The sequence below is a fragment of the Chelonia mydas genome, chromosome 8 (assembly GCF_015237465.2).
Source record: "Chelonia mydas isolate rCheMyd1 chromosome 8, rCheMyd1.pri.v2, whole genome shotgun sequence".
In the NCBI taxonomy this organism is placed as follows: Eukaryota; Metazoa; Chordata; order Testudines; family Cheloniidae; genus Chelonia; species Chelonia mydas.
Genome location: NC_057854.1, coordinates 73,077,828 through 73,366,185, shown reverse-complemented (window position 1 = coordinate 73,366,185; position 288,358 = coordinate 73,077,828). Strand labels below are relative to the sequence as shown.

At 41.5% G+C, this 288,358-nt stretch overlaps 8 protein-coding genes, 2 long non-coding RNA genes, 1 other non-coding gene and 1 pseudogene across 51 annotated transcripts in view; 6 read left to right on the top strand and 6 right to left on the bottom strand.

Moving 5' to 3' along the window:
- EVI5 (ecotropic viral integration site 5) overlaps positions 1-18,834 on the bottom strand; it is a 144,375-nt gene extending 125,541 nt beyond the window's left edge. For 2 of the 5 annotated variants that reach the window (XM_043520935.1, XM_043520941.1), the window contains exon 1: positions 443-508. In XM_043520935.1, coding sequence (XP_043376870.1) covers positions 443-493 — 51 coding nt within the window. In that variant the 5' untranslated portion in view covers positions 494-508. Of the gene's footprint in view, positions 1-442; positions 527-18,720 lie in introns of those variants that run through there. The other 3 variants (XM_027821357.3, XM_043520931.1, XM_043520939.1) reach the window with 3 other exon arrangements.
- Positions 18,815-27,874, top strand: RPL5 (ribosomal protein L5). 2 transcript variants are annotated; one of them, XM_007058882.3, is made up of 8 exons: positions 18,815-18,952; positions 20,154-20,223; positions 20,320-20,435; positions 21,787-21,921; positions 22,383-22,585; positions 23,661-23,838; positions 26,844-26,932; positions 27,717-27,874. In XM_007058882.3, exons 1-8 carry the CDS (start codon positions 18,950-18,952, stop codon positions 27,814-27,816), a joined length of 894 nt encoding a protein of 297 aa, XP_007058944.1. In that variant the 5' UTR covers positions 18,815-18,949; the 3' UTR covers positions 27,817-27,874. The 2 variants fall into 2 exon arrangements, with proteins under 2 accessions (XP_007058944.1, XP_007058943.1); XM_007058881.3 differs by lacking the exon at positions 18,815-18,952 and having other exon boundaries at positions 20,121-20,223.
- LOC114019307 lies at positions 23,328-23,423 on the top strand. Its single transcript, XR_003564404.1, has one exon. It is a non-coding gene; the product is annotated as a small nucleolar RNA SNORD21 (small nucleolar RNA).
- Positions 27,875-30,853: 2,979 nt separating the features above from the next.
- DIPK1A (divergent protein kinase domain 1A) lies at positions 30,854-71,564 on the bottom strand. 5 transcript variants are annotated; one of them, XM_037906813.2, is made up of 7 exons: positions 63,162-63,958; positions 62,442-62,664; positions 54,417-54,510; positions 41,609-41,743; positions 40,141-40,248; positions 38,009-38,185; positions 30,854-33,868 (listed from the first exon to the last, which is right to left on the bottom strand). In XM_037906813.2, the coding sequence occupies exons 4-7, from the start codon at positions 41,726-41,728 to the stop codon at positions 33,056-33,058; spliced, it is 1,218 nt and encodes a 405-aa protein (XP_037762741.1). In that variant the 5' UTR covers positions 41,729-41,743; positions 54,417-54,510; positions 62,442-62,664; positions 63,162-63,958; the 3' UTR covers positions 30,854-33,055. The 5 variants fall into 5 exon arrangements, 4 of the variants coding, with proteins under 4 accessions (XP_037762741.1, XP_027677161.1, XP_007058945.2 ...); XM_027821360.3 differs by lacking the exons at positions 62,442-62,664; positions 63,162-63,958 and adding an exon at positions 71,121-71,439; XR_005226499.2 differs by lacking the exons at positions 54,417-54,510; positions 62,442-62,664; positions 63,162-63,958 and adding exons at positions 36,794-36,896; positions 71,121-71,456 and having other exon boundaries at positions 33,732-33,868.
- Positions 71,565-72,616: 1,052 nt separating this feature from the next.
- Positions 72,617-103,967, bottom strand: LOC119566915. Of its 2 annotated transcripts, none has more exons than XR_006283291.1 (7): positions 97,882-103,967; positions 93,822-93,905; positions 91,584-92,694; positions 87,818-88,276; positions 84,269-84,760; positions 80,748-81,049; positions 72,617-73,289 (listed from the first exon to the last, which is right to left on the bottom strand). It is a non-coding gene; the product is annotated as an uncharacterized LOC119566915 (long non-coding RNA). The 2 variants fall into 2 exon arrangements; XR_005226437.2 differs by having other exon boundaries at positions 98,390-103,967.
- Positions 103,968-103,983: 16 nt separating this feature from the next.
- On the top strand, positions 103,984-153,253 carry MTF2 (metal response element binding transcription factor 2). 4 transcript variants are annotated; one of them, XM_043520948.1, is made up of 15 exons: positions 103,984-104,116; positions 125,271-125,469; positions 125,605-125,686; positions 129,707-129,802; positions 130,203-130,303; positions 130,662-130,810; positions 140,847-140,942; positions 141,199-141,267; positions 142,295-142,418; positions 146,890-146,957; positions 147,374-147,544; positions 148,635-148,743; positions 148,884-148,942; positions 149,060-149,164; positions 150,867-153,253. In XM_043520948.1, the coding sequence occupies exons 4-15, from the start codon at positions 129,727-129,729 to the stop codon at positions 151,219-151,221; spliced, it is 1,482 nt and encodes a 493-aa protein (XP_043376883.1). In that variant the 5' UTR covers positions 103,984-104,116; positions 125,271-125,469; positions 125,605-125,686; positions 129,707-129,726; the 3' UTR covers positions 151,222-153,253. The 4 variants fall into 4 exon arrangements, 3 of the variants coding, with proteins under 3 accessions (XP_043376883.1, XP_007058947.1, XP_027677165.1); XM_007058885.4 differs by lacking the exon at positions 103,984-104,116 and adding an exon at positions 104,471-104,861; XM_027821364.3 differs by lacking the exon at positions 103,984-104,116 and adding an exon at positions 104,531-104,861 and having other exon boundaries at positions 150,864-153,253.
- Positions 115,430-116,466, bottom strand: LOC114019303 (annotated as a pseudogene).
- A 13,153-nt stretch (positions 153,254-166,406) lies between the features above and the next one.
- Positions 166,407-178,755, bottom strand: TMED5 (transmembrane p24 trafficking protein 5). Of its 3 annotated transcripts, none has more exons than XM_043521505.1 (5): positions 178,392-178,513; positions 178,089-178,359; positions 175,679-175,776; positions 174,442-174,619; positions 166,407-170,476 (listed from the first exon to the last, which is right to left on the bottom strand). In XM_043521505.1, the coding sequence occupies exons 1-5, from the start codon at positions 178,496-178,498 to the stop codon at positions 170,258-170,260; spliced, it is 873 nt and encodes a 290-aa protein (XP_043377440.1). In that variant the 5' UTR covers positions 178,499-178,513; the 3' UTR covers positions 166,407-170,257. The 3 variants fall into 3 exon arrangements, with proteins under 3 accessions (XP_043377440.1, XP_043377439.1, XP_007058948.2); XM_043521504.1 differs by lacking the exon at positions 178,392-178,513 and adding an exon at positions 176,004-176,111 and having other exon boundaries at positions 178,089-178,207; XM_007058886.4 differs by having other exon boundaries at positions 178,089-178,755.
- On the top strand, positions 178,496-254,652 carry CCDC18 (coiled-coil domain containing 18). Of its 25 annotated transcripts, none has more exons than XM_037906624.2 (32): positions 178,740-178,927; positions 180,515-180,605; positions 180,718-180,880; positions 187,168-187,318; positions 187,500-187,674; positions 187,913-188,083; positions 191,170-191,279; positions 193,303-193,431; positions 194,588-194,684; positions 196,599-196,720; positions 197,141-197,450; positions 203,109-203,212; positions 203,346-203,506; positions 204,237-204,457; positions 206,138-206,248; positions 207,196-207,327; positions 208,131-208,265; positions 209,261-209,338; positions 211,067-211,183; positions 213,278-213,445; positions 213,967-214,109; positions 215,470-215,633; positions 218,987-219,200; positions 221,073-221,172; positions 223,689-223,805; positions 224,235-224,378; positions 226,219-226,422; positions 228,141-228,278; positions 238,170-238,370; positions 244,010-244,521; positions 252,459-252,620; positions 253,934-254,652. In XM_037906624.2, the coding sequence occupies exons 3-31, from the start codon at positions 180,871-180,873 to the stop codon at positions 252,526-252,528; spliced, it is 4,509 nt and encodes a 1,502-aa protein (XP_037762552.1). In that variant the 5' UTR covers positions 178,740-178,927; positions 180,515-180,605; positions 180,718-180,870; the 3' UTR covers positions 252,529-252,620; positions 253,934-254,652. The 25 variants fall into 25 exon arrangements, with proteins under 25 accessions (XP_043377433.1, XP_043377435.1, XP_043377432.1 ...); XM_037906623.2 differs by having other exon boundaries at positions 180,515-180,617; XM_037906632.2 differs by lacking the exon at positions 180,718-180,880.
- On the bottom strand, positions 201,273-225,262 carry LOC119566920. 2 transcript variants are annotated; one of them, XR_006283496.1, is made up of 5 exons: positions 225,206-225,262; positions 209,373-209,505; positions 209,157-209,248; positions 201,603-201,769; positions 201,273-201,515 (listed from the first exon to the last, which is right to left on the bottom strand). It is a non-coding gene; the product is annotated as an uncharacterized LOC119566920 (long non-coding RNA). The 2 variants fall into 2 exon arrangements; XR_005226481.2 differs by lacking the exon at positions 225,206-225,262 and having other exon boundaries at positions 209,373-209,655.
- On the top strand, positions 253,948-262,130 carry LOC102939508 (retinol dehydrogenase 8-like). Its single transcript, XM_007058888.4, has 4 exons — positions 253,948-254,113; positions 255,564-255,657; positions 257,425-257,608; positions 261,366-262,130. The coding sequence occupies exons 1-4, from the start codon at positions 253,948-253,950 to the stop codon at positions 261,597-261,599; spliced, it is 678 nt and encodes a 225-aa protein (XP_007058950.2). The 3' UTR covers positions 261,600-262,130.
- Positions 262,131-267,880: 5,750 nt separating this feature from the next.
- On the top strand, positions 267,881-284,991 carry DR1 (down-regulator of transcription 1). Its single transcript, XM_037906644.2, has 3 exons — positions 267,881-268,100; positions 276,670-276,833; positions 282,798-284,991. Exons 1-3 carry the CDS (start codon positions 267,881-267,883, stop codon positions 282,942-282,944), a joined length of 531 nt encoding a protein of 176 aa, XP_037762572.1. The 3' UTR covers positions 282,945-284,991.
- The last annotated feature ends 3,367 nt before the right edge of the window (positions 284,992-288,358 follow it).

Here is a 288,358-nt window from a genome sequence, read left to right as displayed (position 1 = left end):
CATACCCTAGGTTGCTGCTAGGACTTTCTACTCCATGAAAATTATTACAGCTGTGATTACAGCAAAGACAGGAGTCAAGGTACTGAATAAGGATAAAAGAGTAATTTATTGCACCAAGGATCCCCAGACATGGACCAGGGCCCCATAGTGCTAAGCCCTCTAGAAACACACACCAAAGAGATAGTTCCCGATCCAAAAAGCTTACAGTTTAAGCAATAATTACATTACTCAAACAGGTTTCCCTCCAGATATGGCCAAGGCATTTCCATCAAGGATTTGTGTACTTCTTTGTTCCACACAACATAAAATTGAAGAAAAACACTTTTAAATTCCAACACAAACTGAAGGTGTTGGAAAACTCAAATATAAACCTTTTCTAATTATAAGGCATTGCCTTCAGGAATCAGTTTTTTATTACAAAATGAAACATCTTTGTTTTTACCTGCTTGAAACCATGGCCTCTAGGGATAGTAGTCATCTTAGCAGCAAACATTTTAGATAGAGAGAAACTGAGAAAAAGGATTTGGCCTGAATTTATAGATGACTTGGGGGGTGTGGCAAATGACTCCACCTAGATCTACCCATGCAACTCCCTGCTGTTCTATTCATAAGGGGATGTGGGTAATATTGAGACACTCTGGATGCAAAAAAACTCCACCTGAATGGAAGGGGGGAAGTTAATATTCTTTCTTTCATGCTTGTTTGTGTAATGTTGGTTGGGATATTTTTAACTATAGATATTTATATTAAAATGTAAGACCCTAGTGAGAATTCTTATTGGATAACAAGTATTTATTTAGACAGGCAAACTATAAGAAGAAAAGAAACAAGTACTTTGCTATGATTGGTTTCTTCCTGGGAAAAGGAAAATAGGGTGGAATTTTGAACCCTCTAAAGTTCTAACCCAGACATGGTTAAACTATTTCTGGAATTAGCAAAATGTAGAGGCATAGTGCTGCCTACTTGATATTAGAAAATATTGTGATTTTGAGAGTCACTTTTTTCTTTATTTTTCCTTTCATTAATTGAGTAATTGTCACAACAAATACCAAGATAACTTCAGACATAAATTATTTTGTTTTTATTTGTTTTGTGTATTGTGATTGGCTTGGGAAGTTTGTTTTTAATTAAAATGTATGTGTCTGAATATATATTCAATTATCATTAAATATGCAGTAATAATTCCATAGTAAAGGATGAGTTGAGTTTTGCCTTTAAAGCAGGGATTCAATTTCTCTGAGTGGAAAAATAAAGCCTATCCTCCCCAAAATTACAGCAATTACTCTTTGAGTGCAAGATGAATTTTCTGAGAATTTACAAATGAAATTGTTTATTTAGTTTAGGAATTAAGAATTGGTCCTTAAAGAAATTTAGCACTCAGTGTTAGACCTTTTATGTGCTGCCCCCCCCCCCCCCCCCCCCCCAATGACTGCAGTAAGTGTACAACACAGACTCTTCAAACTTACCAGATAGTTAAAACTTGCAGAACGCTTGTGTGTAAACTATTTTTGAATAATTTATTTTAGGATTAATGGTTATTTTTCCCATTGTTCTTCATAACAAAAAGTATCTCTATCAGCAAAGGCTGAAAAATATAATGTAATCTATAGAGCATTTTAGAAATAAATGGGGCAGAGGACTTCTACTTGCAGTTATTTGTATTGTTAATTTACCCTGTCAAAGAACTCCTATGACCTGTCCAGCAGTTTAGGGGAAACACTTGGATTAACTGACAGCTCTTCATGTCTGGAAAAGTAGGTACAAATCCTGTTTTGAAGAATGTCGTATAATAATATGCCTAAATGTATTTTTAGATACACAGGTACAGTTCCAATTTATGCCTATTAACGCAGGAGCCATTCTGATAGATCAGGTAGAAATTAAGCACTTGCTAAAGTTATTTTTATGTAAACAATACTTTAAAAAGACTAAAATGACATTAAAATTATAATAGAAACCAATAAATGCCAAGACATTTTAAGGGTCTAATCCTTTAAACAGCTCATGATGGACAGATCTCTGTATCCATGCACAGCAGGTTGCAGATTTGGTGTCTTTGTTGTTTTTGTCATTTTTAACGCCAGCCAGATCAAGGCTTCATTGTTCTACGTGTCTTACAACTCATGATAAGAGAGAGTCCCTTACAACAAAAGCCCCCAATCCTGCAATTACTTGGGTGCTTAACTTTACATGTAGTACTTGCATGCATGAAGTTAATCATGTGAATAACTGTTTGAAGGATCAGAGTCTTGATTAAGGCTGTAACAGCATTATCTCCCTTTTTCATTACATGTAATATCCTGGTGCAGTAATTTAAGGATACATAGATAATTAAAAACCTCAAATATTTACTATGCTTGTCTGTTGTAGTAGAGTAAACCTAAGGAGGAGAGCCAAAGTGGGAGGGGACAGCATTTTAAGTCCATTTTTGCCCCAGGTCTCAAATTAAAAAAAAAAAAAAAAAAAAAAAAAAGTTTACATTTATGGCCTGTCAAGCTCAGAAGAATCTTTTTTTAGCTAAACAAACATCTGTACTTCCCTTCCAGCTTGCTCTGAATGCGATGCTGATGAGATTCAACAACCTCAATAATCCATTAATCTCATTGTCACACACATGGGAGTAAAACTCTACCATAGCCTGGCATACCAGCCTCACACAGAATAGGAAAATGAAGATCCCTTCCCATAATGCCTTGATATGAAAACTATTGGGAATTTCAATGGGAGCGAAGCCTTCAGTCCTTTGTACATCTGTACTAGCCCCGGTGTTTGATCCAGCAGACTGCTGCTCTGCGGTTGGGGGGGTAGCTGCTACACTCAGCTTGTCGACACAGAGCTGAATTAGGCCACTCCTATTATTGCTGGCTGTTTGAACTGCCAGTCTGTATGTGCCAGTGCACGTAGTTCAGCCAGACCTTCGACAAGCTCCCATTGCTGTTAAGTCTTTTTGAAGAACTGCAACAGATGAAACCAACCTACTATATCTCCAGTTGGCTGATACCCCAGTCTCAGACAGGGAACGACACCCTGGGCCAGCTCGAAGGTCTACATACTCGTATCTGGGGAAGGAATCCTCTCCTGCAATGGTCCAGGATTTAATGCTGTGGCTGATTTCTCAACACCCCCTTGCTACGGAAGCTCATGTACTCTTGGACAAGAGTGCTACTGGCCCTTTCCCATGCACAGATGATTAGCACTGCCAGGAAGCTGAAATTTATGTCCTTGCAGAGTAGAAGCATTGCTGGAAAAGAGGCTGACACACCAAGTAAATTCAGGAGTCTGGAGCAGCATCAAGTCAATAACTCATGTGCTGGAACCCAACATCTAGAGGGCAGTCTACAATGCCTAGCCTCCCTTGATACACCGGTCATCCACTGCTTACCAAAGCTGAACAGCGAGATCTGATGTCTATGTATATATGAGAGAGATAGTCATGCCGAACTGCACTAAATTGATTGTTGATTAAAAACTGACACTAGAGACTAGGTTGAAACTCCCAAATTAAGGGCCCCATTCTGGTCTGAGGTACACAGGTAAAACTCTCACTGAAGTAATTGACTAGGATAGAAGTAACTGACCAACCTTATTTACTGGGATGCAGTCTATAAAACTGCTAATTTCTTGCCCGGGACTGATTCCACTGTGAGCATAGTCTGTTTACAGAGGACACACTTTTTTGTATTTTGATGAGCGAGCACCCAGAGGATTAGCCACTACAGGGATCTTATGGTCATACCCCGACCTGTCCCCCGCAGAAGCGTTGCATCAGTAGGGTCCTCTCAAAGGCATCTAGGCATATGCTAATGTACTTGCCCTATGCTACAGTCTTCAATCCCTTCCCTTCAGGGGACATGTGGTTGTATGAACTTCAGAACCCTGTATAAGGGGATGCAGGCAGTGGCAGAATTTTCATCAAACCACTGAAATCCTGGCCCTATTGAAGCTGATAGCAAAACTCCCATTGACTGTGCTAGGGTCAGGATTTCACCTTCTGTCTTCTGTGAACACTATTGCAAAATTACTGTTACATGTTTCCTTTTTATATAAAACAGTATAGGTCAGGACTTAAAATGCTCTCTCATATGCACAAATAAATAGGGGAAAAGCTGCAGCCACCAGCTGCAGTGCATCAGCACAGACAGCTGGGCTGCAACTCACTTGTCTTCAGCAACTCCTGTATCCCAGAAGAACTACTAAACTAACAGGGCTCCCCTTTCCTCTAAGTTCAGAGCACCTCCAGACCTCATAAATTTTGCATCCTTCCTCAGGCCAGCGTGGATACTGCAGTCATTCTGGAACCCCCACAGCTTCCTCAGATCACATCCTCCTACTTCCCAGCTTCATCTGCTTCCCCAAGTCCGATAACATGACTCCTACTCCCAGACCCAGCTTAGTCTTCTTGCTGACTTTATAACATCTGCATTGGATCTGTGGTTTCTGCAGACATATTAAGATATGCAACATGTCCTATGGACTTTAGAAGGTCCACTGTACAGTAAAACTGTAATGGAAGGAGGAATCTAGGTAGGGAGCTTTGGGAATCCGTAGGAGCCAGGAACTATGAAGAGCTCCTAAACTCCACAGGTTTCCTCACTCTCTTCCTCCTGCTGACACAAAGTTCTATACAGAGTTCCAGTGTTTCCAGCTAGTCTTGTCCCAGTGTTCTGTAAAGACTAAGAGCTTCGTTTAGTAGCTGGTTCCTTGCTCCCTTGTCTTCTAATGCATGTGATAAACATTGTTTACATTAAAAACCTAAGGAAATTCCCAAGCCAAAAAAAATCTGTTAAAGTGGAGAATATCAGTAATCTAAAGTTTAAAAAAAATACAAGAATGTTGAATTAAAAAAAAAAATCAGAGTCCCAAAATTAAACTTAAAAGAAACCCAAACATGGGCATGGACAGGCACGCCAGTCACCTTAAATCTGCCCCCAGGGAGACATATTCTGTAAAACCAGCCATTCTGAGACTTTTATCCATTCATGACAGAGGTTCAGCTACACAATCGGTTATTACAAAAACTAAAATTCCTTACTGTCAATTGTACAGTGGTTGCATCCACCTTGACTTCCTTGTTGCCCAGCCAGACTTAGGTCACCGAAAGAGCTGTATTTTACAAATTCTTGATTACGCAAATAACTAGGGCCCTACCAAATTCACAGTCCATTTTGGTCAATTTCATAGTCATAGGATTTAACTGAAATCATGAAATTTATAATTTTTTTAATTTAAATCTGAAATTTCACAGTGTTGTAATTCTATTGTAATTTTGGGTCCTGACCCAAAGAGGAGATGTGGGGGGGGAGTTTCAATTATGGACAGTGGGTGAACCCCAGCTTTGGGGAGGCAAGCCCCAGCCCCAGCCCCAGCCCCAGCCACATCAGGCTGAGCTCCAGGCCGAGCCACTGGCTCCACCGCCCCTCCCCCCGCAAGTCGGGCTGAGCTGCTGGCCTCTCCCAGCACCAGGCAAGGGCAAGCCACCAGCCCCCTCGCCCCTGACGGCCTCCCCCAGCGCCGGGCCGGGCCGGGCCGAGCCGCCGGCCTCCCCCAGCGCCGGGCCGGGCCGGGCCGAGCCGCCGGCCTCCCCCAGCGCCGGGCCGGGCCGGGCCGAGCCGCCGGCCTCCCCCAGCGCCGGGCCGGGCCGGGCCGAGCAGCCGGCCTCCCCCAGCGCCCAAGTGCCTGCTGGGCCGAGCCACCAGCCCCCTAGCATCAGCTCCTCCACCAGCCCCAGCACCCCCATCAGCCCCAGCACCCAAGGAGGAGGGATGCAGCAAGCAGCGAGTATGGGACGGGGGGTGTAGAGTGAAAAAGGTGGTGGTGGGGTCTCGGGGAAGGGCCGGGGCTACTATGGCCCAGGTGTCCAGCGCTGGCAGCGCCAGGGAAGGCAAGGCCTTCCCTAGCCTATTATACCTGCCGCCTATGCTTTCAAGATTATTGTAAGAGGGGATGTGGTACTGCTACCCTTACTTCTCCAATGCTTCTGGTGGTAGCACTGCCTTCAGAGCTGGGCAGCTGGAGAGTGGCGGCTGCTGGCCAGTATCCCAGCTCTGAAGGCAGAGCTGCCGCCAGCAGCAGTGCAGAAGTAAGGATGGCATGGTATGGTATGGTACTACCACCCTTACTTCTGCACTGCTGCAGGCAGGGTGCTGCCTTAAGAGATGGACGCCCAGCCAACAGCCACCGCTCTCCAGCCTCCCAACTCTGAAGGCAGTGCAGAAGTAAGGGTGGCAATACTGTAACCCCCCCTGAAATAGCCCTGTGACCCCCCCGTCCCCCACAATCCTCTTTTGGGTCAGGGCCCCCAATTTCAGAAATGCTTGTCTCCCCCAGCGAAATCTGTATATTATAGGGTAAAAGCACACAAAAGACCAGATTTCGTGGGGGGAGACCAGATTTCACAGTCCGTGATGCGTTTTTCATGGTCATGAATTTGGTAGGATCCTGCAAATAACCCATGAAAGACAGTCATCCCCCGTCTCTGAGGCAAGATTCCATGTGCTGCAATTATACACATCATTAAAAAGGGATCTTGCATACCTATAAACCTAGGACCAGACTTCCGAAATTGTAGCTCTTACGTAAAAAGAGCAAAGTAATTGTTGTGATAAAGCATCACACTCAGTATCAGACACATCTATGAAATCAGTTATTAAACTAATGTTCTGCAGAGCACATCTGAATACATCCCTCATAAACTATACCATAGAGTGCTTCCTCCAAACATAAGATGCTCACAGCTATAGACTGCAGACTTTTTAAAGACCTTACACAAAAGAACAACAAAGAAAAGCTGGCAGGATGGTGTTGGCACAGTCACTATATGGGTACGGTGGCTTTTACAAGTGGAAGATGTGTGCAACCATAGGCTGTGGACTTCTTAAAACCCTTAGAAGTCTTTGATCCAAAAATCACTTCTTACAAAGTAGATATGAAAGAAATAAAAGGAAGATTTGAAGCTGGTATCATTACAGGAGCAGAGTTAAAGGCATCTGAATGCTTAAATTGTGCATTTCCATACTTGCAGATGTTCAGGAAACTATTTACTTTAATCTGTATCTAAATTCCTTGTCTTTCTCTGTTTGTCTTGATTTTTTTTACCCTTAGTTTACTGATACTCTGAACCTCAACAAAAATTTTGACTGAGATTAATAATAATACTCAGCTCTTCTATAACACTCTTCTTCAGCAGATCTCAAAGTACTTGACAAAGGAGGGCAGTTAAATTATCCCCATTTCACAGATGGGAAAACTGAGGCACAGGGAGAGGAAGTGACTTGACCAAGGTCAAACAGAAGGCTAATAGCAGAGCCCAGACTAGAACCTAGGTCTCCTGCATTCCATTCTAGTGCACCAGCCACTAGGCCCACATGAGAAGACTGCTCCCATTTTCCCAGAAGTTCCCCAACTTCCTTCTTTAGAGTGCAGCTACTCCTGCTAATGCCCCAAATGGGACTCAAGCCTGAATTAACTGTCCATCCAAAACTCCTATTAGAGTCAATGGTGATTTTGGTGCACAAATAATGCAGGATTAAGCCCCTTAAGTCATAATCTTCTGTTTGTTACATTACAGTCATCTCTATTGCAAATAACTATGATGTCACAAGCAAGATTATAGCTTCATCTGAGGAATACGTAGATGGGTCTGTCAGGAACAAATAAGCTGTTTACATGCCCCAACTCTAATAATCAAAAAGTGGAGAAAAGAAATATGAAAGTGTCTGCATGCTTCACACTTTTGACCCAGTATACCCACATCTAGTTTCTAATTGGAATGTTTTTCAAAGTTTTCCATGAAAAATCAATGACTGTATGCATTCATAAATTACTTTGGGAATATTTGGCATTAGACTGCTCTTCTATTTTTGTATTAACTATATGGGTGTTCATGAGAATTTACCTAAGATCTGCACCGGGGCATCAAACTCACAAAACATATTCCCAATGGACAATAAATTAGAGCCCTATCCATTGACTTTAATGTTGCATCAAACTCTTAGTTGGAATATAGTAGTTCTTAATAACTTTTTAGATAACTAATGAAGGAAGAACTGGAAGTGATAAGACACTGAAAGCAGGAGGAATGGGGGCATTAGATGACAGCAGTCAGACTCATTTTGCATCAGAATTTTTTTTTTTGTTTTCTTTAATTTGATGAAATTCATTAGAAGATTAGAATATTAAAGAAAAGAAAATCCTATGCAGCTTTAATAAGAAAAGAAGCAAGCTTAGTTCTATTAATCTCATTATTTTTTGATACACAAAACAAGTACATATAACCCAAATACAATAACAGCAAGACATAAATGTATCCGATTGTATAACTAACTCAGGGAAATAATAAAAACAACCACAAATATACATTTTTCTTTAAAATCAGATCAAACTGGAAAGGAAAGTGTAGATGTTTCTCCTGAATGATTCTCCCGAGCTTCACAGGCCACAAAGGTAACCTACATTTTTTGTTGTCTTTCTCTTCATGAAAAATGTAGAAGATTCCAACCCGAGTATTACAACACTCCCAACTAGTCAAAGGCCTAATCCAAGGTCCCTTAAAGTTAATGGAAAGATTCCAACTGACTTCAGGCTGGAAGAGGTAAACTTCTAGTAACAAACTCAGGACACTTTTTTTTTTTCTATGAAAATCATGTTTATAGGACATGGAACACTGGGCAGCCTTCCTAAAATCTTCCCCCTTTGCTCTTGCTGCCTCCCATGCAGAAAAACCACATTGGCTTTGTCTTCAACAGCCATGTAGGCAGGGCCAAGATTTGTCCATGAATTAGAATGATCCAACAGTTATTTTAGAAAAGTGATGGATTATCAGGGAGGTAGTGGTACCAGAAGAGCTGAGATAAGCAGATGTACTACCTACAGATCTTCAAAAAAAGGAAAGAAGAAAGATCCTAGAAACTGTCCTCCTGTAAGTCTAAGCTCTGACCCTAACAAAATAATGAAACTAAGGCCCCAGTCCTGAAAACATGTACACACTTGAATTTATTGGAGCTGCTCATGTATTTACATGTGAAGCATGTGTGTAAATGTTTGCAGGATCAGGACCTAAGAGGGAAAAACAGTAAAAGCCTGATCCTGAAATGTGGTGAGTAGTATCAAGTTCCATGGACGCCACTGTGAAAGATAGGCACTCAGCACCTCACAAGATCATGCCCTGAGTGTCTAAAAGATAATTGGAACGATAAACAATCAGCAGGATGGATTTATAAAGAATAAAATCTTGCTAAAGTTGATTTTCCTAATAGTGTAAAATTAGTGGATTTTTGTGAGGAATTTGATAATCTTATTCTCATAATACAACACTGACACTGATTGAGAAACTGAAGGAAAGACTATAAACAGAAGGTCAAGAAAAACTGTAATATATGCAGTTGTGGAGGTATTTGGGGAGAAACCATAGGGATCTGAGTTAGGTCCTTCATATTTAATAATATTTAGCCCTTTTATAGTACTTTTTGTCAGTAGATCTGAAAGCACTTTACAAAAGAAGCAAGTATCTTTTTCCCCCCATTTTACAGATGGGGAAACTGAGGAACCTAGTGGTACAGTGACTTGCCCAAGATCATCCAGCAAGCCAGTGGCAGAGCCAGGAAGAGAAGACAATATACTTGAGTCTTATTCCAGTGCCCTATCCACTGTATCATACCCTAAGATTTAAAATCTGCATTAATGTTCTTGAAGATGGAATAAACAGTACATGAACTACGTTCTCAGAGGCTCCTTGTGACAGAGTGCTGGTTAAAAAACCCTGAGCTAGACCTCTGTCATACCAGCTCCAATCAGGAAAGGGGAATTGGAACTGGCTGAGTAAGCCCAAACCTAACTGGCAGATGGGGAACAGCTGTCGGCCTCATCAGCCAGGGGCTACATAAAGGCTGACAGGACGGAAGCTGGGGGAGGAAAGGGAAGAGCCTGAGAGTTAGAGGCTACTTGCCACTGCTGGCCTGATGCTGTTTGTACCCACAAGGTGGTGGGAACTTGTATTGTAAATAAAGAGCATGGGTGATTGCGCCAAAGCAGAGGTCTCTGGCTGGTTTTTGGGTGCAGAAGTGGTGAAGATAGAGGGGGCCCACTCGTGCCTTGTTACACTCCTATATTACGGACCGTTGCAAGCACTGGCAAGGGACCTAGAGAGTTTAGCAATATTGGTGATTAATTCCTAGTATAAAATCTTTCAGAGGAAATACATAGTACACATACCAAATAGGAGGGACATAATCAAGCATTCTCATCCACCACTTTCAATTGCATTATTTTTATCTTCTCTCAATACTGTCCTAATTTATAGGGGACTACATGTTCCACTATAGTTAAGGCTGAGGAGCCCTTTCCATTCAAAGGACAACTCTTTTAAGTACTCTAAAGTCTGTATGATTACTTGGATTGCATTGAAATTTGGTGTGCCTCATGGAGGAGCAGGTTAGGTTTAGTGATTCAAATTTGGGATCATTTGATAAAGTGGTTCCCAAGAGAGAGCCCCTCAAAAAGCCCCACTTATGCTTGACAGATTCTATCAATATATGTGGAGTTTTTGTACCCATGTTGGTCTCAGGATATTATAGAGACAAGCTGGGTGAGGTAATATCTTTTGTTGGACCAACTTCTGTTGGTGAGAGAGACAAGTTTTCGAGTTTACACAGAATTTAAACAGACCTGAAGAAGAGCTCTGTGTAAACTCGAAAGCTTGTCTCTCTCACCAACAGAAATTGGTCCAAGAAATGATTCTATAAATGTTTTTTACACACAACAGGGGATCAAACCATAGCTTGGTTGGGCCCCAAAGGGTCTCCATCAGTTGACATTTACCCCACAATACTGAATGTTAACCAACCAACTGTTAAGATGTACACATGGGCTCAAGCCTAATGCTCACATGCCAAATGGATTACATGGCGCATGTTTTGACAGATTTCCCAAGAGGGCTAGTAGTCTGCCAATTTTCACATTACCTGTGTGGCTCAAGGGGAGTTGTTATGGCCATTGAATATGTGTAACAGCCAGGCATTGTAAATTCTGCCACCCTTGGCCAAAATTTGAAAGTGAAATGTAGGTGTGTTGCTATCCTCTGTCAAAGAGGGTGGGGGTGTTGTTTTGGGGAAATGTAATCTGAGTACAGCAGAAAATTCAGAGGGCACTCAAACTATTTTAAAAAAGAAAATAAATTACTAATGTTTGCTGGGAGGGAAGGGAGATCAGGGGGCAGAGGAGTTGGGGAGAATATGGGGACAGCAGTTTGGGGCTGTAGTGAGAGGAGGGGGACTATGAAGAGAGAGATAAATGGGGATGGATGGTAGGGGAGGGAGGTTGGAGGCACAGGTTGGGAAAGGGAGGATTGGGGAAGTGGGAGGGGACAGGTGGGACACTGGTGACACTGGCACTGGTAGGACACGGAGGCATGGGTGACATGGGTGGCAGAGCAAATGGGGAGATTAGGAGCAGGGAATACCTGTCAGACCTACATTTTCCCCTGTTGTGTGTGTGCCAGGATCTAGGGGAGCCCTACCCCTCTGGGGTGTCTAAGCCCCTCTCTCTACCCACTGTGAGCCAGCATGTTAGGAAGTCTGAGCCCCACTCCCTGCGCCCCATGTGATCTGACCTCTGGGGAAGCTCTGATCCTCTGGGTGGGGAGTGGAGAACATGCATGTTGGGAGCGGCACCAAGAACACCTTGCTGAGACTGGGTCAGGAGCTGAAACCAGGCATGCTTGATGCATATCACAGGCTCTCAAACACTGGCAGTGGGGAGGAGGAATGAGAACACCAACTGAGACAAATAAAGCAGTTCCCCTGTCTCAGAGCTATTGTTTCAGGCTGCATTCATCTCCTTAGGGTATTCTGAGACTATGACATTGAGATGAATTGGCTACCTCACACATCTCTGAGCCTCTTATGCAGCAGATGGATGTATAGAGCCCCTTCCTTCCATCCTCTCTCTATCCTACCTAAAAAATCCCCGTTTCAGGATTATTGTTTGTGGATTTGGCTATAACAAAGCAGTTGCTGATGACTAATTTCTCACTTACAGTATTATATCAGCACATCAGCTCTGCTATGATTAAAATTGGCAAGCCCTTCATATTTAAAAAATGACATTTCTAAGTGCTCTAAAATCTTTACGCTTAGCCAAATTGAGTTGAAATTTGGTGTGCTTCAGCGGGTAGGGTTAGTGCTCCAAATTTGAGGTCAGTTGAGCTGCACTAGCTATAGGCAATATAGGCAACTGCCTAGGGTGACAGATTTGGCCCAGCTGCCCTTCTGTCATGGTGCAGGGGCATCCAGGCCAAATCTGAGTGATGTTGTGACCCCATGTGCCAGTTCGCAACACCATTCCCTTAAATTTGGTCCAGTTGCCCCTCCATCATGATGGGCCAAATTTGAGTGGGATGGGGTGCCACACTGAAGGGTTGTCAAGGATGGCAAATTGCTTGACCAGCTTCTGATTTGAGAAAGGGATTTCCCTGAAAAAACCACCAGCATTTCATAAAGTCAGCACATTCTACCAACATTTTTTGCACACTCTTGGAGCTCAAACCGTGACTTTGATCGTCCCTCGCTCAGTTACCACTAACATTTAACCTAGTGGATGCATGGCACCCACCCTTTGGCAAAGCAATATTGAACTTGTTGTTAAAGAAAAAGTTAGGTTCTCTAGATTACCCTATGGGACTCAGGAGCCCTGGGTTCTATTTCTAGCTCTGCCACTGGGTGACTATGGGGGAATCCCTTTCCTCTTGGTGCCTCTGTTTCCCCATGTGTAAAATGGGGATGATGACACTGACCTCCTTGGTCAAGTGCTTTGAGATCTACTGATGAAAAGTGATATATAATAGCTAGGTATTAGTATTGTTTGTCTACACTTGAAATGCTACAGCAGCCACTGTAAAGCTTCCATGTAGACACTACTTATGCTGATGGGAGAGGTTCTCCCATTGACATAGATAATCCACCTCCCACAGAGGTGGTAGATAGGTCGATGGAAGAATTGTTCTGTCGACCTAGCGCTGTCTACACCAAGGGTTAGGTTGGTTTAGCTATGTCACTCGGGGTGTGGATTTTTCACACCCCTGAGCAATGTAGCTATGCCAGTGTAAGTTCACAGTCTAGCTTGGCTCTTAGCCACAGTAGTGTCTCAGCTGCAAACCTATATAATAACTCCTACTGCCTACATGACCACTGATTCCTACAACAAATATTTATCTTTCTGTTAAAAAATGAGAAATTGACCAAAACCTTCATTAATACATAACTAAGTAAAAGTTAAGGTATTTCAGACTTAAACTTCTGACAACCCTGAAATATAGAGTTACGGTACATGCAAACACAACCTTAACTCTGTCCTCTTTGAGCGATGAGCCAATACACCCATAATTTACGTTCACAATCTGCCTCTGCAGATAGTGCACATCACTCAAGGAATAGGGTACATGATAACTGTAGCACAGAGTCCAATGCTTTCTCTTTCCTAAGACAAAACTTGTGTTTAGATGATTTACCTAGCCCAGTTCTACATTCAATGAGCCCCACAAACAACCCCACCCTTAATACGTTTTACAACCCCTTCATCTCTTTTTCAACCCACTCACTCTCACCCACAGTATTCAATCTAACACTATACTTTCACTTACCGAGCTTTAAACCCACAAACTATGTCCCATAACCCATATCCCCCATCAGTAATGGCAATCCCCATGGCAAGAAGACCCCTGTGCTCCACCATTGAAAAAAACTACAGTACTCAGCACTGAAATGAAGCATATCTCAAGGATGCACCTCTTCCACCTAGGGTGACCAGATAGCAAGTGTGAAAAATTGGGATGGGGGTGGCGGGTAATAGGCTCCTGTATAAGAAAAAGGCCCAAATATTGGAACTGTCCCTATAAAATTGGGACATCTGCTCACCCTACTTCCCCCACACATACAGCAGGGCGGGGGGGAAAGGGAAGGTGATGGTCAGATCAACCAAGTGGGGCTGGGGGCCACCTAACACAGTGAACACAGCTGCAGTGCAGACAGATAATTGCCACTGGCTATTGCCTCCTCAAGAGTGGCAGACTTAAGGCTGCGTTGGCATGTACCTTAGGTCTGTATTTCCTGATTTTCAGAAGTTTAAAATACCTCAGCTCTTCATTTGTGGTTCTGGAAGGGGACAAGGTACCACAAAACAAACTTAACGCTGCCTTAAGGATGGTTTTGTCAGTGACTATTATTGTACATATGAGGGGGTAGCCATGTTAGTCTGTATCCACAAAAACAACAAGGAGTCCGGTGGCACCTTAAAGACTAACAGATTTATTTGAGCATAAACCTTGGTGGGTAAAAACCTCACTTCAGATGCATGGAGTGAAAGTTACAGATGCAGACATAAATATACTGACACATGAAGAGAAGGGAGTTACCTCACAAATGGAGAACCAGTGTTGACAGGGCCAATTCTATCAGGGTGGATGTGGTCCACTCCCAACAATAGATGAGGAGGTATCAATTCACCAGCAACTACACACCACACCACAGAAACACTAACCCAGGAACCAATCCCTATAGCAAACCTCGTTGCCTACTCTGTCCCCATATCTACTCTAGTGACACCATCACAGGACCCAACCACATCAGCCACACCATCAGAGGCTCATTCACCTGCATGTCTACTAATGTTATATATGTCATCATGTGCCAGCAATGCCCCTCTGCCATGCACATTGACCAAACCGGATAGTCCCTACGTAAAAGAATAAATGGACACAAATCGGACATCAGGAATGGCAACACACAAAAGACAGCGGGAGAACACTTCAATCTTCCCGGACATTCTATAACAGATTTGAAAGTAGCCATACTTGAACAAAAAAATGTCAGAAACAGACTTCAAAGAGAAACAGCAGAACTAAAATTCATTTGCAAATTTACCACCATTAATTTGGGCTTGAATAGGGACTGGGAGTGGCTGGCTCATTACAGAAGCAGCTTTGCCTCTCCTGGAATTGACACCTCCTCATCTGTTGTTGGGAGTGGACTACATCCACTCTGATCGAATTGACCCTGTCAACTCTGGGTTCTCCACTTGTGAGGTAACTCCCTTCTCTTTATGTGTCAGTATATTTATGTCTGCATCTGTAATTTTCACTCCATGCATCTGAAGAAGTGAGGTTTTTACCCACGAAAGCTTATGCTCAAATAAATCTGTTAGTCTTTAAGGTGCCACCGGACTCCTTGTTGTTTTTACTGTAGGTAATCAAGCATTCCAGTGGCTGCAAAGAAGATGCACAATTGTGAGGGAAGGGTGCCTTCACTCTTAAGAAAAGAGCCACTGTGGACAGAAAGTAAATTTCAAGCGGAAGACAAAGCTTAAGTGATCCAGGAGGAGGGGAGTGGGATTCCTGGGGAGGGCTGCATTGGGACATTCCAGGAGCAAGGGAATCCCGCTCGGTGGGAGAGTTCTGGGGAAGCTTGGGTTATGGCGAGGGAGCCTGGAGAAGCTCTGGGAGGGGTGAGATGAAAGCGTGGGGAGCCAGGGGATCCCTGTGTGTGTCCTTCGGTGCCTGGGGAAGACGGGAGCCTGGGGACCCCTGAGTGGATTAACGAATAGATGCGGATGTGTGGGAGCCGAGGGGGGTTCGATGGGGAACCCGGAGCTCTGCAGGAAAGTCTAGAGAGACAAGCTAAGCAAGGTTTCAGAGTAGCAGCCGTGTTAGTCTGTATCCGCAAAAAGAAAAGGAGTACTTGTGGCACCTTAGAGACTAATGAATTTATTTGAGCATAAGCTTTCGTTAGCTACAGCTCACTTCATCGGATGCATGTAGTGGAAAATACAGTGGGGAGATTTTATATACACAGAGAACATGAAACAATGGGTGTTACCATACACACTGTAACAAGAGTGATCAGGTAAGGTGAGCTATTATCAGCAGGAGAGCGGAGGGGAAGCGCTTTTGTAGTGATAATCAAGGTGGGCCATTTCCAGCAGTTGACAAGAATGTGTGAGGAACCGTAGGGGGGGAAATAAACATGGGGAAATAGTTTTACTTTGTGTAATGACACATCCACTCCCAGTCTTTATTCAAGCCTAAGTTAATTTAAGCTACTTACAACACACACTTTGCTTCTCTACAAAAGAAAAAGGACACTAAACTATCTAAACTACTACATGCCACAAGGAGCCACAACAGTGGTTCCCTTAATCCACCCAGCAATATTGTTAATCTATCCAACTATACTCTTAGCCCAGCAGAAGAATCTGTCCTATCTCTGGGGCCTCTCCTTCTGCCCCTCCACCCCCACGAACATGATACAGTTCTGTGGTGACCTAGAATCCTATTTTCGACGTCTCCAACTCAAGGAATATTTCCAACACACCTACGAACAACATGCTAACCCACAGAGACCTTCCTACCAACGCTACAAAAAGAAGGATTCTGGGTGGACTCCTCCTGAAGGTCAAAACAACAGACTGGACTTCTACATAGAGTGCTTCCACCGATGTGCACGGGCTGAAATAGTGGAAAAGCAGCATCACTTGCCCCATAACTTCAGCCGTGCAGAACACAATGCCATCCACAGCCTCAGAAACAACTCTGACATCATAATCAAAAAGGCTGACAAAGGAGGTGCTGTCGTCATCATGAATAGATCGGAATATGAACAAGAGGCTGCTAGGCAGCTCTCCAACACCACTTTCTACAAGCCATTACCCTCTGATCCCACTGAGGGTTACCAAAAGAAACTACACCATCTGCTCAAGAAACTCCCTGAAAAAGCACAAGAACAAATGAGCACAGACACACCCCTAGAACCCCGACCAGGGGTATTCTATCTGCTACCCAAGATCCATAAACCTGAAAATCCTAGACGCCCCATCATCTCAGGCATTGGCACCCTAACAGCAGGATTGTCTGGCTATATAGACTCCCTCCTCAGGCCCTACGCTACCAGCACTCCCAGAGACACCACTGACTTCCTGAGGAAACTACAATCCATCGGTGATCTTCCTGAAAACACCATCCTAGCCACTATGGATGTAGAAGCCCTGTACACCAACATTCCACACAAAGATGGACTACAAGCCGTCAAGAACACTATCCCCGACAATATCACGGCAAACCTGGTGGCTGAACTTTGTGACTTTGTCCTCACCCATAACTATTTCACATTTGGGAACAATGTATACCTTCAAATCAGCGGCATTGCTATGGGTACCCACATGGCCCCACAGTATGCCAACATTTTTATGGCTGACTTAGAACAACGCTTCCTCAGCTCTCGTCCCCTAATGCCCCTACTCTACTTGCGCTACGTTGATGACATCTTCATCACCTGGAACCATGGAAAAGAAGCCCTTGAGGAATTCCACCGTGATTTCAACAATTTCCATCCTACCATCAACCTCAGCCTGGACCAGTCCACACAAGAGATCCACTTCCTGGACAGTACGGTGCTAATAAGCGAAGGTCACATAAACACCACCCTATACCGGAAACCTACTGACCGCTATGCTTACCTACATGCCTCCGGCTTTCATCCAGACCTCACCACACAATCCATTGTCTACAGCCAAGCTCTAAGATACAACCGCATTTGCTCCAACCCCTCAGAAAGAGACAAACACCTACAAGATCTCTATCAACCGTTCTTACAACTACAATACGCACCTGCTGAAGTGAAGAAACAGACTGACAGAGCCAGAAGAATACCCAGAAGTCACCTACTACAGGACAAGCCCAACAAAGAAAATAACAGAACGCCACTAAGCCATCACTTTCAGCTCCCAACTAAAACCTCTCCAACACATCATCAAGGATCTACAACCTATCCTGAAGGATGATCCATCACTCTCACAGATCTTGGGAGACAGGCCAGTCCTTGCTTACAGACAGCCCCCCAGCCTGAAGCAAATACTCACCAGCAACCACACACCACACAGCAGAACCACTAACCCAGGAACCTATCCTTGCAACAAAGCCCGTTGCCAACTGTGTCCACATATCTATTCAGGGGACACCATCATAAGGCCTAATCACATCAGCCACACTATCAGAGGCTCGTTCACCTGCACCTCTACCAATGTGATATATGCCATCATGTGCCAGCAATGCCCCTCTGCCATGTACATTGGGCAAACCAGACAGTCTCTACGCAAAAGAATAAATGGACACAAATCAGACATCAAGAATTATAACATTCAAAAACCAGTTGGAGAACACTTCAATCTCTCTGGTCACTCGAATACAGATCTAAAAGTGGCAATTCTTCAACAAAAAAACGTGAAAAACAGACTCCAACAAGAGACTGCTGAATTGGAATTAATTTGCAAACTGGATACAATTAACTTAGGCTCGAATAAAGACTGGGAGTGGTTGAGCCATTACACAAAGTAAAACTATCCCCCCCATGTTTAACCCCCACCTCCCCGCTGTTCCTCAGAGGTTCTTGTCAACTGCTGGAAATAGCCCACCTTGATCATCACTACAAAAGGTTCCCCCCCTGCTGGTAATAGCTCACCTTACCTGATCACTCTGGTTACAGTGTGTATGGTAACACCCATTGTTTCACGTTCTCTGTGTATATAAATCTCCCCACTGTATTTTCCACTGCATGCATCCCACGAAGTGAGCTGTAGCTCAGGAAAGCTTATGCTCAAATAAAGCTGTTCAGCTAAGCAAGGCCATTGGCAAGCGGGGCGCGGCCATTCCTGGGACCCGGAACCTTCCTCGGCACTCACGGCTCCGGCGTGCGCTTTCTCTGCCTCCCAGGAGGGGGCACCAACTTCCGTTCGCGCCCCTGGAGTGCACGGCGGCCCTCTCTCGCGGCGACGACTCCCTCCGCCTCGTCGGCCAGGCTAGGTGCTGCGGCTGCGCAGTGGGCACGGCCTTTTCCCCCAGTGCTACGGGCTGTGGACGTTGCGCGGAGCGGCCCCCGGCCTAAGCCGAGACGGGACAGAACCTGGCGCAATGGTCAGTACCGCGCACCAGGGGCCCAGCACGGGTAGGGGGGATACGGGCTGGTGCCCCCGCGGCCGCTGCAGTCTCCAGCGCGGTCCCCGCCGGCCCGATGGACTCTGATTGTGGAGGCGCCCGGGCCCGGCTGCAGCAGCTTCCAGCGTGGCCTAATGGCCGCCCCCGCCGCCCGGGCCCGCTGCTGCCGGGACAGGGCCGGCGGCTCCCCGGGGACAGTAGCCGCTGGCACGGGCCTCGCACAGCGCCTCAGCTGCTGGCTCCTCAGGCCCGTGCCTGCCCCCCTCAGACCCGCTTCGGTTCCTTGTCATCGCCCCTTCTCCGCCCGCGCCGGTCTCCGGGCTGGAGGGAGCGGCGGGCGGGGTGTCTCCGCCATGTGTCTCCGAGTGCGGCCGGCGCTGTCTGCGGGGCTCCGCATGGCAGCCCGGAGACGCGCATGCATGGCTCTGGCCTAGCGTATGGCCAGGCTGTGCTCGGCGCTGCCTCTAGCTGCGAGTGAGACGGAGGGGTGGGGGGAGCGGAGCAGGTCACGGGGTGTTTCTGGTTTATATCAGCGGGGGGGGGAAGCAAAGCACTTGCTTTTCGGTCTCTCTGGGTTGCTGTGAAAATGCGCCGTGCCCTCTCTAGCAACTGGCTGTTGGCGTCAAATTTGGCAGCGCTTGTTTCATACCAATAGTCTTTTCCCCTCGTTGCCACAGGTGGGCTTTGATGCGAATGTGCCAGCTTAGTGTGGTCAGTGATAAGTAGTGGAGACTGGTTGGAAGTTTTCTTATCATGTTGACATTAAAGCTGCTAATTGTCTTTTTGACACTATTATCTGGCTCAAAAGGTTACAGAGCATGTTTGATTGTGAAAGTAATTATGATTACATGGTAATTGATTAAATTCGTTTATTTGGGTAACATAGTTTTAAGAAGCATCTAATTAATGAATATGTATACATCTAATGAGCCTCTGCTGTATTTCTCTACATAAATCCACATGAAATAAGACAATAAGATGTGCCTTAAGTTAGAATTTGAAGGTTCCTTTCCTCTCTTCTGATTTTTTAATGTGTTTATTCTAAGAAAACACTGCATATCCTAGCTTTTCAACCCCTCCTCCCGCCCCACAGACACTTTTTAATTCAGGACAGCCATCACTAGACTTCTTGGTGCTGTGGTAATTATGTCCAGTTGTAATTATGTTCTCTTTGTTCAAGGGGTTTGTGAAAGTTGTCAAGAATAAGGCCTACTTCAAGAGGTACCAAGTAAAATTCAGGAGAAGGAGAGGTACAGTTAATTTTTCCATAGCTCAAAGTAAACTATATTGATGTATGTCCTTGTTGTTTGTTTCTCATGTCCATACTAAAACTATTGTCTTTTCAGAGGGAAAGACTGATTATTATGCCCGTAAGCGTTTGGTGATTCAAGATAAAAACAAGTATAACACCCCTAAATACAGGATGATAGTACGCGTTACCAACAGAGATATTATCTGCCAGGTAAGGATTTCTTTGCTTACTTGGCTATACCAAAGCACTGTCTTTATCTTTACACTAAGGAGGGAAAAAAGCAACTCTGCATTCTAAGGCCTGGTCTAACCACAGTTTTTGTAGTGGTATAGCAATGTGTGTTAGGAGTGTGATTTTTTTCATTCTAGATAAAGCATTGCAGTTATATCATGGATGCAGTTATACAGGTATAAATGTGCTTATTCCCAGATGGGGAATAAGCTCTATGGTACAAATACAATTGAACTCATGTAACTGCATCCACACTCAGAGGCAGTTCAGACCCTCACTGCTGAATCAGAAATGAAGAGGTTTTCTTAATTTTGATTGCTAGTTTTCAGTTCAGAATGAGGTGCACTGTGAGCTATCCCCATCTTCCATAGGCAGAAAGAAGCAAGACTGACCATGTGGTCTTGACAGCTAGATCCTGCTCCTTCACTGTTGTGGGGTCTCCTCACCCCCAAAGATTCTGTTGGCTCCAGAAGCAAATGTGCTTTTAACAGCTTGTCCATAAAATCCTGAATCATAGGATTTTAGTTGGGGATTGGTCCTGCCCTGAGCAGGGGGTTGGACTAAATGACCTCCTGAGGTCCCTTCCAACCCTGATATTCTATGATTCTTTGACACCTTTTGAATTCTGTGTGAATAGACTTTCCTTGTCTGTGCAAATAGGACACTTTAAACTTGGAAACTTCATATAGGTTGTTTTTATAGTCCTTAATGAAGACTATATCACAGTCCAAGTTTGTAGAAACCAGGACAACAGATAACTGCAATAAAAAAGTAGACTATCTACAAATGCTGCACATACCCCTTAGTCCTCTTCAAGTTTTTAAAAACATTTTCCTTCCTCTTCCTGTCTGAAAGTACCACACAACTAGGGGAAATATCTGAATGCAGATGAATGGTGAAGTTGACTAGATGTAATTGCTGTCAAATACACAAAGGTGAAACTAAGAAAATAACTGTTGTTGTCATCTTAACTATTGTAATGGTAGGGGGCGGGGCTCAGATAGAAGCGCCTGTTTCTATTTGTCAGTTTAGCTCTGGTGCAACAGAAAAAGCAGTATTGAGGCTGCATTATCACACAGCTGTACTTCAACTCTACTTTTTTTAAACTTTTTAAATTTTGAGGTTTACTTTTTTTAAACCTTTCATCATCATGTCTTAAATGAGGAAAGATGAAGAATTTAGATCTAAACTTGTGTATTGCAAACCTGCATGTGGAGGTCTTGCAGTACTCCCATTGACTTTAGTAGGATTTCCACATGCAGACGGGAGGCAGGTTGAGCCCACAATATTATAACCAGTGTGAGAACACTAACGTTTATTTTGTTGTCAGATTGCATATGCCAGGATCGAAGGCGATATGATAGTCTGTGCTGCCTACTCTCATGAGCTGCCGAAGTATGGTGTGAAAGTGGGTTTGACCAATTATGCTGCAGCCTATTGTACGGGCCTGCTGCTGGCCCGCAGGGTATGTACCCACTAAACTTATATCTAAATGTCAAAGGGCTTACTTCAGTAGATGGGCAGAAAATAAAGGAGTCTGTCTTACAAAACAGAGGGTTCCACTTATGTATGTACCACTGAATTATTTGGAATTGTGTTCTAAATATTTATTTTAAAAAACCCTGAATTTGTAGATTGATTTGATTGCCCCAATGTGGCTGTCTGATAAACATGGGTGGGCTAAAGTATGCACAGATTTATTTAGTGGTTGCTGTTAAAACCTTCTGAAGATAAGATTAGTATGCACTATTACTGAGAAACCACCAGTGTGGAATACCTGGATACTGCTACAAATACAGAACCAAGTTTTATTATGATTGTCTTGCAACATGAAAACACTTCCTTTTTGGTTCTTAAATCAAAGAACCTAAATGTGGAGAGAACTCTGGAGGAAGACATACTTACACTGTACTGTTCCTGTTACAGCTTTTGAACAAATTTGGCCTTGATAAGATTTATGAAGGCCAAGTTGAAGTGACTGGTGATGAATATAATGTGGAAAGTGTGGATGGACAGCCTGGTGCTTTTACATGCTACCTGGATGCAGGTCTTGCCAGAACTACCACTGGAAACAAAGTCTTCGGTGCGCTAAAGGGCGCAGTGGATGGTGGCCTGTCCATCCCTCATAGGTAACTTAATCTCAGATAAATTGGTCAAAAGGGAGACTTCACATCTTTGTATGCATTGTAGTGATATTTTAACTTCACCTTAGGTTAATTAAATTCAGCGTGGAGTGACCCTGTTAATGTGGTAACTAGGTTTAATCCAAGTTGTATTTACTTGTTTCAGTAGATGTTATTGACATTCCTTCCAAGGACTCCTTGAAGTTAGGGGAGACAGATTGATGCTTATTTAGAGGTTACTAAAATACAGCAATATAATTACCTTCTACTTTGAGTATCTAGTGACTGCAGTTAAACAGAGTAAACACTTCTTGCTGTTCATCGTGCCATAGAAACAATTTGTAGTAAAGTGTAATTCTTTTTAAATCTGTCTTAACTCCTATTGTTGGACTTTTTATTTTGAGAAACTATGTACGCCAGGTTCAAAATGATCATTGGCCTTAGGCCTTCTATACAACTATTAGTGGAAACTTGGGCCAGAATCTAAAATCTATCTACAGTGGTGGCACACGTTTCTGTGTAGAAGTCCTGGCAACCTCTGCTTTAAGCTAAAATCAGTGAACGATCATGACTCAAGGTTGTCGTCTGCATTACCTAATTCTGATGTTTGTTGATTGCTTCTATGAATGCAGGTGTGAAAAATAGTCTGCAAACAGTCGCTGGGATAAGTTAATGGAAAAGGGGAAAGTTCAGTGTTGCTGCTTTCTTTTTTAGGCTGTCAGCCTTCTGTCTGCTCTTTAACTTGGCTGCTATATGATGATACCCCAGTGACTGAGCAGTCTGTAGTTGGTCCTCGGTCTGTGTATGATATATGTCATTGTTTCAAGACGGGACTGATGGCAGCTGAGGATGTCAATTTGCAAGTTGATTTCTTAACTTTGCGTAGAGAAAGCATAATCTGTCAGCTGGTTTAAATTCATTTTCGTTGGTCACACTTTCCAGCTACCTGTAGAGGAGCTATATTGTATCAGTCACTTGAGACTTGTAGAATGCAGTCTCTGAATCTTAAAGAACTTCTTAAACCAACTTGGATTAGGTGATGTAAGATTCTAACCACTAACCTATAACTCGTGTTTCATAGTACCAAACGTTTCCCTGGTTATGACTCGGAAAGCAAAGAATTTAATGCAGAGGTTCATCGCACACACATCATGGGTCAGAATGTTGCAGGTTACATGCGTTACCTGATGGAGGAGGATGAAGATGCTTACAAAAAACAGTTCTCCCAGTATATAAAGAACAATGTAACACCTGACATGGTAAGACATTGTTTGTCTGTAAATTAATTGCATATTAGTAGTGGCACTAAAAGATAATGTCTTGTTTAAAACTTATGCTAGTAATGCAAATACTTTGTAAAATAGTAAAGTGGGCCATATAGATGGCATGTTATCAGACCAGAGTGGTACTTCCAATGCCAGGCCTCTGCAAACCTAGCGATATGATTCTTGAAGGTTGGACACGTTCCCTGAACCAACAGCTGGTAATGAAGGCCAAATATATGACCTCTCTTGTCATGCTACATGCTTCATTCACCAAAAAGATGCTAAAGGTGTGACCTGCTATCAAAAAGCTTAACAGCTTCTTAAATGTGTTGCTTGACAAATATCAGACCAAGGAACTATCTACTCCTTTCCATGACACTGTGTTCTACCAGAATAATTTGTTACCCTTCCTCCAACTAACTCTTCCTTGCCAATGGTTTCTTGCCTGTCCTACTGTTATGTTTTTTACTTGTTTCCCTGTCACTCCTGATTCTCTGAGAACCTTCTGTTTGTATCACTTGAAAAAGCTGATTAAATAGCAGTACAATGTGAGAACACTATATATAGCCCCTTACTTGTTAATTTTTAGGTATTATGTTGGTTTCTTGTAAATCATTTTGTCTTAACGTCTTGTCTTAAAATAACTCCAACTAAATTTTAGTATACTAAATATTTAAGAAATTCCATGAAAATTACAGTGAAACTTTGGCATTTATAATCTTAACTTCTATATTCTCTGAAACAGTTTATGCAGTTTATATTGCCATGAATTCTGTAGTCAAGTCTTTTTCTTACAGTAAGAACTCTTTCTTATTGCCCATACACTAGATAGGCTAAAGAGCTGTAAGCTTTCAAAATCCTTTCAGGACTGACCAACGTACAAATTTTTACTGAAATAACTTTGGCTATGTCTACATAGCTGGACCTGTGCCGCTGTACGGTCCCCTGTATGGCCACTCTGTGCCGGCAGGAGAGAGCTCTTCTGCTGGTATAATTAAACCACCCCCAATGAGGGTGGTAGCTGTGCCAGTGGGAGACGCTTTCCCGCCAACATAGCACTGTCCACACTGGCACTAATCTGCATTAAAGACGACTAATGGTACACTTCCATGTGTGCAGTTGCTAGGAATATACTGCAGTCGTGAAGGGAGGGGAAATGTCCCTGAGATGTGGTTTAGATGCATTCCATGTTTAAAGAGAACCTCTATATTAGACAAGAAAACTTACCTAAAGCAGTCAGAATTGTTCCTTAGTAGTGGCTTAGTCTAGTGCATAGAGCACTTTACGGGAAGTTGTGGCCCTGGGTTCTATTCCTGCCTGAACCACTGGTATGCTGTGTGGTCTTGAGCAAATCACTACTGTTCTGTGCCTCAGCCCATCTATAAAATAGGGATAAAGATGTTAACCTCCTTTTTAAAGCACTTTGAAATCTGCCACTGAAAAGTGCTATTTAAGAACTAGGAATTTGTATTTCCAGATTTGCTAAGATGGAGGTTCTCTGTTTAGAGATGGGCTTTAGTGCAGCTATTGTCTATTTCCCTTATCCCCCACAACTAAGTGATTTCTGATGGGATCACCCAACACCTCATTGATAAATTCATCAGTTGCATGGCTTAAGAATTAGGGACCCAGACTCTGCCATTCTCTCACCCTTGCATTAAAAATAAAATTTCTATCTTTATTGAGCCACAGCTGTACAAAACACTACCACTATTGTGAAAAATTGCATGTTTTTTAGTTCAGATTACTTCATTTACACCTGGCCATTGTTGTAAATCACTAGCTTGAACCGAAACCTGACTAAATGTTCCCTCAGACATGTACAGTCTTTTGGAGAAACTGGCATGACTTGAGTTTTCCTCCTTTGCCTGGGGCATACTAAACATTCCGGTTTCATTTAGAGAACTTCCTGAGCTAGTTCTTAATTTAGGTTGAGGAAGGAGACATTTTGCAAAAGCGATGCACATAACATGGATAGACTTTAGAGAAAGGGTGATCTAGTGTTTAGGATGCTTGTCCTGGATTTCATGAAACTCTGATGCAAATCTCTGTTCCGCTGTAGACTTCTTGTGACCTTGGCCAGCTAACTTAGTCTCTCTTTGCCTCTATTCACTGCCTGCCACAGGTTTTGTGAACTTGTGAGGTGCTCATACTATGCTATAGTAACTGGTAGGACCATCTAAGCACCATAGATAGAGACCAATGAGACTCTCCCCTGTAAAGAGACGGTTTCTTGGGATTCCAAAGCTAACCATGCTCTTAGCTGAAGGATGACTTTTTTTGTGGTAAAGTCCTATCTCCAGGGCACAAGAGTGCAGTTCTGGTTAAAGGGTGGCATTTGATGTCAGCAGCATTTCTAGAACTTAAGATAGGTTGCAGAAGAAAGTTTCTAGTGTGAAATCTGTAGTGCATGTCTGTGCACAATTCCTGTGGGTGTTGCAGGCTTATTGTCTTTCTAAGGCACTCCTTTGAACTGAATCTTAGGCTTTGTCTACATTGGCACTTTTGTTGCTCAGGGATGTGAAAAAAGACTCCCGGATGACAAGTTTTAGCAACGAAAAGTGCCGGGATGGGCAGCACTTCGTCAGTGGGAGCCACGTTCCGGCGACGAAGCTGCTGCCCCTTGTTGGATGTGGTTTTTATTTGTCAGGGGAGAACACTCTCCCGGCGACAAAGAGCAATCACACAGCGCACCTTACAACACTGCTGTGCTGCTGTAAGGTACGCAGTGTAGACATAGCCTTGCTCTGTCTTAAGTTACTTCTAAGTTCTTCTTTCTGGGAAGAAGACTTAGCACTTTAGGAGGCTGTGTTCTGTTCCCAGTCTGGTTTAGCCCTCTCTGTAGGACTGTTACAGATGTTGAGAGATCACATTTGACATCAGTCAGTATTCCTTCTCTACTCACTGGTATGTTCTTGGCAGTGGGATAGCTCCCAACTTGTACGCATTGAGTGAAGTTCTAACATTCATGACTATGGACTACATTGTATTTCTTGCAGATGGAGGAAATGTATAAAAAAGCCCATGCTGGTATACGGGAGAATCCAGTCCATGAAAAGAAACCCAAGAGAGAAGTCAAAAAGAAGAGGTAAAATTTTTCCTTCTTTGAGTTAGATATGCCTGTTACAAAGCAAATTTCTGGAGCTGTGGCATTAATGTTAATTAACTCCTCCAGTCCCTGTTTAGTGTTAAAACTAACTGGATGTTTCAGAAATAATCTAGGACAGGGGTTCTCAAACTTCTTTGCACCGTGACCACCTTCTGACAACAAAGTTACTACATGACTAAATGGGGGAGGGCTGGAGCCTGAGCCCCACTGCCCTGAGTGGGGGGAGTGGGGGCTGGAGCATGAGTCCTGCCACCCTGGGTCGGGGGAAGAGGTGGCCACAGCCCAAGCCCCATTGCCCTGGGTGGGGGTGGAGCTCGGACTTCAGCTTCAGCCCTGGGTCCCAGCAAGTCTAAGGCTGGCTCTAGTGACCCCATTAGGGATCCTGACCCACAGTTTGAGAACCGCTGATCTAGGAACATAACTGGTATACTGCATCAGACTGGTGGTCCATCTAGCCTAGTCACCTGTTGGACAGTGCTACCGCCACACATCTTAGAATTATTTCCCTTGGTTGTAAACTGGATACTATAGTGAAAAACATGGTGCACTTTCATAATGTGACCAAACCTTCTTGTTATATACCAACTAATCCATTGCCTCGACTACTGAAAGAGTGCTATAGAAAGTACTCTCTGAAACACTATTTCCTAGGCATAATAATATAAATCTCACACTCATTCCTTATGGTCATGTAACTCCTGGTGTTCTGGCACTTAGATTTACTATTACTGCCATGTGTATTTATACCTTGTTTGCATTGCAGATGGAACCGTCCTAAGTTGTCCCTTGCCCAGAAGAAAGATCGTGTTGCTCAGAAGAAGGCTAGCTTCCTTCGGGCCCAGGAACGTACAGCTGATAGCTAGATATCTTCCACAATTTTCTATGAAGACTTTGAGTACAATAAACTTATTGAACCAGCAACTGTGTAGCATTGGCTTATTGACATTTGATCTAAAGATGCTTTATCTAAATGAAAGTCCAAACAAACAGTCTGAAAAAGAGGCTTACAAAATATTCTACAGCATTAGAACCATGATGACTGACTTCAAGGTAACTTAGTATGTCTAAGGATCCAACTTACTGTATTTCTCAGATCACTGGATAATGTTGTAAAGTTTCATTTTGTCACCTATTGACTTCCTCACCCTGTGAATTTTTGGCACGGGCTCTATTTCTCAGTACACTACCTTTGTCTAGTTCTACTGGAGTTTTAGCTTTATGCATTGGAAATGGAAAGTAAGAGATTTTTTTAAATACAGTTTGCCAACAAATCATAGGCATTGGTGAGTCTAGATAACAGCCAAAAGAAAATTAGTGTTAATTAAATGGGTTTATGTATGTACATGATTATCCATTCCTCCTAACTAAGAATGTATACTTGATTGCCACTATTAACTGCACACATATGGCTGCGCAAGTCAGAAACCGTGCCTCTGTCTCCTCTTTGTTGCCCCAGCGAGGCTGTGGTCTGGTCCTTTAAGAACCTGCTGTACTCTTAGTGCTGTGAGACACTCTCCCATGGCATGAAAGCCGCCCTCCTCCTCCTCCTCTTGGGGCCACACCTGGCTGGGAGGAGGTGGTGGGACAGCTCCTTTAGCAACAGCTCTGCAGTATCTGCCCAGTTCAGGGAGGCCAAAGCATCACACCCCTGCCTGGCAGTTGGTTTCCAGAGATGTGGAAGTTGCTCCTGGCAGAGGGGGTTGGAAACCACTCGCCTGGAGGAGTTTGTTTGATGCACACAGACCCCTTGCAGAGACTCCTAGCTGGCACATCCCACCCTCAGTTTTGTCCTTGGGCAAGTGTAAACTTGCTCAAGGACAAAAATGTAGTGTTCAGTGGATTTGGTAGCCCACTCAGTACCAAGAAAATGTAAAAGAATATTGGTGGCAATGCTAGTGTATGAGCTTTCTTGCAGAGTTCTTCCAGTTAATTAGCAACAAAGTAATGCCATTATTGCTGTGCAATGAGAAGATTCATTGAATAATTTTTTAAAAAAATCTATATGAAAACTAGATAATTGAAACAGTGGGATACCTTGAATTATGAATTATCCTACCAATGTTGATTTTAATCTCTAATGTTCTTTGGAATATCCAGTTTCATTTGGAGCAATTGCTATTGAAGGAAAGATGTTGAACACTAAATAAAACCAAAAACTAGTACTGCCAATCACACATTCTTACTACAGGCTAATTCTATGTTTTAAAACCTTGCTTACATTAATCTGTTCTTGCCTTTTAACTTTTCATACTGTTATTGGAATTAGGAAACTATTGAACAGGATTGTCTTCCAATTAAAATTAAGCAGTAATGAGCTCATTAAGGAAGAATCCAATTGTTAAGTGAATTTACTGCAAAGGAGAGAAAAAACACAAGTTTTAGAGGCTCTGTTGGGTGTGTGGGGAGAAGTAATGGTACTGGTGTAGTCTGTTTTTAAACAAACTACTAAATTGACTATAAATTATGTAATCTAATCTGTTATTTCAAAACTTGCAAGGTTACCTGGAAATTTCTCTGTACACACATGTAAGAACTGCTCTTGTTCCTTGCTAAAGGAAAGGTACTAGTTAAATTACAGTTCTAATATTATGGCCGCTACAGTGGGAAGGGTGTAAAATGTCATGATTTAAGTATTTGCACTGCTGTAGTTTTTGTAAACCCACTCAAAATAAGAACCTCCCTCTAACTCTACTATTGAAACAAAGTTTCATTACCATTAGGTGCCACCATTCCCTCCACTAGCAGTCTAGGGTTTTATAGTGAATGTGTATATCACACAAGAGAAGCTATATCATCTCAGAAGTATTCCCTGTAGGGGAAGAAAATAATGGTTTGCTCTGTAACTGCTCGTCATAATGAGACTTTTGGGATAAATTTCCAATCTGATGCACAAGTCCTGTACTCTACAGAAGCTCGACCTAAATTTGTCAGCAGCTTTAGTGATAATTAAATGTGACTATCACTAATATAGCACCTGGTATTAAGTTCATTTACATGGTCCCCATATTTTTGGTTTTAGTATCAGATTTTTGGGGTCTCAGGTAGTTTGATTAGAGCTGGCTACACTGATGCTACACTGGTTTACACAGAAGCTGGGTTTTGTTACACAATCATGAGAGTTGGAACTTTTTAAACAAAAGCTCTGGAGCATGATTCTACAACTGAGTAACACATTAGGACCTACTAGCAGGCAACTCAATTCCACTGGCTACCCCAACTAAGGGCCGGGGTTAAAAGCATCCAGCAATGCTTTCCATTCTCACTTGTTACAAATTTACACTATTTCCAGTAAAAGACTAAGTGGGAGAAAGGTGCCCAGGGTTGTTGACTAAACTAATCTGCCAGTAGTCTGTTTCAGACAGCATTTTTTTTAACATGAAAAGTGAATTTGTAATAGTACTTAAAAGCACATACTAATTTTAGGCATATTAGTCCCACTGATTGCACTTGTTTACCTTGAAGAGTCCATAACCTAATGCTTCAGATGCTTTTTGTAATATTTAGTTGGCACAATAGGAATTTATACTTGATCTTACAAATGATCAGTATAGATTACTACAGTGCTTACATTTTCAAAACATTTGAGTTAAGAGCTCAAGTCCCTTGAAACACTTTAAATAATTCAATTGAATTAGTCATCCCTTGATTACATTACTATTAAGAATAAAACACCCATTAATTTGACTCTCTCTGCCAATGACAATGGACAAACAAGATATGATTTATGTATTCAGTCTAAACGTTTCACTGGGGTTCAGTTACGTGACTTGCTCCTTTTCTATAATTTAAGAATCAAATTGAAGCTGGACATCTGAAGTTATTTTAAGATAAGCTTTCCTTTTAAGAGTTTTTCAAACACCCAGTGTTAATTTATAAATAAATACTGCTGTAAAAGAGGGAAAGGATTCCTTTGATTTATTGTAAACAAAACTCTAAATGAAAGCTCCTGGTGCAGTAACAATCAAAATGTACAATAAACTGCATTGTTGACAAGTTTCCAGTTATCCAAAAAACATTTAAAATATCCACACTATTTTGTTCAATAGTTTCAATGCATAATAGCCATAATAGGATTCACATTCAGATTATCTGGTAAGAAAATGATATACTTAATGTTTGGTTTCTTTATTAGTTGCAGATATATTAACGCCTCCTCTTGGAGGGCAGATCAGTCAATTTTAAGGAGACAGCAGAATGTTAGATACTGTGCAAGAGTCAAACAACTGAATATTTACAAAAAAGCAAAACTACACCTACAACAAGAGAATTAATACTTCGCACAGCATACACGGAAGGACGATGGATGATTTTACCTTCTCTAAGTATGTTTGTTATATGCCTTCGTGAACAAGAATTTTGTTGAATCCAGATAATAATAATTTAAGAAGCGTGTTTAACACAAGAGACCTGCAAAGCAGTAAAAAGAATTAACACACTTTAAATAATACTTTTTAAATAAAAGCTTTTTTCCTCATCTCCCTTGAACAAAAGGTAGAAGTGAATTAAGTGCGTACAAAGGGTTAGTAATGGATGAATACCAAGCAGTGTTCACAAGTGCTTTACACACACACACACACACACACAACAGATTTGCAAAGTCTCATTTGTGACTTGAGCCACTCCTGAGCAAAGTCAAGAACTGTGTGGAATGTGGACAAATGGGAGTTAAGATGAGATCACAAGTTATTTCCCTCATGATCCAAGTCTAATATTCACTCATTGCTGCAGAGCTGCAGAGAATAAACCTAGCACCCTGTAAAAATTTAAACAAGAACATGCTAAGGAGAATATTTCCAATAATAAACTAATTATTGATTTAATGCTTAGGGTAAAAATGGGCCCAAATAGAAACAAAAAACTCCATATATGAACACCTCCAAAGTTTAGGGAAATCCAGATCAGGCTCTAGATTCGATCCTGTGGCTTAGGCCTAGCTCTTATTTAGACATTTCTTAAAGTAAACCAGGAAAGAGTAAATGCAAGACTGATTTTGCCACACAGCCTTAGCTACAAAATCAAACTTTTAGACTAGATCAGTGTTAGAAATGTAGTTTTAGATACTTCACTTAAGTCAAACTAAGGACTCTAAACCTTTACTATGAGGACCTCCATTATAAAGGCTACCACACTGCAGCTACCAAAACTATTAAAGTTCTTTAACTCCTGACCTTTTTAGAATCACCTAGTCCACAAAATCCCTGGCTTCAAAACTGGCTACTGCTTAACTTTCCTTATATCTTACTGACATTTCAAGACTCAGGCTTCGTAGCTTCTCTATTTCCCCATTGTGTAACGGTATATTGTTGCTCTAGTATATGCGACTTTTTAAATATATAATACATATTTTAAAATCTTAGCTTCCAACACGGCATGTTGTACCAGGACGTTTAATTAAGAACTTTCAGCTAATGTAGTAACATTCAATATATATGTATGTATGAGGTAAAAAAGTGTATACAAACAAAATCTAACTAAAAATCTCTCATATTAAAATACCCCGTTTTCTGGAATAAATTTTAATTGTCACACTGAGTTTAGCAATTTAAAAATTTTCCATTGTGCAAATTCTGCCATGCTAAGTTATTAGTAAACTTCATCCTCAAAATGTTCACTTCATTCAAAAGAGTCTCTTGGACTGAAGCACATTATTTCTAATAGCGGTGGGTCTTTTGGCTAGCATTTGTAACACTACTTGGAAAAAAATAATTCTCAGTGGCTATTTACAAATGAATGATGCTAGTCACAGCATTAAAAAAAAAAGTTAAATTAGTCAATATGGTAGCACAGTGAATATTGACAGCAGGAGACCCCAATTTAGGGTCTTCTGCCAAAGTGCAAGGGGAGGGCAAGCACATGGTTTTTTATTTCCATGATGGAGCATTCTAACCACAAGGCTCTTGTAACTTCTGCCAGACAATTCATTAAGTGGCACATTCTCTCTCTGAGAAGCACTGTAATACTAGTGTTTGCTGGAGTAAGAGTTAGGAAAGTTAATGAATTCTGAGCTAAGAAGAAATATTTTAAAAATGCCAAAGATGCATTTGATAAAAAGTGGTAAATCTCCTATAGTGGCAACAATGTTTTCTTCTGTGGTTAAAGATCCTAAGAATCATTTGTATGGGATATTTTCTTCCACAATAAAGTTTTTAAGTTGTTTAGTATTAAAGAATGTTCCATTTCCATCTGGTTTGCTGTGACTTTAAGGGCAATACAAGAATACAGTTGTTTCTCTAACTCTTCACGTATTTCTGACGGAGCACCGCAAAGCAGATAGTCTTTTAGTAACTGGCATACTTTTGCCAAGTTGGGCTGAATTATTTCTGTGGTACATTTCATTTTACTTTGGTCGCATAGAGTTCTACAGTCTGTACCATAAACACAGTCCAAGTCAGACTCACAGTGACGATCTTTAATTAATTCCTTCAAATTAATTTCTGGCACAATTTTTCTCATGTCCACCATTTTCAAGTCATATTTATCATTATAACCCAAGTTTTTGGCACTGGTATCACACATAAGAAAATTCCCATAAGGTCCATGAAAAATGTCTTCCACAAATTCTAAAAGCCCTATAGCAATTTTTGCCTTTCTAGGCCATGATGGAGTAAACCACTGGTCCATGCTTCTTCTGAAACTAGAGGGAATGAAAAGTTCTAAGATCCATGGAAGGCTTATTCCATAGAGAGAGGTATATTCAACTCTTTCCATCACATAGAGATCGCCACAAAACCCCATCAATTTTGGGGTGTGTTCTTTATCCTGGAGGATCACCATAAGTAGAAACTCATTTAGCTGCAGAAGAGCCCATGCCGACTTTGCTTCTGGTAAGGAAACTCGACCATCTTTGTTTCCATCAGCAACTGACAGGATGAGATTAACCAGTTCAGAAAGATTTCCCTGTTCACCCACCTTTCTCTAGAAAAAACAAATATATATATTTAATTCCTTATACTTTTTTTTTCTAAAAACTATTAAACTGGTTATGTGTCCTGTGTTTTTATATTCGGTGAAGTATTTTACCCATTCTACTCAGCTGCATGTGGAACCTACAGCAGTGTCTATGGTCATGCTCCGATTTTTCTGGTTTCACTACACGATACATACACAGTGCTTTTTGGGACTATACTGAGCGTTCCTTTCATGTGTATGCTGCACTGAAAGTATGTGTTTTCTTCCTTTTCTAAGTCCTAAAAATTCGCACCTTATCCTCAGTAAGAGTCTTTAATAAATTATGTTAGGTATCTTGTAATTAGAGCTGTCGATTAATCACAGTTAATTCACTCAATTAACTAAAAAAAATTAATTGCGATTAATTCCACTGTTAAACAGTAGAATACCAATTGAAATTTATTAAATATTTTGAATGTTTTTCTACATTTTCAAACATATTGATTTCTATTACAACACAGAATACAAAGTGTAAGGTGCTTACTTTATATTCTTTTTTATTACAAATATTTACATTGTAAAAATGATAAAAGAAATACTATCTTTCAATTCAGCTCATACAAGTACTGTAGTGCAATCTCTTTATCGTGAAAGTGTAACTTACAAATGTGGATTTTTTTTGGTTACATAACTGGACTCAAAAACAAAACAATGTAGGCTCTAAAGTTTTACAAGTCCACTCAGTCCTACTTCTTGTTCAGCCAATTGCTAAGACAAATGAGTTTGTTTACATTTATGGGAGATACTGCTGACGGCTTCTTATTTACATCACCTGAAAGTGAAAACAGGTGTTCGCATGGCACATTTGTAGCCGGCATTTGCAAGGTATTTAGGTGCCTGTAGTGGGGTGGTTACCCGCTCCAGCCCTGACAAGGCTGAGGCCAGCCCTGGGAGAGGGCTGGGGCTGTGGGGAAAAGCCCAGGCTGATTAAGGGAGCAGCTGCAGCTGTGGCCAGCTCAATCAGGTCCAGCTGGCCCCTAGAAGAGGCTGTGAGCCAGGAGCCTAGTCAGTCTCCCACTACCTGTAGACGGAGAAGGGCCTGGCTGCAAGGTGCCGAGCAGGACACCCAGATTGGAGCAGGGCTGGGGAAGGGCCAGAAGAGCTGGGAACTCCGGCCTGGAAAGCCTCAGGCCGCAGGCCTGACTACAGGCCGAACAGGTGTAGGGTTGCAGAGGGGCAGCCCATAGGTAGGCAGAGGCAGCAGATTTAAACCCCCCTTGCCTATGATGAGTAGCACTTACACTGCAGAGAACGGGGGCTCCAGAGAATGGGGGCTAAGTGGGGACTAGCAGTAGCCCAGACTGAGGCGAGGTGGGGTTAGAGGTTGGGGGTTCCCCTGGGTGGGGAGACCCAGAACCTGAGAGTGTGGGGGTCCTGCCAGGGGGACAGCACCCCAGAGAAAGGGGCACTGGGTCCTGGGAGGGACATGGGGGCCGGCGGGAAGGCAGATCACCGGCCTGCAGAGGGCGCTCCGACAGCTGGTGAGCTAATTCCCGACGACTACCAGCAGGAGGCACCACCGGCTGAGTCCGAACCTTTACAGTGCCAGATATGCTAAACATTCATATGTCCCGTGACGCTTCGGCCACCATTCCAGAGGACATGCTTCCTTCCATGCCGATGATGCTCATTTAAAAAAAAAAAAATGCACTAATTAAATTTGTGACTGAATTGTTTGGGGGAGAACTGTATGTCTCCTGTTCTGTTTTACCTACATTCTGCCATATATTTCATGTTATAGCAGTCTCAAATGATGACCCAGCGTATGTTCATTTTAAGAACACTTTCAGAGTAGATTTGACAAAACGCAAAGAAGATACCAACGTGAGATTTCTAAGGATATATACAGCACTAGACCCAAGGTTTAAAAATCTGAAGTGCCTTCCAAAATCTGGAGAGGGGTGAAGTGTGCAGCATGCTTTCAGAAGTCTAAAAAAGAGCAACAATCCAATGCAGAAACCACCGAACCTGAACCACCAAAAAAAGAAAATCAACCTTCTGCTGGTGGCATCTGACTCAGATGATGAAAATGAACATGCATTGGTCCGCTCTGCTTTGGAACATTATTGAGCAGAACCCGTCTTCAGCATGGACGCATGTCTTCTGGAATGGTGGTTGAAGCATGAAGAGACATATGAATCTTTAGCGCATCTGGCACGTAAATATCTTGCGATGCCGGCTACAACAGTGCCATGCAAACGCCTGCTCTCACTTTCAGGTGACATTGTAAATAAGATGTGGGCAGCATTGTAACCAAACTTTGTTGTCTGAGCAATTGGCTGAAGTAGGACTGAGTGGACTTGTAGATTCTAAAGTTTTACATTGTTTTATTTTTGAATACAGTTATTTTTTGTACATAATTCTCCATTTGTAAGTTCTACTTTCATTATACAGAGATTGCACTACAATACTTGTATTAGGTGAATTTTAATATACCATTTCTTTTGGTTTTTATAGTGAAAATATTTTTAATCAAAAATAAATATAAAGTAAGCACTGTACACTTTGTATTCTGTGTTGTAATTGAAATCACTATATTTGAAAATGTAGAGAACATCCAAAGATATTTAAATAAATGGTATTCTATTACTGTTTAACAGTGCGATTAATCATGATTATTTTTTTTAATCGTTTGACAACCCTGCTTGTAATAAAAACATTTTGTGGTTCTTTTGCTATAAAAGTTTTGTGTTCAAACAACATTTCATAATAAACAGAGCTTGTTTTACTATGATTCAGCTGATTAAAGCTTGCATCTTGCAATAGTGACAAGAGATTACAACAAGGAATACAGTAATTTCTAGCCAGTCATAAATATGTTTTTAATATCTTAGTACTACTCCTATACTAATAAATGTATTTTCATACTTAGTTCTGTCTTCTGTCACTTACTATAATAACTTTCATTTCACTGGTTTAACAAACCAGCAGGACTGCTGCGCTTTTGAATAGGGAAGTCCTGTCTCTTCTGGAATCAGAACTGTGCTACACACATCTATGACCAGTAAAGACAGGACATTTTTTCAAAGCCTTATCTACACAGAACATTTTCTGATATTGTCCTGCAATTACTCTAGCATTTTTACAGCTCCACCAATGTTAATTATAGGGGAAACCACTAGTGTAAACCCGTCACCAACATTTTTACCATCATGTTGCACAGACCTGCTTTGAGCAGGGGTAAGTGACACCTGCAGATCAGTTGTCAGATTTTCTGTTTGGTTTTTAAACTCACACTGCCACAGTTGCTATTACTACTGGAGTTACATAATGATAGTTACTGATAGACATAATGACAGGTTTCAGAGAAGCAGCCATGTTAGTCTGTATTAGAGTAATGGAGGGAGAAGTTCAGAAAACCCTCAGTGTAAACATATCCTTAGATCAATACTTCTATATTGGGAAAACTCACCTGCAAACTACTTAGTAGGATAGGAATAGTTTTTAGTATGGTGCAGAAAAAAAAATGCAGAGGAAGAGATACCTATTTCTCTGGTTACAATTGTTAGCAAAACTGATGCTAGCAGAGTTCTAGAGGATTCAATCCCAGTATGAATAGGGCCTTCGGGATACCACTAGCATTATAAATACAACCACGTCATGGGACCAGGCTACAACACAGTTCCAAACAGTAGTTTAAGATTTTAAGGGCCAAAAACAGGTTGTAGCCTTAAACATGTAAAAGTTGCATGCTGGCTTCCATTCCAATAATTATCATGCCACCCCAACCCCTCTATTTTTGTTTTTCTTTTAAATTACTCATGATTGTCTCTAACATGTAACTCTGGGTCAGAAATTTTTCATGCTCATATGATCTACTCACCAGCAACCACTGTAGCCTATAACATAACTGAGTTTTTCCACAATCACAGTAGGTTCTTAAAGTGAACAAATATGAAAATTGTTCTCAAGGCTAAAATAGAAGGTCATCCCTAACCTAACTGGAATTGTAGCTTAGTAGGTTTTGACTTTACATTTAATTTGTGTACTCCTCCTGCTGAAAACAAACAAACAGACAAAAGAGAATCAATCAATCAATCAATCAATAAATAAATGTGGTGAGAATCAGCATCTATGCTCATTTTCTCTTCTTTGACATATACTTACTTTTAAAAGACCATATACCATTTCTTTGAATTTCTGAACAGTAGTTCCTCTAGTTGGTTTATCAAACAGAACTATTTCTTTTCTTGGTTCTGGTTCAGTTCCAAGATCAAGATGAATAGTTTCTTCCATCTGGCATTTTATAACACCTTGTAGATTACCCCAGATTCCTAAATACATCTATGCAGAAAAAAGACAATGAGATAGTTACATAAAATTTTCCTCAAAAGCTCTCCTGTCTTCTACTGTCCTGAGTCAGAATGCTGGGTTTGCTCATTGAAACTGCAAGGAACCAGCATTCAGACTGGTAGTGGCAGCTCCCTGTACACTGTGCCACTTTAAAACATATTTAAGAGAGACCACTGCATCCAAATACAATTTTAAAGAGCAACAGGCCCATGCTCCATAAAAGTGTGCTTTATACAATGGCATCAGCACCTTCTCCATTAAGGCTGATAAGAGGCATTTATTTTGGTTTGGTGGTGCAAGATGGGAGAGAGGAAGCACACTGTACTGGAACACAGGCACTCTGTCAAAACCTTTAATGGATCTGGACTGTCTGCAATTTTGGAAGTGACCGTGTAATGAACATAAGAATGGCCCTACTGGGTCAGACCAAAAGTCCATCTAGCCCAGTATCCTGTCTTCCGACAGTGGCCAGTGCCAGGTGCCCCAGAGGGAATGAACAGAACAGGTAATCAAGTGATCCATCCCCTGTCACTCATCCCCAGCTTCTGGCAAACAGAGGTTAGGGACACCATTCCTGCCCATCCTGCCCAATAGCCATTGATGGACCTATCCTCCATGAATTTATCTAGTTCTTTTTTGAACCTTGTTATGGTCTTGGCCTTCACAACATCCTCTGGCAAGGAGTTCCACAGGTTGCCTGTGCATTCTGTGAACAAATACTTCCTTTTATTTGTTTTAAACTTGCTACCTATTAATTTCATTTGGTGACCCCTAGTTCTTGTGTTATGAGAAGTAGTAAACAATACACTTCCCTATCTACTTTCTCTACACCAGTCATGATTTTATAAACCTCAATCATATCTCCCCTTAGCCATCTCTTTTCCAAGATGAAAAATCCCAGTCTTATTAATCTCTCCTCAGAGAGGCCGTTCCATACCCCTAATAATTTTTGTTGCCCTTTTCTGAACCTTTTCCAATTCCAATATATCTTTTTTGAGATGGGGCGATCACATCTGCACACAGTATTCAAGATGTGGGCATACCACAGATTTACATAGAGGCAACATGATACTTTCTGTCCTATTATCTATCCCTTTCTTAATTATTCCCAGCATTCTGTTCACTTTTTTACTGCTGCTACATATTGAGTGGGTATTTTCAGAGAACTATCCACAATGTCTCCAAGATCTCTTTTTTGAGTGGTAAAAGCTAATTTAGACCCTATCATTTGATATGTATAGTTGGGACTATGAAATAGGATAGTTGGGATTATGAAATGGGATTTCATAGCTGCTCTAGTGCAGGGTCCACATCAAGTATAGGTTTACTGTACATTTAAAGTTTCAGCATTTTAAAAGTGGCATTTGTAAAATTAGAGAAGTAGAGAGTTACACAGTACTACTTAAAGCATGCATATACATCTGTATAATATGATATGCCAAATCATCAAATACACTGAGAAATACCAAATCTATACATTTATTGGACTGTAGTATTTCCCCCACCACCCAATTTATCACAGATTTGCTGAACCGAGCATATTGGATTTAAAATGCCTAGAGTTAAAAATGATTGAGTGGCAAACATCCTATTTCATGGAAATAGAAATGTGAATTAAATACAAAATTCAGACAAGTATCATCCTTGTAAAATGGAATCAAACATTATTCTGAATTGTTGTCTGCTGTTTCTAAGATAGTGTTCTACATTGGTTGACAGCTCAGATTTCTCACTTTTAGAATGGGATTATAAATGCTGTGCCAACAGGATCCCTAGTTTAAAATTCTCATCCCTTGAATATCTCAGTGAGCAAAACTTAAATAAGTAAAATTTAACTGAAGTCAAGTCATTTTACATAAGACCTGTTTAATATTCTACAAAAAACAAACCCCAAACCTGACTTAGATAAAGAATCATATGATTAGCTCATATAAATAAAGTCATACCTGGTTATTGGGTTTTGTTGACAAACATTTTCCAAAATACAGAGTTTCTTTAGCACAAAGACTACTACAAGCTGATCCATCAATAACTCCAGTCTTATATTTATCACACTGGAAGACAAAGGGAAAAATAGTTTCTAGAAAGAACTGAAGAACAGAAAGAGGAAACAATACACCTGTTGGCTTTTCCAATATCTATGCTTTTGTCCAGTAAAATGAGAAAAAAGCTGTACAAACTCTGAAATGTGTCTGGGGTACAAAAAAAAAAAAAAATTCAGATACACCCCAATTCTGCAAGTTGCTCTGCAGAGGTGAACCCCCTGCATCTGCACAGAGACCCTATATAGAATAGAATACAACAGAATGTTGAAGCTAATGGGGCTCTGCACAGGCCCAAGGGTCTACCTGCATGGAGCAGTTTGCAAGATCAGGGCCTTATTGGGTAAATGATTCGAACTGGGAGACAGACGGAGAGCTTTTATTCTCAATCAGAAGAGACCTATCGAAAACATGAAACAAAAACAAAACTACATGCTATATGGTGCCAAAAGATGCCTATTGGGGGGGTGGGGTGGGAGGGGGAGAGGCGGAGAATGTAAGAAGTACAATGATTGCTGCTAACTTGTTAAGGCATCTGCTAACATGTATCTCTACTTTTACAAAGGGGTCTGCTAATGTGTATCTCTACTGCCACATGGAATCCTCAGATTTCACCATTCTGAAAGAATAGAAAAAGGAACAGCCTGCCATTGAGTTCATAGTATTATTTCTTTTAATCTACACATTCTTTCAGTAAAAAAGGATGTCTATGCTTTGCTGTAGGTACTCTGACACATTTTAAAAATACAAGTATAAGATTAGATTATTCTAGCAACTCTCCTTTGACCAATAATTAAAGGTATAATAGCCCAGCAACCAAAAACATATTTAAGATCTTTACAATCTTTCACCAAAGTCCTTCCGATCCCTCGCAGCCAGGGAAAACAACATGGTCTAAAAAGCCAATAAATTAAAATTATTTTGGACTGTGCAGGAGAAAGTTTCAAATCTACAGGGCCCCTGTGGGGAACACACTGCCAGCTGCTCCTCTCTTATAAGGGTGAGATTCCACCTGAGTGTCTTGTGGGTACTCTAGTAGCATGCATCATTTTTAACTCATCAGAAGGAGTTAAACAAAGGCAGGGGGAATCACTAAGTTAAAATTAGTATGTCAATTATGATTGAGTCTCCCACAACAAAACTGTCACAAAGTGAATTTGATCACATGGCGGTTTACCACTGAGCCATTTAATCAATGAGAAAATAAAGTACAAAAATAATTGGTTTTAGCTGTAGGTAACTGAAATTAGGATTATTGTATTTGCATAATGTAATAGTAAATATTACTTTTGATGGTAACTACTGAATAATTCAAAAGTAGATTCATGGATGATAAAAAAGTTTAACAAACAAGACATACAAATATACTTACTATTATTTTCTTACAATCATGACCTCTGCATAGCTCTGTGTAAGTGGAGTACTGAACATATATAATCCAACTGCCAATAAATACTGCTAACCAAGAGATGAAGAGATACTTCATTCGCATATATGAGAAGCGAACCTGAAGATATAAAAGAAAAACATAAAGGTAATTAACTCAGGAATAGACTGAACTGCTTCCATTGTCCTAACATGATCTGCCATTCAGTCTTTACAAAAACTCTATATAAAATCCAGTCATCTTTTTTATTAATGTGTTGTAACCTTTTAGAACACTAAGTTCCAGCATCAAACAGAACCAGTGTTGGATACCAACTATAGGGGAAAAAGAAGGACTCTGATAATAGAAACTGGAAAAGTGAGACCAAAAGGGAGGGTTGGTAAAAGTTTACCAAATAGTAAAAAATTTGAAACTGCCAAATTTCTACTATTTCTACCTATGCCAGTCCACCTGGAAGAAGCATTTATTGTCAGTCACTTAGAAGCGCTACTTCTGTAAAATCAGTTCCAACAGAGCAGAAACTAATGAAAGATATAACCTAATCCAGATTAAAAATAAATATGAAATCATCAGTATATGCGGGTCGGGGTGTGTGTAGAAGGAAGTAATTCCCATGTGTTTGAACACTTTCCATTATGTGGCTAAACAGCTGCATTCAAAGGAAGGTGATGGAAAGTTCCATGTACTATTCTGATCTCCAACGGTCTTCTACATTGCCATATTTTCATTTCCTGTCTGCTTCCACCTCATCAGCTACACGTTATCCCTTTGGACAAAGGAAGGTTGTTTGGATTTTTAATGTTTGAGGATGGGTTGCTGCTGTCTGGCTTAAAAAAAACAAACAAGCAGGGAGATGCTGATCTGGCCATTTAGTTTTTTCTTCCTGACAATCTGGAGTGCTCATGATCTGATTTTGCTCTCAGGAACAACAGAAAGTGTAGGAGAGAACAGAACAGCAGAGACCAGTCTTGGCAACATAAAGAGTGAGTATTCAGATTACGTAAATGTTAAAATGCCTGTTCATTCTTCTTCAGCCACATGAAATCTGTCCTTTGTATAGCAAAACAGTGAGACTTGGCAGGCATGTAAGGAAAGGAGAGATGGGAAAGCAAAAGCATGGATATGAGAGGTAGTAAAGTACATAAGAGATTTTGTTTCTGAAGGTTCTTGTTCTTAAATCACAACCAGAGGCCTTTAAAGGTCCACTTACACCAAATATGAATACCAGTTTCAGCTGGAGATAGCAATTCCAGGAGAGAGAGCTCTGTAATATTGGATTGCTGTAAATGATAGTGTCTTTAAATTAAACCACTCAAAGAGAATATACAAAATTGTTTAAGCATCTTAGCATAACATACTTCACTCTAAAAAGTGATCTTACAAAGGAGAATAAAGACAGAATTTGCTGGAAGTCTAAACAAAGTAGATTATCTTTTTTTTAAAAAAAATAAACATTAAAAAAAAACCCAACCCTCTGCTTTTAGTACTGATTTTACTTTAAAGATCATTAGCTTTCATAATTATATTCCAACACTTTTCCTTGAAGGAAAATAAAAATTGCCATGACATATTAGTTTTGTTTTCCAGATATCTTCTAATTAGTGCTCTATTTAGTTTTATTTCAACTTGCTAGACACTTGGAAACAAGTATAAAAAGGAAGATTCTTTCACCAAGAACCTCCTATTCTAAATAGAGCATATATAGACAATGGATGGGATGCAACCCAAAGCAATATGAATGAGTGGTGGAGTAGCATGTGTCTTATTTGTTTTATAGTTTTGGTTTAGGGTGCGCTTTTTGTTTGTGTGTTTTTCTTGTATCTATTTATTATCATTTGTCAGTTCACACCTCTTGAAGTTATTGTTTCAGGCTGTCTGAATATGCAGGCAGTCATCAGTTGCACTCAAGTCACATTTATAAGCTTTTCTTCAACTGTAAGATCTAGAAACAGGGTGGATAAAAATCAATGATTTTTTTAATAATTTTTTTAAAATTTAAAATGGATTTTTAATTTAAATTAAATACTTTTCTTTTAATATGAATCCATTTAAAATTAAATTAGAAATTATAACAACCTAAGTTAAGGCCTAAACTTATTATAATCTATTAAAATAATTTAAAGTAGTACACGTTTGCTACTGAGGTATTAGAGAAAACCAAACGACTGAACTGGTAGAAGTCAGTGGCTACGCACATGCAACAAGAGTTTGCAGCAGTGCTAAACCAGCTTTTAACAGAAGTAGCCTCTTCCTCAAAGGCAGACAAAATATTGTCTTCATTTCAATTTATTCAGCGCTGTTCAGTTCAATGACTAGTTCATTCAAAAACCAGTGGGAGTAGAAAAAACGGGAAAGCTTTATTTCCTTTTCTAATCTATGAAAAATTAAAGATGATCCTACCACAACTCTAGAAATTGGGACCCTGGGCAGAGGCCTGTAGTGCCTTATTCTGGCTCTGGTGTGATGGGAACTTGAAGAGGAACTAAGCATGGTCAGAATAGTGACCAAGGTAGGAGATATTCTGTGGCAGCATTTAGACCAGAAACAAAAACTATTTTTCTCTGTTCCTACATTCATTTATGCCTCTGCAAAGGTAAGTGTTACCAGGTACTTTTCTGTGGTGGCTGCTATTTTCCCCGCCAAATCTAAGATTTTAATTTTTAACACACACCTAAGTCTCTAACCCTTACGGTTGTGAAGAAAACCTTCAGAACGTGAACATAGTGTAAACCAATGAAGTGAAGTCTGCCTGAGTCCACAAACTCAGTACATACTGAGTACATACTGCTCCTTTTCATCTCAATTGTGTGTTAGCTCTGAAGACCAATGAGAACAATTTAAATATCAAATGTAGTTAACAGTTTTGCCACTGAACAAAGTCCATAGGTAGGGTGACCAGGCATCCTGTTTTTTAGAGGAACAGTCCCATATTTAAGCCCTTCTACAGGTGTCCTGACTTTTTCTTAAAAATGGGCAAATTGTCCCATATTTTGTTTCCCTCCCCCTCATCAATACTGGCAGGTCCTGCTTCTGGCTGGATCCCTGCTCACCAGCTACTCGCCCACCAGCGGTGAATGGAGGGTCCAGTGGTCGAGGACAGGAGTGCAAGGCTGGTGGCAGGGCAAAGGCATAGCGTGCAGGGCCGGCCGCTCCCCCTGCTTGTCTGTCAGTGCAACCCCTGCTGCGTGCCAGCTCTCAGCCAGCAGGGCCTTGCTCCCTGTCCCATTTCCAGCCAGCATTGGCTGTATGCTGTGGCAGCCGGTGAGTGCGGGCCGGCACTAGGCAGTGGCTGGTTATGTGTCACCTCTACTGTCCACCATTTATGTGCTCCCCCTCTCACTGTCCACTCCCTGCTTTGCCCCTTCTCACTCACTCTCTCTGTCCCCTCCCTCCCCCCACTGTTCCTCCATATCCCTCCGGCCAGGTCACATCCTGCTCCCAGTGCTGTGTGGAGAACCAGCCCCTGGTCAGAGTGCTCAGTTTACTGGCAGGCTCCTTCCTTCCATCACTGCCTCTGCCTGGGCCAGTGCCCCAGGCAAGCCCAAGACCCTCTGGCCTGGGGAGCTGACTAGGAGGAGTCAAAGCCCCACACAGCGCTGGCACAAGGTAACCTCTCTGCCCCTCAGCTAAGCTCTGGAGTGGCGGGCCGGGGGCGGGGGGGGGAGAGGGAGGGAGAGAAGTGATTTCCAGTCTGTTCACGCCCTGACCCTGCAGGCTCCACAGCAGCCCCCAAGACAGGGGCTTAGCACCCTCTTCACCTGCCCCCTCCCGCCCTGGGTCCTACCCGCAGGGACCATGGGGCTTCTCGGTCCCCTAGGCACCCTCTGCTGCTGAGCCACCTATCTGGCCGGGTTTGCTGAAGTCCCTGCAGTCAGGTTCCCTGGTGCACAGTGCAGCCTTAGGGCTTAATCCCTTCCTGCCTGCGCTGTAGCTGGGGGAGGGCGAGGAGGGGCAGACAGACAGGAGGTGGCAGCCGAGAGGAGGTGTTAGCTGCCTTTTGACACTGTGCGGGCAGGAAGGGATGGGAGCTGCTTCCAGTTACAGAGGGGTGGGGGAAAAGAGAAAAGCTCTGCAAAGACATGGGCCTGGTCATCCCTTCCCGTCTCCTGCGGCTAGAAGCAGCTCCTGTCCCTTCCCAGCAGGGCCCAGACAGGCATGGAGGGCAGAGAGCGTGGGCAGGGAGGGGACAGTAGGTCAGTCCTGTACACCTCTCTCACACAGCACTCTCTCTCGCTCTCTCTCTGTGAGCGCGTGTGTGCGCATGCGCTCTCCCCCTGTGAGCCCTAAAGCCTTAAAGATAAGAAGGTAAATAAAAAGAATTCAACGATGCCATATTTCTTTTCAACAGGGATGTCAATTTGAACATTTGTACTGCATAGTTCTGATTGATTGCGGTTGAACTCTCTTGAATACGAGTAATTTTACCAGGTGTCCCATATTCAGCATAGGGAAATATGGTCACCCTATCCATAAGAAGGAATAATACCAAACATTATGAAGATGTTGTTGTGGGTTAGATTAAATCTCATTGACACTGATGGGTATGAACACACCTTTCATTTAAAATAGCTATGAGAGACAATTAAGGAGACCCGCCTACAACAAGGCATAATGAGTATGCCCAGAATTCGGACTGTTAGGTGGAGGGGCTTTGCTGAGTATTGTACAAAGAGAGTATGTATATGCTTCAGAGAAACATAAGAGAAGCAAGAGACTGGAGCCTTGTCTACACTTGCAAGTTAGAGCACATTAAATCATCCCCAGGCGGCCTAACTCCTAACTCCACACGGCCTAACTCCACACTGGCAAGGCACTTGGAGCGCCTGGACTCGGTAGCTGAAGCACCCCTGGAAATCCACCTCCATGAGAAATATAGAGCTTTCTGCTCCTGGGCTGAAGCACTGGGGTGTCAGGGTGGATGGGGTGTTGCATTACTGTGCTATGATTGGCCTCCAGCAATGTCCCATAATCCCTTGAAGTCAAGTGGCCACTCTTGGCATTGTTTTGAACTCGGCTGCACGCATGCAGCTATCCCCTTTCAAAGCTCCATTTCTGACAGCCGGCATGCTTATCTGTTCCAGGACACAAAGCAAACCATTACTGTAGAATCTCTCTCTCTCTCTGCCTCTGCATCAGAGCAGAGAGGCCAGCCAGGGGTGGGGCTGATGTCAGGGTTTCCTCCTGCCGCTGTCTGAACTTACAAGACAGCATGCTGACACACGCAGGGCCATCCCTAGGCATACGCAGAATACGCAGCTGCGTCGGGCACCATGAAATTTGGGGCACCAAACTGCCCCAAATTTCATGGTGCCCTAGGCACCTGTGTGCTGCATATGCGGCAGCACCAGCTCCGGCAGCCAGCTCTATCCCCCAGCCGGCCCCGCTGCAGGCTGCGCCCACTGCAAGGGGCGGAGCCATTCCTAGGGGAGTGTGGAGCCCGGGACAACTCCCTCCGCCTTGACTCTTAGTCTTTCCCCAAGCTCCACCTCCCCTCACCCCCATTGCACCTCTTTCCCCCAAGCCTCTTTCCCCAGTGACCCCGCACTCACCGGCAGTGACAGGAAGCGGAGCAACCCGTTCCCAGCCCACCCCGCTCCACCAGCTCCAAGCCGCATCACTCCACTTCCCACTGCCAGTGAGTGCGAGGGCGGTCCTTCCCCCTCCCGCAAGCGACCTTGCTGGGGCCAGAGAAGCAGAGCAGGTTGGGGCTGGGTCACTCTACTTCCCACTGCCGGTGAGTGGGGGGAAGGGCAGACCCCCTTCCCCAAGTCCCCTCCCCCGAGCAACACGGCTGGGGCAGGGGGAACGGAGCAGGCTAGGGCCGGGTCGTTCTGCTTCCTGCTGCTGGCGCCAGGCGCCTCGCTATTCCCCAAGCCGCTCTGGGCCTGTGGGGTCCCCCAAAACAGCCCCCCACAGCTCCTGCCTCCCCAGCCCTGCAGGCCTTGAGTGCAGCCCAGACCCTCCGCAGTGAGGAGCAGGTGCTCAGGCTGCGTAGTGCACCATAATTGGTAAGGATGGTCCTGGACACACTCTCCGCCCCCCAAAACATACTGTTTCACCCCCACCCCCACACACACACACACACAACACCCTCCCTGTCACACTTCAGGCCCCCCAATTGAAAAGCAGCTGGCAATCTAGTAGGATAACCTGGAACAATGGGATTGGGAAACCTGCATCGTGATGCTGTGCCTGCTCCATTAGGCATTGCAAACCCTTCCCAAAGCATGCTGCAGCCACTTGCACACTGGGATAGCTACCACGATGCACTACTCTCTGTGGTGTTGCAATAGCTGCTAGTGTGTACATGCTCCACAGCCACAAGGAGCACAGTGTGAATACACAGCAGTGCTTTCCCTGCTGCTGTCTCTGAGGGTTAGTTTAACTCTCAGAGCTCTACATCTGCAAGTGTAGACGTAGCCTGGGAGAGAGGGAGAGAGAGAGAGAAACAGGCTGGACAAGCATGGAGTACAACTCTGGAAGGAGCCTGAGAGGGAGTTTTCGGGTCTGCAGCTCCCTAAAGAGTCTTGGTGATCTAAACAAAGAAAATATCTTCTTTTGTTTTTTTGGTTCCTCCTGTATTCAGAGAAACAGGACTGTTTATTTACAAGGAATTTACAACACTGCATTGAAGAAAACAAAAAACAAAACAAACAAACAGACAAGAACAGATTCCACTGTCACTCTCTACTCCCAACTGCAATACACATAGGGGACAATAGGCATAATTATATATACAACCCACTGTCAGTGGCATCTTATTGTGATGTCAAAATGGTTTCCATCCAAAATCTGGTTGGAGGGAGGGAGGTAAATATAATTTCCCTATTATGGAGTAGTACTGTCTCAAGGTAGGCAAAATTGTCCTTAATTCATAGCTGGGATTCAAGACTTCCAAAGAAAGCCCCGCATGCTGCAAGAACTGATAGGGGCTCTTTAGAAGACTTATTTTCAGGTACTGAACCAATACCCCAGTAGTGTTAAAGAACACAGTGTGCTAAAGAAGGTTCAGTTTTTCAGATGAAAGAATTGGGGTCCCAACGGCTTGCAGTCATTAAAGATCCCACAAAACACAAATCATGGGTTGTTATCCAAAGTGCTCTACGCAAATTCTAGTTTGCACACAGTTACATTCTGCTGATTTAGTTCTCCCTGAAGTTTCAATCTGATGCAGTCTTCTTCACTTTGTATCCTACTATTACATAAGAGCCAAGAACATATGTTTGCTGCTTTTGTTCATAGCCATGACATTTTGCCACTGAAGCTGTGCGATCAGCTAAGCAACCCTGGATACGCCACAATAGTGACATTCTGCAAGTGCCCAAATCATGGTCCCCATTTCCCTTTTTCAGATAACAGCTCCAGAGAAGCAGCTCAATAATTATGTCTAAGATTTCATCTGAAGTTGCTTATTTGGTCAGGCTTGACAAAGCCCTGGCTGGGATGATTTAGTTGGGGATTGGTCCTGCTTTGAGCAGGGGGTTGGACTAGATGACCTCCTGAGGTCCCTTCTAACCCTGATATTCTATGATTTGGCTCCAATAGATGTATTTTTCCCCTCTAATACATACAGTTTTCTAGAAAACTCAATAGTATCAAAGAAACAGTTCTAAACAGACAGGAACACAGTGATTTACACACACACATTCAAAATGTAGGTACTACATTCCTTAACAATGCAATACATTTCAGCCTCTATCCACAAAGGGGCCACTCTTGCAAGACTTCACCTACAGTTCCCCCCCACCTCCCTCCATAGTAACTTGCCCCAGGCTTCAGTGTATGCATCCCCTCAGGTACTTCGATACACTCCATAAAGTTCTAAAGATTGTTAGGGAACACATTTTGACACCCATGTACATTTGCAAGTAGTCGGGTCCCAAAAAGAAGTAGGAATGCAAGACATAGTGCAGAAACCCTTCTCGTAACGTCACCTCTCCTGTCATTTGGGTAAGTGTCAGTCCTTAGTTTTGCATGCTGCTAATATTACTTTTCCATGAAAGCAACTGTTGTAGCAACCACATGGATTTTTGGCATAATGAATAGAAAAACAGGTGATTGCATGATTGTGAATGGAGAGGGAAGGTGTCCCACAAGATACTGGATAAAATTGTCAAAAGAACCTAAATGACTCAGGCCATGTCTTCACTACAAACTTCAAGTTGATTCAACTTATTTAAGCATAAAGCCACGACAGTAAGTATATCGCTTGTGCATACTTGGCTGCTTGCATCAATGTTGCATGTACTCACCAGGAGTGCTTGTTTTAATGCACAGTATGGTGGCTCTACAGATAGGTATCCCAGTGTGGTATTTGCTACTGGCAAGATTGCTGCCTTTTGGGAAATTTCCAAAATGCATTGTGGAGTAAAAAAAAGTCACACACAGGTGACAGGGAGCAAAGGGGTCAAGTTCATAACTTGTAACTTTCTCCCTCCCATAATGCTATTCATATCCCATAATTTTCATGCCTTTAAAAAAATAAATAAAAAAAAAAACCACAAACCCAGGTGGGCACGACCCTTTTCACAATCTACAATCTCTTAGAGTTTTGCAGTACTCTCACAACTGTTGCAAACACCGGACAAACAATCCTCCAATATCTGCAGAGCTGCAGGATAGATTGCTGAGGGACACAGTGAAAAAACAATTCGAGGTAGCTGGTAGCATTCACAGAGCAGTTGCAGACAGTCAAGGAACACTCCTGAGCTTGAGAAATGAGCACTGAGTGGTGGTATTGGACAGTAATTCAATCGACGAGCAGTGGCTGCTTTGAAACGAGCAGCAGCCGCTGCAGAATTTCTCGATGCAAATGGACACATTCCTGGATCTGCATGCTGACCTAGCCCTAGCTCACCAGCACAGAGACACCATAATGAAAGCTACATTGATAACAAAGAAGTGAGTGACGATCACGCCATGAAGCTTGCCACACTGCATTGCTACCAGTCAGTGGAAATCATTTTGAGGTTGGAAAATTTAGTGAGGGCCATTGTCATGCAAGTGTGCAGGGCCATTAATAGCCTCCTGCTACACAGGGACTGTGAATCTTGGCAATGTGCAGGACATAGTGAATGGATTTGCAGAAACAGGATTCCTGAACTGTGGTAAAGCTATAGATTGCACACACATCCCTATTTTGGCACCAGCCACCTTGCCACAGAGTCTATCAATAGAAAGAGCTACTTTCTATGGTTATGCAAGGGTTGATGGATTACCAGGGATGCTTCACTGACATCAGTGTGGGCTAGTCAGATAAGGGTGCACTGCTCACATCTTTAAGAACACAAGATTGGTCACACAGCTGCAAGCAGAGACATTCTTCCCGACCAGCAGATTACCACTGGTGATGTTGGAATGCCACTAATGATCTTGGGGAACCTTGCCTACCCCTTGTTCCCTGTGTATGAAGCCGTACACTAGCCACCTTTGCGTGATGCTGTTAAGATTCAACTGCTGGCTCAGCAGGCACAGAATGACAGTTGAATATGCTTTTGGTAGATGGCATGGATGTTAGCATTGTTTGCTTACAGGTCTGCATTCAGCAGGAAAAAATATTCCAAAAGTTATAGCTGCCTGCTGCGTCCTTTAGAATATCTGTGAGGCAAAGGAGAAGTTGCCACCAGGATGGAGGATAGAGGTGTAGCAGCTGACTTTGACTTGTAGGAGCAAAACAATGAAAAGTGTATACCTTTGTCCTGCTAATTTGGGGTTGGGCCTGGTGCTCTCTTTACATTTAAACACTGTAAGGAAAAATGCATTCACACACTCACCCAAGGCTCTTTCCCCTTCATTGGGCTCTGTGCTCGGCTGGTGGGACTCACTAGATTGTGGTGGAGTCTCAAAAACAGGTCCTGGCTGGTGGCATAGCTGGACCTCCATGCTATGTGTCCCCCACACCCCTCCTTCTTGCTGTTCACAGCAGGGTTCTGTGTCTCAAACTCCTCAGACCTATCTAGAGTGGTCTGACGAGTGCTAATGGAGTATCCGCCAAGTACGGCATGCAGCTTGGTGAAAAAATAAGTCTGCAGCTTAGCACCAGACTGATTGTTGGCCTCGTATGCATGTTGAAGTTCCTTCGCTTTTACATGGCACTGCTGCTGATCCCTATCGTATCCCTTTGCCTGCATTCTCTGTGCAATCTTTTCATAGATGGCCACATTTCCGTGGCTAATCCATAGCTGTGCCCGCACAGTCTCTTCTCGCCACAGGCCCAGGAGATCCAGTGCCTCCAATCTACTCCACACAGAAGCATGTCTAGTGCATGGAGCTAACACGGTCAGTTTGGCAATTGCATGAAACAAGAGACAGCTTGTGTGCTCACAAAGCTGGGCAATCAGGAAAAAGCATTTTAAAAATACACAGAGGTTCTAAAGGATGGTAGCTTCTGGTCTACGTGGCCCCTGGGCAGCAGAGTTCACAATTGTGAGCAGAGTGGTCAGTGTCAGGCATTGGGAAGAGCTGCTAGAGGACTGTTAGGGACGACATAGATCAACCAGCATCTACACTTGCACTGCGTCAACCTCAGTAGATCAACCATGGCTCAATATCATTCAATGAGATGGTTTTATTGAGTCACTGTAATATGGTGCTTACATTGGCTGGAGACAAATTTGAGTCTAGAATTTGAGGTAGACGTACGCACAAATAGGCTGATGTAAGGCAACTTATATTGACCTAACTTTGTAGCATAAACCCAGCTTTTGGAGTCTAAACCCCATTTTCAAAAGTGACTTAGATGCTTTTGAAAATGTTACCCAATCTCTATTAGGGTGTGACCACATTATCAGAATGTTTGAGAACTCCTGCACTACAGGTTTTTTTTTTTTGTTTTTTTTTTCCAATAATTATTTTGTAAATGTTGATGGCACTAACCAAAGAAAACTTCCTGGTCAGCCCAGACATGTGGAGTTTTCAAACACTGCATAATGCGACAAGTTAAATAGAAAAGCAATAATGCACCTGTAAGTATTGCAACAGTCCTAATGCCATGAGATAAGATTTAAACTCCTAACCCCCAAAAAAGCTAAAGTACATTAATGCTTTACACCATCTTAGCAACTCACAAACATGAATGAGTTTATACTTGCAACATCTGTATTGTAAGGAAATATTAACACCTTCATTTTACAGACAGGAAAATAGGCATAGAGAGATTTAGGGATTTGCCCAGATCACACAGGAAGTGTGTGGCGGAGCAAGGACCTAAATCCAGATCTCCTGAACCCCAGTCTAGTGCTTGAATTGCAACACCATCTGTCCTCTCACCTTCTGCTATCAAGATATGAAAGTATTATCCTTATTTTTAATATCCATGTCTCCTTATCTATTCCGCTTAGATTTGTTTGAGTCTTCCAAGAAAACTTTCATAGAAGAATCATAGAATATCAGGGCTGGAAGGGAGCTCAGGAGGTCATCTAGTCCCAACCCCCCCCACTGAAAGCGGGACCAACCCCCAGTTTTTGCCCCAGATCCCTAAATGGCCCCCTCAAGGATTGAACTCACAACCCTGGGTTTAGCAGGCCAATGCTCAAACCACCGAGTTATCCCTCCCGCCTAACAGAATGTCACCTGGTTCCATCCAAAAATACAAAGCTTCAGTATAAGTTAGAAGTATAGCTTGCCATGAATAAAACATTAAGTGTATTTGGGGAAAATAAATTGGCAACTCTGAGCCCAAGTAGCCATCTTGTTGAAGAAATGCCATTTGTGATAACACCTGTGTGACAGACTGCTGAAAGAAACTAAATAAAAATTGTCAGACTGCTTTAATGATGTTTTAGCAATCAAAACTTGTTTCTACAAAACATTTCATTTTAAGTTATTTGAAATGTTACAATCTGAAACTTGCTTAGAGTTGTGCTTTTTTGTTCCTAAACTACCAGTGTTGCAAATGAAGTCACTTCAACAAGACAGTCAACCATAAAACACGCTTTATTTATTATGAGAACCATTTCATACCCCTTACAATTTTAGACTGCTGGTGAGAATAAAATGAGTGCAGTTTTCCTTTACATACAAAGATAATATTTACCTAGAAATAATAGTCACAGTTAAAAAATATAAACACTTTTTCAAAGTATTTGCAACTACTGACTTTTCTGAAATTTTCTATGAAAGGGTAAATACCATGGTTTATGGTACCTGAACTTAAACTTTTGCTTATGATACTTTAAAAAGATCACTGAAATTTTTTTAAACTGATCTTGGGGTACTGTGGATGCTCATCCTATAGTGTAACAAGATATTATATACCTTTAATATAAATTTTGGAAAGGAACATGAAATAAGATTAACCAAATCAACTCTTACTAAAGAAAGCTGACTTTTAAAGATTCAGGTAGCTTAGAACAATTCAAATACTCGAGGCTCCTCTTACTTACATCTAGTTTCTCTCCCTCTCTGCTTCCTCAAATAACTATTTAGAGAAAACTGCAACTTATAACAGAAGAATTATATAGGAACACCGGAATTATCAAATCAGATCAGAAAAATGGTCCATCTAGTTGAGCAGACAGCACTGACAGTGTACCAGATGCTTCAAAGGAAGGGCAAGATACCTCATAATGGAATTATCCATCCAGAAAATATTTTAATTCTATGATCCAAACAAACAGGTAAAGTATCAGGGGTTTATGGTTCAGATCATATATTTTCTCTAAGCAAGAAGAGTCATTAACACTATAAATGCTCACCACATACAAAATTCAAAGTAAACTACTATTAGAAATCTCTGATGGAGAAAGACCTAGGAGAGAACTACCTGTAGTAAGGAGACTGAACTACCTCTTACCCTTATAGAAGGTGGTCCCTCCAAATCAGAGCTCAGGTCAGCAATGGGCCAGTGTAAGAAAGCTCACACTTTGGCTGCCTGCATCGTATCTGACCTGTGAATAAACAGAGGATTTCAGTTTCCAGAACAGCCAGTTCCTTAACCTTCATGCACATTAGAACTGATGAGAAAATTGAATCTGGGAGTAAACTATTGATTTTTAAATCATTAGCTTCATTTTTTAAGCCTGGGGGCTAGAGTCCCTGCTAGGGAAAACAGCTGGGGTTTTAAAATCTTTGGACCTATGCTTTGTTATTATTTTAAACATCTGCATCCTAAATGTAGCAAAGTGTCACAAAAGAATCATCTGAGGGATTTTGAACTTCATACCAAATTAGATGGTAGCAATGATCTATGCTTCACTAAAATACAATGTTATTGTAGAGGGAGCAGTATTGGCTACAGTTGAATGTGCACAACTGTCACCAGCCTAACAAACTGATTGTAGAAGATTTCCTAGCATGGTCTCTGCCCAGAGGTGAATTATTTTGGAAAGTCTGAACAAAATCAGTTGACCCTTTTTGCACAGGTAGGAGGGTAGAAAAGTAACACACATTTTTTCCCCATTATAAAAATATACTTGCAACTTTTATTAAAACAAAACACCACACATAAATCCACAGCCAAATTTGCTGTGGATTGAAAGTTGAAATTTGGCATAAAAATATGCAGATCTTATTAAAAAGGGGTATCTTCACTTGTTCCAGGGGAAATTAATCATGGTTGTAGAAAAAAGTTGTAAGATACTATATTATTTTAGATATAATGCTCTAATGTAACTAAAATAATATAAATAAATATAATTAAATATCATAATAAATAGTGCAAGAGGCCACTGCTAAAGTTGCATGTGCATCTTAATTTGATGTTTACTGATATTTATTCATTCAACCTTAATGTTCTATTAACACTTTATGGAACTATTTTAAAACAGCCATTTTAAGATGGCATGTTAGATCTGACCTCTACTAAGTTAAATCAGAACAACAGCATGGAACTGTAGAAGGGAAGTGTAACAAATCACTAGAGGAATAAAGCAGTGACAATGCAGAAACTTGAGTACCAAACATTCTCTGAATGACAGTATGTATCTTTAAGTGGATCCTAAAGTCAAAATTAGGCTGTCGATTAATCAAAATTAACTCAAAAAAATTAATTGTGATTAATCGCTATTTTAAACAATAGAATCCCAATTGAAATTTATTAAATATTTTTGGAGGTTTTTCTACATTGTCAATTACAACACAGAAAACAAAGTGTACTGTGCTCACTTTATTTTTGATTTTTTATTTTTGATTACAAATATTTGCACTGTAAAAATGATAAAAAATAGTATTTTTCTATTCACCTCATAGAAGTACTGTAGTGTAATCTCTTTATCGTGAAAGTGCAACTTACAAATGTAAATTTGGTTACATAACTGCATTCAAAAACAAAAAACAGTGTAAAACTTTAGAGCCTACAAATTCACTCAGTCCTACTTCTTGTTCAACCAACTGCTAAGAAAAACAAGTTTGTTTACATTTATGGGAATCAATGCTGCCCGCTTCTTATTTACAATGTCACCTGAAAGTTAGACCAGGCATTCGCATGGCACTTTTGTAGCTGGCATTGCAAGGTATTTACATGCCAGATATGCAAAACATTCGTATGCCCCTTCATGCTTTGGCCACCATTCCAGAGGACATGCTTCCATGCTGATGACGCTCATTAAAAAATAATGCATTAATTAAATGTGTGACTGAACTCCTTGGGGGGGGGGGGAACTGTATGCCTCTTGCTCTGTTTTACCTGCATTCTGCAATATATTTCATGTTACAGCAGTCTTGGGTGATGACCCAGCACATGTTGTTCATTTTAAGAACACTCTCACTGCAGATTTGACAAAACGCAACGAAGGTATCAATGTGATATTTCTAAGGATAGATTCAGCACTCAACCCAAGATTTAAGAATCTGAAAGTGCCTTCCAAAATCTGAGAGGGACGAGGCATGGAGCACACTTTCAAATGTCTTAAAAAAAGCAACACTCCGATGTGGAAACTACCACTAAAACCCAAATCACCAAAAAAGAAAAATCAACCTTCTGCTGGTGGCATCTGACTCAGATGATAAAAATGAACATGCATTGGTCCGCACTGTTTTGAATCATTCTCGAACAGAACCCATCATCAGTATGAACCCATGTCCTCTGGAATGGTGGTTGAAGCATGAAGGGACATACGAATCTTTAGCGCATCTGGCACGTAAATATCTTGTGACTCTGGCTACAACAGTGCCATGCAAACACCTGTTCTCACTTTCAGGTGACATTGTAAACAAGAAGTGGGCAGCATTATCTCTTGCAAATGTAAACAAACTTGTCTGGCTGAAGTAGGACTGAGTGGGCTTGTAGGCTCTAAAGTTTTACATTGTTTTATTTTTGAATGCAGTTTTTTTTGTACATAATTCTACATTTGTAAGTTCAACTTTCGTGATAAATAGATTGCATGACAGTACTTGTAATGGGGGAACTGAAAAATACTTTTTTTTCTTTTTTTTACAGTGCAAATATTTGTAATAAAAAAATAAATGTAAAGTGAGCCCTGTACACCATATTCAGTGTTGTAATTAAAATCAATATATTTGCAAATGTAGACAACATCCAAAAATATTTAAATAAAAGGTATTCTATTATTGTTTAACAGTGCGATTAATCGTGATTTTTTTAAAATCACAAAATTAATCGCAATTAATTTTTTTAATTGCTTGACAGCCCGAATCAAAATGCTTCAAATGAAATATTAATTCTTTAGAAAATTCACTAGAGACCTTAGTACTGTACCTCAAATTGCTCCTCCGAAGAGTTTCTCCCAATGCTCTTTACAATTTGGTTTTCCCTACATTAAGAATGGTAGATCCTGGAATACCTTAAAAAGATCTGATATTTGGGGTCCAGATAACATTTCAAAAGAAACAGATTCTCTATGAAAACTTGTAGGGATGACTAATTTTTTGTTATTAAATTACATTCTGAGTGAAGGACTTCATCATTCCTAGATTCCTCATCATTCCTAGTCCCCTCCAAGTTTTCAATGTGCTTGCACCACTAAGTCATTGAATTAAGACTGAACATTTAAAAAATGCATTCACATTAAAAGGCAAGATAACTCTGCTAGGGAATTATTAGGTCACAACTATACCGTAAATTCTGCAAAGCCAAGAAAAGCTGGGTGTCAAGGTTCCTTCCCCACTCTGAACTCTAGGGTACAGATGTGGGGACCTGCATGAAAGACCCCCTAAGCTTATTCTTACCAGGTTAGATTAAACACTGCCCCCACCAAAGTGTTACACAAAGAACAGGGGAAGTGCCCACTTGGAAACATCTCCCCCCCAAAAAATATCCCCCCCAAGCACTACACCCCCTTTCCTGGGGAAGTCTTGATAAAAATCCTCACCAATTTGCATAGGTGAGCACAGACCCAAACCCTTGGATCTTAAGAACAATGAAAAAGCAATCAGGTTCTTAAAAGAGAATTTTAATTAAAGAAAAAGTAAAAGAATCACCACTATAAAATCAGGATGGTAAATACCTTACAGGGTAATCAGATTCAAAACAGAGAATCCCTCTAGGCAAAACCTTAAGTTACAAATCCCATGTCCTCAGGTAAAATTGGACAGATAATGGATAAAAGGAAAAGTGGGACAGGGATAGGGCAAAAAGGATAAATTTTTAGGGAAAGGGGCAGGGAGCAATTGTTAACAGTAATAGTGTCATCCTCTATGGACCAGTATTAGGAAAGGATGGGGGCACTGTCAGTGGATTTCCAGATATTTGCTATCAGCAGAGGAATGAAGAGACTCAGGAATCTGGATTCCATTCCAGGCTCTAGAGGGGAAACATTCTCTAGGGAGCATAGCCTCTTTTGGCTCCTCATCCCTATCCTCTCACCTAGCTCCTCAAGCTTCTCCACCCTCATCCTTCTCTCCAGATACCCCTACAGTTTAAAACCCATTCTCCTTCCCCAGCCATTTCTAGTCCCCACCCACTTGTTCATAGTCTGTTTGCTCAGCCAGTCCCAGTTTCATCCTTTCCTGGCACCTTATCCAATCTGCTTGTCTCCTGTTGCCTCATCAGCTCCCAGTCCCCCACTCCTCATCTGAGTTCAGTCTCCCCCCCCCCCCCCCGCCCCCAACCAATGGCTCCTAGTCCCATTCCCCCACCCATCACTTCCCCACACCAACTCCCAGTCCCAGTCTTCTTGCCCAGCTAGTCCCAATTTCCCCTATCTTTCCCCCACCCCTCTCAGCCTCTAGTCCAAGTCCTCCCCACAATCCTCAGAGGCTCTTTGTCCCGACCAACTCCCATTGCCGCCCCCGGTCTGGCTCTTGACCACTCTGCATTTGTATCAGGCAGCTTCCTCTTCCAGATAGTCTTGGTGTCAGCAGAAAGGGACTGAGAGAACAGGAGACTCTTTCCCTGCTCTCAGTTCAGGTGCTTGGTCCCAGCCCACAGCAACCCAGAGCTACAACTGAATGGAGAAATCTGCTGAGCTCCTGGCTTGAGCATGCAGATAGATATTTTAGCTGCAGAGTTCTAGCAAGTCTCTAGGAGCATGTGCAAGCTGCAGTTTTTCAAATTAGGAAAAAATAATGTAATATATTAGGGGACCATTTTTCAATTTTCTTTAATGATATGCACTGTGGACCAAATATTGCCTCTCATTTATGCCCAAGAACAAAAAGCCAAACTCGAGGGGAGAAAATGCAGAGCGGAAGCACTGAATCCCAATCTTAGTTCCCCTATAACCTCAAGAGTTCACATTCAACACATCTTCAAATAATTCCAGCTGCGGTGGGGCTCTTAGCACAAGATATAGGGGTCAACATTACACATTTTACCTAATGACCCCAATTCCTTATGCATCTTTACCAGCTTTGGGCTGGATCCTGCAACTTCTTGGCAGGAAGTTGAGAGTCCATCACAAGTTCAGTTGTTTAGTCACTCTCAGCACAGAATACAGGCGCAAAATAATGTTGCTGTTGTAGCACTACTCTCTAAAAGTACACAACATAGCCCCGTTAAAAAAAAAAATCTTACGATTTCAACAAACTTGGAGGGAAGGGTACTAACTACTGAATCAGCAACACCATTTTTTATAGCAGCTGGGTTTTTCCTTGAAGGACTTCCATCCAGATGTTGATCAGGTCTTTCCCTGCTTAGCCTAAGCCCTGGTCTACACTACAAATTTATGTCAGTGTAACTACATCACCATACCTGCGAGTTATGCAGTTATATAGCCCTAACTCCCAGCATAGACAGTGCTATATTGACAAGAGGACTTCTCCCATACACATAACTACCACTTCTCAGGGAGGTAGAGCACCTATGCTGATAGGAGAAGCTCTCCCATCAGCGTAAGTAGTGTCTTCACAAAGTGGTACAGCTCCCCTGCTGCAGCGCTGTAAGTGTAGACAAGCCCTAAGAGTTTGAATAAAATTACAGCTCAAGGATGGCTACAAGCATACCCAGGAGATTTAAACATTCAATTATAACCACAAAAGGTAGACCTACCCTCAGTCTAGGAGGGCATCAGACTGGTCCAAAAATAATTGCCAATTGACTGAACAAACTATTTTAAAGCACTAGTTTATCAGAACAGTAATAAAAACAAAAAGGAAAGAATGGAACCATAGTGCAAACAAAAAGGTAAGCTTCTGACCACATCAGGGCATTCTTGTTGGAATATTTGACAATATTAGACAGTGGTCAAATAACAGGTGATTAGCAGACATTATTTGACCAGATAGTTCACTGTCTTGTCACACCTACCTCAGTCATTACTACATCTAACATTTTCTAAGTTGCTACCAAAAGACAGGCACCTAAATAAAAGTGGCTTGAGCTTTGATTGTGCTGAACTCCTACAGACTTTGAGAGCTCAGAGCTTCCAGAGCTCAGCTCCTTTGGCACTCAGGCCATTTTTATTAAGGTACCTAAATATGGCCTGAGATGCCTAGAGTTAGGCACCTAAGCCTGACAATTTTGGTCTATGTTCTTTGCTTAACAATGCCAACAAAGGATCTGCAATCAGTTTAAGTCACCACTCACAATACCATTTCCTGAGATCGTCTCCCTAGATGAATCATTCAATTATTATCTTTGGCCTAATTTTTCTGTAACTAGCTAGAGTACCAAACAGAAAAAATGACTTTGTTTGCCTTTGCAATCAAAGTAGAAGGTATCATAGCATCAGAGAAGTGGTACAAAAAAAAAAAGCTACATTTTAGAAAATTTTGACGTTCAGTCCACACTCAATTAAATGTCATCAATAGTTTACTTTATGGGATCGGTTATTTAATAGAAATGAATTTCACCATTCTTAGCAAGTTACACAAACTTTTATTTAAGGGGACCAGTTTCCCTCAACCCCAAAATTCACTCTGGAAATATATGTCTCAATATTTATAACAAACAATATTTAGCTTTTGTCTATACTCTTTTCTCTATTGTTCCTTTCCAGGACTTAATTTATAATGACTTGTCTTCACTGCATTGTTAGCTTGAGTTGGTACACTCGAGCTGGTCTAACTCAAGTGAGAGCAGCCATACTGCAAAGGCAAGCTTGAGCCACCTTCCAGTTCTACACTGTTCACACTGTAGAGTACTGATTCAAGTGAAGGCACTTGCCTTCTTGGGACATACTCCTTGGTTCTCAGCACCGCACTATTCTGAGCAGCTCCTTTCAAACTTTCACTGTGTATGTCAGAAAACTGTCTATTGTGGTCAAATGGGTGGAAGTAGTGTTCACCCAGCAACCTACTGCAGTACACCACTTCTACTTATGTTTGTTGTCTGCATTCTGGTGGAAAGCAATGGATCCCACTCAGAATGATGAGTAGGATCCACAGCTCTTACCCACCCAGCTCCTGGTTCCCCTGCAATCTTGGAGTTGCAGGAAGTGGCTGATGTGCTCTGTATCAGTGTTCCTACATAAGATGGCCTTCTCTGAATTTGCATTTATTGTTATGGTGATGCCAAAATAAAATTGTGTTGTTAAGTACCCCTCTCTTTCTAGCGCAAATCAAAACTCACAGAAACAAAGGGACTGAACAAAGATTATTTATTCAAACTGAATAATACTATCAGTACATCTGCTTTAAGCATTTAACAATGCAACAATGAATAACACTGTCAGTGGAGCCAATTTAACTTTATTACTCTGCAACAGTGCACTATACGATCAGTCCAGCTGCCTTAAGCAGATGTGACATGCACAAGGGGTACAGTGCCATGTCATAGGTACAGGAAGTGTATATAGTCAGGGTACCGGTCATCACCCTGCCATCTCTGCACAGAAGTAGAGTGAAGAGGTTAAACTTACCATGGGCACTTACTTCCATGCACTGAGTAACCCCTGCCATGCAGGGGTCATTGGGAGCAGCTCATGGTGTTATGGTTAAGGCTGCAATTTAGTCACGGAAGTCTCGGATTCCGTGACTTCCAAAAACCTCCGTGACTGCAGCCAGCCGCGACTGGGAGCTGCAGGGTTGGTTCCCTGCCACCGCCACCAGGCAGACCCTCCACAGGTTCCGGCTGTCGTGGGTGGCACCCCCGCAGCTCGCAGGCAGAACCTCCGGAGTTCGGAGCCGCCAGCGGAGGGGACCCTGGAGCTCCCAGCCCAACCACAGCTTCCCAGGCTCACATTATCATGGATATTTTTAGTAAAAAAGTCAGGGACAGGTCACCGGCTTCCATGAATTTTTCATTATTGCCTGTGACCTGTCCGTGACTTTTACTAAAAATATCAGTGACAAAATCTTCGCCTTAATTATGGTTTATGGCTGCAAGATTAGGCTGGAGATGAACCTGGGCAAATGCAGTGGCCAGGCTGCTCTGGCACTTACTGACCATAATGCCTAGAAGGCATACAATCATTTGATGTGGGTTCTTCTTGTGTTTCTGCTAGCAGTCTGGCTTGCACATGGCACATTATGGGCAACTTACTCTGCCACCATGCATTTCTCCCTCTCCAACATCATCTTAGCCGCAATCTGGAATTGCTGTTCCTCCTCCAGCATCTCCCTTTGAAGCTTGAAGAGCAGGTCAGACCTTCTGCCCAAGCCCCTCAAAAGGTCCTCCTGTGTTCTCTACCTTCTGCTTCTAGACTCTGGTGCTGATAGTCATTGGCCTTCTGGGTGGGTGGCTGGACTGCACTTATGCAGATGGGCTGTAAAGCAAAGAAACAGTACATAGCTTTACTGTGTAGGGTAAGAAAGGAAGAGAATCTCCCCTTTATCTTTCTTTGTCACATCAAGATATTAATTGAGGGGAGTGAAGTGAAACTCTTCACTTTGCAGCTGCTAAATTCCAGAGTTCTTGAAATGGCAGTTTGTTCCTCTACATTCCCTGCTGTGCTGCATGGACATTACTGGATGCCAGGTTCTAGGGGTGGAGGGGTAGGGATGGAGATCATGGTTTCCTATGCCCAGCAAGAAACGCTGACGCAGCATTACCTAAAATCTACCCTCTGGATGTCGGGGATGGTGAAGGTAATGATGGTTCCCACACCCCAAAGGGACACTACAGATGGCATCTCTTAAAGGCCGCCCTCCACCACATAACATACCCTTGTATAGATTGGTTCTACAAAGGTAATAACAGGTCCTTTATGTCATATCTGCCCCTCCTCCCCCCAACCATAACAACTGTCAATCAAGACCTTACCTGGCTGAAGTAATGCTGTTTCAGCTGCTGCTTTCTGCATCTTCTCCCCAGAGTCTTGGTCAAGGATGGAGAGACTGTGGCCCCTAGCATTGGTTCTGCCTCACCCGAGAACTCCGCATCCAGAAACAGGCCCAGCTCTGGGTCCTCCTCAGGATCCTCCATGATCAATCACTCATGAACTTCTCAAGAGGCCTTTGAGCTGCCTAGGTACAGAGCTGTATGCTGGCGATCACCCAGTCAAACTGTAGTCAAGTGAGCTTGCCAGGGTTTCACTTAGTCATTTCCCAGCAGTACAGTGTCTTCAGGGATTTAATAGCTGAGCTAGAACAAATGCTACAGGTGCAAAGGGCCACATGGAAGACAGGGTCCAAGTATCAAACTGAGTATTAATACACGGCAGATAATGTCCAATCAAGATACGAGGGGGGACGGACAGACAATTAACCTGGGTGGAAGTTTCAGGAAGGCATGGGGGGGCCCTCATGATACTTGAATGGACTGGACTGTAAGCAGAGTCCTGATTGCATTACTATGCAAACTTCACCTGCACTCAAGCTTCAACCCATCCATCCCAACAAGCCACCGGCATCTACCTCCAGCTTAATGCACCACTTACTTTAGCTAGAGATGTCTGTGTGCAGACCTGAGGCAGGTAAGGGACAACATTCAAGTTATTCTTCAAGATAACAATGCAGTGAAGAGAAGCCCCTTGTTTTGTTTTTAAATTAGAACTTCAGCAATATTAACATAAGTCAACTAGATATCTACATACAATTGAAATGTAATGTGTACTGATGTCAATAGGACTAATCAGCTGAGTAACTGCTCACCAGTGTAAAGCTATCTATACACTGTGAGCTTCTTCAGGGTATAGTCCAGGGTAATTCTATTCAGTATCTGGGTTCTACAGAATACACAATAGCAATAGTACATATCTGCCTAAGACTGGATTTCAGTTACTCCCTTTAAACTCTATTGCCCAAGTTGGCCAGAAAAAAAAAAAATCCAACTTATTTCTAAGCGCCACCACTTCCAAACACACACATAGCACAACACAAGAAGCCTGGTTAGTAGGAGCTGGTCAACATGCACTTTGGCTTAACGTCACTCTCACTTTAGTTTTGCAGTTCATCTTCAATTTAGTCCTTCACTTTAGATATATTTTCATTTTAGGAAGACTGATTTTAACAGACCGAATGTCCTCCATGGCAGGGCATCTGTATGAAACAGCTGTTCACACAACTCTGGGATCAATATGGCTTGCAAACTTTTTTTTGGACAAGCAACTTTAGGCAGGATGCCAGAGCAATTTATAGCAATTAGACAAAGGAGATGAAGGATTCTCTTCGGAAGGACTGCCGTTGCAGAGCAGCAAGTCCGTAGATAACAGGATGCCGGGAGCAGTGTTTGGCTGGAAAGAAAGGTACTCTTGTTCTACCACAGGAAGACCCTTTCTTTCCTTGGATTTTTTTAAGAGTGAATCTTTTGCTGCTTTGCAATTAGTTTAGTTACCCTGCTCTTGATGTAGGTATTATAAAAGATTACAGGAAAAAGTGGCTAAGAATGATTTCATCAGATCCTTAGAACCTAAGGCAATCCCAAAAAACTGCCTTCTTGAAGCCTGTTACAGATTTCTTCACTGCAAAACTCCCCTAGACAGAGAAGTTCTATATATAGTGTTTCTGAATTATATTTATTGACAATTCTTGCAAGGCATATTTAACCTGTTTTCCTCAGTATTTTCCCCACACAAACTGTGAAAGTAAGACTGGCGCAACTGACCAGAAATTACAGCAAGTGAAAGCTAAAGAAAACCTCTTTGTCTTACTTTTCTAAATAAAACTTAACCTGGTAAACAGCAACAGGATTTTTTCTTTTGTTTTGTTTGCTTAAAGGTTTTAACATAATGGCTGATCAACTGTAGAACAGAAACAGAACTAAGCCAGAACATAATTTTAGAAAATCTGGTAGTGACTGAGGGAAAAAGAAGAACGTAGGTTTTATGGAAAGTTTGTTTAATATATTCACTGTGTAGATGATTATTCATACAGATATATTTCATATGGACACGTGGCAATATCCTAGAAAACTCTGAACAATCATTAAATGATTAGGACTCTGGGAGGGCAAGAATTTTGAGATGAGCCAGAAAGGAAGAAAATAATTCAGAGCCAGCAAATACTGTTTCTTTCCTCCACGCTACATTCTCACCAATCCTCTTGGTCTTGGACATGAGCCAGGAAACACAGGCATGAAGGAAGAAGCTTGACACACCTAAAAAGGCATATACACAAACATCTTGCCATCACTTTTACATTCTACTAAAATGTGTGCTGCATGGTAATTATACAGTCATCCCCTGGGATGCATATCTGGTAAAACCACTTCTGGCAAAATTCAAAGCTGGATGCATTCCAGAGGACATGGGTAATAGCAAACTGAAAGATATCAGGACGAATTATTAGCCAGTTTTTCTGTAACTAATTAAAAACCTCTTATAGCAGAATATAAAGTAACATGTATCCCTTTGGTTAATTCTACAAAGTGTTTTACTACCATATTATATAATCTTGTTTAAATAAACTACATAGAACACAGGTCTCAGTTCTGTACTGCAGGTTCCAGTTAACGTTTACTATGCTTCCAGCTCATTAATATTGTCGTTTGACCACATTAGGAATTTCCTTTTGTTATCTGCTCATTTCTATTTTAAATTATTTATAAAGACACAGTATGTTTCACAACCAGGTTGGTGTGAACACATAACATTTGGTGTTTGTGAATAATGGAGAACTGCAATTGATAAGGCATGGATGCATTCACGTTTTCTCTAAAAATGGTAAACATATACATTAGACTCTATGATGATGAAGGTCTTGATCTATTTATATCTTAAATAATCAGCAATTTGAGGAACAAGTGAGAGATGGACACTGTACTACAGTAAAAGATAAGATAGAAAAACAGGATGTTCTCTCATAAGTAAAGAAGATCGAAAATAAATCAAGGATTAAAAACTGAGGGAAATCAGGTTACTGTAATTTTCTGCTACCAGTGACTTTTCTGATTGCTCGCACTTGAGATCTTTTAAGACAACAGGCAAATTTTTGCCTCACAATATTATTTAAGCCAGTAGGACTGCACATGATATGACTAAAAAATTCAGCACAGTATTTCTCTTGGTAGCGGTTACATTTCCAAGCGTGAAAAGCTCTTCTCTACACTACTGTTGCCACACATGAATCTACTAGTTTGTCAATCTCTTCAGCCTCACAATACAGTTATTCTAGTTAAAAGATTTGCACGTAAACTGGGTGCTCTTAGGAACAACCTAGATCAGCATTCCCCCAAATTTTTGAAAGCTAAGCCCCCTTCCCTTCAAAATAAAGGGAATCAGACACACCCATGCGTGTTTGATGAGCAGTGAAATAGTTAACAGTGTTAACATTTAAATTATTTACTGAGGTAGCATCCATTGAAATGAACAGGGCACTTCATACTTCAGAGCCATTGTTTCAGGCTTCCTTCAGACTCAGGCAGACATTGCTTCAGATACATAGTGCGTGTAACACACACGTCAAGTTTTTCTTTACAACCATAACAACTAGAGACTTGTTTTTTTTAAAAAAAACGAGTAGGAGACTTGAAATCTGAGGCTCTAGAGAACTAAGAGGTCTGTCAGTGCCATTTTGGCTAGTTATTTGTGCCTTCCCCAGGGGAGATATACCCACACTTCGGGAGATACTGTTTTTGACCGTTAGTAAGGAGGATGAAAAAAATAAATAAATCAGTGAGACAGACTCTTTTCTGAAGCCAAGTTCCAAAAGGGGAGCAACAAACACGACAGTTCTGGGTCCCAGATTCTGAGGGCTGGTCTATACTGTCCCAACACCAGTGTAAATTACTGCAGGCCAGGGCTGCTCTATAATCCCTAAAGGAATAAATGCTAGTGGAGAAGCACTATAGAGCCACACTTGATCCACCAGTACCTCTGCAGGCAGGGGCAGCAAGTTGTATGGGCCCGTGGTGCCTGGGCTCCAGCAAATTCAGAGCCTGGGGGGCCCAGCTCCACCAGTGTTTGGGGCCCGGTCTCTCCCCTAGCACCGCCTGCCGACCCCGCATGACTCCCCGAGAGCGTTCCCCGGCCCCGCCTGCTTCCCCTGCGCACCCCCTCCCCAAACCAGCCCTGCCTGCCCCGGGCAGTGGGTGGCTGCCCCGGGCAGTTCCATGCTGTGCTCCCTCACCAGCCGTGGCCGGCTACAAGGGAATGGCACTGCGGGCAAGATGAGGCAGCTGCTGTGCCTGCAGAGGGAGGAGGCGCATGGCAGCATCCTCCCAGGCAGGCGACTGAGTCAACTCCAAGGAGGAGGGGGGCTTATCCTGGCGGGACCTCCTGAGCAACAGCCTGGGGGGAGCTTGGGTGAGTGTCAGGGAGGGGTGCCCCCCCCAAAGCTCGCTGTTGCCAACAGAGAGAGGGCTGGGCTGTGGGGAGTCCTCCTCTCTGGCCCCCACCCCAGCCCTGGGACAGCCTGCCTGCTGCACCCCAAACTCATTCCCCCAGCCCAACCCCATGCCCCGCAACCCCCAGTCCCAGCCCAGAGCCCACACCTCTCCTGTACCCAAACTCTCTCCCAGAGCCTGCACACCAAACCCTCTCCTGTACCCAAACTCCCTCCCACAGCCCACACCCCCTCCTGCACCCCAACCCCCTGCCACAGCTCAGAGCCTGCAACCAGCACCCAAACTCCGTCTCAGAACCTGAACCCCTCCCACACCCAAACTTCCTCCCAGAGCCTGCACTCCAAACCCCCTCCCGCACCCAAACTCCCTCCCAGAGTCTTAGGCAGGGGTGGGGGAGGACTTGGACCCATTCTGGGCACCACCAAAAATTATACAAACCTGCCGCCCCTGATGCCAGGGTTGGGAGGGGCCTGCTCCAATGACTTTACAGCAGCCGAGAGATCAACCCACTCCATCCTCCTTGGCCAGGGGTATTATCAATCAGCCAGCTATAGCCAGATTTGAGCCCCTTTGTACAGCCCGAGGCGCACACAATGGCCAGATAAGAATAGAAAATTTGGCCTAATGTCTATCTGGTTTACACATTAAACAAGAGTAAAGTGTTTTGACTTGCATCCTCATTTTTACCAACCTTTGGGGGCCCAAACTTGCTACAGGAGCTAGATGTTAATCAATTCCATTTACATAATTTTTTTAAGAAGGTGGTACAAGAACCAATGAAGTTGGGAACCACTAAACTAGGCAACAGCTTTCTCTCTTTACAATAATATTCTCTTTTGGTCCTCCACTGCTATGTAGTATTGCTATGTGTTGTTTAGAATCTTCCAATCTCCATCCCAGACATAACTACATGTCAATAACGGGTTAAATGAACCCTTTATATAAAGTCTGGTGAGCCCTTTGGGATCTTTAGAAGGAAGAGCTATACAGTATGGGAACACCACCACACAACGACAAGTAGAGCCAACATATTGACAGCCACCTGCCAATTCTACACATGCATCGAGTGGCAGAAAGCACATATCATAACATAGCCTTTTTGAGTGTGAATTTATTTTGCTATCTCATTAACCCTCTCAAAACAGAACCATAAAAGTGTCTTTCAGAGGCATCAGTCCAAAGTCAGAATGGCTACTACTTTTCCTTCTTTCCCCAACAAATATAATAGGAAACCAAAAGAAAAAAAATTGTTCCAGGGATCCCAATGAGAAGTTTTATCAATGTTCTGACTCATGTTTTCTGTATATTTCAGAATTATGTCTCTGCAAAAGGTGGTTTCAAAAGCCAACGTCTTCCCATCCCAAGTCCAGTGAGGGGTGAGTGGAGGTAAAGCAGAGATTTGATGGTGGTTAGATTGAGTTATATTAGGGTAGAGGAGGCAACTAGTTTGGAGGGTACTAGCTAGGAAGCCTATACAAGTGTCTGATTTTATTTTTTAAATGTATTTTACAGCACGTACTTCAACAGATAAAGTTCTTAAAAGCAGGTAACTAAATAAATAGTTTAAGGATAACCCTTCCCATTTTAAATGCAAATGTTATTGACAATATTGCAGCTCAAACAGCAGCATTACAGAAGTCAATACTATCCCCTCCACTCCAAATACCCCCTATAAAGGTCTAGAGAAAGGCAATGCAAATGACAACAGACCTGAAAAATACTTCAGTACAAGGAGATAAAGATGGTGGTTTAGGACTACTAAGTTTAAGAACGAGGAAAGAGGTGATGTAGTAAGTGAATAATAGTACAGAGAAGATTAATCAAGCGCTCCATTTACCCTCTCTCAAAACAGACAAAGCAATGGACACCCACTGAAATGAAAATGCAAATATGAAGCAGATACAAGGAATTTCCTCCCCATATGCCTGAAGACATTCCTACACTAAGCGCATAGTCTGTGGATTTCAATATGAGACTCCATGTCACAAGGTATTCTTAAGGCAAAGAGAATTTTCTACCAAAAGATCTTGTTTTGTTTTACAAAGATTGTTATTATTACCCTAATTTTACAGATGGGGGAAAGTGTATGCACAGACAATGTATGTAATATATATTCATAGCATACATTAATGCTGCCTACACTACATACACAGGTACACACACACAAGGACATGCATGTGCACACATGCAGGGTGAAGCATCTGTTGTATATACAAAATATAGTTCTTCCCAAAAATAAAATATAGATCCCTTTAAAATGGTTTGCTTTTAGGGCAAGTGCCTCAAAAATGAACTATCTTGCTGCCCATATAAAGAATTACATTTAATCTAAACTGTTACCGAATCCTGTCATTTTCTTCTCAATGGAATGGATGTCTATAGAGTTAAAAAAAGATTTAACATGAATACAGTGGTGGCTCAAAAATGAACCATCTTGCTGCCATATAAAGAATTACATTTAATCTAAACTGTTACCGAATCCTGTCATTTTCTTCTCAATGGAATGGATGTCTATAGAGTTAAAAAAAGATTTAACATGAATACAGTGGTGGCTCAAAGCCATTGGTAATATGATGGGTGTAGCTAGCCATTTGAACGGCACTTTGGAACTTGTTACACACATTAGTCCACATGCCAGCCTCTTTCTCTGGTTTCTGATTATCTCTGTAAACAGAGATGACTTTACACACTACATGAACATCAACGCTGCAGTGCTAAAGAGAGTTGGTTAAGGTGGTTGATAGAGTTGATTAGAGACCGATGACAGTGTTAGGAAGCCTGATGAAGAACCAGTGAGACCAGCCATCAACATACACGATCCCCAAAAGTAAATACAGAGAGAGAGCGAGAGAGAGAGAAAACGCGCGCATGGTGTGGGCTAATACACCTGCATTAACCCGTGACAGGCACATGACACTAGTGCTGATACCAGCCACTAAACTGAAGTATTTTAGGTTCCCGTTTTAGATCTTACTAATGAAGTCTCGCTGCCAGGTCCAGTTCCCCCGCGACAGTCTCGTTGCCAGGTCCAGTACCGGTCTCACCCCCCCCCCCGTGATGTCTAACTTGCCAAGCGGCCGAGGCTGCTCCGCATCCCACTCCTGGAAGCTCCCCAAGCCCCGCGGCCAGCTGGAGCGCGCCCCGCTGAGGGAGCCAGGGCAGCGGGCTGGCGCCGCCCCGCTCAGCCTGACACGCGCGGGTAGCTGCGCCCACGCCAGGCCGGCCGGGGATTGCCCACTCCTCTGTGCCGCGCTCAGACGGCAAAGGCAAGAGGGGCCGCGACGGCAGCCCCCTGCGCAGCGAGCCGGGCCGGGCCGGACCCACCAAAGCTTCGGGGGGCTTGGCACGTCCCCCCCGCTAGCCTCCGTTGAGGTGCCCCGTAAGTGTGCCCGGCCTTCCCCCGGCGCCCGCCCCGCACATCGCCCCAGGCCAGCCCCCGGCCTCGCCCCACAGGCCAGCCGCGACCCCGCGCCGGGGGGCGGCACGCTGCCGGCCTACCTGAGCGTAGAAGGGTTTCCTGAGCCAGGCCCCCGGGAAGACCCTCCTCGCCATGGCAATGGCACATCCCCGCAGCGGGCTGCGCTCAGAGGCGGAGCGGAGGCAGCGCTTCCCCGCCCGGCCCCCTCCGCTCGCACCGCGGCGCCGGGAGAACGGGCTGGGGCGGGGGCCGCTGCGGCCCGCAGGGCAGGAGACGCAGGTCGCGGCTCCGACCCCGCTGCCCCTCAGCGAACGGCTGCAACAGCAGCAACCGCCAGGGCAGCGCGCAGCCTTAAAGGGCGGCCGGCCAGTGTCTCTGCCGACACAGACCGCCCGCGCCGCCTCCTCAGCTTAAAGGGGAAGTTGGCTGCCCCAGCGCCGAGGGAGGATAACTTCCCCCTCCCCACGCAACAGCCTAGTGCTGAGCACCCTCCCAGTGCGTGGGGCAGCGGCACGCCCCCCCCCTCCGCAGTCACGGGACCCCCCCCGCAGTCACGAGCCCAGATCCACGCCCCTTCCCCAAGACCCTGGTGCAATGCTGTGAAGCGAGGCTGCCCCTCTCAATAGTTCTAGGCCTTTGGGGGAGAGTAGCACCCAGATCTGGATTTAGGATGCTGGGCAGTGGGCAGCCTCCCAGGTGTTTAATTTTCCTCTAATCTCTCCTTTCCCTTCCCTCCACACACATGCTCAGACAGCAGCAGCAGGTCTAGTCCCATCTAGAGCTGGTCAAATAAGGAAGGAAGTTATTACTAATGTGTCTGATTGTACTACTGTGAAATTATTTTGTAAATATCTTTGACCAGAGGCATTTGAATAATGAAAATCTTTATGGAATAGTTGATGGGGAAGAACTCAAATACATTATTCATGCTGATTATTCTACCAACTCTATTCGTAGCTGCCTCTCTATGGAATTTCTAATATATCTGTCCCAGTAGTACCTACGCAGTTGTGTTCAAATTTTCTGCTGCACTGCAAACTGGGCCTTGGCCTCCCCATCCATAAGTTCTGAGTATTTTACAGGCCAGCTCTGGCAACAGTTCTCTAGTGGGTCACCTCCCATATTCAGTATAACTACAGCGCCCTCATGTAGGGTTACTAACTTGGTAATATTTAAAAACCAGACACTCCAGCAGAAGTGCTAGAACCTCCCCTGCCCTGCTTCTTCCCCCACACCTCCCTGCCCCGCTCCCACCCACTCTTCTTCCCCTCTGCCCCAAGTTCCTTGCTGCTTTTCGCCTCCCCCCCGGGTCAGAAGGGACCTATCTGCGGAGCGGGGGCTGGGAGCTGCAGCCACCCAATGAAGATAGGAGGCGGCTCTGGCTGAGTAGGGGCTGGAGCAGGTGATGACCCGGCACCTCCCCTGCTCGCAGTAACCGGACTTAGGGTGTCTGGTATGGTCAATAGATCTGACTGGACACTGTCAGGTCCCCTTTTCAACCAGACTTTCTGGTCAAAAACCGGACATCTGGCCACCCTAATCTCATGGCCAAGATGGAGTCCGCTCTACAGGGCAATTCTGGCCAAGAAAAGGCACATGTAGGAACACAGTAGAGAATCTCTCTTCTACCCCAGGAGCACCTGTTCCTAACCCCACTGACTAAATACATACACACACTGGATTAGTACAGTGAATACAAACAAAGGAAATATTTATTGACAGAGGGATGAATGGAGGAAAACAGAGGGAAGAGAGAGGGGGAGCAGTAAAGCAGGGTTACATCCAACACAAGGATCCACAGGCCCAGTGTTACCCTATAAAAGGATAGACACTGAGCAATGCATCTAGATTCAGAGCTCAGGAATCCTTGGCAGAGTTCCAGTTCAGCAGTGACTCTTGGGTGCTCCTGATGGTCTTTGGCACCCATAAATTTTACCCAACAAACCCTTCCAGTGCCCTCTTCTGCCATTCTCTGCAAACCTACACAGTGCAACAACCTCACTTAACTAGCTACAACCTCCCTCCTTAGTTCCCAATGCAAAGTCACAAGCTCCAGTACTCACAGACCCGTATAGTTCTGGGCGATGGTGATACTGGGTCTGGCTTCAGTTTGACCTTCTCAGATGATTCTTTCCCAGGACAGCACTCCTCCTGCCTCCCATCCTGGGATGTTCCTGGCTGGCACTCTGTCCTTCCTGACATTTTGGCTGGCTCTCGGCTGCTTTGTTATGTAAGGGCCACACTCACACCTGTAAAAAGAACAGGAGTACTTGTGGCACCTTAGAGACTAACAAATTCATTTGAGCATCAGCTTTCGTGGGCTGCTACTCTGAAACTCACATCTGTTACTCTCCCTCTCTCTCTCAACCCCCTCCCCTCTGGAACAACCAGCACAACACCTCCTCTGCTTTAAAAGATGAGGTTTTAAAGGGAACATGCTCTCTAAACCTGAAGGGGTTACCACTCTCCCTACTCCCCCCAAAAATAGTCTTTGCTGTCCCCAGCAAGGAGGGGATCCACAGCCTCAAGTTGCCCAACAGGAAACTCAGAGCCCCCATTGGTCAAGAGCATCCCCAATGTCCAACCCACAGGCCCCAGGAGTTTCCCATGAAGCAACTCTCCCCCAACAGTACCCCAGAGATCTGTAGGTCACTAGGTTCCCCCAAATGATCATATGTCAGCGGATGCCTGAGCCTAAATCCCCTTGACAGTCTATGGGATTTGGATTCCTAAGTGCCTAAATCCCTTTTGAAAAATGAGACCTAGGCTCCTACATCAGTTAGGCATTGCTTCACTGAGCACAACAAAGCCTAAATACCTTTAAAAGCTGCCACTTTGAGATCTATGGATGAAAAGCATTCTACATATACCAAATATATATTACTTATTACATTCCTTAAGGAAGGCTGTTCTGATTCAGCTGAAGGTACAGAAAAGTACTAGGCTGAGCTTCCAAGTAGTGGTTTTGTGGCAGGACCTTCTTTTAAGGAAAGAAGTGAATCTGGAAACCACATATGGTTGTGAAGCCACAAAGCTGTAGAGGATTGTGCAGAATTTAAAATGTCTTGCATTTTAAGGCCCAGGGATGCTGTGAGAACACTTCTGGAATAACAGTCACTGATGGACCTTCTCTGAAGTGAAGCCCTGCTAATTCATGAACAAGATCTGATACCTCTTAAAGTAATCCAGGCTTTAACAGTCAAAATTTTACCAATTAGGATGTTCTCTTCTTCCCTTCCTATAGCAACAGGCCCAGCGCTGGCTCTGCTTTCTGCATCATTTCTACTCTTCTCTTCCCTCCACCTCCTTGTACTAGTCCAGCTACAGTGTGGGGGTGGAACAGAAAGGCAACGCAAGCAAAAACTGCAGAGCAAAAGTTTAAAATCTTGTTGAATAATCTGGAGCAATTGCTTCATCCAGTGCACTGTGCCAGCCCTGAGAATGATAGTTTGGGACTAACAATAAAACTTGGGTCTCCCACATGGTAGTCAGAGACCTAGATGTTCCATTTCTGATTATGTCTGGATCCCACCAGATCCAGGCATGTGTTCCCTAAGTTTTCCACTCAGTACATGAGACTTTAGTCACACCATTGACTATAGGAGTAGATGCTTTTTTCCAGCATTGGAGTTTTAGTTATTTTTTTTTCTTTGTTCCCTTATGCAGGGTCAGGTAAGTAATACATGTTTGGCCATTGCAATCTTTTTTGGTTATAGTGTAAATAGAGTTGGCCAGATTCAGTCTCGTGTATATGGGTGCACTTCACATGGAATCTCTAGGCCAATTTAGCAGTAACAGAGGCAGAAGAGGTATAGCTTTTACTGCCTTGGCATTCAGTGAGAGTGCAAAACAAATGGAATGTTCTGAAGGAATGGAAAGGGAGGGGACACAGCAGGAAAAAAATCAAACAAGGTGCAACATAAAGCCATTCATCCCTCCCCCATTCCTGTTTGTTGTTTTTCCTGATATACACAGCCTTCTGCTCTGCAATTTGTGCAAGTTATGTGTTTTGTCAGAACAATACAAGCTACACTGCTTTACTGCTTACAGCCAACATGTATCTTTCTCCACCATTTATGTCAACACTGAACTTGATCCATTGAATTCAGTGTCATTTCCAAATAAAAACAAGGTTTTTGGAATAATTAGATAGGGCTCAATCCTCAGGTGCACTAGAACAGTGCCTGGCACACCCTAGGGTCATGGGCACACCAACTTCTCATACTCGTTCCTGATTCTGGAGCCAGCCTGGGGCTGGTTAGGCACCCAGCATAATTTAAAACAGGCTGTTGTGCTTGTTGGAACATCCAGAATGCAGTGTGCTTTTGCCACAGGTTGAAAGAGAGTGTGGGACTATCAGCATGGAAGATTTCAGGAAGAATCTAAGCTCTCCACAGTAATCAGTAGAATTTGTATACTCATAAATATAGTAAATAAAGAGCTTGATCTAACTTAGGTTTGAAGAAAATCTATGTTACCTGAGCAAATAATGCTGTTTCTAATTTGTGTTCCTACATTTTAAAACAAGAGCTATATATCCATTATTTCATTGAAGTTAATCATGTAGTGGACTTAGCTATTAAGAAAATACAGTTAGTGGAATCAGTTATGTTTGCAAAGTGATTGGAGCTCTTTACTCAAACACTGTCATCTAATTTAAATTCTGAATTTTCAAAGAAATTTGAGATACACCAGATGTTTTACAATGAAGTAGCCATCAATTAAATTACTGACATCTGTTTTAGTAAATTCAATATAGAAGGCTTCATATATTAGGGCACTCAGGATATTCTAAAGTTGTTCTGTTCAGAGGAAAAGGTTTGATTGTAGTCATGAAAACGAAGACCTCATTAATGGCCAATTGTTGGCAAATCTATACAACAGCCTGCATCTGTGTTCTCATTGTTTCAAAGTCTACAAAGACTACACAGTTCAGATTTAGTTGGCCAATAAAAAAAATGGCTTCCTTTGTGCACATATACACATATCCTTTTGAGCCTACTTCCTTCGTTAATTGGTAATTTTCCTTAGGTTCAGGATTTTCATTCAGAGATGAATTTTAAAATGCCTGATTGGTGTACAGTTTCTAGCATTATTGTTTTTCTTGTTCAAGAGTCCTCTAGATCAGGGGTCGGCAACCTCTCAGAATTGGTGTGCTGAGTCTTCATTTATTCACTCTAATTTAAGGTTTTGCATGCCAGTAATACATTTTAACGTTTTTAGAAGATATCTTTCTATAAGTCTACAATATATAACTATTGTTGTATGTAACATAAATAAGGTTTTTAAAATGTTTAAGAAGCTTCATTTAAAATTAAATTAAAATGCAGATCTTATCAATTTAGTGTGATCCTTGCTCTTGCTTTTCCTTGCTGAGTTTTCCAACGTCTGGCACATATTTGGATAGTTTAAGCTGCACACAGGCTTCTGAGTGATCAGTTGTTAACCGGCTCCGAGAGGGACAGAGGACACATTTCATGTGTGAAAATACCTGTTCACACAGGTATGTGGATCCAAATGCTGAAAGCATTGCAAAAGCAATTTTCTTCAAACAGTTAAATTTCACTGGCAGGGACGTCCAGCAGGTCAGAATAGAGACCCCATGATCTCTCTCGGTAGCTTCAAGTGCACTCCACAGATCTCCAAACTTTGATGCCCACAATTCTGAGCTTTTTAACTGAATGAGCTGCATTTTGAAATCTTCAACACCCATCCACTGAAATACAGACAAATCCAAGTCGCTTTCATTGAACTTTTCAGGTTTAATTAGAAAAGAAAGCATTGGGCCAAATCGCTGAAAATCTTGAAATCTGTCAGAAAATTCTGATTCCAGTTCTTGCATGTACATTCTAATCTCAACATCAAATGCAGCGCATTGTTCCATGTGGCAAGATAGTGATGTAAGCAGCAAATCAGGACTTAAAAATATCCCTGCACAGTGGCGCTGGAACAATTTTTAAGGTGGAGGTGCTGAGCTGTGCCCCCTCTTGCCCCTGTCTGCACCCCTCACTACCCCAGGCTGGGGCCAATAGGCCACAGCTGGGGGTGGCTGTAGAGCCCCGGGCCAGCGGCCAGGACCTCAGGCCAGCAGCAGAGGCCTCTGGACTGGTGGCTGGGACCCAGGGCCAGCAGCGGGCTGAGTGGGGCCAGTGGCTGGAACTCCGCTGGCAGGGGGCCAGCGGCCGGTACCCCAGACTGGCAGTGGATCCTGGGGCCAGCAGCAGGCTGAATGGAGCCAGCGGACAGAATCCCAGCTGGCAGGGAGCCAGTGGCTGGTACCCCAGGCCAGCAGCGGAGCCCCCCGAACCAGTGGCCAGGACCCGGGCAGTGTGAGTGCCACTGAAAATCAGCTCCCGTGCCACCTTCGGCACACGTGCCACAGGTTGCCTACCCCTGCTCTAGATTATAACCTTTGGGAAAAGGTTTTCGTCAAATATTGAAAATCTTCACACAAGTCCTTTAACCTAATGTTATTTGAGGACTGCCAAATTTCATCATGGGTACTTTGGCTAATTGTCTATGGCTGTTTCCCTATCTGAGTTAGTAATTTAATATATATCTTTACTGCTTGAAGTTAATTTTTGCATTTTTTTTTTTTACAGAAATACTTTTTTACTTAGCTTGTGTTTGATACTCATCCACTGAAAAATAATTTATTTTGAGGTTGACTTGATTCTATAGTCTTAATTCTTGTTTCTTATTTGTGTATTTGCTCTTTAAGGTAAATATTCCAGCTGACATTTACATAGGGCTCCACTGCAATTTTCCAAGCTGCCCTATAAGAGCAGCACCTTGTCATGGAGGTCTACTCACTACTGCTGCGCTTCCTCCTGGTTGCTCTGGGGATTAGCTGATTCCAGGTCTGACACCTCCTTCCGCTGCTTGCCACATGCCCTACCTTCTCCTTCTGACTCTCAGCAAGACAAGATGCTCTTTGTTTGTGGCTTAGCCTCCAGCCAAGTCACAGGTGTTCTCCCCTTCCAGGGTATCAAAGCCCCTTCTTCCAAACAGGCTCAGGCAGTCTTCCTCTTCACTACCCAGCCAGTGCCACTTCCCCAGTGGCTGATAGGGGAACCTGGGCCCGCCTATTACTCCAGCTTCAGGAACCCTCTAATCAGCAGTTGTAGTCTGTTCCATTTTGTACCTTACTGCCTTTCCCTTAAGCCTTTCCTAATCTTCTGGCCCTCCAGTTTGCCAGCCCAGAAATTCCCTCCTCCCAGGGGGGTATTGTGGGCTACTTTGACTCTATAGTCCCCCAACCACACCTCCCTTCTCCCAGAGAGTGACTGCAGATTACTTAGTTTACATCATAGTTAACTTCAGTGAGGACTACTTCCTTTTCTTTATAAGCTCAGCTCATTTCTCTTCAGCTAGGCATGCTCCTTCCTTATTCAGTCAGTGGATTACTTAAACCAGCTGATCCCCCTCAACTGTGGCCTGTATGTTAATTGCCCTGCTTAGCCTACATTAACCCCTTCAGGGCAAGTGTGGGATCAACACCCCATCACATACCTCTATTCCCTCTTGCTTTAGAGAGAAAATCTGCTATAGATCCTCACCAGTAGCAGTCTACCACAACCACCCTACCATGCCTCCTTAGCTGTGCAGAACAACATACTGGAGGGCAGAGGGCAAAGGGAGCACAGGCTCTACCATCTTCTCACCCCCTCACCTACTTAGGGGGAGTACCTGTTTACTTGTACATGCCCAGTTTCAAGTGCGGGTGGCCACTCAGAGGTGTTGGGGGAGGTCTTATGCCCCTAAATGGCTGTGCAGTCTGGGGTACAATGTAACCCTGAGATTTTCTCCCTCTTACAGACCCAATCCTCTTTAAAAAAAAAATAAAGATGGCTCTGGTCAAACTCTGTAAAGCAGGCTGACTTAATTGATCTAAAAGAAAACTCTGCTATGTCTGGTTCACGGTTACAAAATGTTCATCAAAGTATTTGTTTGTCTCTGGCAACACACTGAGGAAAGGTTACCAGAGGTAGAACTCCACATGCACCAGATATTAAACAGCCTCCCTGCGCCCTCTGGGTAGTGCCTTAGTGGTCTTCCCAGGTAATCATAGTGGATAGGCATTTTTCCCTTTCTTGCAGAGTAGTAACTCAACCTAGTACACTTTTGCAGAGCAATTCTCTTTTGTCCACTAAAAAGGCTCAGCTTCTTCATACTGAAAGCAGAATCCTAAGGCAATCCCTTACCTTTTAATCTTTGAAATATTTGTAGATGTATCATTTTCCGCTCTCCTTATATATCCATTGTTAGGCAAGAATGTTATACACATGTATAGAAAACATAAAAAACTATGTTAAAAGGACATTATTTAGGTTGTAAAGTCCTGCATTCAAAAGCTAGGAAATGCCAGCTATATGGTTACTCAGGCAACCTTAATTCTGACCAATGTGCATCCATTCTGTGCACTAGCTGAGGCAGGGATCCTGGTGGGAGAAAAGTATGTGAAAGTCAGCTGGGCTTTGCCCTCTCCACCCAGCATTTGCTGTTATTGTAGTGCCCAGACTGAACTTAAATTTCATGTGTAGAGACCCCAAATCCAAAGAGGGAGAAAGAGAGAGACTATTACTGCATGACTATTACTTCCTGTATACCCCACAACTCTATTAGCCTATTGTGCTCCCACATCACTTTACAAAGTTACATATAAGTCTCGGCATAACTGTTGCTTTCTAAGGCTTGGTCTACACTACAAAGTTAGGTTGATATAAGATGCCTTTCATTAACTTGATTGTGCATGCGTCTACATTTAAATGTGTCTCCCACCGACATAAGTACTGCATCACAGCGATGCAGTAACACCACCTTTCTAAATGGCATTGAGCCATGGATGACATACTGAGGTCAACGCAATGCAAATGTAGACACTGAATGACCTATATTGATCCTAACAGTCTTCCAGCAACTGTCCCACAATGTCCAACACTGACCAGACCACTCTGGTCTCAATTGTGAAATCCACTGCCTAGAGGTCACTGAGACTGGAAGCCTTTTCCTGATTGCCCAGCATGGCAAGCACACCTAGCAGCTCTCCCCTGTTGTGTGCAACTACCAACCTGATCAGGCCAGCTACATGCTCCAGATGCACTCCTGCCTGGAGTAGACAGGGGTATTGAATCTCCTGGGAATGTGGGGAGAAGAGGCTGTGCAGGCACAGCTACGAAGCAGTCATAGAAACGTCGACATGTACAAGCAGATTGCCTGGGGGATGCAAGTGAAGGGGCATGACTGGAATCAGCACCCATGCTGTGTGAAAGTGAAGGAATTAAGGCAGGCATGCCAGAAGACCAAGGAGGCCAGCCATTAATCCGGTGCTGAGCCACAGACCTGCTGCTTTTACCACTAGTACCCTGCAGACCACCGTGGATACCTCCAAGAAGCCCATGCCACAGAACCCTGCCATGAACAGCAAGAAGGAGAAGGATGATGGGGGACATGCAACCAAGGAGGTCTAGCTATGCCGCAAGCCAGAACCTGTTTGAGGCTTGACCACAGTCCAGATGGTCCCAGCAGTCAAGCATGGGCTAGCCGGATGCAGGGAAGGAACCTTGGGTAAGTGTGTGAATGCATTTCCCTTTAGTATTTAATGTACTGAAGGTGCCAGATTCCAGTGTAGTAGGACACAGCTTTTGACTTTTCACTAATTTATCAGTACTAGAAGAGATCACAGTACAACAAAGAGAGGTTGTTACCTGCTTTTCATTCCCTTAGAGTTAGGCTGGAGCCTGGAATGTGGAGCAATTTGTTTATGTACCCAGGGATGTCCTTTGAATCCTGCTGAGAGATCTCAGTGAAACTTTCATGGAGATACTCCGCAATCCTCTTCCGAAAGTTTCTAAGGATGAAACAGCCTTATTTCTTCCTCTGCAGGCTCTACTGTAGTAAACAGGCTAGCAGCATACAGGCCTGAATGACTTCAGGACTCCAGCAACGGCTGTGCTCTCAGTGCCTTTGTTACCCTGAGGAATGAGGTATCATCTAAAATCACCACTGCCTGTGGGAAATAGTGTTCGTATTCAGTGCCAGTGCCCTATACTCATATTGTTTCATGCAACTGAACAATTCCCTTCTCATTTCTCCACCCCCTCACCTCTGGCAAGCCATATTCCCCATGGCTGGGACTGGAGAGCAGTGCTGTGCACAAGCGCTCCAAAACTGAAGTGTCATTTAGCATATCTTGTTTAAAACTTTAGGGGAGAGTTGCCTGATCTATTGATTGTATATTAACTATATTGATGAATTCCCAGTTAGCGCTCTGAGATTTGACAGGTTCTTGTCCCAAAATCAGGCCCAGTATTATTAAAATTACTGTTCAGTTGGGAACCTCAACGTGCACGGTTGCAACACTCCCACCTAGGAAAAACCCTCTGTATTCTTAATACTTTTATTAACAGTTAGCAAAGTTGCAAACACTCTAACACAGCAGGGTAGATAGAGATAATATAGAATGTGCATCTGAGCATCCATATACTCACACCATTCCTTGCAAAACAACCTGAAGTGTTAGTCATTATCTTCCTTATCATCAGACCCATCATTAGCATCAACCAGTGGTCATCATGCTGGCATCTCCCAAGAGTTACATCTCCCAGGGCACACAGACCAGGCTATAACTTTTATAATGTGTTACGCTGACACCACTCTGCCTAATGCATATTCAGGAGAGGTTTCTCCCCTTTTCCTTATTTGTATTTCCTCACCCTACTAATGTTGGGGTGCCATTCTCCCATAGATTACTAACCTTTTACCTCAAGCTTATTAGCATAAACATCAATTAGTTACCATAGCATCTTTGTGGTTGGACATCTGCTGATTTTCCTAACTTTATCTCAAACTGGTATAAACTAGCATTTTGTGGTTACCTGTCAGCAGTTTAGCAGCTGTCTATATTGTGATATTTTATGATCTAGGGTTCCTCTTTGATAGCTGCTTATGCTAAGGCTTTTTGGGCCTTATGCCTTGATTAGTTTAGCTCAACTATTATCTTATAGGCCTTGAGATTGTAGGCTCATTGCATTACTCCTTTAACTTATACTTATGCCTTATGTATAGGCTACAAGTCCTACAACCCCCTTGATAGGGTGATTATTAATAAACCCTATCACATAAATTTAGGGCCTTACTAGATTTGCATGAGAAGGCTAAGAAATTTGTTAGGCTATGATTAACTGCCTGGGATAACTAGTTGCATAAGGGTGTTCTGGTACCTGCTATACCTTTGCAGTAACTGCAGGCCAAATGAAAACATAATTATTCCGTTCTTTGTATTGTTACCTGAGCTTGAGTGATTACCTGAGGTTGAATGGTTCTGTTGGTGCATATATAATTTGGGGTTGATTTCCCACAGGAGATATGTGGGGTAGAACTTGATACCTTTTGCTTAATCTAATTTTTTTGATTTTCTGACGCATACACCACAGTACAAGGAAGATAACAGGTACAGGGGACATTGCCATATGATCAATCTATATATATGCCTTTTTGGTGAGTTTGAGATCTCGCACTTCAATTGACCATAAAAATATCTTCGATGGTTGATCACTAAACATTACTGGCCCTCTCCACCAGGAATATATTTTTTTCAACATATAAATTGACACACTATACTGAGACCATTAGTCCAGGTTATAAACATAATACTGTCCCACATGTTGGTTATTAGTTTTCTCCAAATTCAGTATACTGCCATCTGGGTATGAGATCATACTGCTCCGTGTATGACACCAGTGCACCAAAGGGTGTTCTTACATTAGACTGCTGCTGTTGTCTCCAGATAACAGTGTCAGAGTTCACACCAACTGACACAGAAGTCCATTTTCTCTATTTCCTCCACATGGGGGCCAAAGGGAAGGGAGTTCTGAAACTTAACTTTTGCTGTGACTGTACTGACAATGGTAGCTCTGTGTGTTTTATCTGTAGCTGCTCTATTGTGGCCTTAAGGGGTTCTCCTTCCACACTCATGGAATGCCTGAGCCAGGTAAGGAGGAGAAAGAAGAGGACTCGGGATGATATGTACAGTGAGAGCCTGCAAGCCAGTGCTGTACTGGGCCATGAACGGAGGGCCTGGAGGATGAATATTTCAGACTGTGTGAAGAAGGAAAGAGCAGACAGAAGAAAGGCCCAGGAGTCCCAGCAGGAAACATGGAGGGATCGTGCATCCTGTGTTTGCAACACTCATGACAATAGTGCAGAGTTTACAGGCTCCATGCTTCTGTCAGAGATGGCAGACAAAAGTTCCATGCAGGTTTGTGGGATTTTAACTCAAAGGCATAAAAATTATGGCATAGGGATGGCATTATGGGATGGAAAAAGGTGCGTGATAGGCACTTGGTCTCTCACTCCCAGGGGTCCCTGCCCCATCATGCAAAAGACAGTGCACTCGACAATGGCAAGTTGCACACTGGGATACCTACCCATGGTGCACCTCACTGTGCATCATCACAGGCACTCCTGGTGAGTACACACTGTACTAGTTCAAGGAGCCGGGCATGCATACTCACTGTGGTGGCTCTATGCTGATGTAACTTGCGTTGTACAAAAGTTTGTAGTGTAGACATGGCCTAAGTATCTCTCATTGAATATCTAGATTTCAGATTATTTTTCTCTAGTTGTATTAGTTTATATTTTTCCATGTTAAATCTCACTGTTACTTTCTGCCCATTTTTTTTAACTTTCTCTAGCTCCCTTTCTTTACTATTCCTAGGGTACATCTTCCCTGGTGTTTGCCACATCTCCTAATTTAGAGTCATCTTCAAATTTAATTAATGTGGTTTTGACTTTTCTTCACTGTAATTAGTGAAGATATTGAATAAGATGGGACCTTATACAAATCCTACAATTATCCCATTAGATAACTTCCCAAAACTTAATGCCATAATGCCTATTTATTATTTGGTGGGATAAATGATAAATGTCAAGCATGTTTTTCAAAGATTTAAAAAGGCATGGGTGCACACAGCAAAAAAAAAACAAAAAAACAGTTACGTTTTTTTAATGGAGGCAGAGGAAGCTATTCAATATTTTTATCAATGAACTGGAAAAAATACAAAATCATTACTGATAAGTTTGTAGACGACCCAAAGATTGGTGGGGTGGTAAATGATGTCAAGGATAGGATCATATGGTATGATGGGTGCAGTCAATCAATATGCTTCTTAATACAACCAAATGTAAGGTAAATCATATAAGAACAAAGAACACAGGCCATACTTACAAAAGGGGGGGACTGCATCCTGGAAAGCAGTGCCTCCAAAAAGGACTTTGATAACCAGATGAACATCAGTTCCCAGGGTGATGCCGTAGAAAAAAGGCCTAACATGATCCCTTGATGTATAGACAGGGGAATATCAAGCAGGAGTGGAAAATGGGCTTGTTGGGTTTAGTGTGTGGGTGCTTGGTGGTGTTAGTGGCCTATGATATACAGGAGATCAGACTACATGATCTGGTGATCCTTCTGGCCTTAAACTCTGGGACTCTAATTATTTTTATATATGGCATTCATGAGACCACTAATGCAATATTGTGTCCAAGGATAATGTCCACATTTTTAAAAACATGTTCCCAAATTGGAGAAGGATCAAAAAAGAGCTATAAGAAATTTTCGAAGTCTGGAAAACACACTTACAGTGAGAGACTAATCTATTTAAAAAGAGATTAATCTATTTAGTTTAGCGAAGGGAAGGATAAGAGTGAACTTGTTCACAACCTGCAAAGAGAGAAGATACCAGATATTAAAGGGCTCCTTAATCTAACACACATAGGCATAACAAGGTCCAACAGTGGAAGCTGAAGTCAGCAAAGTTCAAACTAGAGATAAGATGTAAATTTTTAACATTGAAGATCATTAAGCATTGGGATAGATTACTAAGGGATGAGGTAAATTCTTCAATATGTGGATTTGTTAAATTAAGACTAAATCTTTGTAAAATATAAATCTTTATAAAATATACACCCTAGTTCAACCACAATTTCTTGTGCTAGATGCAGAAATCACTAGGTAAAATTCTATGCCCTATTTTATGCAATAGGTAAGATTAGATTATCATAATGGACCCTTCTGGCCTTAAAATCTATGGACCAACTCCTCAACTGGTATTAATCTGCACGGCTTCATTGATTTCAGTGGAGCCACACCAATTTACGCCAGCTGAGAGTCTGGTCCTATGAATCCATGAACAAGAGTGAAAGTATGTCCCAGGGCCTTGCAAAATACACCCTTTATAACACTTGCACTAATGATTGAAAATAAAATAATCTTACTCCACTTTTGTCTTCATCTATTAGTCTTCCATCATGCACAGACCTTTATGTTAAGAATGTAAGAGTTTTGCAATGAGTTATCTAAGGTTTCTTATCAGCATCCTGCATAAGCAATAAAGATCAGTGAGCATGCTTAGGAAATAACTCATCCCCTTCATGGAATATCTAACCTCAAGATTTAAAAGCTTTTGTGTGTTAGAGCAATGTAATCATCTGTTGGTTTTTAATATTTTCTTAAAACCTGATAAATCTGAGGTTACTTGTATATCACGTTAACTTTTCTCTGAAAAACCCCACATTCTGCACGACATGTCAATGTTCTGGTTAAATTCCCAATCAGATACCGATATTTACAATCTGTCTACTTATATTTTCATTGTGGTTTCAACTTGATATGATATTCGTCACTTCTTTCAAAAGTAATAGATAAGTATATTTCTGGCACAGAATATCTACTGTGTTTCTTCCCCAGAGGTAGCTGGATTTCAATTATAGATTAATTAATTCCTGTACACACTTTCTGTAAAGCACTTTGGGATCTTTTGCATAAAAGATGCCATAAAGTATTAATAGAGTAACTGCAATTTTCTGAATATCTGAATGCAAAGTCACACTCAACACTTCTCTTACAACAACACCATAAAAAATAAACAAGATAGACAGAAAAGGACAGAATGTGCGGGGGAGAGTCTTGTGATGTGTTTTCCTCTATATATTATATATACTTTTGCACAACATGTACCTTTGATGCATCTATACACTAGTAATATTGAGACATTAACTTCTTAGTATTTCAGCTTCTAATTGTTCTTTATTGAACTGAATAACAGCAGGTAATTTGGGGTCAGAAGTACCTTAGAAATTGCTAATCTATACTATGGTATTATAATATAAAATATTACTGTACTTAGAGATTTTAGTTTGATAAGGTTATGTATCCTCACTGTGGTAGAGTCATAGGTTACTGTTTTATAGTGGTTTGGCCAAAGCAGTTATAGTTATGCTGTGAGTACTAAATTAGATTTAGAGGGATTTTTATATTTATTTGTGTCTAAGTGGTGTATCCAAATTAGATGATATGATATTTGATGGTTTGTTGTAATAGAGACCAGCTCAGAATCGTTCCTGCGATTTAAGAGAAACTAAGTCATTACTAGGCTACGTTTGTTTGTACCTTGCGATTTTGTTTTGCACCTTACATTTTAAATCTAACCTAGTCGTCTGAAAAATAACTATAATGAAATTAGTGTACATGTGAAAAGGACACACAGACAGCCCAGCTAAATGAAAGCTTTTATTCACTTAAATGTAATAAATGAATCTCTGAAAGAAAAGCAATGTAGGCATGAAAATCTGAGTTAATAGATGGGCTGCTAATTTATCTTTTATATAGACAGACAAACTCTACTGTATCTATTGTTATGACCAGAGTTGCTACTGTCTTGAAGGTTATAAGTCATCATTATATAAGCATTCAGCACCAAACTCACCAGACACAGAAAGAATTAAAGTTACCCAATGCAGTACAATGCCCAGACAGTGGTTGAGGGGATTGTATGAGTTCAAGCACTCTCCTTTGTCTGAATGGGCAGTCAAACCTTTTCTAAAGTTCCTTTGTTTTTCAGAGCAGCTCTATTATTATCTATTATTAATGCAGGTCACAAACCTGTCTGTGGCAGAGTACCCCCTTGAGGAGCTACAAGGGGAGCACACATGTGAGTCCAATTATCCCCCACCCTAACAGGTGTTGCAGGCTGTCTTTCTAGCGGGCCTCTGGAGTTTCGTCCCCTCCCGGGATCCCAGGCAGAATCACAGAACTGCTAGCAGTCAGTAAATGGGGTTAAACAAAAGAACGGAAAAGAAAACCGGTAAGCAGCTCTCTCCAGGATATGGGCCTGTCCTACTTCAGAGACGCCCTTGGAGTATCACCGTCCACTCCAGAGTTTCCTAGGGTTCCAGTGTAAGTATTATACAAACGGCCATACTGGATCAGACCAATGGTCCATCTAGCCCAGTATCCTGTCTTGCAACAGTGGCCAATGCCAGGTGCTGCAGAGGGAATGAACAGAACAGGCAATCATCAAGTGATCCATCCCCTGTAATCCACTCCCAGCTTCTGGCAAACAGAAGGCTAGGGTCACTCAGAGCATGGTGTTGCATCTCTGCCCATCCTGGCTAATAGCCATTGATGGACTTATCCTCCGTGAACTTATCTAGTTCTTTTTTTAACCCTATTATAGTTTGGTCTTCACAACATCCTCTGGCAATGAGTTCCACAAGTTGACTGTGCACTGTGTGAAGTAGTACTTCCTTTTCTTTGTTTTAAACCTGCTGCCTATTAATTTCACTGGGTGACCCCTAGTTCTTGTGTTACATGAAGGAGGAAAAATAACATTTCCTTTTTTACTTTCTCCACACCAGTCAAGATTTTATAGACCACTATCATATCCCCCCTTTGTTGTCTCTTTCCCAAGATGAAAAGTCCCAGGCTTTTTAATCTCACCTTATATGGAAGCTGTTTCATACTCCTAATGATTTTTGTTGCCCTTCTCTGTACTTTTGCAATTCTAATTTATCTTTTTTGAGATGGGGCAACCAGATCTGCTCATGGTATTCAAGAAGTGGGTGTACCATGGATTTATATCGAGGCATTATGTTCTCTTTCCCCTTCAGCTCAGGGGTCCTGCACTCTCCTCCTGGCTGCCAGTGGCTGCAGAGCACCCACTAATTTTTCCCCGTGGGTGCTCCAGCACCGGAGTACCCACGGAGTTGGCGCTTCTGGGTCCATGAGATAATTCTTCAATGCAGTCATCCTGTGTCTGGGATGGGAGTTTCCCCTTCTCCACTGTTCTGTAAATTGGTTTCTACCTGTTGTCTTGAGAATCAAGGAGTTTCCTCTGGATATGTTGCTTTTTAGTAGGTATTAATTGACCACTGTCTTCTTTAAGGTTTGTAGCCATTTCTGTGGGCAAAACTCAGCAGTTATTAATGGCTATTGTTATCATGGGATCTGTCCCAGCCATGTAAGAGTTATGTTACACAAATGTACATATTACTCTTAACATGAGAACTACAGAGATTATCACATGAGCAGTACAGTCATCTCCATTCACCACCAGGGCCGTCCCTACCCATATGCAAAGTACGCAGCTGTGTAGGGCATCAGAAAATTTGGGGCATCACATTTCCTGGTGCCCTGCGCAGCTGTGTGCTGCTCCAGCCCCTGCCCCACCTCCTCCCCGTGGCCCCCACCCCTGCTTCGCCCCAGCCCCGCAGGACTGCAGGAGGGCCGGGACTTGCACTCAATGGAGGTGGGAACTGCAGCGACACAGCCCCAGCCATGCCGCCGGTGAGTGCTGGGGGGCGGTTCCCCCCTGCCCCCGAAGCCAGCCCCACACCCCCGTGGAGGCCTGCCCACCCCCACCCCCCACGGAGGGGCTGCATAGGGCCCCAGAATAGCTAGGGACGGCCCTGTTCACCACCGCTTAGGAAAGTCCAAACACTACATATTTGACTGCAATTTTAACAAGTTAATTTTAACAACATTCCACCAGCATTAAGTCTGACACACCCCTGACCGACATAAGTTTCACGGACAAAAGTGCCAGTGTGGACAGCACTATATCAGAGGGAGACAATCTCTCCCGCTGACATAGAGTGGCTACACGGGAGACCTTACAGTGGCACAACTGCCTTGGTACAGCTGTGCCACTGTAAGGTCCGTAGTGTAGACATAGCCTTAGAAGCAGAAAGACAGCAGAAAACTAGGGAATAGTCCTGAAAAGGCACAGGATAATCAACGAGCTTCTTGGGTCAAAGGGCTCACTGGAGAAGCAGGCTTGGACATTGTAAGCAACTGCTGCTATTGTTTCTACTGTGGTCAGGGAAACAGAACTTTGTGTACACTCTTTGTAAATAAACAAGATTGCACCAAAGAATAAACTTGACTCATATAATCCATTTCTCCTTCTAACGGAAACAAACTGTTGAGGTCCCAAATACTGCCTAACTCCTTGGGCCAAAAAGGACAACATTAGTTTCTTGAGGGATGCCACTTTTCATATTCATCCCTGAGGACACAATCCCCCAGCATTAAACAAACCATGCTCAACATCTTGGAGTTCTAGTTTAAACATTTGAACATATTGTTCATGTACTTCAGTAGGAGCTCCACAGAGCTCCATTATCAATGATAGTGTTGTTAACTTATAATGTTTACTTTAAAATTGAGGATTGTATTCTAACCTCTGGGAGACAGCGGAGTTACACACTTTTGTGACAGAATGTTTGTCAGTCTGTCATGAGTGTTTAAGCACTGTATAATTGTCTGTCAATAGCAGAATTCTAATCTCTTTATACATCAGACACTTCTGCATTTCTGGCCCACCTTTTCAGCTGTTGTATAGTTAGCACTAGTAGTGCAAGTAAGCCGGTCAGATCCAGTATGCCATACCCTTAACATGGTTATTGCCGGTACATTGTACCAGAAAGTCACATTTTCAAGAATGAACTGGAGAGCACTGCGCTGATACTGATTTCTATCCGCGGATAGAGATTTGTATCCGTTGGACCGCAGGGCTCTCCAAGTTGCAGTGGCAAAAGGAACAGAACGTGGGACCGCCACTCGCAGAAGCCAGCACCCGGTGCTGGCAGCTCCTTTGACGCTGCTGTACTGCCCTCAGCCCCGCCCCCAGCCCTGTACTCTGGCGGGGCTATACAGACCCCAGACGGGAGACGCAGCCGTGCCAGAGGAGCTGCTGGCATGGGGCACTGGCTCCTGGGACGGCGGCCCCACGTTCTGCTCCTTTTGCCTCTGCGGTTCCCGGGAGGGCCCTGTGATTCAGCAGATACCTATTTCTATCTGTGGATATCAGATTCTGCAGGTATAAATTTGTATCCACGCAGGGCTCTAGTCACAGACATTTGGGGGGGGGCGGCGTTTGAGGTCGGGGGGTCAGTACCATACCAGTAAGAGTTAAAATCTACTTGCACCACTGGTTAGCACTCACTGCAGTACAAACATACCCCTTAACTTTTTAAACGGAAGCAAAAAATGTTTTAACATCCCTTCAGGGCAGAGTTACGTAGCAGAGTATTGCTGTTTTATCTGCAATAAAAATCTCTCCTGAACATCAGTGTGGTTGCATGGAGAATTAATATAGCATTCCTTCTCTGCTCCTACCACCTGGAATGCAGCTTTGGGCTTTTTCCTCAACCTTTCAGCAGGCCTGCCACATCTCACTCATCTGCAGACTCCCTCATTTTTCATTAATTTTAACAAGTACTTTTTATGGCGTCTCTCTCTTATGAAGATGGAAACACAAAGGTCTTATGATTGGGACATAATTACAACAAGACTCTGCAGGCACGTCAGCACATTAGTAGTCCCCCCTGAGTTCAGTGGAACTACTCACATGTGTAAGTGTTTGGAGGATCAGGGCTTTGGACTGTAAATTTGCTAGTAGATTGTCAATTTATTCTGAAAAAGACTATCAGATTCTCAACTGTCTAGTGGATTGTAAAATCTTTAGGGTACTGACTGTCTCCATTTTGTGTTCAGTACTGCACCAAGCACTTAGTTAGTGCTTTAAAAGTGCATAATCACCAAAGAAAACAATAGTTGGAACCAGGAGACTTGTCTTTTAATCCCAGATTTTACAGTGTTATCTTCTGGTTATGTTATCTTTGACAAGTCACTTAACCTCTGTGTGCCTCATTCTTCCTATCTGTAAATGGGGTAAACACTTTCCAAGTTTGTAAACACTGAGAATCTCAGACAGAAGGTGCAGTTTAAGCATTTTTGTCTTCTTGAAACACAATATTTAAAACCTCACTCATACTTTGAATCTCTTCACATGCATAGCATATAATCTGACAATCCTGATTCTGTTCTAACACAGCATTGCTTCTTTGTATTTGGCTAAAAAGCAATCTAGAAGCAGGATTAAAATCAATTCCCATTTCATCAGACATGTTTAACTTCTATTTTCCATTTTTGGCAGTCTTCCCTCCAGCACCAGATATCCCCAACCATAGATTCCTCGCTCTGTCCTTTGAGCCTGGGGCTCGCTTTTATGTTATTTTTTATTTGAATTTAAATAGCACTCATAAAGTACTGCCTGCCTGCCCTGGGCTCAATGTGCCCTTGTGATTAGTTAAAAATATCATGCAAAAATCATTATGAAAACGAAAGCAGCAGCACATTCCCCACACTCATAACAGCACCAGCTAGCAAAAATATGTTACAGGCCAAATATAAATTTTCTTACCTCTCACATATCCAAATGAAATGCTAGACACCTCATCCCTCCCTGAGGGTCTGCTCAAGAAGAAGATGATTTTGCAGCTTGTCCGAAAGACCAACAGATTTGTGGAAGGCGAGTGAATTTCAAAGTCAAGGGGCCAGGAGTGCCTTATCTTATATACCAAACATGTCCTAGTTTGAGCACCCCTGGTAACCTCAACTGTGGCAGAGAATGGAAAAGCAGTCTATTAAGCAGGATGATCCGAGAAAATTTTGAGCTTTGTTGGTCAAAACTACCACCTGAAACAACTCCTCCTGGAAACCAACAGGTAGCCAGTGCAGATTTTGGAGCACTGGTATAAAGTGTTCCTGGCAGACACCCACTTAACAAGCATGCTACTAAGTTCTGCACTACCTTCCAGGGTTGCTGGAACTATTACTATCATGGGGGTGCTGAGAGCCATTGAACCAAACTGTAAACCCTGTACATAATGGAAACCACTTCAAGCCAGCACCCCAAGTTCCAGCACCTATTCTACCTTCAGCTTCTGTGTGGAGTTAAGCTGCAGGTATGTGACAGGGACTAACCAGTACATCTTCTGCAAACAAAAATTGTGCCTCACTAATCTATTAGAATTCTTTGTGTGTCAAAAAGATAGTGGATAGAGGAGAACAACTTGACATAATTTTTTTAGGCCTCATCTATATACAAAGGTTATAGTAGTATAACTTATTCCCTTTCTCACTCTGGAATAAAATATACTGGTATAAGCACTTTAATACAGGTAGAACTGGGTCCACACAAGAGGAGTTGTACCACTTTCACTATATTGTATTTCCATCCTAGATTACTCCTTATCTTTAGTCACAATTTTACCTGTCAACAAACCATATGTTTGTATGAACTCACATTTAAAAAAGAATTTTTTTAAAAAAAATTAAAAATAAAAAAAAACCCTTTTACTAATGTGAGTAAACTGGCTGTCTTAAGTGGGACTACTCATGTGACTACTGGGTTTACGGGATTAGACTCCTTATTTGGTCACCTCCACTCTTCTAGGAACAGCATAGTTCATTTAATTTTAGATTTCATCATAGGCAAATAGGTTTTCAGCCATCTGGGAAGGGTGTGTGAACTGCAAATTGAAGATAATTAAACTTTTAAATTAGAACTATGAGAAAATTTAACAGGTAGTAAGTGTTTTCAGTTGTAATCTACAGACCACCTGCTGAGCAAAATCTAGATACAAGTAGAGGAAAATAAATTCAGTGATATAGAATCTGGACTTGAACTTTTTTGCATAAGTTTAGTAAGTGTACACTATAATGCAGTCTGGAGTGGCTCATGGGCAAGAACAACAACTTTAGGACAGATTTTAGAAGCAGGACACAATCCCCAAACAGGTTGTGAGTTCTATAATTAGATTTCATGAACCAAATACAGGGCGGCTCTAGGATTTTTGCTGCCCCAAGCAAAAAAATTTTTGGCCGCCCCTGCTTTTTTTTCATGCCTCCCCACCCCCAGCTCCACCCCTTTCCAACCCCTTCCCCAAATCCCCGCCCCGCCTCCTCCCCCAGGTGTGCTGCATTTCCCCCCGCATTGCTTCCTGCTGCTCCCCCCCCCCCACAACCCCCACACCCTAGCTCACCACTGCTCCTCTGAACATGCCGCCACTCTGCTTCTCCCCCCTCCCTCTCAGGTGAGGGAGAGGCAGCGCGTTCAGGGGAGCAGGCGGAGTGCAGGAAGTAACTGGGGGGGTAGAGGAACCGCTCCCCGCCCCAGTTCGCCTCTGCTCCACCACCGCCGCCTCCCCCAAGTGCGCCGCCGCTCAGCTTCTCCTCCCTCCTTCCCAGGCTTGCAGTGCGAAACAGTTGTTTCGCGCGCGGCAAGCCTGCGAGGGAGGGGGGAGAAGTGGAGCGGTGGCGGCGCGCTCAGGGGAGCAGGCGGAGGCAGAGTGGAGGCGAGCTGGGGTGGCAGGGGCACGTTTCTAGGGGTGCTATGGCCGGCGCTGGAATGCCGCCCCTAGAAATGTGCCACCCCAAGCACCTGCTTGTTTTGCTGGTGCCTAGAGCCGGCCCTGACCAAGTAACAAGTATAAACTCCTCAGGCACTATCCAGTCTTAACATGGAGTTACAGACAATCCCCTTCAGCATTTTGATCTATCTTGCCACCAAGGGACGTTTGACTCTGTAATGATTGTTTTACACCCAAGATCACAGAATATTCCTGTTACTCCCAGTCCCAGAGGACCAATCACTTACCCCAGGTCAATCTGCACCTTTGATCTCACACCAGAGACAATGCTTATAGCCAATCCTTTGATAAGCTGACTAGAAGTTTATTAACTAGGAAAAAGAAATAAGAGAATTATTTACAAGGCTAAAACAAATAGACATATACACACAAATGAGTTTCAGCCTTAGGTTTCAGATGGTGATAGAGCTGCTGAAATATGCCAGCTCTCTATGTCCATTAGGGTTAATCCAGGTTAGTCCTGGACATCTCTTGCTTATATTTAGGAAACTTTGCCCCTTAGAGTCCAAACCGTCTGAAAAGGCCCTAATTCCTTCTGTTCAGGGATTTTTATCCCCATCTCCCTGGAGTCCAAGGTGATAGGATGACCGCTTCTGCACATAACCTGTTTATGGGTAAGTGTGGGGAGCAATCAACAAAGTCTTTGTTCCATAATGGCCCATTTCAATTCAATAGTTCCTCCTGACTGACAGGAGGAAATGATGACAGGTTTCAGAGTAACAGCCGTGTTAGTCTGTATTCGCAAAAAGAAAAGGAGTACTTGTGGCACCTTAGAGACTAACCAATTTATTTGAGCATAAGCTTTCGTGAGCTACAGCTCACTTCATCGCATCCGATGAAGTGAGCTGTAGCTCACGAAAGCTTATGCTCAAATAAATTGGTTAGTCTCTAAGGTGCCACAAGTACTCCTTTTCTTTTTAGGAGGAAATAACAACTTCTGAAGGAATCCAGCATTTTGCATTAGGTGAAGCTTTTTTCTTATTTGGGAGTTACAGCGTTTCAGAACATTTTGCAGTTGTAAACACTTAAATATTATCTTATAGCATGGGATACAGATATTATAAGTAGGATTAATACATGCAGCATCCTAAAAGCATTCCATAAAGTCTAAACACATTCTTATAACACTAATATCTATTTTAACTATACTAATCCACAGGTGAGCTAGATTGGTGTCCAGCTATGCATTTGTCGGTGTTCAGTGAGGCCTGGGGCCTTGCCATGAGCTGGCACCTGATCTGCCAGTGTATTAGGGAATTTCTAAAATTGACCTCTTATTGGATAGATATTTCTCAGCAATTTAAAATATGTTTGAAGTGCATTGTTATTAGAGCCAGAGCTACCTTCCTTGCATTTTTCCTAGTAGACCTGACTTTGAAGTTTGGTCTCACCATGCCTGTAGAATGGTTTAAGGACACAGGCCACCTGGCATAATTGTTACTAAAATATAGACAACCCCTGACACACACAGCTAATGTACACAGGTCCTTAGGGGTTTATGATCCCATTGTTTATAATAATTGCAATAATTTGTTATTTGTATTCTGGTAGTGCCTAAAAGCCCCATTCTGCTAGGCTATACTAACATATGCTAAAACAACCCACACCTAAACATTTACAATCTATGGGTTTAACAAAACAGATGAAATGGGACAGGAAAGGATGTAACATGTAAGCAGAATGATCAGGATTTTATGGGGGCAAATATCATATTAATTCTTCATTTGATTTGTTTTGTTTAATGTAACAAGGTTAGCATGTGAATGGCTCCAATTAAGCTTTAAATTAACCTTTCACAAAGATGAATGAAGGGAGAGTTTTTGATGATCAATGTGGATGCAGGGGTGCTGGAACTAGGGGTGCTTGGGCTGCAGCAGCACCCCTTGGCTTGAAGTAGTAATAACAATCAAATACATGGTTTCCATCTTATACAGGGTTTACAGTTTTGTTCAATGGTTTTCAGCACTCCCACTATAAAAATTGTTTCAATGCCCCTGTATGGAAATGTTTACTTTTACCTAGATCTACCTGTGATGTGTACTGATCAAATATATTTAATCACGTATAGTTCAAAAATATAAATACGAATTAAATTGTAAGTGAAATCTACAAGATTAATCCTGGAATGGGAAGTGATGGCTTTATTCTGGTCCAAGTGATCAAAATACTTGTAATTTGGCTAAGGATATAGCTACCCTAATGCAACCCTCCACCCTGGGTAGATGCACTGCACCAATCTTAAGCTTGCACAAATACGATTCCCCCCAATTTCAAACCTAGTAGGGAGCCTAAGGGCTTGTCTACACTGGCACTTTACAGCACTACAACTTTCTCTCTCAGGGGTGTGAAAAAACACCCCCCGGAGTGCTGCAAGTTTCAGTGCTGTAAAGTGCCAGTGTAGACAGTGCACCAGCGCTGGTAGCTATTCCCCTTGTGGAGGTGTTTTTTTATAGTGCTGGGAGAGAGCGACTACACAGCCATGTTAAAGCGCTGCAACGGCCAACACTTTAATGTTGCTAGTGAAGACATGCCCTTTGATTGACCATGACAGTTAACATGTTTGTAAAGATGTTAAATCCTGTCTATACTAGTGTTAAAAATGTGATATTTAATTAGTAGTTCTAAGAACACTGCACCCTCAAAATACTCATGAACACCAGAAGCTGCGGTAATATGGAACAGATTTTCCCAGTGTGCACTGATATCTGATGCAAACATGGTTCTGCATTGTGAAAGGACTAGAAAGGCTAGCATCAGAAAAAGTGTAATTGAATGGAAGCACTAAACTGTGTTAGGTGCAACTATGTCAGATAGCATGTCAGAGATGTTTTGCACCTTACACAGTTCTTCTGTAGTGCTGATAGGGCCCAAGGATATTGCCAAACCCATTTTGTATTCTGAGCTAAAGTGAAAAAAGTATTTATTGAGAAAAGACTTAAAAATTACATTTAAGATTTTAAGTTGCTATCCATCTATTAGTGGCCATTTCTGATGTTTGATTTAAATTTACAAGAGAGGTTCGTTACTGTAATTTTAGGATCAGGTAGATGGGTCTAAATTCCTTCTCTCATATGACTTCCCATCACCTGCCTTCTTAAATTTTAAAATTGAAGATAATATTTTGACCCTTCCATAGTAGATGCATCACAAGTACACTATCTCACTGATGCTTATGCATAAAAATATGCACCATATGTAATTTGTCTAGGAGGAGATCCCAGGTGGGTTCCCTGACTGTTCCCATTCTTAAATAATACAGAGAAAGTAGTCTGAGATCTAATTGTTCCTCCTTGCTGAATTGTGGTTATAATGACCATCTGTACATGGATCTTGTTTAAGAGTATCATTCTGACACCATGTCTGATAACACAATAAGGTAACAGAAATTAATACTCTACAACAGTTGGTACCTGAACTTCCATTTATATGTTCTAACCTGTTAAATTAAAAAAAAAAAACTTTCTGCTTATATGATTGTTCTGGCAGTGTGGAAGGGGCATAACATTAGCTTTTAAAAACATTTTAACAATCTAGATCAGCCCCAGACAACTTCACACTATACTAAACATCTCCAGCAAGTTATACAGTCATTTTTAAGCCTTTATTTTGTACAGTATAAAATTATATTTTGAATATGGAATCTCATTTTTCCTTGCTGCTGTTGGGTACATGTAGTAAAGGGTAGAGTCATCACCTTCCGTACACTTTAGGCTATGCCTTCACCTCAAATGGTATGCAGTTACATTTGCAAATTAACCTTTTAGGGTATATTTTCACTGCAGAATTAACCCAGGTTTTAGCTGGGTTTTAGCCCAAACCCTACTAACTGTTCGTACACAAAAAATCTCTGACCTGGGGGTTAGTTTATCAGGCTGAGGGAGTGCCTTAGAGCCCAGGCTCCACTTTAACTTGGACTTGAACCTGCCCACATTGCAGTGAGGGGGCAAGATAAATCACTTGAATTCTGATAGTCCTCCAATGCCTTCCCACAATTCCCCTTAAAGGACAGACAAGTTCTTCCATGATTGACTGGGAAAGAATCCTAAAGCATCTCAGCACAAAGAAACCAGGATCTGCCCCCAGATATACACAGGTGAGATAGAAAAGGAGACACAGTAACACAGGTAAGGCTTGCACTCAGACTTGGCTAATCTGGGTGCTCAAATCTAGGTGCCAATCACCTGGGCCAAATTCTCATTTTTGCTAAAGACCCTTATACATTTGTGACAGGCTCCCCCCAGGGTGCCACTTGAAACTGAGGCTGCCTGTCCCATGAGCCTGGGTTACCTTTACACTGTTCTGGTGAGGCAAGCCAGTCAAGTCTTCCCTCAGGCTTCAGACTGCACTTTATCAGCACGCACGCACACGCACACACACACACACACACGTAGGAATACACCCAGCTGTTGAAACATGCAAACAGGCTTTCTGACTAGCCCCTGCATGGGAAGGCTTCAGCTAAGGAACTGCACAGATACTGAAGTGCACACCCCCCTCTGGAGTGCAAACCCAAAATTACACCATCTTGCACTGCATAGAGAACAGTGCAGCACTGTGAAATTCACTCCCTTCCTCAATGTGGAAGAAGATATACACAGCTTTTTGCCTCCCAGTTATGAATTCCACAAACTGGTTTCAGAGAAAACAAAAACAAGCTTATTAACTACAAAAGATAGATGTTAAGTGATTAAAAGGGATAGAAAACAGATCAAAGCAGATTACCTAGCAAATGAAACAAACACACAAGCTAAGCTTAACATATTAAAGAAATTGGTTATAACTAGCAAATTCTCACCCTAAATGTTGTTTTAGGCAGATTGCAGAGGTTCTTGAAGGAAAGCTGCTCTTGCTTTCAGCTTAAGACTCCAGGTATTTGTTTCACAGGCCAGATACACTCTAGCCTGGGTTCAGGCCTTTCTTCCCCAGTTCAGTCTTATGTATTTACAGCAGTCATCTTGGGCAGGGATTCAACAAAGAACAACTGATGATTATGTAACTCCCCTGCCTTAAATGTTTTACATATGGCAGGAACCCTTTGTCTTCCAGTGTGATTCCCACCCCCAGCCAGCAGAAAAGTACTAATTTTGTTATGGAGTCCAGTATTAGGTGACGTGATCACATGACCCTGCAGCCATAACTCAAAGTCTATTTGCAGCATCCATAGGAAGGCTTTCGAGGAACGTGAGAGATTAGCATCTTCGAAGACCTATTGTTTTTTCTAATGGCCCATCCAGACTGATTGCATTCTGTCTGGTGGGCAGTCCCCAGGTGTAAATCCATTTGTAATTGATACACAGTCAGTATTCCTAACTTCAGATACAGAAATGATACATAGTTACAAATAGGTTAATCACATTCAGAAAATCATAACCTTTTTCATGCCTTACATGCCTTTCTCACATGACTTATCTTGCACAAAATATATCATAGTTGTACTATAATCATATTATAACTTTCTATGAAGAATTTGGGGTATAGTGTCACAACATTTACATCCACTTTAATATCCCTTTACAATGCCTGTGCACTGTAAAGGGGCCACACTGTAAATGGGAATCAAGTTCAACATTTTCATTTGTTTGTGTGACATTCCTGAGTGAGTACTTATAGCAGTCTGCTGTTTTGGGTTGTAATTTTGGATTCACAGCAGTGTTTGTATTACAGTTTACTAGAGTAAAAACAATGAAGGATTTAAAATACAAATTTTGAGCTTAGATTGTTATTGTCCATTTTCATTATGTCACGGGTACCTGATGTCATAAACATAGGGCCCATCTACCTTGCGAAGTGAGCTGTATTGAAGAAACCACACTTACAACATGGCAGTTATCCCCCAAAGTTAAAATACAGTTCCATCTTCTAACACAGATGAAAGTCTGCAGTATGATGCAGGGACACTGTTAGAACATGGTAAGGACCCCTCATGATTAATTTTGTACTGCAGATGGTCCATCATTCTGAAAGTAGTAAAGTTGTGAGCTATTTACAGCTTATGTTTCAGAACTTCTCCCTTTGCTTTCAGTTCCACACTAACTTAGAGGCTTTTGTGAAAGTATAGTTCTGATTAAAGTTTCTTCCCTATTTACTGAAAGCTTTGATGTACAGAAAACAAAGACATTGTACCTGTTTCCAGTTTGTATGGATAATACACATTTTCAGGATATGTTTAACAATATAATGGACAAACAATAAATAGTCACATGAGGGAAAATAGGTGAAGACAAAAAACAAAAGACTATCCCTTTCAAAAACTTTTAGGTGGAGGCACTAATCCAGGTTTGTTCTTGTCTATACTTACAGCTAATTGTCATCAGCCCCACTTCAGCTAAACCAATTACTGAAACAGGGCTACTTCCTAAAGTAGACAGAGTAAAGTTGTAGATATTAGACTGAGCAGAACCTGGATTTTGGTATGACAGATAATCTAAATGTTCTTTTCCCTAAGCCTCTTCACAAGAATAGGTTTGACTGAGGTTTCAAAAAGAGACATTTCAGTTGGTAACAGCTTCTGTCAAGATATTTCTGTACATAATGTGTCCGAAAGTGAAAACACAGCACTGTAAGTTGTTAAACTATACATTCAAATAATTTTGGGATACTATTAAAAAGTGAGGCAGAAAGGTTCATCACAAGTCATAACAAGCATGTAGACTTGACATATGTTACTATAGGAATAATCATCCCTGAGGTTTGAGTATAGCCAAGGTGTGGCTCTGTTTGATTACTGTGGCTGGTCAGAAAGCACGTAAAGGCTTTTGTTCACCCAAAACCATGTTAGTTATACATGTCTCATGTTACAGTAGTCACAACTGTGTAAAGAGTGTCTGAAACAGATTGAGTTTCAGTACTATTGTTGATTTCTCTGCACTGCATGTGCCAGTAGTGTTGAGAATCCTCTTTCCATTCACAGCCAAGTATAGACTTATGAGATTTTTTTTATTCCAGTTGTTTGTGCTCTCAAATCTGTACACTATTTGTAGTTGGATTGTTTATGCACTAATAGTGAGATCCTAGACTCACACCAGGGCCTTCATACTTTAAAAAAAAAGGGGAGGGCCTGTCATAGTATGAGTAGTTAGTTCTTTAGGGGCAGTTGGGTTCAGCCTCACCTGTGCCTAGTTATTTGCTTCCTACATGATGGTTTTGCGCTGGTGGTTGGGTCAGGTGACCAGGCATTACATGATGATAGCTGGGGAGCAGGGTTTCCTGTAACACCCAATCTGCTCCAGCAGATTAGGTATGGTCTTGAATTGGTTTAGCAGGGAGCTAGGGGGGAGAGAGTCTTCTGGGGGAATCTAGGTCAAAAAGGATTGCAGAAGAAGCTCTGGCTGGAGCCACTTCTAGTGAAGAGCAAGAAAAGAGAAGAAAAATTCCTCCCAAGGGGGAATTAGGTGTTCAAGAGGAGGGATGTAATGGACTGGTGAGCTTGGAGAAGGAGGCTGGAAGAATCTAGCTTTCCCTTAATTATTTTAGGTAATAAACCAGTTCCCAAAAGAGGAGAGTAATTACAAAGCATTACTGTGATGGTTCTGTCTCCCTGTGGAAGGAAGGAAACTGAGGCAGTAGTAGGATCTGTCACTGAGTGAAGTAAGACCCAGTTAAAGGACCTTAAAACCCCCAATAACTGACCAGGAGAGGATTTTCCCTAGTATAGACACTGTACAAGGGAGCTATCAGCTGCATTGCAAAGACCCCCTTGCAAAGGCTGGTGTAGAAGTATGCTGGGGTATGATGAGCATGCTGAATACGGGCCATATCGTGCAGGACTATGGAGTTTCTTTACAATGCTGTGGCCCATGATGCTCTGTAACTTATACATTACCTCACGGCTGTATAAATTATGCTGGGAAAGCTCTATCCCTCAGAGCAGCACAGGATTGGAAATGTGCAAAGGTAATTTAAAGCTGCTGTAGGCACTCCTGGGCAATGAGTTAGGGGCAATCTTAGAATTACAGCTCAGAATCTCACCCCAGGATCTCAGTTCTAGATAACGGTGTTTACACAACTGTGGCACAATAAGGCAGTAGAAATTTATATCCACCACCTTTGAAAGCAAAGTATTGGCCAAACCAATACATCCACTGTAATAAAGAACTAATGGGTTATCTGTCTGCAAATGTCATCACCTAAGATTTCCTAAACCATACCAAAGATACCAGAATAGCAGTTCAGTTTGAAAAGTCAAATATGACCTTGAAATAAGGGGGGGTGGGGTATGTTACTAGCACTGATTTGCCCAAATCCATTCTAATACAAATAGAGAATCCTGATTTCTTAATCTTTAGTTAAATAATAGATCTTACATTACTGTAATTAATACAGTCTGAATTGAAAAACAAAACAAAAAACAAACACTTGCCTTCCTAGCAGGTATTTCCTGGGGCTATATTCTTTGAAGATTTAGAGAGCTGGATGTAAACAAAGGCCTTATCTACACTTAGATTTTCCTCAGTGTTGAGCTAACACTAATGAAGCTCTACTAATGAAATGATGGAAAACAGATCCAGTGGTCAGTGTTGTGCGGACCTGCTCTGAACAGTGTTGAATACTACATGGATGGTAAAAACACCAATAGCTAGTCTATACTAGCCACTATTGCTACCACCAGCGCTAGATCAAATATAAAAGAATTCCATAAAATTCTCAGTTTATACGCAGCCTAAAGGTCATAGATTGTGAACAACAGATTTTGATATTGCCTGCCTTGTAATTGATATACACAGAACCCAGCTTCTACAAGGTAATGACTTGGAGGAATGGTAGAACACTCTTTCTTCCTTTAAAGATGATCTTCAAAGGAGGAAAAAAACTGGACTGGAGGATACTTTCATATCTTTATTATGCTAAAGGATGTACTAATATATGGGCAATACTCTGTTTAGAAATAGATCTAGGGAGAAGAGATGAGGAACTTTAAAAGAAACTTATGAAAGGCTCAAGCCCTGAAAGAAGCATCAGCAATCTCAGAAGCAGAGGTGAGTGTTATTCTTACTAGCCCAAAACAGGGTATGCACTGACTCTTTAGAGGAGGTTATAGGCACAGCTTGGTCTTGGTGTAGTCAGGACAAGGGTATTCTTGAGGATTTGTCTGGAGGGGCTCATGAGTGATCATGTGCCAACCAGACTAAAAAAGGGCAGCCTGTGAAACAACCAGATCTGCAGTATTTCACTACCAACATGGAAAAGCAGCCAGTAGGGCTGTGGGGAAATGGTTTGAAAACAGGCATGAGTAGAAAAGAGGGATGAAGCAAGAAAAGGAAAAGGCCTGTGACAGTTCAGCAGAGATGCAAGTTTGGGGTTTGATACTGCTTTCTGTCTTTGTTTAGGGCCCCCAGCTTGGACTTTCAATAAGAGTGGAAAGAAGCCCCATGTACTGAGTTTAGAAGGGCTGACGGACCACTGTGCTCCTGCCACCTACGCAGTTTGTGTCAACAGGTAAATGGACTAGTGGGCAGGGAAGAGCTGTTTAAGGACTATTTGAGCCCAGAGAGGGCTGGAAGATTGTGCGATGTTTGTTCTGAACTCTTTCAGAGTAGCAGCCATGTTAGTCTGTATTCGCTGTAGCTCACGAAAGCTTATGCTCAAATAAATTGGTTAGTCTCTAAGGTGCCACTAGTACTCCTTTTCTTTTTGTTCTGAACTGTTTATCCTGTAATGGGAGAGCTCTAGTCAAAGCACTAAATTACCCTACCATAAGAAGACTGTAGACCAGAGTGGAAAACCGAAGCATGGAGTTAAGTTTCTTCACTCTGTCAGTCATGTGCCTGTTACTATTGAATCTTAGCTGCTCACTGCCAGCAACCTAGTCTTCAGTCTCGTTTAGATCTTCTAAAGTTATTTTGTAGACTTGGTAAATATTTGCATTACACAAATGCTTAGAGGCTCCAAATCAGACTCTATTGACTATTAGACTGTTTTTCTACGTGTAATATTAAATAGCCACAATAAACTAACATGGGTGAATCCTTGTAAGAACTATAATCTCACTGATAGAACAAATAATTAAAACAGGTTTCAGTGCATAAATATGAAAGATAAAAATAAAAGCCCCTCAGTAACACACTTCCACAGACTATGCTAAGTAATAGTTTTGGTGACTTCTGCAAGGAGCTTTATTGACTCCCATCATGCACTTCCAGCATAAGTGGGAAAATGAAAATGGCTTATCAGGTGCCTGACAGGTTGTCAAGCCCATCTGCTTCTTGGCCTGCTCCCTTAAAGGAAAAGGCCTCCAGCCAGTTAGTCTTTCAGCACTGGAGCGAAAGCACCTGGTCTCTGTTAGCAGCTCTCAGGATTGGTGGCTACATGGTGGCTAGGAAGTGCGATCTACTTCCTTCCTGTGTTGTGACCCTTTCCAGATTCATGGCTGAAACCCCAGGCCAGGGGGTTCGGAGGGAGAAGGAAGAAAGAGGCAGAACTGAGACCCTGCCTAGCTAAGCACCAGAACTGGCCACCAAGGAATGCCTGTCACGGGAGGTTTTTCAGAACAAGAGAGACAGGCACGCACCCAGGCATGATCTAGGTATACGTGGTCCTGCCTCAGCAGGGGATGGGGGACTAGGTGACCCCGGGGGGTGAGGGGAATCTCTCCAGGCCTACATTTCTGTGCATGCTGCTGGCTGTCGAACTGTGGGGAGCTGGCACAGCCAGACAGCTGGGTACGTGGGGAAGCGTTAGCAGTTACAAGCGAGACGTGCGGGGGGGGAGGGGCAGGGAAGGGCTGCCACCCCTCCCCCCAGAGGTGTGACTGAAGAGGGGGAACAATAGGTAAGCCAGGAGAACGCCTCTCCCTCACTCTCCGCTCTGCTAGACGTAGTTCCGAGGGGGAGGACTCGGAGGAGGGATTCACCTTCGCTGCAATCAAGTCTAAAATAGTTCTTCTTTGTTCACCAGCGGCAGAGGCTGTCTGTGGAACGTCTCCTTCCGCTGTCGCTCGGCCTCCTCCCCCACTCCCCGCCCCCTGTCCGGAGAGCGGCCGTGCGGCGCAGGCGGGCCCAGCGGGGGCGGGGGGGTGAGGCGAGGCGCTTTGTTTTTTCCCACAATGCACCAGCTTCTCCTCCGCGGGAAACAAAAATGGCGAACGGCTGCGGCGGAGCCGGGTAGTGTGTGAATCGACTCTGACCCTCCCCCACTCTCCGCTCGGCGAGGGCTGTTTGGGGGCGCTGTGCACCGAGGGCCCGGCCGCAGAGAGGCTCCGGGGGGGAGGGTGCTGAGTCCGCTGATTTCCCTGCATGAGGCGGTTGGCACCACTGGAGAGACCGAATGAGGTGAGGGAGGCCGGGCTTTCCGCGGTGGGGGCGGGTGGGCGGCCGCCCTGGAGTTCGTGGGGGGGGGGGGCAGCGAGGACCCCTCACCTCCTCCCCCCACGTAGAGGGCTCCCCTAAAGGGGGAGGGGAGGGTCGATCCCCAGCCGGGTGGGGAAACCCAGCCCTCCAGCCGTTCTTCCCCCAGTGCTGTGCTCATTGTAGGCACATCTGGTCTTGTGGGGCATGTTTAGGGGCCAGAGGACTTCAGAAATAAGGGCCGTCTCCGAGGCTGACTATAACAGGCAGATGATGAGGGGATTTGCAAGTGCCCTGTGGAGACCAAACAAAGGGGAGAACATCACCATCTTGGGGGTCCTGGAGGGAATCTGGGTGGTGTGGGGTGTAGTTGGGTGTTTAGATGGTGGTTTCCTTATCAGACATTGTGTCTGACTATCGACAAAGCTGTTAAAGTATAAAAAGAAAAAGCAACACAAAGAGAGAGGGCAGGCTTATTTGAAGGACTGTTCACTTTTTATGCAGATAATGTACCTTTTACAATAGCACGTTTCATCTCAAAGATGGACAAATTATAACAAATTTAATATGTTGTGTTGTCCTGAGAAACTTTAGATGTTTCTTCCCCAAAACTGTGGAAACTGGTGGTTGTTAGTGTAACTAGAAAGCCCTTGCAATACCCTCTTTCTTAGCACTTGAATCACAAAAGAAAATGGGTTGATGCTTTCCTTGTTTTAATAGGAGGTAACAAGATGTTTCTTTATATTTTCAAATTGAGACCAGTGTCTATTTGGCAACATTTTAAAGGATTGGAGTTACACTTAACCACTTGGAGCGTTTTGGATACAATTTGAATGAAAGAAGCTATATACAATTATAATCTACAACATTCTTTCTTTAGCATAATATGTATCCCATGAGTTTCTGATAGTTTGGCCCTGTTTATAATTTTTAAAATGTCAAAGCAAGTTAGCAATACATTTAAAACATGATCTGTCTTTGCTCATAAATAGGGGAGACTGGCTGACTATGCAGGGGGAAATGGTGACAGTAACTATACTTAGGTGTGTTTGACATTCGTTTGTGTAATCAATGGAGAAAATAGTTTATTCTAATATTTGTTACATGTAACTATAAGTAGATGAAAATGTCCAGAAATGATTTGTTATCTAACGCTTTAAAACAGAGATTTCAGGTTACAATTCAGTTCAAAGCATTTGTTGAAGGTGAAAGATTAAAAAGCCTGAGTAGTGCAATATTGGAGTATAGGCTAATAAATTGACACCATTTCAATTTGTATGAAGAGAGAACTGGAGAGAGAATAAGGGGAAACAAAGAGATTGAGAGCGAAAGAAAGGGAAATGAACAGAATGAGGCAGTGAAAGGGGGGAGGGGAATATCTCTAAGGAGCTGCAAGCTTGTGAGATGTGAACCGGAGCTTTAATGGTGTAGTGATGTTTGGTGTGGCCCCACAGGTTTGGGAGAACAGGGCTATGCTGCTTCTCCTTGAGAATGTGTCTTCCATTGTGCTAAATCAGATTTCCACTCTGTTTCTGTAAGGCTTGTTTCATCTGGCTGGAGTCCAGTAAAATATGTGGAATATTTTTTGCCGAACTTATGTGTAACAATATGAAGTACATTGTACACTGCACCACTTTTAATTCCAAAAGTTATCCCAGAAATATTAAGTTCGTTTCAGTTTTCCCTGCTGGGGGGGGCAGTGTGTGTGTGAGAGAATAATAGTAGATAGCATTTGGCTATTAGTAGCATTGGCTACTAAAGGGTGGGCATCCATATCTTGGGAGACATTTGAGTGGGGAGGTATTACTGTTTTGGGTGCATCTGAGAATGGCTTTAAAGAGTGTCTTAATTGCATTTGGTCTGGTGGTTGGGGTTTTTTTTGTTACTTTTAATGCTACCAAAAAAACCCAAAAACCACTTTTGATATTATGTAACAGTTTAGATTAAATTTTTCATTTGTTTGCACACTTAACAGCACTTTGTGTATCGCTGACTTCCTTAGGTAGCCAGTTTCACCTTGTTTGTGTAGGCCTTCCTCTGGGGAAGGGAGAGAGAAATGTCTCTGAAAAAGCCAGGAGGAGGATTGTAAAACCACAAATACACCTCTACCCCGATATAATGTGGTCCTTGGGAGACAAAAAAAATCTCACCGCATTATAGGTGAGACTGCGTTATATCTAACTTGCTTTGGCCCCCCCCAGTTGCTTGTTCCCTGACCTCCCCCTACTCAACCCCCCCTGCTCCCTGTCCCCGACTGCTCTGACCCCTATCCACACCCCTCGCCCCCTGACAGACACTCACCGGCGGCGGTGAGAAGCAGAGCAACACGGCCCCAGCCCACTCCACTCTGCCACCTCTCAGCCACGGCGCTCCGCTTCCCGCCGCTGGTGAATGTGGGGAGGTTGGGAAAAGGATGCCCCCTCCATGCTCACCTGCAGCAGGAAGCAGAGCGATGCAGCCCCAGCCTGCTCTGCTTTCCTTGCCCAGGCCCCAGCCTTGTTGCTGTGGGAGGGCGGGGGAGGTGCTGGGGAAAGGTCCTGCACTCACCTGCGGTGGGCAGCGGAACGCCGTGGCCGGGAGCTGGTAGAGTGGAGCAGGCTGGAGCTGGGCTGCTCCGCTTCCGCTGCTGCCGGTGAGTGGGGGGGCGGGGGAATCCCTTCCTCCAAGCCCCCTTCCCCGAGCGACACAGCTGGGACCGGGACAAGGGATGCGGAGCAGGCTACTCCTGGTCCCCCGCCAATACCCCAGGCCATGCTGGGAGTGTGGGGCCCCCAAAAGTGCCCCACCCATATCATGGGGGGGGGGCGGGGAGAGCCCCTGACTGCCCCGAGACCCTCTGCACCTTATCCAACCCCTCGGCCCCAGCCCAGTCCAGCACCCTTAACACTCTGCTCAGAGCAGCGTGTCGGAGCTTTACCGCATTGTATGTGAACCCACGTTCTAGCGGGTCACGTTATATTGGGGTAGAGGTGTACTGCCAGACGGTCCCTGGGGCAGCGTAATACCTGAAACAACTTTTAACCTTTTGAAAAGAACTAGATTTCAAGCTGACAGCATCACTTCAGAAATGGATCATCCTACTGAAAAATACAGGTGGTATTTGTTAGGGAGGTTGAACTTAACCTTGAGGGAAGAAAATTAAGGATGGATTTGCAGTCAGTTCTGACACATTTCTAGTGTTAAATGACTTCCAAAGGTCACTTTTTCTTCTGCTCCTCAGGTGTAGATTATTCCATAGAAAGAAACTTGGGGAAGATAAATTGCTCTTTTAAGGGACACTCCTCTTTTAGGATGACCTATGAGGAAATGAAGACTGAGTTCTCTTTATGGGTTTTTTTTTGTTTTTGTTTTTAAGATTGAGAGTAGATTTCAGTTTCACAGATATGCAAATTTATGCCCTTTTCAATACAATTCAAATGGAAGTGTCTTGGACCTCCTGACATACTTGCCCACCCTCAAGTATTTGTTTATGGTAGTACTTACAACGGGCTAGGTACTGCAGAAACACAAAAGAACATCCTTAACCCAAGGAGACTGCACACTAAATAACATTTGAGGCAAAGGATTCAGGGAGGGGGAAACAAACAAGGTGAGACTTGTTAAAGTTCTGATATCTTATTTTTTCCCTTTCCCTTTATGTTCTGTCTGTGTTTTCTCTCTCTCTGTGTGTGTGTGTGTGTGTGTGTGTGTGTGTGTGTGTGTGTGTTCACTTGCTCCCAAGTTAACCTATAACCTAGTTCTAGTAATAGGTTCATGGAGACCAGTCCACCATTCTGTGATGACTTTTTATGAGAAATGATACTAAAAATAACTACAGTAACTTCTCACTTAATGTTGTAGTTATGTTCCTGAAAAATGCGACTTTAAGCGAAACAATTTCCCCATAAGAATTAATGTAAATGGGGAGGGTTAGGTTCCAGGGACATTTTTTTTTTTTTTTTTTTTTTTTTTTGCCAGACAAAAGGAATTAATACAAGTATAAGTTTTAAACAATTTAATACTACAATCATCATTGCCAAGTATGAAGCTTGGCTGAGGTGGCCAAGTCAGAGACTGGAAGAGGGTGGATTGTCCGGCTGCTCCTCTTGCTGTTCTTGCAAGCACAGGCACCGACTTCGCCTGGGGCAGGGGGGCTCAAACCTCGGCCCATCCACTCCACCCCTTCCCCCAAGTCCCCATCCTTAACCTGCCTCTTCTCCCCCCCCCACCTCCTCCCCTTCCCCCCTGCCTGTGGCAATCAGCTGGTTTGGGGCATTCAGGAGGCTGGGGAGGGAGGTGGGAGGCTGCATGGGGTGTCCTTGCTCCTCCCCCCAGCCTCCTGAACACCTCAAGACAGCTGATTGCAGCGGGCAGGAGACACAGGAGAGCAGGGGGAAGGTGCTGATCCGTGGGGTCTGCTGGTGGGTGGGAGGTGCTGGTGGGGGACGTAGGGGAGCTGATGGGGGGGGGGGGGAGGGCGCTGCCAGCTGTGGACAAAGCAGGCGGCTAAACGACGTTATAGGGGAACATTGCACAACTTTAAACGAGCATGTTCTGTAATGGAGCAGGGATGTAACCCCTGCTGTAACAGGGATGTTAACCGAGAGAATGTTAAGCGGGGAGTTACTGTACTTTGAATTATGGAAAGTTAGGGTTTTAGGATCTTCAGAGAGAATGTGATTACAAGATAAGGAAGTCTAGTGGCAGTATTCACTAGGATTTCTGCTCAAGGACTTAACCAGTTTTCACTTCTGAGGATAAATCCTATAGGTTAAGGGCAATTGCATCTCTTTCATGTGTGGAATGAAAGAGATTCCTAGGTAGTCTAATGATGATTGAAAGGGCTGTGGGAATGCTTTTCTGCCCTTTTTAAGAATCTGTATTCCATAGCAAAGAAAATAATTGTTTGCATCAAATACTGACTATCATGGATGAGTTGTACTTTGACGGGATAAAGCTATTTGAAAAGCAATGTGAACAAATGAAAAATGTTCTGTGGTTGATAAAGGTTTTCCCCAGGTGTCTAACCAGAGGAAAGAAGAACTCAGAGCAAAAATGACCACCAAGATGTACAATTTTTTTCCAAAACATTTTAATAATCCTTTAGTGGGATAGCATACTGCATGATATTCACTTGTGATCACAATTGGGGCTGAAGTAAACTGTAGTGTTCAAAAGTAGAATGAATATTGCCCTTGAAGTGTGTGTGAATGTTTAAAGAATAGATTTTTGAGAAGGTATATATTCATTCTGTTGGCTTACAGTAAAATCTCTCAAACTATCCAACACTTTAAAAAAATTAACAGAAATGACAGCAGTTATCAACATTAGAATATTAAAAGCGCACTGATATTGCATAACAGTAATACAGCAAAAGTATGAGGGTTTGTCTCCAAAACTAGAACAATTAATGTTACACTGCAAAAGCAGTTGTAGACCTTATAAATGTAAGTCCACCTTAATGTACTTTTCATGTTCCAAAAAGAGAGCCAAACTATATAAAACTGGTGCTTTTATAATGATAGAACTGTGTCCACGCTCGGGAATTACACCACTTTAAGTATAAATCACACCCCTCATCAAAATAATTAGATGGTACCAAAATGGTGTGTAGATTAGGCCTTATATGAAGGGTAGGTGATGGTATATCTTTTGGACTTTGTTTTTCCAAAATATTAGTGAAGTTAAATAGAAGTAAACAAATTTTCGTGTGCAACTAAAAATAACTTCACTTGTCAATTCCTTATCTTTCATTCTTATCATAACTTCATTAGTTTTTTTGCTTGTCATATCCATTCACTTAAGACCCACCTCTTCTGTCCACTACCATTTTTTTTTCAATCCATATGATACTACTCGGTGTTCAAATTGGTGGTAGGGGAAGTTGTGCCCAAAAAACAAACTGTCCACTTGACACATCTCTTGAATTGTGGAAGTGTTCAGAATATGATCATGTATGCTGCATAGGTTCTACATTGGTCCTTGGACTTGGCTTCTTGTCACTAGGATTAAAATGCAGCCGTCGGGGTTTGTTTGGCTCTTTGAATTGGGCTTCCCCTGGGTGGGATGCAGGGCTTCCCCTGGGTGGGATGTGGGAGATAAAGGGGTATTTCTTTCACAGGCCTATTACCTTGTAATACCAAAAATGAGCTGTCACTCAGAATAGATCATAATGATACTTTGTCTTTTTCATATTTTGAGCAGTGTAATGTTAAGTGTTGAATTTAAAATATCATTATTGGCATCTGAGTAAATATTTACTGAAATGAGTAAAGTAATTCTCATGTCAGCTATTGTTTCAGGCTCTGCAAACTCACTCAAATATGTTTGTATCAGTTACATTCAGGTCCAATTTTTCCAGGGTTTTTCTACCTCCTTGATAAGGTCATGGGAAGGAAAATTGAAATCCAAATGAAATATTTTATAAACCTTTAATATATCTCAACCCTTTTTTAGTGTGACTATATTAAGTTGTTTTGTTATTACAGCTAGCCTAACTTTTAAAGTTTAAGAAATTTCTGGAAAAGAGAGCCACTGTGTAAGTTGAACATCAAATGTACCAGTCTTCACTACTGTATTGTATCATTCCACCATGTACCACTAAGATAGTCTTGTTTTTGTATGTGTGTATATAATTCCACTGTCACACACAGCCATTTCATAGCAGCAAATGGCCTGTGGGTAGACTAACAATGCTCTTCCTCATCTCCATAGAAAATAAGGCTATGTCTACACTTCACTTTTGTTGTTAAAACTTTTGTCGGGCAGGGGCATAAAAAACAAAACACCAACAAAAGTTTTGATAACAAACAGCACCGGTGTGGACAGTACTTTGTTGGTGGGAGACGCTCTCTCTCAGACAAAGCTACTGCTCCTCGTTGGGGCTGGCTTTATTTTGTTGGCAGGAGAGCTCTCTCCTGCCAACAAAGAGCAACTACATTGTGTGATTTACAGTGGGAAGGCTTTAGCGGAACAGCTGTGTTGCTGTAAGATGTGTAGTGTAGACACAGCCCAGGGGTGGGGAAACTTTTTGGCCTGAGGGCCACATTGGGGTTCCCAAACTGTATGGAGGCCCAGGTAGGGAATGCTTTGCCTCCTGAAACAGCCTGGCCCCTGCCCCCATCCACCCCCCCACTTCCCTCCCCCTGACTGCTCCCCTCAGAATTCCCAACCCATCCAACTCCCCCTGCTCCCTGTCCCCTGACAGGTCCCCCGGGACTCCCGCGCCTATCCCAGCGGTCCCTGTCCCCTGACTGCCCCCAGAACCCCATGCCCCTTATCCAACCTCCCCACCCCCTTACCATGCCGCTCAGAGTACCAGGACTGGCATCCGCGCCGCCCAGCCAGAGCCAGCCACGCTGCCGCGCAGTCTAGAGTACCGGGCGAGGCTGGCGACTCTCGCAGCTGTGCTGCCCGGCAGGAGCTCGCAGCCACGCACCCAGAGCGCTGGCGGCATGGCGAGCTGAGGCTGTGGGGGAGGGCCCGGGAGCCCAAGGGCCGGGTAGGACAGTCCCATGGGCTGGATGTGGCCTGCGGGCCATAGTTTGCCCACCTCTGCCCAAGACTGGAATAAGTTATAAAGAACAAGTGTAATACATAAGGTAAGAATTGGCATCAATGGGCCATAAAGAAGTGATGATTCACTTATCCATTCCAAGTTCCTCACGCTTATTTGACAATGTTCACGGAGTATTTTGATTTGGTCAACATGCTGACTATGTTAGAATAAAGCCTGCAACAGACTAGCTTGTGTTTTCAGCTCTGTAGAAGTTGCTTCAAGTCCTGCTGCCTCCTCCCTCTGCTGTCCATATAAGTCAATCTTTGGGCATCAGGCAAATATTAAAACTGCTACATTAATGTGATGGTTCTCGGAGGACCCAGGCCTGGGAGTCACCTTGTTAACCCTTGCCTCTAGTGACGGAGTCTTTCTTGGGGTAGCTGGGTGTCAGCTCCCTGACACTGCCAGCCCTTCAGCCACTCAAAAGCACTCTCCTCTGGGTTTATGGCCCTTGCCTGTCTAGGCAGGTTAACAAATCCTAATGAATCATTCCTCTGTGATATTCAGCCCCTGACATCAGCTACTCCCATACATTCCAGATCCTCTGCATCCAAAGGTGCAGTGTACCCCCAATTTACCAGTTTTTCCTTAAACCACTGCTCCTATAAACCACACAGCACTTGTGAGCACTTTGTTAAATAAAATCTACTTGTAGCTTAAGAATAAATATTTAACTAGAAATAGTGTAGTGGAAACAAGTAGTTACAATACAAAACAAAATCATAAGTTTAGATCAAGGTTCCCATTTTATGAATAGTTATCTTTCCAATCTAATAAAGTGAATTTTCTCCCCTCTGCCCCCACCCAGAGTTCAGTGTATTGCAGAGCTGGCTGGTTTCTCAATAGCCAAGGTCCAAGATGTTCCTGAAAGCACCGTCACTCCCCAAGGAGCTTCCTCAGTGGAAGGATCCAGTGTGTCTTTCCCTACACTGGTACACTGAAAAGTCTTTTGTTTCTATTCACAGCCAGGGCAAAGCTCTGTCTGTTGTAAGGTTCCTTGAAGTTTTGATGATTGGGTAATGCCTCTGGTTTTCCATTGATAGTTTTGGGAGGGAGCAAGGCTGGTCAGTTCAGCCTTGTGTTACCTTGCCTTCTGATTAGGAGGAGTGAGAATTCCCTTTAGCTTGGATGGGCATTCCAGATGTTACCTCTTGGTGATTATGCTTTTTGGACTGGGAGTAGTAATTACTTTGAGTATAAATACACTCTTCCTTAAATATTACTTGAACGTACATCTGCCAGTGACTGAGTTTTGACAAGTTATGAACTTTCTGTAGAAACCTCACCTGATGTACCTTATGGATAAATATTCTGCAAGATATGTTGAGTGTAATGAGTTAACAAATCCCAGATGAACCGTTCCCCTGTGATATTCAGCCCTTGACATGGCTACTCACATACATTCCAGATCCTCTGCATCCAAAGGTGCAGTGTATCCCCAATTTACCAGTTTTTTTTCCTTAAACCACTGCTCTTATTAACCACATAGCACTTGTGAGCACTTCAGCTAAAAGTAGAAGTATTTAACAGATCTGAGGAGAGAGTTCTTTACAAAGATCAGGGGATCCTTTTCCAACATGTCTCCTATGTCACAATTAGTTACTGAACAGTCATTGTGGGCTAAACTTTCTCTCCTTTTTTGGGTCCCAAAACCAATTTACCATGACTTTGCACCTGCTTAGTGTGCAGTTGAATTGACATTATTCCCAGACTTGTGTAAGCAGGACATGGTGTCATTAGACATGATAAAGGTGAATATATAGCATCACCTGCAATTATGTTGAGAAGGGGGGGCAGCATGAATGTCAATATTCAGTGGGAATAGCATCCCCTGCTGCCCATTTTTGAAGAGCAGAGGATTTTTCTAGAAAAATTGTGGTATCAGGCCCAGCCACCCTTAGAGGTATGGGTTTTGTTTTGTTCTAGGAGATTAGGTGGGGAGAATGGGTAAAAGAGTTCCATAAGTAGTACTTGCAGAATTGAAAAATCCTAATGACTTTAATTCCTTTCACTTGCTAATCATCTTGATCATATGCACATGCAACAAAGTATATATCGCTATTCAAACCTGCACAGTTACCCACAATGGACTTCAGACTGATGCATAGCTTAATATCTTGAGTAGCCTGACTTCACTGGATGATTGCCGTTCTCTTTGCCATGAAGAGCAGTGATCTATCTTTGTGGTGTAATGCTGCAATATCAGGCCTAGTTCATCAGTCTGAAGTTTTGCAACTGCCTCTATTTGTCTCAAGAATAACTCTGTAACTGAAGCTCCAACCACTGAACATCTTCAGTACAGTCAGATTCTGTAGGATTGGGTGGTGCATGCCCAGTGAACTTCTGATTTCGGTATATAATTCTTCATAGAGATCTGAGAGCTTGACTTCTCCCATAATTGCTTATGCTACCAGATGGCTTTCAAAATCTTCCAGAAGCTATTTCTTTACCCGTTTGTGGGATTGGTACTTGGAGGGCACTGGGCAGTGTAACTGCCACATATCTAGTACTGTGAAGTGTATCTGAAGCAAAAGTGAAACATTATGGCTAGTATGGACACATGGCAGTATCAATACTGCTATCCCACCACTTTTCTGTTGTAGAAAAGTCACAATAATTTTCAATGGCGGTCAGGACCTGGATTTCTTATTAAGTTTTTTTGCTTGTTTCCTTTTTATTTGGGAATGGAGAAAACATTCAGTATGCCTTCACACATCGTAAATAAGTAAATAAGGGCATGAGCATGATGCTGTTCCCCTTTGTTTTCCAGATATTTTTAAAACTGGGAAGGAGAATCTCTCACTATGGAGAGAGCCTTAAGAAAAGTCTTGGAAGCAAGATTCCTGGGAAATGTGGATGAATGTTACACACAAAGTGAAAAGAAATGCAGAAAAATGGCTAAGAAAAGAATGGTGTGAAAAGTTCTGTTTGTTGTAGTTAGCTTTTTTTGAAAATATGTATAATTTTATTTGAGACTGACCACAGGTTATAGCTGCACAGGAAAGTGTTTCAGATGTTAAGCTGTCTCTTCTTTAGCAACGCAATCTTTCTTGCCTGGTACAATGTAAGCTGCCTTCATCACCACAGCCTGGAAGTTGTTGATAAACTTAATAGATTTTCTCTGAGGCCTGACTCTTCATCTGTACAAGTAGGGATTTTCATGGGGTTAGGCCACTCTTCTTGCTCCCGACAGCACAGTCTATCAACATGATACTCACTAGTCACTTTGCTATAGTGGACAGAACTGCCGAGATAGTTAATGGTTTTATTAGACAGATCATAGTCAGCTGATGCATTGTTTTTTTGATCTGCTTTCCATTCTTAATTGGTAACCTTGGCTAATCCTGTAGATCTTCTAATTGATTTCTGTGTAGTGGTGGTACCCCTTCAGACTAGCTTGGGCTGCAGAGAAAGCCATGCAATCAGGTTGCGAAGTGCCAGTGCAGGCTACTTTGCAGACTCTTCAGAGTCTTTGGGGCAGCTTTTTGGTGTGCCAGTAGCTGGTGACTCCTTTTGTATCCTTTGGTGACTTTCATATTGACCAAAGGTGATTGACACAAGCACCTGCTGTTCCAACTTCTCTCAGGCCCAGTCCAACTTCACAACATGATGCCACCATATACTTGGATCTCCATCAAGTGAGATTTCTTCTGCCACAGTGGAAGCAAATGCATCTGAGAGAGACCTGTAATCCAGATAACCTGGCATTGACTATCTCATCATGCCATTTCTTGCAGTACTTGGTGAAGTCATCTTCTTGGGCTTGTGCCAGTCTGTGTAGAAAACATTGCTTGCAGTCATCACTGATCTGCTCTGCAAAAATGGTCTTGAAGGTGCAGAGGCCACAGGAAGTCTGTGTATATCACACAATGAAAATGAGAGGAATCTATATCATAGTGACTGCCTCTACTACTTCCTCCTTGTTCACCTTGGATCTGGGCCTGTTGACTTCACAGACAGCATGGGGAATGACAGCCTTGTCCCCAAAAAACTAGTGAGGTGGATGGGTTTGCTGAGGTCATGCTTAGGAAAGCTCTTCACTTTGCCCTGATGTCAACTGCTGGGCGTGTGGTGCAGGGAGCTGAGAACTTCTGGTGGAACACCTTGTCTCTGAGCTGACTTGGAAGTTTGTAATTAGGTTTTGTTGAATTTTTTTTCTTCATGTTGTTTGTCAGGCGTTGCTCAGTCACCAGAAAATGAGAACTTTTGCTTTCACGCTTGTTTGTTGCGATTCTGATGCTCACTAAAATGTATTTTTTTTTTCTGTTGGAATCTTAACGTAAAATTATTTTCATTAAACATATTTGGGGGGTAAGAAAGTTGGTACTTGAGTTAGTTTATTTTTGAGAGTTCTTAGAGTAATTTCTCCAACTTCATCTCCCTATCAATTCTTGTTAAACACTGTGGGTCACTTATATTCTACTACTTTTTTTAACCAGTTTTTCCAATTTAAAATGGCACTAAATATTGTAAACTAGGTGCTGTGAACTAAAATCTTTCTTTTGAAACGCCTCATCCCAACTGATTCCTTGTTCTGTGTTTGCATCTTAGTAATAATCAGCCATGCATTCAATTTCCAAAGAAAACTTCTACATAGAAGGAAAACTTCCTCTTCTTTATCTACAACCTCATAATCTCAATTCCTGTAGTTCCGTTCTGAAGGTTATTGTTTAACGGACAGCTGGTCCTACTTCATAATTTGCTGTCGTTTTTCTTACATTGTGCTTCCAAGAGAGAAGTAGTTTGTAAGTCATCTTTATGAAAATGAAATATGTACTGATACGAGTATGGAGCTTGCTTCCTTTTGTCTGCCTTAGTTTCTCTCCCAACTTAAAACAACAAACAGAAAATAAAATAAATGAGACTTGCAAAGGAAAACGTTAGGATTCTATGTAATCTTTGCTGCTCTATTATTTGTACTGTGGTAGCACCAAGGAACCCCAGTCATGGACCAGGACACTCTTGTGCTAGGCATTGTACAAGCACAATAAAAGATGGTTCCTGCTCCATAGAACTTAGGGTCTGAAGTTTATGATGTGTGAAGGGCTGAAAGGTTTATTTTGTCTCACTTCACTTACTCTTCCATTCTCACCCCAATTTTTCTTTTTTTACATGCTGAATGACTCTGTGGTGACTGGAGAGCGAGTGAAATGACATCCCAAGAATTAAGAGTAAAAAGTCAAGTAATGGCTTGTCTAAACTACAAAGTTAAGTTGACATAAAGCAGCTTACATTGATCTAACCTATGCAGGTGTACACAAAGCAATGCTCCTCCCATCGATTTAACTCTCCTACTACATTGACATAAAACCACCTTGATGAGAGGCATAGCACTTAGGACAATGTAGTTAGAGAAATGAAGTGTTGGTACAGACATTACATTGCTTATGTCACCCTAAGTGGCCTTCAGGAAGTGTCCCACAATGTCCATTTTGTGACCGCTCTGGTCACTGGTTTGAACTCTGCTGCCCTGCAGCCAGGTACACAGGCATGCGCCTCTTCCCTTTTAAATCCCTGGGAAATTTTGAAATTGCTCTTCCTATTTGCTTAGCTTGGAGAGCTCACATAGCATCTGACTAGCTGACTGCGACGGCTCCCTACAGCAAATGCTCTCCTCCCTGGAGTACAGCGGATGTGGTGCATCTGCTGGGCCTGTGGGGAGAGCCGGCTGTGCAGTCACAGCTCTGCTCTAGCTACAGGAACTTTGGTATCAATGGGCATATTGCTTGGGGCCTGGAGGAGAACGTAGGAATGGCCATATTGGGTCAGACCAAAGGTCCATCTAGCCCAGTATCCTGTCTTCTGACAATGGCCAGTGCCAGGTGCCCCAGAGGGAATGAACAGAACAGGTAATAATTAAGTGATCCACCCCCCTGTTGCTCATTCCCAGCTTCTGGCAAACAAGAGGCTAGGGACACCATCCCTGTCCATCCTGGCTAATAGCCATTGATGGACCTATCCTCCAAGAATTTATCTAGTTCTTTTTTGAACCCTGTTAGTCTTGGCCTTCACAACATCTGCTGGCAACGAGTTCCACAGGTTGACACTGTTATGTGAAGAAATGCTTCCTTTTGTTTTAAACCTGCTGCCTATTAATTTCATTTGGTGACCCCTAGTTCTTGTGTTATGAGAAGGAGTAAATAACACTTCCTTATTTACTTTCTCCACACTAGTCATGATTTTATAGATCTCAATCATATCCCCCCTTAGTTGTCTCCTTTCCAAGCTGAAAAGTCCCAGTCTTATTAATCTCTCCTCATATGGAAGCTTTTCTATACACGTAATCATTTTTGTTGCCCTTTTCTGAACCTTTTCCAAGTCCAATATCTTTTTTGAGATGGGGTGACTGCACCTGCACGCAGTATTCAAGATTTGGGCATACCATGGATTTACATAGAGGCAATATGATATTTTCTGTCTTATCTATCCATTTCTTAATGATTCCCAACATTCTGTTCACTTTTTTGACTGCTGCTGCACATTGAGTGGATGTTTTCAGAGAACTATCCACAATGACTCCAAGATCTTTCTTGAGTGGTAACAGCTAATTTATACCCCATCATTGTATACGTATAGTTAGGATTATGTTTTCCAATGTGCGTTACTTTGCATTTATCAACATTAAATTTCATCTGCCATTTTGTTGCCCAGTCACCCAGTTTTGAGAGATCCTTTTGTAGCTCTTCGCAGTTTGCCTGGGACTTAACTATCTTGAGTAGTTTTGTATCATCTGCACATTTTGCCACCTCACTGTTTACCCCTTTTTCCAGATCATTTGTGAATATGTTGAATAGGACTGGTCCCAGTACAGATCTGTGGGAGGCACCACTATTTACCTCTCTCCATTTTTAAAACTGATAATTTATTCCTACCCTTTTTTCTTATCTTTTAACTGGTTACCAGTGCATAAGAGGACCTTCCCTCTTATCCCATGACAGCTTACTTTGCTTAAGAGCCTTTGGTGAGGGACCTTGTCAAAGGCTTTCTCAAAATCTAAGTACACTAGGTCCACTGGATCCTCCTTGTCAACATGCTTGTTGACCCCGTCAAAAAATTCTAGTAGATTGGTGAGGTATGATTTTCCTTTACAAAAACCATGTTGACTCTTCCCCAACAAATTATGTTAATCTATGAGTCTCACAATTTTGTTCTTGACTATAGTTTCAACCAGTTTGCCCAGTACTGAAGTCAGGCTTCCTAGCCTGCAATTGCCGGGATCACCTCTGGAGCCCTTTTTAAAAATTGATGTCACATTAGTTATCCTCCAGTCATTTGGTACAGGAGCTGATTTAAATCATAGGTTACAGACTTCATTTAGTAGTTCTGCAATTTCACATTTGAGTTCCTTCAGAACTCTTGGGTGAATACCATCTGGTCCTGGTGATTTGTTACTGTTTATCAATTTGTTCCAAAACCACCTCTCATGACACCTTGGTCTGGGACAGTTCCTCAGATTTGTCACCTAAAAAGAACACATACGATAGGGACACACGCAGTGCTGTTCAAAAATCAAGGAGTTGAGGCAGGCATACCAGAAGGCAAGAGAAGCCAATAGTTGCTCTGGTGTGGCACTGCAGACATACTGCTTCTAGAAGGAGTTGCTTGCCATCCTCGGCGACAACCCCACCTCAACTGCCAGGAGTTCTGTGGATACTTTAGGGGGGCTGGAGTCCATGGCCAGCGGAGTGAACCCTGAGGATGACATAGTGGACGAGGAAGTGGAGTTGGAGGAGGATCGGGGACAGGTGACAGGGACATCCGAAGGCATGGCAAGCCAGGACCTCTTTTTAATTCCGGAGCGGTCTAACCAATGCCAACACTCCGGCTCTGGTGTGCCTAATGCAGGAGAGGGAAGCTCTGGTCAGTATTCATCGTGCTTTAAATCTGCAAGGACACGTGCTGATGTTCTGGTTTGTTAACCAGGGTAGATGAGGGATCGAAATAACCAATGCAGGTACAGTTTGTATCTGGTTCTCATTCCCCTGTGCAGCTAGGCAGAGAGGCCCTGTGAAAAAATTAGTTTATGCACACCAGGATGTCCTGGGAATCATCCATAGAGATCTCTAGGAAACGTTAATGGAGGTAATCTGCAATCCTCTGCCAAAAGTTTCTTGGGAGGGCTGCCTTGTTTCTTCCCCCATAGTAGGAAACTTTGCTGTGCCAATCGACAATTACTTCTGCAGGCATCATAGCAGCACATAGGAGAACAGCATTCAGACCCAGTCTGCAACTACATGCATGCAGGAGCTGTACCCTTGCATCCTCGGTTATCCTCAGGAGCAGGGCCAGCTCTACAGTTTTTGCTGCCCCAAGCAGTGAAAAAAACTGCCGCCGCGGCCGGCAAAAGGAAGAAGCTGCCACCAATTTGCCACTGCAGCGGGTGGAACAGAGAAGGTGCTGCAGAATTGCTGCTGCGGCCGGAGGAACTGCTGCCCCTTTCTAACTGCTGCCCCAAGCACCTGCTTGGAATGCTGGTGCCTGGAGCCGGCCCTGCTCAGGAGCAAGATACCCACTGTTATCACCCCCATGTTGAACTCAGCATGGCTGGGGCTACTGCCGTTCTCTATACCTGTCATAGGAAAGTGAGACAGTTGTGTTTCTAACTTGTTTGGATCAAGGGTGTGAGTGCACTCACAAGAGAGCTTATGTCTATGGTTTCTTTAGCTTCAGCAGAGGTGCCCTTGTAGGTCTTTTCTTGCACACTGGCTGAGCCTCTCCATCTGATAAGGAGACGAAACAAGAGGAATAAGGAAGATGAGTTCCAGGATCCTCTGGTGCTTTGGATTGGGAGCCTCTCTCCATGTGGTCTACTATCAGTAACAAACTGCAGATGGATAGTCAGGATAGGAAACGGGCAGGAGTAGATGATAAAGCTGCTCAGGGAGCAAACAGACATGTTGCGGTCCCTGATTGAACTTCAGGTGGAATACATCATGCTCACTTCCCCCTGCAGCCCAGGGTGAACTGCCTTCTAGGCCCTCCCCACACATTCTTCACATCTTCTAGGGCTGTCATACTCCAGGGAGATTTTTCACAATGATGGCTGGACATGCATCCAGCTGTGAGAGCCTCATTGGCAATTGTGCTTTTGATTTTCATGTTCCTACCAAACACAGAAATGTTTGTGTGGGTGTGGAATAAAAATGTACTTACAGAAAGTGAATGAATCTTTGTCCACTCTCTATAGTGGTGGTTGCTAAAATTCAGACAGTGCCAATACGTGTGTTTGCATTGTTTAAATTACTGTGCACATAGCAATCATTACAAGGTTCATACTGTGGTGCAAGAAAACAGTGCCTGGCTCAATGTATTACAGTGGCTTATTGTCAAAATGCTCTTTTAAAGCCTCCCTGATTCGAATAGCTCCCCTTTGAGCCCCTCTCGTAGCCCTGGTATCTGGCCGCTGAAAACAGCGGCCAGCTGGTCCACCTCAGTGCTCCAGTTTGTGGAAACTTCTCCCCCTTTAGCTTCACAAATGTTATGCAGAACACAGCAGGCTATGATGACCATGGAAATATTTTGCTTACTGAGGTCTAACCTGCCAAAGAGGCACTGCCAGTGCCCCTTTAAGCCCTACACCTGCTGTGCCTGTTGTTGAAGTGCTCCTTACTGCAGACAAGGTTGCTGATGTAAAACTTTATAAGCCCTGGGAGGAAGGAATGGGCTGGGTCTCCCAGGGTCACAACTGGCATTTCCACATTTCCTCTGGTCTGGAAAGAAAGTCCCTGCTTGGAGCTTTCTGTACAGGCCAGTGTTTCTGAAGATGTGTGTCATGCACCTTGACCAGCCAGTGTTGATGTCAGTGAAATGATCTCGGTGATCCACCATCGCTTGCAATGCCATAGAAAAATAGTATTTTCTGTTGATGTACTGTGTCACAAGGTGGACTGGGGCCAAAAATGGGGATGTGTGCCATTTATTGCCCCACCACAGTTAAGGAATCCCATTGCCACAAAATCATCCACTATTTCACATACGTTGCCTAGAGTCACAGTCCTTCGTAGCAGGAGACAATAATTAATGGCCCTGCACATTTGCATCACTCCAACCCCCACAGTGGACTTTTCTACTCCAAACTGATTCGTGACTGTTGGGTAGAAGTCTGGCATTGCCAGCTTCCACACAGCGATCACCACTGGCTTCTCCATTGTTAGGGCAGCACTCATTTTCATGTCATTGCACTGGAGGGCAGGGGCGAGCTCCACATACAGTTCTAGGAAGATGGCTTTGCACATCCGAAAGTTCTGCAACCACTGCTCATCATTCCATACCCAAATAACTATGCGATCCCACCACTCAGTACTTGTTTCTCACGCCCAGAACAGATGGTCTACCATTTGCAGCTGCTCTGTGAATGCCAACAGCAATCTTGAATTGTTTCTGTCCATGGCACACAGCAGGGCAGACACCATGGTGTCCTCATCAGTTTTCAGCTCATGAAATACTGCATTGTGTTCATAACGCTCATTGCAGTACTTGAGAGCTGTGCAGGATCCATGCTTCCTGACAGAACTGGGTGGGTGTGCAGTTTACAGGGTCTGTTGAAAAGCAGTGCAAAATGTACTAGGAAGCCCGTGGAATGACGGGGTGGAGAAAACTGCATCATGGAATGTTGAGCCCACCCCCATGAGGCACTGCGATGGTGGCGAGTTGCAGAATGGGGTAGCTACCCACGGTGCACTGCTCTCTGTCGGTCGAAGAGTATCTACTGTGGATGCACTCTGCTGACACAAGTTATTGTGTTTTGTGGCTGTGCAACTGTGGTTTAATTACAGCAGTGGATAAATATCAACGTAACTTAAGTCAACTTAACTTTGTAGTGTGGACATGGCCTAATTGAGAGGGAATGGAATTGTTTAGTTAGATTGTTAAAACTGTTTTTTATTTTGTTAACACCCATTTAACTTCAGTGACTAACGGTTTGGATACAGGAACCTTTTGTTAAAGAATCCACACCTCCCCACTTTAAGGGGTTAAAGCTCACAATAAACATCCCTGAGATCATTCAATAAAACTGGAGAAGACCAAACTTGATATTCTTGTTACGTCTAAGGTTAAAAACTTAAGCTGAAAAAAAAATTTTGCTTTGGAGGGGAGACAGGTGTAAACTTTACATGACAATCAAGAGAATGGGTGCAAGTACAACTTTAAAAAAACAAAAACAAATCTTTTTCAGATGACCTTTAAAAATAGATAAAATAACTAAGGCCAGGTCTACACTACACACTTACTTCGGTATAATTACATCACAAGAGTTTTGAAAAAATCCACGCTTCTCATCGACATAGGGCTTGTCTTCACTATCAGGGAGATCTACGCTGCTGCAATTGATGCAGCAGGTGTCAGTTTAGTGGTTCTAGTGAAGACCTGCTAAACCGACGGCAGAGCGCTCTCCGGTTGGCTCTCTGATACTGCAGCTCCCCGGGAAGAATAAGATAAGTCGAAGGGAGAGCATTGGCTCCAGTTACATTATTCATGTAGCTGGAGTAGCGTAATTTGGGTTGGTTTATCCCAGTAGTGTACCAGCTTTAATCCCCTATATAGATAGTGCTTTGTCATCAGAAGAGCTTCTTCCATAGTCATTGCTATCACTTCTCACAGAGGTGGAGTTATTAAACTGAGAAGAGCTGCAACTACGCCAATGCAAGTTTGTAGTGTAGACTTGCCTTAAGCTATTTTAAAGTTTTGTTTGACTACTGTCTCTTTATACAGATTAAGAAATAATTTGCTGTTTTGGAGGCTAGGACAACTGAAACCCTGATCTAAACAAATGGAACTTTATTTGTGGCTGCTGTACTAAGTGCTGCACTTTATTTAAATTCTGGGTATATAAATTATCCAAACTTATGTGGAAAATGAAAACTTGCTTGCCACCTCAGTTTCCTCATAAATGCCACCAAATGATCGTTGTATTACATAGTACAGAGGTCCCCAAATTGTGGGGCGCGCTGAGGAACGTTTATGGGTATGTGGCTAGGGCCTAAGCAAGTTCCTGGGGTGGGGAGAGGGAGTACCACCCAGCTCCGCTCCTAGCCCCTGCCCTGCAGCCTCATCTCCATTCCCACCCTTGGCTGTGGCCTCAGCCTCGGCCCCCTTACACCTGTCCTTGTCCTTCCACCCCCCATACCCACTGGGGCTGCGTCCCTGGCTCCGAGAGTGGACGTGTGGAAGGAGTAAGGGGGGAACGCGAGTTTAAAAAGTTTGGGGACCACTGCCATAGTGTACTTTGGGGACAGTCTGCCACATGCGTTCTCTAGTGTATAGTTTGTAACTCAACTGTCTGAGTGGAGTTAGAAAAGAAATGTAGCAAAGCAATGGTCTGGGCATGCAGAATGTTTCTTCTGTCTTTCTGTGTACTCAAAAAATGAGATGGGGGGTGTTTTCATTTTCAGGCTGAAGTTAGATATACTGGGTCAGCCAGAGCATCCAGGGGATCTAAATACAGGTAGATGAGCAGCTTGTCCTGGAAGAAAGGACAGTTCGTTCTAAGAACTGAGTTGTAACTTTTGAGCTACTAAAATGACAATTTTCTTATCTAGATCCACATTGCCAAGTAATTTCTATCACGATAGAATAATAACAATGATTATATAGGTCACCTTACAAATTTGTTTTTACCAGTCTCGTTGAACCAGTCTCTCCTCCTTCCTCCCTTTTCCCCCTTAAGTATTGGATTCCCTCAATTGGTTTTGGTACTTTTTTGAATTTTAACGGCAATGTGTTTTAGTTATTGAATTATTGCACAGTTCTGAAGATTAGCAGAGAGGCTTTTCTTTGTAAGTGCTATTAAGGTAGACTGAAGTACAAGTGACAGGTTTAATAAATTATCCTAATTTAGTTTTTTCTTTTTGTTTTAGAAACTCTACAGGGGTGGGTAATTCACTGGTCCAAAAGCGGTCTACTTTACCTCGAAACCAAAAGACACCAACATCCTTGGCCAAGCTGTCCTTACGGGATGGACAGAAAGCCAAAAAGCCAGTGTGTAAATTTGAAGAAGGTCAGGATGTCCTAGCGAGGTGGTCAGATGGCTTGTTTTATCTTGGAACTATCAAAAAGGTAACTAATTTTTAAACATGTAGGAAGTCCTGTAGCATCATACGTTAAGCTTGACTACAATGTTAAATAAAACTCTTCCTTATTCTTAACATTTCTACATATTCACAAAATCGTAATTGTATCTTTGTTTTTCAGATAAACAAATTGAAACAGAGCTGCTTCGTTATATTTGAAGACAGTTCCAAATCCTGGGTTCTCTGGAAGGATATACAAACAGGCAAGAACTTAAATTATCAATATTTTATTTATTTAGAATAATTTAAATGCTAAAGTACGGTGTCCATGGTATTCTCTTGAAATGAGTTAAAAACGCATCCTAAATACAGTACAGTTTAAAGACCCAGCATCAATAAACCATGGCATGTGTGGGGGAGGGAGGCAGGCAGGCAGTCTTGCAGATTGGTAAATCCTAAATCATATAGGTCAAGAACAACACATTAAACTTCACCAGAAACCCACAGGCAGCTGGTGCAGATTGTGAAGTGCTGATTTAATATGCTTGCAGTGAGAGAGTTCACTTATCAAGTGCATCAGTGGATTTTGCAACCATCTTCAGCTTTCAGATGGCTTTAAGGTATTGTTTAGAGTGCACTGCTGTTGTGTAACCTTGAGGTGACAAAGGTATGGATGACAGTTGCAAGATCTGCATCAGTGAGGAACAGTCACATCTTCCTGGCCATGTGTAAATAATGGTAAATGGACCTGGTCATTGCTGCTACCTATTTGTTAGGCCAAACATTTTTCCTGCCATTTTAATGTGAAATGTCCTCATATTTCTATCAAATTTTAAGAAAAAGCAAAAAACAAAATCTCCATTTTAAAAAGTCACATTCTTGTTTGTGTGTAGTGCCTATGGTGCTTCATCTGCAGCAGCAGCTAAACTTGTGCTAATATGGTTTAGTCAAATGGACATAGGGCTAAACTAATGCTGCACACTTATGTACATGGTTTTATATAAATAGTGATTTCCCCTCTCACAGGATTTTTGAGGATTATTTAACCGTGTATTTACTGGTAAGAAAATGCAAAGCACTATGGGCAAATCTTTCAAAAGCTATGAACATAAATTGCACATAGAAAATCTGTATGTAAAGACACAATAAATTACTGAACATAATGTGTTTCTGCATACAAAACAAAGCTCCCAGTTGCCTATCTAGAATTTAAAGATGCATCTTTTTGGTTCTGCACCTATATTAAATAGCAAAAAAAATTGTTAATGCAGAGTTAAGGTTGCTCGTTATAGCTCATGCCCCTCCAGAATATCAGGTTTAGCAAAACTCAAACTTCTAAGAACCAGGAAATAGTTAAGGTAAGTGCTTATGCAACCTTAATTGTACCCCCCCCCCCCCCCCCGGACCTGGCAATAACCACTAAGAATTAGCTGCATACACTCCGGGTGCATTCACTTTGTTGCGTGCAGCTGTATTGAACAGTGAAGGAAAAAGTTGGAGCAGTTTAGAAGAGCTGTGAGTGTGATACAAGGAGATTTGGGTCTGAGTCACCCCCCAATCGTGCATGGCGCGCCCCCCCCATCCCTATGTGTATTATCAAAGAAAAGAGGTGAATATGTACCTTGAGGTTCCAGTTTGCATTGCTTCAGTACAGAATTATGAAGGTGCTCAATAGCAGGGCTCTGGGGTCTTGTTGTCATGGGTATTAGGAGTACTGAGGTAGAATATGAGAGCAGTCTGTGGATCTAATGATGGGTAGGGGAAAGTATAGGTTTAGATGGTATCTTGACTGCAAGTGTGAAGGAGTTGTAAAATTTAAGTCACTTCCTACCCATTGTGACAGGGTCAGGCCAGATGGCTATAGGAGAGTAATAGAAGGCAGATATATTAGCCCCAGTAGGTCCCTTTTCCCTGGGTAAGGTAACAGGGGAGGTTCCAGAACAATCAGGAACCTTCTGGAGACAATTAATTAAGACAGGCTGATTAGAACACCTGCAGCCAATCAAGAAGCTGCTAGAATCAATTAAGGCAGGCTAATCAGGGCATGGAGCTCACTTCAGTTTGTGGTGTACGTGTGAGGAGTTGGGAGCAAGAGGCACTAGGAGCTGAGAGTGAGAACGCGGACTGTTGGAGGACTGAGGTGTACAAGCATTATCAGACACCAGGAGGAAGGTCCTATGGTGAGGAAAAAGAAGGTGTTGGCTGGAGGCCATGGGGAAGTAGCCCAGGGAGTTGTAGCTGTCGCACAGCTGTTCCAGGAGGCACTCTAGACAGCTGCATTCCACAGGGCCCTGGGCTGGAACCTGGAGTAGAGGGCGGGCCCAGGTTCCCCCCAAATCCTCCCAACTCCTGGTCAGACACAGGAGGAGTCGACCTGGACTGTGAGTTCAGAAAAACGGCCAAGCTGAGGGCTGCCATGAAGGTCCAAGGCGAGCAACTCTGCCAATAAGCGCAAGACCCACCAAGGTAGAGCAGGAACTTTGTCACACCATTTATGAATGTAGTATGTCAGGGGAGTAATTAAACTCAGGGTTTGAGCATAGGACAAGTGCAGGTAGCACCTGTCCATTATAGTGAAAAGGCAGAGTGGGCTTGTGTGTGTGTGTGTATGGGGGCATTGCTCAGAAGGCAGAGTTAAGGAAGTGAGGCTGATTACGTTAACTGTGTGTGTTCTGGTTTTCAGAAGTTTGAGTTTTGCTGAACTCAACATTCTAAAAGGGCACAAGTTATCACTGGACATACTTATGTCTGCATTAATGAAGTCTTTTTGCCATTTAATTTCTTCATTTTTTAAACAGAAAGAAAAATGTTTGATACAAGTTAGCGACCATTTAGACAGTTGTATTTCTTATGTGGGTTTGTAGTTGAGGCTAGATAATAATCAAAAGACCTAACTTGTATGGTGCTCGTAATCAATAGAGCTCAAAGAACTTTACATCATTATCCCGATTTTTCAGAAGGGAAACAGAGTGGTGAAATGACTTGCCCAAGATCATCCAGCTAGGAATAGTGCCAGTAGTCTTCACTACACCACACAGTTGCTATGTGCTTCCTCAGTGCTTCTATCCCCTCCTGTACATTTTTGTTATAGTGGAATGGGGATAATGGTCATGCTTTGAAATGTTTGCAATGTGTTCTTGCTAACAGTGCTGGTGAGAAATCTCAGTCTGTCCCAAAACCAAACAGGTGATGAGTACCTTAACTATTTTGCGGATTTCAGATGTTTACATTTACATTAGCTTCAATCCTCCTACCCCAGGTCCCAGCTCACATGGGGAGGGTGGTTCAGCCCTCTTCAGAAAGATAGCACTTTGCTATTTCCCAGCACACGTGGAAGGGGTGAATTCAGGTCCAGCCGGCCCCTACATTCCTCTGTTACCCTTCATATTCTCCAACCCCTCTTCCCACCCCTACCACTCATTCCCATTTATCCCCTTCCCTATTACTGCCTAGTCTTGCATGTCGATCATCCCTCCACTCCCAGTGAATTCTCATATGTGAAATTTATTCTTTCCAAAATATAGTTTCAGCACCTTCTGAATCTTGTGCTGTACTTAAATTGCATTTCTCCAAAATAAATTTAAACCCCCTCTCTGCCCTGTGTTTCCCGATAGTTAGCCTCTCTGCACATTCACATGCTCATTGCCATTATAATCTATTATCTGCTTGAATAAGCACATGAGGCTTTTGATGAGCCTAACTCTCTATGGGGTAACCTTCAAGCATTGGAGACCCTGATGCGGTAAGAACCCTGATTTGATCTGTGTGTCTGAGCAAAAAAAAGATTGCCAGAATCTCTCCACTTTAACCAAAGCTGGCTTTTTTCCCCAACCAGGGGCCGTATCTTGGAATCCCCTTCTTCAGATGGCCCCAAATTTGGATCACTAACAGAACCCTGCTCCCCCATGAAGCACACCAAATTTCAAGACAATCCAAGAAACTGTATAGATTCTAGAGCACTTAAAAGAGTCAAGCTTTAAACAGAAAGCTGGTCTTAACATTAATTATTTGCAATTATAGCTTAGGTAACTTTTTTTTATAAATATTGACCCTTGTGACAATGAAATAGCATGGTGAATAAACAAGGTGGGAGACACATGGCTTCTATTCCATTACAAACTGGAAAAGCATGCAGATTTCCAGTCAACAAAAAATTACTCAGTATAGCATGAATCTGCTGGCTGCAATGCACACACGTGTGACTCCTAACTAAAGGTTTTAGTCTAAACAGAGAGAACTGGGAAAATTCTAAATATATAATTTTCACTTCTGTCTATTTTTAGGAGCCACTGAAAGTGGGGAAATGGTCTGTACAATATGTCAGGAAGAGTATTCCGAAGCACCCAATGAAATGGTTATATGTGATAAGTGTGGCCAAGGTAACTTCTGTTTCTTGATGTTTTGTTCCATTTAAGACATTTTGGTTTATTTTCAGCTGTGGCCAATGGAAAGGCAAAAGAAGCCAGAACAGGGGTGGATGCTTGACTACTTTTGGCTTGAGTTTTGTAACCTTTCAAAGTTCTTGTTTGTTGTAAACTGACTTACAAGGTCTGTTGTTTGATTTGTGAATGTAGTTTTTATCACAAGACCTTTAAAAAGAGCATTTGGAACCGTATTGATCTTATTAGCTGATCATAATCTTTTTACTTAAATGAAGGATATTTTACATTTACTTTGTTTTTAAACTTTTTTCTTTCTAAAACTTTTTAGTTCCTGTAAATATGGGTAAAGTCTTTAATGGGTTTCGTTACAAGAATAAAATCTGTATTTTGAATTCAGGTTACCATCAGCTGTGCCACACACCAAATATTGATTCCAGCGTGATTGATTCAGATGATAAATGGCTCTGTCGACAGTGTGTTTTTGCAACAACAACAAAGGTGTGTTACGGAAACAAATTTTTGACTATCGGGCTGACATAACTTGTTCACTTACTCCTCCATAGTATTTGTATGGTGGTTAATGAAAACTTTTTAAGTGTGAGGTTGAAAGTGACAAATAAAAACTAGTGCTTTTTGAGAGACTTCCCACAGTTCCTGGCTTTGATCTGGATGGGAAATTTTTGTGTGTCAATTGGAAGCTATGAAATTTGATATTTTTTCAAACGCTATTTTTAATAAAATAGCTGGTATATCAAAATTGCAGGTAAAATTCTTATAAAAGTATTTTTGTAACTATATATGCCTTTGTGTTGAAAGATTTTGAAATTTGCATAACTAACTTATTTTTTTGTTCCAGAGGGGTGGTGCGCTGAAGAAAGGACCAAATGCCAAAGCGCTACAAGTCATGAAGCAAACATTACCGTACAATGTAGCAGACCTTGAATGGGATGCAGGCCATAAAACCAATGCCCAGCAATGTTACTGCTACTGTGGAGGCCCTGGAGAGTAAGTAAATATAAATTCCCATCAAAAGCTTTTTCTCCTTCATGCAGCTCTACAAACTTTGGCCCTTATTCTGTAAGCACTTAGGCTTGTGGTTAACTTTACTTAAATGTTTGCAGGATCAGGGCCTAACTATTTTTCTTTAGTACTCAGTGTGTACGATGGTGGGCTGAGGCACAGTTAATAAACATGTTTATTTCAAAGCTCAACTCTTTATTTCAGTGTATCTTGTGGTAAACATATTCCTTGGGGCAAGGACTATCTTTTTGTTCTTTATACAGCACCTGGCACAATGGGGTCCTGGTCCATGACCAGAGTTCCTAGATACAACAATACAAATTGATGCATTATGTTGTTGCATCATGTCTTCACATGTATCTAGCTATCTGTTCAGGTTTTATCATGCCACCAATGAGAGTTGTAGCTGTGAACGCCTTCTACAAAAATCACTGCTTTCATGGCATTACTTCTGGTCTATATTTGAGGTCAAAGATATAGAGTATTTGGTGGCATGGCAGTTCTAGGCGGCGGTAATAATGGAACTGAGATACTGAGAGAGAAAATGGTGGAGTTGAATTTTGATATTGGCACAGTTGACTTTAAGGCAAATGTACATATTTTTAAGTTATCTGGAGGAGTAGTGAATGACAGATGTGCCTAAAATGAGGTTCTACTGAAGAAATGACTTGATTTGTAGCTTTCAAAAATTAGGTTTGAAGCTGCAAATGCTGACTTTTCTCAGAGGATGTCTAGAGGCTATTACACTGAGGTAACAGCCTCTTAATTTAGCCCCGTGGTTCTTGTTTCAGCAAACCCTTACTCCTGGGAGTAGTTCTTTTAAAGTTAGTGTAGGGCCATGTCTACGCTACCCGCTAAATTGGCACTGCTGCAACTGATGCACTGGTGTCGATTTAGCAGGTCTGGTGAGGACGCAAAGTCAATGGGAGAGCGTCTGCCGTTGACATAGCACAGTGTGGACACCGCTATAAGTAGACCTAAGTTACATTGAAGAATGTAACTTGGATCGACTTACAGCATTAGGGTAGACCAGCCCTAAGACTACTCATGAATAACAGGAGTACCCCTCTGAATAAGGGTTTGCAGAAATGTGACTTTACGTGAGGGCCAAATTAAAGCAATCTGGGGTAATAGTATACCATAACATGGGGCCTTTTATGACTCTGCCTCCTTACCATGCCCAGCCCCTCACTTGGAGTGGTTGTGGCAAAAGGACTCATTTTTGTTCCAGGGCGGCATTAGGAGGCCCCCTACTCCTTGCGCAGGAGGTGGTCCTCTCTCGCTACCCCAAGGGGAGAGGGTGAAGCTGGGTGCCTTCCTGTACCTGCCCCAGCAGCTGTGGCATCTCCTTGGATGAGTGGATTGGGCTTGTTACGAATGGGGCAATTCACACTTCTCAGGCCATGTCTACACTACAAACTGGTTAATGCAAGGTGCAGCAGCATGAAGCCGGTACCGTTAGTATAGTGCTCCTACATACTTGGCTGCTTTCATTGCTGGTGCATGTACTCACCGCGAGTGCCTGTGGTGACATAAAGTGCAGTGTACCATGGATAGGTAACCCAGTGTGCCACATACCACCTTCCAATGCAGTGCCTTGTAGGGAATTTTCGCAATGCGTTGTGGGGCATGCAGGGGTGACTGGGAGTAAGGTCAAGTTCCCATCATGCAACGTTTTCCGTCCCCTTGATGCCGTCCTTATCCCATGATTTTTTGCTCCTTTTTAAAAATTCCACAAACTCTCTCAGCACTTGTTGCTATCTCCGATTTCTGACAAAAGCATGGAGCCTGGACAGCTCCTCGCTGTTGTCATGAACATTGCGAACAGAGAATGAATGATCCTTTGGTATTTGCAAAGCTGCAGGAGATACTGCAAGAGTGGGGAATCATGATGATTTGTTTCAAGACGTATTGCTAAGGGACATAACGAAAAACGGTTGGAGCTTGGTGATGGTCATGGAGCAGCTGCAGACAGGGCCATTCTGGGCCTGAGAAACAAGCACAGATTGATAGGGATCACATCGTAGCGCAGGTATGAGACAAGCTATGGCTGCAGCACTACACGATGTGTAAGGCCACGTTCCCGGATCTGTTAGCTGAGTTTGCCCCAATCCTCCAGAGCATAGACATAAGAATGAGAGTTGTACTGGCAGTTGAGAAGTGAGTGGTGATAGCACCATGGAGGCTTACAGCGTTGTACTGCTACTGGTCAGTGGGAAATCATTCTGAAGTTGGAAAATCCACAGTGGGGGCTATTGTCATGCAAATATGTAGGGCCATTTATCTCCTGTTACACAGAACTGTGACACTCCCAATGTGCAAGATATTGTGGATTTATTTGTAGCTATGGGTTCCCAAACTGCAGTGGGGTGGTAGATGGCACGCATATCCCTATTTTGGCCCCATGCAGAGTACGTCAACAGAAGGGGCTACTTTTCTGTGGTTATGAAAGCATTGGTAGATCACCAAGGATGCTTTACTGTCATTTGTGTGGATTGGTCGCGGAAAGTTGCATCTTTAAGAACACAGGGCTGTTCATGAAGCTGCAAGCAGGATTGCCATTAGTGATGCTGAAATGCCAATAATGATCCTGGGGGACTCAGCCTACCTCTTGCTCTTCTGTCTTACAAAGCCAAACACTGGTCACTTCAACAGCATCCCGCAAAGATTCAGCTACTGACTCAGCGGCACAGAATGACAATTTTGAATGTACATTCATCGAGTTGAAAGGGCACTGGCAGTGTTTACTCACCAGACTAGATCTCAGTGAGAAAAATATCCCAGTGGTTATAGCTGCCTGTTGTATCCTTCATAATGTCTGAGAGTCGAAGGAGGAAAAGTAGCTACTGGAGTGGAGGCAGAGTGGAGTGGCGCTGTGCTGACTTTAAACACAAGGGCCATTAGAAGAGCTCAATGTGGGGCTATGTGGTTTAAGGAGACCTTGAAAGGAGCGATTTAACGGTACTGTGGTGGTGATCTTTGAGTGGAGTCCCTGTGGGTGCTCCACTTCAGGTGATTGCGTGCCCCTGTGCCTCTAGTCAGAGAATTTTGACAGCAGTACCTGGTTCGGCCATACATGCGCTCTCCCCGTCTTGCTCCTGCAGCGGTGGTTAACTAGCGCTGTGCGGCTGCTGCCCCTATCTCACCCCCCAGTTCCTTCTCAACCTCTCTTGGTCCAGGTTGGAGCTCCAACAGTGCCTCACTAGCTTTACCTCGGACCTTAGTGTTAGCAGTACATAAGAGCTAGATTAGTGTTAGTCTATAATAGTTAGGTTAGTTTACTAAGACCCTTTCTCTTTTTTTTTTATTTCTTCCCTGTTGAAAAAAAAAAAAAAAAAACCCCAAAAAATCCTTTATCATTTCATCCCACTTGAGATCTTTTCTTCAAAATGCCGGGATCTCCAGGCTTTAAACGTTGCCTCTCCTGCTGTGAGGCAGTTCCACTTTCAGGTGGACACTCAATGTGTCCGGTGCCTGGGGGAAACATATACCCCAAAAGTGCTCCCATTGCCACAACTTCGAGGCTTGCACAAGAAAGGCAAAGGACCTTAAACTAAAACTTATGGAGAAGTCCCTCCTTCCAGCCTCGGACCCAGGGCCACAAGCTTCTCCGAGCTGCCAATCACCAAATGCAGCTTGTGACAGGGCTCCCTCCTCCTCAACCCGGCAAGGGAGGGACGTGCAAAGAGGAGAGCTACCACCTCTTCTACGAAGTCCACATCTAAGAGGCAGCGTTCCATGACTCGGGCTCCAGCATTGGTACCGATTGTACTGTGGCAAACTACCTATGAGTGTGCAGAGATTTTGGTACCATCAAAGCCACGGACTCTAAGCAGGCAGACTCTAAAAAGGAAGGCAGAGAAAAAACTGCGCGTTCCAGCACGACTAAATGCTCCGTGCCCAGTGCCTCTGCAGTTTCTAAGACATTGACGCCACCTGCTGGCTCCTTGCCGCATTGCAAAGATGAATCAGCAGTGAAGCTTGCTCCGCCCTATTCGGTGTAGTTGATGTCTGCACCTATTCCTCAGGCGCTACAATACCTCCTGGTACCGCAGCAACTCTTGGCACCCCGTAAATGCAGATGGCTCTGCCAGTACCGAACTTACAACCGTTTCTTGCACCTACGGATCTGTCAGTGGCCCTGACACCTGAGTCACCTCTCCTTGGTACCGATACCGCCTTTCTGTTATCACTACCACCCTGCCTTCTCCAGCGAGGAAGACAAGCAAGTGTTTTCATCCCAACACTCCTCACTTTTGCAAGGCAGTATCAGATCTGAGCCACAAGTGCAGCCTAGGCATCACCACAGATCAGATTTCCAGGGGTGGTACGAACACCCGTGGGGACCTCCACCCGTGCTTTTCCCACCACAGTGGCCCTTTGGGACCCTTGGGCAGCCTACAGCCAATACTACTCTGAACCCCCGAGGGGTTCCAGGGAAGCTCAGTCTTCTCACCAGTGTCAGCAGCACCATTCAACATTTCCCATGTGCAATCTTTCAAGGAAACAGAGGAGGTTGTGCACCAGGAGGCTATTCCTGTCACCAACCCTCCTCCCTTGCCTGATGAGACCATCATGCCTCCGCCACCTACTGCCGGAGATGAATTCAAACAGTTTCAAGATCTATTTAAATGGATGGCTGACATGCTCCAAATGCCTCTCGAGGAAGTCACTGATTCACAGCACAAGCTCTTCGATATACTCCGCACATCGACCTCCTCCAAGATCTCCCTGCCAATTTAATGCTGCAATCATGGAGCCTGCCACAATCCCACCTACACGTAAGAAGGAGGATAAAAAATATTACATCCCTTTGAAAGGGCTGGACTTTTTATTCTCTCACCCCCAGCCAAACTCTCTGGTGGTAGATGCAGTTAACGAACGTGGCAGCAACATTATTCCAGGACCACCCTGTATGACAGAGTGGAAGAGACTGGATTTACTTGGCCGCAAGGCCTATTCATCAGCGACATTACAATTTAGAATTGCTAATTATGAAGCCCTAATGGCAAAATACAACTACATGAATTATTCCAAACTCTCTAATTTTATTAACTGCATACCTGAAGAGAGAGAGAACAATTTACATCACTCATCTCAGAAGGACACCTATTGGCCTGCATGGTCCTTCAGGCATCGTTGGATTCCACTGACACGGGAGCTAGGTCCATCGCTATTGCCATTGTAATGTGCCGAGCCTCCTGGCTTCACCTGTTGTGGTTTCCAAGGGAGGTGCAATCCACAGTAGAGGACCTCCCCTTCGAGGGTCCAAAACTGTTCACAGGTAAGACTGAATCCCTCCACTCGCTAAAGGATTAGAGAGCCATTCTCAGATCTCTTGGCATATATACACCTGCAACAAAACATAAGCAGGGCAGGTATTACACCTCGCAACGTCCTAAACAGGCTCCCTATGCGTAGACCCAGAGACAATACGATCCTCAGTGGTGCAGACAAAGGCCACCCAAGCGTAAAACAAACTCTTCTCAACCCACCACACCACAGCAACCTATCCCAAACATCAAATTTGAAGGCTTGGTCAAGGGCTTAGCAGACCTCCCCCAATTACCAGTGCTGACACCACTCTCCATCAACCGTCCATTTACAGGTCATGTAATACCATTCTACTCAATATGTCAAACCCTTACTTCCGACAAATGGATGTTGGAAGTCATCAAAACAAGATACTCTATCCACTTCTTCTCCATCCCCACCCTTACCCCCTCCTCACCCTCCTTCCCCATCCCTCCTCAGGGACCCCTCTCACGAGCTCCTCCTAAGATAGGAAGTAGAGAACCTTCTGCAACTCAGTGCAGTAGTACCAGTGCCGCTACAACACAGAGGGATTCTATTACTGTTTATTTTTTAACCCAGAAAAAGTCTGGGGGATTGAGACCTATTCTCGATCTCAGGACCCTAAACAAATTTGTGAAAACACGACAATTCTGGATGGTTACTTTAGCAACAATCATTCCAGCTCTTGAACAAGGAGATTAGTTTGCAGCCCTCGACCTGCAAGATACTTATTTTCATGTCACTATTCATCCAGCACACAGATGATTCCTCCAATTTGTCCTTGGACGGAATCGCTATCAATACATGGTACTGCCCTTTGGCCTTTCCGCGCCTCCCCAAGTGTTTTCCAAAGCTCTGGCAGTGGCAGCGGCAGCAGCCCACCTATGTGAGCAAGGGGTCATGATGTACCCATATTTAGACGGTTGCCTCCTCAAGGCTCCCACTTGGAAAGAAGCCATCGAAGCCACACAAGACAATGTCACTCTTCACAAACCTTGGCCTGCAAATAAACCGTCAAAAGTCAACATTAACACTAGTTCAAGCACTGGAATTCATTGGGGCCCATCTAAACTTGCTAGAAGTGAAAGCCTTGTTACCATTTCACAGATTTGTCACCCTGGTGAACCTGATCAATACCACGGTGAGCAGTCCACAAACATCCGCCAGGACCTGCCTCTGACTACTGGGACACCTGATGGCGACCACTTATGTTGTTCAACAAGCCAGACTGTGCATGCGCTGCCGGCAAGTGTGGCTCAGGACGGTGTACCTCCCACACAAACAGTCTGAAAAAACTTTTAAACATGCCAAAAAAAGTCAGACTCCCTTCCGTGGTGGACCCACTTGCACAATTTTCTACAGACTCCGCCCCCCCCCCCCCCCCGCCCCCAACTGATAATCACAACAAACACCTCCATATTAGGGTGGGGCACCCACTTAGACCATCTCACCATCCAGGGCAGATGGTCTTCTTTGGAATCAACACTGCGCATAAATATTTTGGAACTGTGAGCCGTTCACAACGATTGCACACGTTTCCTGCCTCTGATCAAAAATCAGGCGATGCAGATCATGACAGACAACGTGACCTGCATGCTCCACATAAACAAACAAGGAGAAGTGAGGTCACGCTCCCTATATACAGAGGCCATAAGGCTGTGGACAGGGCGTATCCAACATAACATCTCCATATCAGCCACCTACCTACCAGGATCTCAGAACATCACTGCGTACATGTTAAGCCGAAAGTATTTCCCACTCGTGGTCGTGGGAGAAAACACCTCAGTGATTCACAACATATTCCAACAATGGGGCTTCCCCATAATAAATCTATTTGCAACAAGTCAACAGCAGATGTCCAGCATTCTGTTCCAGAGCAGGCCTTGGGACCAAGATCCAGGGTTGACGCCTTCTTCATCTGATGGGATGCGCTTCTCCTGTATGCCTTTCCCCCGACCCTGTTGCTGGTCAGGGTTATCCACAAGATCAGAACTGACCAAGCCAAAGTCATCCTGATAGTCCCAGTCTGGCCCAGACAAACCTGGTATCCATACTGACAACAGCTGGTCCTCATGCCCACCTTGTGTCCTCCCACCTCTTCCGAACCTCTTGTCACAGGATGCAGGCCAGACCTTGCAGCCGAACCTGGAGACACTCCACCTGAAAGCTTGGCTCATCAATGGTTCCAAAGCTAGGAGGTGATCTGTTCTGAGGAAGTCAAAGACATCTTGTTGAACAGCAGATGGCCAACTACACACTTGACATACCTCAACAGGTGGAAGAGATTCCACATGTGGTGGTTAAACAATGGAATTGATCCACTATCTCTACCCTGCCAGTAGTCCTGGATTACTTACTCCAGTTTAAGAAATCTGATCTCTGAATGAGCTCTATACGAGTTCAACTGGCAGCGATCACAACCTTCCACCACAAAGTCGATGGGGTCTCAGTCTTTGCACATCTGATTACCAGAAGATTCCTACAGGACGTACGTAACATTTACCCAGATCCCCAGCTTCTCCATGGGACCTCACTCTAGTGCTTCAGTCCCTCCCAAGTGATCCTTTCAAACCTATGGCTAAGTGCTCACTACTGCACCTGTCCATGAAAGTTGCTTTTCTCGTTGCTGTCACGTCTGCAAGACATGTAGGAGAACTAGGGGTCTTTATGGCACACCCACCATATACGATCTTTCTTAAGAATAAGGTCACTCTGAGGCCACACCCAAAGCTTCTACCTAAAGTCCCTTCTTCATTACACATTAATCAACCCATTCGTCTTCCCATCTTCTTTCCTAAACCTCACAAGAACAAACAAGAGGTGGCATTCCACACCCTGGACGTCAGGAGGGCATGGCCTTTTATCTAGAACGGACCAGTGTTCTGAAAGACTCCTAAATTGTTTCTCTCCACGATGGAACGGTCCAAAGGAAAACACGTATCTAAGCAGAGACTTTCCAAATGGATTTCAGGCTGCATCCAGCTTTGCTACGTCTAGCATGAACTGCCACCTCCATCATGGATCAGAACACACTGCACGAGGTCTGTAGCCACATCGGTAGCCTTTTTGAATGATGTGCCTATCACCGACACAGGTAAAGCAGCCACTTGGACATCCTCTCACACGTTTATACAACACTACATCATTGACCAGGACTCAGCCTCTGACACTCAGCTGGGACACAGTCTTATTGTCCATTCAGACAACAAGAGTCTGCATCAGTTGTATTTGCTGCCTGAGAAGCCCCATTATGTCGTCATGCATCTCCCTCTTGTCTTCTGGTTGGGACTCCTGGGCCTTTCTCCTGTCTGCTCTTTCCTCCTCTAGGCTCTCTGGTATGTTCACAGTCTGATGCAGCACTGGCTTGCAGGATCTCACTGAACATGTCTTCTCAGTCTGCACCTTTCTCCTCCTGCTCGTGTTGCATGTGCATGGAGGGGGCACCACTCCAGGCCGCAACATCAGCAGCTACAGATAAAATGGGCAGATGTATCATATTTACAGCCACAATGGAAAGCTGAAGGTAAGTTTCAGAATTCCCTTCCCTTGTTCTCTTTTAAATTTGACATGCTTATTCACACTTCATCTTTTGCGCCCCACTGCACTGCTCTCCAGCTGCAGCCATTATGAGTATGGCCTGCCATGGGGAAGGGTGTCGGGGGGGGGGGGGGCGGGGGGGCGCCGGAATGAGAGAATTGTGCAGTTGCAAACAAAATTTTGGCCCCTATTCCAATGGCACTGAGTAGCGGTGCTATTTTCTGCAGGCAGTGGTGTTTTTAGGTGATATTTCATTCCTGAGCGTAACACAGAGAACAGACCTGCGACTGGTGTCCTCATGCTGCTTGTGCCTCATTGCTGTTAGTGTGTTTATTGCAATGGTGCATGCTGAAGTCATCGTAGACTCTTAACAGTCTACTTTGAAAATTATGGAATGGCTGCGGTTATTATAGGTCTGTTTGCTGACCTGCTCAATTGTGTCTTACTCATTTTTATACTAAGTGCTACCTGGCACAGTGCTTAGAACTTTACATAAAATATCTGAATCTCACTACTTTTACTGGCACTCATGTTAAGGTTGGGAAAGCGGTGTTGAGAAAGTGGGAAGAGGGATGTCTGGCTTATATAAAAGTGGTATCTTTGTAAAATGAACCTAATTTGTTGACATTTGGAAGAGATGTAGCTTTTCCTTTCAAAGGTATTCAGCAATGTATCATTTTGTTTATATTACACTAAAAAAGACCATTAGTTTTTTTTAAGAACCAAATTACTTATGAATAGTCTAGAGTAATAAAAGATGTTGGTCCTAATTAACTGCAGTTTTTCTTGAAAATTAACTGAGAATTTAAAGAGGATGTTATCAGAAGAAAAATTTTTCCCTTTAATTTTTAAATAAATGTCTGTACATATACAGTAAAGAGTTCACATAATAAACAGAATTTATTTTATTCTACAGCTGCTTCTTCTTTGCATTTCTTCCACCTGAATAAACAAGAGCAGACTAGTCAGTTTCCCTTGTTTGTAGACAGTTTCTAGTCATTTTCACCATGAAACTAAAATTTATTGAAATATCTCTATTGATGATACACTTAATAAAATCTTATTTTTAAATTTTTGGTCAACTTTGACCTAATAGTCTTTCTAAATATAATATGACCACACTGTATTGGGGAAACATTTGCAGCAGTTTATTGTAACACTTGTCTTATTTTTATTTCTGTTGGTGAAGCTGGTATTTAAAGATGCTGCAGTGCTGCAAATGTAACCAGTGGTTTCATGAGGCTTGTGTGCAGTGTCTCCAAAAGCCAATGCTTTTCGGTGACAGGTAAGAAGCTTGAACTGAACTTTTTGATTTATGGCTGTTTTTATTTATAATGTGGCATGTTTTAATCTTCTATTTGTATTTAAACATATGTTGTTATTAAAATAGTCATAACTCTGAAAGCATTTTAGAATGCAGTTTGTAAGGAAGACACAACAAAATGAAGTTTGTTTAGTTCTCTGGCTGTTTAACTGGAGGCATCTGAAGTGTTAGGTTTGTCAGCTTTGGCTTTTAATAGCCTGATTTTATTTTGTTTTAGGTTTTATACATTCATTTGCTCAGTTTGCAGTTCTGGACCTGAGTACCTCAAACGTTTACCCTTGAGATGGTAAGTACAACTTAAAAAAGAAATATGTAACCCTCTACGCACTTTTCTCCTGGACATCTCATGTCTCTTTGTAAACCTGAAGATCATCCACTTTATATTTTGACCTTTGTGAGTGGTACCCACTGCCTCTATAAACAAAGGACAGGTCTCCTTCAAAGCTAGTTATTGTGTGTCCTTAGTCATGTTGTTAATGCATGATATCTAGGGTCCTCTTCCTTGGACAGTGCAGTATTACAAACCACTGCTGGCTTGGGTATGAGAAACTTAAGTCTAAACAGGATCTAGAGTAGCAGCCGTGTTGGTCTGTATTCACAAAAAGAAAAGGAGTACTTGTGGCACCTTAGAGACTAACAAATTTATTTGAGCATAAGCTTCCTTGAGCTACAACATCCGATGAAGTGAGCTGTAGCTAACGAAAGCTTATGCTCAAATAAATTTGTTAGTCTCTAAGGTGCCACAAGTACTCCTTTTCTTTAAACAGGATCTGTTACCCAAGTAGAGTACTGCCACTGGGCAAGCCAAATACAGTGTGTACATTAATAAGCATTTTGACATATTTTACAATAGAATTTCCAAGTTGAGAATTAGAAGTGAGTTGTTGTTTGAACCTTGTTAACTTTAGCTCCTCTATACAAACACCAAATATTTTGAATAAGTTGCGAGATGAATGAATATTTTATGGAAACTCATTTGATGTTAATTTGCCAATGTTAAATTCTTGTATTTATCTTGCATCAGTAAAATATTCTGAGATCTAAACAAACTTTGGAGCTAAAAGTACATCATGGCAGTGGGGTGAGGCCTAGGGAAAAAACAGGAGATAAGTCAGAAAAGGGGGATATAAGTGCAGATTTTATAAGAATATTGTTTTGGAGATTTGAGACTGTTTGTTTCTAATCAGGCTTTGTACTCTTTTAGCCATATTGTGCTAATATTTTTGTGCAAAGCTATTTCAAGGACTAATGGTTTGTAAAAAATTAAAGAAATAAAAACTTAATGTTTTTGATTAAATATTTCTGAATTCTAGGGTAGATATAGCACATCTATGCCTTTACAACCTAAGTGTTATTCATAAGAAGAAATACTTTGATTCAGAGCTTGAACTTATGACATACATTAATGAAAACTGGGATAGATTGCACCCTGGTGAGGTAGGTAGTTGAAATATTCTTTTCTTGTTTTTGTTTCTCTTAGCAGTCAATACATTCACAAAACTACTGGGTGAGTGTCTGTGGCCTGCAGGAGGTCAGACTAAATTATTATAATGGTCCCTTTTGGCCTTAAAATCTGTGAAACCAAAGTAATGAGACATATGATTTTAATAGACTCCTAGAACTATTTAGCATAACGTTTAAGTGTTATAGACTTTTTTGAGCTATAAAATTCAGTGTGATCCAGATAACTATTGCATAGTTTGTTGTTCAGATGACCACTTTCATTGTTTATACCCAAGCACTGAATCTTTGTTTGTTTTTGTATCTTCCTTTTTTTTCCATTTAGAAATATATCACAAAACTGTAAGCATTTTCCTGCCCACTGACCAGGCAAATTAAGTACCTAAGAGGTTAAATAGATTAGTAAACTGTTAAAAGTAGCTGTCAAAGTAACTCTTTGTGAAAGCCAGAACGCAAACTTATTAGCAGCTTTGTGACACCTAAAGTAGAAAATGTCTGTGAATTGGTTTTAAAATAGTCCTTAATAAGAAAATATTAGAGGAAAATGAAGAGAAACTGAAGTCTGCAGACATTTTTCCATATATGACAGAAGCTGTTAATTAAAAACCACCTAAACATAAGCTGTTCTTGTAAGAGTATATATTTAGTTTTTCAAAAAAAAAAGTGAATCGTAATATTTTCTTTCCGTATCTCAATAATTAAAATAAATTGTAGTGTTTTAAAAAACATTTGAAGCACTACATTACTGCAGATACATCTAAGCATGACTTACCTAGGATCTGTCAGTTAGTATTTTGAATCATTCAAGTGCTGAAATAGAATGCTTTTTGCATTCTAACCACCTCAAAAAATATTTGTTACTATTAATACTTTTGCCATATTTGGTGTTTTGAAAAATGTTGGCTGACCTCTATAAGTTATGGGGTAGAAATTTTGTTTATAATTTAAAAAAAAACAGTTCATCTTTCTCTTTTTTACTAAATTGCAAGCTTTTTTGTAAAATTTAGCCAACACATTTTTCACAGAAGATCAGTATGTCAGTGCCGCCGAGTATTGTCATTAGACTGTTTTGACTCTTTTCCAGTGACTTAAGGCAACCTATTGTTGCTGCACCACTGTGCTGCTTATTTTCAAGCTAGTTGATTTGCTGGGTAATTGCCTGAGGATTAAAGAAATTCAGTTCCCTAAACAAACCTACTCCCCTATAAGTCTGATTAGGGAGAACAAGTGTTAACACCTGGGGTTGTAGTTCTGCAGGTAATGACAGACATAATTAATAGCTAAACTAGAATGCCTGCAAAGTAATTTTTTTTCTTACATTATTTCAGAAGGTTTTGAATTCTTTAAATACAGACAGGGCTGTTCCTAGGGGGATGTGGGGCCCGGGGGACTCCCCCCCCCCCGACTAAGCCCCAGGCCCTGTCCCCACTCCACCCCTTCCCCAAAGCCTCTGTCCCCACCCCACCTCTTTCCGGCTTCTGCCCCCTCCCCCGAGCGATGCTGGGCAGTCTGGGGCCGGTTGCTCGCTGCTGCCAGTGCCAGGCCCACCGCTAAGCCCCCAGGCCGCCCTAGACCCTGTGTGCCCCTGAAGCACAGGGCCCCACAAAGCATGGGGCCCAGGGTGGTTGCCCCAGTCCGTCCTATGGACGGGACAGCTCTGAATACAGATACTGTATTTAATTGACTTTTAAAAGTTTATACCTGATTATGCCCTAATTTGATGTACTTTGTTCAATAAATTAATATATCTGTGTAGTCCTTTTTGTCTAAGCCAAAGTAAATTTGAGACACAAAATTCAGGTTTTTTAGATCTCAAACCCATGTTTGTCACTATTCCTGAATTCTGGAAAAACACGTTCAAGTAACTATGTTCAAAAAGTTTTGGGTGTGGATACTTTTATTTGAGTCTAATTATGACCCATCTTAAATAGTAATTAAACAGAATTATTGTGATAGAGGTATCTGGATTACTTGGAATCTGATGTATAGCATCTGTTTGCTAATTCTGAAGTTGATTGATCATTTGTAGGAAGAGCCTTTTATATAAATAATAAAGAACAGGTCAATATGTTCTATGCTTTTTTTTTAAGAGTATTCAGAAGTATAACTTATTTTAGCAAAAGTGTAAATGTGTTAATCTATAAGGAAATACAGTAGCAGAATAGTAGAGAATGTGGTGAGTACTCACTTTTCATGGCATTTCAATAAGTTTAAAAAATTGAATATTCCAGCAAGCACCATGACCTTTTTAATACATTGCATGACAAGTGGACTTGATATCTGGTTTTAATTTCTGGTTTCTTACTATTAGGCCAGAAATGCTGCAGAAATAAAACTACTTTTATTTATAACTATCCTCTGATATATAAACAAAACTTGTTGCTAAAACCATTATGGCATACAGAGAATGAAAACAGGATATAAAGCTGGAAAATTCACTCATGTCTGTTAAGTGGCACTTCCAGCTGGTTAAGCAGCAGCGTTTGTAAGCTGCCAGAGGAAGTGCTTCCTTTACAGAATTTGGCCGTCTGATTGAAATGAACTAGGAGAGTATAGATAGTATTGTACAGTAGAGGAAAAGTAGAGTGGGGGGGATCTTCAAGATTTGGGTATAAATATGGTAACCTCCATGCCTCTCTTCCACTAGGGGAGAAACAATTTTTCACTCTTTTTTCTATGCTAGTCAACTCTGTATTTTGATATTGCTGGTAAATCTTGGGTTTTTGCAAAGCAGTGATTTATCAGAAATGTATAGAGTATAAATGTTTCCTAGATCTCTCCTTGCATTGCTGAGGAGTCCATGGTGTTTAGAAATAACTTTTTGATTTTTCCTTCAGACCAGTGCATTTTTAAATTAATAAGAGGCTAAGTTTCTTGACCCTTATGTAAAATAGGAGGAAGGTGGTGGACTGGAACCAGACTCCTAAAAAGAACATTTGAGTGTCATTGTTTTTAGAGTGAAAGAATTGTTATAGAAGTTTTTACTGATTCTGTAGCTCAGGTCCTGCACAGTTGCAAAATCTGCTGTTGGCCCCAGAATTACAGAGACTCTAAATCATGGGGTGCATGTGTGTGTAGATATATCCAAAAGCTAGCTTGTGTAAAGTCAATTTTTTCCTGGATATGGGTTCTGGTAGAACTTTTATCTTACACAGTGTTGGGTCACTTTTGTGGGCTTTTTATTATACTAATGAAAATGAAGTGTTAAATGTGGTGCCTTGCCCCTCTGCCACCACTTTTATGGATGTGGGGAAATGGAAAGGATTTAAAAAAAAATTACCTTTTGCTTTTCTCCTTGATTTCTTTTCTTTTCCCCTTTTATTCCTCCCTTTTTTGTATTCTTTAGAAATATGTGTTTGTAATTTGTTGCAAATTGTAAATCTATCACAGTCAGCCCTCAATTACATGGTATTTGTCCTGATCATGAATTGTGGTAAATTATTGGCCCTGACTATATAGTCAAAGGTCCACATACTCCACAGCAAGCTGGATGTAAATTCTGGGAAACTAGAATAGAATGTACGTGGAAGCTTCACTGAAATAAAAAAAAAAAAATTAAATATGAAAATGAGAAGTCAGTACTTTGTAGCCTGTTACTTATTTAAATAGTGAGTTACATTTATTTTATGTTGTCCCCATATCTTCAGTTCTTAGGGTTAAGTCGATTTTTTTTGTATTGGCAACTCATGAATGCATTCTATAAGCTTTAAGGGGGAAAGAGGCAGGTTTTGGTAGCTGGGAAGAAACCACTTGGGACTTGGCACCATAAGAGGAAGTTTAGGATTGTGGGGTGAACACTTTGAGCCTAATTCTGATTTACACTAAACCGTATCTACACTGTTCTGATAGTGAAAGGAAGTGTTAAAGTGGGGGGTAAAACCTCTATTACTCTTCGTGAGTGGTGTTGAGCAACCTTAGATTAAATAATAATTAGGCCCCTTAGCAGGATATGTCTGCTAAAATGATCAGCAATTAAATAGTTAACAATATTGATATATAAACTGTCTTGTACTTTCAGGGTTAACCCATTCATCTCAGTGGAATATTTAACACCAGAGTTCTTGTTCCAGGATATCTGCAGGCTCATGAAGACAACACTGCATCAATTTATAGTCTATATTTCTATTGTATTTATAAGTTCTGGTTGAGGTTTTCTAAAAAATTGTAAGAGCTACAAGAAACAATTTCCTTTTAAAATGAAAGCTTAGATTCTCTGGCAAGGATGGATTCTGCAGCAAATCGCACAGCCTAGACTCATGGAATACATTAGGTACTAACTATAATAGCCCATGTGTGGGGTAAGGCAACTTTCACCATAAATTATATCTTCAAGACCTACTATGATACCAAACCAGTAGTCTTTAAGCAAGCAGAGCTCTGATCTAGGTCATTGGACCTTTATTACTGAAAATTCCAGTAAGTTAAATCACTTCTTAATACTTTACAGCTGGCAGACACACCAAAATCTGAAAGATATGAGCATGTACTGGAAGCATTAAATGATTACAAGACCATGTAAGTTTGAGGTTTTATTATACATTTTAAATGTTCTTTCTACATCTTACTTTAATGTAGATTCCCCACACACACACACACACCCCTCCACAGTTGTCTTAGAAACTTTACACAGAATTATAACTATTGGTGGCTGCAGATGGCATTTTTACTACATAGACTGAACTCTTCCTGCACTGAATATTTTGTGGTGATTGAGGTAGTTTTGAAAGCCAGATCACCAGCAAAACTCTATTTAACTTCCATCTTTTTCCCAGTCTGGGCATTACGTATTGGGGTGGAGTGGGGAGACCACAATAGGATACACAGAAATAGCATTAGAAAGAGGATTCTAGTTTGTTAAATGTTCAGTTTGTGTACTTTTAAGATATTTTTGGCTTTCTCCAATGTCTGAATTTTAATTCTTAATCACTTAGGTTTATGTCTGGAAAAGAGATAAAGAAAAAGAAGCATTTGTTTGGCTTGAGAATTCGTGTTCCTCCTATGCCACCAAATGCTGCTTTAAAGGCAGAGAGAGAACCAGAGGGAACATCTCATGAGTTCAAAATTAAAGGCAGAAAATCATCCAAACCCATACCTGATGCAAGGTAAAATAAATCTACAGCATAGTGACTTCAGAACTTTGTAATGGAACTGAAATCATACAAAAATAGCTGTCAAAAATACCAATATTGCCTTAATGTTGTATCATGCTAAAAGTTTCTTCACCCATTTTAGTACAACCCTAGGATTGATGTGTAACTAATTAGTGAGGCAGAGGTAGCACATACCTATTTTGTAGCTCCCGGCTACTTTTTATTCTTAACTTCTTAATGACAGTAGAAGATTTTTTTTTTTTTCCTCCAGCAGACTAACTTTGCATTAGATTGAATTTTGGGTCTAAAACAATATTGATTTCAAACTTCCATAAATATTTTAAATGGTCTGTTATCAGAGAGAGTCTCTTTCCCAAAGATTTTTAGTACCTATTATGCATTATTAAACATGTATAAAGGTGAATGAATAACTTCTGCACTTTGAGGGCAATTGCTTTAAGAATATAGAATGATCTGTACGTTTATGCACTGAACTTTTGAGGTTGTTGTGAAATCAGGATGTTGAGCTTAATCTACTTAAACTTCAGAAAGACCTCATTGAAAACAGTTTAATTTAGCAGCACCGAGAATAGATACTTGCTAACCAGACCTTGCTGCTCTTTAGTAAACAAAAAACATTGCTTCTCCTTGGGGCCTGTTGTTATGCGACTGTCTGAACTAAGATTTTAAACAGGCGATGAGATTTCCAGTTGTAAATCAAATTCCTATCTTGTATTGTAAAAATTCAGTATTTACTTTTTAAACAATTGATTTTAACACTGTCAGAATTCTACATAAATTGAATGTGCTGTATGAATGTTTGAACAGCCTAATATGCGCTCTTCCTAAACCATTGAGTTGTGGCATATGTCCATGAAAAGGTTTTGGGTTTTGTCTATTATCTTGATGTTGCCATATTACACTGCAGCAAAGATCTGCAACTTTTTGTTGATTTGGCAAATTTTAATTTACAAGGAAAAACTCATTTAGCATAACTGACTTAGAGTAAATGTCTAAACTTTTATTTATTTTACACTGATTAAATCTTTTCCTTGGACTAGTCACTCCAGTATTTTAAAACAAAATGTCATCTTTCTTCTAGGGAAATAAGTAATGGCATTGAAAGACAGGGGAAGAAAAAATCAGTAGGTCGTCCACCTGGCCCATATACAAGAAAAATGATTCAAAAAATTTCAGAGCCATCTTCTTTGGTATGCGTTCAAATAATTCTCTTTCTATACTTTAGAATATCATTTCTTAGGAATGACATAACCACTAAGTTTTAAGTTGTGGTTTTCAAAAATTGATTGTTTCCATTGAAACTATCTGAATTTTTTCCCCTACTTCTCAGGATAAGGAACCAGTCCCAGTGCTAGAGAACCCGGCCTTGGATTTACCCTGCTCTGTTGGGTAAATGAAAAAACTAAACCATCCTAATAGCATCTCATTTTTGCTTGTCAAATGTCAGATTAATTGGTTAATATTAGATTACTTTCATTACATGGCAACTGTGTTCTTATGTCTCAGGAGATCTGATGGAACTGCTCATTCATCCAATACCTCAGATGTGGACTCCACAGGTGCTGCCAGTACAAAAGAAACTACCTCATCTAGCATTTCCAGGCATTATAGGTAAATACTGAATTATCCATTAAAATGAAACATGCAGAAACATCTCTAACGGTACTTTATCATTAATTAACAAGCAGCACTAATGTTGCAGGCATCCTACAGAGTTTGTACTTGTTGAAACATTGAATTTTCTCTTTTTAAACAAAAGCTATTTTAAGGAGAAATTAGCCCAATTTCTCTTTGATTACTAATTACTGTTTTTAATGTTGAGATACAGTTTGCACTTGAACTGATTACAACAAAAGGAATAACTGTATGGCCATTTCTTCAAATTAGACTTCTAATAAATGTTAATTGATACAAAACTGAGTTTGGTAGGACTAAGTTGCACCCCAAATTCATTTCACTTTAACAGCCTTTGTTTTCATAATTTCTATTAAAAAAAAAAAAAAAATGAAGTACCCAGCTTATATAAAATTATCAAGTAGAATATATTTTCCACTGGGATTGAATCATCTTGACACGCAGATTTGATAAGTTAATCAGTTACTTAAGAAAAACCTGGTCTTCTGGATGTTCAGCAAATATCTGTTGGACAGTTTTCTGTCTCATATTTAACATTCCTAAAATAATCTGTCAAATTGAGAAACAGAGTTTGTAAGGGTCTTGATTCATGTCTTGCAAGCTTTGTCCCAATTTTGTAATTTCAAATACATTTGATATGACTTGTCTTTTTTTCCAGTCTAAAGCTGGGAAGTGTCTTCATCTGTGGAATGACCGGGTTTTACAGTTCTGCAGTTTTATTTTTAATGTTCAAAACACACTGAATGAAACTTTTTTTTTTTTTGAACGAACAAGTAACTTCATTTAAACATTCTTACGTGTGCACCAGTTTAGGGTCATAGCTTTATTTTTTAACTTACCAAGCCCATATTATGTCTTAGTGCACCAACCATTCTAGTGTGCAAAAATGTAGGTGTAAATATGCCTTTTTCAAAGACTTAAATCCCTCAACCCTATAATATGACACTTAAACAATGCTACATCTTGTTCTTCTTCTCTAGTCATCAGTACATCTAGTCTGTGAATTTTGCGCATAGACATTTTTTTCGCCTGTGTGTAAAATGTCCACGAGGAGTCAGAAATTTAAGACTCTGTTGAGATTAACTATTGATATAGAGGAGACCATGCAAAGTTTTTTGTTTGTTTTTTAATTTTTTTAAAAAGAGAACACAAATGAGGTGCACTCGATTTAGAAAATATGATATTTTCTGTAACTGAGGGCCTGTCTAAATGAGAGAGTAGCACCTGGTTTAGGTTACAGTGTGAATTTAAACAGATTAAGTGAAACTGGTGCAAATACCTGCAGCGCCTTTCTCCATTTAAGAGGGGCAGTTAGGAACAGATTTAAGATAAGCCAAAAGAAAAGTCACTCTTAAACCAAAATAAGGTGCCCATACATGGGCTTGCACTAGTTTAATTAAATTGGTTTAAAAACCAACTTCAATTCAACAGGTGCAACTTTCTCATGTAGACAAGCCCTTAGATTGTAAGCCCCTGAAGCAGCCATTTATTGTTTATACCTGTTCGATATTGATTAAAATATTAACAAATCATAACTAATGAGTTGTACAGATATTACTAAAATAGTAAAGCAGAATAAAATTACACAGGAGCAAACTTATTAAATAGACAATATTTCTAGGACTTAATGTTGGTGTCTTTTTTTTTTTTGTTTGTTTTTGTTTTTTTTGTTAAGTAGCTTATCAGACTCCAGAAAAAGGACTCGTACAGGAAGAACTTGGCCTGCTGCAATACCACATTTGAGGAGAAGAGGTCGCTTTCCACGAAAAGCACTCCAGCCTCAGAATTCAGAAATTGTAAAAGATGATGACAGTAAAGAAGATTATCAATATGATGAACTCAATACAGAGATTCTTAACAATTTAGCAGATCAGGAATTACAGCTGAATCATCTAAAGAACTCAATTACTAGTTATTTTGGTGCAGCAGGTAGAATAGCTTGTGGTGAAAAATACCGTGTTTTGGCTCGTCGGGTAACCCTTGATGGAAAGGTGCAGTATCTTGTGGAGTGGGAAGGAGCAACTGCATCCTGACTGTAAGACTGAACATTATGTTCACTGCACTGTCATCTGTAGGTACAGTTTATAACCCATGGCTCTGAAGGAGACATGTCTTTACTGTGTTTCTAAAAAAGAACCAATTTAGCCTTAACACGTACTTGTTAACATTACAAATATTGTGATAAAGATTTTTCTTAAAATCACATCTGATACTTAAATTTTTTAATGTGACCATTGTTAGATTGTTTTAGGTTGGGATATTTTGAGTTACAATTGCTTATAAAGTGCATGGTGTTTAAAAAAGACTTCTTTTTTTCTAGATAACATTCCATGGATACAGTTTTTTGTGATTAGGCAAAATACCTAGATAGCACAAATCTTTGGAGAAATCTTGGTCTGTTTTCTTACCCAGATGTTTGCAGAAATGTATTTCTATTTCAGTATGCTCTAGATTTCATAAAGTGCAGTGTATATAATGCCTACTGTAAAATATTGAAATTTTCTTTCAAGCAAAGTGTAAAAAAATATATTGAGCCTGTAAATTGCTCTTTGACTAGACTTCATTGTCTTTTTAATATATTCTTTCCGTGTGTGTGTATAAATACACACTATATATACACGCGTGTGTGTATATATGTGTGATTGTGACCTATGCAATACAAATTATGGGATTCGGCAGCTTCTGAGTATATGTCCCATAATTCTTTTATCAGGAATAGTTGCAGTATTTACACAGCAGCATTTCTTCTCAGGCTTTATTGGGTGCTGTTGCTTTCTATGTACTAAGGAAAAGTGTCAAACCAGTGCAGTGTCTCCTGGCAATGGGTGCAGTCATTGATGTTCATATGCTCTTGCTAATACAGTCAATTATTTTCCTTGTAAATCAGCCGTTCAAAACATAAAGCAGGATTTGAAAATATTGAACATGAACTCTATTAGAAGTAACACTTTAAAGTTTTTGTGGCACATTGATTGTAAATTTTGTCTCCCAGTTATAAAAGTAAGTCAACAGGAGCCACACACAAGATTCCTATGATGTCTGTAGTAATTGTTAGTCATGTTGGATAAATGTAGAATGAACAAAGTATTTTATTGCACAGGGTCAACAAACAGTATGTTGCCATTTGAAGTAACAGTACTGCTTTTATAACAACTTTACCTCTTTTGTTTTTATAAAATGTACCAAGTTTTAAATTGATAACTTTATTTTACTTGTAAAGAGACAGTTTATCACCAGTGTTAGATGTATTTTTCTTTGTCTACTATTTTGAGGGGTTTTAGCCAAAGAGTAAACAGAAGAATATTGTTGTTTTGGTGGTTATTCACTTTACTGTCTGTCTTACACACTTGGAGTTTGCCACCGAAATAATGTTATGTAATTTGTTAATTACATAGTGGTTTAAATGTACTCTCTGGTTTAATACTTATTTATTCCATTACTACTTTGACTCTTTTTTTTTTTAATTTACTGCCTGTCTTGAGCATCTTCAAAAGATGATTTTTCTGTCCCCTTATTGCCAAAGGAAGCAGAGAAAACTTTGTTGCCCTGTGCTTGGTTCATTGTTGGCCAGGTAATAAATGAGCTTTACAAAAGTGCTAATTAAGAACTGCCACTTCTGTTTACCTTCACTAAAATGTGGTTGTTGTTTTTTTCTCTCACACACCCTCAGCTGTTAATTTAAAGATGCCTTGCCTGTAGCTGTAATATTTTGAGAAAAGCAAGTTTGTTAATTTTTGAATTTTTATATCTTGGGGTAATCCAAAATGTAAAGCTTTTGTAACCTTACTCTCACACCTGTATCTGTCTTATTTCACTTTATCCAAATCCTTTAATTCTAACTGAACACCAGCAGTATTCTCAATAATGCTTCTTTTTGAAGATAAATATTGGAATATACATGGGGGAAGGGAGAGGGAAATAACAATTGTCACACTTACATTGTCCATAGACTTAACTATTGTGAATGTCTTTGTTTCATTTTATTATGGTGGTTGACATGAGACTGATGTTCAGTTTGTATTTTTGGAGTTGCGTTTCTTAGAATTAAAAAAGACCAACATTAAATGTGTGTATTTTTTGATAGGAGTTTTGCTTCTGTATTCACGTGAAATACATACTAGTACTTTGAATTTTTTTCCGTGTCCTCCCTCAAACTATAGCCATACCTCTAATTTTTTTGAGCCTGTTGCCCTGCACATACACACAGAAGCAATAGATCCCTGAAAATGTTCCAGTACACACACAGAATGTTTTGGTCATAAGAGTTCTCATGGTGGTACTCTTTGCATCCTCCTTAAGTGAATACAAATATATTTATGGTCATGGATTGTTAAAAGAAAAAGACAGAGTTTGCTGTTTAACAACAATTTGTGTATCAATCATTGTTTTGATTTACATGGGTCTAAGTGTGAACTTTCATGCCCACTGATTTTGCAGCTCTTTACCCAGGTGTCTGATAAATACTTTGTCCATATTTATTTATTCGTATTACTGTAGTACCCAGAGATCAGAGCTCCATTGTAGTAGGCTCTGTACAAACATAACAAAGGCCCTGCTCTGAGAGCTTACACTCTAAGTGTAAGGTGGCTAAAACAGACAAGGGGAGCACAAGGACACAATGGAAGTATATTGGTCACTGGAAAAACAATGGTCACAGCAAAACAGCTGCCTAACCATTGTCAAGTTTTATGTAGGCATCTCAACAGAGAGGATTTTCAAGAAGAGATCTGAAAGAGTATAAGGGGGTTACTTTGCAGATATTTATGGGGAGCTCTTCTCATCCATAGTGGTGGTCAAAAGGGGCTTATTTTGTAAATTTTTTAAAATGGGCAATCAAGTCTGGTACCATTTGTGGAATGAAGGCAGGGATTGACATCTTGCTACCACATTAAAAATGATAGGGCAGAAATAAGTCATAAAGAGCCATGAAAGTGAAGACATGTAGCTTGTATTTGCAGTGAAGGACAAGCAATTGTAGGAATGCAAAGAGAAAGTTGATGTGGTTGAAGTAATAAGTTAAGAAAGATTTTTGCAGTAGCATTTTGAATGGAGATAAGTGGTGCAAAATGGGATTTGTCAAGGTTGGAAAGGAAGAGGCTGTAATAGTCAAGGCACAGATGAGGGCTTGGACAAGAGAACTAGCTGTATGCATAGTGAGGAAAGGCTTGATCTTACAGATGTTATGTAGGATGGAGTGGCAGGCTTTAGACACAGACTAAGTATGTGGAGATGGTAAAGTTAAGACAACACTCAATGTAGTAGTGTGGTTATACTGACCTAAGCCCTGTTGTAGACAGCACTATGGTGACAGAAGGGCTTCTCCCGTCAGTATAGCCACTACCTCTCTGGGAGGTGAAGTACCTATGCTGACAGGAGAAGCTATCCCATCAGAGTAGGTAGTGTCTTCACTAAGCACTACAGTGGTATAGCTGCGTTGCAAGTGTAGACAAGCCCTGAGTGTTGTGTTTTTTTTGTTTTGTTTTTTGGACAGGAGGAGACAGGTCGGGAGAAAAGAAGTAGGTCTGAGAGTTGTCAGCATAGAGATGATACTTGAACTTGTTCTCTCAAATGAGATCCCCCAAAGACTGGGTGTAGAGGAAAGAGGAGAGGGCCAGGGATGGAACTCTTGGGGACCTGTTCAGAAAGTTGGAGGTTGAATGAGAAATATCCACTGAACAAAACACTGAAAGAGCAATTAGAGATGTAGAAAGAATCAGGAGGGAACAGAATCATGGAAGCAGAGGGAAGACAAGATTTTTGAGATTGAGAGGATGGTTGAAAGTATTTGACAATTTTGGGAATCTGTCTGTGGTGCAGTTTATTAATTCTGGTCGATATGAAATTGCTGTATAATGGAATCTCAGAGCCTTTGAAGTCAGTCCTGTGCTGTCAGGGCTATTACATATTCCCAATACCAGAGACAATGGAGAGCCATTTAACCTCAGTGACTGTACTCTGAATGATGAGTACGCTAACAAGGGTTGCTTGATGTGGGAAACCAAGATTGTCTGCATGACTGCAGTATGGAGATACCCAAACAGGAGAACAAAAGTCAACTGTTAATGCTGGGTCTTAGCCTGAAGCTCTGTGGTTTCTATGTCTATGCATAAAATGCTTCAGCAGCATCGCTGCAGCTGTGCCACTGTAGTGCTTCAGTATAGACACTGTTAATCCACCTCCCTGAGAGGCAGAAGTTAAGTCATCAGAAGAATTCTTCCGTTGACCTAGCACTGTGTACTCCAGGGATTAGGTTGGTTTAACTACATCTTGGGGGTGAGGGGATTTTTCACACCCCTGAGAGACATGGCTATGCTGATGAAACTTTTCAGTGTAGACCAACCTTCAGAAGTTATGGAGTAACTCAGAGACTTGGACACAGGAACCTTGGGCTGGAAAGAGGAAGAGAATGGGCATGCTTTTGTAGCGATCGTCTTGTTTTACTGTGGGACTACCTGAAGAAGGAGGAAGCTGGCTGCACAACAGAAAAGACAACTCCATGGTTTGGAGGAGAAGTCATTGGCTTTATGAGGGGGGATCCTGGATGACTTTGACCTAAACCTAAAGAGTGCTGAAGAATGGTGAGGAAACCGAGGCATTTCTTATTTTGTCTGGATCCATATCTCTCTCATGCTAAGTAAAGAGTAATTGGGTTTAGAAACCTTTGAAGCCTATGTGTGTGTGCTTCATCTATCATTTGCCACAAGGCAGGAGTTTTGGGAGAGTGTGACCTTAAAGTTACTGAAAAGACTGGGAGTTCAACACTGGTCTTGGTTGCCCACGGCAGCTTACTGCAAGGCCCAGTATCTACAAAGCCTTTGCCCAGAAAGCATGGTAGAGGGGCCAAGGAAAGAGTGATATAGTCTACTCAGACCAGGAGAAACTTAAGAACACCGGGGTCTCTACTGTGTTGGGGACTCAAACACAGTGGCCTGGTGAGTATCCAGCAGAGGGAGCTTTACCCTGGCTGCATGTGACAATAGAATTTTGAACTTTAGCCAGAAAGAGATTAGAGTATAAAGAACTGGATCAGTGGAATGGAAGGAGCAGAAGCCATACTGGAGACCACTTATTATGGAATTGGAAGAGAGGAACTCCAGACATCCATTGTAGACAGCAATTGGAGGAAGAAAAAACATGAGTAGTAGTTGGGTCTAAGTGTGTGTGTGGAGAGAGTGCACAGGGGATTGAGAGACAAACTTCCTTGTAGTGTGAGGGGAAGTAGTTGAGGAGAGGGAGAAGTTGGGGGGCGCTGAAGCAGGTGCAGAGGCTAAAGGGAGAGAAGATGTGAAACTTCTTTATCAGTGATGGAGAAGAAAGAGTGGTGGGGAAGAAAGGTTAGATGGGGGATGGGAAAGGGTTGTTCTGTTTGAAAAAGCAAGATTCTGTGCAGAGAAAAAAAGTGAATGGGTGGGGAGGATTTGAAGGGAGAATAGAAGATGGCAAATAATCCATTAGGACTGTGGGAGTCGGTCAAGGTGGAAAAGTAATTTGCTAAAGAAAGTTGCAGAGTTTAAGAGAACCTTAGGAGGAATCCATATGGGCATGGAACTTCTGCTCGAGATCCCCCCACTGTCTAAGAGCAGAAGCAGATGCCGGGGTGAGCAAGGCTAGGGGGTGGCAGAGCAGACCTTGTGATGGGGGATAGGGCAAATGAGTCAAGGGTGGAGGAAAATGTAGAATGGAGTATCTACTCCAGGGGCAATTCTGAGCTAGTGCACGTGCGCGGAATTCATGTCCCCTGCAGCTTTCTTTGCTCCCCTGCAGAAAAATTACTTTCTGACAGGGAAGCAAAGGGAAGTTGTAAGAGCAGTCACTTACTACTCCCTAGCACTGCAGATACATCATTTCAGGCAGCTGGCAGCGAGGTAAATCACCGCAGGGCTGGGGACATGCCAGCCAGTGGCTCCTACCCTAGTCTGGGATCAGCTGCTAGTCTTGGCAGGGCTGCAGGCAGGAGAGGACGGAATTCCCTCTTCCCCTGCCAAGGACTGGCTGAGACTGTCAGACCCACCCCCAGAAACCTCCCCCAACTCCAGGAAGATCAGCATCCTCCTCTGCCCCCATCACTCCTCAGCTGTGGGGGGGAGGGGTTACTGTAGGGAGAGCTGCTCCCCATCCACCCAACACCCATGCATCTGGACCTCCCATACTGACACCCCTGACAAGCCTCACCCCGTACACCCAGAACCCCCCTAGGCCTCCATACCCAAACCTCAACCCCTGCACCTGGAGCCCCCTGCACCCAGCCCCCCTGCCTCTGGACCCTTGCACCCAGACCACCCCCAACTGAGCTCCCTGTACTGAAACCCCTGCACTGATAAGCCCCATCCCCCCTGCACAAGACTGAGCTCCCATGCCACTGACCCCCAACTAGCTGCACTCAGACCCCCACCCAGCCAAGCTCCACTGCCCCCACACCCAGACCCCTCTGCTGAGCCCCAGCCCCCTTCACCTGGAAGCTCCTGCAGAGTCCCCTTGCCCCTGCACCTGGAACACCCTCCAGTGAGCCTCTGTGAATCCAGATGCCCCCACACCTAGATCTCCCCGTAGAGCTGCCTGCACCCAGATTGTCCCACACAGAATCCTCTCACCCCACACCTGGATCCCCCCATGCTAAGCCCCACCACACTTGAATCCTGCCTGGTTGAGCCTACCTACCCTACATCTGGTGAGCCTGGTGCAGAGCCCCAGTGTGTTTTTGGGGCAGGTCCAGGCCTTGTGCTGTGTCAGGGTCGGGTGCAGCCTCACTGCTGAGTCTGTGTCCCAGGCATGGCTGCAGGGTGATCTCCCACCTTTGTGCAGCTAGTGGCCTGTGTTCACCGATGCCATGCTAGAGCCTTTGCATTTATTGAGAAATAAAACTTGCAGAATTTTAAAAGATTGTGCGCAGAATTTAATTTTTTGGTGCAGAATGCCCTCAGGAGTAAGTATCAAACACCCATGTCAATGGAAAAAATTGAAATTGATTGGACTGGAAATTGCAGGAGTGGGTGGTAGACAGGCAATATTTAAAAAGAGCAGATTCTGGTCAGAGAGGGGGAACTCCGTGATGGAGAGATCACAGAGCAGTGCTTGGTCAAGACAAGATCAAACATAGCTGTTTTGGTGGGTGAGTGAGTGAGGAGGGGGGAGTGCAGTGTTTGAGGCAAGTCATCTGAGGCAGGTGTAGATTTGGAATCTGGATTTGTATAGGTGGGGCATGGAGACTGGGCTGAGGAGTGGAAGAGGAGTGGGTGGAAATGAGGGTAAGGATAGAAGAGAAATGGAGCTGTTATTGGGAGAAGAGGGTAGATGCTATTGTGATGGGTTGGATCACAGACACCCCCTGGAGGCTGTCAATTGATGTGCCAAGACTACTTCTGCCCCTGCTTTCCCTGCCCTCCCAGCTTGGGAATTCAGTGCCCTGGCTGGTTTGAGCCAGACCCGCTAGCCTGCTGCAAACCCAGACCCAGGTCTGAATCACGTCCCCTAACAGCTGTAGGCTTAAACTGAAAGCAGCTTAAGAAGTGTTCCTATCTTTAACATGCAGATGCCCAACTCCCAATGGAGTCCAAACCCCAAATAAATCAGTTTTACCCTGTATAAAGCTTATACAGGGTAAACTCACAAATTGTTTGCCCTCTATAACACTGATAGAGAGATATGCACAGCTGTTCTCTCCCCCCCCCCCCCCCCATATTAATACATACTCTGGGTTAATAAGTAAAAAGTGATTTTATTAAATACAGAAAGTGGGATTTAAGTGGTTCCAAGTTATAGCAGACAGAACAAAGTGAATTATCAAGCAAAATAAAATAGAACATGCAAGTCTATGTCTAATACAGTAAGAAAACTGAATATAGATAAAAACCTCACCCTCAGAGGAATTCTAGTAAGCTTCCTTTTATAGACTAGTCTCCTTCTAGTCTGGGTCCAGCGATCACTCACACCCCCTGTAGTTACTGTCCTTTGTTCCAGTTTCTTTCAGGTATCCTTGGGGGTGGAGAGGCTATCTCGAGCCAGCTGAAGACAAAATGGAGGTGTCTCCCAGGGGTTTAAATACTTTTTTTCTTGTGGGTGGAGACACCCTCCTCTCTCCTATGCAAAGTCCAGCTCCAAGATGGAGTTTTGGAGTCACATGGGCAAGTCACATGTCCATGCAGGACTCAGTTTTTACAGGCAGCAGCCATTGTCCACATGCTACCTTGATCATCCTCATGTAGACTTCTTATGTGTATTGGAGCCTTCCAAGATCCATTGTGCATTAAGTGCTTCTTGACTGGACACTCAACTTGCAAATTCCTTTCTAAAGAAGCTGACCAAATGCCTTACTAAGGCTATTTAAAATCAAACAAGTATACAGCCGATATTCATAACTTCGAATACAGCAATGACATATGCATAAAATAGGATGAATATATTCAGTAGATCATACCCTTTACATAGATATGTTACATGGCATATGTAGCATAAAACATATTCCAGTTATGTCATATATACATTCATAAACATATTTCCATAAAGCCTTATGGGGTGCACTGTCACAGCTATAATACAAAAAGAGGGGTGTAGTGAGAGCCTGGTTGAATAGCAGATGGACGTAATTAGAAAACAGTTGAGCAAATAATCACTAAATGTGAACCAGTTAAATCAATAATGAGTCAATCTGATACAAGATTAATCAGTTAACAGCGAGCTATTTATGTAAGCAGACAGGCACACACAGTGTGGAGATGCAGCTGTTGTCAGGCGGGTGGCAGCCAGTGAGGAACAGTTAGTGTTGGATGCGCAGGTTCACTGAAAGGAGGAGCTGGATGATAGTAAACAGTGAAGGTTTGGAATGAAGCAGGGGAAAATAGCAGCTGTGCATGGCTGCCATAGGGATAAGATAGGGCCTGGGTCACTGAGAACAGCCCTTAATATGGCAGTGTGGTCAGTCATATGGGGCAGCCAATGGGAGTGAGGGGGAAGTAGGTGCCAGTCCTGAAGGTGGCAGTGAAGATATGGATAGAGACCCCAGTATGCTGGGTGACGGCAATGTGTTGCCCCCATCTTGGGAAGAATGTAGATCAGGCACCAGCACCAGGAGCAAGAGAGAAGTAACTAGTGCTTGTAGGATCCCTCTCCTTCCCCTACAATCATTTACAAAATGTCAGTGCCAGAGGGTATAGAGGAGGTGTGTATATGTGTACATAAGGAGAGACTGTGAGTGAATGCGGTACTGAACTATGCTCATGACACTGAGTTGTGCACCTTTCTCATTTCACCTGGATTGTGCAGTCAGTTTTCCCAGTGGCTGGCCCAGGTTTTGGCTTGATTAAGAGCTAGTTGGCCAAGTCAAATAATGTTGAAGCTTTTTTCTGGTGGACAGTTGCCTGTGCCATTGGGAGACTTGTTTCACTAACTCTCCCCCCAGCCACCACCTCTGTTGTTACATTTGGGCAGATTGGAAAAAGGAAACTTCTTTGCTAAAAAAAATAAATTGTGAATGCAAACTTGAATTGAAATCTTAGGGAACAGACATGCCTGTGCCCAACTATGCCTCTGTAAACCAATTTTCAATCTATACATACACAAATTATACTAGTCCTAGGTTATGAGTAATAGTCATAACTCTATTGTACGATGAACTCTACAGTAGCGGTAGACACATGTATAGCATTGCACTGTGATGGATCTGGAGTTGCTCTGTAATAATTTATGAATACTGCATGTAGGTATATGAATACCTGTAGTTTTGGGATGTTTATGAATATATTTTAATGCAACAGGGGGCTGTTGGGGAAAACCAACAGGAAAGGAAAGATGGTTCAAGACCAGCCACTTCACAGCAATGGCTTGAGAGTTGTTAAGAGTCATTGCCAGGATGGCAAATGGCCTATGAACTCTAGCAGCTCTGAAAAGGAATCATCTCTTGAGAGGGGGAGTTAAACTGAAACACAACCTGCTGTGGGTGTCTAAAGAGGTTAGGCCTGCCTAGGTTACTATTAAGGGACAGAGGTGTGGTAGCTGAGTGGTTAAGATGCTTAGCTACAAACCTGAACATCATGACTTTAAGTCTTGCTGTCTCACACTGAAAGACCACCTCCAGTGCAAAGTGGGTGCCTGATCCAGCAGGTTGGGGCAGTCAAAGGTGGTCAGATATGATATTGTGCACATGGAACTGCTGTGCCTTAACTGCCTCAGCCTGAAAAGTCATAGGCTTGTGAGAAACTCTGACTTTGATGATAAGCCTTTAGGCAAGATAGACGTGCACAGACTGTTTTAAAATCCTGCTTCTCTAAATGCTTTGTTCCTGCTGTACATTAATCAGTACTTAGGCTGACTGATCACTGTGCACCACTGGTCCCAGGCCCCCAAAGGGAAGAACCACAGGTGCCTGAACACAATAGGACCTGCAGGGTAGGAACTGATACAGAGTACTGGTAGTCAAGGGCCCAGGCTAAGAGTAGGACAATTGCAGAATTCTACCCCAGGCAAGGTAGAGGCACAAGGCCTGACATCTGAAGGGACGCAGTCAGAGGGCCGAGGTGCAGGTAGCCCTGTAACTGCGACACCAAGCCTACAGTATCTTGCCCAGAGCTAGATAAAAATTTTAGGTTGACTTCCCTTTTATGTACACATTTTTTCATTAGAATAGTTTATTAATTTTAGTTGCCTGAACTCACTGCTAATTACTGTATTTAACAACATCACATAGTACCTTAATAGTAAGTATCTACATTAATTCTACTGAGATTCTACTCCTAGTTTGCGTCTGCCTCTTTGTGACACCATCAGCCTGCAAATGTTACTGAAGTTAATCAGTAGCTTGGTGAGGATTTTTTTTTCTTTTAACTGATGGGCAAGAAGTTAAATGTTTGTTCGGTTCCTGCAGATGTTCCCTGCTTTATATGCCTTCTGAGGAGAAGCTCACTAGGCAGGCAACTTAAGGCAATTGATAGCGGAAAGAATAGTGGATTAATGTTGGCATCTGGAAAATGGAATCTTAAAATCAGCTGCTATGGGAGACATTTATAAAGTTATTAAATATTACAATTATATAAAATAAATATTAAAATATGTAAAATTACTTGTGTAGTATCACTACAAAACAAATTAGTTAGCAAAAATACTCCAGTGTTTATTACACACTAAATGGATCAAATCCTGATGCTTAATATAGTGGTATGTATTTAACATTGACAGGATTTCAGATGGCCAAGCGAATAGAAACAAAGGAGAGGCACTACTACATCCAATGAAGATGATTTCTGGGGTGAGTGAATACTGCCTTAATATTCATTGATACTTTTAATATGGAGAATCCTGGATACAAGTGCAAGTTCTGAAGGGAAATGTTCTTCAGTGGTTAGACTTTTCTACCTCTGTCCCATCTACCTGTCTCTCTCCCCCCCCCGCATCCCAAGGACGGTCCCCTCCAGCCTTTGTAAGTCCTCAGAGCTCCCAAGTTCTTTATGCCTTTAGTCTTATTCTACATCTGTATCCCCTGTCTTTCCCCTGGATCCCGCACCACCACTTTTTTTTCATTTTGAGGTCTCCTCTGCCACCCTGCCCAGTGTCCAGTTCCAGTCCAAGGAGTCCTCCTGTACGCCGGCTCCTGTCACCCTTTCCTCTTCTCCAGCTTTGGTTTCAATCTACTTCTCTCCATGCTCCTCACCTCTGTATTCCTGGCAAGCTTCTTCCTGCTGCTCCACCTGTCCTGGACACTAGCATTGTTGGCAGTGAAAGCCCAGGAGAGACAATTTCTGTGCTCTCAGTTATGGTGCTCAGTGCCACAGTGGCCTCTGGAAACTGTCAGAAGCAATTGCAGGAAAAGTTCTGCTCTGCCCTTGAGCCCTGGGATGGAACATGCTCAGTCAGGATCTGCAAACTCTACAGGTTTTCTTTGTGGACTGTGGGTCTTCAGATCCTGTATAGCTCTATGGAGAAAAGCCCAGCTTCGTCTGTGGGGAATAGTCCTCTGATTCCTGTCCTTTCCCATTTTGGAGACAGTGGTGCTGACATTAAGTTAGTGGATGTCCAGACTCTATGCTGGACTTGCACATTGCCAGCTTTAGTTGATCGGGCTTGAGGAGCCCCTCTGCCACCCATGTTTCCAGACTCTGCCTGTGCCAGATGGGCATAATTTTTCCTTTGTTTTTACTACTAGAGAAACCTCTACTTACAGGCAATCTAACTAACTAAAAATAAAAATAGCTACAGAAGAAAGGAAACAGCAAATGAGGAAAGACTTGAAGACACTGTGTGCAATCCAAGCTTATTGTTTCTTGCAGTTAAGAAAGAACAGAGAGCAAGTGGAGCTGTTCCCTTTTCACACCCTCAGAACCCTCTGTAAGGGGAGGAGGGAGGGTCAAATGACCCCAGTGGATGCTGTAGTGTAGAAGATTCCACAGCTCAGCACCTTGTGGTACCACCCCCACAACTAGAAATATGTAGAGACCACTGGAAGAATTATTCTTTTGAAAAACATTTGAGAGGTAGGATATGTGTGAGATTTTCTTGTCCCCTCTTGGGAACATATTGCATCCACAGAGAGACCTTACACTTTGCTTTAGGCTCTTCAACCCAATATAGGCAGTTTAACTGACTGTGGATAAGAATCCTGATTTGGCTTGTGTAACTGTGACCTGTCAGGATACTGGCCCTTTGTTCACACAGTCCATTAAACCGACAGTGTGAAGCTTTCTAGAAAATAGTCTAGGATTTTAGATATTGAAAGATGCATCTTAGGTTTTTGGCTCCATAAGCTATGATCACAAGCATTTTCCAGACCAGCAGATTAGAAGCCTGCTCTCATTATCTTAACCTGAAGCAAGATTGGGGCTGCATGTGAATGGATGACAGGACATATCTACAGACATGGCACTATAGAAAAGGCTCGGTAACAAGGCCCCATCCATGGATGGCAATGGTTGAATGAGCCTGCCAGGATCCAAAGCAAGTTACCAAAGTACTCAAGTTACTCTTGAGAAAGGAGAGTAGTTTTTTGCCTTGCTCTGGTAGATTATGGTGCTTTTTAACTGTTACTTTCTTTTAAGTGATTTCTAACAAATCCTTCAGTCAATGGCCATGTGTTCTAGTGATATCTACTAATGAATGACCAACCTCTTTTCAGTTGCTTTCAGCTAGACACTGAGTGTGATTTCAGAAGCTTATTTATTCTTGCAAATAATGAGAAAATTGGACTAATATCTTCCTCCCTTCCCTCCCAAAAGCTGGCCTACTCCTGCTGCCAGATGGCTCACTGATTTTTTTTTGATCACATAGGACCAAATTCTGCAGTTCTCACTCAATCAACATTAAGCATTTAAACATTCAATTAAACATTTCAAATTGATTATAGCACTAGGAGTTTTGCTTGAGTAAGAACTGTGGGATTCAGCTCATAATTAGAAATCTGACTCTAAACAGCTCAACTGGGAATCCAGAATTCCTTTGTCATCTTCTCCCCTGCCCACTTCTCCTTAGAAGAGAGGCGGGTTGCTTTATGGAGGTATAAAACATTTTTTCTTGAATACAGTATCGTAACTGTATTTGCAGACTTGAAATATGTAGCCCTTTTTGTCCTACTAAGACCACCCAGTTAAGTCTATAACACACATCCCCTGAGACTTGGCAATAAGTATTTAACAGATGGAGAATTGCCTGCTTTTGCATGCATACAAGCTTATGGCAAAGAGAAGCTAGAACAGTAGGAGAGGCATTTCCACAACAGATGGGTAATACTATATTGCCCCTTTTTGAAGAGAGAGAATGCTTTGTCACGTGCAAATTTCTAGCTCATGCCAGGATGTTTCTGCATTCTTTCATGGCAACGGGAAGAATAAAAGGTCAGTGATTATTTCTGTTGGCACGGATTATGGTTGTGTAATGTAATAGTTTACTGTCAAAGGGATATTGTATCTTGCAATAATTGAGACACATTGTGTAACCTCCGTGACTACTGTATTACGGAATTATTTAGTTACTCTGGTTTTTAACTGTGTTTTGTCTGCTAGCAATCTTGAAACTAGACTAAGCCAATTGCAGTAGCATTTATGAACCTTACCATAATTTCCTTAAGATTGCACATATTACTTTTCCTAAACCCTATCTATCCTCCTTACACATAGTATTGAAAGCTTAAAGAGTTCCAAAAATTGATTGCATTTTTTCACTTTCCTTTCCCCTAAAATATTGGGGGAGTTTTGAGTTCCACAGGCAGGATGAAATTCACACAAACACCTGGCAACATATGTTTAATTTCACAATCTCGGCTTGCTTTCATTGCGCAATGTATGATACCCTAGTATTTTATGAAAAAATATAGTGCTACTCCTACTATCCAGTCACATGCATATGTGGAAGATTGTTAACATTTAATGAAGATGTAAATATTTAAAGTTTTAAGCATGACGACAATTGGGATTTGTAAATGATATAAGTTCAAAACTAAACTTCTCCCCCTACTGTTTAAAGAATTAGAGGACGTGGGTCAAATTCTGATCTCACACCATTGTAACTCTGGAGTTGTGCTCAATGTCAGTTAGTTTGCTTCTGCACTAGGGTAACGGAGAGCAGAATTTCACCACTAAATTTGGAGGAGACATTTCTTAAAGAAAGAAATGTCACAAGGGAGTATTATACACTGGAGAAGAAACGTGGTATATATTTCAAGCAAGGCAGAAACTCAAAGGTCAATTGATCTTACTTGAAAATAAATTAAAATCATCTTTTGCACAGGTTTCATTCCTAATCCTTTTACCATTAAATTGAATTTACAGGTGTTACCATCTACGGTTATCAAGTGAAACCCGATCTCTTAAAAGAACAAGTAGTTCTGATAGGTTTCAGAGTAACAGCCGTGTTAGTCTGTATTCGCAAAAACACGAAAGCTCATGCTCAAATAAATTGGTTAGTCTCTAAGGTGCCACAAGTACTCCTCTTCTTTTTGCAAGTAGTTCTGGAAATTCAATCTTTGAATGACTTGCTTTGTGGACTTGCTTTGACCTTGTGGAAGTCATGAAGCTTTGCTGTGTGCTATGCAATCAGTCTGTATTACAATGCTTGTTCTTTTTATGGCTCTATCCTGCAAGATACTGAGCAGTCATGGACCTGTTGTGCACCTTCAAATCCTGTTGAAGTCAGTATGAACTGAGAGTGCTTAGCCCTTTAAAGGATCAAGCCCTGAGGGTAGAGTGTGCAAAGATGCAGTGCTCTTCCTACAACTGTTATAATTAGTGTGCACAAACACAAATTTAGACTTCTTATTTATTGTAAAATCTAAGCTTCTGGCATATAATTTTATTCAACATCCACAGACTTTAACCATTACTTAGCACAGAATAAAAACAGTTCATCTTACACACTAGATTTGTTTTTCTTATTTCAGTTAATATTTGATTTGTACCTTTTATACAAAACACAAGAACAATTTACTCCAACATCCCATTTAAAACGTCATTTATTGTGTCTAAGTTTGAACCCCATATCCTTCACCCATGGCCACTGATAAATACTTTTCAGTTGACAAAGTCTCATACAGCTGCATCTATAGTATATCCTCTGTTTAAAACTTTTTGTTATGAGATGGGGATTTTGTTATGGAGAAGAAGTTACAATAGGAAGGGTTGTTCTAATAACCGAGCTAAGAGCTAGAATACAGTAGCCTAACGTCAGAGGTAGACTTCTTAGTCACAGCTTCATGGAAAGAATGCAGCATTTCACAGCTGTGGTGCAACATCACATTTGTGGTACTACATTTAAGGCCGCATCACTTCTATCTTCTATTAAAAGGACAGAGCCCTAGGAACATGGGTCTGCCTGTACTCAAAAGAGCCTGAGCCAAAGCCTACTGAAGTCAGTGGGAGCCATTCCACTGAACGCCTTCGATGAGCTCTGGATCAGGCCTATAGGAGATCTTTTTACTACTTGTTCCCTGTTCTGCAAATACTTTAGGTATAGGGCATTAAGCCCCTGGAGAAATGGAATACCTCATGCTGCTTACCACTGCCCCACTCATCAATTAAGGGAGAAGAGAGTCCTACCCAAAAGAATGCTCTGAAGGGAATCCTACCCAAAAGAATGATGTATTCCATGGTTCCCAACCAGGGATATGCGTACCCCTGAGAGTACACAGAGGTCTTCCGGGGATACATTAACTCATCTACATCAGTTTCTCAACCTGGGGTCATGGCATAGGTTTAGGGAAGTTGCAAGGTCAGGGCTGGTGTTAAGGGGTGGCAAGCAGGGCAATTGCCCAGGGCCTCACACAGCTAAGTTACATGTTTCAGTTCTGGGTGGCAGGGCTTGGGCTTCAGGGGTATAGTAGTCTGGAAAGGGTGAGAACCACAGATGTATCCAATACACTGTGGGAGCATGTGTAATTCTGTGGACAAGTTAATGAAAGGAAGGTAAGGATGGTGTAATTCAATTTGTAAAAATCTCCAGGCTCGTAAGTTCAGTGGTGTCACCCTCTGCAACATGGCAGGAGGGACTCAGTGCTCCCCCTCCCCCCGCACTTCGTGGAATTTTGATAATACAAAGTCATTTGAAATGGATTACGGGTTGGGTATCGTTTGGAAGCCCTTTCTCTCACAAACACAATGGTATCAACATACCAAACCTAGAACAATTATGTATATATTTGAGAAAATGTTTTTTTAATTATGATTTAACACAGGGATGCATGGCTTAAGTAAAGAGATTGATCTTTGGCAATCATAAAGAATCTAGCTTTGACACTTATAACTGAAAACATTTATTCATCAAAGTCATCCTCAGTGTTGTCTCAGTCTAGAGCAGCACTGCTAGACATGTCACATTGATCCTTGTCTGTGCCACCCTCACGCATCTCTGTACAAAGCAGGCTGCTGGCCAAACATTTGCAGGGTCGTGAGCATTTGATGAGCTGCAAGATTGATTTGGCAGCGCATGGTATTTCATACAACTTCTGTGAAGTGTGATTCCAAACCTGACCCATTTCCAATGACACTATGATCAAAATGTCCACCAATTGGAGGAGCTGGGAGGGGACGAACAATGAATCCCCTTCCCACACCACAGAGGGTAACACCTTGAAATTATGATTCTGCAAATTTGTACAGATCAAGTGACACCTCCCTTAGACCTTTCTATCACTAACTTGCCCATCGAATGAGAATTTACTATATTATGTTCCCAAACTAATAGAGGGCAAATCCAGCTGCCCCTGAAGTCATATAGTCAGCAGCACCTTTTAAAGTATTTTTTTCTTAAAAGCAGTAATTTAAAAGGGTTATTGCTAGTCTTCATTCATACATCTGAAATTGAAACTAAAGTGTAATCTCTATATATGATAGTCCCTGCTAGAGAAAAGTGGCCAATGCACCAAAGTGGCCACAATGACTGCATTTTAACAAGTCCATGCACTGAAAAATGTTTTCCCATCCTCTTCTAGGAGATAATGCTGGGCCCTCCAGCATAATGACCTTCAGGCAGATGTGATCACAACGGAGACAGTCTAGCTGTAGTGTTTCAATTCTTAACACCAAGTTCAAAGACAGGCAGTACACTTGCATACCTAGGCTAGACCAAATGTTTTAAATCTTTTTAAAGACAGCTGATGTGAACAGTGGTACAGCCCTAGCAGTCTTAACATGGACTTTCAGAGCTAACACAATTTTCTATGGGCACTTCTACTGGGTTGGCACTTGGCTTGAATCTAGGCTGATTACAAAATACTTAAAAACTGCAGTCAAAATACTAAGGTTATGACAAAAGAAGACAAATGCACAGATGAGACGTATTTTTCCACTCCCTCAGCAGAAAGAAATGGTAGGTTTGATGCAAGCCACTTGCTTTTTATTGAGAAAGATAGCAAACTGCTTCTATGATTGAGCATTACCTTGCTTAATCAATTCATGCTGCAAATAAATCTCAAAATTTAGGGCCAAATTCTGTTTTATTTATGCAAGTAGTCCCATTAATTTCATAGGACTACTCAGGGGAGTAGAATGAAAATAGTTATGTGACTACAGATTTGTTGGGGTTCTTTTGTGGGGCGGGTTTAGCTGAACAACTTTAGCTCTGAAGTTTGTGAACTGCTACAAATTGTGGCATAAACCTGCTTGACCTCAAGCAGCAAAACATCTTAGCAAAATTAGTAATATAGAAGGGATTTTGGAAGTTAATGTTTCCAGACAATTTTACCTAAAAACTATGAAAGGAACAGAGTCATCTGAAAAAACTCACTTCTGTCTGAATGTATCTACTGTTATAATATCTAAGATTACAATAGCTAAAGATTAAATAATTCCATTTTATTTTGTGCATCTGACTGTACTCTGTATGGTCAATTTCACTGTTCCAGTGGACCTTTCACACAGCAACAACCAACTAAACAGGAAAATGGGATTGTACAATCACAACAACTGGCAGAAGGACTTGGACAGATATAGTGTCTGATGCTACTTTTAATTAGTTTATAAATTGACTAAATTTCACATTAACTGTCTCTTTAAAGTGCTGATATATATATAGATATATATAACTATATATAAAAGTGAAAAAATAACTTCTCATTTTAACCACTTCACAAATGTTAACCCAGTGTTTCTGTATTATGCTGTACAATAAAGACTCAAGGAAATTTTGTACATTTACATTTATGGAGAACTTACAATAGCTATAGCCTACATAGGTGGGCCTCAATCCTTTGGCACATCTGTAACTTTACTCAATGCTTATTTAAAAACTTGTAAAAAAACAAATTATTATTTAGGCGGACATAGAAAGGTTTTCAAGTGACTATGAAAAGATGACTGTATGGCAGGTATTAACATTGGTTTGCATTTGATCCACCATTCTGTGTATTATGCATAATCTAGTAAGAATCATTACAAATGCAACAAACCAACAAATAGATGCACCAGTAAGACTGTTAGTAACGTTTGCAGAGATGGAAGGATGGGGGCAAAGGTATTCTGTTCATGTTAGTCACATGTGAATCAAGAACCTGATTATAATGTCTATTCAAAACAAGCAGCAAGGTAACACCAGTCCCTTTTGCTGTAACAGTTTATTGCATTTTCCCCTCCTCTCTGGTTATTGCTATGATCACACTTGCTGTTAAGTTCTGCTTTTCCTCTTGTCTTCAAAAAGACTTTTCAGCATGTAAACCTGAACAGCTGAAACCACCACCATTACTCCCAAGTTGACCAAGGACCAAAAATTCACTCTGTCAAAATTGCTTTCTTGTATATTTCGATCACGAGCTTCAAATGCTCTGAGCAGCGTCTGAATCTGGAGGCTTTTGCTTAACCTGGCTTTGACATTGTTGATGGATTCCTGGTAAGGAACAGAACAGTGTTTTTTTTAGAATGTAAAATCATTTGGAAGGAAACAGAAGTACATTTTCTGCTAATATAAATACATATCACAGTTCTCACACTATCATTCACATTGCTGGTTTTTATTTGTGCATGTGTCACTACCATTTTTTCATTTCGTGGTTAGGTAACAGTTACTTCACTGATGAATGTTACACATTATGAACTTTTCATTAATTTTTTTTAGCCTTATTGTGTATATTTTCATGTGTTGCAATTTAAATACGTATTATTTATCCCAGGCTCTGGACATCTTAACAAATCCATTAAAAATAATCCACAACTATTTAACAAAAGAAGACCCCACCCGCTGAAGAAAGAGAGACACTTAGAGCAGAATGCCCTAAAAGTAAACAAATTTGGGCTATGTCAGACCCATGTGGGACATGAAGACCAAAGATGAGGTGCTCACAACCAGCCCTCTATGACCATGTCCTATAATATACTGTGTCAAGCAAGCATCTGATATGGCAACTACATTATTAGAGGAAAGACACCATACTGTTGTCCTCTGAATGTTTAGATTAAATTTTCTAAACCAGCACTATACTTTATGTAGAACTAGATGGACATAAACCAAAACTGCTATATTTAGATTTAATAATCAAAATTAGTCAAGCTATTTCACAATGTACAGCTTCAAACCACCATCATTGCAAATCTGTATCTTTAAGATATCCGAGTGGTCCATTATCTGTATCAGGTGGCTCATGAACAGTTCCATGCTGCACTACTGGACTGCAAAACAAAGCTAACTGTTCTCAGCTGGATTATCTGACCAAGATACCCTTTAACACAAAATGAGCTAGCAATAGCGTACAATATGTTGTTTTTATTGATTTATAGAGCACCTATTGACACAGCAGTCAAACTGTGTTCAGGTAATAGGTAACTTTATTTCTTGAGTGTGTTCTCCTACTGCTTATACTGTTGACTGTTTTCTCCTATGTATTTGTATGGCCCCCAGTTTAAAAAGGAGGACTGGCAGACTTTGTCTGAACATTAACTCAGATTCTTGCTTGTAAAAGTTGTGGCATTAACATCCCACCTCTGCATCTTTATACTCCTTTAGAAATTAAGAGTTAATATTTCTAATTATAATGTTTATCTTCTGTTGGGAAGTGAAGGATAATCTAATTTTCAATATTTTAAAATGTATTTAAAATAAATACAGAAAGGATTTGGCATCTTAAACATTCTATTAAGTTCTGGTTTGTGTTAGGAAAGAAAGATCTGGTTTTCATTTATTATAGGAAATAGGACCTGATACACAAACTAGATCATTTTCTACATGGATGAGTAGTCTGTGGGACAGCAGATGGTACGTAAATAAATTTTTAGTGCATGCTGATTCTGCTTTTTTGGAAGGACTCTATTTTCTCTGTCTAACTCAGTAAGTTCAGGGCTCAGTATTGTAGCCTGCTAAGCACTACTGAAACGAGCACAGGCATAGCCTTATTGTCCAGGACTCAGTATTTGCTTCAAAGTTTGTGCAGAGGAACTTATACAACAGTTTGAAAAAATTGTCACAGCAATGAGAGCAAGCTTCGACACCCACAGTGAACTGAATGCTGTTGCGAGGGAGGTGGAAAAGGCTATGACTGGGATGCAGGCAGTGCAGATAGGGTAAAGCCAGTATATGGTTTCAGTGATACCACTTAAAGCAAATGATGTATGGAGTGCCTGTCATTAGGATTTTCAGTTATTCTGATTTCGAACTAGGAGCAGGCTGGCTCCAGTGTGCTTATGAGTTGCATGCCCCCCTGGGGGAGGGGGCAGAAGGATAGTTGGGCAGCCATGAGGGCCAGCCACTGACACAGAAACATTTCCAAGGGCTCCATGAAAATAGTATCCCTCCCAGGTATTTTCTCAATGCCTTGGGACATAGCACAATGTCTTTGCCAATTCAACAAACTACGGAAGCCACTCCCTGCAGTTGACTTCATTGTATTTCATCATCAACAAAATACCATGCTCATTAGCTTGACTGGTGGATTAACACTGCTCTCCCTCAACTCTCATCTGCATCCCTCCAAGGTTGAGTCCTCAGTTGTATTATTCAGATAAACAGCTCAGCCACTGTTTAGAAGTATTAGTTATCTTAAAGCTTTACTTATTTCCTCTTTCCCCATCTTTGTTAATTGCTATTTATTCCCATTTACTATATAGTGACTAGGGCACTAAGCCAAGATGAGAACAAGAGTTATCCAACAGCATAATTATGAAACACATCAAAGGATATATCCAACAAGTGCTTCTGACTCTACCACAGAGACTGAGCAGAGCATCCCTTTGAGAGAAGTATTACCACCTTTTAGCTATTGGAGGCATTGTTCGTTTGTCCCTTTTGCAATGTGGAGAAGGGAGGCAGGTGGCCAGTGAAAGGACTCAGACTACTGCATACACAGTCCCTTCCAACTGTGCAAGGTGAGGCATAAACACACAATGAAAGATTTCCCATCCAATCTCTCATTTGGAAGGAAGAAAATTGTGTTGTTGGGCCTCACGTAGCAGGGTAGTGGATGCGTACAAGTAGAAGAATCCTCAGGGCTACAGAAGATTCTTTAGATGAAACAATATGCAAAACTGATTTATCCTCTGGCAGATCGAGGACTGTATATACTTTGTGATTAACCAAAACACCACATGGAAGAAAAGCAAAAGAGTACTGTGTATATAGGCATATATAAGCAGAGAAATTTGTCAACATTTCAGGGCAACTTTTGGGAATGGGGGCTAGCTTTATGCACATGAGTTTGATCACTTCTCTTCCCCTCTCTCTCTTCTGCCTAAGAATAATGATGATATATATTTATACAGAAGTTATCATCCAACCACTTTACAAATGTCGGCTAATTAAGCCTCATACTATGTTATGCAGTAAGTGGTAGGTAGTAATCGTTTTGCCCATCATTGAAGTGCAGCCATCACTGAGATGTACAGCAGCAGCACTATTGCTGTTCCTCTAGGAAATATGTTTGCTTATCTTATGAAGATGAAGAGGTAGCCACTTTACATTTGTGTATATATAGTTACCAAATAGGTCAGATTTATGACTTTCTTTGTGCCTTCAAGTCACTTGCTCACTCAAAATGAGCTTGAGCTTGATCCCAAATTCTATAGGTACACGATCAAGTTAATTGCTCCAGGTCGAAAATAAACCTTGAGTCACCATAAGCACAGACACAAAACAATGAAAAAACCTGCCACTATACATGCACACTGGTATTCTGTTTAAATAACCATAGTAATATTTTGTACTTTTTAGTGCCTTGCATCCAAGGAACTTATTAAATCACACTGAGCAAAGACTCAAAGCTCCCCTATGATAGTTATTACTCACAGACACTTAGGGTATGTCTAGCTGCAATTAGACACTCGCAGCTGGCCCATGCCGGCTGAGTTGGGCCTGCAGGGCTCAGGCTAATTGTGCTAGCTGACTCGGGCTAAGGGGCTGTTAATTGTGGTGTAGACATTTGGGCTCGGCCTGCAGTCCAAGTCCTGGGACCCACCCACCTCGCAGGCTCTGAGAGGCCAGACTCCAGCCTGAGTCCAAACACCTGCACTACAATTAAACAGCACCTTACCCTGAGTCAGCTAGTACGGGCCAGCCACTGCAGTGTAGACATACCCAGTGAGGTTAAATCACTTGCGGTGGGCCACACAGGAAATCCATGGCAGAGCTGGAACTAGAATCCAGATCTTTTAATTCCCAATGCTGCTCTTTAACCACAGGCCCCCCTCAATAGGGGACAGAGTCAACATAATGTCCTATGAGGAACGCAGCTGATCACTCTGTTTCCCAGCTGCTCAGGCCCTCACATAGAACAAGACTAAGGCATATTCCCATGGCAGAATGATGATATGAGTTTTTCAGATACTCTTAAACCTCAACCATCTGATGCTGTAGAGCAGAATACTTACCAGAATATCTTCAAGTTTCATATCCAACATGTCTGTGCCTGTAATGTACTTCTTCCAGTCCTCTTGTTCTCCTTCTCCCATATTATCTAGGACCAATTCAAAGAAAATCACCTTCTCTGAAATGGTGCTGAATGTGTTGTCAAAGCAGAACATGTAATCTCCATCTTCTGTTTCCACCCTGTATATGAGCAAACATACATCTTTAAACTACATTGTATTTTTAATGCTGGCTCTAAACTTACATTTTTTAACATTCTTCCTTATGTGATTATGACAGTCATGCAAACAGAAATAATTAAATATGCTATACATAAATACAAATAAATGAAATGCAAGGACACACTAGGGAATGAGATAGCACAACCGAAAATTACAAGTTTTTCTAAGAAAACAGACTCAGATGATCTTAAATCTTAGTATGATGAGTAGTAGCTTTCCTTCACTTTATTTTTTAAAAATTAAAGCTTTGAAAGATTAATGCTCACAATCACTTTTAAAAATAAAAGACAGCAGCCACTTCTTCTAGCTATGGAAAATAGAAATACCCTTTAAAAGTTTAAATTGACCACTGGCTGCAAAAGGAGCAGAGGGGATAGAATCTTCATCTTTACAAATGGTCCCTGCTCCACTGAAGTTAATTAATTTTAATTGTATCAATATTGGCCCCAAATATTTGAGAAGGTACATTTGATATCATAGTTTAAAAAACCAAACCAAACCCTGGAAAGAGATCAGACTGCCAGTATGCCAAATAAATGATTACTTGAAAAAGCGAACAGATTACTTTAGTAGAGAAAATACCCTGCCGCAAAGACCTTTTGGAACTCCACAATAGGGAGAGCTTGGCTGTTGACTGCCATTAAACAGACCACCACCCTGGCAAGTCAAACATCCTTCACTCCTGGAGGAACCTATCTATGAAGTATAAATAGACTAATACAAAATTAAGAGTACCTATATATGAAATATTTGTGTGCTCAAGCTGCTTTGTAAAAAAGCCTATAATAATAAACTAAGTAACTGAAGCATGTGAATTTATCAAGCATTTTACAAGCTAACAAGCTTCTTATATTCTACATTCATGAAATTATTTAGATTAACAATACAACCAGTTTTTACAACTGTTAAGAACAACTATGATTTTAAATACTCAATTCTAAGTTTTGTATTTGTTTGAAGCAACTATAATACTGCTGTATATAATACTGAGTTTCAAGTTTGGAGATTTTAGACTTACGTGTGGACTCCATCTGATTTTCTCTGATGAAAAACTAGAATTTCACCTTTTGGAGATTCCAAGTAAAAGTCAACATCTAATCCTGCTCCGTCTAAAACCTGTGCAGTCAGCCAAAAAAAAAAAAAAAAAAAGGGAAACTCCTGTTTGAATTGTTGAAAAGAAACACTTTATGTAAAGCAATCGATACAGAGAGAATGTAAAGGGTGAATTCATCAACCCTAGAGTTCAAACCAAGTTAACTAGAACCAGATTTTTGCCAGAAAGATGCTACACAGTTTCAAATTCCAGGATCAGAGTTTCTAGTGCAGGAGACGTGCACACTCACCACGCTAGTTACAGCCATAGAAAAGGAGATTCCAGTGGTTTTCTGCCTGTCAGGGAAGTACTGCAGATTTAGGATCCTAATCCAGCAAGATGAGAAGCATTCTCATCTCTCATCAAAGTTAAAAGGAATTGAAGGCATTTAGTATGTCACAGGATCAAACCCTTTGAGCTTATCAACACTAAAAAGTTGTACTGCTTTAACTATACCAGTATGGATGCAGTCATATTGGTATAAAGGGGCTCTTTATACTGGCATAGCTATTAACCACATGGAAAGGAAAATAAATATACTGGTATAAGCCATCTTTATACTGGTATTACTGGTCCATACTAGGGCTTTTATCATTATAACTATTTATAAACACCACCTTTACTCAAAAGAGTTAAACTGGTACAACTTTTAAGTACAGACTAGACCTTCCTCACTCAGGACACAATCCTGCTCCTACTGAAGTCAACAGCAAAACTTTCAATGACCTCAGTAGATGCAAGATTGGAGGTTTACTGAAAGGGAGGAGGAATAAAATAATTAAGGAAAAAGGTGACCAGAATGAAAGATAAGTAGTGATATAACTTTGATATAGTGATATCATCTGAGCACATTGTATCAGACACTCAATTTCATATTGTTTTACTATATTGTGAACATGTCTTTGGAGAATTTCAGTCAGAAAGAAACTGTTCTTGTCCTTTATCCATTTATTGTGTAAGTGCATCTGAAAAAAATACAGAAATCTGAAGGCAGGTCTGAGAATTGTGAGAGTTTTTTCACATTTCAACATACCTTTGTATATAGGAGGATTTGCTAATTTAATTAAAGTTAAGCAGTCCTATCTATACAGAAGAATTGTGTTAGCCTGAATTGCATCTTGGCATTTGTGTGACAACAAGGTTAAAAGATGGGACAGCCACACAGTTAGGAATTACCTACTAGTGAGCTGTGGGTGGACACAAACAGTGTGTAAGGAGTCAACTGTATTAGTTAGAACCAAGTTGCAAACATTGTAAAAATCTCTGTAAACAGAACCTATAAGTCAACAGCTAATTTATTATAAAAGTATGGCAAGTTATAAAGCTGATCATACAGACTGATGGAGGGGAAAAACAACAGAAATGGAGTGAGAGCAGAGAACACTACATATTTGCATGGAACTGCAGGAGGCTGATTACTAACTTTAACCCTCCTGGACTATACATCGCAATCTGCTGCCTAAAACAGACCCCATCATTGTTTTGCTTTAACAAACTTTTAGACTGAGACTTTAAGGTTGGAAGGAACCACAATGATCATCTAGTCTGACCTCCACACATAATTGCCTCGGCAGCATAAAAAGGACCTTAACTTTTTGCCTGCCTGCTACCATCTGCTTAGTCCTTCAAAATCTGGAAGACAAACATAGTTAGGTCGGGAAGTTTGCTGTATGAGGATCGTTTGCATAACATTTGAACCTGAGCTCCTGGCAGTCCAGTGTGGACATTAGAGGCCCATCTAGCATTTTCCATGATTTTTCCCCTTGGCCAAAAGTTTCCATCCTGTGGTGGGGATTGGTTTCCAGATGCACCTCTGAGATCGCTGAACTAGGGTTGCCAGTTTTGGTTGGACCAGTTTTGGTTGGACCTCCTGGAGGTTTCATCACATGATATAGTCTTTAATTCCCACAGACTCCAGGACAATCCTGGAGGGGTAAAACCCTAGGCTGAACCTCACTGTCCCGTCTGCCTTTTCCAGGCCTACTTGCCCACCCAGCGCACTGAGTAACCCCAGTGACAGGCAGGAAGACTCCTGGGTTCCCCCTACCCCGTTACTGCCAATCGCTGGGACGCGCGGTCCGGGAACGAGCTTTATGCCTGGCTAATAAATCTTCCTGACAACGGAGCCAGGTAGCCTCTGCAGGCCGCGCCGCGAGAGCACCCAGCCCTGCTCAGCCTGCAGGGCCCGCTCCCGCCTGGCGCCGCAGGAGGCGGCTGCAGCGAAGGCGGCACATCGAGAAGGCCGGGCGGGAAAGCGGCTCTCCGCCACGCTCGCAGCTGAGGATGCAGGGCCGGCTCCGCCCACTGTGGCTCGCCCCGAGCCGGGTCCCCTCACCTGGTACTCGACCTCCAGCGAGGCGCCCTGCCGCATGGGCTGGAAGAAGCACTCCTTGCGGCCGGCGGGCAGCGTGAAGGTGAAGTCGCTGTCCAGGGAGGGAACGAATCCGAAGGCGCCGGGCGGCGGCAGCAGCAGCAGCAGGTTGTGGAGGAGGAGGAGGAGCAGGCGGGACGCTGTCCCCATCCCCGCGGGCAGCGCTGGGCCTGGCACGGCGCGCTCCGGCTCTGCCCAGCCCGCGGCTGACAGGAACAGGATGTTCTCGCGGATACGGAGGCGGGAGAGACTCCCGCCTGTCAGAGCGCCAGCGAGGTGGCTGCGGCCGAGAGCAGCCGGCCCGGGGGAGGAGCAGCCCGCGCCCGCAGCCCAATCGCGTCGCGGCAGCCACGCCCCGGAAGCGTTCTCAACATCGCCCGGCGAACGCGCCGCTCCAGCGCCCTGTCAGGCTCCCGCGGCAGGGAAGAAGGTACTGCGCTGCCAGCCGGCAAAGGGAAGGGAGGATTTTCTTCAAGGACCGCCCCCAACGTTCATCTGGTGGGAAATGTAGTTCGATGCCCGTGGAAGTGGGCGGATGTGCCCAGACATCAGACTACCATTCCCAGGGGGCCAGGAGGGAAGGAAAAGGCGGCGGGGGAGGAGGGACGGTGAGATGCGCATGCGTAGTAGGAGAATGAGGTCTGTTGCTGCCCTCGGAACGTAACGGCCCGCGCAGTTCGAACGAACGGGCGCCGACGGGGCGCCTTTCGGGACAGCTTTAGAGCGCGAAGTGCCCTCGAGAGAGCTCAGCAGCGCGCCCCGATGGGGTGCGGGAAGACGCTGCTCCCCAAGGGCTGGGGAAGGTAGGCGGGGGGCTCTGGGCTGCACGGTCACGGGGCTCCCGCAAGGTGGGCCCGGGTCTCACTCTGCGGCAGTTCTGCGGGGACAGTGCGAGCCCGGCTCGGCGGGATCCCCAGGCCAGGGCCGGTGGCGGCGCCGCTGCTCTTGCTCCCGCCTGGCCGGGGGCTGCATGGGGAAGTGGAGAGCTGCGTTGCTGAGCGACGCGACGTGCTGCGCTCCGGGGCCGAGGAGCGGGGGTAGGTTACCGGGCTGGTGTTTGACTGGCTTGGCTGGTGTATGTTTTTTTTTTAACGGATTTGCCAGACAAATAATGTAATTTGGGCTTTTTTCCGTGGGTCTAAAGACTGGCGTTATTCGGACAATACACTGGGATAGCTAATGTTACAGGTTTCTGTGCCCAGCTACAGAGGCAGCAGTGGTCCCATTTCTGCAGTTTAAGCGATATCAGATCATAACTGTTGATAATACTGTAGCTGTGGGCCCACCGGCGCGCAAGCCCACCGCGTGTGTGTGTGTGTGTGGGGGGGGGCGGGGGTTGAGTCAGCTAGAGTGAGGAGCCTGGGATGTTATCAATCTTATCTATGTGTTATCTCTTTAAATACTATAAGTGGCTGTTGAAAGGGGAGTTGCAGAGTTGTCTTGTGGTTGGGGGTTGAGGTTGCAGCAGGCTTGCCTTGTAGTGGGGGTGCTGGGCTTTTTGCATTTGAAAGGTGGTAAACCTAAGTGGTCACCAACCGGTGGCCGCTAAAAGTCTAGCGGGGCTAAGACAGGCATCCTGCCTGCCCATGCCCTGCACCACTCCTGGAAGCAGCCAACATGTCCCTGCATGGGGATAGGGAGTCTCCAGGCGCTGCTCCTGCCTGCAGGCGCTGCTCCCATTGGCCGGGAGGGGAGGGGTAGTGCACGGAGACATGTGCGCCCTTCCCCTCCCCCGTCCTCCCCCCCCCCCCCGCCCCACAGGGATGTCCCGGCAGCTTCCAGGAGCAGGGCCAGGGCAGGCAGGGAACCTGCCTTAGCCCTGCTGTGCTGCCACCTGAGGTAAGTGTTGCCCAACAGGAGCCCGCGCCCCTCCCATATCCCAACCCCTTGCCCCATCCCAGAGCCCCCCTCCTGCACCCAAAGTCTGTCCCAGAGCTTTCACACTCATCCCCTCCTGTACCCCTGCCCAGGCTCAGCCTGGAGCCCCCTCCACACTCCAAAGACCGCACCCCCTCCAGTACCCCCTGCCCCAACCTGGTGAAACTGTGAGTGAGGGTGGGAGAGAACAAGCGATGGGGGGAGGGCGGGATGGAGTGAGCGGGGCAGGGCCTCAGGGAAGGTGCAGGGTAGATCCTGTGTTGCACTTAAATTCAGAAAGCGATCTTGCACTTAAAAAAATTCCTATGGGCTGGGTAGGAGGGGCTCAGTCCTAGAGGCAGGGCTGGTGCTGGGAGCAGAAGATCCGGGGGCAACGACACACAAGGGTAAAGAAAGCACCATGCAAGGTTTCTTTCCTCTCTGCTGCTGTTGCAGATACTTGTATGGATAAAGCTTTCTTCCTCCTCACCCACCTGTTTCTGTTTGCCTGTCTAATCTGTGTATGTGTGTAGTGGCACTGGGCATGCTCGCTGGTGAAGGCCTCTCTCCACAGAATTCCCTGCCAATGTGTCTTGAGCCTGACTGGGAGGAGCCACTTTAAGGGTGAGATGAGAGGTCAGTCCACTATACCAGTGGTTCCCAAACTTGTTCCGCCGCTTGTGCAGGGAAAGCCCCTGGCGCGCTGGGCCGGTTTGTTTACCTGCCGCGTCCGCAGGTTCGGCCGATCGCTGCTCCCCGTGGCCGCGGTTCGCTGCTCCGGGCCAGTGGGAGCTGCTGGACGACACTGGTGCACTCCGTGTGGGGCTACTGTTGAAGATCACATGGAAACTTCAGCTAGTGGAGAATATGACATCTTGTTCCATTAGTGATGTTCTTAGGTATGCAGGTACCTGGGTGATAAAAGCATAGTTAAATATACTTGCATGAGACACACATAACAGTTGTACTGTGTAGATTGTACTGGCTATCAGTTTTTTTTCTGGTCTAAATGTAATGCATGGGTCTTCACTTATAAACTCCTATGTGGTTTGGGTTCTGGCGATTCTCTCCTTGTGTACCATTCTGACCACTGAAAGTAGTTGCTAACTTGCTAATGGTCCCCCATCTGAATTGTGAGAGCTCAGGGCATTGTGTTTTTTATATGAGAGGTCTGGGTTCTGAAATTCACTTCTGCCTTCGATCAAAAAAAAAATTAGGGCACCTCACAGTGTCCATGTTCACCAGGGTGGATTTGAAATCAAATTGATTTAAATTATGATTTAAATCACTAGTCAGGAAGACTTGATTTAATCATGGATTTCTACATAAAAGTGCATTCTTTTTGGTTGTTATAACCTTTAATACATATTCTTCACAACTCACAGATGTAGGTTTCATTTTTATACATTTTATACCCGATACATTTTTAAAGTGATTTATTTTGAAAACTTTTCAGATTAGTTTTACAGCTATATCAGAAAATGAATAATTGTTTGGTTATTTCATTTACCAAAGGTAATTGGAGCAGATATTTATGACGTCATTGGGAGGTGAACTATCTCCAATTCAACAGGTTAATCATTAATATTTGGAGGATTTTCTTGCCATGCTGTATTAGGAAGAGAACATCACCAGACAGACATTTAAATTGTTTTATTTAACTAAGGGTATGTCTACACTACAAAATTAGGTCGAATTTATAGAAGTCGGTTTTTTAGAAATCGGTTTTATATATTCGAGTGTGTGTGTTCCCACAGAAAATGCTCTAAGTGCATTAACTCGGCGGAGTGCTTCCACAGTACCAAGGCTAGAGTCGACTTCTGGAGTGTTGCACTGTGGGTAGCTATCCCACAGTTCCCGCAGTCTCCGCTGCCCATTGGAATTCTGGGTTGAGATCCCAATGCCTGATAGGGCTAAAACATTGTCGCGGGTGGTTCTGGGTACATATCGTCAGGCCCCCGTTTCCTCCCTCCCTCCCTCCGTGAAAGCAAGGGCAGACAATCGTTTCGCGCCTTTTTTCCTGAGTTACCTGTGCAGATGCCATACCACGGCAAGCATGGAGCCCGCTCAGCTCATTGTCACCGTATGTCTCCTGGCTGCTGGCAGACGCGGTACTGCATTGCTACACAGCAGCAGCAACCCATTGCCTTATGGCAGCAGATGGTGCAATAGGACTGGTAGCCGTCATCGTCATGTCCCAGGTGCTCCTGGTCGCCTCTGTGAGGTCGATCAGGAGCGTCTGGGCAGACATGGGCGCAGGGACTAAATTTGGAGTGACTTGATCAGGTCATTCTCTTTAGTCCTGCAGTCAGTCCTATTGAACCATCTTATGATGAGCAGGCAGGTGATATGGATTGCTAGCAGTCCTATTGCATCCTCTTCTGCCGGGCAGGCAAGAGATGAGGATGGCTAGCAGTCCTATTGTACCATCTTCTGCCGAGCAGCCCTGAGATGTGGATGGCATGCAGTCCTTCTGCACTGTCTGCTGCCAGCCAAAGATGTAAAAGGTAGATGGAGTGTATCAAAACAAGAAATAGACCAGATTTGTTTTGTATTCATTTGCAAACCCCCCCCCCGACCCCCGTCTAGGGGACTCATTCCTCTAGGTCACACTGCAGTCACTCACAGAGAAGGTGCAGCGAGGTAAATCTAGCCATGTGTCAATCAGAGGCCAGACTAACCTCCTTGTTCCAATAAGAACAATAACTTAAGTACACCATTTCTTATTGGAACCCTCCGTGAAGTCCTGCCTGACATACTCTTGATGTAAAGCCACCCCCTTTGTTGATTTTAACTCCCTGTAAGCCAACCCTGTAAGCGTGTCGTCAGTCGCCCCACCCTGCGTCAGAGCAACGGCAAACAATCGTGCATCTGAGTTGAGAGTGCTGTCCAGAGCAGTCACAATGGAGCACTCTGGGATAGCTCCCGGAGGCCAATACCGTCGAATTGTGTCCACAGTACCCCAAATTCGACCTGGCAAGGCCGATTTAAGTGCTAATCCACTTGTCAGGGGTGGAGTAAGGAAATCGATTTTAGGAGCCCTTTAAGTCGAAATAAAGGGCTTCATTGTGTGGACGGGTGCAGGTTTACATCGATTTAACGCTGCTAAATTCGACCTAATGTCCTAGTGTAGACCAGGGCTAAAACAACAACATTATGTATTCTGGATTTTTTTTCTTCAACAGCAAACATATAATAGTTTAACAAAACAAGCACATGAATTTTTGAATTTACTTAAGCATTCAAGTTTTTTTTAAAATCAGGTTTGTTTTTATTAAAATTGTTTTAAACTAAAATAGTTAAAAGAAATATTTTTTTAAAAAAAAAAAACAAAACAAAAATTAAATGACTATGTCAGCCAGGTCAGTATGAGAAACTTAAAATATTGACTTCTGCAGCTAACTCAGTCATCTTCACCTTCATTTTCCTGTTCATAATCTAGAAAAGAAAAACAGGCTTTCCTGCTTTTTCAGGTCCCAAACGATTTATCAGTTTGCAAGGAATTAGTCCAAAGGAAGAAAATATTCTTTCTACACCGGCAGAAGAAGCTACTGCTGTTAAAAGCCCACGAAAGCTTATGCCCAAGTACATTTGTTAGTCTCTAAGGTGCCGCAAGGACTCCTTATTGTTTTTGCTGTTAAAAGTGAGATGATCACTTCAACAGTGTCTGAATCCAAGTGTTTAAGTGACTTCCACCAGTTCACTGGTCTGACTTTCTTTAAAACATCATCAGCAAACATATATTTCTTGAATGGTTCACCCTTAGCTCTGAAGTTTATTACAGTTGGCATTATGGATGGATGATTGTTGGATGTCCATGTCATAGCCAACTCCTCTTCTTCAGCAGTTAAAGTTTGACCCTGGTACCGAGTATTGAGAACATTTGCAAGAAAATGAGCTGGAGATTGTGTTTGTCCCATTTGTTTTTTTAATGCTTGTAATTTAATTCCGTCGTTGCATATTTCTTTTTTAAGATCTCACTCAATTCCTTCCAATTCTGAACAGCATCAGCAACATAACAGCTATTTCCTTGCATTTTGTTCTAGGCCAGTGGTTCCCAAACTTGTTTCGCCACTTGTGCAGGGAAAGCCCCTGGCGGGCCGGGTCGGATTGTTTATTTGCTGCGTCCACAGGTTTGGCCGATCGCGGCTCCCAGTGGCCGTGGTTCGCTGCTCCAGGCCAATGGGAGCTGCTGGAAGCAGCGTGGGCCGAGGGACTTACTGGCTGCCGCTTCCAGCAGCTCCCATTGGCCTGGAGCAGTGAACTGCGGCCACTGGGATCCACGATCGGCCGAACTTGCGGACGCGGCAGGTAAACTTACTGGCCTGGCCCACCAAGGGCTTTCCCCGCACAAGCGGCGGAACAAGTTTGGGAACCACTGTTCTAGGATATAGAAATAGGCTTCAGGGTACTCAGCATGTGTTCAAGATTTCTCTTAAGCCAAATGTTGAGCACTTTGGCTGTGACAGTGCCATCTATTTTTTCACGATTTTGTTCATAAACTGTCATCAGATTAGGCCAGTTCTTGATACAGTGCTCAAAACAGACCATTACTGAGTTCCATCACATATCTTGTGGGAGAGTTAGTTTGGTTCCTTCCACTTTTTTCAGAGCAGGTGCTGCAAAGTGGTTGTTACGGAAGTATTTTGCAATTTCAACAACATTAACCTTTATTTCTGGAACACTGAAGTCTTTGGTTAGGAGGTGCATCAAATGAGCACTTTAACTGTATGTTATTAGTTTGGGACTCTCTTCTAAATTTCTTCTCATCTTGGATACATTTGCAGCATGGTCTGTGACCAAGCTGCGTACTAGACATTTGAATTTTTTTTCAGTTTGTTATAGCTTTTACAGTCACTTCTTGTAAGTGTTCTGCTATGTGTGCATTTCCTGATGTATCAATTGTTTCTGTAAGGAAGACATTACTTTCTTCTGTTGTCACACAAGCACATACAACAGGATCATTGTGGACATTGCTCCATCCATCAAGACTCAGGTTAACAATTTTACCCACTAGACCTTTTGCATGCTGCTCAGTTTCTCTTTCATATGCTTTATCCAGCAATTTGCCTGTGACATCTCCTTTGGGTGGACTATATCCTGGTCTTAATGACTGAACCGTGTTAATGAAGTGTGGGTTCTCAATCAGACGGAAAGGAGAGTTTGTTGCATAAACAAACCGGGCAATTTTTTCATCAATTACCTCTTTTTGTAATTTTCTGGGTTTTATCACAAATTTTTCTGTGATTGTTTCTGGATGATGGAGAATTCTTTTTCTTTTTGCTACTGTGGCTATGTGAAATATATGATGTGACTGAAACACTATCATTGGCAGATAACTCTGAAACTATAGAAAATGATGGTGATCTTGAAGGTGGATAGTCTTCAGAATCCTGTATGTTGAGGATGGATTCTCATAAACAAAATAAGTCAATGCAGTTATTTAATTATTATTACCATACTGCTTATTTAGTATTCCTCATTGCATTCACTGACACTCAGTACTACTTTAAAGGTGAAATTGTAAAAGGAAGTTCTGCCTATTTCAGCTATTTATTTTTTATCACAACTGCATCTAAAATGATAGTACACTAGAGTAACAGCTATATTTTTTTTGTTCAAACATGAGAATTCAAGTCTAGAAGGAAGATGGGTAGTCCTTAAGAAAGAAGTATGAAATAAAAAAAGTTTAACCGCCTGAAGATGCTGCATGTTCAGACATGTTCCTTTCATAATCTTCAGCGCAGCTTCCTCCTGAGAAGGAGCGCTTCTCATGATGTTGTTTCATTTGGGCAACCAGGCCTTGCGTTTCTTTGTTGCACTGTTTGCATTTTGCATGCATGCCTGTCTTACCCACAGGTAGAGGAACTTCATTAAAATATTCCCAAACTGGGTCTCTTTTATGGCCTGCTGCCATTTTAGGTTTTCCCTTCTAGTGAGAGAATGGTATGGTAGATCTCAAATCAATGAAGGCTACACTCAGAAAGACCTCAAGACTTCTGGAATATGCTGCTCAAACAGTTTCACTTTTGTTTCTGCTGCCTGTCCCTCCCTTCTCACATTTATCTCCAGGCTTCTTCTCCTTGTCCAGATCTATACCACCCTGAACAATCTTCTATTCATTGAACTTTTTGAAACTTTTCACTTTTAGAGAGAGGTAAGGGATTGACTCTCTGTACACAAATTTGCAGAGGGACAATAGGGTTGAGCTCTGTTATTTCTCACTTCTGTATATTATTTATTTAAAACATTTTTGCTGTTAACAAGCATGTTATCTCTGGAGACACAAATCTACAGTTTGAGAACTGCAAAACTGAGCCTCTCTGATGGTATCTTCTAGACTGAGCACTGAGTCCCCTTGGGTAGATAGAAAGATTAACCTAAATAATCTATACAGAAGCCCCTGGAACTCCATAAAATTGGGTCCCTAATCCATGAACTATTGGAACTCATTTTCAAAACTTTTCTTAAACATTACATGAATATATTGTTTCATACTATAGAATTAGAATTTATAATTCCTATTCCATGATGAGATCTCTTTGAGCTATAATGTATCTTAATTTAAACTGTCTTTAGATAGGTTTTTTTTTTCCACCCTCAAAAAGCACTTTATCAAAAAAAACCTGATTTAAATAAAATCCAATTTTTTTTTTAAATAATTGATTTTTATCCACCCTGATGTTCACTCAGGCCTTTCTTAAGTAAGTGAGATGCACTGAGAGTTAAATATTTTTTTATTTTGTGCAGCGTTTCTTTAATTGAAAAGAGCAGATGTGCCTAATGACTATCAACAGTACATATTTTCTAGATCATAAGCCAATTCTTCATTCTATTCTATTTCTTTTTTAGAAAATAAATCTATTCTTCAGCTATTTGTACTTAGTAACCCTAGTATGCTCATTCCTGTCACTTCTCAGGCGTAGGAAAGATGTGCGTATTAAAACACAAATATATTTGTTAACAAAGAGAATAAAGAAATAGCTAAGTAAAAACAATTGTATATAGATATGCTTTCAAGTTTTTAATGGTATGAAAGGAGGCAATAAGTGAGACTTCGCATGTACTGTATGTAAGGAAAACAAGTATACATAAAACCTTTTAAAATATTGAAAAAATATCTGCTACTTTCTAGAAATAGTGTACAATGATGACAAACTAAATTTTAATATTAAATTTATTTTAGACAAATGTAGAGTACCAATGGAATCCAATTTATGGATTTACCATAAAAAAGATGATGATGAAGAACTCTTGCTTGCAAATGTAGAGGCATTAAGGAATCAACTGAGGAAGACTGAGAGAAATCTACAAAATCTAGGGGAAGAGCTTTCCAGGTATGTGTGTATTTAAAAGAAAGAAGAGAACTAGGCCGTAAGTCTTTCCAGTAGTTTAAATCTGTATTATTCATTATATTATTGTAACTCATTGTCTTTCTTTGTGTTTTGTTTCTGTTATATTTGGTAAAAACACTACTGGAGGGGGAATGCTTATTATTGTTTTGTTTTTGTATCCTAGTACTAGTTCGAGTGAACAATCTGTCCACAGCTCTCATTTCAGTGAGTTTGTTGGACTAACACTGGAAGATCTTGATGAGCCGAGCTGCACTGAATTTCAAAATTATTCAGCTCATAAGAGTGCTGGTAAAATGTCCCACCAGAGCAGGGATTCTCAAAGAAAATCCCAAACCAAAGTAAGTATTTATTTATTTTTGGTGCCATGTTTGTTTTACACATTTGTGATTTTTATGAACATTTGACTTTACCCTTTCATTTGTAGGCTTCTCAGCTAATATATAGTAAGCACTGGGGAGTTAGGCATGGTAACATATTGCTGATAACTTTTTAAACATATTATTTCTATGACTTAAGTAAGATTGGCCTACAAAGATGCATTGTTGATATACATATATATTTTTTTTTAACCTCAAGTCTTACCCAGTGTCCGCTCCTTTTAATAAAAGTATGGAACAAGAAAATGAGCATCTTAGAGAGAAGCTGAACACCCTTCGAGAGCAAAATGCATCTTTTACTTCCCAGAACCACTGTCTAATGAATAAAATTGAAACTATCAACTTTGAACTGACTCAGTCAAAAACGAGAGTGAGTATCTTAGAAGGATTACTCCTGGGAGAATTCTGTACCTAAAAATTATATGTACAATATTTTAAAATTCTGCAAATTTTATTTGTCAAATAAATAAATAAATGTGGCTCCAATATGGCAGTGGGGCGCATAGGCCACTGGCTGCACTGAGGTGGGAGATCACCCTGAAGCCCCCACCCTTCCTCCGATCACAGACTTGGCAGTGAGGCTGAACCTGACCCTGACACAGTGTAAGGGCTGGACCTGCCCCAGAAACACCCTGGGACTCTGCGCCAGGTGTGGGTGGGCAGGCTCAGCCCATCAGGATTCAAGTGTAGAGGGGCTTAGTGTGGGGAGATCCAGGTGTGGGGTGAGAGGTTTCTGTGTGGGGCAATCTGGGTGCATGTGGCTCAGGGGGAGATCTGGATGCACAGGGGCTCATTGAAGGATTCTGGGTGCAGGGGCAATGGGACTCTGCTGGGGATCCAGGTGAAGGTGGTTGGGGCTCAGCACGGGGCGGGGTCTGGGTGTGGAAATATGGGGCTCAGTTGGGGGGGGGTCTAGGTGTGCGGGGGGGCTCAGTGGGAGGGTCTGGGTGCTGGGCGTGTGGGACTCTGCAGAGGATCCAGGTGCAGCTGGTTCGGGATCAGTGGGGTGGGGGACTGGGGGTGGGGATTTGTCAGAGGAGTCCAGGTGTGTGTGGGGGTAGGGTTTGTCAGGGTGAGGGTTTGAGCCTCCTTAAGGGGGTAGCCTCAGCTGTCTGCCGAGGGCTCCTGCTTCCCCCCCCCCCCCCATGATTCTCTTATCCCCTTTTTCTTCTCTATCCCCCTGCCCACATTCTCCTCCTTCTGTCCTATTCCACCCTCCCTTTCTTCCCCACTGCCTCTCCCCCCCCCCCCCCATTTGCACAGAAAACAGGAAGGCTCCCAGCACACAGGAGGGGAGCACGACTGGCACTGGAACCCAGGAGTCAGTGTTCAGCCGCAGAGTCTGGAGCGGAGAGGCATCCTCCTTCAGCTGGGCAGCTCTGCACTTGCAGAAATGGGGGGCAGGAGGCAGTGGCACATAAACCCGTGTGCCTCCTACCATGCCTCACCTCTGTTTGGAGGGGACAATCCTCCCAAAAACCTGCACCCATGGTCATCTCTCCTCCCCTTCCACCCCCCTCTTCACTTTGCTTCCCTGCTGTTTTCTACAGGGAAGCACAGGAATTTGGGGCGGGGGGGGGGGGGGGGGGGCATTTTCTGCAGGCGCATAGTAATGCCGAATCCGCCCCCCAGGAGTAAAGGATGAATACGTGGTCTCTAGCAACACAAAATATCTTAGAAAAATAAATCACTGGTAACTATATTGTAGTTTTGAGTAGAATATACCGGTTCACCTTGGATTAATCTACTTAAAATCTATAAATAATCTATTATTTATTTGTATAGTAGTAGCACGTAGGAACCCTAGTCAAGGACCCATTGTTCTAAGTGCTGTACAAACATAACAAAATGGCAGTCTCTGCCCCCAGAAGCTTACAATCTAAGCCTAGTAATAAGGATGCCCTGTAACCTATACAGGAAGTAACTTGATAAATTATTTTAGCATAATACATAAATATATTTGCAGTATATCTGCCTGAGACAAATTGGGCTCCTATATACATATTAACAATGAGAACTGAAGAAGGCTGGTCTTATTTCCAAATAAAGAGCAATATGTCTGATGTGTAGAGAAAGTGAAGATGAGTTATGAGGAAATATTGCAGACCATGGAGAGAGGTAGATTGTTAATATAATTTACACATATATTTAAAAAATACGGATACTTGAATTAAAGAAATACTGTTTTGCTTGTTTACACAGAATCTTACTAAAATCTTTGCAGACTACAGCATTGCAGGAATATTGTGAAACGCAGTTACTGAGAAGTAAGCCACTCTATTGTGTGCATGTTGGTCTGCAGAATAAATATTATAGTATATTATAATTTGCAACTGTGCTTCTCAGACTCTATGCAGAGGACAAGTGATGTTGGAGAAAAAACAAAGAGGAAGGGATAACAGCTAGTGGGAGTGAGAGGGCAAAGAACAAACTACCATATGTACTCGTTCATAAGCCGAATTTTTTTAGTAAAAAAAGGAAGCATCAGAGAAGGGGGCCAGCTTATGAACGGTTTTAGAGTGGGAGAGGTGGGAGACAGCCCCTTCCCCCAAGAGAGGGGGCAAGGAGAGGCAGCACAGCCAGAAGGGAAGAGGCGGGGCCAGAGTCTCTCCACTTCTGGCAATGCTGCTCTCCCCCAACCTCTGAAGCAGCTGCAGCTCCGGGGCTGGTAGGCTGCGGCCAGGCTGCCGGAGCAGCTCTGGCCAGGCCAGAGACGACATCCCCTAGCCCGCCCCAGCTAAGGTGGGAAGAGAGAGGATGGGAACAGTGTGCGGGTCCTGGGCTAGGGGTGGGGTCATATGGGGGGTGGTCACAGGGGTTACTCCCTTGACCCCCAGCTTCTCCCCCCTCCCCCCTCCCAAAAAAATTTCCCCACCAGTTGCTGTCCTGGCCTGTCAGGGTAAGCAGCTGGTGGGCCGGGACACTTTGTTTACTTTAGGTTTACCTCCATGCCTGCGGACACTCGAGGTAAACAAGCCATCTCGGCCTGCCAGCAGCATATCCTGATGGGCTGGGAGCCAAAGTTTGCCGACCCCGGAATTATAGGGTGGGCTTATGAATGGGTCATAAAAATTGCCCATTTTTACTTCGCCATCTTGGGGGGTCGGATTATAAACAAACCAGCTTATGATCGAGTATATACGGTACTTATTTTTCTGGCTTGTAAGGGGAAAATGGAGGAATATTAATTTTTGGAGGAAAAAATTGTTTTGGTATGTTAAAAAAGAATTTGTTTACAGTTGTCTCAGAGAGGAATGGTATTTATGGAACTGGTATTGTGCAAAACTGAAGGGAAAGCTTGAAGTCAGAGTGAATATGGTGTGGAAATGTCCTGGCAATTTCTATAGCAGGGTTAGGCAAACAATGTCATTCAATTATGCAACAACCTTTTGGCACAATTCATTGTAGGGTATGTTTGCAAATTTTAATGAAGTCCCAAATATGTTTATATTTCAGATCTCTTTTCTTGAATCAGCTTTAGGTACACATTCAGTCAGTATTCCTATGTTAGAAGAACAGATTGCAAATTTGGAAGCAGAAGTTACGGCTCAAGATAAAGTCCTGAGGTAGTAAATGTACTTTTCCCCTCACTTATAAACCTTTTGGTCTACTTGTTTAATTCACCATATTTCCTGTTCCTGGGAAAAACTGATTGCTTCCAAATCTAGTGCTTTTCATCAGAACCATTACGGAGTTTTGAAATCTGTCCTTGAGAAGTTGCCGATTATGTGTGTTATATTGGTGTTTTTATATTAGTGTACGTAAGATATGATGAAATGTGTTCTAAGAATTAAAAGTAATTGATGAAGATTCAGTAAAATAAACAAACTAAAGAATTCTAAAATAAATAACTAGTTTATAACCTGGGGTAAACATAAATGTGCTCCTACCATTGAGATTATATATACATTGCAGGAATATAGACATTTGTGCCCATTGTACAATGAGCAAACTTTTTGTCTTCTCAGATATATCCACTTACTACACTAGAATCAATCATGGCTGTCCAAATAAAACTTACCTAAGCAAAGTGTCCTGCTTGTCCCCAAAAGTTGTCAGTCACTAGAGCCACACATTGACTTACATGCTTCATTTGCTTAAGTATACTGTAAGAAGTTGATCTCCCTGCTGAAGCAGATTTATCATTGTCTGTGTAAGTAGCATTAGATTTGGCCCTTTTGGACACACTTGTAATCTTCAAAACCATAGAATACTTTAAAAAAACAGACAAAATTTCTCCTGGCAAACAAATACGAAAAGTCCTCCACTTTCGCAGTAACACTTTATTCTTCTCATCCACATAAAACAGAGGGATACACAGCTGTTGCAAACCCTGTTATGGAAGCAAGTTGAGACACTTTCTTTGCAAATATATTTTACGTTGTTTTATATATCTGTGGTTTTTTTTAAACTAATGATGCATGATAGAGCACTAAGATCTCCTTTGCACTTAGTGTGGCAGGGCTATCACAAGAACACACTCAGTCCTCTGTCCCCTGCATTGCTAAGGATAAAACAGATATTCCACTGGTCACTACTGTGTACCTCTATAATGATTATATACAAATGAAGGCAGTGTCTTATAAACAGATTTGGAAGGATCAAATTTTTATCAATAAATGTCGGTAAACATCAATTTCACCATACACACACAAATCACCGAAAAAATATTTCCATGGATGATGATTGAAATTTTCTGATCGGAAAGTAAGAAAAATGTTGCTTAAGAACTTATTAGAGTCAAAATCCAGTGATTTAGACTTTTGAATTAGGCTTGTTAGAAATGGACTAGCAAATGAATAGTAAAAACAGGTATGATTTGTTGAGTTAATGATATTTGACATGTGATGTTGACAGTTTGTGTGGTAATGGTTTATAAAACTCTTAACTTTTTGAATCTCAATGTCTTTTGTCGTTAAATAATTGTCTGACCTCCTCCACGTAATTTTCTGCAACTGAAAATTTAAATAAATAAAAATTTAAGAAAGTCCTTAAATATTTATATTATCTCTCAAAATTATATAAATCAAATTCTGCCAAGCCTGCTTATAAATTGACTCTGAATTTTGTGTAAGGTGACTTTCCTGATTATTATTATTATTATTTTATTATTTATTATTTATTATTACTATTATGTTGTTATATATTTGTATTGCAGTGGTAACCAGAGGCCTGGACCAAGATAGGGCCCCACTGTGCTGGAAGCTGTACAAACAGATAGTAAATGAAAATTCCTACCACAAATTCATTAAAATCTCAATACGCAGTTTAATAAGGATGAAAATAGGCAAAACTTACTTTACAAAATAAGTAACTTTATTAATTTTAATATCTTTAATTGGGATAGTCCTTATTGTATTAGCTCAAATACAGGATTGTTGCTTTCTTTGGATAGAGAGGCTGGTAAAATGATTTCCCATATATCGGACTAGCTAGTCCTCCTATTGAACTTCATATATGGAAAAGGGAAAAAAAAAGGTGCTATTTGGTATCTATCCACTAAACCAAATGCTTCTGATATAAAAAGCTACTTGCTAATTTTTTTTTAAAAAAAGTTGTAGTCTAATAATTCTTAATTTCTTTTTCTAGAGATGCAGAAGATAAATTAGAGCAAAGCCAGAAAATGGTGGTAGAAAAAGAACACATTTTGCAAAGGTTTAAAGAAGAATATAAAAAATTGAAAATGGATTTAATTGATCGAAGCAAGCAAGGGAAGAGGTGATTATATAATTAAAAACAAGCAAAACTTTTTTAGTAGAAAATATTTTACCAATGAGCAAATGCCCCCTCTCCAATTATTAAATATTATTTTGTGCCACCAAGTTGTCTTTTCTTTATGGGTGTATTGTAAATGAAAAAGGGAGGAAAATCAAGTTTGTTTAAAGGTGACCTGCAAGATTATTATTATTATTATTTTTAATTTAAATTTGAGCGGTGTCTTTTTTTTTTTTTTTATCCTGGCAATATCCAATGATCCCTGTCCCAGTATCACTCATTAAAACACACCTTTATTTGGCAGCGATAGGTTAGCTAAATAAACTTTTTTTCTTTTTTTTGTAAATACAAAAAAACCCCGATGATGCAATGCTCAGGTGAAAGTTGAAATACATGTTCAAAGTCTATTTTTGCTACAATAATTTTAACTCATCCACACTACACTTGTATGGAAGCATAAATGTAAAAATATAGACCCTGAGCTTGCAAAGACTTATGCATCTGTTTAACTTTACACACTCAGAGTAGTCCCTGTGAAGTCATTAGGACTACTCAGTGCGTAAAGTTCTTTACATATGTAAATTTTTGCCAGATTGAGATCATAAAGAGTTATCAAAAATACCACTTAAATGTAATGTGACAGTCAGTCTTGCTGTGGGTATAATATCTTTTGAATTTCCAAAGGTTTGGAAGCATCTCTCAGGCTTAACAGTGCAGTAATAGTATTTTCTTTTTTAAAGACAAAAGAGAGGAAGAAATAAAACGGGTAGGCACTAATCCGTTTATGTAATTGCACTTTCACAATCAAAGATGTATTTGGATTTGAATGTAGTGGATGCCATGTGGATCCAGGGCTTGAAGGGGTACAGCAGTGATTTTGCTCTTAAATTCTTAGCCTTATTATTGCTTGGATGTAGCTTATTTAATATATTTGCAGATATGCCTAATTTTTTTTAAACATGAAGCAGTAATTCATGTGATAAGTTAAAGTCCATTTCATTTAAAAAGTTGTATCTAAAAGAACTGGAAAGTTGAAAGGAAGCTCAGTTACCCTATGCTGTTAATTTATTCTTTGTATTTCAAGTTTGGGTAATTTGGGGAGATAGTTATATCAGTATTGTACCAGTATTTAAAAATATGACACTTTTTTTTTTTGTAGAGCTGAACAGCAAAGAAACGAGGCTCTGTTTAATGCTGAAGAGCTGACGAAAGCTTTTAAAAAATACAGAGAGAAAATAACTGAAAAACTTGAAAAGGTAAGACTTGATTATCTGTAGTTTTTGGCCATGCAATTTGGATTTAAAATGGAAACTGGAATCCATTTGGTCATATCTAAATGCTAAATGTCAACAGCCTTGGTTCCATTGTATAAGAAATGGGGTAGAAGGAAGCCTACTGTAACTTATTTTACTTAGCCAACATTTCTGAAGTGTGTGAATAAAACATATTTGTAGCCAGCCCCACATTCAAAGGGTTAGCAGAAGAAATTTTTATTTATACTTTTTTAATCACAAAGGCTTCTTAAGTGAATTTGCTGCATCACTGTACCCATGGTAGGGACAAACTATTAGAATAGGTTTTCTGTTCCCTGTGCCATGGCTACAGTGGGAAAGCAACTCTCATAAGCAGCATTAACAGTATATAGGGAGACTTTGGAAAAAACTGTCGTTTAGAGTGCTTGATAAGTATTGTTACCCTTTTTGACCCAAGTGACTAGTCAAAGTTTGTGGCCCTGCGGATTGTTCCAGTTGGGTGGAGAAATTGACAATGGTCTGGTGGCTTTGATGTAATCTTGTTTGTTTACAAAGAATGTCCAAAGTCCTGTTTCTCTCAACATAGAAGGAACAAAATAAATGAGATGGTTTCTTTGCTCATAGCACCAAACTCTTTCAGACAGCTTGTTCAGGCTGTCTGTGTCTGGATTTCTTTCTGCATGTCTCTGTGGTCCTTCAGTTTGACCTGCGTGTCTCTCTCTTTTTTTTTTTTTTTTTTTTTTTCTTTCTCTTTCTTTCTCTCTTTCTTTCCCCCTCACCCTCACACCCATTCCCTTAGTCAGAGACTATATGGAGCCCTTCACTCACTAAGTCTGCTTACTGCGTGGGCTCACGTACCCCCTTTGTCTTAATTGGAGCTCCATAGCTGTCTTTCACAGGTATCTTAAGTGAGGGGTGGCTGTCACAACAATTTAGATGAGGTTTAACCCAAACAACAACAGTATCATACAAATATATTATCACACACAACTCACCTTTTCTCCTTTTAGTTATAAAGTAAGCTCTGAACTCTTGCAACCAAGCTTTTTCTTTCTGTTTCAAGAATACGCCTTGAAAATTCTAAGGAGGTCAATGCAAAATTAGGATGAAGGGAAACCTAGGCTTGACTAATCCATCCCATGCCTCCAGCAGGAATACCTACTTATTCATTATAGCTATCAAGAAAACAAATAGCTTCCATAGATAGATTATATGTCCATAGTGTGTTTTAAATTAAAAAATAGTAAGTATGGCCATTTTTGCTAGGTAGTCTATTCCTCATGTGGAATCTGCTGGCTGAAAACCCCTTTTATCTGACATGTAAACAAAACTGTCTTATTCACGTTCGCTGCATTCTCTTAGCTGTGAGTACTAAATTAGGGTGGCCGCCTTTTAGTCCCTCCTGGCTGTCTATAAATTATCCAGAGGAACCCATGCCGGGAGCAAAGTTGAGGAGAAATTGAGCATGGATGGTTTGTCCCTAATTTTACCTTCCATGGCTATTACGGTGTAAGTCTGTAATTTTTTCTCTTGGGTAGGAAAAGGAGTCAAGGAATCACATAAGCCTTCAGCAGTTGCCCCTGAAGGCGAATTTGCCATTGGTTAAGCTTCTTTGGTCATGGAGATTGGCAAGACTGTGCTGCATACCTTGACATCCCTGCTGACCAAAAGTAGGCCCTAAAATACCAAAGAGATTCTTACTTTTTTTCCTTGTCAACTAAAGAAAAAGCTTTCTTCCTGCTCTCCCATGCCTCAGAACAGCACTCAGTATGGTTACTTGTCTGTCTAAAGGAAATGAGATAGTAGCAATCTTTGCAATATAAAGCAGCTTAATTTGTCTATTCTTTGTCAGAATATTCTTTGATTATTTGTGGCTTAAATCATTGTTTTCATCATTATACAACAATGTTTTTTAAGGTTCAAGCTGAAGAAGAAACTTTAGAGAAAAAATTAATTAATTGTGTAAAAGAAAAAGAAAAGTTGCATGAAAAATGTGTTGCCTATAGAAACGAACTTGAAATCACAAAGGAACAATTAAGGTAAAAGTGTTCCTTATTATTATTTTTTTTTTAAATTGATATATCTCAGTTTTACCATGTTTCTGGATTTCTCTATCTTCAAAATAGTTACAGTGGCATTGGCATATCTCTCAGCACCCTGACAACATTTCAGCCTTTAACTGGAGGGACCAATCCCAAGAATGAGAGGATAATCTAGTCTCCATGTTGTTTTATTCCTTAGCTTCTCTGCTTTTGGCACTGAGAAAAGACTACTGAGAAGTTAGTCTCTTTTAGACTCCCCGATGAACGAAGACAATTAATCAATTTTTGTGTGGGGTGCCTTTCTGCCAGTATCTGATAGCCAAAGTCCTAGCAAAACTCCAGCCTTCTAGAGTTTTTGTTGAACTAGCCTTTATTGTGTGTGTGTATATCTATATCTATTTGTTTTGTTTTTTGTAGCCAATTAAAGGATGAGAACCGTAGTGCAAAAGAAGAGATGAAGAGTCTAGAGGCAAAAAACACTGAAATTGTGTCACAGCTTACACAGTCTGAACAGAAGATCCTGAAGCTTGAGGGTGAACTTAATGACAAAGTAGTAGTACTTAAAGAGAAAAGTGCCCTAGTAAGTGAAAATGCAGAGCTAAAAGCACTTATTGCACAGCAAAATGATCGCCTAAAATTATGTCATCAAGAAATTGAGGATTCAAGAGAAGAACTGAGCACCTTGGAAACTATTATCTCCCAGTTGTCGCTAGGTACATCTAAAGAGGTACAGTAATTGATAAATCATTATAAATTTGTATTGTGCACCTTGTAGAATCCTAATCTGGTACTATCTGGAAATGTTGCTTATATTATTAGGGGCTGTCTGTATACTGTTTTTTCTGCTTCCAAAATGCACTGATGAAGATACAGTAATGTTTAATTAAACATTTTACTTTAGCTGAATCAAGAACGTGTGTGTCTGAACTCTCAAGAATGTAGAAACTGCAGTACTGGAGCAGATATCTGTCTAGTTTTGTACCCTGCCTCCCTCTGTGGCCTGCACTAATTCTTCAGTGGCAGACTTACTCTCCAAAACACAACTAAGTAATACAGTGTGGTACTGGGGCTCCTGTCTGTTGAACAGCATGAGGTTTACCAGATGGTGAAGGTGTATCCTCTGTAACAGCCTCAACAGGGGGCGTGGAGCAGTGAGAGCAAGGGAGAGACTTGCTGACAAACGGAGCTTGTAGATACATTTTCTGAATGGCAAACTTCTGGTGTCTGTGCCTTGTCATGGCGGGACAGCTTGCGTGCTCTAATGATCCCCAGAGTCTGTGTGAGTGTGTGTGGGGGGGGTGGGGATGGGGGTGGCAGGCGGCGCTTTTTGCTCCTAATAGGTTCAACCATGCTGGATTGGTCTGGGCTAACAACCCTCTCCCATAAAAAAACAAAATATGTTATGGAAACAGCGATGAAGAGTTCGACCATTACTGTGTGTGATGGCCTTCAGGAGTCCATGACCTGTATGACTGCCTGTGGTGAAAGCCAAAAGGAAGCCACTGGCATGAAGACTGAAGTGCTCAACACCAAGACAAAAACCATACTTGTTTTTTGGAATGTACAGACAATGTATGGAATAGGAAAGCTAGCTCAGGTCACAGCAGAGATGAGATGCTACAGCTTACACATTTTGGGTGTCAGCGAGAGCAGATGGATGGGATCAGGAAGATTAACAAGAGCCTCAGGAGAAACTTTGCTGTATTCTGGATGGGATGATGGACAACACCATGAGAGTGTTGCCATCCTTTTGAAAAAGGGAGTGGAGCATTCAAGAAGGGAATGAAGTCCATCAGCAGCAGACTTATGAGAGCCAGACTGAAAGGGAAACACAATAATATCACCCTGATTCAGTGCTATGCTCTGACAAATGACAGTGATGAAGACGTAAAGGACAAATTCTACCTTACAGATGGAGTTGGAGAGAGTACCATGCCATGATCTAACTATCGTCATGGGAGACCTGAATGCCGAGGTGGGTAAGGACAACACAAACAAGGACAGAGCAATGGGAAGACATGGGTGTGGCACCATGAATGAAAACGGAGAGAAGCTTGTTGTTTTCTGTAATATAAATGACCTAGTCATTGGCGGAACTCATTTCAACATTGTGAAATTCATAAGCTGACATGGTGTTCTTTAAATGGCAGAGATAAGAACCAGATTGACCATATGGTAAATGGCAAATGGCGACGCTCACTGACAGATGTGAAAGTGAGAAGGGGTGCAGATGTTGGCAGCAACCACCACCTTGTGACATCCTCCATGAAGCTAAAACTGAGAAGTCTGGGTCCACCAAACAAGGGACATAGGCGTTATGACATTGAAGGCTTTCTGTGTTTCAGGGGACTTTAGCGTGTCATTCTGCAGTTAAAGAACAGGTTTCAGGCACTTGCAGACCTTGATGAAAAGGAGGGGAATGCAGATGAGGAGATCAACAAGAAGTGGGACAAAGTAACAGCAATTCATAAACAGAGCAGTGAAGCCTGTCTAGGCTACAGGCAGAAGGAAGGTGTGGATTATACCCAGCACATAGAACGCTGTAGAAACCAAATGAGCTCTGAAGAAAAAAGGTTTAGACACACAATCCCAGAAGGTAAAGGACAGATACCATGAGCAGTATAGCAAGGCACACCAGGAGGTCAAATGCCTTGTGAGAGCGGACAAACAACATTATATTCATGATCTGGCAACACAAGCAGAGGATGTAGCTGCTTGTGGTGAACAAGGAACGGTCTATAAAATGTATCAGAGGGATAGCAGTGTTAGTCTGTATCCACAAAAACAACAAGGAGTCAGGTGGCACCTTAAAAACTAACAGATTTATTTGGACATAAGCCCATAAGCATAGGCCCTGTCAGTACTGGTTCTCTACTTGTAAGCGTGACAGGGTCAGGCCAGATGGCTACAGGAGAGTGGTAGAAGGCAGATATATTAGCCCCAGGTTAAATAAGTCCCTTTTCCCTGGGTAAGGTAATAGGGAAGCTTCCAGAACAATCAGGAACTTTCTGGAAACAACTAAGGCAGACAGGCTGACTAGAACACCTGCAGCCAATCAAGAAGCTGCTAGAATCAATTAAGACAGGCAGGCTAATCAGGGCACCTCGGTTTAAAAAGGAGCTCACTTCAGTTTGTGGTGTGTGTGCGAGGAGCTGGGAGCAAGAGGTGCAAGAAGCTGAGAGTGAGAAGGCGTATTACTGGAAGACTGAGAAGTACAAGCATTATCAGACATCAGGAGGGAGGTCCTGTGGTGAGAATAAAGAAGGTGTTAGGAGGAGGCCATGGGGAAGTAGCCCAGGGATTTGTAGCTGTCACGCAGCTGTTACAGGAGCCACTGTAGACAGCTGCAATCCACAAGGCCCTGGGCTGGAACCCAGAGTAGAGGGCGGGCCCAGGTTCCCTCCATCCCCCTCAATTCCCTACTTGATAGCGGAGGAGTTGAACTGGACTGTGGGTTCCACCAGAGGGGAAGGTCTCTGGCCTGTTCCCTGATCCGCTAGGTGGATCAGCAGGGACTGCAGAGATTGTTCATCTTCCTTTCCCCATGCTGGCCAGTGATGAGGTTAACTGAGTGAACGGCAGATTTGAGCCACGAAATGGCCAAACTGAGGGCTGCCGTGAACCTCTGAAGCGAGAAAATCCACCAATAAGCGTAGGACCCACCAAGGCAGAGGAGGAACTTTGTCACATAAGGTAACTCCCTTCTCTTCGTGTGTCAGTATATTTATGCCTGCATCTGTAATTTTCACTTCATGCATCTGAAGAAGTGGGTTTTTTTACCCATGAAAGCTTATGCCCAAATAAATCCGTTAGTTTTTAGGGTGCCACCGAACTCCTCATTGTTTTTTTCGTCTATAAAATGACGCAGCTTATTAGTGGTAAACGGCAGACCCCAACAAACACTGTCATCAGGGACAAACAAGGCCACCTACTACCAGAAAAAGAACTAGAAATGCGCTGGACAGAGCATTTCAAAGAATTGCTGAACAGGGAGTCACCTAAAGAGGAAGCAAACATCCAAGAGGCAGAAGAAGATCTTGATATCAGCACAGACACCTCAACTAAGGAAGAGATCATTCAAGTCATCAAATCCTTAAAAAATGAGGGTGCTCCTGGCAAGGGTAACTTGAATGCAGAATTGTTCAAGGTAAATCCTGAGTTAGCAGCATCTATCCTGGCCCCTCTATTTACATCAGTCTGGAAAAGGGAAAAAGTGCCAGATGAGTGAACCAAAGAAAAGAACTATCAGTGATTGTAATAACTGGCATGGTATTAGATTTTTATCTGTGCCAAGTAAAGGATTGTGTAAGATCATAGTCCAGCATATATCAGAGGCAGTTGATAGCGTTCTCAGAAAAGAGCAAGCTAGTTTCAGAAAGGGCATGGATGCACAGACCAGATCTTGACTCTATGAAACATGACAGAACAGTGCTTAGAATGGCAACTCTACATACATTTCATAGACTTTGAGAAGGCTTTTGATAGCATTCACAGGACCAGCCTATGGCGCATTCTGCAGGCATATGGAATCCCTCTCCGTATAATCAACATAATCAAAAGCTTTTATTTCAGCTTTACATGCAGTGTTGATCACAGTGAGCTCAGTTTTGAAGTCAAAATAGGAGTATGTCAGGGATGTGTCATATCTGCAATCCTCTTCAACGTTGCCATCGACTGGGTAATGCAGTGTACAAACAGAAGACGTGCCAAGCGGCATTAAATGGATATCCTTCTCATCCCTTGAAGACCTGGACTTCGCAGATGATCTCGATCTCTGATCACATACCCAACTCTATATACAAGAAAAAACAACTCAACTTAATGCATTCAGCCAGCAAAATGAACTGAAAATCAACTGCAATAAGACAGATATAATGACCTTTTAATATTGCCTCACCATCACCAGTATGGATAGAGGATAATGTTCTCACCAATTAGAAACATTCACATGCTTGGGCAGTAACATCAGCCAGACGGTGGAACAAACGAGGATGTCCAGAACAAAATCAATAAAGCCAGGAACACCTTCAGGAGCTTAAATAAAGTCTGGAGAACATCAAAATACAACACCAAAATCAAACTCCAAGATTTATCAGAGCTGTGTACTTTCAATATTACTTTATAGTGCAGAATGAGACTGTATGACATGTCCAAACTGTCTTCATTCCATACAACCTGCCTCAGAAAAGTCCTCCGTATCTTTTGGCCCAGAACAATCTCAAACCAAGATCTATTGTCATAGTGCAGCCAAGAGGCTAGGAGGACTATCATTGCCAGGAGGCACTGGAAATGGATTGGCCATGGCTTCGGATGGAAACTGATTCCATCACCAGAGTAGCAATAATATGGACACCTGAAGGCAAGTGAAAACTAGGCTGCCTGAAAACAACATGGTGAAGAACTGTGGAAGCTGCACTGAAAAACCTGGGGCACAGCTGGGGAACCATTGAAAGACTTGACAGAAACAGACAGGAGTGGAGGAGCTTTGTCGCTTCCCTAGATGCCAGAGGTGTAATGGGAACATGAAGAAGAAGAAGAAGCTCTAGCTCTAGCTCTAGCCCATCAAACTGGGACTTGCACTTGTGAACTTTATCAGGTCTGCAAGAAATTTGGTGGGTAGAGCATAGATGGGAAGGAGTCACAAAGAAACCTAAGATTAGGTGCTGTCTGGAGGGTAATTTGATGAGCAGAGAGGGAGGTGGACTGGGTAGCAGAGCCAGAGAGGCAGCACTGGAGAGCAGGAGTACATGGTGGATGCTGATCTCTCTGTAAATTTATGGAATGAAAAGCAGATGGAGTTATGAAGAAAGTTGAATAACACTGTTTCTTTGTAATTTTTGAATCTCCAAAGTGGGCTGTCTCAGAGATGTTGTAATAATGCCAATTTCAAACTGAATGGATTTGGGGGAGGGAGGAGAGTTATTAATTATTTTATCCAAATAATTTTAATAGCAAATTCAGATGTCCTCTCAACTGTAATTGTGAAAAACTGGGAGATTAAATTTGCTCATTGAAATAAAGCAGAATTAACGTTCCTTTAAGTGAAAAGTTCAAAACAAGCTCAACTTCGGAGTCCATTACTGATACTCTGTAAGTGTGATATTTAATGGCTAAAATTTTCAAATTTGAGTGCCTAAATTTAAATTTAGGCATCTAAGTATATGACCTGAGTTTCAAGGTGCCTGTTGCCCACAGCTCAATTTGATGGGACTTCTGATGCTTACCCCCTCCAAATGTCATTTTTTTTAGGAATCTATGTATATGTACCCACTCAGGCCAGGATGTTCAAATCTTTGTGCCTTGCAAAACATTCTGCTTGTACAGTATGTGAATTTATCATAGAAAAAGTTTATATTTTCATTAGTTCTTTTTTCTTAACTTGCAGTTTACATTGCATCACTCTAAACGTCAAATGGCCAGTTCCTCCGCAAAGGAAGCTATGTATGCCTCTTGTTGTGAATCAAACAAATCCCTGATTGCAGACCTAAGGTACATTTTAAGGGTCCTGAACCATAACAAGACTTTGCCAGTAGCAATACCTCCTGAATACTATTCTAAAGGGAGAAAAATACTTTCAAAGAATACTTTCTCATAACATTTTATATCTTTTTCTTTGTGCTAGAATCAAACTGGCAACGAAAGAAGCAGAAATTCAGAAGCTTCAGGCAAATCTAACTGTCAGTAAAGTAGCTCAACATCTTTCTAATGATTATGAGGGACAAGAAAGTGGCAGATTACATGGCCTAGAAACAGAACCTGTAAAATTGATTGGAAATCAAACAGGTGAGCATGGTGAAAAATAGTGCACTTAAAAGCTATAAAATACCTTCTGACATAGTTAGTTATTTAAAAATGACTGCAGAATGCAAGTTAACATTTTTTGTGGGTTTTAATTTTGCTATTTTAATATTTTCTGTAACAAGATAACAGATGCCCTTATGGAGAGCAAGGTTTAGCTACCTTGGTGTTTATTATAGTTTTGAGGCTCAATGTGCATTTTAACTTTATTTATTATTATTATTATTATTATTATTTTATTATTATTATTTTTGGCTAATGGGCTCTCTCCCTTGCTTGCCCTGGCCCCAAACTCAAAATATATTACAAATGGAAAACGTAGGTTTCTCCCTTTTTTCTGTTACGATGGGGTCTCCAGTTATTCATTTTTTCTTTTGTTCTTTTTCTACCATCATTAGGGCTCTTCAGCTCTAGAAAAGTAGGGTTCTGATTGCCCTCAGTGCTGTGCTGTAAAATGACTTCAGGTGTACATTCAGAGCAGTGTATTTTGCTCCCAAAGCCTAAATGTAACCTCCACAACAAGCATTGACTTCTGAGGGCAAAATTTTCTGAGGTTACTCTTGAGCCCTGGAGATCATGTGGTAGTTTAACATGGTACTGTCAAACTAGTCCTTGTCTTCATCAGGCATGTCTTTTTTTTTTTTTTTTTTTTTTTATAACTTGATTATCTCTAATTTTAATTGTCATCTATAAATAAAACTTTTTAAAAAAAAAGAAGAGAGAAAATGTCAACAATTGGAACTCATCAGTAAACAGTTTGAAAAAGAGCGTCGAAGATTCACAAGAGAGATAGAAGAATTACGTGCTAAGCTGTCAAAAGCAGAAGAGGAGAATTCTTCTTTAAAGACCAGCATGGCCCAGAGAGCCGGTCAGTTTCAAATTATACAGGAAGAACTACTGGAGAAGGCTGCAAAAACTACTAACTTGCAGCGAGAAGTAAGTTGTTAGGAGGGCTGAAAAGTGTATAACCTTTGATCACTGAATTAAATGTAATAGTTGACATAGATTTTCCCCTTTTTTGAAAATTTTCATTGCCATGTTTGTTTTCTGATGCAAGACAATTTAGAGACAATATGAATTAGTAAATTTATTGGGGGTGCAGGAAAATCTGAAGATAAAACTCAGATCTTTGTATGTTAATAACATCAGAAATCCCAGGTTATAAAGCTGCAGTGTAAATTGTTGCTATTTAGATTGTCAGTGTGTGCCCTCTTGTGGTAGACATGTGTGAGAGAGAGAGAAACCTACTAGTGGATACCCAAATGCTGAGTATGTATTTAATGAGAAATATGCCATATATTTGCCAGAGACCAGAACTATTACTGGATAATCACAAGAGAAATTAAGGCAATGAAAGCTGTTACTCACCAATGGCATTAAATTGCATTAGCATTCAGATTCCTAACATGTATACACAGTTTCAGCATAATTTGTTTTATAATGGCTGTTTTAATGACCCTGTCAAGGTTCCTTCCCCATTCTGAACTCTAGGGTACAGATGTGGGGACCTGCATGAAAAACTCCCTAAGCTTATTTTTACCAGCTTAGAATAAAACTTCCCCAAGGTACAAACTATTTTACCTTTTGCCCTTGGACTTTATTGCTGCCACCACCAAGCGTCTAACAAGTATGTAATAGGGAAAGAGCCCGCTTGGAAATGTCTTTCCCCCCAAAATCCTCCCAAACCCTACACCCCCTTTCCTGAGGAAGGCTTGATAAAAATCCTCACCAAGAACACAGACCCAAACCCTTCGATCTTAAGAACAATGAAAAAACAATCAGGTTCTTAAAAGAAGAATTTTAACTGAAGAAAAAGTAAAAGAATCACCTCTGTAAAATCAGGATGGTAAATACCTTACAGGGTAATCAGATTCAAAACCTAGAGAATCCCTCTAGGCAAAACCTTAAGTTACAAAAAGACACAAAAGCAGGAATATACATTCCATTCAGCACAGCTTATTTTATCAGTATTTAAACAAAACCGAATCTAATGCATATCTAGCTAGATTACTTTTACTAAATTCTAAGACTCCATTCCTTTTCTGTTCCTGGCAAAACACGCAGACAGAGAGCGAGCCTTTGTTTCTCCCTCCCTCCAGCTTTGAAAGTATCTTGTCTCCTCATTGGTCATTTTGGTCAGGTGCCAGCAAGGTTATCCTAGCTTCTTAAGCCTTTACAGGTGAAAGGGTTTTTCCTCTGGCCAGAAGGGATTTTTAAAGGTGTTTACCCTTCCCTTTATATTTATGACAGACCCCAAATATTATAGCTTTCGAACATTTAACTCACTGTTGTGTCATTGTAATTTATGGTAAATTGCACACATTGAAGATAAATTGCCTTACAATTTCTTTTCTTTGTAACTAATAAAAAGTAATAGTTAATAACAAGTCAGTTTTCAAGAAAGCATTCACAAATAACTGAACAAACCTTAAATCAGTTGTCCTACATAATCTTTACCTACCATACTGCTCTTAGGAGGCTGTACTTACAGTACATAGGCACCATTACATCAACATCACAGTTAGAAAAATATATACATGCATAGGTCTTTATAATCTTACGTTTAGGAAAGAAAAATAGATCTCTTTTAATGGTTTATATTCTGTTTATTTTCAGATAACAAAGAAGTCCTCTCAGCTTTCAGTACTTGAAAAGCAGTTGGAAGAAAAGACAGTTGCTTATTCTGCTGCTGCTGTAAGATGTACTGAGCTGGATCAGGAGCTCATAGTAAGAAATTTTCATTGAGAAGTCATAATTGTGTAAAATCACACACATTTGGTGTGTTACTATATATTTTTAGTTATTGTGCTGGCATTATACATGTACAAACCAGATAGAGTGCAAGATCTCTTAGTACATATCACACAATTTTAATAACGCAAATAATCTTGCTTTAAATAGACTGTCCTGGCATTTTTTACCCTTAAACACCCATGAAAATTCTTAAATGGATATAAATAGTTTTCTTTATATTACATGTGGAATGAAATCCTGGACCCATTGAAGTCCATGTTGGTTTTGCCAATTACTTCAGTAGGGCCAGGATTTTACTCATATTTTTTTAAATCCAAGAAGCAGTTTTTTAATTGTGTTTTTTTTCTACAGTTTTTTGCAGTATAGGAAAATGTCAGTTAGAAATATTTAATGATTCAAAATCCAAATCTTTCCTGCATTGTTAAATTGAAAAGGATTTACAGTACAAAGTATTAAAATATTTTAGTTTTTATACTCTCTCTCAAGATTGCTCTCTTAACTTCTTTCATATTTAATATTCCCTGCAGTAAAATTACTTTATTTTCCTTTCATGGCCTCATGACATTTCCTGTAAGAGTAGGGGTTTGCCTTGGTGTCCTTGGCTAACATTTTCCTTCACTCACTACTGTGTGCCGTCATCTGTGCCAGCTGTCCATCTGGCAGCTGCCCTCCATGTCTGAGATGGATGCATTTCAGTGGTGCTCCATGTATATACTGTACTTTTGTAAAATGCTTTGAGATTTTATAGGGTGAAAGATGCTATATAAATATAAAACATTAATATTAAATTTCAGTTTTATCTGTTGTTCTTACGAGTCTGAGGCTTTCAAACTTCCTTACTGCTTACACAAAAAATAACTCATTACCTGATATCAAAAGATCTATATATTCCTATTAAGGATTTTAAAAAATATTTCCAGGAAAAGAATGGCCAGATTCGCAACTTGGAAGCAAATATCAATGAAGAACATGAGCAAGTAACTATAGCCTTTGAAAAAGCAAAGTTAATTCATCTTGAACAGCACAAAGAGATGGAGAAACAGATTGAAATAGTAAGAGATTGTGCACTAATGTGTGTGTCTTATATATCTGTTTTCTATGGAAATTAAATTTACATATCTTCATTCCTCAGTAATTCTGGGGTTAAAAAGTTCATGGTATCTCCTCTCTTTAGCATTCAGCATTATAAAGACTGTCCACCGGAGACTTGTGACTCTCTTCTTTGCCATATAGAAGTGAAAGTAAGACACCTCTATAACACCATCACCCCATTTCCCTGGACCCCACGAAGACCTCTCTCCAGGGTCCTTAAGGAGGGGAAAAGGTGGAGACTGACTTGAGCATCTCTCCTCTAGCCATGAGGAGAATCCCCAGCAAAAATAATACAGCCCCAGGCAGTATTTTCTTTTCCACGGAGACTCTCCCCATCACGGGTCCTGCGGGTCAGGGTGATCTTTGATAACGTTCCTCCAGTTTTTTTTAGAAACATTTAATAACTTTCAGATGACATTTTTTGAAACTGAAACCCTTACTGCTTGCAGTCATGGAAGATTTCATGTCATATTTTGCAAAAGTAGAGTTGTATGTCTTGTTGTCCTGACCAATTTCAGCATGCAGAGTAACTATATTCTGTCTATGTTCTCCTGTTGCTTTAATCAGTAATGTAATTTTTATACCTGTTCCTAGGTTGTACACTGTTTCTGATGGCATCAGTATGATCATTTTTGTGTTCACTCTAGGGGTGACTGCATTTTGGTGGTAAATGAACCCATAGGTGCAGATGTTTTTAAATCTCAAGAGGCTTGTATAAGAAACTACATGAAAACAATAAAAATGGGGTTTTTTTTGTGTATAGCTTCAGACTCAGCTGGCTATGAAACACCAGCAAATTAATGAGCTAGAGAAGACCATGTTTGTTTTACAAGAAGATATTCTATGTAAACAGCGTCACCTTGAATCATTGGATCGGCTGCTGATAGAAAGCAAAGAGGTAATATTGAGTATTAATTCTCTCTAAAAGCAAACTAAATGTTGATTGACTAATTTTTAGAGATGAAGGGCCAGGTTCTATCTTTTAATTTTGCTGGGTACAGGAAAGGTGGGGTTAGACAAAGGTGGTTTTTTGTTTTAATTTAAAGCCATCTTTGCCTGCTCCCTAATTCTGGCCTCTGTACCTGCTGCAACCTAGACCAGTCCCAGAGCTGCTCTAAATTGCCCTGACTTTAATGACCCTCCATGGCTCGTTATTCCAGCATAGAATAGCACTCTGGCCACACCCTGGGTTGCATCTCAATATGCCACTTCCACTAGGGACAGGGAAGGAGGCTAGCATAGAGCCTTACATCAGCTGTATGTCAGGTGAAGAACTATCCTATAATTAAGGCCCTATGTACCTTGTGATATTGCAGATTCTACAATATTGTGCAGTGGAAGCCTTTTTGACAGTGGGAGCCCTGGCCACCCCAGAGCTGAAAGCAGGAGCCCCTGCTGTCAGCCCAAGGTGGCTGCTGTCAGCCCCAGGCCCCTGCTCTCAGACCTAGGTGGCCAACAGCGGGAGTGCCCACTCTCAGCTAACTTGAAAATTGCAGAAAAGTAGTAATGGGCTTTATTACTGCAAATAATAAGGTCCATTATTACTTTTCTGCAATTTTCCATGGCTTGTCTGCAACTCGGCTGCAATTTTTTTTGACAATCATCCTGCAATTCAAGTAGGGCCTTACCTATACTAAGAATATTCCTCAGGAGCAGCCTACTCTTTATACCCCCTTTCTGCCACTGGAGAAATGTAAAGGGACCACAACATGACAGAATCAGGGCCAAATTCACTTAGAAGTAAAATGCATGCTAATACAATATAAAGATAAACATTTTTGTCACTAACCAAATTTTTTTTCCGTTTTCTAGTATGCTGGTTTCCAGTAGTATAACTTTTATATATGCAGTTATATTCACATCTTGTCTCCTTTGGTAAATCTATGCAAACAGGAAATGGAAAAGCAAAATATCAAGAAAGAAGAAGCTTTGAAAATGTTGCAAAGCCAATTAACAGAAGAAACAATCAAAGTAAGTATGATTTTTGTTGTTTTTGATTTAATACCTTTTTTCTTTTTTGAATTGCAATATTTATGTAGCTCTTTTCCATTCCCTCTGGATGAGACACCTCCAAGTTACTTATAGAGCTCATGTAAATATTCCAAAAGGTGTCATTACCTTCCAGTCCTTCTCTCATCCTTCATTTGAGAAAGAGTGAACGAAAGAGAAAAATTATAGTGAAACCTGCTTTAAGTGACTGCTGTATGTACCAACAAAGATCATTTGCCTTGCTAAGCTGTTCTCGTAGTACAAGTAGAGCAGGATTGGAATCACAACATTTGGAGATAGTTTGGGGAGTCTGTAAAGACAAGAGAGTGACGAATAAGTGTGTCCCCCCCCCCCCCCCAGGTTTCACTAAAGATGCAGTATTTATTTTAGGCTCAGTAGTAACTGTAAAAGTAAACTGACTTCTTCAACCTCTTTAGCGTGTTTACTCCTCCTATTGGTGTCCGTCTGGCAAGCCTCTTCAATGCAGTACTGGCAACAGTAGTTTTACCAAGCAATGCCATCTTGTGCTATAATACCATCTGAATTCATAACCTAATATTGGTTTGGATGAGAAGCCAACCAGTATCATCTAGGAGCTGTAAGGAGTGGTGTTGGTGGTTCAGTAGGTGGCTTGCTTCCATCTGAGTTTGTACTGAACCAGTGGTCTGTTATAGGGTACTGCTGCCAGTGATGTTTATCAGGTGAAATATAAAATGAAAGTCCCTGACTACTTCTAATCAGAGAAAACTTGAATTTTTTTTTTTTTTTTAAGGGAGGGGAAAAATAGTATGTGTGTGTTAACCTTATGGTCTAGTAAAATTCTAGTGTGGAAAACTGCAGACTGCCTATCTAAATTTTCCACGTCTGTTGCAATTTGATATAGAAATCGTCGCTTCCTACCCACAGCTGTTTAATGTTACAATTGCTGCATTTCACCCAAGAGATAGTTGCGCTTCAGTTGGGGGAGAGGTCCCTAGTTATTGTTGTATATAAATTGTATATCTGTCTAAGTTTGTGATTTCAGGGTGGAAGTCCAAATTAGTAGTAGTATAAATGTAAGATACATTTTGTTAAATTGTTGTTGTCATCGTCATGCTATGCTGTTTTATGTTTACCTTGTCCTTTCCCTCCTGATGAAACTCAGGAACTGCAGTCTCAATGAAGAAAATAAAAGTGGATCTGCTATTTTGTAATAGCACAATAAAATGTTTTGGTTTTAGATATTAATCTACTTTTTCGAATGTTGACTTGTCATAATTTACTAAGAATGTATCATTCTCAATCTTATGAAGGTAATCCCATACATAAAGCTGGCATTTTATAGCCTTTTTATCACTTTCTCTGTAAATGATGTGCAAGTGGATAGCTGACTCAGAATTGTGAATATATATATCTATCTATAGAGTCCTTAAGCTGTAACTGCTGACAGGTATTGTAATGTCTTTGCATAATTGATGATTTTTCATGATTTAAACAAAAGCATACATTTCATAAGTTTTTATATGACTATTTTTCATTATTTAAATGTTAGTAAATTTCAGAGAAATTTTTGTTTTTTTGTTTTGTTTTTGTTTTATATCCATCTTTGTAGTTATATCACTCAAAATGGCTGAATTAACAAACCGGTTTTAATGAATTATTTTAGACTTCTTGATCAATTCTGAACAACTAGTCATTACTTATTTTAAATGGTCTCTTGCACCTAACTAGGTCAGACAACTAGAGTCAGCACTAGGCATTTGTAAGGAAGAACTTAGATTGTATCTGAGTCAATTAGAAGAAAATAAGGAGTCATTTGAAAAGCAGTTAAAGAAGAAGTCTGAAGAGGTAAACTTTAATTTTTGTCAATTTAGTTTTTCTCTGTTACAGAGAATATGAAATATTATTATGAAATATTAGAATTTGTGTCTAAAAGAAGGATATAGTAGGCAAGGAGAAAGGTGAACAACAATTTAGCAGTAGGGATTGTGAAAAGGGGGCAAATTTTTGTGACCAAGAGGGAGAAGCAAATGAGAGTGGGTGTGGTAGGTGGAAAGTAGTAGTATCCAATATAAGGGAGTTGTTAATAGAGCCAGAGAAGCAGGATCAGGAGGAAAGATACATTCAGTTATGGAATGACTGAGATTGAGAGGGTTATAGTAGTTGTGTGAATGTTTATCTAATCAAAAAGAAGTTAGTAAGGTGACTTGATTATAGTATAGGAGTACCTTCATTTGGGGGGCGGGGAGGGACAGGTACTAAATGGCCCTTGAATTTTGTGGTGAAAAGCATAACAAGAACCAGTCGTTGGAAATTAAAGCCAGACATATTCAAATTAGAAATAAAGCATAAAATATTACCAGTGAGTGATTAATTATTGGATCAAACTGCCAAGAGAAGTGATGGATTTCCCCATCTCTTGGATGCCTTTCTGGAAGATACGCTTTAGCTAAAAACAAGTTATTTGGCTGAGTACAAGAATAACTGGATGACATCTTATGGCTTGTGATACACAGGATGTCAGACCAGATGATCTACTCATCCCTTCTGCCCTTAAAATCTATAACTGGTATTTAGAGATGGGGAGACTGGATAGTCGGGCAAGGTTAAAGGTAAAGATCGGTAATCATGGCCAAGATATTCATAAGTGACTGGTGATAATGGGTGCCTCCATTTTTGGGTGTGCAACTTGAGATGCTTTAAAGAGGCATGACTTTTCAGAAAATGTTGAGCGTCTACCCCCTGAAAATTAGGCTCCTTCAACGTGTCTCAAGTTAGGTACCGAAAGTCACTAATCGTTGAAAATCTTGGCTCATTTGCGTATAGGTAGTAATTGGAAGAGAGGGGAACAGATGGAGGTTACAAAAATAGAGAAGAGGAGAGGAACCAGGACAGAATGTGGAGGGGAGAATGAGCCGCTGAAGGAGTAGGATAGAAAGAGAACCAGGAACGAAAAAAATTGCAAAGCCAAGAGAGGATAGGAAGCTGAGGAAGAGTGATCGACTGTTAATTTTACATTACCTCTTTTTATATAGGAAAGATAACCTATAGATAAGACCCTGTGTAAATCACTTTTTTTTTTTTAATTGACAGCAGTGTCACGGGTAAGTGTTTTGAATTTCATGGGATGTGTATAGCTGCCAAGCCTCCTCCTATCCCTGAAAATTGCTGCGTTTTTTTCCCAGCAGCAAAGAGGAAGAAGTGGCCATCTCAGCTTCCACTTCCCTGCTAAGGCTGCAGCTGCTTGTGGAGGGTTAGCAGGCTGGGAGGTGGCAGGGCCTATTGTTCCGAGTAGGAGGGGTGGTAAGCCAGAGGGTATTGGGGGTGTCTCATCGGATGGTGCCAGACATCTGGCCCAGTGTGGCCCAGGACAGGGATTTTAAACCTGGCTCACGCTGCACTCAGCTCTCACCTCTCACCCAGACTGCTGCTGCTGCTTCCTGACTAGCAGGTGGGGAGAAAGGGACAGGATGGACAAAGTGCACTTATTAGGAGTCTTGGATTCCCTTTCCCCCCACCCTCCCCGGCCCAATAGTCCCCAGCAGGTCCAGGGGAAACACTGTAGGGCTGGCTGGTGAGGAGCTGAGAGCAGGATCCACTGCTTGGCACACAAGCAGGTGTGTGAGAGGGCCATGTCCTGGTGGAGGGATTGGAGTGCAGGGATCAGGATGTGAAGGATCTGATCTGTTCTCCCACCCTGATCCCACACATGTGCCCATGCTCCAAGCAACAGATACCAGTCTCAGCTCCTTGCCAGCCAGTGCTAGTGTCTCCCTGTTATTCCTCATAGTAGAGTTGAGAGCCTTTTTTTATATGTTTGTTTTTGCATTATGGGTCTGATCATCCTCTCATGAAGAACAATATGATGACCGACTTAAATGGAAGCAAGATAAGGCATAAATATCTTTGTTTCATTCTAAAGAAAATCAATGTATTTTTCAGGTGCACCGGTTACAAAAAGAAATAAAACTAAGAAATCATAATCTTCAGGACACCACTGAACAAAATGTCCTCCTACAGCAAACTCTGCAGCAGCAGCAGCAAATGTTACAACAGGAGACCATTAGAAATGGAGAGCTAGAGGATAGCCAAATTAAGCTTGAAAAACAGGTAAAGTACATTCATAATGAGAAGAATTGAATTAAATAGGTAAGCATAAATATTTAAATGTATTTATATGGCATTGCAATATCTGTCTATTTGATAGCTTACTTTGTTTATAATCTTTTAATTATCAGATGTAATTGACATAATTATTATAGTAGCCTGAGTGAATAAGAGGTTCTGAGTGTCTGAGATGCTACTTAATTTCAGGTGGAGTTGTGGATGCTCAGTACTTTGAAAATCAGGCTGTAGGTGTATAATTAAAAATCAATACATCATAATAAGAAATTTTGGGTCTAGTTACTTTTGTAGCACTTATTAAACTGATAAGAAATAATTTATTCTCTAAAAGTATCTTTGCAGATTTCTATTTGATTTTAATGGGCAATTTTAGGATCTAACCAAAGAAATGAAATATTTTTAACCTTTCATATGTGATTTTTTTTCAAGAGGGATATTTTATTCTTTTATATATATATTTTAACAGTATAGCTATTAAATACCCTATTAAATACAACTTTAAATAGGTATCAAAACTGGAGCAAGAGCTTCAAAAACAGAAAGAAAACTCAGAAGAAGAGTTGAGAAAGGCAGAAGGGAAGCTCCTTATAGCCTCTCAGGAAGTAGATTTAAAAAGACAGAAGGTGGTTGAACTTACTAGCACAACTGGGTATGTGTAGAACATCTAAAAAAATTTTTTTTCCCCATTTTGGTGTATTCTGAAGATCCAATATTGTAAAACTACTAAAAAATTGTATTACAAAATGTGATGCTTTTCTTGAAAGGAGTATGTTTGTTTTACAGGTATATGTAGCTTTAGAATACTTTGGTCCTGATTCTGCAAGGTACTTGAGTATGTGCCTATTTGTAAACATGTTAATAATCCCATATACCTTATTGAATTCAGGCCTTTATTTCTAGCTTAAGGACACTTCTATTTTTTGTTAATTTACACACAGATATCCAGGCTTAGTCCTTCTATATGCCTCTATTCAGGAAAGCATCCTTATTCAGGAAGAGTGCATAAACACACTAATTTCAGTTTCATGCCTAAAGTTAAGCATGTTCCTAAGTGCTTTCATGAAACTGGGACTTGAGTTGGTTTAAAAAATAAATGTTGATGGTTTTGCTCTGGGGGTTGACCACTCTCCATGCCGAAAATACTCTTGTCAACATCAGAGAAGCAGAAAAGCCTTCTAAATAATTTAAGGATTTTTAAAATCTATTTCTTTCCATTTGTACAGTTTAAAAAGTGCGCTATCCAAAAAAATAGTTTTTACAAAAATTAATATCCGTGTCCCTTAAAATGTGGCGTTTTTCTGAATAATGTCTGTGAAAAGGCATCAGTAGGTTCCCCACTTACTATTTTTCTTTGATTCCATACCAATGTGCTCAATTTAGAAATACAAGTAAAAGGATGAAATAATAAAATGAACTCGTTCATTTTCTTTTGGGGAAACGATACAGAACTGTTACCTGAAATGCAGTTAAAATAATACAGTATGTTAAATTGATTTGTTTAACATAGTACTGTTGAAATGGTATCCAACTCGTAGAGAGTTGATTAGCTGAAGCCTTTGTATAAATTTCTCTGCTTGTGTTCATTGCATACACAAAGCATTGACTCAGGTATGAAGATAGCAATCTGTCCAGGGTAACTGGCCCTTTCTAGGGAAGATGGGCTCAGCTTCATCTCTGGGTAATCAGCTACCTTCCAACTGAGGCTTTGGGGTAACGGGTCAGGTGATAGTCTGAAGAGCATCTGCGCCTTATAAAGGCAGCCAGAGCTCAGTTGAGCTGGTGAACTGCAGGTTGGTTCCTATAGGAGGAGCAGGGGAAAGAGCCCAGCTATTAGGTGACTCCTAGGCTTATGGCCTAGTGAGTGAGAACTGCAGGGAGCAAGAAGACTCCTGTAGGAGTCTCTGGGGTAGAGCAAGGACCTGGAGGGGCACAAAGAGGTGAGGGAAATTGTTGTCTTTATTATTCCAATTGTGATTTGTTCATTCTGTTTCCTTTTGTGTTTTGTTCAGGCAGATTAAGCTGGAGATGGATCAGTGCAAGGATGAGCTAATTGGTATGGAGAAAGAACTAGTGCATTTAAGACGAGATGGTGAAACTAAAACAGTGCGGTTAAGTCACTTAGAAATGACTTTGGAGCAGACTCAGTCAGAACTAAATAAAAAAACACAACAAGGTAGATAATTTACTATGTGTTTAAAAAAAAAAAAATCTTTAAGGCTCATTTTCTTATGCTTTATGTAGCTTCTCTCCCCCTCCATTTATTTTGCAGTTAGTTGCGAGGGACTCTCTACATATGACTATTTTAACTTTTCATAATCTTGCAATTTGAAAAGATCTGGGTAGTAGAATGTTATATGGGCTTCTTCATTTTAGGTGGCCTCTATATATTCCCACTTGTGAGGTGTGCCTTTCCCCCATGGAGCCTCAGATACACTGAGAATCAGTGTCACCAATTATCAGGCTATCATGGCCTAATATCAGCTTCAAATTCTTTCTCATTCCAATAAAGAAATTCCATCATGGACATGAAGATGATGAACAACTACATCAGAAAATTCAAATTCCTACCGTATCCCTGTAAGACTGGCTCAGGTCTCTTGTCACAATCTCGGTCCAATCTCATTCTCTGATGGACACCAGTTTCTTATAATTGTATCCAACTGCTGAATCCCACGTGCTTCTATGCCCCCTTCATCTGAGTAATGACTGATCACTGCTTGTAGTTCTGGGTCTCAAGGGCAGTCCCAGGTGCATACCCATGACTGACATGCTTCTTGGGCAGTGGTACCCTGCACTCTGGCTAGACCCTGTAACCAATGCTGCAGCCCTGCTGAGCCCCCATTTGCTTAGACATGTTCTCCCCTAGAGTTCAGTTGCCTGTGGGACCTCTAGTTTCCTAGTTACACCCTTCAGGGACAACATGGTAGTAAAGCAAGGCACACAGACTAAACAATGGAATTTTTATCAACAAACACTTTGCTCTTAAAAAAGGACAAGAGGGCTATAGATAGATGAAAAACAAGAAACACTTAAACACAATCCCTCTCAGTTGATTTCACCACCCCTGTAAGTCCTGGGTGTGGTCTGAGTCCTTAGGCCAGGCAGCCCTTCTTGGCTTGGCTATCTTGCTTCTGGATTTCCTTAAAGAATGATCACTTCTTAAAACTGACTGTGTCCCCTGAGTGCTCATGTACTGCAAGCTTGGGATGGGGAGACTCCAACTCCCACCCTCATCAGCTTTTGTGTAAAGAGAGAGTCTAAATCAATGGTCCTGTTGGTAGAAAACCCATTTTTCCATTAGGAAAGAGCCGTTCAATGTCAATGGCACTTGACCGCTCTGCCACAGCTTCTCAGCCATCGTCTGTCCACTAGGTATCCAATCTCAGCTACAAAATGGATGCTTTAGTCCACAGTGAAGGTTACACTCATAAACGGCATTCACAAAACAGAGTGGGGTTCATAAAGTATGTGTATTTTTTGTGTGGGAGAAAATCACTACCAATGCAAAGTCTCATCTTTAGGCTTCTATACAACATTGATAGGGTTAACTAAGACATTCAGGGAGGCACCTAAACTGTTTGTAGCCATTGAGGATCAGTGTGAAGGGAATGCCATTTCCACTTAGTACCTGTCAAAATGGATTAGATTATGTACCAAGATGTGTTGGGCTAGAGGACATAATACCACCTTATCAGAGTGAATCTTAATAGCCTGCTTCTGTAATATTGTCATCATAGAAATCTGCAGGAAATTTTGTTGACGCATTTGTGCTGCACTGCATACTCAGCAGCTTGGTATTTAGATCAGATACATACTTTGGGAGGGTAATTCTGGAGCTCCTGCTTAATTAGAACTTCTGAGCCTGCCTTACTAAACTCCCACATTTAGGAATATGCAGAGGCCAACTCCAAAGAAAGGTAGATTTCTTGCAGTGACATTCAAAACAAGAACCAGTTAATATGGGTCCCACTATAGGGGCGTATGAGCCTTATGTACACAAGCGCAGAATCTTTTGAATAGAATGTCCACTACGGCCATCCATGCATCCTATTTCTTCTCATGTCAGGGCATAAAGGGCAGTGCAGCTGTGACCCTCCCTCAGGCCTGGTCTACACTACACAGTTAGGTTGACGTAAGGCAGCTTATGTAGAGCTAATTATGTCAGTATCTACACTACAGCCTTGCTCCCACCGATGTAAGTGCCCTACTACACCAACATAATAACTCCACCTCCACAAGAGGCATCGGGCTTATGTTGGTGAAGTTAGGGCAACACAGAATCTGTGTAGATGCTGTGTTCCTTACATCAGTTATTGGCGGTCTTGTCAATTCAAAAAGGCCAAGCTGCCCCGCATATCCCTGCCTGTGGCATCAAGATGGAACATTGAGTCTGCTCTTCTGTTTCAAATGCAATCTTTTTCTGAAGAAATCCTCTTCACCCTATTAAAAATTTTCTCATTTTAATTGGAGAGTCTGTCCCCTCCACCCCAAAAAGAAGAGAGAGATGGAGGGGAGACCCTCACATATTTCCTTGAACAGTGGAGCAAAGCGCTTAGTTAGTAATGGCAGACTCTAAGCCCACAGGGTTTATACCCTGTCCTTTGTGTGATGGTCTTATGCCTTTAATTGATGGGCACAACAGATCTCTTTTCTGCCTCAGGGAAGGACATATCCCCAATCGATATTCTTGGAGCATTCCTTTGAAGATAGCATCTGATCCCAGAGAAGAGAGAGCCTTCAAGCTGGAGTCAAGGAGGCTATCTTTAATAACTGTCCTGTAACTGGGTAACAAGGCACCATATCTCTGGTTCTACCAGGGAGAAGAGGCCTAAAAAATGCCAGCGTCATTGGCACTGGTGTAGGCATTCTCTCTGCCAACCTCATCAGCACCAATGACCTCAGTGCAAGCACCGACCCCAGGACAGAGAAACCTTATGCCATCCACTTTGGATGCCAAAAGACATACCTGCATCAAGTGTAAACGCAGCTCAGAGCAGAAAATGCGCCCGTTCCTCAAGGAGGACTTGAAGTCTTTTCCCTCCTTGACATCAAGAAATCTTTTATGCTCTTTTACAGGAGCACAATGAGCCACAGGGCACACGTGGCCCCCAAAGCCCCAGAATGTTTCTATTGAAAACATTCCATATTTGCACACAAGATGTGCACTGACAGTGGGATTCACACTTACTACAACATCTCTGTCTGTAGAATAACCGTTCTTTCTTTGAGTGTTGCCTCTTCATTTCCCCACTATTCACCTACTTTCACTTCTTCCTCAGAATTCAACTCTCTTAAAGACCAAGTTAGCAAAAAGAAGTGAGGAGGTTGGGGAGTGCACAACCTTCATAACATCACAGAGGGATTGGTCATGCAGTCTTGAATGGGACTCCGCTTTTCTAGAATGTCCTCAAAGCTCAGTGACGTTGGGGGTGGGTGCATACTGCAAGTATTAACATATAGAGGTGACACTTAAAGAACCAATTACTGGTGAGTACCCTTTCTTTTCAATTTCTATTCACATAACAGTGAGTGATCTGGAAGATAAACTGCTTCAGAGTGAGACTGAGCAAAAGGATGCTTTACACAGAATAGAAGAGCTAGAGGCTGAACTACAAAATGCCCATGGAGAATTAAAAATCACTTTGAGACAATTACAGGAACTGCGAGATGTGCTACAGAATGCACAATCCTCTCTGGAGGAGAAGTATGCTGCTATCAAGGATCTAACAGACGAACTTAGGTGAGCTAACTCCTATTCAGGTCTTGAAGACTTAATCCCAGTGATTTTTTTTGTTTTATTTTAGGAACAGTGAAGCATGCCTCTTGGTTTTGATGGTGCTTTCCATCTTTTAGCAGTCCCCTATAATCTGATGGATGGATATATATATCCAAGGACCATGAATTTTATATATATAAAATTCATGGTCCTTGGATAACTCACTGAAGTAGCTCTTCAGTTTATTTTTAGTTTCTAAAAATGAAAATACTAAGATTAAAGTATTTTTTGGGAATGCCTTAAAAATAACAATAATAAAAAAAAGTTAATATTTTGCCCAAGTCCAAAGCTGTTAAATGACAGTAAAAACAATGACGGTCTTGTACAATACAACTGTTTAACCTTTACTATAGCAAATTAATGAAACTTTCAGTATACACTTTTTATTGCAATGTAGTTCTGAAATAATTTTAATAGAAAAGTTAGTGGGAAATCTCCATTCTGAAGATGGTCATGAAAAGCATTCAGGTTTTTTTGCTCAGTTCAAAGTTTACCTATATTTTAAAATAATTAAGCTTGTAATAAAGAACAGAGGCCAACATTTGCAAATGTATGTGCTTAAAGTTACACACCTAAATCCACATTTTAAGCACCTAAAACATAAGTGGCCATATTTTCAGAGGTGCTAAGTAGCCAAAGCATCCACAGAAGTAGGTGCCCAGCATTCTGAAAATCAGGCCACTTAAGTTTTAGGTGCTTAAATGCAGAATTAGTTACCTAACTTTAGATAACCCAGTTGCAAAATTTTGACTGGCATGGTGTATATTCAAAGAGAACTTAATTCAGTTTGCTCAGTCAAGCACTCTGAATGCTTCTATAGCTAAGAAGTGTGTCACACCATGAGTACACTATAAAATAAATTTAAGTTTTAAATTGACAGCTGTAATTTAAAATTCCTGGTTGAGAAAGGGTCTGCCTGGGAGTTGCTTTGTTGATATAGAAGGTGACACTTACAGCAGCACTACTCTGTCTGTCCATCTATGGCCCTGTCATTTATGTCCTAAAGGAGGCAATGGCATGGGGGAGAAAACCACAGAGTGCAGCATGCCACCACTATCAGGAGGAGAGAACAGAGGGACCCAGTGACATCAGACTTCTATCTTCCATCTCTGGTGCTTAGGCAAAGCCACTAGGGACTAGAGGAAGGAGGGGAAGGAGTCCTTTCATTTCCTGAGATACCTACTCTTTCCATCTGTTTATCTATCACAGTTGTGGCTTGTAAAGGCTTTACCTAATTGTTTTCCATGTAAACGTGCTTTTCCACTCCCCCCCCCCCCCCCAATTGGACCATTTGCTGCTGCATGCTCCATCCTTTTCCTTATCTCCTCTCCACCGACCCATACAAACCATATGAAAACAGGAATGGAGCATGCAACAGCACCTGACACCAGTTTGGGGACAAGGAGGCTGGTAAGTAAAGCCTGAAGAAGCTACTATTAGGGCAGGCAACAGGGACAAGCAGGGGCCTCAAGAGATAAGGAAGCTCCAGATAAGGCAGTGGTGGAATCACTCTCTTTTTTCAAGTATCCATGTATCACACCCACTTTCAGATTTCTCCCCTCCAAGATGTACAGTCAGAAGAAGGGATGCGCTATGTCATCAGAGCAGCACCAAGGCAGAAACTGTTCAACCAGGAAGTTGGGTTTGAGAATGCTAAGTATGATCAAAATTAAATTAACAAACATTTTTAAAAGAAAAAACATTTGGAGTTTTAGACTATAACATCTATCAGATTTATGAAAACTTGATTTTTTTGGAATCTGGGAAGGGAGCTGGTGAGATCTAGCTTTATAAAGGAGAGAGAACATCTATGTTGTTTTTATATGGAAATTGCAGGTATTGTAAGGATGAAATTGAGGACAAAAAGCAAGAACTTCTTGACATGGATCAGGCATTGAAAGAAAGGAACTGGGAACTGAAACAAAGAGCAGCTCAGGTTAGAGCTTTCTAAGCATATTACCAGAATATCCTATGGAGTGTTTATTTAAAGTATAACAAGTCCAGCGTTTACTAATGCTCTAATGATCATTAAGACCGCTTGGTACATTTCAAGAAAAGGACTTTTTCAATACAGTTCATTTATCCTAGCTGCATATTGTGTTCCAGTTCAAGTGATTCTATGTCTGTTTGCCTACCATTGAGGCATTTGTAAAGAGTATGTCTAAATTTTTTCTGTGTATCTTTGTGAGGCTTCAACCTAGTGCTGACCAAGCTGATGGACTCTATTAGAGCCTCTGGAGGAATTTTCTCTCTGTCACCTGCCCCAAAGACTGTTTATCATGTCCATTAGATCAGCTAAAATGGTCTGTGAGCTTCAAGCTTAAATGGCTTGACCTTCCTCACCCAACTTGATATGAGAATAAGGTGTGTCAAGGTTCCTTCCCCACTCTGAACTCCTAGGGTACAGATGTGGGGACCTGCATGAAAAACCCCCTAAGCTTATTTTTACCAGCTTAGGTTAAAACTTCCCCAAGGTACAAACTATTTTACCTTTTGTCCTTGGACTTTATTGCTGCTACCACTAAGCGTCTAACAAATATAACAGGGAAAGAGCCCACTTGGAAATGTCTTTCTCCCCAAAATCCCCCCAAGCCCTACACCCCCTTTCCTGGGGAAGGCTTAATTAAAAAATCCTCACCAATTTGCATAGGTGAACACAGACCCAAACCCTTGGATTTTAGAACAATGAAAAAACAATCAGGTTCTTTAAAAGAAGAATTTTAATTGAAGAAAAAGTAAAAGAATCACCTCTGTAAAATCAGGATGGTAAATACCTTACAGGGTAATCAGATTCAAAACCTAGAGAATCCCTCTAGGCAAAACCTTAAGTTACAAAAAGACACAAAAAGAGGAATATACATTCCATTCAGCACAGCTTATTTTATCAGCCATTTAAACAAAACAGAATCTAACACATATCTAACTAGATTGCTTATTAACCCTTTACAGGAGTTCTGACCTGCATTCCTGCTCTGATCCCGGCAAAAGACAACACAGACAGAGAGAACCCTTTGTCCGTCGTCCCCCCCCCCCCCCCCAGCTTTGAAAGTATCTTGTCTCCTCATTGGTCATTTTGGTCAGGTGTCAGCAAGGTTCTCTTAGCTTCTTAACCCTTTACAGGTGAAAGGGTTTTTCCTCTGGCCAGGAGCGATTTAAAGGTGTTTACCCTTCCCTTTATTTTTATGACAAGGTGGTATTGTATACTCCTCCCAAATTCATTCCTAAAATGGTCACTTTCCTCAAGCTACGCCCATTACCAGGGGATGGTCAGGTGACACACTTTGGGTGCCAAGAGGGCCCATAACTACTACTTTAATAGAACAAAACCCTTCTGTAAATCCCCAAGACTTTTCTTCATTTATAGTAATAACCTTATGGCACAGGCAACTTCCTGTCAGAATTTGATAAACTGGATGAAGACCTGCATTGAAAAATGCTATCAATTGACCGGTATCCCTGTCCTCAGTATCTGAGCACATTTGACTAGATCAGGGGTTCCCAAACTTGGTTTGCAGCTTGTTCAGGGTAAGCCCCTGGTGGGCCGTGAGATGCTGAGTGTCCGCAGGTACAGCTGCTTGCAGCTCCCAGTGGCCGTGGTTTGCTGTTCCCGGCCAATGGAGCTGTGGGCCATTTTTTGCTTTAGTGCATTATGTAGGCACATTGTCAATATAGATCCTCATTCTTGGAGTCTACTCCAGGGGTGGCCAACCTGCGGCTCTTCAGAAGTTAATAAGCAGCTCCTTGTATAGGCATAGACTATGGAGCTGGAGCTAGAAGCACCAACTTTCCAATGTGCTGGGGGGTGCCCACTGCTCAAACCCTGGCTCTGCCACAGGCCTCGGCTCCTGCCCCCACTCCACCCCTTCCCACCCCCTCCTCTCAGCCTGCTATGACCTCGCTCCCCCGCCCCCCCCCCCGCCCCCCCCCCCCCAACCTCCTGCATACCACGAAACAGCTGATCGGGAGGTGCGGGGGGCACTGATTGGCAGGGCTGCTGGTGGGCAGAAGGTGCTGGGAGAGGAGGGAGATGATGGTGGGCTGGTGACGTATTAGTGTGACTCTTTAGCAGTGTACATTGGTAAATTCTGGCTCCTTCTCAGGTTGGCCACCCTGATCTACTCAAATAACTCAGTGTAAAGCTGAGTAACCATTCTGTCTTGTGCTCTCTGCGTTGAGGTATGGACAAGATGTGTGAAATTATGGAATTAGAATTGTTTTTCCCTTCTCTTTATTTACTTGGCCTCTAAGAATAGATTTCTAAATGCCAGATCTCTAATCCATTCTTAGATCCGTTTCACTGATTACACTTGGGACCACATTCTTAGGGTGAAAAGGGATTAGTTTCATTAGGTGTGTTGAATTCTTTTATATTCCATAAAAGAATGTTTCTAAATTTCTAAATACTATTTCAAAACAGTGTTGTTGTTTTTTCTCTTTCTTTCTTATATTTAGGTTACCCAGTTGGATATGACTATTCGTGAACACAGGGGAGAAATGGAACAAAAAATAATTAGATTAGAAGGTAGTTTGGAGAAAACAGAGTTAGAAATTAAAGAACGCAATAAACAGGTATTTTTATTAATGATTTTAAAATAAAATCTGGCTAGCATGGGAGAATGAATAACCTAGTATCTGCATGAGATTGGGGAATGGATGCAAGCAAGAGCTGGCCTAGGATAAGACCAAAATGATATTAATAGTTTGGAGGTTTCTTTGTTTTTTGGGTGTGTTTTTTTAACCAGAGAAATTATTTAGAGTTCACCAATTAAAAAAAAATAATTGTGCTATGTTACTTCCTAAAATATACACCTTAAATCATTCTTTAAAATAGGATAATATGTTGGTAAAATATCATCAATTGGTAAGGAAACTCAAAGGCAGATGTAGTATCTGAACTACTTCTAATTTTTGAATTTGTCAGGATTTCATGGTGTACCGTAAGGGGTGGGGGTGGGGGGGGAAGCTGTTCTTCTGACTTTAAATGTTTTTTGTATTTAGATTGAGAGCTTAGATTGCAAGCTACAGCATTCTAAAGATGAGATTCGTGAAAAAGAGTTCGAACTGCTCCAGAGAGATCAAGAAATAAATCAACTAAAAAAGGAAATTGAAAGAAAACAACATAGAATAACAGATATTGAAAAAGTAAGTTGTTTTCTTGGATAAATGTGTTTTTTCCAATTATTAGTTTATTAACTGAACATTCTTTGTCTTCAGTCTAATGACTTGTTTAGTTTACTAAGTAATAAACAACGGAAGAAAATTATCTTCTCATTTAATGTAATGCTTTCAAGAAAGTATGTTTTTTCTAATGAAATTACTTGCTGGAGTTCTTGGTTGAAGTTTATTGTATTTTCATTATTGGATTGTCATGGCGTTGGTGTAACCAGTTGTTTAGAAATAGTTGTGTATAGATCTTCCCAGTCTCCTGTGACGGGTTGGATCACCTCGGAGCCACCTGATGTGCCAAGACTACTTCTGCCCCTGCTTTTGTGTCCAGTCAGCGTAGGACTTCAGTGCCCTGCCTGGTTTGAGCCAGACCCACTTGCCTGTTGCAAACCCAGACCCAGGTCTGAACCACGTCCCCTAACAGCTGTAGGCTTAACTGAAAGCAGCTTACAGAAGTGTTCCTATCCTTGGCATCCAGATGCCCAACTCCCAATGGGGCCCAAACCCTGAATAAATCTGTTTTACCCTGTATAAAGCTTATACAGGGTAAACTAATAAATTGTTCACCCTCTATAACAGTGACAGAGAGAGAGATGCACAGCTGTTTGCCACCCCCCCCCCCCCCCAAGTATTAATACATACTCTGGGTTAATTATAAGTAAAAAGTGAGTTTTATTAAATACGGAAAGTAGGATTTAAGTGTTTCCAAGTAGTAACAGAGAGAACGAAGTGAATTACCAAGCAAAATAAAATAAAACCCACAAGTCTATGTCTAATAAAAGTGAATACAGACAAAACCTCACCAGTTCCAGTAACCTTCCTTTTACAGACTAATCTCCTTCTAGTCCAGGTCCAGCAATCACTCACACCCCCTGTAGTTACTCTCTTTTGTTCCAGTTTCTTTCAGGTATCCTTGGGGGTGGAGAGGCTATCTCCTTTGCCAGCTGAAGACAAAATGGAGGGATCTCCCATGGGCTTAAATAGACTTCAAAAATCTCCCTTCAAAAACAGGTTTCAGAGTAGCACCCGTGTTAGTCTGTATCTGCAAAAAGAAAAGGAGTATTTGTGGCAACTTAGAGACTAACAAATTTATTTGAGTATAAGCTTCAAAAATAGAGTTCTATACTTTTCTCCTGGTATTTGTCTGCAGAATCATGAATCCCATAAATTAAACCAGGATTCCAAAGCACACACTCTTAACTTTTCATTATGTGGGACTTTTAAGGCAATCTTGCTGCTTGTTTTAGGCACTAGCAACCTTCAGACTTAGCTAGAGAAATGGGTTTCATTGAAATGCAATTGAAAAGGCAAAACATTAAAAAAAAAAAAAAAATGTAATAGCTAGTTATGCAGCATGAAAAAAGTTTGTGGAACTCATTGCCACAAGATATCAATGAGACCAAGAGCTATAGGGGATTCAGAAAAAAATAGACATTTATATGGAAAATGAGAACACAAATATTGTATCCTATCTAATTCATTTTAGAAGGGATATAAACTTTTATGCTTCAGGGTATGAACCAAGCACTAATTGATGTGCGTTAGAAAGAAGCTTCTATTATGGGCAAGTTACTTCATAAAATGTTCACTGTAGGGTTTCTTGCACCTTCCTCTGAAGATCTGGTACTGGCCATTTTCGGAGAGTCAGTACTGGAATAGATAGGACTTGCCATAGACCACAGGTCTGATCTGCTATCTTCTTTTGTGATCTCCAAGAATCAATGGAATCAAAAAGGGTTGCTGCATTGATTTAAAAAACAAACAAATAATTCAATATCTGTTTTCTTTAAGAATTTAAATTATTTACCTATTACAGACAGTGAAAGATCAGGAGAAGTGCATTGCAGACCAGTACAAGGAAGCATTAGATTTAGGTCAGCAGTTGAGGCTAGAACGAGAACAGATGCAGCACATTCACTTGGAGCTTTTGGAGACTCGCCGGCTGTTGGTTCAAGCTCAAAGAGAAACAGACAGACTCTCGCAAGAACTGGAAGAAATGAACCATCTGTCTCGAGAAAAGGTGACCAAACATGTAACATACTCAAAATAGCTTTGCTTTTAAGTGGGAGTGGAATTACTCATTGAACAATGCTGATTTTAGAAAGTGGACTATACAGTTTATTTGGTGTATGGAGTTGTCAGCACAGATGCATGTATTTAGTTTTGTATTGACAATGAAGTATTGTGCTGATTTTTATTATAAAATTAAGAAAAAGACAGATTGGAATTGAAACACAACTAAACAAAAACCTAGACTTTCAATAAGATTTCAAATATGGGTGTCTGAACCCAAAATGCCCTAATTTTAAAATACCAATGATTTGGACATTTTTATTTATTTATATATTTTTAATAAAATCTAGGTCCCTTTGGTACATAAAACAAAAAGGAAGTAATTGAATTATTTACATATGGAAACTAGCTACTAGGAAGCAGATCGAGGGTGACTCTCTTGCAGGGGCGCCTTCGACCAATCTTCCTCTTTTTTTTTTTTCTTCTTCTCTCTGCACAGGGTCAAACTCAGATTCAGTTCCTGAGCTCTGCTGAACAAAATACTGGTCCCTCTTAGTGCCCCGAGGGTATTAGCCACCTCCAAAGAGGGTGGGAGGAGGAGCATGCATGCTGTATCCTCCTAAGAGGTAGTCATGCACCACGTATATTCCCCTACCTCACTCCCACCATGCTCCAGAGGGATTGTGCTTCACTTAAACACATTAGCATCCTTCTGCTTCTTAATCACTGTGTCTTGCTTTGCAATGAAACTATTTAAAAAAAACAAAAAAAAACCCTTACTGTATGTGCATGAGGCTGAGTTATAACTTCTAGCCTCTGCCTCACACTGAGGACAATTCAGGAAGGGATTATTCTAAAAGCTATAACCGAGCCTTGGGTATACAGTAGGGGGTTTTGTAACTTTATTGCAAAGCAAGACACAGTGATTAAAGAGGCGAAGGAGGCTCTTGTGCTTGAGACACTGTGCTGAGATTCAGGAGGTCTGGATTCTGGTCCTGACTCTTGCCTGTGAATTTCATCTCTCTGCCTCTCTTCCCCATTTGTAAAATGAGTATAATGTTTACCTACCTCAAGGATGTTGTGAAGATAAATATATCAGTGTCTGAGAGGTGCTCAGATACTACAGTGATAGTGGCCATAGAAATACCAAGAGAGAGTGAACCTTACCGGTCATGATGAAATATTTTCAATGAACGTGACATTTAATTTAATTTACTCCTGTGCCAGTCATTAGTCTCTGGCAATACCTACTTGCACAGCCACACTGTTTTAGCTGAATCTATTAGAACTGCTTTGGATGAACAGTAACACAAGTTTTTTTTTTTTAAAGTTAATTTGTAAAGAAACTGATTTGAATAATAAATAAAACCTTGTTTCTAATGATTTAATAATCATTTGGGGGTACTGGCCATGGTGACACTATGGCCAGTACCATGTTTATTACAAATAAATCCTAGTCAAATGAATATAAATATATTCTGGTGCTATTCAATTGGCTTGGATTTGCTTTAGCAACTAACTAAAAAGAAACTGGTTGTGGCTTACTGGCTTCCGGTTCTGTTTCTTGCTCTGCTACTGACTCAGTGTGGACAACTGAGGTAAATGTTTAATTGTTGTCACTGCATAAAATGGGAAAAAAACATTCAGTCTTAATTAATATGTTTGGATGTAAGGTGCCATATAAGTGCAAAGTGCCATTAACATTTATTATATACTATCTTATAGGAAGCTCGTGCAAACCGTTTGGCAGAAGAACTGGGTGCTGCCCAAGCACGTGAAGCTCAGTTACAAGCAAAAATGCAAGCCGAGATAAAACAGCTTTCATCAGAAATAGACTCATTGAAGGAGGCTTATGAGCAGGAGGTAAAAGATAAAACTGAACTGACCCTAGCGTTTTTTACTGTATTGTGCTACATGTGTGTTTTCCTCCCCTCAGTCCAGACCAACTGCACACCTTTCCATGCAAATATCAAAGGCAGTTGAAATTTGTCCTAAGACTCTCTGGCTTGGCCATGTCCTTTCTGCCAGTGTTCTGCATCCAGCAGTGCAGACAGAGCAGCAATTTAGCACTCCCACGGTACTTGTGCTCAACAGCTTATTTTAGAACAGTAGTGAATAATCATCTACCCACCAATGCACGCATTATTTCCAACTTTTTCTGTCCATCTTGGGGCATTTTCTGAATGGTACCACTTATGGAACTGCTGACTAGCAACTTCCTCCCCCTCATCGTGGAGCAAGCAAAAGAAAAGCCTAAGCTAAAATAGTATTCCATTAGAGAATAAACATTCTCTGGAGCTGCAGATGGGGAACTTTGCCAACAACTGCTCCCAATCTGGTTATCTTTGCCCAGCCGGGGAAGAGGTTCTGAGTCTGGAACGCAGGTTTTGGCCTCTGTTCCTTGGTCTATGAGCTGAGACTCCCCTGGAGATGCCTCCAAAAGCCTCCTCAGTACTCAACAGGCTGGTATATCTAAGTTCCCAAGGAAGTCTTCACAGGTAGTCAGGATATCCCTGGTCTAAAAGGGAAATCTGAAGGGATCCCCTCTCACATGCTTTAATGAGTAATTGAGTCGTTGGTGAAATAATCCAACATATACTGTCAGACTTCCAGAACTTTTGGGAATAAGAAGTGAATCCTTATGAAGACATTTGCTTGCAATATATCTCAAATTATATTTTTGATAAAGGGGAAGACTTAAAGACACTCACTTAGACTAGACCTTACTGAAAAGCCTTAACCAGAAAAAGGGGATACTGTTTCCAGAAAGGAAGATCCCTCCAAAAGTCCAAAGAAAAGGAAAGAATCCAAAGCACAGAAGAGAAAAGGAGAGAGAAAAAACAAACAAAGAAACAAAAAAAACAAAGGAAATGTCCAAGAGACCAACCAGGTCTTCTCTGCCTTTCCTCCTATTCTCTCTTCTGGGAACCATGGTACAAAAACCAGATAATACTCATCACTCCTAATTGTGAGGGAAGGCTGTTTTTCTCTTTACAGGGCTTACCCAGTACATCTTCCCTGCCAGCAGGATCTCCTATCACAGGGTCTGCTCCGATATCCAAACCCAAATTAATTGACCCAGACAGCCTGTGTATTAAAAATCTAACCTGGATGAATACTCTTCCAAGGTGATTAAATACTGTCGTCCTCTCCTGCAGCCCATCCACCTGGTCTGTCTACACAAGTCTGGGCAGAGTGCTCTTGGTAGTTGTTAAGAAGCAGAAATTAACTCAAAGAAACCAGGCATTTCAGTTCATTTAGATTTTCTTCATCATAGTCTGGACTTGTCTTAATTGCTTAATCGTGATGTCTCAGGCCTTAGATTTGAAGGTGTTATAAATACATGCTTATTCAAATCACTAGTGGACCATCTCTGGGGGTCCAGTTTTGTGAAGGCAGTGTACCTATCCAAAACATCAGTCAAATCTATGTTTCTGGAATTCACCCCCAGACTACATGCCCTTGCACCTCACCCCTTTTAGCTAGAGACATCAGGCTCTATCATTCTTACCTAATAAAATCTGCTTCTTAGTAGGAATCACATCAACAAGACAAGTCTCAGAAATCTGTCTTACTAAGATATAAACCCTGCTACATATTCCATAAGGACAAGATTGTGTTTCATATTCACAAATCATTCTTATATGGAGGCAGTACAGCCTTTCATACCACATAGGAAATTACATTGCCATCACTTTTGCCCAAACCCCAACACCGGAAAGAGAAAACATGGCACAAGATTGATGTGAGGAAAGCAATGAAGATATACTTGAAGTGAAAAAAACAATTTAGGAAATCATCCTCTGTGTCCTTTCATCACAAATGTCTCGATTTTAAAAAAAAAAATTAATTCCAGTGTTTCAAGATGGATAAAATATGGCATCACAGAAACTTTCTCAGATATAGGGAAAGCTATTCTAGAGAGGATCTGAGCCCCTTCAAAACTTTCTATGGCTGTCGCTTGGTCTGAAAGAACATCAACTACCATAAAAGAAATCAATTAATACCTCCATTAACATGTCTGTCAGATACTGCAAACTGATTTGATATTCCACAGAATCACCCTTTGGCAAGCAGCTGTCCCAAGTGGGGATTCCTAAATAATCTGTTTTATTATATTTGAGGAAAGGAATTTTTGTGTCTGTCTTATCCTTCTCTCCATACTACTTTTTCCTAATTGCTCACTACATCCCACATAGACTGGGCTGGGGAAGAGATCTGGATGCAGAATTGGAAGTTGACCTCTTTTCCACTCCCCTCTCCTCCCCCAACCCACCCCACCTGGAATATATTTTTCTGAGGGCTGGTGAAATCATCAGGTAACAAATTTTCCTTTTTAATTATTATTGCTTCTTTTTCTATGGAGGTTGGTGAAGGTCTAGCTACAATTGTTAGAATAGTTCCATGCAGAAATGAGGAAATATGGGACTGCATTCAAATTAAAGGGTTGGGAAAAAAAAACTTCAAGAAAACTCAGAATGGCTTATTTATATTTTCTGAAAATGTGAAAGGGGTTCCAGAATACAGATTGGCAGACTTGACTTAAATGACAAAAGTAGATTGCATTATTTCTTGCGGAAAATGAAACCTTCATATCCCTAGTTTCTTCTTTGACTGATTGCACGTGTGCTCTAAGCACAGTTAGTCAAAACTTTTTCCCTCAGTGGTACCCATTGGGGCAGCTTGAGTGCCCGCTACTGCTGCTGCACGCTGACAGCGCTGGTATAAAGTGCCCAGCTGACGCCCCTTGCGCCTCCCTCAGTTTCTTCTTACTGCCCATGACGGTCGCTAGAACTGCTATCCTTGCTTTTGCAATCTTTCTCAGTTGTCTTTTCTTCTCTCTGTCTAGTTTGTTAGTTTTTAGTCAGTTTTAGCTAATTTTAGTGAAGTTCCGTAACTTCATGTTTTAGAAGAGTTTTGTCCATTCCCCTGTGCCGAGGCATGCTTTGATGACCAGGCTTTATGCTCTGCGCCTCCTGCAACTAGGCTATGCCCCTGCGCAACCGTCACTCAAGCTGCCTGAAGTGCCTGGGAAAAGCTCATGTTGGGAACCATTGCCAGATCTGGAGGGACTTTAAGCCTCGCTCAAAGAAGGACCATGAGACCAGGCTAAAATTTTTGCTTATGGAGGCAGCACTGAGACCTCCATCTGAGCAAGGCCGGTCAGACTTGTCACCAAGTGCCTTGCCATCAGTAAGGAGTGCTCCTCCTACCGTATTGGAGTCCTGGCACCGATCACCATCCCAGATGGCTGAGAGGGGGTGATCCCTGGCACTGACGATGGCCAGGCCTGGGGATTAGATTGGTTTAGATTGCACTCTACTCTTCTGTCTTGGTACTGCAAAAGTTGGCACCGTTGACTCTGACACCTATGCAGACACTGTCGAGTCCAGGACTGGAAGAGCTGTTAACATCTGTGCACAGCGCAGTACTGATACTATATTGGTACCAATCTGGCAGCAGCAAACGCCATGTGATTTCTTTTGCTGTTGGTACTGGTATTACCGGCAATACAAGATTCAGTGTTACTGGTGCGTAATGGACAGGAGGGAACCCACTGGATCCTGTCATTGTTTGGTACTATGCCTTCGGTACTGTCAAAAGGGAAACCATGGCACCAGTCTCTGGCACTGGTAGGAATGGAACCACCATGGACATTGGAGAGAGACTGAATTGGAGGTTGGGTCTTACTCCTCCCATCCAAGGAGCCTCTCTCTAGCTACTCTTCCAGGCATTTCCACCCTTCCATGCATCCAGACACAGGAGTACCATCGAGTGCATGGTCAGGAGGTCACTGGGGATCTATGCCAGTCCAGTGGTCCTTTTGGAACCCCTGGGGTTTTCCCCAGTTTCCAGGGCTTATTCCAGGTGTGCCTATTGGGTGACCTAAAAAGAAGGGCGTTATTGTCCTCTTGGACAGAGCCTGGTCTGGACTCCGGTACTGACCCCGGAGCCGAACCGCATGAACCAGCTCAACCAGATCCTGCTGAGGAAGAAAGAGAAGAGCTTCCACAGCTGGTGCTGGCCTCCTTCCCGATGAGGCAGTCTCAGGAGGAGTAGTGTTGCCTCCCCCAGATGATGATGATAAGGCTCACCAAGAGTTGTTGAAGAGGGTGGCCTTAAATCTGGGCATACAGGTGGAGGTAGAGAAAGTCCTCCCATATCCTGGTTGACATTTTAGCCACTATGGACCCCTCAAAAGTAGCTCTGCCTCTCAATGAGGCCATTATGATGACCCTGTTAAGACGTGGTGGCAGACCCCCATGTCCCTTCCCCCCACGTCTAAAAGGGCTGAACAAAAATACTTTGTTCCTGCCCAGGGTTATGAGTTCCTGTACCCCCATCCCCCGCCCAGGATCCCTGCTGGTAGCTGCTGCCAATGAGAGAGAGAGGCAGGGTCAACAGGATGAAACCCCAAAAATCAAGACTCAGATTAAACTTGTTCAGTAGGAAAGTTTATTCTACTGGGAGTTTCCAACTCAGAATTGCAAACTAGCAGGCGCTGCTGGGCAGGTATTATTTTAATATGTAGGACTCCATGCAGAAGTTCAAGAACTTGCTCCCACAAGAGACTATGCAACAGTTCTCACTGGTGGACAAGGGAAAAAAATCAGTGGTGAGGACCTTGTTGCAAGCCGCTTTGGATGCGGCTGACTCAGTAGCCAAGTCCCTGGCTTTGGCAGTGGTCATGTGCAGGAGTTTGTGGCTACAGTCCTCTCGACTCCAACAGGACCTATCTTTTGAAGGAGCTTCACTCTTTTCAGAACACACTGATGTAAAAGTGCATGGCCTAAAAGACTCCAGGGTGACCCTTAAATCCCTTGGATTATACACACCTGCTCCTTTCAAGGAAGCCCTACAGACCTCAAAAGCCATCTGGTATTCTGCCCTGGCTGGCTGTCAGGATTTGCAGAGAGAGAGAAGCAGAGGTTTTAGGCATAGGCCACCCCCCACTTTTACCTCAATATCAATGCCTGCCCCCCCAGTCATCCAGGGGGTTCTAAGCAGGCATTTTGATGGGATGCTGGAGGACTTCCTACCAGTTCCTGTGATGCCAGACTCTTTCACCTTTATTTGTAAATCGCCTTTTCCACTTTCTCAGTGTGTGGTTCCGTATCACCCCGGACCATTGGGTGTTGAGCACTGTGAAACTGTGATGCACCTTCCAGTTTATTTCTACCCTTCCTTCCCACCTTCCGCCCCATCTCTTCAGGGACCCCCTCATGAAGAACTTGTTGTCTGGGAGGTTCAAGCTCTCCTTCGGGTGGCTGAGATTCCGTAGAATTTAAGAGTAAAGGGGTTGTATTCCAATTATTTCCTAATCCCAAAAGCCAAGGGTGGGCTCAAACCCATTTTAGACCTGCGGCTGCTTAACAACTATCTCAAGAAAATAAAGTTCTGCATGGTCACCCTGGTATCCATTATCCCCTCCCTGGATCCCGGGGATTTGTACGCCACCCTTAGGAGATGCCTATTTTCATAAATTGATATTCCAAGGACACAGTGTTCCTCAGATTCATAGTGAGCCACTCACAGTTCTCCCACAGTTCTCGGTCTGTCTTCAGCTCAGCAGGTGTTCACAAAATGCACGGCAGTAGTGTCCACTTTTCTCTGGAGGTTAGGGGTGCATGTCTACCCTTATCTGGATGATTGGCTACCTAAGGGCCAGTCCAGGGCTCAGGTAGTGTCCAACATTCAACTCATCCAGTCAACTTCAGTCCCGGGAAAAATCATGGAGCAGGTCCTCAACGAATCCATTTTGAACACTTGGAGGAGAAGAAGGTGATCAGGAACAGTCAACATAGATTCACCAAGGGCAAGTCATGCCTGACCAACCTGATTGCCTTCTATGATGAGATAACTGGCTCTGTGGATACGGGGAAAGTGGTAGACAAGATATCCCTTGACTTTAGCAAAGCTTTTGATATGGTCTCCCGCAGTATTGCCAGCAAGTTTAAAAAAAGTATGGATTGGATGAATGGACTATAAGGTGGATAGAAAGCTGGCTAGATCATCTGGCTCAATGGGTAGTGAGCAATGGCTCCATGTCTAGTTGGCAGCCAATATCAAGTGGAGTGCCCCAGGGGTCACTCCTGGGGCTGGTTTTGTTCAAACATCTTCATTACTGATCTGGATGATGGGATGGATTGCACCCTCAGCAAGTTCACAAATGACACTAAGCTAGGGGGAGTGGTAGATAAGCTGGAGGGTAGGAATAGAGTCAAGAGTGACCTAGACAAATTGGAGGATTGGGCCAAAAGAAATCTGATGAGGTTCAACAAGGATAAGTGCAGAGTCCTGCACTTAAGACGGAAGAATCCCATGCACTGCTACAGGCTGGGGACCGACTGGCTGCAGAAAAGGACCTGGGGATTACGGTGGACGAGAAGTTGAATATGAGTCAGCAGTGTGCCCTTGTTGCCAAAAAGGCTAACAGCATATTGGGCTGCATTAAGAGTATTGCCAGCAGATTGAGGGAAGTGATTATTCCCCTCTATTTGGCACTGGTGAGGCCACATCTGGAGTATTGCTTCCAGTTTTGGGCCCCCCACTACAGAAAGGATGTGGACAACTTGGAGGGAGTCCAGCGGAGGGCAACGGAAATGATTAGGAGGCTGGGGCACATGACTTATGAGGAGAAGTTGAGGGAACCGGGCTTATTTAGTCAGCAGAAAAGAGGAGTGAGGGGGGATTTGGTAGCAGCCTTCAACTACCTGAAGGGGCATTCCAAAGAGGATGGAGCTAGGCTGTTCTGAGTGGTGGCAGATAACAACAAGGAGCAACGGTCCCAAGTTGCAGTGGGGCAGTCTGGATTGGATATTAGGAAGCACTTTCACTAGGAGGGTGGTGAAGCACTGGAATGGTTTACTTAGGGAGATAGTGGAATCTCCATCCTTAGAGGTTTTTAAGGCCTGGCTTGACAAAGCCCTGGCTGGGATGATTTAGTTGGGGTTGGACTAGATGACCTCCTGAGGTCTCTCTCAACTCTAATCTCCTATGATTCTATGAACATTCAAGGCCGTATGCCTTCTGATAAATGCAGAAAAATCTACCTTCACTCCAGTGCAGAGGATAGAGTTCACTGGGACAGTGTTTGACCCTACTCAAACCAGGATCTATCTCCCAGAGGGAAATTTCCATTCAGTTGGATCCCTGATAATGCACTCAAAGGTCATCCATTCACAACAGCTCGAAATTGTATTAGACTTTTAGGTCACAAGGCCTCGTGCATTACCTAGTACAACATGCAAGGCTGCACCTCAGATACTTCCAGACGTGGCTGGCCTCAATTTACTTGCCAAACCACCACCATCTGGACACTGTACTCACGGAACCTCAGCAGGTCCTCATCTCCCTCAGTTGGTGGTTGGATCCACTTACACTTTGTGTAAGTGTTTTCTTTGTACACCCTCAACCATTAATGACCTTGGTCTCAGATGTGTCAGTGCTAGGGTGGGGAGCTCACCTGAGGCTCTCAAAACTCGGCCTCTGGTTTCTTGTGGAACTTTCTCTCCACATCAACATCAGGGAACTGAAAGCAGTTTGCCTGGCCTGTCAGGCCTTCCTGCCACACATTATGGGCAGAAACTTGGCTGTTCTCACGGACAACACTGCAGCCATGTTTTACCTCAACTGGCCAGGAGGAGCTTGCTCCTCCCTCTTATCATGAAGCAATGCAGTTATGGGACTTTTGCATAGCCCAGTCAATCAACCTTGAAGCATCTTACCTTCCGGGAATGCAAAATGAGTTGGCAGATCACCTCAGCAGGTCTTTTCCAGTCACTACATGTGGTCCCTGTGCCCAGATATGGCAAGAGACATTTTCCAGCAGTGGGGGACTAAGACAGACCTATTTGCAAATATGTACAACAAGAGTTGTCACCAGTTGTGCTCCTTACAGGAACACAGTCTGGGTTCTATCACGGATACCTTTCTACTACCATAGCTGGAACATCTTTATGGTGCACAGAGTGCTGCTAAAGATCAAGCTAGACCAGGTTATTCTAATAGCCCCAACATGGACTTGCCAACACTGGTTCTCCACTCTTCTAGATCTGAGGCAACTCCAATCATGCTTCCGTTGCACCTGGACCTGATTTCCCAGGACCATGATCAGCTGCTCCACCCGAACCTGAACTCCCTTCATCTAATGGCTTGAAAGCTTCATGGCTAAATCCCAGAGAGCAGGATTGCTCAGAGCAAGTTTGTCAGGTCCTACTTGGTAGTAGAAAGCCCTCCAACAGAGCTACTTACCTCTTTAAGTGGAAACTATTCTCTGTTTGGGCATCCCAATGTGGAGTCTCACCCACACGTTCGTCCGTACAAGACATACTTGAGTATCTACTGCACCTGAAACAGCAAGGTTTAGCAATCTCCTTAATCAAGGCTCGCCTTGCAGGAATAATAGCTTTCCACCTGCGGGTGTGTAACTTGTGGTTTTTTTGTTTTGTTTTTCTTCCCCAAATGACATGTCTGTCTGATTCCTCAAAGGCCTAGGAAGGTCATACCCCCCAAATAAGAAGCAGTTCTTCCCTGGGACCTGAACTTGGTCTCATCGAAGCTTTTGGGACTGCCATTTGAACCTTTGGCAAAGTGCTCATTATTATACCTCTCCTGAAAAGTGGTTTTCTTAGTGGCCATCACTTCAGCCAAACTTCTGTGCCCTCACTTCAGAACTTCTGTACACAGTCTTCTTTTAAAGATAAGATGTATTTGCCCTCACCCCAGTTTCCCCTCCAAAACTGTTTTTGCAATTTCTTAGCAATCCGGCAGTCTGCCTACCTGATTCTACCCGAAGCTGGACATTAGACAAGCCTTAGCATTCTACATAAAAAGAACTACACCCTTCCAAAAGTCTACCCAACTGTTCATAGCTTTGGCTGACAGGATGAAAGGCATCCCAATCTCTTCAGAGAGAATTTCATCCTGGATTAGTTCATGTATTTGCACTTGTTACGATCAGGCAGATGTTTTGCCAACAGCTGTTCTGACTGCTCATTCCACAAGGTCTCAAGCATCCTCCGCAGCATTCATAGTGCAGATCCCTGTTCAGGACACTTGTAAAGCAGTGACCTGGTTATTGGTGTGTACACATTCTCCTCCCAGTATGCCATCACTCAGCATTCCAGAGATGATGCCAAATTTTGCCAAGCTGTTCTGCAGTGGGTGTGTGTATACATGAACTCCTTCACCTATTCAGTTGCTTGGGAGACACTTAGCGTGAAATGCACGTGCAGTCACTCGAAGAAAAAAAAAGTTGCTAAACTTCCATAACTGTTGTTTTTCAAGATGTTTTCCACATGCCCATTCCATGACCTGACCTCCTGCCCCTCTACATTAGTGTTTTCCGGAAAGAAGGAACTGAGGGGGCGCGGGGTCAGCTGGGAGCTTCATTCTGGCACTAGCAGTGCGCATCAGCAGAAGGCGCTCAAGCCACCCTGACCAGTACCACTGAGGGGGAAAAAATTTCTGGCAACTACTCAGGGCATGCACACACTTAGTGTGGAATGAACATGTACAACACATTTCGAACAACAACAGTTAAGGAAGGTTAGTAACCATTTTTTCTTAGTCAAATCCTGAAGGTGCGTCAAAACCCCCTGATGTGTTAATGGTGATGAGTTCTGAAATTTGTTACTTGCACCCCTTCCAGTCTATACATATATTATGTGAAATGAGAAAGAACAGTATTAAGGAAAGTTGGCATAAAACAAAATCTGTAATTTTTTTCACTTTATTTCTTAAAACTTCTAGAAGCTTGCACATCAGACAAATCAGGAAAGGTGGCAGATATCCACAGACAGCCAGAAATCTGGCTCTCATCATCTAAGTGGACAATTGAAGCAGCTGCAGCAGGAGTTAGAAGAGGCTCAGGACACTGTCAATAATCTTCAGCAACAACTTCAGGCCAGAAATGAAATGGTTCAAGCTGCAAATGAAGCACTGCTTGTGAAGGTAAGTTAACACAGCAATGTGTTGTACATGAGACATTTAAGGTGTCTGTGGGCAAAAACAAAGGCTCCCTTATGCCAACAAATTAATTACCCTCTTTTACCTCATGTTTGGTTTTACAAAGAATGAGAAGTACCTAAAAGAGTTACTGTATAGGCCTGAGTTTTACTCTGCCATGTGGAAGAACTGGATTTGAGAGCAGCAGAGGATTACACATGCTGTATGAGTGGATTGTGTCAGAGCCATTCAGTCCACAATGAATTAATATACATCTACACACCTTATAACTCAGCCATTTTGTTTTATGCAAAAATGTCTTTACAAAAGACCAATTTTGTGTTTTACAAATGTAAAAATTCTTAAGGAAATACACTATTGTGAATATATACTGTAATAATAATAGTCCATGTAACCCTGTGACAGCGTGCGACTCACCACTGCAGCGTCTCCTGCTGGCTGTCTTGGAAATTAGCTCTGTGTCCTCTTCTGGTGGTGTCTTGCTGCTGTCACTTCTGCTACGGGGACCCACATGACTCTCAGGACCGCGGCATCCTCTTCATGACACAGCTCTCTGGCTGTGCTGCACTCGGTTCTCCCCCCCTTCTGGGGGAAAGGCAGTTCGTTGTGCAGCCACTTCCTGAGTGGTGAGTGGAGACGGGGGGACCCGGCCAGCCCACTACTCCAGGTCCTGGCCCAGAGACCCTGTAGATGACAGCTACGTGCTGCATCCCCTCTAAGTAGGACTCTGTCTACTTCTCTGGGTCATTTCCCCACAGCCCCAGCATCTTATCTGCTGTTGTCTCAGGCCTCAGCATGCTAGCAGTCAGCTGGGAATTCACTCTTGCTCACCTGACCAGCACTCCTCTGTCCAAGGTGTTAGCTTTCTTCCTCTTGCAAGGCAGCCAGTCCTCCCTCCTTGAGCTCCAGGGAGCTACTGAAGCTGCTCTGTTCTGCAGTTCTCCTTATATGGGCCAGCCTGGCCCTGATTGGCTGCTCCTCGCAGCCCCTCTCTGATTGGCTGCCTCCTGTGCAGCCTCCCAAGGGCTCCATTAACCCCTTAGGGGCTGGTGTCACATCACAAACCCCATTTATTTTAATTAGATATAAAAAGATCATACAGATATAGGTGCAGGATGTAAATAGCTAGATGGCCCCCCTCTTTTTAAAGGGAAAAGCTAAAATACAACAGGTGTCAGAATGTCAAAATTCTAGTGTTACCACCTAGTGTATAACTAGCAGGAGTAGCTCTGTATGGTGATGTCTAACACTTCTTTAACAGGTTTCTTTTTTCTAATGTGCTAAGTTAGATAAAAGTTTCTTCAGTAGATGTTCTAATTTACAGGTAGACAGTTCTGCTTCTCTAGGACAATGCAGATCATAAAGCCCAGAATAAAGTGCTTAAGAACTCAGGACAAACCATTCTCAGTTGAAGGGATCCAGCTGTAGAATGAACTTTCAGAGGAGGTTAGATTAATCTGATTACCTTTAGGAAATCGTAGAAATGTAGGGTTGGAAGGGATCTTGAGAGATCACCAAGTACAGCCCCATGTGCTGAGGCAGGACCTACTAAATCAAGATCATCCCTGACAGATGTTGGTTCAACCTGTTCTTAAAAACCTTCTTTGACAGGAATTCCACAGCAGCCCTTGGAACTCTTTTCCAGAGCTTAACTACCCTTATAGTTAGAAAATTTTTCCTAATATCTAATATAAATCTCCATTTCTGCAGATTAAGCCCATTTCTTTTAGTCCTACTTTCAGTGGATATGGAGAACAATTGATCACCATCCTCTTTATAATAGCCCTTAACATATTTGAAGACTGTTATCAGATCCCACTCAGTCTTCTTTTCTCAAGATTAAACTTTTTTAACCTTTTTCCTTTTAGGTCAAGTTTTTTCTAAATCTTTTACTGTTTTTGTTGTTCTTCCCTGGACTCTCTCCCCATCTTTCCTGAAGTGTGTTGCCCAATAGGATACAATACTTCAGCTGAGGCCTTTCCAGTCCTGAGTAGAGCAGGACAATGACCTCCCATGTCTTAAAATACAACACTCCAGTTAATACACCCCAGAATGTTAGCCATTTTTTGCAAATGCATCACGTTGTTGACTCATATTCAATCTGGTGATCCAGTATAACCCTGCCAGATCCTTTTCAGCAGTACTACTGCCTAGCCAGTTATTCCCCATTTTGTAGTTGTGCATTTCATTTTTTTCCCCTCATAAGCATAGTACTTTTGCATTTCTCTTTATTGAATTTCATCTTGTTGGAGAATTGGTCTGAAATCAATTTGTTTAAAGTTGTTTTGAATTCTAATCCTGTCCTCCAAAGTGTTAACAACCCCTCCCAATTTGGTGTCATCCGCAGATTTTATAAGCCTGCTCTCTACTCAGTTATCCAAATCGTTAATGAAAATATTGAATAGTACTGGACCCAGGACTGACTCCTGCAGGATCCTATTAGATAGGACCCTTCCATTTTCCACCTACCCTCCACCCAGTTTGTCAGCAAATCATTGATAACTGCTCTTTGAGTATGGTCTTTCAATCAGTTTTGACCCCGCCTAGTAATTTTGTCTACCATGTTTCCCTAGTTTGTAGATGAAAATGTCATATGGATTGTGTCAAAAGCAATACTAAAATCAAGACATAGTACATTATCTGCTTGCACCCTATCCACTAGTCCAGTAACCCTGTCAAAGAATGAATTAGGTTGGTTTGGCATGATTTGTTCTTGACAAATCCATGCTTGGCTAGTCCTTATAATCCCATTATCCTCTAGATACTCTCAAACTGATTTGTTAATAATTTGTTTTGGTATCTTTCCATGTATCAAAGTTAGGCTGACTGGTCTATAATTCCACAGGTCCTTTTTGTTCCCCTTTTTAAAGATAGGTACTGTTTGTCCTTCGCCAGTCCTTTGGGACCTCACCCATCCTCTATGATTTCTCAAAGATAATTCCACAGTTACTTTTTGATATAGCTTTTCCACCATAAACAGAATGACATTCACAACGTCAATCGTCTGCTTTTCCTCTTCGCAGGAAAGAAATAGAAAACCTACCCCAAGCAGAGCTCCCATTCCTCAGTAAGGGAGGAAAGCCAGAGACTCCATGAAGCCTACTAAGAACATAACTGTTGCTAAATCTAGTTTGTGTAGAAGGCATTCAGATACTCTAGTGGTGGATGGCAGTGTAAAACCCTGAGAGAGAAGATGGTACTTTACTGCTAATGCTTATTACTAGTACACTGCCCACTCCACTAGGTACAACTTTGAAAGGAGAAGAGCCACGTTTCACTTCCCTGTTCAAGTCTATTGACATTTGAGGTACTGCTTCACCGCTTTTCAGATTCTACTTCTATATTCATCTTAATTTTCCCAACTGCCTCAAACTTATGATTTTGATTTTCTTTATTAAAAATTTTAGCAGTGACTGCTGGCAAGAGACTCATCTTTTATACTGATTTTCACTGCCCATAATATCTCTTTAAAAATGCAGCGTTATGAGTTTTTCAGACTTTTCTCTCCACAAGTATTCACATTGTGCTAGATATGGAGGTTTTTCTGTCCCAGTAGTCCTCTTTTTCCCTCAGAAATTTTATTGATGAACTGTTGGTGTCACTGAGGATTGTCAACTCTAATAAAATTTCTGTTTTTATGGCAAACGTTACTTCTGTCTCCTCTTGTACACTCCAACGCTAGCTGAGGGCTTCCTTCATGGAAGTGCTGAGTGGGTGGCAGTTAATTCCCCTCCCCCCAGTCTGGGTATCAGTCTTTTTTCCATTGTTTTATAGCATGTTTTATAGCAAATGGGCCATCTTGGTGTGAATCTCTTGTTCTGTAGATTTAAGATGGCAGTTGTTCTCCACTTTTTCTAATGTCCTTCATTTTGGAAATTGATTTTTTTCAAAGGGCGGGTCTTTGAAACCAGAAAAATGGTAGCGCAGTTTTCTAATGAGAGATGCTTACAGTGAGACTGCCTTCCACATGGTATTCCAGGCATTTGTATATGTTGGAAATATCATAACTCTGCCCTTTGTATGATTATGATCATATTGTTGCTGATTTCTGTTTGGCACCAAATAAAAATTGACCCTGATGTTGGTACTAAGGGACTTTGCAGGCGAATCATCATTTTGTTTGTATAACGGTAGTGCCTAAGAGTGCACGTTATAACCAGTGCGCTGTACAAACACAGAATAAAAAGACAGAAAGCGTGCCCCAGAAAGCTTACAATCTAAGTACATGCCAAGACGCAACAGACTGTTGGCTGGAGGAGTACAAGGAAATGAGACTGTATTGGTCAGCATGAATGGCAGTGGTCTCAGCACATTAGTGGCCTAACCATTGTCAGTTTTTGTTTTGTTTTTTGTAGACATCATGGCAATGGAGAGTTTTAAGGAGGGATTAGAACAGGGGTTCTCAAACTGGGGGTCAGGACCCCGCAGGGGGTTGTGAGGTTATTACATGGGGGGTCATGAGCTGTCAGTCTCCACCCCAAACCCTGCTTTGCCTCCAGCATTTATAATGGTGTTAAATATATAAAAAAGTGGTTTTAATTAATAAGGGGGGGGGTCGCACTCAGAGGCTTGCTATGTGAAAGGGGTCACCAGTACAAAAGCTTGAGAACCACTGGATTAGAAGAAAGATAATGAGGTAGCTTCGTCAGTGTTTGCAGGGGAGCTCCTTAAAAGCATGAGGGGCAACGTGGGAGAAAGCATGAAGGTGCTTGTTTGAAAATGTGACCAGTGGATGATGATGGCTGGCATCATTTGCCAGTCAGAGGCAAGATTTGACATCTCTATAGTGAGTGAGAGATGATAGGTAGGGTGGGATAGGCCAGGAAGGGCCTTGAAAGTGAAGTCAGGTACCTTGTGTTTGATGTAATAGACAAGGGGATGCAAAGAGGAGGTGTTAATGATGGACTGAGAAAATTATCTTTGCAACAGCATTCTGAATGGATATGAGCAGGGCAAGACTCTAGTTGTCAAGGACAGAGAAAAGGATATTGCAATAATTGAGACATGAGGTCAGAACCTGGATGACAGTTTTAGCCATGTAGATGCGTGGTTCTCAAAGCCGGTCTGCCGCTTGTTCAGGGAAAGCCCCTGGCGGGCCGGACCAGTTTGTTTACCTGCCGTGTCTGCAGGTTCGGCTGATCGTGGCTCCCACTGGCTGCGGTTCGCCGCTCCAGGCCAATGGGGGCTGAGGGAAGGGCGGCCAGCTCGTCCCTTGGCCCACGCTGCTTTCCGCAGCCCCCATTGGCCTGGAGCGGCGAACCGCGGCCAGTGGGAGTCGCAATTGGCTGAACCTGCGGATGCGGCAGGTAAACAAACCGGTCCGGCCAGCCAGGGGCTTTCCCTAAACATGCGGCGGATCTGCTCTGAGAACCACTGATGTAGATGCTATGCAGAAAGAATAGGCAAGACTTAGATCTAGCCTGGGCATGAAGACCTAGAGAGAGCTCCAAGTCAAAGATGATGTCCAGGTTATGGGATTGAGTGAGAGGCAAGATGATGATGATTCCACAGTCATTAAGGAGGTAGTGGGAAATATATTTACACATGGCACAGAATACAGAGGATAGTTCTAATGAACATTAGCATTTAAAAAAATGAAAAATATTTGTTTTATTGCACTGTAGGAATCTGAAGTAACGAGATTACAAACGAGAATTGCTGGACATGAGAGAACAGAAGGCATCAAGAAGCTACCAGTCCCGCTTGTATTATCAGATCATATGCTCTTCGATGTTCAAGAACAGGATTCTTTCAAACATTCTCATACATCATACTTCAAACATAGAAAACTGCGTCGTTCTATAAGTGCTAGTGACCTGGGTGTTAAAGATGATGATTCCCTAGATCTATCAAAAAACATGTTAAAAGACTTCAAACAAATGCTTACGTTACAGCCCTCAATGATTCCAGAGAGTCAAAAGGATTTTCTTCATACTCCGCCAAACAGTTTGAATGAATCTTCATTCGATCCCCTCACATACACTGTAGATGAAGATGTGACATCAGACAGTAATGACTTCCAGACACTTAGTGGAATGCTAAAATATATCAACAAAGAAATGAGGCAGTCTGAAAATGCTTCTGTACAAATATCATGTGGTACAAACTCAAAGGAGAATCAAGAATGTGGTTTGTGGTACAGTAATTCTTAATTTAATTGTGACTGTTTATATAGGGATGGTTCATTAACATTTGTATCTATTTATGGCAGCGAGTTCCCAGATTTATCCAGGGTGCGGATCACATTTTAGTGAAGCCATTTCATAGATCACCCGAGTTGTGTTTTTTTTTTTTTTTTTTTATTAAAGATACACTGTCAAGTAACTAAGGCCCAAAATTTAACTTTTTGTTTAAAACATTCACAAAACATAATAGGCCAACTTCTGCTCTCAGTTGCACCATAATAATTCCACTAACTTTAATGGGACTGCTCCCAGTTTATATTGGTGTAAATGACAGCAGATATTTCCCCCATGTCAACAGAAATATTTCATAATGCATATATTTTATTAGCATTTCAATAAAGAATTTTTTTTAAAAAATTCCCCCTACAATACTGGGGACTTGAACACAACACTCTTTGAGGTGAAGTTTTTGTTTGCCTTTACTTTGGTGCCTTTAAAGTCTTCCACAACATAACTATTCCTAGTAGAGACTCTTAGCAGCCAACACTTCCTTATGGAAAGTGAAACAGATATATAAACCAAATGAAACGGACTAGTTCACTTTCACTATTGAAGCTGAGTGAAGTGCAAAATACAAATGGCACAACTGGAGAAAAATATGATTTTTAAAATTCTTAGTTTTGATAGTTACAGTAATGTTGCTAATGACATTACTCCTTTAAAATGTATAATAGTTATGGATTTAATCGGATTATAAATATGAGTATTCACAAATCATTCTGCTTAATCTGTTTTCTTATTTACAAGATTCTTATCAAAGTACTGTATAAGTCAGTGTGGAGTCTGAGCAACTGTTGGATATCTGTAGACTACATTATAATATATTTATTTATTAAATATTGAGATATTTTAGTCTATGGGCCTTTTGTACTATATTATGTATCTAAATGCTGGCATTTATGGATTTCCAGAGAAGTTCTCTTATTGTGGTAGAAACTATTATAAAGCAACACCTATTAATGTTTCTAGGCCAGGCTGCAGGATGTGAGACAGAGACTGTGTGGCTATCAAACATGCTGTAACTAGTTTATTTTAATGTTTGATCAGTTCCATAAGAGAGAGCTTATTTAAGAGAAACTATAAAGAGATATTACTGCAAGACCACCCTCAATACAAATGGATTTTGATCTGGCAAATTAAACAAGGAAGTTGAAAGTAAGATTCTGACTACAAATACTACTTTAACTAGCATACATATCTACTTCAGGGACAAAGATTGTGAAGAAAGACTATTGCCGTCTGACAAGCAATAAACCATAAGTGAAATTGTTTTAACACAGCATTGCATTCAAAGAAGACATTTTTAATTCAGTCGTGATGTACACAGTTAAATATATTTATATTGATTGTAAATCCCAACCCTCTTGTTTTTCCAATTTTGTTTTAATATTATTGCTTTGAAATAATTTGTATGGTAACTTTGTTTTGGAAATAAAGGATTGTTTTAAAAAAAAAAAAAATTCCTTAAATTATAGGGATAAATTTGGCTGGTCCTTTGTGACTAGGATTTTTAAAATCAGAGTCCTTAATCTTTATATCTAAATTCTGCCTAAAAGTGATCCTGAATCATTGCTTCATTAGCAATTTTTGTTGAGAACGTTTTATCTTTAGTGTAGTGAAAATATACTGTTGCTGACAAAAGAGGCTTTTCTTCAAACCATCAAATATAAGGCATTTTAGAATATAGGTTGAGCATAATATTGAGTCAAGACTTTAAACAAAATCTTGCTTGTCTCACTCCCACAAGTAGTTTCATTCACTGTTAGGGGAAGGAAATTCAAGGCCTAATCCTGCTCTTTTTGAGGTCCATGGACAAGTTCCCATGTGCTTCAGTGGAAGCAGAATTGTGCATTTAAGTTGTCTTATTTTAAATTGTAAATTAATACATGAAGTTGTGTCATTTGGTTTTTAACTTCACAAAAATCTCACTCAATTTAGCCCTTAAAAATGTCTTCTCTACGCCCCCAGTTTCTAAAGTTAAAAAACAAACAGATGTATAGGGATCATATACAACAAATCCAGGAACTAGGTGGATTTAAGGGCATGAAGTCTGAATCCCCTATGCAATCCTGAATCTACACAGTTGAGATTCCACAGCTTTATAGTATTAAATCACTCAGAATGAGCCATGCTAAAAACGTACTTGCGTGAAAAACACATCAGCAAAGCTATTAGCAATGAAAGTGTTTCAGAAGAACAGAAAATAATAATACAATGCAGTTAAGAATTTAAAGCCCAAATGTGCATATTTAGAAATCATTAAGGGTGCATCTCAACCAGTAAAACTAGCACTTGTATTTCAGCAGCTGTGCAAATGAAATTGCTCTACAGACACAGAGCTTAGGCATTTTTACCAGTGTCAGGAAAACCTGCTCCACTGGTGCAACTACACCATTGCTGGCAGCTCCTGAAATACAGGTACAGATTTTGCTCATATGGAGAAGGCCTAAATACACAAGGTACATGTTCTTACGGCTCCAAATAATGTATAACTGGTTTTGGCTGTTTGGAAAGATTTATGCACTGTAACAGAAGGACTTAGTTTACTTTTGGAAATTAACCACATTTTACATTTTTTTTAATCAAGCCATTTGTTTCCCTACAGAATAACAACAATAAAATCTATTAGAACTGTCTTGGCCAGTGTAATAACAGAAAAACAGTTCAGAAGATTTAAACCATTTTTTTCTCTAAACAAACCAATAGGCCTCTAGGCTAATAACGTGTGTGCCAAGTTTCAGACAGATCTTTTAAAACAATAGAACTTTAAACGTTAGACCTCTCAAACCAGGATTTCAAATGGAAAGCTTAATCAGCCCTTAATTAGAGTTGCATTACCACATCATTGGAATTTCATCATCATAGGTTGTATAAAGCCTAGGTTGCCCCTCTTACAGGTGCTAAATATAAATGTGCATGAACAGCAGAAGCTTTTTGTCTAATAGCTCAATCAGCTAAATACAGTGTGAGCTGAAATTTTTTATCTGGCCATTTGCTTTCCCTAGTGAAATCAGGATCAAACCTGATAGCCAAGGTTAAATTATAATTACATTTAGCTCATTAATTTTAGATGTCATATTGTGCCTTATTTGAAAAGCTAGTTATTCTGTTTGTTACATTAGCAAATGTATTTTTATTAGTTTGGAAAGTAGGGAAAGCCTTTGTGCCAAACCATAATTTCACTTTAGTAGGGATCTAAACAAGTCATTTCTTTATATGCCTATATAAAACGGTTATTAACAATACTGGAATATTGAGTGCACTTTTCCAAACTCTATTAGATAATATGGGATTATTGATTCTTGGAAAATATTCTTGTTCTGTGTATACTGGACAGCATTGTCATCCTGAATGCTATTTAGAAGTGTAACTGTTAGTATTTTATGTAGCTCTAAAGTTGCAAGAGACCCACTCAAACATTTCTTACTGACTTGTAATTTATCTGTTTGTTAACCATGTATATTGACGTATTGTAACATTAAGGGTAGACCCATACCAAATTCCCAGCTCTAAATGCGCCCAAATTTTGGAGGAATTCAGATCTAATCCAACCTTTTCAGCCAAACCTGTTTGTGTGTAAGTTTTTTTTTTTTCGTTTTTGGTAGTAAGATCTCAAGGCATGCGAGTTCCTTCAGCCTGTTCAGGAAACAAAACGCAAAGGGCTTTTGCATCTGAGTGACCGTTAGAACTGTTCTGCTACAGCACTTGTCTTGTAACCACCTTAGGATATCTCTTTATTTTCACTTCTTCTGGGTGTGGCTCTTCTCTTCTTTCACTGATGAGGATAGAGGGAAATCAACCAGGGAGTTACTCCCCCCCCTCTGATTCGGCTGCTGTTGGGAAACTATCACTCTCCTAATCAAATACCCAACAATTACTTGTGTTAGACCTGGTGCATTATGAATTCCCTTTCTTACAATGCCCTCTGAAATGGTGTCTTTATTTGCTTAATTGCTGTTTATTCACTGCCTCAATTCACTTAATAGCACTTTGAGTGGCCTCTACATATTTCCACTCATGAGATGTGCTGGCCAGGTGTGGTTTAGACTGTGGAACTAGCAGTTAAAATATCTAATGTGCCCCTCTCCTCACCATTTGTGAATGTTTTGAGAGCTATGTTATAAAAAGGGAGTATGGCACTCCAGCTGAGCTCCCTCCGTTCCATTCTATCACATCCAGCTGACAGTTCAGAAAATGCTCAATCCATCAACCTTCTCTTCAGTGCCTTTCAGACCAACACTTCAATAGGTTTTAGATAGTTTTGGTATTTTAAAAAATCTTAGTGTACTCTCCCTTATTTAGGCAGGAAAAAGGGCCAAATAATTTCTAAATAATTTCTAATTATATAGCCACAAGTTTTATAATTTAGCACCAGTCTCTCTCCCTTAAGGGATTAGAACCCATTCCACTACAACCAAAGCAGCATCTATGCCCCATTCATTGAAATACCTTACAGATTTAATTTTGCAAATGCCAGTCTTACAAAAGACCAGTGACAAACTATTTTTCAAAGCAGGGATAAAAAATCATATGAAAGTGATGCTGATGAAGAACAAGTCAACATTGCTTCACATTCCAATGCCTTCAGTGTATTGGAAATTGCTTCGCTGTGATTTGAAAGACAAAGTGATGCAGTGCACTATACTGCAACTTATGCACCACATTTACTGTAACTTTGAGATGTTCAATTTTATGAACTTTCCCATTTTAAATTCCTCAATCCCTGACTAGTTTGTAAAACATGGCTATTACTATATGTAAGGCAGCAACCTTGGGTTCTGTTCATACTTTCTCTAGACTTGGTATCCAAATAAAATGCTAGATTTGGCAGGGCAGTTCTGCAGTCTCTGTTTAATTAGGACTCCATATCCTTCCTTACGAGATTACGATTTTTTAAACTATTCCATGAGTGGAAATATGCAGAAGTCGCTCAGTAGAGGAAGAAATGAAGGTTACTTACCTGGAACTGGAACTGTGAGATTTGCTATGCGTATTCACATTCCCTGCCCACCTTACCCTCTTCCTTGGAGTCCTAATTTCTAAATGGAACCTGACTGAGTGGTGGAAGGAACTGAGGTGGTTGGAGCTCTATGCCCCTTCTTATAACTGCCCTCAGGATGTTTGCAAACATTGATGGGAGTAAGAAAGAGGGCAGAGGAGTGTTCCAACAATCATTGCTTAAATTCCACTGTCTAAACTGCACGCAGTTGGCACATCCCATGAGCATAAATAGGCAGAGTCCATCTCAAACAACTCTGGTTACAGGTGAGTAACCTTTATATTTTAGTGAAAGACTTAAATATGTGACTATACATGTAAATTAAGCTTTTCTCCATATGACTATCATGTTTTGTTATAAATGAATAGTAATATAAAAATTTACTAAAAAGGAAAGGTAAAAGCATTGGAAACTCTAACGGGGAAAGGAGGCAAACTGCAAATAACAAGGGAAAGCTGCAAAAATAGGGAAAAACCATAAAATGCTTTGGATTGGAGCAGAGGCAAGTGGAACATTGGGAAAACTCTGAAGAGCGTTCAGTCATCTTTCTGTCTCTCTCTTCAAAGCCACACTCCTTTTTCCATTTCACTTCTTCCAGATGTTCTATTAGGACTTTTAGTTGCAAACATTCAATAATATATCGTCAATTGGCATTGTGTGGTTAAATCCTTGTGTGCCTCTTTGAGGGACAAAATCTGACCCCACCACTGTGGCTGTGGAGAGATGGGACTATAATTTGGATAAGTGTTGTCCTGTTACACAAACAAACAGGGAGGAAGCTAGGCCTGAACAGCAGGGAGCTATGCTCCATGTGCACCCTTTGTACCCCAATGTGGAGGGTAAAGTAGGGGTGGATAGTTTATCTGTGACTGCATAGATCACTAGTCATCCCTCTCTTGTGCATGACTTGTGGGTACTCCCCCATGGGGGCTGTGATAGAGGCAGCGGAGTATGACAGGAGGAGATGGTGACTCCACCTCCCTCCCCCGATATGCATGGCCTAATTATTCAACTATTTAAAACTTTTTGGCACAAATGTTTTGCAAGATTTTAAAACGGATGTTGTAATTGTGTTGAATGCACTGTACATTGATGATCCCCATCAGAGGCGGTTCAAGACAATCTTCCACCCTAGGTAAATATCAGTGTGCTATCTTCCATGCCACTCAAATTTGGCCCAGTCGCCCCTGCATCCTGACAGAGTGGCCACACCAAATCTACTGCCCTTGGCAGCTGCCTAGTTTGCCTGTACATAGAGTAGCCTCTGATCCAGATTATGTATACACACAGAAGCATCTGCTCCTATTTATTAGTGTCCAGTTGGAGATTATCCCCCTAATCATACAATGTCCAGGTGTGCATTTTCAGTTTTGTTGGCTCAGTGAAGCTGTAAATAAAGCATAAAGGGTCAGTAATACTCAGCTGTAGCCATAACATTTAGGTGATTGTTCATCAGAGTAGCAAGACTTCCCACTATATCTGCTGCCATCCAGCTGAAAATAATGGCTCAGAAAACTGTACTCATCACAGGTTGCTCCTCAGGAATCGGACTGGCCTTGGCTGTAAAAATGGCCAGAGATGAACAGAAAAGATTTAAAGGTAATGATATTTCTGAAATTAATATCACACAGTACTGCATCTTCCGTGTTGTTAGTCACTTTCATTTTGTGATGTGACAGAGTGGACTGTACTAAGTGCTGAGTGTCTCACCGTCTTATGGATAGATTTTCACCAGTCTGTACCTGAATTCTGTTTAGCTTCCCTTCTCCACCACTCTTATTAATTTTCCCTTTCCTGACAGGAAGATACAATGCAATCAAATGTACTAATTTCTGCGAACAGATGGCAGTTCTGTAACTGTACTGAAATGAAATGTTTATCTGAATTAACAGATGATAAATGTAGCAGTGGTATAAAAATGGAAACTTTTTAAATTAAAAAAACAAAAATGCATTTGCAGCACGCTAAATAAACGTACCTTTTTACAGGTTAGTCCTTCACACAGCTGCAGATAGCTTTACTTGGCACTTAGCAAAGTTTTGTTGGTGTAAATGCAATTCCTAATTTTAGGAGGAGAAACATTGTGTCTGGGAGCCCTTAATTAAATTAGCAATTTGTTTCTGAGAGGCAGGATTCAGTATTTCTTCCTTGCATTTACTCCCATGAGGGAGGAGAGGGAAAACTTGGTTCCACTGTCTGCCTTACAAAACAGAAATATTTGCTGCAATTGTATGTAGCTGACTAAATAAATTTAGCAATTCAGATCAGGTTTACTCTCAGTAAGTGTCTTATTCACCAGGGAACAACTGTATGGATTTATGGAAGTTAGAGTAATTAAGTCACAGTAATATTAAAGCTGATCTATACGATGATAAATATTTTGCAAAACCCAACAATTTTGCAGTCTGAGGAATCATTTGTTTCACTCCCATGTAAAATCCTGGCTGCTTTTCTAAATACACTGGCTGTGATTTTCAAAAATGCGTGCCTAAAGATAGGCTTCTAACTCATTATTTAGGTGCCTAAATGTGGACTTAGGCTCCTAACTTTGGCACCCGTTATTGAAAATCTTGGGCTTAGTTTTTCTACCGTATCTTCCCTAATTGATACAGAAATAAAAACACATAGCTATGAACGTGGCTGTATAAGTGGTTTATTTCTCCATTCGCTCCTTCTCAAAATCTGATTTCGCAACGTTAGAAGCACTATATAAAAATTTTAAATACATTCTGTTTTAGGTTGTTATCAAGGCCCTATCACCAAGATATCTAAGCACTAAAATACGGACTTAAAGGTTGTATGCACTGTAACTTGTGTCTCCTGTCATTCTCAAAGGAAAAGCTTTCTCTGTAGTTACATTTCTGATTACTTATTTATGATACTTTACAGTGTATGCTACCATGAGGAATCTGACCAGGAAGGACAAACTTGCAGAAGCTGCAGGCAGAACCTTGGGTAAAACCCTGGAAATTAAACAACTGGATGTCTGCAATGAAGAGTCTATTAAAACTTGCGTCAGTAGCATCCCTGACAGAAGGATTGATATATTAGGCAAGTAATGAACACAAATGAAAGATGGACAAGAAGTCAGGATACAAGATTTAATTTAAGGGTCCTTTTAAATATTTCAGAGATGTTTCAGTAACATACTATTCTTTCTAAAAATGTTTATGGATTTAAGTATAAATATATGAATAAAACCAATAATACTGTACACTTCTATAAAGTCTTCCATTGAAGGTTCTCAAGCCATTTTACAAATACTAATTAACTGAATTCAGGCACAAAGAGATCAAATGACTTCTACAAAATCACCCAGTAGGTCTGTGGCAAGGTTGAGAACAGAACTTGGATCTCCTGATTCTCCATCCTGCACTTGAGACCTAAGACCACCTCTACCCTCTGAACACAGTAGACCCCTATTTATTTGCTCTAACAATAGGGTGATCCTTTGTGAATTAGCAAGTAAGTGAATAAATAATTAAAAGACTAATGCATCATCAAATGCACATGGTTAATTTCTAATAACAGTTATAGTTCCATTTTATTTGATACTTTACTAGTAAATTTTCTGTAATATATTTTGTAAAAATAAATTATAACATAATATGGCAACTAACTATACCCTCAGCTTTTAAATCTTGGCTAAGAGGAAGAAGAGCCTGCCTTTTGGGGGGAGATGATAGGGGAGCAGCAGAACAGCAAGGTGCAAATTAGCATGATTTTCTGCAAATTGCACTATGCTCCAATTTGACATTCCACTTCTTACTATCAAGTGTTCATATTATGGCATGACCATTCTGGATTTTTGAAACCACAAGCACTCAAATGGAATCTTCTCTTGACCACCACATAGTGACAAAGTTCTCAACCAATGCCAGTTCATTTTTAAAAAAAAATAAACTGACATTATGAGGCGCTAAACACAAAGTAGACCAAAAATATCAAACAAACATACTAAGGCCTGATCCAATACCCAGTGAAGTAAACTGAGACGCCATTTGACTGGATTGGGCCCCTAATTCTTAATACTGAATTATAAGCAAATATTATAGGGAAGTTTTTGCTCATTTTTTCCCTTACCTTTTCCTGATTTAAAGAAAAAAAGTAAGGCATGAATCAGAAATAAACAAGAAAAACTTCAGAATAGCAGATATTTTAAAATGTATTTGAGTAAAAGCAAAGACATTCCATGTCAAATGTAATCTCAAGGTTTCAGTGAGAAGCTGAATAACTAATTGCTCTTGTGTGTTTGAATCCCTTATTCCAGTCACTCATTTAAACCACCATGTGTTTTCCAGTGAAAGTGCTAAGTTAATATTTATTGCCGTTACTACTCACTATTGTGTTTTGCATCTGTACAGTTAGCAATGCTGGAATGGGGCTCATTGGACCTATTGAATGCCAGACCATAGATGAGATGAGAACTGTGATGGATACAAACTTCTTCGGATTGGTTCGCCTTTTGAAAGAGATTTTACCTGATATGAAGAAGAGAAAGAGTGGACATATAGTTATAATAAGTAGTGTAATGGGAATACAAGGCAAAGTATTATTATGTACTAATTATTTGTAATTTAAAACTCACATTTTTCTGAACTGAAAAATGTATGTGATCTAGTATATGAAGTTATTGTTTCCAATTTACAAACATGGGCTTCAGTTCTACATTCTTACTCACACTGAGTAATATATTATGTCAGTACTCTCATTTAATTTTAACGGGACTACTTGCAGAGTAAAGTACTACTGCTCGTGAGTAAAGCTGGCAGATTTAGGACCATAATAACGGTGTTTTGAGTTTTCTGGAAAGTAGCACTTTGCTCTTTTCACGAAGTGATTTCATGTGGAAACTTGTCTCTGTGTCTTGCTTGAAGGGACTATGCAGGAAAGACCAACACATTTTAATACACTTTTTTTATGCACAGGTATTTTGTGAAACTAGCTTTAAAAAAAGCTCTGCCTTAAAAAGATTTAGTACATATGCAGTCTGTTAGTAATTCACATATTTGACACAGGAAAATATTCTAAGCAGTATATACAAAGTTGGTCTTCCAACACTGCTCTCTCTCTCTGCCCCCCACAAAAAAAACAGAACACAAAAGATGGAATCAACAGTTCTACACTGAAATATTCTGATTGTTTGATCAGTAAGTCCTTTCCCACTTCCATTGGAGTCCTCCATATCCCAGACTATCAAATCAGTATTTCCTTTCTGTAAGGCTTTCCCTCTTACTAGACACCCAGGTGTTGCCACTAACCCCCAAGGGGGGAACATCAAATGGACCTCACTTTAGAGCCAGATAATGTTGCTCTTAATTTGGTGCTCCACCCTGCATAAACTTACTTGTATGCATCGTCACAATAACTTTAATAGGTCTCTCACATATGGATTATTCATGTGAGTGGGCAGTTATAGGGTCAAGGCCTTGGCTACTAAGAGTTGCTAATGAGCAACATGATGCTCACCATCCATCTTAGAGGGTTGTATATTGGCTTCTCCGAGTCACCAAGAAGTGAAAAATCCAAACCTTTTAAATCTTAGATCCCTTGCTTGCATTGCAACACAGCTGCCATGCCAAATGCTGCAGATTGTATTACACATGTAGATCGCTGTATTAGACCACAAAATATCTAGCACAAATACCATACACTAGATCCTCTGCTTTGGCCAAGGAACAGCTTGAAGGCTGCTCTACCCTGTGCCAGTTGCCAATGGCACCTAGGGATCATAATAGTCAAGGTGCAAAGGAGACAATCGCTGCTCAGCAGGTATGCAAAAAAAAACAAAAAAAGGTTTGGTCATCCCAGTGCATTTAATAGGAGTGGTTTTAACATCTTCATAACTTGAATTAGTGCAACATAAATCATGAGGATTTTTTTTCATGCTCTCATAACCACAAACAGCTTATAAATTATTTTAGGAAATATAAGCCCCTCAAAAACTTAAAATGATCTTAACATGATCTGTAACTATTTTGTTTTTGCCTTCAGGTATTTTGTTCAATGATGTTTATGCTGCATCTAAATTTGCTGTGGAAGGATTCTGTGAAAGTTTAGCCATACAAGCACTCAAGTTTAAACTTCAGTAAGTGTTGACCCAAAGGTGTGAGGTACATATCAGACTGTGCTTTAAAATATATCTTGAGCTTGTAGGAGTCATACAACCCTTATATAGCAGGCTGCTGTCCCGGAGAAAGAGGATGAAGAATTTTTCCTCTTGAATTGAAGCTACACATTCACAAGAAGCCATTGAAACCTTCTTATAGAAGTTCCCTTGCCCTCCCTACCAAAGTACTGCAAACATGTAAATGACAAAATAAACATGACCTACAGCATTCAGATTAGGAGTAAGTTTAGCTTTGAAAAAATATGTATAGCTTTCATATACATCCCTGGAAACCTGGACTCTCATCTACCGTACTATGGGGATGTGGTCATGTAATATGTGTGCCTCAAAGAGAATGTTTTCTCTAATCTGTAGTACCCAGATTCATTAGTGAAAATGATCAATAATGACTTTCATTATAATGATTATTGGAGACGTTTATATAACAACATAGTGGTATGTAGCACTTTCAATAGTGAATAAAAGTGGGGCCTTGCCTCAAAGAGTTTACAACAGAAATCAATCAAAGCAAGACCGAAAGAGGAGATGCCTACAGTCTAAGTGAACAGAGCATGAGCAAAAGGGATGCACCAAATAAGATTGTGAGGTAGTTTACATGGTAGTTCATAACTTTTTTATATCATTACTTAAAATGTATTAGTTTCTAATGAGAATTTAGTAGAGAATTACTGTATGTGTAAATAGGTGGGCTCTGAGAAGGGGTTTAAAGGAGACAAGAAATCTTTGTGACATATAGGGTTAGAGGACATTAAAGGCATAGGAGGCAGCATGGAAGAAGGAAGAAGAAAAAGGTTGCATGGAGAAATGTGGAACTGGCTAGTGACCAGCGATAATGTAAGCAAGGGCAGCACTGTGCAGAAGTTTTAATTTGGAAGTTCTGCTTAAAAATCAATAGCCTGGTATAGCCCTTAGGAATAAGGGGCAAAGTACAGATATTCGTTAACAGTCTAACCCAGCCACAGAACTGGCCAAAAATCTTTTGTATAAAAACCTTGTTCAATAGATAACTACGGTTGTAAACAGGAAGGACTTTTCATACTTAAAACTTGAGAATGGAGCTGGAGAAGGAACTGGTGCAGGGACCTTAAGTATTTCTTAGCTTTACTATTATGCACTTCTGGGCAAATCCTGCTCCTCCTCCATAGGTCCAGCGAGCTCAACAGCAGCAAAAGTCTGGGCAGCTGGACTTTCTGCCTAAGCATTTGTACTGTACTTTGTGGGTACCACAGAATAAGAGTGCCTTCCAGAATTATATACACCCAAGAGGTAACCAAAGAGAATCTTTGGGTGAACTCTCTCTCTTTTAAATACTTCTATTACTACTATGTAGGAGAGATGGCAAAGAGATCCATTTAGCACTTTGTCCAAAAGGCAGTGAGGTTTATGATCATTTTTAAGTCTTGTTACAGAGATCCACAGCTGTGAGCCAGCAGCTGAGGCTTTGTCTCCTGCTCCCACTTCTGCCCTAGACTGATAGTTCCATTGCTCCCCAGCAGTGCAGCCAGTGTTCTTCTCCCACTTTCTCCCATGGAAACCCCCAGTGCCTGTCTGAGATACTCAGGGCAAGAGCTGTGGTATGGATCTCCCCCTTAAAGAATTTACTGTTTAAAAAATGTTAACAAGTGCTCATTTATTTGCAGTCACTCACTACCTATATAAAGGATAGCTTTACACATTTCCCATGTAGAAGGACAAATCACCAATATGTTATTGTTCTTGTAACAGGCTAAGTCTGATTGAGCCAGGCCCCGTGATCACAGAATTTGAAAAAAAGGTGTTTGAAGATGGAATGAAAATGGATCTTTCGGCTGCTGATGAAGAAACTGCTGACATGTTTACTAATATTTACCTTAAAAATTACAAACAGATTTTCCAAAGCCTGGGACAGAGTGCAGAGGACATAGCAGAGGTAATTAGTCAAACTAATTTGTGCAGTCTTAGAATGCGCTGTTTGGTTTGGTTGTTGGCCCACTAGACTTCATTAAGCACAACCTCAAGCATTTACTGGATCTAGAATTTAGAAAGATCATGTTCTCCCAGTTTTAAAAGGCAACTGTGAATCTTAATCTGTAATACCATTGTGTGGATAGTTGCAATGTGATCTAATCACCCAGTGAAGTCAGAATGACACTAGTGTGCCTGGCCACCAGAAATCTAGATGGGTTACTACCATTGTTTATGGCCCCTCTCTTGCTCAGATTCCACTAGTGCAAACTCCTAAACCCATGTGAAATCCAGCAGACTATCCCAGGAACCAACAACAGAAATGCAGCAGCAGGTCACAGCAGAACATAGCTGGAGGCAATCTCTGGTATTTGAGACTTTATAGAGCACAACCAACACCATGAACTGCTTCTAGAAGCAAGTAGGTAGACAACGTAGAGTATGGAACATCAGTCTTACAGACTCACCTCTCAAATTTAAGCTGTTGCATTGTGCCAGCTGACATGCTCTTCAAAAGTAGGCCAAAGTAGAACTCTAGGGTAAATGAATGCTTGCGGTTACAAGGGCCTGAATCACTGTGGAGCGGCTGAAATACAGGAAAGTTTGCAGCCTTCAGATCAACCACAAGTTAAAAATGACAGTGTGTGATTAAGGGCATCTTGGAATCTAAGAGCAGAAATGGATTCTAAATGTTTACGAGCAGCATTAGTGAAGGTCGGCCACACAGTCCACCTCCAATATATGAAATACTAGGTAAGGCCCTGATCCTGCAACTGGTTTTGTGCACACAGATTTGTATGCATTTACACAGCCATATTCACTTCAATAAGACTCTGCCCTGGCATAAGGATCTGCCTGTGCAGGACTGGGAAACTGACATAGAGTCCCAATGATTTTGTTCGTGTCTTACCTTAGATCTGTAGGGTGTGATTCTTAACACCCTCAGCACTGGCATAACACTGCTCCCACTGAAGTTAATGAGAGCTTTACTGCTGACTTCAATGGGAGCAAAGTTAGGCCAACAGTGAGCACTTTTGAAAATCCCATACAATATATTTTTTTAATTTGAAGTTGATTTAAATAGTGTCAGGCTCCTGAATCTCATGTTGTTTGTAAACTGGTAAATATGAAACATCCTGATTCACACATTTGATACCATAGCTGTGCATTCAGTCTTGTTCTGTATTTAGTATTTTATTTTTAATAATTCCACAGTTAATCACTTTCTGAATGATGAAGCACTTTAGTAGCTTTTACAGCAATATACAGTTGGAAAACTTAGATGCATGCAATTAATTCTTCCAGATAAGTGAGTGCAGCTAGAACTTTACAGCTACATTCTGATCTTGACGTATAAGGATGTGTGTTACTCCAATTGAAATTGAGATAACTCACTCTTTGCATGCCAAGTTGAAAATATATCTCTGTCAAACGCTTGTAGTTTGAACAAACAACAAATCAGCAGAGACCCTTCCTTTAGGCTGAGTTCTTCTAAGGAAGAGCTTCTAAATCAGAATCAGACTCCTGCCCTAACTTCAACCTGCATAATATGTCTTCACTGCAGAATTTACCCAGTGGATCAACATGCAAGTTTGCCTAGCTTGGGTGTGAGTGGCCACGCTGCAAAGCCACACTTGAGTTGAGTTAGCGTTATACTCACCTGTTTGAGATGCTAAAACTTCTGGGATTATATCCCATGGTTCTTAGCACTGCAGTACACTAAGCCAGTCTGATTTTCTCTGAGTGAATTGTGGGAAAACTTGTCTGTCCTTTTGGGCACACAGGGGGAATTGTGGGAAAGCACTGGACATTTATCAGGTTTCAGAATAGCAGCCGTGTTAGTCTGTATTCGCAAAAAGAAAAGGAGTACTTGTGGCACCTTAGAGACTAACCAATTTATTTGAGCATAAGCTTTCGTGAGCTACAGCTCACTTCATCGGATGCATTCAGTGGAAAATACAGTGGGGAGATTTATTCTTTCATGTTATCTATGTATATAAATCTCCCCACTGTATTTTCCACTGAATGCATCCGATGAAGTGAGCTGTAGCTCACGAAAGCTTATGCTCAAATAAATTGGTTAGTCTCTAAGGTGCCACGAGTACGTCTTTTCTTTTTGGACATTTATCAGCACTTAAGGGGTTCAGTGTGTATCCTCACTGCAAAGTGGGCAGCTTACCAGCCTGCGTGAACATACCACTCCAGCTTTAGTGTATAGCGCCAGATGAGCCAGGTAGCTTGGGTGCAAAGCACAACCAAACTTGGGTCAGAGGGGTGCATGTGTGACAGAGAGAGAGAGGGGATGGGGCAAAACCCAAGCGAGAGCCCAAGTTAACCCTGCAGTGAAGATGCACCCTGAATCTCACCCTGCACTTTCTTTGCTTCACCCATGCTTATCTGACCACCTCCTTTCTCTCCTTTGCCTACATGTAATTTCATGTCCTCTTTCTTACCACCTCCATATGTTCTCAACTGATGTTTGAGAAGGTTCTCCTTGACCCTCAAAAATATCCTGAAAATCTGCTCCATGAAGTGCTCCTGCTTTAGTCACCACTTGCTTACTCTACTTTTCTTTTGTTTTAAGACTCTTAAGGTCTTAGACAGGAACTTGTCATTTGTTCAGCATGCATTGCATATCATACAGCACTACGTACAGGTTTAAAGAATACAGACACACAACCCTTTGGGCATGAGCACAGAACTGCTAACCAGCAGTGATCCTTGGAGACACAAACCCCTTACATATGGAACCCTATACAAGGCTATCAAAGAGATGGGTCTCCTACCTTTATTCCTTCCAAGTTCAGTGCTGCAGTAGATTTGGAGCCAGCTAGCAATTTTTATTTTGTATTTTTTTTTAATATTGTTTTGCACCAAATTGGGAATTAGTATTAGAGCCTTTTTTGGTAGTTTATATGGTAGATTTTCGCTTTAGTTAGAAACCACTCTGTGCTGAAGTTCCCTCAATACACATTTCAAATGAAAACGAAAAACCAAAATGCAGCCCTTGGACCCCCAATGAAGCTTAAGTCTTTCATAATACCAAACAGGACACATTTGGGCCAGAATTTAATCACTATGATGCTTTTTAAAGGATAAAAGGGTCAAGCAAACATACTGATCACCTCCATCCTGCTTGCCCAATACTTCCAAGAGCAGGAAATGATTGTACTCAGAAATAGGACTGATGTTGGCACTAGATGCAGTATTAGTATTAAAGATGCTCTCAAAATGTCACTGATACATGTCTGTATAGCTCCAAAGCTTGTATCTTCCACCAGCAGAAGTTGGTTTAATAAAAGATACCATTTTACCTATCTTGTCTTATTGATGCAAACAGCAAGTTTTAGAGAAAAAATCCCTGTGGGAGTAAAAAACAGATTTCTGGCTTTGTAATCACACATTCCACCACTGATCTCAAATTCAAATGTTCTAAATAGTAAATATATTACTTTTAATATAAACTTCTGCTATATTTTCTAATAAAGTTGGAAAATAAAATTATGCTGATTAGTCTTAAAGAGAAACATGTTTTTTGAGGTTTCTAAATTATCCTAAGAAAGTCTTAATGGATTAACTGCCTGATTAAAATGTGGTCAAATTTCCTAAAGGATTTTACAAAGCTACCTTTGGTACTTTGCTCAGTCATTCTGTTCGTTGATTCTTGTGCATCTATTTGGATGAATGATGTTCTCTAAAGATTCCATTTCTCATTCTAACAGCATACAGTAAAGATAATTCTTGCAGAAAATCCACCTTTTCGCCATCAGACCAACACCCTGTACACACCAATGACAACCTTGAAGTACGCAGATCCAAATGGAGATCTACCTATTGATACCTTCTACAAAATGGTTTTTCAGCATGATAAAATCTTCAGTGCAAGTCTTAACTTCATCAAACTGCTAAGGTGGAGAAGCAGAAAAAGCTTTGATTTGGGAAACCCTTCACAATGAATATATGTATGCTATTGTGTGCATCTGGATCACTGGTTCTAGTCACTGCTGACATATTGTTTTGAAAAATAGCTTTGCAATATAACTGATTACAAAAAGATATTCAAAATGTTTGGTTAGTGAGCTTAATTGAGGTATTAATGTTGATTAACTTTTATTTTGAACGTCAAGTTTCCAGTGCTTTGAAAGTAAACTGTTTCACCCACGTCAGTTATTGTCAGTAATCTTGGCCATATATTCTATTTCCAGAGTTGATCCTGGTAGAAATGTATGACCACTATTTTTTCTGAACATCAACAAATCCATTATCAAACAGCTCCCTTCTGCATTTATTAGAATTAAAAAGAAAAGATACTAAGATTAGTACTATGTGTATATCTTATTTGTAGAAAACCTGATTTGTTAGTATTGTAAAACATATTGAATTGCTTTGCTCATGTTCTAGTGATTTTTAAATCACTTAACACCTTATTCTATAGTGCTATACTTCTATTTAAAAGGATTAGAATAAACTACTTGTTAGAAACCTAAGAAGTGCAATCATTTTTATAGTTTTTAAAATGTATTTAATATGTATATCCATATTTTAGGCATCTTCTAGTCAATTTCTATGATAGTAGTGAATGGCTTATGATAATTTCTGTGCTTTCTTAGGGAACACAAATCAATATACTCAAAATTTTCAAACCTGAGGGCCTAAAGCTAGGCCCCTAAATCCAGATTTAGACATCTAGATAGAAGTGATCTGATTTTCAGTGGTGCTGCGCACCTGCAGCTCCCACTGAAGTCAGTGTGAGTTACATGTGTTCAGCATCTTTGAAAATCAGAGCACTATCTAAATCAGTGGTGGGCAACCTGCAGCCCATCAGGGTAATCCGCTGGCAGCCTGCCAGACAGTTTGCTTACATTTGCATGGCCGCCCGCAGCTCCAAGTGACCGCGGTTCACTGTTCCTGGCCAATGGGAGCTATGCGAAGCAGTGGCCAACACATCCCTGTGGCCCGCACCGCTTCCTGCACCTCCCATTGGCCGGGAATGGTGAACCATGGCCACTGGGAGCTGCGGGGGGCCATACAAATGTAAACAAACTGTCTGGTGGCCCGCCAGCGGATTACCCTGATGGGCTGCGTGCGGCCTGTGGGCCACAGGTTGCCTACCACTGATCTAAATGTCAAAATGTGGATTTAAGACACTGGCTTTAGGCACCCACATTTGAAAATTTCATAGGAGTTGACTAGACATCTAAATGTCTTTAGGCTTTCAGGTTTGAAAATGTTGGCTTGTAGCTCCACTTCATTTACAGCTATGTTTGAGTGTCTGAAGCATGGGTGTTTGTATGTATGTACGTACATAGATGTACCAGTAGCTTTGATAAGGTTGGCAGTGTTCTTGGGAATAGGATTTGCTGACTGTGCTATATAACATGCTTGGGTTATACATAGTGGGATTTTTTAAAATATCTTAGCTACACAGCATTTTTTTTTAATATTTAGAATTCAAAGAATATTTGTCATCAAACAGAATAATTTTAAAGCTAAACCAAAGTTTAAACTGAATGCAATAGTATTCCTTTAAATTTCATGTTGCTTTACTGAAATGGGTATGAAAAATTTGGTTTCCACATAACAGAATCAATTAATCATAACAGAATTTAAACATACAAATTACATATTTAAGATCAAGAGATGCTATTATAACACTTGCTTTTTATAAGGTCCTGCTTTTTTGAAGAACTTTAACTATATAAACAAAGTCAAAAACCGAACATAAGAATGGCCATACAGGGTCAGACCAATAATCCATCTAGCCCAGTATCTTATCTCTGACAGTGGCCAGTGCCAGATGAGGCGATTATTGACTGATCCATCCTCCATCGTCCAGTCATAGCTTCTGGCAGTTGGAGGTGTAGGGTTGCATCCCTGACCATCTTGGCTAATAGCCGTTGATGGACCTGTCCTCCATGAACGTATCTTTTTTTTTTTTTTTAAGCCAGTTATGCTTTTGACCGTCACAACATCCCATGGCAACAAATACCACAAGGCTGTGTGAAGTAGTACTTCCTTTTGTTTGTTTTAAACCTACTGCCTATTAATTTCATGAGGTGACACCTAGTTCTTGTTTTAGGTGATGGGGTAAATAGCACTTACTTTCTCCATACCATTTATGATTTTATAGACCTCTATCACAGTACCCCTTAGTTGCCTCTTTTCTTAGCTGAGCAGTGCAGGTCGTTTTAATCTCCTCATGGAAGCTGCTCCACACCCCTAATCATTCTCATTGCCCTTCCCTGCACTTTTTCCAATTTTAATCTCTCTTGAGTAACTTTGTATCATCTGCAAATTTTGACACCTTACTAGTCATCCTTTTTTTCCAGATCATTTATGAGTATGTTGAACAGCACAGGTCCCAGTACAGATACTTGAGGGACCCTGCTATTTACCTCTCTCCATTGTGAAAATATTTATTCCTACCGTTTCCTAGCTTACATAACGGTTGCTGATTTATGACAGGACCTACTGTCTTATCCTGTGACTGCTTAGTTTGCTTAAGATCCTTTAGTGAGGAATCTTGGACTTTCAGAAAGCTTTTAACTAGTACACTATATCCACATGCTTGCTCACTCACTCAAAAAATTCTAATAGCTTGGTACACCTATTCAACTATTCTAATAGTTTGAAGCAAGCTTTCACTTTAAAAAAGCCATACTGACTTTTCCCCAACTATATCTGATAATTTTATTATAGTTTAAAGTAATTTGCCTGGTAATGAAGTAAGCTGTAATTGCCCTGTAATTGCCAGGAGCAGCTCTAGAGCCTTTTTTAAAAACAGGCATTATGCTAGCTACCCTCTAGCACACAAGCTAATTTAAACAGTAGGTTAATATAGAACAATTAGTAGTTCTACAATTTAATATGAGCTACTTCTGAATTCTTGGGTGAATACCATCTGGCCTGGTACCTTATTACTGTTTGTTTAATCAATTTCGATCTGGAACAGTTCCTCAGATTTGTCTCCTGAAAAGAATGGCTCGGATGTGGCTCTCCCCCATATCCTCTGCAGTGAAGATTGATGCAAAGAATTCATTTAGCTTCTCTGCAAAAACCTCATCCTGAGTGCTCCATTAGCACCTCAATTATCCAGTGGCCCCACTGACTGTTTGGCAGGCTTCCTGCTTCTGATGTCCTTAAAAAACAATTTTTTGCTAGTTTTTGTGTCCTTAACTAGTTGCTCTTCAAAGTCTTTCTTGGCCTGCCCTATCATAGTTTTACACTTGACTTACCAGTTTCTATTTTCCTCACAAAGATTGGGCTTCTAATTTTTAAAGACTGTATTTTTTAATCTAACTGCTTCTTTTACTCTGCTGTTTGACCATCGTTGAACTTTTTTGGGCTAGGGTATGCATTTAGTTTGAGATGCTATTACGATGTTTTTAAATAGCCTCCATGCAGTTTGCAGGCATTTCATCCTTGTGCCTGTTCCTTTTTATTTCCAATTAACTAGCTTCCTCATTTTTGTGTAGTTCCCCTTTTTGAAGTTAAATGCTACTTGTGCTGACTTTCTTTGGCATTTTTTCCCCTACAACAGTGTTAAATTGTATTACATTAATCCTATTATCTACTGGTTCAGCTATATTCACCTCTTGAACCAGATCCTGTATTTCACTTAGGACTAAATCAAGAATTCCTTCTCTCCTTGTCGGGTCCAGAAAAAGCAGCTCCAAGAAATTGCTGAAATATTCTATGCTAAGTATTGTTGCACTGATGTTCACACAATTACTTGTGATACTTGGCAAGATTATAGGGAAAAAAACATTAAATGATTCTAGTATGCACACGCATGTATCACATTCATTCTGGGGAGAGGTCTGAATTTTATTTTTAATTATGGTTTTTACCCAGCCTATATGTTTAGGACTAAGTACTCCCCCAAAATCCACAGCTCTCCCATCTATGTCAATGGATAGTTTGCATAGTGCTCATGAGGGGAATGTGGCCTTTATCTAATAACTGAACTTATTTATTCTGTACCTAATTATTACATTCAGCATCATTCAGTGGGGCAAACGTTCACCTTGAAGACCACTGTTACTACTGCCCTTCATTTCTTTCTTCCCTGTCTTCATTTTTGTTTCTTTTCCCCTTTAATGTTTTTGTCACTCCTCTGTTTTCTCTTCATTTCCTTTCCTCCATCAACTCCTGATTCCCAACCCCTCTTGGAGGGTGTAAGACGTCTGGAATAGATTCCCTACCTCTATGTGACCATGCTGCTACATCTGTGAAATATATGGAAGAAAACAAGTGTCACTTTGTCCACAAGATGCTCCTATTATTAGATTACTCAATAAAATGTAACATAAAGAGATCCAGAAATTGCCATCTTATTCAGCTTTCTGAAGTTGACGTATCATTTGTCTAACGTACAATACTCTGCAACTTGATGGCTAAAAATTGTCTTAAAGATGGGTCAAACTGTATTAGCACTGGCTGAAAAGCTTTATAAAGACAACTGCAAAATGTCTCGGAAATGCATTTAGAAATCTAGGTTTACTGTAGTACCTGCTGATGAATAAACCAACAGGTCTACAGTTAAGGGCTTGTTAGCTGGGGAGTTATTGCAGAACAGTCATTTCTGATTAACTATTTCTAAGCAATACATCAGCTATTTCAGGCTGAGAAACTCTCTCCTGTTTGCTGAAATAGTAGACCTAAAATATGGAATTGCTGATGGTATCACATTGGGAATAAAAATAAATGTTGGAGCTGTGGGACTAAAAGCAGAACTCCAATCAAACCACTGGCTTAAATTTAGATTGTGCAGCAGTGTGAGTTAAGTCAAATAGCCCTAACTTAGACATGATATGCTGTGTGCTATTGTCTGTGTGCTACATCAGAATACAACCTTGAAACTACTAATATAGATATCAAAATAGGTTATTTTTAAGATGATTTATTTTGAAATTTGTAAATCCTGAAAAACTATGGTAAAATCAAGGTCTTGTTGATGCCTATAAAGTACTCAAAACTATTCTGAAGGTATTGACCGTGTACACTGGGCTCCTAGTCAGGTCACAACACCCAATGCAACGAAAACAAATGATCACGCCTTGTCATCCATTGGGGACGCACTGCAGACGGTGAAGTAGGGCCTGCTGGAGCCCGAGCTAGGGGCACTGTTAAGGAGTAAAGGTGAGCCCCCCACTAGGGAAAAAGATGGGTTTTAGCACGTGTTAGCTCACATGGAAGTAGTAACTAACAGAACAGAATCCGCATGCAGACAAGGCAGTGCTTGTTCTTGCTCATCCGTGTTCAACTACCCCCGCCTGGCGCACAGGGGCCTTCAGCACGTCTTGTCCACCACATTAAAACCCACCTTTGCTGCTAGAGAAGAAAGGCCCCAGAGGTAACACAGCCGCACAGGGCGCATCGCGCCGTCTGCACTTGTGTGCGCCGCCTCCACCCCCGCCTTGCCCCGGGCGGCGCACACAGCAGCGCCACGAGGCTACTGAGCACGTGGGTCCAGCCTTGCCCCTTTCCTCCGCCACCGTCCGCCCGGCGCTGCCCCACTTCAGATTCCGGAGCCCGGCTAGGGGCGGGGGGAGCGCGGAGCGGAGCGGTGTGCCCCAGGGTGGGCGCGCGGCTTGCGCCAGAGCTCTTTCCGGGGGATGGGGTCCCGGAAGCGGAAGTGTCCCAGGACGGCTTCCGGCGGAAGTGGCGCTGGTCGTTGGCTGTGCTCCTCGCTGGCTCGTTTCCTCCTCCCGGCCGCCCTCGGTTCTGAGGGAACGGCCGCCGCTGGGTGAGTGCAGAGCCGGAGCCGAGCCGTGCGCGGGCTTTTCGGACGGCTTCCTGCGGCTCCCGTTCACAAGGCGGCGGCCGGCATGGCACGAATACCCGGCGGCGGTGCGTGAAGGATGTGGCAGAGGCTGTAGCCGAGGGAGCCCTGAACTCCGGGCAGCGCCTCCCGCGGCTGCTCCCAAGCTGCTGGCACCGGCTCAGGGGAGCTGGCAGCGGGCCCCGCGCCGGCCCCCGCTAGCGCTCTCCCGCCTTCGGGCGTGAATCTGATCCCTCCTTTCTCCCCCAGCGCGCGGTCCCCTCAGCACCCGCCCCGCACCCCGCGTCCTCCCGCCCGCAGACTCACGGCACCTGCTCTCATCCCCTGCTTGGACCTGCCCCGGCAACACCGCCTCGGGACTCCCTGAGCAGCGGGTCTCTGGTGCTTTGCGTGTCTTGCTCTGGGTCTGAAGATCTGAATTCAAAGAGTCTCGGAGAGTGAGTGTGAAATATAATGGCTTCGTCGTCTGGAAACGACGACGACCTCACCATCCCAAGAGCTGCTATTAACAAAATGATCAAAGAAACTCTCCCCAATGTCCGGGTGGCTAATGATGCCCGGGAGCTGGTGGTGAACTGCTGCACTGAATTCATCCACCTCATCTCCTCGGAGGCCAATGAGATCTGTAATAAGTCTGAGAAGAAAACCATCTCCCCAGAGCATGTCATACAAGGTGAGTTCCTCGGGGGCAGTCATCTGGTAGATGACAGACCGTTTCGTTTAATGCAGTGGTGTTGTAGCCATGTCGATCTCGGGATAATGGAGAGACAGGATGGGTGAGATAATTTTTTTTTAGTTGACCAGCTGCTGGTGGTGAGAGAAGCAAGCTTTCCAACAATACAGAGCTCTTCTTCAGGTCTAGGACCCTACAATTGATTTCTCCAAAAGTACTGGCAGAAAAAGTCAATATTTTAAAGAACATGAGTAAGATTATTTGTTGCCTTGCATTGCAAGAGGGAGGCTACTTTTGTGGTGAAGGGGGCAGGAGTTTTCAGTTCCTCCCCTTGTTCTTTTCCTGTGTGACTTTGGGTGAGTCACTTATATTTCTGTGCTTCAGTTTCCATACCTGTGAAAAGAGAACTATCTCTCAGGGTGGTTGTGCAGATTACTTTCCTGTTTGTTACAGAAATAAAATAAAATATTAAGCACTTGCAAACCAGAGGCTGACACTGTATAACAGATGGGGATGGGAGGTGGGCTTTATGAGAGAGTTCCAGGCTCTTGCCCCTGATGATCCCTAACCAATCCCCTAGCTGATGTAAAAAGAAAGATACTGGGATTCCTACCATACTGCCCCTGGACTTTCTTTGTGGCTTCATCTTTTGTATCAGTTCTACTGTAATAAGTGGGTACACTTAAAAATATGCCGTTGCACCCTATTCTGGCTGTTGGCTCCCACCTTCTATGGCTGCTGGGTGGAAAAGTTTTCTGATTCTTTTTTTGTTCTCTCTCAAATCTCGGAGCCTCCTGATTTTTGCGAGTTTCTGCTGTTCTAGTCTTCTCCAGCCTGCATTTTTTTGAGTTTGTTCATTATGAATAGAACTAGTGCCTGCTACTGCTGCTCATAGCTTTCTCAAGCAGTAAGAGAATGAAACTAATGACTTGGGTTACTTCCACAGCTGCTTTTGAAAGCCACATGGGCTGCTCCGATCAAGAATCATGTTAATTTTACTCAGATACTTGAGAAAGCTACCACAATTCTTGACAGTTTCATTGCTGCCCACAAAGTTGTGAATTAAGGTAGTAGTGAAAGTGATCAGAGTTTTGGTTTTACTCAGCTACTTGGCAAGTCAGTGAATAGCAGCATAAGCAGTAGAACTTCAGGCTCAGGAAAACAATCCGGTATTAGTTTGTATCAGTTCACATGGAAAGTTGTTTTTGAAACTATAAGTACTAAATGCTCAATTAATTAGATTCTGCAGACTATGATGGGGTATGATAACTCCACTTAGCAGAAAAAGTTTCCTGTTTGCAATATAGAAGTGAATTTTTCAAGCTCTGATTATGATGACTTATAATAAAGAGCAATATAAGAAAATATGAACCATATATCAACTTTTGTTATAGTTAACATTTTAAGAAAATGGTGCCTTTCAGTAAAATTGATTCTTAAAAATCCTCTCAAACTCAGACTTTAAAAAGTAAAACCCAGACTTGCATTGTGAATGAAATTTTGTGCTGGTTAAGTACATAAAGTTGCCACCAAAAGTGTCAGCACAAGTTTTTAGGTTAATAGAGATTATCTCTAAAGAAAAGTAGAACAAAGTTATATTGGAAACCCAGTGTTAGTGGGAAGAAATAATTTAGTGATGAAAGACTGGTTGCCTATGATAAATTATTCTAAATGCAGATTTCACTTAACACTATCCTGATTAGTCCAGTGGATTTATTTTTCATAATGCGGATTAAGAAAATTTGTATGTGGTTGGAAGCTGAAGTGAAATGATTACCACATACATACTGTATCTGCATCGTGTTGTCTACTGGCAAATATTTTGTAAAGTTATAATTGCTAGTGTGTTCAAAGTTCTAATTTTTGATATAAAGCTCTTCTTGAAATTTTGTTAAATGAATGTTGATGTTTACCCATTTATATGGTCAAATGTGATAGGGAGGATGTTATAGTCATAAAATTTTATATTCTGCATCTACCTTCATTGCTATCCTTATTATCCTTCAGAAATACATATGGTACTAATTCCTTCCTAACCTGTCAAGTGATTCCTTGAAGCATGAGGGTTAATATTACTATTTTAAAGAAAATTATTTAAGATGTATGTGGTGCATATAATTTAAATATTTCTATCCCATTCTGTATTGAAAAACTTATTTTGCTTTTTTTGACTACTATCTTTAAGTTGTCTACAATGACTTTTTGTCAAAAGCTTCCTGAAAGTTCAAATACATTTCAGTAAGTTCTTCTTTGCCTACTATTTTATCAACATACTAAAGGAAATATTTAATTGATATGCTCAAATTTTTAGTAAGTAAGCTGCAGTTTGCTCTTTCTGTCATAGTCATCTAGATTTTTATAATTATCACTTAAACCAGTTTACTTGGTACATAAATGAGGCTTACTGGTTGATTATTCCCAGGATCGCCCCTACTTGTTCAAAATTTGCTACTCTCCAGAGCACCAGTATAGCAGCTAATCTTAATGAGAGATTGTATCTCTTTATTGGCAGCTCAGCCACTTCATTCATTCTTTCAGGTATCATGGTCCATACTATATGGCTCTTGTTCCTGCACTACCTTTTTTGACACATCAGTATGTCAGCTGAATACCTGAAAAGAGTAGGTCTAGGGTAGGTATCACCAACATTCTTTGTGGGGAAAAATTGGAAAAAAAGAAATAATTTAGTTTCTCTGTTTTTTTGTGTTTTTTTTTTTAATCCAAATTGCTATATGCTATTTTAGAAGATCACCATTTCTTCTGTAACCTTTCTGGTTCATATATATTTAAATAATTCCTTGTAGCTTTTTTTATGACTTTGACTATTTGCTCTTCAAAATCCCTTATACCCTACTAATTTTCCCTGCCATAGTTCATACTTTCTTTCTCTTGGCTTCGCTGGAGTTAGATTGGCATTTTCTTAAAAGATACCTATTTGGTTCAAGAGTAACAGCCGTGTTAGTCTGTATTCGCAAAAAGAAAAGGAGTACTTGTGGCACCTTAGAGACTAACCAATTTATTTGAGCATAGGCTTTCATGAGCATAAGCTTTCGTGATGCATCCGATGAAGTGAGCTGTAGCTCACGAAAGCTTATGCTCAAATAAATTGGTTGGTCTCTAAGGTGCCACAAGTACTCCTTTTCTATTTGGTTCAAGTAACATCTTGTGCATTGCCATCTTGTAATTGAACTATTTTTTTGTTTAGGTCCTTTCTGTTTAGATGCCTGTGACTTTGTTATGGTATGTTTTAAGTGGCCTCCATTGAGTCTAAGGATTCTAATATATTTACTTTCAATTTTAATGTCTTTTTAATTAGTTTCCTTCTCTTTTTGAAGTCTCCTTTCTGAAGTTTAATGGAACACTACTAGATTTTGGTATGATTCCTTGCCCAAGCAAATGTAATCTGTTTCCTTCAATTAATGGAAGTTCTGATTTAGTTTTTAAAGTAAGATCCTGCAACTGCAGCGGTTCTCAAACTGTGGGTTGGGACCCCAAATTGGGTCACGATCCCATTTTAATGGGGCCACCAGGGCTGGCTTAGACTTGCTGGCGCTTGGGGCTGAAGCCTGAGCCCCACCACGCGTGGCTGAAGCCAAAGCCCAAGGGCTTCGGCCCTGGGAAGTGGGGCTCAGGTTACAGGCCTCCTGCCTGGGGCTGAAGCCCTTGGGCTTTGGGGCCCCCGCATGGGGCTCAGGTGGGCTCAGGCTTTAGTCCCTCAGCCGCTGGGGTCATATAGTAATTTTTGTTTTGAGAAGGGGGTCAAGGTGCAAGGAAGTTTGAAAACTGCTGTGCAACTGGATCTATGTGGGCTGATCCCTGTAGTTGCTCAGAGCACCCTGAAGTCAATGGCAGATGTGCTATTTGCTTTACACACTATTGTACTCAATATTGACAGTATAATCTTTCTTAATTTCAATATGCTGTGGTAAAATTCTGTTGTTTTGCTGAATAACAGGATACATTCAAAAGTATTCAAGTTTCTACCTATCCTAGAAAAAACACTTATTTGGAAGATTTCATCATTGTATTTCTTATTCTAAATAATGCATTGCATAGGTAGTATGTAAAATGCAAGCCCACCCATGATAATGTATTCCTTATTATATTTCTTTAGATTTAGTAAAATACTTAAGACTGGAACATTCTGTACATTGATTAAAATACAAAATATTTAATATTTTAAAAATAAAATACAAACGTTCAGCCAGGCCACTATGCACAAGGCAGCTTGCATTATCACGTATTCTACCCATTACATAATACAACTGTAAAATAAAAACCACTATAAAGAATAAGGCTCCTCAACTAAAGTTGCCTCAGATCCCAACTGTTCAAAATTGATGCCAAGACTCTCAGACTCACTCTTCTGAAAGAGTCCTTTCAACGTGTAGGAACAGAAAAGACTAAGAGTGAACCTTTTACATACACTATCTCTAATCAACAGCAAGATTCCAGGGTTGATTCTGAGACATCTCTTACCCCTCTAGTTGACAGAGCAATTCAATTGTACCTGTGGAGCAGAGGCCAAACTTAAAGGCCACAGGGGCGAGAGTTAGTTTTCAGTTTACTGATACCCTACCTGTTCAGAAATGAGCTCTCTACGAGGCTTTTTTGTATAATTCAATAAAATGAGTCACCTGATAAATCTTTGAAGGGGACGCGATCTAAATTGTCTATCATCACTGCAGATTGACGCTATTTTCTGTATCTGACTGGAGGGCAGATCTGGACACACCAGTAATCTTAGTCACTGAAACAACAAGCTTTGGTCACTTAAAAGCTGACCCCAAATGGCCATTAGACACCACTCTAAAACCAGTAGATAATTCTTAAGTCAGACTGGAGTCTACATAGGCTACCACTGTTGTTTAAGTGCACTTGAAACGTCAAAACCACAGCCTTCTGAATCATATTCCCTTAAAAGAAAGCAAAGTGTGAGAATGGGCTTTAATTGACAAAAACTCTAGCCTACAGACATGGCTTTTTGAAGATACTGACCTTTACACTTGTTTAAGAATAGCAGGCATTCTCCCTATGGTGAGGTATTTATGATGTCTGACCGTAATTTGTATTAGTCAGTCATGCCAAAACTGGGTCTAAAGGTTCCTCCAGGTCTCGGTATGTTAACCGGATCTGGAACATACTACTAAGAGAAACATGAAGTCATACATTGCATATTCAGACTAAAACTGGCATCACAAAATCAAAAACTCATGCATGTTACCTGTCCTGTCTTGGTTGCATAGTTTTTCATGATGGGAGCCAAGGTTTCTTTGGCAAATTCAAAACCTAGGTAATGGGCTTCAGAGCCTGAGCTCCAGCCTGAGCTGCAACTTCAAAGTGCTGTATATGCAGGTGTTTTTAGAGCATTAGTGTGAGCCCCTCTAACCCAAGTCTGTCAACCTGGGCTTTCTCCAAAATGCTGTGTAGATGTACCCTGACTGTCTCTCACTGTTTGTACAGTGCCTAATTACAACTGGACCTCAGTCTGTAGGTGTTAGTGCAATACAAATACTAAGGATAAGTAATAAACTAAAATTAATGCATTCAGATTTTTAAATCTAGTGATTTATGGAAACTTTTTATTATTTGTTAGAAATAGAATATCAAACTTGTTTGCTTGGCTTTGAAAGTAAGACATCTGGTGGATGTTAAACCTGTAGCATTTAAAGTAAACCAAATAGATCAGAACGTTGATATCTACGTGTGCAAATAGTAATAACAAAGCTGTTGAAGGTTGTGCCATTAACTTAATCAGAAAATATTTGTCAGCGATAAAGTAATACTGGCATGTCAGTTGGCCTTATCTACAATAGGCTTTAAAACTAATTTTGAAAACAGAATATAAACTTAATTAAAAAATTAAATTTAGATAAAAGATGCTGTCAACTAAATTTGCCAGTTTAAAAGTGAAACTGACAATAAACAAAAGGAAGACTGTCTATAGATTTTCATTGTCTAAGATTAGCAAAATGTACAAAATAACTAGAACATGAATTGTGACAAGGAAATTCTGTTTTTACAGTTTTCATTTTTAATAATCAAAGATTTTACTAATAAAGAAATGTACTTGTTTGTCTTATTAAGTTCACTGTTGCTTAAAATTAGTTTTCAGACACTTTTTGGCTGGTGAAGAAAGGACCAAACCTCTTCCTCTTATTATTTTTTTATAAATCAAATTCGAGCCAGGGGCTATTTATCCAGGTACTTATGTGGCTACCATCACAGTAGTTTTGTAGTGCTTCCAAAGTATATTTAAAAACAGATAATCTATCTTCCTAGTTTAATTAATTTGAGACCTTTTTTGTGTGTGAAGAACTAAGCTTTCGCTCAGTAAGTTGAAGAAATTAGTTTTACGCTGACTTTTGAAAGTGGAGAGGTCCATATTCATTCTTCTCATCAAATCTAAGATCTTTACCAGCAGCCGGTCTATCTCTCTCACTCCCAAGCCCGCTCTTCATTTGTCATCTGTTTCTTTGTTCAGGGGATGTTGCTGTTGTAGATGCTCATGGAGCTGAGAGGCAATCTCTCAGGTATCGCCTAGTCTACACTGGGTGGGGGGATCGATCTAAGTTATGCAACTTCAGCTACGTGTATAATGCAGCTGAAGTTGACGTACTTAGATCTACTTATTGCGGTGTCTTCACTGCGGTAGGTCAACTGCTGACGCTCCCCCGTTGACTCCGCCTGCGCGTCTAGCTTCGGTGGAGTAACGGAGTCAACAGGAGAGTGCTCAGTAGTCGATTTATTGCGTCTTCACTAGGTGTGATAAATCGACCCCCGCTGGATCGATCGCTCCGGAGGTAAGTGTAGACATGCCCTTAGACTAGTCCCAATGAGGGATTTGAGTACCAAGACAGACTAGGATCCAGAATAGAGTCTGAGACTAGAATGCTCAGGTGGGGGTGATAACTGGGAGGGCCTCTGTTAAGCAGATGCATTTTGTACCACACGGAGCTTTTTCTGGATTTGACCTCATTCTTAGATATTAGGTGCAATAATCCAGCGTAGAGGTCACTGATGAATCAATCACTGTGGACAGGTCTCTGTCTGTTAAGATGGGATGTAATTTACTGGCTAGTAACAGATGGTTGTTACTGCTGCTGTTTGGGCATCTAATAGCATTGAAGAGTCCTTAAGCCCATGGCTGCTGACCAATTTGGCAATCTAAACGCAGATGCTCTCTGTAGTACAGAGGCAAGTTTTTCAAAGTATTTCTCTAGCTTTCGTCCTATTTTCAGTGGCTACCTGAATAATGTTTGAAACCAGTGTATCCAGAACCCCTTTTTCCAGTAGTTCAAACTACTTTAAAGCATGGTTCAAAGCTCAGTATAAACAAGAGTTGGATCCTATCTACAGTAAAACAACTTTTAGGAACTTGGTTACAACAGTTGTTCCCTGATGCTGTCTGTCCAACCCTGTTGTATCTTTTGTGGAGATTATTAATACCACGATTAGGTCCCAGCTATGTTACAAATTGGAATAGTGTCTTAGCATTTTAGGGAGGGTTGGAGGACAGTTACTGAATTGCAACTAGGTATGCAACACACTATTATTTACATTGCGGGTAGGGACTTAAATTAGCGGGTAGGGACTTAAATCCTTTCTCTCCTGAAATGGCCAGGTTGTTGCATATCAGTGCTGACTTCAGCCCATTAAGAAAATGTGCTTTTCTGGTTGGTCCATTATGCTTAAATAGTGGAAGGAGGGGACTTTGGGCATATGTGGTGTGTATGGTACATGTTACTATATATCTGTTATTAAGCAAATATGGGAAATATGGCACTGGTTCCATTCATTTGTGTGGTTTATATGAAATTATTTTAAATGTATAACTAAGAAATTAAACTGTCTCCTTGTCTTGCTGTTTTTCTCTAGTTCCCTCACCTTTATGAAATCCAGCTAAGAAATTTAAAAGTACCAGCAAAACCAGGAAGAGCACACTTGATAGTCTCAAGTTTTGAAGATTTAAGACAGTGCACTTTTGGTGCAGGAAGGGAGTAGGGGAATATGACTTAGGCCAGTGGTGTTCAACCCTTTGGAGCTGAGGTGTCGTCGTGTCGTCCCCCCCCCCCCGCTTGAGTTAAAAGTATTGGTTGTGCTGCCCCAACGCATACAAATATAGACACAACACCTGCCCCTCAGGTTTTCAGGGTGTGGGAAGGCACATGTGACAGTCTCTGGGGACGTAGCCAGCACTGGGCTTGGAAGTTGCCAGGAGCAGAAATCAGCAGAGCATCAGTGGATATTGACACTGACCCACAGGCTGGATGGTCTGTTGAAGTGAGTCAGGGGGGTGGAGGTGGTGCTCCCTCCCCAAGCCCCAGCCTCCTGGGGACACCACTCGCCCCCCGAATGTTCCTCTGTGCCCCCCAGTTTGAAAATCTCTCGTTTAGGCCTTTATATACTACAAGAGAAATAAGATGCACATTTTTAAAAAAAACTGTTGTGGGTCACTTTAAATAAGCAATCTATAGGACAGAACAACTTGGTGTCTTATTACAGGAAATTGTTTTGATGTGACTACAAATTTTAGTTATGCTAATTGATCATGTTTTCTTTTTTCCAGCACTAGAAAGCTTGGGTTTTGGCTCCTATATCAGTGAGGTAAAAGAAGTCTTACAAGAGTGCAAAACAGTAGCACTAAAAAGAAGAAAGGCCAGTTCTCGTTTGGAAAATCTTGGCATTCCTGAAGAAGAACTTCTAAGGCAGCAACAGGAGTTATTTGCAAAAGTGAGTGAGGCAATGTTTCTGACTAAGAAATCTAATGTGGATTTTTTTCCTGTTAATTGCAAAAATCTATCAGTGAGGTTGAATGAACTAGACACTCCCTGATTTAGTGCCATAGAAACATGCATTAGTCCAGAAGAATCCCCTGTTTTATGGATTGCATGGCCATGAAAGATTTTACTGAATCTGACCTTGCGAAGTCAGGGCAAGAAATGCAAATGGATAAATAAGATGCTGACTTTTCTTTTTTAATTCTGTGATCTGACATGCCAGAGACATTGTATAGAAATGTGTAAGTTTTATTAGTCTGAGTTTTAAATGAATGTATTACTTTACCACTGGTGATATCAAAGCCGTGCCACTCAATCATGTATTTCTATTTTACAGAAACTTTTACAAATGTTTGAGTTTTAAAAAGTTATTTTCAACTACTTTTTGTATTCTTTTACGTGTACTACGAGATTGTCTTTAGTCCAACTGTATATATGAAGGGAAATGGCAACTAATATATTAGAAAATGATCATTTTCTTTAAACTATAATCATAGAAATGTAGTGCTGGAAGAGATTTTGAGAGGTCATCTAATCCTATCGCCCTGTGCTGCGGCAGGGTCATGTATACATAGGCCATCTCAGACATGTTTTTGTCTAACATGTCCTTAGAAACCACCAATGACAAGGATTCCACAACCTCTCTTAGAAACGTATTCCAGAGCTTAACTACTCTTATAACTAGAAAGTTTTTCTTAATATCTAACCTAAAGATCTTTTGCTGCAGATTAGTCCGTTACTTCTTGTCCAGTCTTTAGAGAAACTTTTAAAATAGCCCGTAACACATATTTGAGGACCGTTATTAGGTCCCCTCTGAGTCATCTTTTCTCAAGACTAAACATGCCCAATTTTTTTTGACCTTTCCTCATAGGTCTTAAACTTGCTATCGTTTTGTTGCTCTACTCTACACTCTCTCCAATTTATCCATTTCTTTCCTAAAGCATGGCACCGAGAACTGGACAGAGTACTCCAGCTGAGGCCTCCCTACTGCTAAGTAAAGCAGGACAGTTACCTTCTGTCTTTTGCATATGACACTGTGTTAATATACCTTTTTTTGCAACTGCATTGCGTTGTTGACTCATGTTTAATTTGTGATCCATTATAACCCCCGATCCTTTTGAGGAGTGCTACCACCTAGCCAGTTATTTCCCATTTTGTAGTTGTGCATTTGCTTTTTTCCTTCCTAGGTGTAGTACTTTCCACTTATCTTTATTGAATTTTATCTTGTTGATTTCAGATCAGTTCTTGAATTTGTCAAGGTTGTTCTGTATTCTAATCCTGTCCTCCAAAGTGCTAGCAACCCCTCCCAGTTTAGTGTCTTCTACACATTTTATAAACATACTCTTCAGTCCATTATCCAAGTCATTGGTGAAAATCTTGAATAATACAAGACCCAGGACAAACCTCTGTGAGACCCCACTAGAAATGTCCCCCCAGTCTGATAGCAAATGGTTGACAATTACTCTTTGAGTAGGGTCTTTCAACCAGTTGTTCACACACCGTATAGTAATTGCATTTAGCCCACATTTTGCTAGTTTGCTTATAAGAATGTCAGGTGGACAGTGTCAAAAGCCTTACTAAAATCAAGTTATGTCACATCTACGGCTTCCACCCATCCGTTAGGCCAGTAATCCCATAAAAGAAGGAAATTAGGTTGATTTGTCATGATTTGTTCATGACAAATTTATGTTCAGTTTTACTTATAACCTTATCCTCTACATACTTGCAAATTCTCGTTTAATAATTTGTTCCAGTATCCCTCAGGTCTCAAAGTTAGGCTGACCGGTCTATAATTCCCCATGTCCTCTTTGTTCCTCATTTTAAAGATAGGAACTATGTTTTTCCTTCTCCAGTCCTTTGGGACCTCACCATTTTCCATGAGTTCTCACAAATAATTGCTAATGGTTGAGATTTTCATCTAGTTTTTAGGTATCCTCAGGTGAGTTTCATTGGCCCCTGCTGATTTAAACACATCAAACTTATTGAAATATTTTAACCCTTTCTTTCCTTGTTCTAGCTTGTTCCTTTCCCATTCTGGTTAATATTAATTATCGAGTCACAATTTAATATTTTAGCCAAGACTGAAGCAAAATGGGGAACACCCCCGCCTCCTTGACGTCATCTGTTATTAGCTCTCCTTCCCCACCAAGTGAGAACCTACATCTTCCTTCATCTCTTTCTCCCTATGTATTTGTAGAACCTTTTTATTGCCTTTTATGACCCTTGCTAGGTGTAACTCATTTTGTGTCTTAATCATTTCAGTTTAAATGTCTGTCTTGGTTTTGGTTCCATCACTTCATGGGGGAAAAGGGTAATTTCCATCTCTCTAATAGTTTGTTTGTCACAAGAATGCTAAATCTCTAACATGTCTCTTTCCTTTCTTTCTGTTCCCATGGTGAAAATGCTTATTCAGGTTCCTGGTGATCTTACATCTTAGTTGCAACCTCCTCCTCGCTGACCTTACTGAAACTCATGTAATGCCAAAACCCAGATAAACTTTATTTTTGTATGTTGTAAAGTGCCAAGTACATTATAGCTAAATTGATGATGATGATGAGACAGTTGAGGTTTTCACCAGGTTTGGAAATTTATCACATGGCTAACACATGTAATGGTGTAGTCCTGTGACAAATTAACGCATATATACTTTTTTCCCCTTCATGCTAAGATTAAAAAAGCCAATGTGGCTGCTGCAAAAGCAGTGTTTTGGTTTTATAACAAACTGGTTAGTTTAAGTTTTTATGTTCTTTTAAGCTTAATGCAATGAAGTTTAATGTGGATAACTTAAATAAAAGCTGCACTCTACACAGGTCAAAAGCAGCAGAAGAGGGGTGGGATAGGGATATTATAGAGTATTATAAACAATGGGGAATTAAAACAATTGACATTTCATTTAAAGAGGTATTATCAACTTAGGTAAAAACAAATCAGGTCTACTTTAAAATTGTTTAATCTAGTAGACACTGTCCTCTGAAGGTATGCATTTAATTTTTTAATTATTAGAGTTTAATAAAAAATGCATTATAAAATTGTTAGTATATGCAAGTTGCACTAGTCTGTGTATTCGATCAGTAAATGAAACTTAAAATGGTCCTCATTTGATATTGTACAAAAATCTCTGATCAGATTCTAAAACAGTGCATTTTTATTTTATTCCACAATTTATGAAAGTAGTTTGTGGATGTATTGTTGGAACAAGTGCTGTACTTGCACTCCAGTCCTGCAAATACTTATACATGTGCATAACTCTTGCATGTGATTAATCCTATAGATGATCCAGAATTTACCAGTGGTTAATGCAGAAGGAATACTGGCTGCTTAAATGACAATCACACTTCTTAAAATATTCATCTACACACCTGAGAAATTATGTATGTGTATAAGTGTTGGTAAGATCAGGGCCCTAGTTTTCCGTCATTTACAAAGATAACTTCCTTAATGAATGAATAAATCCAAATCAAGAGGCATCCTAATTCGTTGTGAACATTAGGTTGAAGTTTGTAGGAAAAATTCTATGTTGTAGTATTTGAGAAGTGACTTGATTGTGCAATTAAAGACTGGCATACTGCATTATGGCATGAGGAGGCAGATTTAAGATTGAGGACACCTTAAGTTCTGACTCTGAGTTCTTAGCCATGCAACCTTAGGGAGTTTCCTAGTATTTTCAAAAGAAAAAAGATGTGAAGAAGTGGTTATATAATCTGGTGGCACCTAATATTTCCAGAATTATCTGTCCAGCAGAAGGTGCACAGTCCCTTGGAGCAGTGTTTCTCGTCCCTGAGATCTCCCTAACACAGTTTAGGAAGACAGCAAGCTGGTCCCTGGTATCTGAAAGGTTGAGAGAAACTACTGTAGAGCCACTGACTCTTACGGAGCACTGACACATTGAATGTGTATCTTAGACATGCATGTCCACTACTAATGTGTTCAGTTGCTTTCATTTGTTTAGAACTTTGGTTAAAATGGCTAAAAGTGTACCAAGTATTGACACTGAACAAATTGATTCTCTTTCAAACCCTAGTGACTGCATATGAATACTTTTAACTGAAACATTTAAAGCCTCTTTTCAGTGAGGGCTATTTCCTTTGCAGATGTCAACTTTTTTTTAATCCAGCACATTTGTGCTAGAGCTTTTCAAAGAATTGCCACAACTCTTGGAATAGGGACAGTATCTTTTTGTACTCTTATTGACTGACTGAATTGTCCTTGATGAAATGTTCCAAAATATCATCCTTAGGTAGATAGTAGGTTCAGAAAATTTTTGCCTGATAGGCCAGTTATGGAAAATTCAAAATGAAAAGGGGATTTTAATAGAAATGTGCACTTAACTTTAAAGGTGTCCTATATAGAGGGGGGAAACAGGCTTTTGTTCTGTTTTGCTTTATATATAAAGAAGACCTGATTTTTTTGTTTCAAATGTTGTGGGTTTTTTTCTGCTGGGTGTTTTTTTTACAGTGCAAATTCAGGTTTTAAGTGGACTTAACAAGCTGTTCAAGTAATCACCTATATGACCACTGTCAGTCTCAAATATTCCTTCAAGAATACCCTGATTTAGGCAATGGCCTACCTTTTTGATTGCACCATTATATCATTCTTTCAGTTTTTAGAACTTCCATTTATTTGTGTTCCACATTTTTCTGAGTTAAAATAGCTCAGTTAAGAACTTTTGTCGTTGTTGTAATTAGGCATAAGTGTCTATCTAAGGTTAGGCTGATTGGAGACCATAAAGGCTTACTTTGTTTTCTTACTGTTATTACTATTCTAACAAATTAGTGCTTTAAAATATTTGGCCAATGTTTGACTGGTCAGTTGACCAATTATTTTTGGTCTGGGCAAATGCCCATCCCTAGTTTTAACTATCCTGGAGGCGACTATAGTGACTAAAGTACTAGAAAAAATATGACATCACAAGCAAGTGAAAGCTGACATTTGAGCGGAGAAGGGACTTCTAATCAAACTCTTTTTAGTTTGTTTGCACTTTTTATACTCTCAACTTCAGTACCTAACAATCACTTAATAAAGGCTTCCTATCAAATGTCAAACATCCCCTTTCCTTGAACTGAGGAAGATGAACTCACAATAAACTGCTGAAAATCTTGAAAATTCACGTAGCAAAACCAGACTTAACATTCCTGATATTTATGTAACAAAAACAAGCAATTTTTTGGAGATGGGGAAAGAAGCAAAAATGGTGTTGGGAGGTGGAGGATGATAGGGCTGAATTTAGGTTCAGCTGCAAAGGTTAGGCCCTTATTAAATAAGAATATTGTTACATCACTACTCTAGTTCTGATACTTTCAAACTATAACACATTGCACATGTTTCACTTTACTTACCCTCCATTTTCCATTTTAATTTAATTTAATTCTTGCTTAAAGTAAGGCCTGGACTTCCTGGTCAGTATTTCCTAGGCAGTGTGGTAAGTGGTGGAGGGACTTGTTAATGCTAATTGTACTTGCTGCACTTCTAGCCACTCTGCAACGTTCCTGGTTAATTTTTCATTTGAAAGTGGTGCCTCTATGACCCTGTGCAACCCCCAAAATTGACTTTTTTTCAAGTACATTTTTATTTACCCCAACCTCTTTGGTTTTCTGAGCATAAATGTTCCAGATGATGGTTGTACTGCATACCATCAAAATAGGTTATGCCAACATGAAGAAAAAAAGGTACTGTATTAATAGTAAGGCGTTTAGAGTGTGGATGAGAGGGAAAGAATAACTAAATGTTAATATCAGTACAAAGCATTGCAATATTTTGAACACCCTTTATGTACAGTGATTATTTTTAGGTATAAATCTTGTACTTTGCACCTGCAGTTTCTGCTAGACCATTAATATAATCTTTGCCAGTGTGCTATACTAATTCCGTAAAAGGTTATTGGAAATTGGGTTTTGTTAACAGTTTTGTCTGTTTTCAGGCTAGACAGCAGCAAGCAGAACTGGCCCAGCAGGAATGGCTACAGATGCAACAAGCGGCCCAACAAGCACAGCTTGCTGCTGCATCAGCCAGTGCATCCAATCAGGCAGGATCCTCTCAGGATGAAGATGATGAAGATGATATCTGAAATTCACCAGCTGAGTTTCTATTCCCACTGAGAAATATCTTTCCTGCACAATGAAAACAGTGATATAAATGCTTACCTGTAATTTTGTATGCATCTTGGACTGGCCATTGGTATTCTAGGGATGTCTGCTGTTGTGTGCTGTACATGTAAAAACTGTCTTTTTTTGAACTCTTAAAGATTTAAGGTTCAATATCATATCAACTTTGGATTTTTAATGGTGTATATGGAAATTTTAGATAGCAGTCCGTCATTTATTTGATCAATAAACAGTGTTAAAATAAACAACAAGTTTATAAAATAGTGAGATTTATACAGAAGCTCTAAATCCACATTTGCATTTCTCTTCCCTTTTAACTAAACTATAAAATCTTACATAGAGAATTTTTAATTGGTTTTTTTTTTTTTGGGTGGGAGTGGTTCAGTAAACACTTAATCTGCATAATGGAAAAAAGCAAAGAGGTCAGCATAGTAAAGTCTGAATTCTTTGTCCTTTTAAAAATGAGGATATATATATATGGCAGTAAATATTATATGTGCTCAAATAACACATTTGTTACAAATTTGAAAAGATACATTTTCACTAAGATAGGAAAAGGTATGTTTAATAGGAGTTGTAGAAATTCGGTCATTTTTTTTGTATAGGGGTGAAAAAATAAACCCATGATTTTATTATGATATCTATGAAGAGTCCTGAATCAATGAATATTTCATTTCAAAGACTGACCAGTGTAGAGAACTAATAATTCTTATTATTTCACTCCAATTTAATGTTAACTGTTGTTGATGGTATTACTTGCATAGCCCAGATATGTTCATATTGTTCACATGTAAAGCTGGAACTTGGTGAAACGCAATTGTATTAGTTCCATTGACTTAACTGGGAATTATTAAATGTTCAAGCCTACAAAAGCAAAAGTTGAAGTTAATGAACATGCTTTCAGTAAAGAGGGATTTTTATTTAACCCTGATTCGTTAGTTATTGTTGTCAGCGTAATGTTAACATTTTCCAGACTAGGTTATCAATGGATTCCTCAGCTACCTTGTGAAACAATAACATTTTCTTCATTCAAACAGGTTAGTAGGTGCAAATGATTCTGTCCAAGTTTAGTTAAAGTATGCCCCACGAGTAATCAGGAAAGAAAATCAGGATCAGGAAAGAAAAAGGAGTCTTTTTGACAGGTTGACTTTGAAAATTCTGTTTATATAAATGGATGGGCAGCTGTTCTTTGTGTTGAAATAGACCACAGTTGTGTCCGTTATAGAATTTAAATGTTGAATGAAGAAATGTTGGCCAATGTTCTGGTACTCTTGTTTCCAGCAGAATGGAAAAGCCACTTGCATACTAGTGCGGACGATCAGATCAGATAGCTGTGTAAGAATGCACTGTCTTTTCTTTTATTATGCTCTTGACAAGTTTCTCTGGAAAAAATTTTTGGACTAAAAGTTTTGCGTGCAGCAATCTATTCACATAGCGAAATAAACAGAAAACAGTGTGCCCATTTTAAGTAGAGATCTGAACAAGTACCGTTGGCATATATTCAGATCTCCAAGGATCGCCCAGTGGCTTTTGATTTAAATTTTAGAGAAGTTAGGTTACATATTGAATAAACTTGCACATTTTCTAAATGCATCCTTGCAGTGATGGTTCAAAAAGTAAAGATTAGTTTGTTGAATGTTAAGTTGAAAAACTTTCATGAAATATGTTGGACAAGATTTGACTAAGGAAGTGGTTTTCTGTAAAGACTTCAGTACCAAAGGTAGTAAATCTAGTCTAGTGAAACAATGTTAATGTGCAGTGTTGGCTTTTCTAATTTGTACTGTAACACCTTACACTTTATATTTTAAATTAGTCTTTTTCTTTTAAGTAAACAAAATTAGGTATTTCACACTTGTTTTTTCTGATGCAGAATTCAGGTTAACATTTTACTGCATCTGGTATGTATGGGATAGTATGTTTGGTTCCTTGTGACCTTTTCTTTGGAAGTTCTTGTGCTTTTTTCATATGCTGTATTCTTCAAGCAATAAAATTCTGATGTGTTTTTATAAATGGTTTTTATATTTAATGTTGAGTAGCCACTTTTCTTCACTGCATTTGCAATGTTATAAGAAATTTAAGGTTATTTAAGCACTGCTGCCATTTTGACTGGTGAGTAATTTTTGTGACAAAGATAATGCTACCCAAAATCTGCTGTATGATATATTCCTTCTCAGTTGGGCTAATTATATACTTGCAAACAATATCTCTGTTTTGTCATGTTGACTCTCCTTCCAGGAAGTATATTCTCCCTATTTGTATTTTTGTAAAGTGAACAGGTTCACTTGTTTAAAAAACTGCATTTCCAGCTTTTCAGTGCTAAAGGGACAGTCAAAACCTCTAGGTTCAGATACACATTACTTATTACATCTTTTAGAATGTTATGGTGAGAAGAAATTTTTGTGAATTTTTTAATTTGAACAAACTAGCCATTATTTTTGTAGGACTTACTGCATTTATGTCTTGCCTTCTTCTGCTGGGTGTCTAGTGGCAAAGACAAGGCTGTTTCTAGAGCTATGATACTACTGATGCTGGTACACAAATAATAAATAGGCATAAGACATTATAAATTTAAGTTTGGTGAGTAAATCAGATGTCAGTACTTAGTCTCTATTTGAAATAGGTGTGTCAGGAAATCAGTGCAGTCCTAGTGGGAAAAGAAAAGGTGCAAAGAATATTGCAAATAAGTTAAATTACAAAAATTAGTTGTTCTTTTTAAGCTTATCAAATATAAACCTTGAATGTTCCATAGGCAACTTTTTGTTCTCTCATGTCAGAATTAGGCTCTCTATTCAGTATCCAAAATACAGTTCAGGAATAGTGAAACTTGAAATTAACTTCAGTACCAAATGTGAGGCTTTGACACTTTCTCAAGGTAAGACTTATAAGAAACCAGTAGAAAGAGGGAGCAGAGTTGTTTGCTACCTAGTTACTTGTCATATGTGTAGCAGATTCTTTTCAAGCTTGGCATAGCATTAAATTGACACAGTATATCAGCAGAAGACATTCATTGCTGAGTAACACTTTCAATTCAAGGCTGTTATGGAATTTGAGTAAAGCTCTGTTTTCTGTCAATGAAATGTGTATGCATGACATTTTACATGGTGAATAAAGTAGTTCCTTTTAATACTGCTTTTCTGGGATAAAATGAAGAGTGAATTTTTAAAAAAAAAACAAAACCAAAAAACTTAAGCTAGAATCCCCCTTAAAAGTATATTTGAATGTCTCTTGTTCGTACAGAAGTGCTTGTTACAGGTTTGTTGTTAATACGTTAAAAAAAAAAATCACATTTCTAGGAATGGAGAAAGCTCCAGTGGTAGATGGTGCACGCAGATTTTGTAAAAGTGCCTTCATTAAAGAAGATTCTTTTATATGCATAATAGTACATGTTCATTGATCTTCAAATCACTTTGAAACAGTGTCAAATTAAAAAAAGACTAACTGTAAATTCTTCATTGCGTATGTGCAGAACTCAGTTACTTCTAAATGGAACCACTTGCACAACTTTAGTAATCTTGCGTTGTAATGTAACATTGAATTTGAATGCAAAAGCTAAAGTTCCATAATGTTGCCTTACGATTCTGAAATGAAATATAATACTGAATGTGTAATGACTGCAGTATACAAAGGCTGCCAAGGATGACTTGAGTGCTGTAGTTCAACTGGCTAAATAGTAACAGTTTTACTTTCAATATTGCTTTATTATCTCCTGTGAATCATTCCTTTTGTATTTGACAGTTTTTACTCCCCACTCCCTTTAAAGGGACACTTTGTTAAAGTTAAGATGGGGTTCCAAAATTCATCTGTTTGTGAGATCTATCTAGTTGTTAAAAATTTAGGATTTTAGTGCTGGGTCAAGTAAATGGACCATCCACCCACACTGAACATAGCCATCGTAGCTAAATGTTCCTGGCATAACTGTCAGGGGAGGAAAAAGGTATGGCAGTAAGTTTAAAAGTTGGTCTGTTAAGGTGCACTTGTAGTCAGAAGTGGCAATGGCCACTTCATCAACAGATGCTCTGTGTGCATATTGTTTACTTTATTGACTAAGCTTTTATGGTACTTTTGTCTTCCAGCACTGCAGAGCTAACACAGGTCCAGAAATGAGCTGAATTCTATTCTGGGTCAGAGATCAGCAGTGGAATTAGTTGCATCCTGTCTCACCTCTCTGTGCACAGAGTTCTAAAAGCAGTAAAACTGAGGCAGTTTCACTGGACAGTGGGACAACCAAGGCAAGTTTTTATGGGGAGGGAGAGTTCTTTCCTGGGGCCCTCTCCCCTATGCAATGTTAAGTCACACCATTGTGCAGGTGCTTAACAAGTGGAAGTATAACAGCATGGGGGAATGGAAATTGGGTTTATGTGGATCCCCCTTCAACAAACTTTTGTGTATTGGCTCGGCTGCAGAGGCAAGACTAGCAGAAGATGAATAATCTATTGTACAAATGTACAACGATTTTTGTACAGCATCAAACCCAGACTTATGTACATTTAATTATACATTTGAGTAATATTAAAACTAAATGTCACAAGTGCAGTGAAGGAGCTTTACTTAGAGAAAACAACTTGAATGTACAATGTAGGATGGACACTATGCTACAATTTCTTTAAAAATTAAATAATTTCAAGCTTTAGATGTGGTGGGTTACGATAAGTGGATACTGTCATACATCTGGTAGTGAGATCTGTGTGATAATAGCCATCTTAAACATAAAATTGATCATTGGATACTATGACTTACGTACTTTTTACTGCCTTCTCTGTCTTCTGATGCAACCCTACCAAGTCTATTGCTAACATTCCTAACATTTGAACAGCTTCACACAGCTTGTGGTTTTTAAAATAACCTATCAGATATGTGTTCTTCCTAACATCCTTAATAAATCAGAAATTATATTGTCCCAAGCCCTAGTGTGGGCAATATGTACTATCTGTACCAGCGATGGCATTAAGGGCTGATTACACGAAGCTGCCATGAGCTAGAGGGAATTGAGAACTGATCTAAAAAATCACTTTTGCTTCAGAATTTTTAGAGCCACACATTTAAATGTATATAGTAACTTTTCCAAAAGGACATTTTTATATCCCTCTCCCTTTAATATCTAATACTTCAGTAATAATATGGTGAACATTATTTAATTTGCATGTTTACAGAAACCAGTAACAAAGCTACATTTATTTTTAATTTACTGGGAGAGTTTTTCATTGGATGCTGTCATAAATATAAAGGGAAGGGTAAACACCTTTAAAATCCCTCCTGGCCAGAGGAAAAACCATTTAATCTGTAAAGGGTTAAGAAGCTAGGATAACCTCGCTGGCACCTGACCACAATGACCAATGAGGAGACAAGATACTTTCAAAGCTGGAGGGGGGGAGAAACA

Bases quoted from the DNA above. Each gene is read 5' to 3' on its own strand.
- RPL5 (XM_007058881.3), top strand. From the start codon at position 20,136: ATGTTCTCTTTGTTCAAGGGGTTTGTGAAAGTTGTCAAGAATAAGGCC. The intron at 20,436-21,786 runs GTAAGGATTTCT...TTTTGTTGTCAG, and splicing joins ACAGAGATATTATCTGCCAG to ATTGCATATGCCAGGATCGA. The intron at 26,933-27,716 runs GTAAAATTTTTC...TTTGCATTGCAG, and splicing joins AGAGAAGTCAAAAAGAAGAG to ATGGAACCGTCCTAAGTTGT.
- DIPK1A (XM_007058883.4), bottom strand. From the start codon at position 71,174: ATGGCGAGGAGGGTCTTCCCGGGGGCCTGGCTCAGGAAACCCTTCTAC. The intron at 41,744-71,120 runs GTAGGCCGGCAG...TTATATCTTCAG, and splicing joins GGAAACCCTTCTACGCTCAG to GTTCGCTTCTCATATATGCG. The intron at 33,869-38,008 runs GTAAGTATATGT...TGTTTTTTCTAG, and splicing joins TGGTATATGGTCTTTTAAAA to AGAAAGGTGGGTGAACAGGG.
- MTF2 (XM_027821364.3), top strand. The intron at 130,304-130,661 runs GTGTGTTACGGA...TTTTTGTTCCAG, and splicing joins TTTTTGCAACAACAACAAAG to AGGGGTGGTGCGCTGAAGAA. The intron at 130,811-140,846 runs GTAAGTAAATAT...CTGTTGGTGAAG, and splicing joins TACTGTGGAGGCCCTGGAGA to CTGGTATTTAAAGATGCTGC.
- TMED5 (XM_043521505.1), bottom strand. From the start codon at position 178,498: ATGTTGAGAACGCTTCCGGGGCGTGGCTGCCGCGACGCGATTGGGCTG. The intron at 178,360-178,391 runs GCTCTGACAGGC...CTCCCGCCTCCG, and splicing joins GCCGCAGCCACCTCGCTGGC to TATCCGCGAGAACATCCTGT. The intron at 174,620-175,678 runs GTAAGTCTAAAA...GCTCATATACAG, and splicing joins AAATCAGATGGAGTCCACAC to GGTGGAAACAGAAGATGGAG.
- CCDC18 (XM_037906624.2), top strand. The intron at 194,685-196,598 runs GTAAGACTTGAT...ATGTTTTTTAAG, and splicing joins TAACTGAAAAACTTGAAAAG to GTTCAAGCTGAAGAAGAAAC. The intron at 203,507-204,236 runs GTGAGCATGGTG...TTAAAAAAAAAG, and splicing joins ATTGATTGGAAATCAAACAG to AAGAGAGAAAATGTCAACAA.
- LOC102939508 (XM_007058888.4), top strand. From the start codon at position 253,948: ATGGGGCTCATTGGACCTATTGAATGCCAGACCATAGATGAGATGAGA. The intron at 254,114-255,563 runs GCAAAGTATTAT...TTTTGCCTTCAG, and splicing joins TAGTGTAATGGGAATACAAG to GTATTTTGTTCAATGATGTT. The intron at 255,658-257,424 runs GTAAGTGTTGAC...TTCTTGTAACAG, and splicing joins GCACTCAAGTTTAAACTTCA to GCTAAGTCTGATTGAGCCAG.
- DR1 (XM_037906644.2), top strand. From the start codon at position 267,881: ATGGCTTCGTCGTCTGGAAACGACGACGACCTCACCATCCCAAGAGCT. The intron at 268,101-276,669 runs GTGAGTTCCTCG...TCTTTTTTCCAG, and splicing joins CCCAGAGCATGTCATACAAG to CACTAGAAAGCTTGGGTTTT. The intron at 276,834-282,797 runs GTGAGTGAGGCA...GTCTGTTTTCAG, and splicing joins AACAGGAGTTATTTGCAAAA to GCTAGACAGCAGCAAGCAGA.